The 253003-nt window shown below is 42.4% G+C and overlaps 16 protein-coding genes, 1 long non-coding RNA gene and 4 other non-coding genes across 31 annotated transcripts; 12 read left to right on the top strand and 9 right to left on the bottom strand.

The window, feature by feature from the left end:
* Positions 1-24889: 24889 nt before the first annotated feature.
* LOC113498405 (TAR DNA-binding protein 43-like) lies at positions 24890-26149 on the top strand. The gene has a single exon (XM_026878394.1). It carries the CDS (start codon positions 25077-25079, stop codon positions 25962-25964), a length of 888 nt encoding a protein of 295 aa, XP_026734195.1. The 5' UTR covers positions 24890-25076; the 3' UTR covers positions 25965-26149.
* Positions 26150-26347: 198 nt separating this feature from the next.
* LOC113498373 (serine/threonine-protein kinase MAK) lies at positions 26348-31630 on the bottom strand. The gene is made up of 5 exons (XM_026878392.1): positions 30275-31630; positions 30129-30191; positions 29251-29373; positions 28866-29155; positions 26348-28664 (listed from the first exon to the last, which is right to left on the bottom strand). The coding sequence occupies exons 1-5, from the start codon at positions 31111-31113 to the stop codon at positions 28603-28605; spliced, it is 1377 nt and encodes a 458-aa protein (XP_026734193.1). The 5' UTR covers positions 31114-31630; the 3' UTR covers positions 26348-28602.
* Positions 31631-33131: 1501 nt separating this feature from the next.
* LOC113498421 lies at positions 33132-38203 on the top strand. Of its 2 annotated transcripts, none has more exons than XM_026878396.1 (4): positions 33132-33262; positions 33348-33598; positions 34266-34383; positions 37880-38203. In XM_026878396.1, the coding sequence occupies exons 2-4, from the start codon at positions 33386-33388 to the stop codon at positions 38188-38190; spliced, it is 642 nt and encodes a 213-aa protein (XP_026734197.1). In that variant the 5' UTR covers positions 33132-33262; positions 33348-33385; the 3' UTR covers positions 38191-38203. The 2 variants fall into 2 exon arrangements, with proteins under 2 accessions (XP_026734197.1, XP_026734206.1); XM_026878405.1 differs by having other exon boundaries at positions 33133-33231.
* On the bottom strand, positions 38187-42806 carry LOC113498389 (tryptophan--tRNA ligase, mitochondrial). Its single transcript, XM_026878393.1, has 5 exons — positions 42621-42806; positions 42352-42537; positions 40915-41299; positions 40217-40368; positions 38187-38489 (listed from the first exon to the last, which is right to left on the bottom strand). Exons 1-5 carry the CDS (start codon positions 42714-42716, stop codon positions 38187-38189), a joined length of 1122 nt encoding a protein of 373 aa, XP_026734194.1. The 5' UTR covers positions 42717-42806.
* Positions 42807-51810: 9004 nt separating this feature from the next.
* Positions 51811-53833, top strand: LOC113498437 (reticulon-4-interacting protein 1, mitochondrial). Its single transcript, XM_026878417.1, has 4 exons — positions 51811-51957; positions 52023-52234; positions 52820-53422; positions 53492-53833. The coding sequence occupies exons 1-4, from the start codon at positions 51813-51815 to the stop codon at positions 53612-53614; spliced, it is 1083 nt and encodes a 360-aa protein (XP_026734218.1). The 5' UTR covers positions 51811-51812; the 3' UTR covers positions 53615-53833.
* A 5109-nt stretch (positions 53834-58942) lies between these two features.
* Positions 58943-79253, top strand: LOC113498344 (fatty acid synthase). 4 transcript variants are annotated; one of them, XM_026878364.1, is made up of 20 exons: positions 58943-59253; positions 65271-65462; positions 69309-70075; positions 70316-70546; positions 70652-70975; positions 71054-71363; positions 71443-71636; positions 71719-71947; positions 72019-72156; positions 72256-72497; positions 72852-74633; positions 74966-75520; positions 75592-75779; positions 76176-76639; positions 76716-76913; positions 76988-77197; positions 77279-77619; positions 78251-78481; positions 78560-78724; positions 78871-79253. In XM_026878364.1, the coding sequence occupies exons 2-20, from the start codon at positions 65300-65302 to the stop codon at positions 79225-79227; spliced, it is 7089 nt and encodes a 2362-aa protein (XP_026734165.1). In that variant the 5' UTR covers positions 58943-59253; positions 65271-65299; the 3' UTR covers positions 79228-79253. The 4 variants fall into 4 exon arrangements, with proteins under 4 accessions (XP_026734165.1, XP_026734139.1, XP_026734147.1 ...); XM_026878338.1 differs by having other exon boundaries at positions 72019-72497; positions 78871-79227; XM_026878346.1 differs by lacking the exon at positions 58943-59253 and adding an exon at positions 64143-65190 and having other exon boundaries at positions 72019-72497; positions 78871-79227.
* Positions 79254-88721: 9468 nt separating this feature from the next.
* LOC113498327 (myosin IA heavy chain) lies at positions 88722-105425 on the top strand. Its single transcript, XM_026878315.1, has 12 exons — positions 88722-88916; positions 98097-98363; positions 98953-99101; positions 99194-99359; positions 100379-100551; positions 100633-100832; positions 100924-101808; positions 101890-102091; positions 102171-102398; positions 103219-103473; positions 103782-104000; positions 104076-105425. The coding sequence occupies exons 1-12, from the start codon at positions 88826-88828 to the stop codon at positions 104355-104357; spliced, it is 3117 nt and encodes a 1038-aa protein (XP_026734116.1). The 5' UTR covers positions 88722-88825; the 3' UTR covers positions 104358-105425.
* LOC113498336 lies at positions 105418-124490 on the bottom strand. Its single transcript, XM_026878326.1, has 4 exons — positions 124058-124490; positions 122817-123079; positions 108808-108904; positions 105418-107988 (listed from the first exon to the last, which is right to left on the bottom strand). Exons 1-4 carry the CDS (start codon positions 124212-124214, stop codon positions 107816-107818), a joined length of 690 nt encoding a protein of 229 aa, XP_026734127.1. The 5' UTR covers positions 124215-124490; the 3' UTR covers positions 105418-107815.
* Positions 124491-125774: 1284 nt separating this feature from the next.
* On the top strand, positions 125775-128624 carry LOC113498313 (proteasome subunit alpha type-6-like). The gene is made up of 5 exons (XM_026878292.1): positions 125775-125956; positions 126267-126443; positions 127607-127762; positions 127887-128160; positions 128503-128624. Exons 1-5 carry the CDS (start codon positions 125881-125883, stop codon positions 128558-128560), a joined length of 741 nt encoding a protein of 246 aa, XP_026734093.1. The 5' UTR covers positions 125775-125880; the 3' UTR covers positions 128561-128624.
* On the bottom strand, positions 128613-131299 carry LOC113498309. Its single transcript, XM_026878281.1, has 3 exons — positions 131000-131299; positions 130097-130371; positions 128613-129586 (listed from the first exon to the last, which is right to left on the bottom strand). The coding sequence occupies exons 1-3, from the start codon at positions 131058-131060 to the stop codon at positions 128699-128701; spliced, it is 1224 nt and encodes a 407-aa protein (XP_026734082.1). The 5' UTR covers positions 131061-131299; the 3' UTR covers positions 128613-128698.
* An 84-nt stretch (positions 131300-131383) lies between these two features.
* On the bottom strand, positions 131384-135005 carry LOC113498318 (ras-related protein Rab-10). Its single transcript, XM_026878303.1, has 4 exons — positions 134792-135005; positions 134439-134638; positions 133556-133645; positions 131384-132947 (listed from the first exon to the last, which is right to left on the bottom strand). The coding sequence occupies exons 1-4, from the start codon at positions 134916-134918 to the stop codon at positions 132753-132755; spliced, it is 612 nt and encodes a 203-aa protein (XP_026734104.1). The 5' UTR covers positions 134919-135005; the 3' UTR covers positions 131384-132752.
* A 1077-nt stretch (positions 135006-136082) lies between these two features.
* On the top strand, positions 136083-152579 carry LOC113498292 (cohesin subunit SA-1). 2 transcript variants are annotated; one of them, XM_026878261.1, is made up of 18 exons: positions 136083-136784; positions 136871-137041; positions 137265-137469; positions 141118-141343; positions 141545-141668; positions 141943-142121; positions 142443-142668; positions 142764-142895; positions 143214-143333; positions 143399-143557; positions 143795-144172; positions 144237-144579; positions 147280-147410; positions 147768-147944; positions 148049-148252; positions 148890-149028; positions 149227-149287; positions 152307-152579. In XM_026878261.1, exons 1-18 carry the CDS (start codon positions 136299-136301, stop codon positions 152383-152385), a joined length of 3540 nt encoding a protein of 1179 aa, XP_026734062.1. In that variant the 5' UTR covers positions 136083-136298; the 3' UTR covers positions 152386-152579. The 2 variants fall into 2 exon arrangements, with proteins under 2 accessions (XP_026734062.1, XP_026734070.1); XM_026878269.1 differs by lacking the exon at positions 152307-152579 and having other exon boundaries at positions 149227-150621.
* A 766-nt stretch (positions 152580-153345) lies between these two features.
* LOC113498279 lies at positions 153346-178130 on the bottom strand. Of its 4 annotated transcripts, XR_003400978.1 has the most exons (3): positions 177796-178130; positions 157243-157452; positions 153346-156527 (listed from the first exon to the last, which is right to left on the bottom strand). XR_003400978.1 is itself a non-coding variant. In XM_026878236.1 (2 exons), the coding sequence occupies exons 1-2, from the start codon at positions 177854-177856 to the stop codon at positions 158522-158524; spliced, it is 732 nt and encodes a 243-aa protein (XP_026734037.1). In that variant the 5' UTR covers positions 177857-178120; the 3' UTR covers positions 158184-158521. The 4 variants fall into 4 exon arrangements, 1 of the variants encoding a protein (XP_026734037.1); XM_026878236.1 differs by lacking the exons at positions 153346-156527; positions 157243-157452 and adding an exon at positions 158184-159192 and having other exon boundaries at positions 177796-178120; XR_003400979.1 differs by lacking the exons at positions 153346-156527; positions 157243-157452 and adding an exon at positions 167570-167994 and having other exon boundaries at positions 177796-178127.
* A 1798-nt stretch (positions 178131-179928) lies between these two features.
* Positions 179929-180485, top strand: LOC113498273. The gene is made up of 2 exons (XR_003400974.1): positions 179929-180009; positions 180312-180485. It is a non-coding gene; the product is annotated as an uncharacterized LOC113498273 (long non-coding RNA).
* A 27125-nt stretch (positions 180486-207610) lies between these two features.
* On the bottom strand, positions 207611-227677 carry LOC113498252 (BTB/POZ domain-containing protein 19). Of its 2 annotated transcripts, none has more exons than XM_026878201.1 (10): positions 226774-227677; positions 213942-214098; positions 213603-213765; positions 210707-210840; positions 210142-210301; positions 209737-209872; positions 209237-209314; positions 208982-209099; positions 208344-208507; positions 207611-208216 (listed from the first exon to the last, which is right to left on the bottom strand). In XM_026878201.1, the coding sequence occupies exons 1-10, from the start codon at positions 226947-226949 to the stop codon at positions 208039-208041; spliced, it is 1464 nt and encodes a 487-aa protein (XP_026734002.1). In that variant the 5' UTR covers positions 226950-227677; the 3' UTR covers positions 207611-208038. The 2 variants fall into 2 exon arrangements, with proteins under 2 accessions (XP_026734002.1, XP_026734010.1); XM_026878209.1 differs by lacking the exon at positions 226774-227677 and adding an exon at positions 215726-215863.
* On the bottom strand, positions 211818-212362 carry LOC113498266 (probable small nuclear ribonucleoprotein E). Its single transcript, XM_026878222.1, has one exon. It carries the CDS (start codon positions 212246-212248, stop codon positions 211961-211963), a length of 288 nt encoding a protein of 95 aa, XP_026734023.1. The 5' UTR covers positions 212249-212362; the 3' UTR covers positions 211818-211960.
* On the bottom strand, positions 213461-213532 carry Trnag-ucc. Its single transcript has one exon. It is a non-coding gene; the product is annotated as a tRNA-Gly (tRNA).
* Positions 226681-226752, top strand: Trnae-uuc. Its single transcript has one exon. It is a non-coding gene; the product is annotated as a tRNA-Glu (tRNA).
* On the top strand, positions 227538-227611 carry Trnan-guu. The gene has a single exon. It is a non-coding gene; the product is annotated as a tRNA-Asn (tRNA).
* A 5196-nt stretch (positions 227678-232873) lies between the features above and the next one.
* Positions 232874-232945, top strand: Trnag-ucc. The gene has a single exon. It is a non-coding gene; the product is annotated as a tRNA-Gly (tRNA).
* Positions 232946-244573: 11628 nt separating this feature from the next.
* Positions 244574-249018, top strand: LOC113498202 (uncharacterized protein K02A2.6-like). 2 transcript variants are annotated; one of them, XM_026878144.1, is made up of 2 exons: positions 244574-245701; positions 246064-249018. In XM_026878144.1, the coding sequence occupies exon 2, from the start codon at positions 246212-246214 to the stop codon at positions 248942-248944; it is 2733 nt and encodes a 910-aa protein (XP_026733945.1). In that variant the 5' UTR covers positions 244574-245701; positions 246064-246211; the 3' UTR covers positions 248945-249018. The 2 variants fall into 2 exon arrangements, with proteins under 2 accessions (XP_026733945.1, XP_026733951.1); XM_026878150.1 differs by having other exon boundaries at positions 246064-248568.
* The last annotated feature ends 3985 nt before the right edge of the window (positions 249019-253003 follow it).

The following is a 253003-nucleotide window of genomic DNA, read 5'->3' as shown; positions in this document are numbered from 1 at the left end:
TTCTCGCCGAACAGGGGTCTAGCTGAGTTCGAGTCATTTATGGCCGAGCTCGAGGCCCTTGTTCGGACGCTTTCACCTCGCCGGTCATCGTGCTCGGTGACCTCAACGCCAAGAGCACAGCGTGGGGGGAACCGGCAACCGACCGGCGCGGGGAATTATTGGAGGAGTGGGCCCTGGGATTGGACCTTGCCCTGCTGAATAGGGGTAGGGTCCACACCTGCGTACGGCAGAACGGAGGGTCCATCGTCGACGTGTCGTTTTGCGCTCCGTCTATTGCGGAGCGCGTTCGTGATTGGCGCGTCGAGGAGGTGGAGACGCTATCGGACCACCGATATATACGGTTCAGCGTTTCCACTCCTGGGGGACCCGGGATCCGGCGCTTTACACCGGACCGGGAAGCCCACGATGGGCCCTACAAAGATGGATAGAGAGCTGCTGATCGAGGCGGCCATTGTGGCCGATTGGTGCGCGCCGGCGGTGGCCGGCCGCTCAATTGACGACGAGGCAGAGCGCTTCTGTCGCACTTTAACTTTAGTGTGCGACACCGCGATGCCTCGCGTCCGAAGGCGGCCGAACCGCCGGTCAGTTTACTGGTGGTCGCCCGAGATCGCAGCTCTCAGGGAGGCGTGCTTCGGGGCAAAGCGGAGTCTAACCCGCTACCGCTCCAGGCACGCCGGAAGACCAGGTTGGGACGAGACGAGGGAGGCCTCGCTGTATGAGGCTTACCGCACGGCGAGGAGCAATCTCCGCCTGGCCATCATACAGGCCAAGGCAGCAGGGAGAGAGGAGATGCTGGAGGAGCTCAACAGGGATCCGTGGGGGCGCCCGTACCTTGCGGCGCGGAACAAGCTCCGCGCCAACGGGCCCCCGATCACGGAGACCATGGAGCCCCAGCTGCTCCACGCCGTAGTCTCGTCCCTCTTCCCGAGAAGGACAGACATTCTCCCTCCAGTGGTGGTCGCGCCTCAGGCGACCGAAACACTTGAGAGGATCACGGAGGGGGAACTAGAGGCGTCTATTGACCGCCTTCGCCCGAAGAAGACCGCCCCAGGCCCCGACGGAGTGCCGGCGCGCGCACTTGCGCTGGCACTGGGGCCGTTAGAAAGTCGATTCCGGGATCTGCTCAACTCTTGTTTGGAGGAGGGCAGATTCCCGGAAGTATGGAAGACGGGGCGGTTAGTACTCCTACGTAAGGAGGGGCGTCCGGCAGACTCGCCTTCGGGCTATCGGCCGATCGTCCTGCTGGACGAGGCGGGCAAGCTCTTTGAGCGTGTCATCGCTGCCCGCATCGTCCGGCATTTGGAAGGACGGGTCCGAGTCTGTCGGACTGCCAATATGGGTTTAGGGCGAGGCGGTCCACGTTGGACGCCTTGAAAGTTGTCCAGGAGTTCGCCGCGGATGCGGTGGCACGAGGGGGCGTGGCGGTAGCGGTCTCGCTAGATATCGCCAACGCCTTCAATTCGCTGCCGCATCAGTGTATAGAGTCGGCACTTCGATACCACGGGGTGCCACTCTATCTGCAAAACGTCGTGGCGGACTACCTCTCGGGAAGGAGTGTGTCGTTCGCGGGGCCAAGCGGCCCGCAGAGGTGGGAGACGGAGCGCGGTGTTCCACAGGGGTCTGTGTTGGGGCCCCTCTTGTGGAACATCGGCTATGATTGGACGCTTCGGGGCGCTCTCCTGCCCTGCACGCGGGTCGTCTGCTACGCGGACGACACCCTGGTCTTGGCGCGGGGTTCTGACCCCGCGGAATGCATCCGGCGTGCGACCTGCGGCACGCAACTTGTCGTGGGTCGCATCCGGATGCTTGGATTGGACGTGGCTCTGGGGAAGACCGAAGCGCTTTTGCTGCACGGCCCCCGGAGCCCACACACCGGAATGACGCGTGCCTGACAGTGGAAGGTGTCCGTATCCCACTGTCAGGCATATGAAGTACTTTAGGCTTGGTCCTCGACGGGAGGCTCAACTTCCGGGAGCACTTCAGAAGGCTGGCGCCCAGACTCCGGGCTGCCGCAGCTGCTCTCGGGAGGCTGCTGCCGAACGTCGGGGGCCCCGACTTGGGTGTCGCCGTTTATACGGGGGGGTCATCAGGTCGATGGCCCTCTACGGCGCACCCATATGGGCCAAGAAGTTGTTGCCCGACAGTCGGGCGGTCCTGCTTGGCGCGCAGCGTGCTGTCGCCAACAGGATCGTCCGTGCATACCGACTGTCGGGCACGAAGCCGCGACTGCCTTGGCGGGGACTCCGCCTTGGGATTTGGAAGCGAAGGTGCTTGCGGACATTTACACCCGCATCACCGAGCTCCGGTCCCGGGGCATCGAACCCTCGCCGAGGCAGCGAGAAACTTGGAAAGGGCAGGCCCGCCTCGTCACGTATCGAAATTGGGAGCTCCGTCTCTCGAGACCGACGGCGGGGCGGGCCATTTGTGAAGCGATCCGCCCACACTTACAACCGTGGGCGGAGAGGCGGTACGGTGTCTTGACCTACCGCCTCACGCAGGTGCTAACTGGCCATGGGGCTTTGGGCCATTACTGTGTCGCGTCGTCAGGAGGGAGGAGTCGACTGCGTGCCATGAGTGCGGTGACGAAGACGACACCGCATTGCACACTCTGGCCGTATGTCCGGCTTTTGCCGAGCCACGCTCCGACCTTCTGGCGGCGCTAAATTTGATTGATCTTTCCGCGCTGCCGGCTGTTGTCGCTGCGCTATCAGCAGTCGCGCAGCGTGGAATGCATTGGCCTCCTTCTGCGAGACGGTCATGTCCCAGAAGGAGGCGGCGGAGCGCGCACGGGAAGAAGATCCCAGCGCGCCCGCCATACGCCGACGTCGTATGGGGCGGCGACGTGCTGCGCACGAGCGCAACTTGCCGCCCTAGCTAGGGTCTGGGCGATAGGCACGGGGGTGCATATCGCCCGTCAAATCAGACCCGCGACGGGGGGTCGCATTTCGGTGTGACGGGTGCGACCCCATTACGAGGCGAGGAGGCCGACGCTCTTTACACGTCGGCCTCCAAAACAACGCGAAAGCGAGCCGCCGGCCCTACTCAACGGCCGGCGGATCCCCGCGGCCGGCACAGTGTAGTGATATCCATGTAACTCCACGTGCCGGCATCAAACGCGGCTGACGTCACCCGGCGGTTAGGTTTAGTCAGTAAGAGTCTGACACTACCCGTCCTCCCCCCCGGGAGGGCGGGTGTCCATGAGGATTCCCCCGCCTAAAAAAAAAAAAAAAAAAAAAAAAAAAGGTTAGGTTAGGTTAGGTTAGGTTAGGTTAGGTTCCCGGCTACAGGGGGCACTGGCCGGGGACGACGACCCAATCCCCATTCTCGTGGGAATTCAAATGGGAAAGTACTTTTAAAAACCCAAAAGACGTGGAGAAGGAGGTCGAAGGAAGGAGAGCGACTCGGTCTAGCAGTAGATCGAGTCTAGCTGACGATTTGGTGGCGAGGTCGCCTCGAGTGGTGCTCGAGCGCATCTCCTCGCCCCAGGAGGAAGTAACGGAGCCGACGTGTCAATCACGTGACAGCTCCTTGGGGAGGTCGGAAAGGAAGCGTCCCAGACGGGATGCTTCAACGGAGAAGATGTCTGTGGGGGCGTACGCCGCTTCGGACTGTGAGAGCGAGGTGTCCATAGCCTCGTCGACACAGTCCCGTGGCTGCGTCACCCACGGGCGATACGTCGGCCTTCATAGGCAGAGGGAGGCGTATCGGAGGCTCGCCGCGGAATCGGCGCAGTCATCCGATGCCCTCGAAGACAAGGCGGAGGAGGAACGGCAGAGGAGGGATGCCAGGGCGGCGGTCCGGGACCTGATGAGTTCCGGACTGCAGCCGCTCGACCCCTCATCTGCCAAGGAAAAGATAGAAGGCAGCCTGATGGCGATCTTGGAGGTGGCGCGCACCTCCAAGAATATAAAGGGCTGCCTGATAAAGCGGCTGAAGGATGCGGTGGAGGAGATTCAGGGCGGCGTTCGTGCCCTGACAGGTCCCACCGCACAGAAACTGATGGCGGAGAACGCTCGCCTCAGTAAGGAAGTCGAAGAGCTGCGGGACCAAATGAAGTCGGTCCAGAGGCAGACAGCCCCGGCAGCCCTCGACTTTGAGGCGATGCAGCGCGCCATCATGGTGTCCGTAGGGACCATGATGGACGCCAAACTGGCGGGAATCAACAACAGACTCCCGCCAGAGCCGATCCTACGTCCGCCTCTAGCAGCGGATAGGAGACGCGCGGAGGCGGAGGTGTCCAAACCCGCCTACAACCAGGTGCTGAAGGCAGCCCCGGCCCCTAAGCCGGCGCCAAAAACAGCACCTAGGTCGGCGCCGACACCGGTGCCGAAGCCGACGCCAAGACTGGCGCCGAAGCCGACCCCTACGCCGGATCGAAAACTGGCGAAGGGGAAGGCTAAGACGGTCGCGCAACCGGCGCCGGCTCTGGTACCGGCGCCAGAAGAGGCGCCGGTTGCGAGCACATCAGAGGCTGTGGTCGACGGATGGACCACGGTCTCAAAAAAGAAGAAAGGGCCGAAGCCGAAGGCGCCGGAGCGCCCCAAGGCTCAGACAGAGAGGAAGAAGGAAGCCCCTCCTCAAAAGAAGAAGGGGGGGCCGAAGGCAGTATCGGGCAAGCAGCGTCGCAAAAGAGCGCAGCGACAGAGACGTCTTGCCCGCACCGCCGCCGTGGTGTTAACCATTACACCAGAGGCGGAGAAGGGAGGCCTCACCTACGCCACGGTGCTCACCAAGGCGAGGGCTGGGGTCGACCTTAATGCGATGGGGATCGACATGGCGGCGGACCCCATCCGCATAAGGAAGGCGCAGACCGGGGCTCGGGTGCTTGAGCTCCCGAAAAATGTCGGTCAGGAGGCGGCTGATGAGATGGCCAAAAAGCTTGAGGCCATCCTTTAGGGATGATTTTAGGGTTTCAGTACAGTAGAAATGGAACAATATTACTAAGGCAGTCTGTCTGTCTGTTCACCTGTCTTTCAGTAGGCTTTATCTCATAAACCGTGAAGGTAAATGTATTTTTGTGGTGGCAGTACAGTGTATGTAGGTATGTAAAATTAGCTCTAAAAATTGGGAACATTTACAATACTGCTTTTTCAAACATACTTTTCTTAAAAAAATGGGATATGCACATAAAACAAATATTACACATACACGTAAAAATACAAATAATGTCGCAATAAGATAATACAATTCTTTTAATTCCAAGCATTTTGCCTGAAAATATTAACACACTTAAAATGTTTTAAGGATTATATTTTTTCTAGTTAAATTAACAAATCTAAAACATATTGTGTTAAAATGGACTATAGCATTTAACAGCCTGACATCGTCTTTACAAAACTCTACTATCTTATTGCGACAGACACAAAAAAAAAAACAAAAAATCTTCAGAGCTTCTTATCATCAGACTTGAAACGTTGCAGTGCATGCACCACACAAACCTCTCTAGAACCGAATTTGTCGCCTCACTTCAAACAAATTCGGATCTACAGGGTAGATGTAGGGCACTAAAATTGATGCCGATGGGCACCAAATTGTAGAGTCTTCTTGACTTCGAGTGTTCTAGAAGGAATTGGTTATTGGGTTGGGCCCTGATTTGACTGAGCCTGAGCTTGAGCATTAACTTGCGTTTTGTTGGAAGTTTAATTTATATCTGTTATGTTAACCTGGTCTTAGTATTTCTAAATTCCTTAGATACAGTTTTACAATATTGTATTTTTTTGGTTTACTGGGAAATTGTGAATCCTTAGTTGGCCACGATTATATTGTGTGTAACCGTAGTTGAGCTACACATATTATTATTTTTGCAAAAGAACACATATTTCTACGTGCGGTTCAATAGATGTTCAGAAAACATTTTGTAAACTACTGGTTGTAATGATTACAAAACAAGTTATTGAACAAATAAATGTGATAAGTTAATTTACTATTTACATTTTTAAATTCGATTCTATGGTAAAATGCAGTTGGCCGAAAAATAAAGTAGGGTTAACAATGCAAGAGGGGAAAGACAAGAAACTTCTCTAAATCCGTTGGTGTTGTTTCGCCAATTCTTCGGGCACCCACTGAGCACCTGAAAAACAAACATAAAAAATGAATAAAAATCTATAAAAAATTAAAATATCATTATAAATAATTTCAAATAAACATCACACCACACATCCGTCAAAATTAATAGTGTTGTCAACGCACGATAAATCATTTTATCGATTAAAAAATCATCCTTACTGAGGCGAGCGTTCTCCGCCATCAGTTTCTGTGCGGTGGGACCTGTCAGGGCACGAACGCCGCCCTGAATCTCCTCCACCGCATCCTTCAGCCGCTTTATCAGGCAGCCCTTTATATTCTTGGAGGTGCGCGCCACCTCCAAGATCGCCATCAGGCTGCCTTCTATCTTTTCCTTGGCAGATGAGGGGTCGAGCGGCTGCAGTCCGGAACTCATCAGGTCCCGGACCGCCGCCCTGGCATCCCTCCTCTGCCGTTCCTCCTCCGCCTTGTCTTCGAGGGCATCGGATGACTGCGCCGATTCCGCGGCGAGCCTCCGATACGCCTCCCTCTGCCTATGAAGGCCGACGTATCGCCCGTGGGTGACGCAGCCACGGGACTGTGTCGACGAGGCTATGGACACCTCGCTCTCACAGTCCGAAGCGGCGTACGCCCCCACAGACATCTTCTCCGTTGAAGCATCCCGTCTGGGACGCTTCCTTTCCGACCTCCCCAAGGAGCTGTCACGTGATTGACACGTCGGCTCCGTTACTTCCTCCTGGGGCGAGGAGATGCGCTCGAGCACCACTCGAGGCGACCTCGCCACCAAATCGTCAGCTAGACTCGATCTACTGCTAGACCGAGTCGCTCTCCTTCCTTCGACCTCCTTCTCCACGTCTTTTGGGTTTTTAAAAGTACTTTCCATTTGAATTCCCACGAGAATGGGGGATTGGGTCGTCGTCCCCGGCCAGTGCCCCCTGTAGCCGGGAACCTAACCTAACCTAACCTAACCTAACCTAACCTTTTTTTTTTTTTTTTTTTTTTTTTTAGGCGGGGGAATCCTCATGGACACCCGCCCTCCCGGGGGGGAGGACGGGTAGTGTCAGACTCTTACTGACTAAACCTAACCGCCGGGTGACGTCAGCCGCGTTTGATGCCGGCACGTGGAGTTACATGGATATCACTACACTGTGCCGGCCGCGGGGATCCGCCGGCCGTTGAGCAGGGCCGGCGGCTCGCTTTCGCGTTGTTTTTGGAGGCCGACGTGTAAAGAGCGTCGGCCTCCTCGCCTCGTAATGGGGTCGCACCCGTCACACCGAAATGCGACCCCCCGTCGCGGGTCTGATTTGACGGGCGATATGCACCCCCGTGCCTATCGCCCAGACCCTAGCTAGGGCGGCAAGTTGCGCTCGTGCGCAGCACGTCGCCGCCCCATACGACGTCGGCGTATGGCGGGCGCGCTGGGATCTTCTTCCCGTGCGCGCTCCGCCGCCTCCTTCTGGGACATGACCGTCTCGCAGAAGGAGGCCAATGCATTCCACGCTGCGCGACTGCTGATAGCTGAAGCGACAACAGCCGGCAGCGCGGAAAGATCAATCAAATTTAGCGCCGCCAGAAGGTCGGAGCGTGGCTCGGCAAAAGCCGGACATACGGCCAGAGTGTGCAATGCGGTGTCATCTTCGTCACCGCACTCATGGCACGCAGTCGACTCCTCCCTCCTGACGACGCGACACAAATAATGGCCAAAAGCCCCATGGCCAGTTAGCACCTGCGTGAGGCGGTAGGTCAAGACACCGTACCGCCTCTCCGCCCACGGTTGTAAGTGTGGGCGGATCGCTTCACAAATGGCCCGCCCCGCCGTCGGTCTCGAGAGACGGAGCTCCCAATTTCGATACGTGACGAGGCGGGCCTGCCCTTTCCAAGTTTCTCGCTGCCTCGGCGAGGGTTCGATGCCCCGGGACCGGAGCTCGGTGATGCGGGTGTAAATGTCCGCAAGCACCTTCGCTTCCAAATCCCAAGGCGGAGTCCCCGCCAAGGCAGTCGCGGCTTCGTGCCCGACAGTGCGGTATGCACGGACGATCCTGTTGGCGACAGCACGCTGCGCGCCAAGCAGGACCGCCCGACTGTCGGGCAACAACTTCTTGGCCCATATGGGTGCGCCGTAGAGGGCCATCGACCTGATGACCCCCCCGTATAAACGGCGACACCCTAAGTCGGGGCCCCCGACGTTCGGCAGCAGCCTCCCGAGAGCAGCTGCGGCAGCCCGGAGTCTGGGCGCCAGCCTTCTGAAGTGCTCCCGGAAGTTGAGCCTCCCGTCGAGGACCAGGCCTAAATACTTCATAGTGCCTGACAGTGGGATACGGACACCTTCCACTGTCAGGCACGCGTCATGTCCGGTGTGTGGGCTCCGGGGGCCGTGCAGCAAAAGCGCCTCGGTCTTCCCCAGAGCCACGTCCAATCCAAGCATCCGGATGCGACCCACGACAAGTTGCGTGCCGCAGGTCGCACGCCGGATGCATTCCGCGGGGTCAGAACCCCGCGCCAAGACCAGGGTGTCGTCCGCGTAGCAGACGACCCGCGTGCAGGGCAGGAGAGCGCCCCGAAGCGTCCAATCATAGCCGATGTTCCACAAGAGGGGCCCTAACACAGACCCCTGTGGAACACCGCGCTCCGTCTCCCACCTCTGCGGGCCGCTTGGCCCCGCGAACGACACACATCTTCCCGATAGGTAGTCCGCCACGACGTGTTGTAGATAGAGTGGCACCCCGTGGTATCGGAGCGCCGACTCTATACACTGATGCGGCAGCGAATTGAAGGCGTTGGCGATGTCTAATGAGACTGCCACCGCCACGCCCCCCCGTGCCACCGCATCCGCGGCGAACTCCTGGACAACTTTCAAGGCGTCCAACGTGGACCGCCTCGCCCTAAACCCATATTGGCAGTCCGACAGACTCGGACCCGTCCTCTCCAAATGCCGGACGATGCGGGCAGCGATGACACGCTCAAAGAGCTTGCCCGCCTCGTCCAGCAGGACGATCGGCCGATAGCCCGAAGGCGAGTCTGCCGGACGCCCCTCCTTACGTAGGAGTACTAACCGCCCCGTCTTCCATACTTCCGGGAATCTGCCCTCCTCCAAACAAGAGTTGAGCAGATCCCGGAATCGACTTTCTAACGGCCCCAGTGCCAGCGCAAGAGCGCGCGCCGGCACTCCGTCGGGGCCTGGGGCGGTCTTCTTCGGGCGAAGGCGGTCAATAGACGCCTCTAGTTCCCCCTCCGTGATCCTCTCAAGCGTTTCGGTCGCCTGAGGCGCGACCACCACTGGAGGGAGAACGTCTGTCCTTCTCGGGAAGAGGGACGAGACTACGGCGTGGAGCAGCTGGGGCTCCATGGTCTCCGTGATCGGGGGCCCGTTGGCGCGGAGCTTGTTCCGCGCCGCAAGGTACGGGCGCCCCCACGGATCCCTGTTGAGCTCCTCCAGCATCTCCTGTCTCCCTGCTGCCTTGGCCTGTATGATGGCCAGGCGGAGATTGCTCCTCGCCGTGCGGTAAGCCTCATACAGCGAGGCCTCCCTCGTCTCGTCCCAACCTGGTCTTCCGGCGTGCCTGGAGCGGTAGCGGGTTAGACTCCGCTTTGCCCCGAAGCACGCCTCCCTGAGAGCTGCGATCTCGGGCGACCACCAGTAAACTGACCGGCGGTTCGGCCGCCTTCGGACGCGAGGCATCGCGGTGTCGCACACTAGAGTTAAAGTGCGACAGAAGCGCTCTGCCTCGTCGTCAATTGAGCGGCCGGCCACCGCCGGCGCGCACCAATCGGCCACAATGGCCGCCTCGATCAGCAGCTCTCGATCCATCTTCTGTAGGGCCCATCGTGGGCTTCCCGAGTCCGGTGTAAAGCGCCGGATCCCGGGTCCCCCAGGAGTGGAAACGCTGAACCGTATGTATCGGTGGTCCGATAGCGTCTCCACCTCCTCGACGCGCCAATCACGAACGCGCTCCGCAATAGACGGAGCGCAAAACGACACGTCGACGATGGACCCTCCGTTCTGCCGTACGCAGGTGTGGACCCTACCCCTATTCAGCAGGGCAAGGTCCAATCCCAGGGCCCACTCCTCCAATAATTCCCCGCGCCGGTCGGTTGCCGGTTCCCCCCACGCTGTGCTCTTGGCGTTGAGGTCACCGAGCACGATGACCGGGCGAGGTGAAAGCGTCCGAACAAGGGCCTCGAGCTCGGCCATAAATGACTCGAACTCAGCTAGACCCCTGTTCGGCGAGAAGTAGACCCCTACCACTGCGTACGGCCCCCAAACAACTGCGACATATCCCGAACCCCTGCGGATGGTATGCAGGGGCCGGGAGTCCGCGCCCGTCGCGCTGATAACGGCGACGGAGCCGTCCAAGTCCCCCGCCCAATTGGGACGAGGGGCGACAAAATATGGCTCCGCCGCCACTCCAATGTCGATGCTCCACTGCGCCAGCGACTGGAGAAAAGATCCTGTGCGCCGGCGCAGTGGTTCAAATTCCCCTGGAGGAGGAAGTGTGGACGGACGTTATCCATTATTCGTCCATCCGTTCCTCCTCACAGGGGCGCGCCTGCGATGTGGCCGCATTGGGCACCTTCCCCAACGCGGCCATTCTCTTCCTGATTAATGCCGGGGGAGCACATCCCCGGCTGCCCATCTGGTGGGCGGCATTGCGGCCGAGCTCGGCGCATATGGCGCACCTTGCTGGCTCCTTACACTCCGCTGCCTTGTGCCCTGGCATCGCGCAGCGGTAACATAAACCACTGCGGTCTGCGGGGCACATGCACACTGGTCTGGTGTGACCTAGTGCCAGGCAGCGGTAGCACTTCATTGGTCGTGCCTCCAGCTGCACGACCCGCGCCGAGCTCCATCCCACCAAGAACTTTTGCATCTTGGTGGTTATTAACTTTGATGCCGCCTCCAGTGGGCACTTCAGCACCGCGCTAAATTTGCCGCCGTAGCTGGGCCTCAGGTCTCCCACCTTGAGCTGGTCGGGAGCGCACTGCGACTGACGCGCGGCGACGTCGATGATCTCCTGTTGGGTGACGGAGTCGTCCAGGTTCGACACCCGGAGCTCCGCGCACCTGACAGGCCTAGTGACTCTGACGTCACCGCCGTACCTGGCACGCAGTTCCTCTGCCATGCCGTCAGCCGCCTCCCGACCGACGTTCTGCGGGAGCTCGAGAACCCGAGCCCCAGTCTGCGTCCTTCTTATGCGAATTGGGTCGACCTCCATGTCGACCCCCATCTTTTTCAGGTCGATGGTCTCGCGCGCCTCCCGTAGGACCGTCTCATAAGTGAGGGCCTTCTGTGCCCCCTCGTCGCTTATGGTGAGGACGACAGCAGAGGTGCGGGCAAGACGCCTCTGGCGCTGACCCCTTCTCCGCCGCGTCCTCCCCGACTCCTTCTTCGGCCCCTTTGTCGCCGGTTTTCGCCCCTCCTGTTTCTTTGTGGGAGGGGTTCTCTTGGCCGGCTTCGCCGCCGGCTGCTCCGGCGCCTTAGGCTTCGGCCCCTTCTTCTTTTTGTTGGAGACTGTGGTCCACCCTTCCTCCACAGTCTCCGACGTGCTTGGTACCGGCTCTTGTGGCGCTGGTGCCAGGGCCGGCGCCTCTTCCGTCGCCGGTGTAAGAGCCGGTGCAGGTTGCCCCGTCGATTTCTTTGCCTTCCCCTTGGCCGGTTTTGGGTCCGGCTTCGGGGTCGGCTTCGGTGCCTGTCGTGGCGCCGGTTTCGGCGCCTGCTTCGGAGCCGGGGCCGCCTTGAGGACCTGGTTGTACCCAGGCTTGGGCCCACGGCTTGCAGCCTCCGCCTCCGCGCGTCTTCTGTCCGCCGCCAATGGCGGACGCATTATAGGTTCTGGCGGGAGTCGGCTAATGACCCCAGCCAGTCTTGCGTCCATCATGGTCCCGACGGACAGCATGATGCGCTTCATACGTTCGTCTTCTTCGTCTTGAGCCGCTGGGGCAGTCCGCCTTTCGACGGACTGGACTTTAGCCCGCAGCTCCTCAAGCTCTCGGCTGAGCCTGGCGTTCTCCGCCAGAAGGCTCTCGGTCCCGGCGGACTTTGTCAGGGCGCGAACGCCGCCCTGAATATCTTCCACCGCGTCCTTCATTTTCTTTATAAGGCAGCCCTTTATATTCTTGGAGGTACGAGCTACCTCCAAGACCGCCATCAGGCCGCCTTCGATCATTTCTTTGGCAGAAGAAGGATCGATCGGTTTCAATCCGGAACTCAACATGTCCCGGACCGCCGCCCTGGCATCCCTCTTCTGCCTCTCTTCTTCATCCTTCTTAGCCTGGTCGGTGTCGAAGGGCTGCGCCGACTCGGCTGCGAGCCTCCGGTACTCCTCCCTTTGCCGATGAAGGCCCACGTAGCGTCCGTGGGTGACGCAAGCCCGAGACCGTGATGACGAGGCTAATGAGACCTCGCTCTCACAGTCCGAAGCGGCGTACGCCCCCACAGACTCCCTGTCTTCCGACACATCCCTTCTGGGACGCTTTCGGTCACTACGACCGGAAGAGCTTTCGCGGGAGCGACACGACGTGAACGTCTGCTCCGCTAGCTCCATGGCTTCTTCTTGGCGTACCGAGGCGACACGCTCGAGTACAACCCGAGGTGACCTCACCGCCATTTCTCTTTCGACACTCTGTCGAACAGTCGACCGAGTCGTCCTCCTTTCCACATCCTTATCGCCCACTAAAACATCGTTTTGGTTTTTATTTAATTGATCCATAAAGATTCCCACGAGAATGGGGGAAGTGTGCGTCACCCCCGGCCAGTGCCCCCTGTAGCCGGGGGGAGGTCTAGAATAACCCTCCGAGGTTCGACAGGTTCCTCTTCGGAGGTTAACGCTAAGAACTGGTCACCCACCAGCCATTCATCCCCTCGCCGCGTTATCCAATAGCTTGGGATTGGGGGTTTTTTATAGAGGTTTTCCGTCCTCGCGGTCCAACCGATAAAGGTCAGACCCCCGTTCCCGCGTAAGTCCACCCCTGACCTCGCTGCGGGTTTACGGTCTGGCCGACGGTGGCCTTTACAAGACCGCGTCCGGAGGCAGTGCAAGTGCACACCGGACCCGTCGCCCATCTCCGACTCCCCGCCCGCCGCCGCTACCCGGAATAAGCCCAGGACGCCGACGGGCTGCGACATCCAGCAAGCTGTGAACACTCACTGGACTCGCCCTACACCACGCCCGCTGCCGCTACTCGGAGTACGTCCGAGACGCCAGCGAACGCCCACCACGCGAAGGCCGAAACAACAACGACCCCCGCCAGTCTAACCCACAGGCTGTGGGAAGACACCCCCGCCCGCCGCCGCTACCCGGAATGAGTCCAGGACGCCGGCGGGCTGCGACGTCCAGCAAGCAGTTGACACTCACTGGACTCGCCTCTCCTCCCGACCTTCGGCCAACAAACAAACAATGGCCGAAGTCCCCCTTCGCTCGAGCTCCACCGAACCACCCCTCGCTTGAGGAGGGCGGGAGCGAGCGAGCGTGTCCGGCCAGCAGTTGACACTGGCCGGACCCCGCGGCAGAAATTCGCCACGCACAACAATTGCCCCAAGTCGCGAGACGATTGTTATGCGTGCCCAGGGTGCACCGGCCCAACGACTGCTCTTCCCCCCGGACGTATCCGTAAGGGACCAGCAGCCGCCAGGCACACGAGGAGGTTTTCTGCCTGGCACCCCAACCTAACCTAACCTAACCTAACCTAACCTAACCTAACCTAACCTAACCTAACCTAACCTAACCTAACCTAACCTAACCTAACCTAACCACGTGTAAGGTATGCTGGGGCGGAGAGTTCCAGGGCAACAAATAAAGGGTGCGTCCAGGGCTCAGTAGGGGGCCCTACTTTCTGGAACCTGCTGTTGGATCCCCTCCTTAAACAGATCGAAGAAAAAGGGGAGCATGTACAGGCCTTTGCAGATGACGTGGTGCTTATCATCTCCGGGGACAGCGGCTCCGAGGTGCAGAGGCGTGCCAATGCGATCCTCGAGCATGTCCGGGGCTGGGGGGTTGAGAACAAGCTGAAATTCGCACCTCATAAAACCAAAGCTATGGTTGTGACTAGGAAGCTGAAGTTTGACACCCCGGCCCTGAGCATGGGCGGGGAGCCCATCGGCATGTCGAAGGAAATTAAGATCCTCGGTCTGACAGTTGACGATGGACTGACGTTCAACACGCATGTGTCGAACGCGTGCCGTAAGGCACTTAACATCTATCGCCAACTGTCCAGAGCGGCAAAAGTCAACTGGGGTCTGAACCCGGAGGTGATAAGGACAATATACACGGCGGTGATCGAGCCTGTGATTATGTATGCAGCGAGTGCATGGGCGCCCGCGGCCGAGAAAAAGGGCACGAGACGACAGTTGGAGGCGGTGCAAAGAGGTTTCGTTCGGAAAATTACAAAGGCGTACAGAACTGTCTCCCTCAGTTCGGCGCTCATACTTTCCGGACTACTGCCATTAGACCTTAGGATACAAGAAGCAGCGGCTCTGTACGAGGAAAAGAAGGGTCACACCGGGAGAATTCTGGGCGACAGGGAGGTCGAGAAACCAATTAAGTACGCCAGCATACAACACCCTGCAACTTGGGAGACTGTGACCTTCGAAGACCTTGAGAACGGTGTAGAGCGACTCCAGGGTGTGGAGGACATATACACCGATGGCTCTAAAATTGAGGGAAAAGTGGGAGCGGCCCTTTCCTTATGGAAAGATGGCCAAGAAACTAGATCCTACAAAGCCAAACTGGAGCCGTTCTGCACAGTTTATCAGGCGGAGCTTTGGGCACTGCATAAGGCGGTAGAGTTGGTAGTCAAGCATGCTGCGCCACGAGCACGAATCTTAAGTGACTCCAGGTCGGCGCTCCAGACGATCAGCAACGTTGACTCCCTCCACCCTATAGTGGCGAAAATTAGAGAAAACCTCCAGCTAGCTAAGTCTCGCTCCCAAAACCTGGAGTTGTTTTGGGTGAAAGCCCATGTAGGGGTGGAGGGAAATGAGAGAGCTGACACTCTGGCCAAGGACGCAGCATTGAAGAAAAAGACAAAAGCCGCATATGATAAATGTCCGATTTCATATGTCAAGCGCCGGATCCGAATGGAGACGCTCGACAGATGGAACCGGAGATACAGAGAGGAGTCCACAGCAAGCGTCACGAAGGTCTTCTTTCCGGACGCCATTGAAGCCTACAAAATCTCTAGGAAGATTGAGCTAGAGCCCGAACTCACGCAACTGTTCACTGGGCACGGTGGATTCTCCGAGTACCTTTACCGCTTCCGGTGCAAGGAGAGCCCATCGTGCATTTGTGAACCGGAAAAAGTAGAGTCGGTCATCCATCTTGTGGTGGAGTGCCCGGTATACGGGAAGGAAAGAGCGGACGCCGAGGCAAGCATGGAGACTGAGATCCGTAGCGATACAATTTCGGATATCATTAAAAGTAACAAGTCCCGCCGAATATTTTTGAAATATTGTATGAATATAGTAAATAAAACAAAAACGCGTAACAAACAGCCACTACGTATATAATAAGTAACCGTGTTATGGATATACTCCTAGTGGCACAGCAACTGAATTAAATAAATAAAAAATGTCTTAACTTATTTCCCCTGCAAATAAATAAATAAGAATAGATAAAATAGCAGTAGATGGTCTATCCCGACCTCAAGGGTGAATGGTGATGGATGTGAGAAAGATAAAGTATGAGGCATGAAAGTACGAGAGGCATACTTGCGAGAACTGGAATGAAAGAGAAATAAAAACTAGTTAGAAAACAATGACTCTGATTATGTCAGAGAAAAACTGTATAAAAAAAAAAATAAAAAAAAAAAAAACCTAACCTAACCTAACCTAACCTAACCTTTGTTTTATGAAGTTTGACCTAATCTGGCATGACCTTAAGTTGCCTGACCTTACTTAGACCGACCGCACGCATCGCAACCTCGCTTTGGATGACCTCACTTAGACCTCACCTACCTTTATTGGAGTGAGTGATCACACATATATCGTGACCTTAGAACCACTCAAATTTGAGTGACCTTAAGTTGAATGACCTCACTTTGATTGACCTTGACCTTACCATGGATGATGACCTTACTTTGAGTGACCTCATTTCGAGTGAGTGACCTTACTGTAGATAGATAATCCTACTTTGGATGACCTTACTGACAGTGACCTCGCTTAGAGTGACCTTTATTGGAGAGACCACACATATCGTGACCTTAAAGCGACTGAACTTTGAGTGACTTTAAGTTGAATGACCTCACTTTGATTGATTGACCTTACCATGGATGATGACGCTACTTTTAGTTACGTCATTTGATTGACCTTACTTTGAGTGACCTCATTTTTAGTGACCTTACTTTGAATGACCTTACTTTGAGTGACCTCATTTTGATTGACCTTACTTTGGATGTCCTTACATAGAGTGACATTTCTCGGGAAAAAAAAAAAAAAAAAAAAAAAAAAAAAAAAAAAACTCACAGATCACCACGATATCGACTATTCCGAGCTAAGCTATGTGTGAAACTACGGAAAACGTTAAAACAACGCGATTTCTGCGATATCGAATACGGAGCTACGCCACGCTGTCGTGCTACGCACCTCGAGAAACGAAAAATAACAAAACTCACAAATACTAAGCAACTTTTTTCTAAATCCTTTCAGTGGCTTGCGTAAAAGAGGAACATACATACATACATATACAAACTTTCGCGTTTATAATATTAGTAGGTTATCCTGGGTCCCACACTGGGTTCGTTCCCACACTAAATCAACAGCAAAAACGAAAAACGTTAACGACACTTCTAGGAAAGGGTTCAACTAGCATTTTTTTTTTTTTTTTTATTAAATAAAACGACTTCCGCGGTAATCCTTGCGGTAATCTTATTGCCCTCTGGCAGGCGTTCGACAGAGTGTAAACAAGTTATGAGCTAAAACTTGACAGGTACTTGCTCGGAGACAGCTCACCACGTGGGACGTCCGCTGTCCGCTTCAGCTTCTGACGTCATCGCACTCACATCGTGTCTCTACACACGTCTTGGTCACTCGAATCACTTCACGATTTCCTACGACTCCGTTCAATTGGCTTTGTATCAAAGTTTTGGGCTTGATTCTGAGATAGTCGATAAACAACGAGATTTGATACGGTTTTTACGGAAATTGTGATTGTGTTGGTACTGTCCAACATCTCAGCTGTGAGACTTCGCTTCCAACTAAAAAAAAAAAAAAAAATGAAACTAACTAAGATTAGTGTGATATCGACTGATGTTGTAAACAACTATCTACTCACATTATTGTAAATGTTTTGACAAGAATTTATGGTTTTTTAAGATTTTGCTCACTTAAGGTTTTTTACTCATTCTGATAAGAACTTGTAGCGAACACATAATGTATTGAATATAAGAGCCGTGTAGCGACGGCTTAAGAATACATATGTCGCTACCCCTTCTTCCAGTGGGTGTCGTAGAAGTCGACTAATGGAGTCAAAATGCACCGAACACCAGTGCGAGAGAAGGAAAACTCGGAAGAAAACCCTCTATCAACCCGTCTGGCCAGCGTGATAGCAGTAGGCTAAATACCTCTATGGGCAGCACACAAAAGCCACGGCCCCTAGTTCCCGGCAGTCCCGCTATTCCCGGTCACGGTGGCGACCGTGGTTACGGCGAGACAGGGGATGCGAAGAATCTCCGGGTTACGAGAGGCCACCAAATAAATCTGACTCTTGCGACGTACAACGGCCGCACGCTACGGCTTGACTCGCATCTGGCGCAACTCGAGGTGGAACTTGGGAAGATTAGGTGGCACATATTAGGGTTATGTGAAGTTCGAAGAGAGGGGGAGGACACCATAACCCTCGAATCAGGTCACCTAATGTACTTCCGAGAGGGAGACCAACAATCCCATGGTGGCGTTGGGTTTCTGGTTAATAAGTCCCTAGCTGATAACGTTGTCTAGTGTCTCGAACAGGGTAGCGTACCTTATCATAAAGCTCACCGACATGTATAGCCTCAAGGTAGTGCAAGTGTACGCACCGACCTCGACACATTCAGACGATGAAGTGGAGGATATATTTGATGATATATCAAGGGCCCTCCACTTCACTACAAAGACCCATTACACCGTTGTCATGGGGGACCTTAACGCTAAAGTGGGAGTACAGATTTGCGGCGAATCGGCAGTAGGATCCCATGGATTTGGAAGCAGGAATCATAGGGGGCAAATGCTCGTCAACTTCCTCGAACGCGAGGGGCTCTTTTTGATGAACTCCTTTTTCAAAAAGCAGCCTCAAAGGAAGTGGACGTGGCGAAGCCCTGACACTATGACTAAAAATGAGATTGACTTCATCATGACGAACAAGAAGCACATATTCAGAGACGTCTCTGTGATCAATAGATTTAATACCGGGAGCGATCACCGACTTGTCCGAGGCTCTCTGAATATCAACTTCAAGGCCGAACGTTTCCGTCTGATGAAGGCCAGGCTCCGACCACCACTGCTCCAAACCATGACAGGATCTGAAACGTTCCAGTCAAATTTGGAGAACCGATTTGCCGCCGTGGAAACCACAACAGACGTTAACCAGAACCACGAATATGTGGTTCGGATCCTCAGGGAGGAAGGTTCAAGATTCTGTAACATGCAGCGTAAGGGCAGGAAATCAAAGCTTTCGGAAGAGACATTAGGGCTTATGAAGAAACGACGTGAAAACCCGCCTGTCACTTCGTCAGCTAAGCGGGCTCTAAACCAAGAGATCAACAAGCACGTACGACGCGACCTCCGGTGCTCCAATACTCTTGACATTGAAAGAGCAATCAAAGGTGTTCGTACAATCTCTTGGAAGAAGCCATTTGACGAAGCTGACCACAACAAGTGGAGAAGTCGTTTCTTCGGTGCCGGCAGTCCTTTCGGAAGTGGAAAATTTCTATGGCCGGTTATATGGATGGCGTGCATCTCGACCTGATCCCGGATATGAGGATTCCAGAGCCACATTAACACGCCATTTCACCGAAGACCTGCCAGAAGTCAGCAGTGGCGAAATCGAGATCGCTCTGAGACAGCTCAAAAATGGAAAATCCCCTGGCGAGGATGGCTTTACAACAGAGCTATTAAAAGCAGGTGGAAACCCCTTACTAGGGGAGCTCCAAAAGCTTTTTAACTTATGAACTCCAGGGGCGTGGAGTAGGAGTGTTGTCGTCCTGTTCTTCAAAAAGGGAGACAAAACCCAGCTGAAGAACTATCTACCCATTTCCCTCCTAAACCACGTCTATAGCTGTTCTCCAGAGTGGTCACGAACCGACTTGCGCGAAGACTCGACGAATTCCAACCACCGGAGCAGGCTGGGTTTCGGAGCGGATACGGCACCATAGACCACATCCACACAGTGCGGCAGATTATACAGAAGACCGAAGAGTATAATCAGCCCCTGTGTCTAGCATTTGTGGACTATGAAAAGGCCTTTGACTCGGTTGAAATCTGGTCTGTTCTGGAGTCCCTGCAGCGTTGTCAAGTAGAGTGGCGATACATCCAAGTGATGAGATGTCTTTACGAAGCCGCTACAATGTCCGTCCAAGTACAGAATCAGCAAACAAGGCCCATACCGTTGCATCGAGGAGTGAGACAAGGGGATGTTATTTACCCGAAATTGTTCACTAATGCAATGGAGGATATGTTCAAGACGCTGAACTGGAAAGGACGTGGCATCAACATCAATGGCGAACACATCTCTCACTTGCGATTCGCTAACGATGTCGTCATCATGGCGGAAACGCTGCAGGACCTACAACAGATGCTGAACGTCCTGGCTGAATCTTCTCTACGCATCGGCCTACGGATGAACTTGGACAAAACCAAGGTCATGTTCAATGAACATGTGCTACCGGAACCGATTGCGATACACGGCGCCGTTCTCGAAGTTGTTCAGAAATATGTATACCTCGGGCAGACATTGCAGTTAGGTAGAAACAACTTTGAGGACGAGGTGAATAGGAGAATTCAGTTGGGTTGGGCTGCATTTGGGAAGTTACGTCGAGTCCTAACATCGTCGATCTCACAGTGCCTAAAGACAAAAGTCTTCAATCAGTGCGTCCTACCTGTCATGACTTACGGAGCCGAAACGTGGACACTGTCGGTACGGCTGGTTCACAAGTTTAAAGTCGCTCAGCGGGCTATGGAAAGGGCTATGCTCGGCATTTCTCTGAGAGATCGCATCAGAAATGAGGTAATCCGTCAGAGAACCAAGGTCATCGACATAGCCCACCGAATCAGCAAGCGAAAGAGGCAGTGGGCTGGCCATATTAGCCGAAGAACCGATAACCGTTGGGGTAAACGAGTTCTAGAGTGGAGACCACGCCTCGGCAAACGAAGTGTAGGACGTCCTCAGGCACGGTGGAGTGATGACTTGCGCAAGACGGCTGGCAGGAGCTGGATGCGAGAAGCCGAAAATTCAGCCGAAGTCATTTAACTGTTTACATTTGTATAGTGCCCATTGTTCCGATACAAAATGAGTGATTTACCAGCAACTTCTGCAGCCAGGGCTGTAACCATGATCGAAGAAGGGCACACCTATCGCTCAGTCAGTCGCGCATTGGGTGTATCGACGTCGGTGATTTATCGCGTCGTCCGACGTTTTAGGGAGACTGGATCGTACGTGCGCAGACGAGGGCAGGGCAGAAATCGGGCAACTAGCGCCTTAGATGACCGTTTCTTGGTCATGCAGACTTTACGAAATCGTCGTCAAACAGCTGTTCAGACCCGAAATCGTTTAGCAGAAGTCCGTAATGCGAATGTCAGTGAAAGGACTGTTAGAAGACGGTGTAATGAAGTTGGTTTAAACTCTTACGTGCCAGCAAAGGCTCCAAAACTCGAGGTAGCTCATCGTGTAGCAAGATTGGCATTCGCTCGAGAGCATCGAGATTGGACAAGTGAGTGGGGCCGTGTTTTGTTCAGTTACGAGAGCCGATTTTGTGTAAATTTCGTGGATGGGAGGGAAAGAATGTGGAGACATCGAGGGGAACGTTATCGCCAAGCAAATTTCACTGGAACTGTGTCGTATGGTGGATGGTCGGTGATGGTATGGGGTGGCATATGTTTGGGAGCCCGCACGGAGCTAGTGATCATCAGTAATGGATCGCTAACTGCACAGCGGTACATTACAGAAGTGTTAGAACCCCATGTCATGCCTTTTGCCCCATCTATTGGTGAAAATTTCATTTTCATGCAAGATAACGCACGGCCTCACACTGCACGCATAGTGGGTGACTACCTTAATGAAGTCGGTATCACTCAGATGGGCTGGCCAGCGCGATCACCGGATATGAACCCGATAGAACATGTGTGGGACTACCTGGGAAGAAAGGTTCGACAAAGAAATCCAGCCCCTAACAATGTGGAAGAACTTAAATCGGCGATAGTGGGAGAGTGGAATAACTTGCCCCAAGAACTGATCGACAACGTTATCCAAAGCATGGGAAATCGTATACAGGCTTTAATTCGAGCCCGTGGCGGCAATACCCGGTATTAAAACTTTATTTTATGGGTGAACTTTAAAGTTTTTGGCAGATTTCAATCATAACGAAAAATCGTTCAATGTTATTTATTTCTAATTTTGTTAAATTCTTCAAGAATAAATATTGTGTGAGTTACTAAAACATTTAGTTTTGTTAAGTTGAGTGCAACTAATAATTGTGTAACTAAAAAAATAAGTACTACTTTACTTTGTAAAAAAAATCGACCTTTTTTTAGTGTTCCCCTAATTGTGCCGGCGTGTGTATGGCTGCGTGATTTTCAAGATGGGAAAAACAATGAAGTTTAATAATGATGATCATTGCAAAAATGTAAAGCAATATTGATAAACATACATCATGAAATAAAGAAATATATTATTATACATATTTTTATTTTATTTTAAGTGCTTTTTTATTTCAAAATTTTTATGATTCTAGAGCGCCCCAAACATGTTTGAATCACGTTTACGATACTATCCAGGGCTATATATATTCAGTAGTTCATTGTACCGCATGAACTACTGTATACGTATGTACAATATCTATAAAAAAACAATATCAAATTATCTCATGAACTACTAAATATATTTCGTTCAAATTTTGCATAAACATTGTCGAACGCTTGATACAACATACATAAAAAAATCATAACGCTACTATGCGGGGGGCATGAGCAGTAAAGTTTTGAATTTTTGTATTCACGCGTAACATCGTCTAATACAATTATGAGATGTATTTTCACCCCATTTAGTAGTGGGCAGTACGGTCAGCAATTTACACAAAAAACATCACGCTATTTATCTTAAGACTTGGTAGAGCAATAATATACATTTAATAATATATTTTTCGAAAAAAAATCATTTTCACAAAAATAGACAATTTCTTCCCTTTCAAGTCTAATAAAGCGCGACTTTTTCATAAGTAAAATAAAAGAAACATAAACTATTAAAACTTTGGATCAATGTCACTTGTAATCGGTACATTATTGAAAGAATTGAACTTAAATTATTTTTATTGATGTACTAAAAGTACTCAAACGTGAAATGCCGCTGATTTTGTATTTATTTACGATAGGTATACACCACAATTTTTAAGTCAGTAATGTTGGCGATGTTACTTCAAGATCAAAACATTCGTATTTACTCTCAACCCAAAGTTGCATGTTCACATCTAGATACCTATGCTTAACAATAGATTAGTAAACGACATAGTTATTACCTTGGTTCATCGTCAGAAAACGTCGTGTGTGAAAATTACAACTGTCGGGCGTGACAGACATAATATTTTTTTCTTTTTTAAGTGCGGACAACATCACATATATTGTTCTGAACCCAAAGTAAGTTGCTAATGCACTTGTGTTATGGAATCCAGATACAACGAAGGTACTACAAACACCCAGACCCGAGACAATGTAGGAATGTGAATTTTTACATTGACCCGACCGGGGATCGAACCCGGGACCTCAGAGCTAGCGACACCTTGAAACCGGTGCGTACGCCACTCGACCACGGAGGTCGTCAATATTTCTTTATTTCATGATGTTTTTAATGTATATTTTTAGACTAGCTTTTGCCCGCGACTTCGTTCGCGTGGAACAGTGACTTCCGGCAGATTTTTGGTTTTACTCACATAGTTCCCGATCTCGCGGGATTTTTGAGAAGTTCCCGCTCCCGCAGGATTTTTGGGATAAAAACTATCCTATGTCCAACCAAATGCGTGTAACGAAACCATAGCGCGATCTATTTCGATCCCAACGCCATCTATCGACCATAGTGACAACTCGGATTATTTATCTATACTCCGTTCGGGCATTTTCTTTGTACTAAAAGTAGTATTATATTTTTTATATGTTATTTTATTATTTTTTTCATACCTTTTTACTATTTATTTAGTTTTTTCCGATGAAATAAAACAACATGAACCGAACTCGTGTAACGATCGACACCATTGCGCGTAGTACTAATAGAATTATCTATACTCCGTTAGAGCATTTTCTTTGTAGTAAAACTTTTATTATATTAATATTATTTTTTTACACCTTTTTACTGTTTATTTACATTTTTCTGATGGATTTTCCGATGAATTAAAACAATAACATGAACCGAACACGTGTAATGACACCATTGCGCGATTAACGCCATCTATCTACGGAGCATAGGAACAGCTCGACATTTGACCAATAGATGGCACTATTATATAGTATGTCCGTAATAAATTTTATTTTTTATTTTTATTTTTTGTAATAAAAACTATCCTATGTCCTTTCTCAAGTTTCAAACTATGTCTGTACCAAATTTCACACAAATCGGTTCAGTAGTTTAGGCGTGAAGAAAAGACAGACAGACAGACAGAAAGACAGACAGACAGAGTTACTTTCGCATTTATAATATTAGTTTGGATTAGATTAGATTAGATTAGAATATTCTTTATTGTACACCATGGAATTACAGCAGTGATTCTTAATACATACAATGTTAGGGTACAATGGCGGTCTTATCGCTAAAAGCGATATCTTCAGGAAAATTATCAGTATGTACAGAGGTAGGTGGTGCATTATTGTTAAAAACCTGTAAAGGTATACATAAACATACATAACATAGAAATAAGAAATACAATTAATACATACAATAATCAGATAATCAGTGATTTTCAATATTGCGTTACATTTTTGCGATGATCGTTATTATTAAAACTTCATTGTTTTTCACATCTGGAAAATCACGCAAACAAAGTCGCGGGCAACAGCTAGTTTGATTATATATTACATATATTTTAAATATAAGTAAACCAATAAATATAGATAAAATTACTATTCGCATATATTATGTATGTATTTTGACAGTTCATTCGACCGCACACTATAGTGCCGCCATCTCGCGTTGACAGTTCTAGAAAACCCTCATTCTTTGGACATCGGCCTGAAACGGGCAAACCCTTTTTTCCTCTCATGTCAATCTGCTGATAGTTACGAAAAATTTTGCCAGTGTCGTAAAAATATGTCACTGGTCGCTTATTTCGTAATTTTCTCAAGATCATGACTTCTCTATGGCATGCTTTTGGGTCTTTAGCGAAGCTTTAAAAATACAGAGGGTTTGTGTTTTTAACAGAATTTCCTTTTATCTATTTCGGAAACAAACATCCGTTCACAAAGATCAATGTAGAGCTCAGTGCTGACAATGCGTTAATGCCAGGTCTTATATAATCTGTTTTATGAACCGCGTTTTTTTTCAAGCAACCGATAACACTAATTGATATTCATAAAAAGAAAGTGTATTGTACACACGTATGTAAACATAATATTAAACCATGCTGAAATAAATGCCTTAACGAGACTTGACTGGTGTGTGTATCCGATTTATTAGTAAAAATAGCATAGCAACATTTTTGACATGAAACGTCACATCATACGTCACGTTTACGGTAAGAGAAAACGACGGTGATTTTCACGGGTGAAATAAATTTTGTTGTTCCATCGATCAAGTATCCGATGCTGACGCTACAATATCGCCGAAGCAGATAAAGGATAATGTAAACGACATGCGGAGTGCAAGAGACGGCATAGGACGGTGAGCGCTATGTCGATAGAGTACGTGCCGGTGAGTGAGGGGGAGCAGGACGAGCCGATCGAGCTGCCGACCGAGGAAGACGGCTCGCTTTTGCTAAGCACTGTTGCGGCGCAGTTCGCTGGTGCCAGCGGTCTCAAGTACCGCGCTGGCGGACGACTACGAGGTTTACGCCTCGTTGACGAGCGCCTGTCGCCGCCGTCCGATGGCTGGGCAGCGCACCGCTACTGGTGTGCCTTTCCGCGCGCTTCGCCTGAACCCACACCCCGCCCGCGGTGCTCAGACCTCATCGTACTCGGCTTGCCGTGGAAGACTGGCGAAGACGCCGTGCGTGACTATTTCACCGGGTTTGGCGAGCTTCTTATGGTGCAGGTGAAACGTGATGCTAAAACGGGTCTATCGAAAGGATTCGGATTTATAAAGTTTGCTGAATATGAATCACAATTACGCGCTCTAGGGCGGCGCCACATGATTGATGGACGTTGGTGCGACGTACGTATCCCCAACGGGAAGGACGGCGGTGCTAGCGCCCACCGAAAGGTGTTCGTAGGTAGGTGCACCGAGAACCTCACTGCAGAAGATCTGCGCGAGTACTTTGGCGCATTTGGGCAAGTGACGGACGTATTCGTGCCACGGCCTTTCCGCGCTTTTAGTTTCGTGACCTTCTTGGACCCCGAAGTGGCCCAGTCGCTCTGCGGGCAGGACCACATAATCAAGGGCGTATCAGTGAACATCTCGACAGCGTCGCCCAAGCGGGAGCGCGGCGCGCGTGGCTCGCAGCTGCTGGGCTGGGGGCTGGTGGAGGGCGGCGGGCGCGTCTTCAATTGGGCCGGAGACGCCTGGCCGCAGCAGGCCGCGCCCGCGCCCCCCCTGGATAAGCCCTACCTCAAGTATGAGTGACAACTCTGTGTACAGTACCGGGACCGTGGGTATACCCACTATGCTCTTTGTTGATCACTGTCAAATTTTATATGAAATGTGTAAATAATATTATAATATAGTATGATGTTGTCCTGATGTTTTAATAATCAGTTGTATTAATGAAAGTGACATTAAACATAACCTTGTTGTTTACAAGCGCAGAGGCTTGTTGTTCATATCTACAATCATCATATCTCTCGATCTGAATTTAATACTCATATATTTATTTGACATTAGCTGCTCCCAGTAAAAAGGACTTTTCTTTGTTACTGTTCATTTGAATCCAGGGTTTCAGATTTGTACCTCCGTACCAGATTCTCACTACATAGTTCTAGGTAATTAAGAAGTAAAAAAGACAGAAACACACTCACAACACTTTTACTTTATTATATTTGTACACCCCTCAATAACCAGTTAACCTAGTGCAATAAGATGATGATCATGCTTTCCTTGGTTTGTAATACCAATGGCTATTAAGATTTGCTGGGAAATTAGGCTAACTGAGTAGGATTTATAAAATATGACAGACAACCTATTATTTCAGTGATAGCAATAATTAATACCTTGAAAAAAACAATCACTTGACTATTTTAATTGATGCGGGTTGTAATAGCATAGGGTGCATTGTATAGTTCTCATGAACTGGTACACAAATCTGGTACTATAGAAGATCAAATTGTCATGTGATGGAATAATGTGTTATTTTAAAAGAAAATGAGATAGTGGATATGATTGTGCTCTTAAAAAAAAATTAGAGCTTTTTATTAAACTTATGAGGATTAAATTCCTTAATATGGGACTTGTTTAAAAAATATTTTAATTGTATATTGTCTGCCTAGTTATGTCTCAGCTGATTAATCTAGTCCACATAATTAGCACACTAAATTTATTTTTAAATCAACTAATTAACGTCTTTGGTTCAAACGCTAATAACCCAAACCAATTACCTAAACTACGGTTTCACTAATTTTTATATTGGCATTTTAGTGAACAGCCCTTAAGATCTCTTTTGTTGCAGATACAAACTATAGGGAGGAAATATTTATATCATGTAGCAATACTTTTTTTTTTGTTAAGTTTGCATTGCTGAATTTAATCGTCATCTGCGGGATTCACAAATATTCAAGTTGCATTGAGCATGTGACTTGAGCTTTGGTCTAGTGGCCCTGACTGTCATACCGGAGGTCGTGGGTTCGATTCCTTCCTAGTACAAAGTGTTTGTGTGATGAGCACGATCATTTATTCTTTGTATGTATTGAGAAATATATGAGTATGTTTTTTAGTTGTCTAGTACTCATAATACAAACTTTGCTTAGTTTGAGACTTGATGGCGTAGTGTGAAAGTTGTGGAATATTAAAAAAAATGTATGAGGATCACACAAACGATTGTCCTCACGGGTATTTAACCCGCGACACGATGCTGGGACCGACGCTCTGTGGGTACCAGCATGACCATAAGAACCATTAAATCACTGAGATATTCTGTAGTTGTATCGAGCTAGGCCACTTGTGTCTACTTGAGTCTGGATGTTATTTATTTAGAAAACAAGAGGTTAAGCACCAGATGTATTTGATACACTCAAATTAATTGTAAATAACAAAATAAACGACTTTCTAAATGTTCAAATTTAAATAAAATTGCCAGCCTATAAACGTCCCAATTCTCACCGCAAAGCCACTACTGACTACGAGAGATTATTTACATAACAAAGAAACAACACAAAAACCTAAAAGTAGTTTTTGTTAGGCGCGCTACGTTGAAAACGCAGAGTTAATTAATTCGACTGGCATTTTATTATTTATATAAACGAATATGTAAGATATTTGGTTAGAAGAAAGAAAACTAACTTAAGCCCAATACCTTATTGTAATTTTTTAAGTAGTTTAAAGAAACTATTGATAAAATAAGTCGAGCAGTGGTTTTGCTAAGTGAGATTGTCAAAGATTTCCTTAATGCCTTTTGATGAACACTTGTCTTGTTTTAATTACCTACATATACTTAAATATATTTATATTGCTATACCTGAAAAAAATATTACTCGGCATGCAAACCGAGCTATTCAGCCGAGTACAAGTATCAAAAAACCCGCCGAGTACAAAGTATCAACCGAGTACTCGGCTCATTTCCTGTTCCTTCGTTTTATGATTGATGATGATTTGATGAAAACCGATTTTCAAATGAGACTATCAATTAGGTATTTGCATCTCAGTGTGTGCATTTTTGCTGAAAATGTCGTGTTTCTTTTTATTTTTCTAATTCATAGGTTAGCTATCCGGCAAACTTCGTCCTGCCAGGCTGTATGTAAATTTAAACCATTCAGGGCCCCACCAAAAACCGTAAAAATTGGTCCAGCCCTTGAACAGGAGTTTAGTGGCACACACATGCACATGTAGGTACAGTGCAGTGGAATTAAATATAAAGATGATTGAATCTTGAATTAATTATTCATGAAAACATAGATATTACTACCATTCTAAATTTGAATCAAACAATATATGCAAGTAAGTTAAACACATCAAAATAATATTTTCACGATGAGATTAGAACAACCAATAAAATGCTGGAACGTCCAGAAAATGTATAAAATTTGTCCCTATTCTATTAGTAAAAACGCGTTCATCGCAAATATTTGGCAGCCCAATCGACACGTGTTGCACCGCTGCCCACAGTGGTTGTCTCTGAAAGACGTTTCAAGTATTTAATCAGTTCCCTGATAACAAATTAGATTGCTTTATCGTAATACCTGAAGCCAAGGATCCGAGTCATCGTGGAGGAGCGCTCATCTTTCCTTTTTCTGAGTTTTCAGACGGTACCGACTAACTCAGACCAGTACATATCTCGGATCGTTGGTAGCAGGCATAGGATTTTATCGTAGGTACCTCGGTGTGCCCTCAAAGGCAAGGGACGAAATAGTGAAGTGTCTATCCGGGATCCAGTGACATAGCGCGCCGTGCTGAGGTAGGCGGCCGCAGCGCCTCCGGGCGGAGCGACAGCGGGGCGCGGCGGCGGCGCGAGCGGTGCGGCGCCGGCCGCCAGCGCGGGCGCCTGCAGCGCGCCCAGCACGCTGCGTCCGCGCGCCAGCGACTCCGCGCCGCCGCCGCGCAGCTCGCGGGCGCCGGACACGCGCCGCAGCGGCTGCTCGCCGCCTGCGTCATGAACCACTTCGCCCCTACACCATTATGACATGTCGTTTAGTGTAATTACACTACAGGTTAAGTAATCTACCAGCGCCTTAACAAAGAACCACCAAAAGGTACATCTAACCCAAGAATATCGGCAAATCTGTCTCGTAACGGCGGTGGCTGGATCGCTGGATGTAATTGAAGCGTGGAGACTGGCGATCTTGGCTTTTCCGGTACATTTTCAGTTTCACAACGAACAGCGCTCCTAAAATCAAGAAAGATCCTGTCATCCATGTTTGGAATGCAATGTCCTTGGTTTTATTTTCCAATATGTAAAAAAATGTTAGGGATAAGCGTTGAGTTACTTCAATTTTTATAAAAACAAAAGGCTCCCGTGGTAGTATTTAAAAAAAATCAGTGACTTATGTATTGATCTAGAGAAAACTCTGAACAATACTAATACACTAATATATATTACTAGCTGTTAGAAGATATAAGTTATCAATTTTTGAACGGAGGCCCACGAAGATTATTTTTCCCCGTTTTGCCACATTTTCCACTGTAGGTATCTTCGACCCTATTAATTGCAGCGTGATGTTATATAGCCTAAAATCTTCCTCGATGAATGGTCTATAGAACACAAAAATTAGAAATTAGAATCCAGAGCCTAAGAAAGGAAATAAACTACCTTTTCACAGAAAAAAAAATGTTCTAAGTGGGTGGTAAAGGGGGGTCGAAGTTTATATTATGAAACTTTTTTGGAGAGCGCTACAGTTTTGCAATTTTGCCTTACATATCGTTTACATAAAATATGTGATACGGGCCCAGCGCTTCTTGGGCATTTTGGTTGATGAGGGGTTACAAAAACTCTCGCGTTGTTAACTGAAGTCCACACGGAGTCGTGACCAACATGTATTATTTATACATAGGTGATTAACGAACAGTGCAGTGCAACAAATCGGTCTAAGTGCATTGCGACAAGCGCATCATTTGGTCTGCTGTGACAAACATCAAACGAACCTTCTTGCACGCGAAGCTGGTGGAGGTAATACTAAGGCAGCACCTACCGCAAAATACGGAAACCTAAAACAAAAGATTCGTCGTTACTGACCTAGTACTTATTAATAACAATCATTTTATTTTTTATGGAAAGGTATCAGTCTCACCGTAGCGCTTGGGGGGCTGTAGGGCGCTCACGTGGTGGATACCGCATAAAAGCAGTAAGCAAAGCTAATGCCGGAGGCGACGCGGAGGGAACTACACGTGCAAGAGGCACTCCAGCACTTGATGGAAACCGGAACCGCAAGGCTTCAGCAAGTGCATAGCCTTCCGGCCAATCGTCCCGGTCAGGTGTACCCAATACGGCACATATCTTATGCAACTGGTCGATTTCGGAGTTCCCCGGAAACAAGGGGCGACAGGTATATAGCTCTGCCATGATGCAGCCTAGAGCCCATAGGTCTATAGGAGCACCGTAGCGGGTGTCGTGCAACAAGACCTCAGGTGCGCGGTACCATCGCGTCGACACATAATCAGTGTACGGTGGACGCGAACGTACTTCGCGTGCCAGCCCCAGGTCCGCGATCTTGACGAGCTCCGGTCCAGCGCACAGCAAGTTCTCTGGTTTAAGATCTCGGTGGAAAAATCCGTGACGGTGCATATGTGCTAGCCCTTGTAACACTTGATACACAATGTTTCTTAAAACTGGTTCAGGAAAGGGTCGCTCTGTGTCTCTTATCAATTGGTACAAGTTTCCCCTCATATATTCAAAAACAAAATATAACGTGTCATTTTCTCGTATAACTTCTCGCAACTTGACAATATTAGCATGGTTGAGCTTTTTGAGCGACTTGACCTCCCGTAAGTTCATGGCTTCATCCCACGAGTAGTACTTCCGCTTCATACGCTTGATGGCTACCTTCTCACCAGTGTCTCGTCTCTGAGCCAGTACAACGGACCCATACGTGCCGTCGCCCAGCTGCTGGAGCACCACGTATCGGTTCATGACGCCAGCGACACGTATGACGTGATTAGCTCTACATTACACGAGAAGATTTAATGACACTACACACTTTCTAATGTTTAGGTTAATCTTAAACTGAGTATATTATTTTTAATTCGGGTCCCAAACACTTATCCATAGAGAGGACTTTATAAAGTGACTGTTTTATCATTTAAATTAAACCAAAGAAGTTTAAAACCTTTGGATACTGATAAAATTTGACATTGTTATTGAATGGAAACGGAAGCTGTTAGGTATTCTAATTAGGAAGCTAGACAACTTTTGTTATTTTCCAATAGTTACTGGAATATTAAATTGGTGGCACCAAATTATTGATGAACGAAGCTAAACAATAGTAAGAAAAATTAATTTATCTGTCAATAGCTAGTTCACTAGTACGATGTGTGTTATGATAAAATTAGTTACCATGGTTACCAGAGATACGTCATAAGGTTTATATTCATTTGGGCCTCGCCGCGTAAACATTATTCCATACAGTTGGATTATCGACTATCCCGTTAAATAATACTTGTTAAATAATATGTAAATACATACCTATGTGTATAACTTTTATATGTATAATATATGTGTAAAATTAACTAAATTGCGACTCGTCCACAGGCAAACCGATAAACCGGTTTTGTGGAGCACTACATATTGTAATTGTATATTTAACGAATAAAAAAAAATAAATAAAAAAAAATAAAAAAAAGTAAACAAACAAAATATATTATGTCAGTTGCGCGTAAAAGTGCTGGTAGATTGCGAAGTCTTTTGGAACGGTTGTTAGTGCTTAAGTTTTTTTATACCGACACTCCATTTAATGTGAGTCCACTGTGACGAAGCCTTTCTTCGTACCGAAGGGGCTGGAATTGTATGGTTAAACGTTAAAAAAATAACTACACAGATATAAAAATAACTATACATGTAGTATCAAGCGTTTTACGCCTTTTTCATCATGACTGTGGATTTCCCAAGTCTGGATTCTGGAAGCCCCATGTTTTTTCTGGCAACACAATGAGTGTCAATGTCACCTTCAACCTCGCCGTGTTTTTGTTCCGTTGATGTCTAAAATTCACTACTCGATACTGGCAATAATTCCAAAGGAGAGCAGATTATCCAGCAATGACTTAAAAAAGACGACTTTAAAAATACTTAATTTTTGTGATGCTGTATAGTGGAGACACCAACAAAAGATATCATTAAGAAATAACTGAAAATTTTGACAACAAAATACAGAGTTGATGACGAGTATTTTAACCAGTCGATTTCATTGTACACGTGTTTTAAAACCCTCACGATGTCCGCCGCCTTTTTGAAGCGATGCTCCTTCATCGGCGTTGTAAAAAAACTTTAAATCATCACGCGTCCCTTTTTTTATGGTCTCCTTTTTTAATAGCGCCAGAGCGCCACGCCGCGCCGCTACCTTAAATAAAGAAATCTATGGCCGATACGATACGATAATAAATAAATAGATACTGCCTTTTGCCCATTCTTAGTTGCCAGTGTCGGTAATGGTGCTTTGTTAAATTATACGTACCTACTGACATGAATTATGAACAAAATAGTCGTTAACCCACGTTTGTACTCATAAATTAATGCAACCAATGCAACCACGGTAATAAACCACGGTATTCATGAGAATAGGTAATCAATTCTGTATTTTATTTTTTCCTAGTAATTTGTTTTTCTTGTTTGAATTTGTTTTGTTCGTGACTTTATAGAGAATCTCAGAGGTTTACACTCACAATTAACATTTTCAGATAGAAATTACAACTTCGCTGGCTAGACTCTATGTGTCTTAGATAAAGAATCATCATGTAATATGTAATTCTTAATCTATGATGTGTGCAGTGCGCACAGAGTGCTTTATTATAGAGTACCATTTTCATAGACATCTTTCTAGTCTAAAAGACTACATGTCTGGGTATTATGATATAGACTTACAAGACCAGAGACTGTGACTGAGACGTGATTGGCTGGCTAAGTACTGTTGTTTGAGTGTGTTTAAGTCAGTTAGAGAGGTAGCGTACCTCCATTGAAAACTGTCAAAAATATTCACAATTGATTAAAAAAAGCATTTACTAAGTGCATCCGTAATAAGGAGTCCTCGTTGAAAGGGTACTTGCATATGCTATCCGAATCTTTGAATGTAATTGATGACAATAAAATCATAGTAAATAAATAAAAACTATAAACTGATCAGTATTGTGAACAATATAATGTGTATATTGTAGGTGCATCTTTTGTTACCTTACGGATATGTATCACAGACATGAGTGCAGTGATAACAAGATGTAGAGTGAGTTCTGAGCAACTGGATTTACTACTTTCGTTTATGGAAGAGCATCCCGACTTTGCTGCCGGCAAGCAATCAATTTACTCTCGCTTTAGTTCAAGCAAACTTTGGCGACTGTTGGCAGAGCGGCTGAACGCGGCGGCGGCTGACAGTAACGGTGCACGAAAATCACCGGATAAGTGGTGCCGGGTAAGTGGCAAAGGACATTTTGTTTTACTGTCAGCTCAATAAATAGTTAAGCTATGCCGCTTTCACGTCCTGAAAACCGGCCCAGATTAAAAGTTACTGATAACCTAGTAAGAGGGCAAAAACTAATTATTTCATGTAGCTGAAGATCTATAAATATTTTAATAAACTTTTATTGTATTAAATAATAGTTATGTAGGAAAAATACAAAAACAGGATACTACCATTTCTTGCTGTACACTTTATCAAAATTTACCACTTGCTGAACCCAAGGTCTAATTAAAACCTAGACCCGTGACCTTGACTGTTGTGAGTTGTGGGATGCAAATAAAATATTGTGTTTAATAAAGAATTACAATATACTATAATATGCTTCCTGTATTTTTATTTAAAATGAACCTACTACTCTCACATCCCTCTGGCTCCCGAAGGTTTGTTAATGCAATGATTTTGGGTGAAATTTTAAGTCCAAAAAAACTAATCACACATTTTGCTATACTCTGACCCCTAGTTTCTATTTAATTATATATATCATTATAATAATAAAATTTGTGGGTTTGGATCTCATATAATTTATCTGAAGCACATAAATGCTAGTATTTCTTTGGCACAAATTCTACTCATCAAATGTGTGTAATTAATGAAAAATTATATATAATTATTGTTACAGTACTGGGCTGATATTAAATACAAAACTCGTAGGAAGTCTGCAGCTGGTGGCACTCTAGGAGATCTCTCCAGTGCTGAGGAGCGTGTGCAGAACATATTCAATTGCAGCGGACAAGAATGTAACTATATCTAATATTTGTATTTAATTTTCAATGTCATTTTACACCCAAAGGCCACACAACATAAGCATTAGTATTAACTAAGGCTATCTGTCCATCCATCTGTCACCAAGAATGTCTTGAATGTAATAGCTACCTTTAAAACCAACTATTATCTGAATTTCACAGAAAACTTAAGTGGCTTTCAAATCTTCTTCACCGAAGTGCTCAAATACTGTCCACACTGTATAATATACTACTTATCCCTACATCCCCCACTTACCTCTTAAGAAACGTTTTAAGTTCCTTCAAGAAACACATAATATTATGTCTTTAGTAATCAGAAAATATGATATTGTAGTTGCTAATGCAATATCATACCACTATTATGTGCAATGACAAATCTTTCAAAATGCAGGTAGTAAGTCTAAAATGATCAGACTGTAGTGGCAAGACAGTTGCATTATTTAAAATCATTATTCTTCATTATAGACCAGTTTTTTTTGTCTGTGTCTTGTGTACTTGGTCCATAACATATTGGTCCAAAACGAGTGACTGTAAATTACAATTCCAAGTGTCAAAATTTATAAATTAGTGTTATATAAATACTAAGTGAGCAACTGACTGTAAATGACGAGAAATCAACAGAACAGTATCGAAATGCGAGTCGTTTCTAGCACTCGCCGCCCGCTGCCGCGGCACCGCTCGCTTCGCTCGCTCGTCTCGTGCCTCATTATTTGGAATAACTTCTACTTTAAAATTCCACTAGTTCTGGAAAGTCATATTAAAAAAAATATAGCATAAATATAATTAAATTTAAAATAAAACTTTCACGACATATCTTTGTTTTATAGAAATTACTAATTATTATAAAATATTATTAATAACTAGCTGTTGCCCGCGACTCCGTCTGCGTGGACTTCAGTTTACAGCGGTCGGTGGTCCCCGTTTCCATGGAAAAAATCCCCTTAGTGATCTTATAGCTTTTACACACCTTTTAAATTTTCCCTCGGGAACTATTCCAAACATCGGGATAAAAGGGAGCCTATGTGTTATTCTGATGTATAAGCTATATTGTGGTAAAGTTTCATTCAAACCCATTCAGTAGTTTTTACGTGAAAGAGTAACAAACATCCATACATCCATACTTACAAACTTTCGCCTTTATAATGGTAGTAGGATTAATAATTATAAAACATTATTAATAATTATAAAACATAAAATAAACTACAGTTTAAGCAATTAGACTCATTATTACCTACGTAAGACCAACATCTTCTCTTAAAGTTTCTAATCATCGTTTAAAGTAAAAAAATAATATAAGTAAGACATTAGTATCAAATTGACCGTGCAATTTGATAAATAATGAAGTTAAAATAGTAATTCATAACTGAGCCCGGTAAAGCTAGACATTATTCATAATGCTTTGGCAATATAAATAATGCCCGAATTAATCACCTGGTCCATAACAAATAGAAAAAAAAATATAGTACAAAAGGTTTTTCATATATTTTGTAATCATAATCAATTATTTCATCATTCAAAGATCTGCCACTCTACATGCCTGCATCTCTACACTGTCAGAAATTTGTTTGGACCCTTCTTTTCAGGGTAGCCAGTTCTATCGGCTAGACCCAGCTAGCTTAACGAATGACATGTAAAAGCTATAAAAAATTAATTATTTCATCAGAAAGTTACTTCAAATAAATTAATGAACACAGCATGACCAATGGTTTGAAAATTTGCCCCAATAGTTATTACCCGATTTATTTAAGACATATTAATAGCTTGTATGATGTCATTATGTTATTTAATTTCTTCATTCGTAAAAAGTTATAGAATTTAATTTAAATACCCTGCTTATAAAAAAACAGTGCATATTACATAAGCGTAAAAATAGACATGTTCTACATCACATATAAGACTAAAATGATTATTTTTTTTTATATTTTATTGTCAGACTAATATTAGAAATGCGCAAGTATGCATGTTTGTTACCTCGTTACGCTCTGGAGGTAGCTGACAACTTCTGACGGGCTTTTTTGCGAATGAATACCATGCAGGGCGCCACTCAAACGCATACGAGAAAGCCGGTCATGTGCGAGTAGGACTCGTGGCAATGAGGATTCCAAATAAATAGGCTAAAGAAAATCAAGGTTACTACGCACAAATATATCACTGGCAAAAAAATAAGTGTGAAAACTTCAACTGTACATAGTACAGACAGATGGACAGACAGTGACTCAGTTATAAAATCATTACTAGAAATAAATTAAACCATTAAAAAAGTTACGATACCATAGATATATTATGCCAAACAGGTATGATTTATTTTTCAGTGACCATCTTGCATGCAATGCATAATCATGGATAAGTAGTTTTGCTTTTGTCCCACAATATAAAACGATCAAATTACAACGTATGAAACTTACATGTGATGTCACGGTTGTGTATAAATTTTACAGAATCATTACATCACACACAGTTTTGTATTTTTTGTTGCTTAAATAGCTAAAGGGAAAATACCTGTTTTATTTTTAATTTTTATATGAAAACATCACTACTATAGTGGCAACCATTTATCATTAATGTAGTAATAATAAAATAGGTGAATGTTCCCGTTGCCGGTTGGACACTATTTTTTATATTTATAAATATATGTTGTTTTTTTTTTATATGCCTATATTTAAAAATGTAATTTATATGTTATTTAATTTAAATAAAGAAAAAAATAGGTGAACATTCATGATTGTGTTTTCAGCATATTATACATTTACCATTGAAATGAAACTACTTTTACGGATTTTATCGCGGTTTAATTTTAGATTTTAGTTCCCGACGTTTCGGCACCTTTGCAGGTATCATGGTCACGGGCAGACTGAGATGGCGTTCGTCTTGACAGAAGATGTTGTCGTTCTACCTTCATATTTTAACTAATTATTTGTGGTCGGACCTACTGATGAGCTTACTGATTCTTGATGTCTTGCAGCTCTGCTCTTGGGTTTGGCCTTGAGTTTATGTATTATTGGATCCTGGAGGATCTGTGCTTGGTCAAATCTAATATAATGGCTAAAGCCTTCAACATGTTCGGCAACTACAGACTTCGTTGAGTGGCGGTGTTTTACGTCAGCTATTTGTTCTTTATCTCGGGTCCCTATGCTCCGGTTCGTTTGACAGATGGAAGAGAGGCCGCAGTCACAATTTAGATTATTAACTCCTGCATCTTGAAGAGGTATGTGACACTTGACGAATGGTAAGGACTGGCTAATCTTCTTGGGCGGCTTGAAGTGTCGTTTAATTGGAACCGCGATAAAATCCGTAGAGGTACTTTCATTTCAATGTCTTATATTCGCGTGAACCTAAGTAACCAATTTATTTATTATCACTATATGTAACTAAAATACAACATGATATAATTATTCAATATTTTTATTATGATCTAGTTATATTAATCTCTAGTCAATTAAACAATAAAACTACACAAATGGAGTGTCATTATCGTGACGCACATTGACAGCGAGCGCGGGCGGGCGGCGCGCGAGCCACTCGGACGAGGAACGCAAGCCGGCGCTGCTGGACGACGACATGTGCTCGGAGGGGTCGGGCGGGCCCGAGCCGCGCCCCGCCACTGAGGAGCTGCTGGCCGAGGCCGCCATGCGCAGCGCGCTGGCCGCCGAGAAGCAGGCCGAGGCCGTGGCGCAGGCCGTGGACCTGCTGCGCGACCTGCTGGCGCTGCTGCGCGAGCGCCGCGAGCCGCCGCCGCACGCGCACCCGCACGCGCTGCCCGAGCACCTGGCGCCGCTGCAGCACCACCACCACCGCCTCTAGCGCGCCAGCCCCACCAGCCGCGCCGCGCGCCCGTAGGCCTCGTCGGCGCGCGGCCGGGCGCGCGCGGCGCCGTGGCGCAGCACGTCGCGCAGCAGGTCGGGCTGGGCGCGCAACTCGCGCGCTCTGTCGCGCACGGGCCCGACTGCGCGTTGCAACGCCGCCGCCACCACGCGCTTGTACTGCGCCGTGCTGAGCCCGTCCGCTTCCTCCACCACTTCCTCGGGCAACTTGTCTTCTGCTAGACAGTGGATCGCTACGAGATTCGACACCCCCGGCCGCGTGTCGGGCTCGTATGTAACCTGCATTGTATAAGTCTATAAGTCGAGGCATTCGAGCTACGCAAGTGAACAGCGTATATTATAGTATATCGTTCGTAAACCATATTATATACATAAAAAATACTTGAATTGTTTCTGTGCAAAAACCTATCCCAGAATTATTATTACCTATATTAAGGTAGTTAATTCCACCCCTGAGCGTTTACTTCCAGTAATCCCTCAAGTAACCATTTGAGGCTTGGGCTCAGACAGTCCACCCCATAGAAATCTAAATAACAAGGTAATAGAAGTGCCAACGCCGCGTGACCTTGTCGCCACACTGGTGTCTTGGACGACACCAGCGCGCGAACTTACGCTCAGTCGCTCGCGGAACGTCGTCACAGCAAGAACCACTAAAAATGGTGTTTTGCGGGGTTTCTCAGGCTGGAAATTCATCTGCATCGTGTGATAACGTAAATAAATAGATAACATTTTATCGGTAAGTGAATTATTGCAGTAATATTGATGTTATTGCAAAATTAAATTTCAAAACATAACCTTCATTATAAACCATATTTATATCGCACCATCCTGCAACAATTGCATTCTTTACTAATCATTGCCTCTGCAGTAAGAAACTTACAGAAATGCACCGTTGTAAAAAGAGAAATGTATAACGAAAAATAATATTTATCAATGCGATCGTATTTGTAGTGGTACGGCCGCACAAAACTGTCGGAAATAGTGATGTGGTTAAGTGCGGACAAATTATCCAAAATGAACATTGTATACGAAAAGTAACAATTTTAATAGTCGTTTGTTTTTGTGAACATATTATTGAATATCCTTTTATTTCAGATTCCCACAGGATTGAAATAAATACAAAAGACAAGTGGATGTCTACCACGGGTAAACGAAATTGGTACCCTACAACTTAGGCCGAATATACACTATGAAATTAGTTGCATGCTTGATAACTTGCCGCCCGCCGCCGCCCGCGCCCCTCTCCATTATTACGGCTCGGACCGCGCTTGCAACTGAATGTTTCAAAAAGTACGCCTTGCGTTATAGCATTGAATAAAAATTGCAATTTAAATTTATCCAAATCTCATAAATACCTATTTTTCTATTATGAACGTTTGCTAGTCATTGGATACATGAACTGGGCTGCTTTTGTAAGACGACTAAAAAACCACCGTAGGTATATACCAAACCTACCTACCAAGTATTTCCTAATTATATTTTTTTTTGTCAACCGACAATTAGCGAATTTTTTTTTTTTGTAAGTGCATAATATAGAAGAATACAACAAAAAACATTGTCACTCATAATTTCGTCTTTCATTATATCCGTAGTCAATCCCTAGTGTAGTTTACGTAATCACTACGACTAACGCAAAAAAATGCAATGACTGTGTGAGTTAGTGAATCCATACAACGACAAAGTCAACCTTATTGCAATAGATGTACAGCCTAGTGTTGTTTGCTTGGTCTTCTCGATGTTAATGTTTGCGTGATTGCGTAGTTATTTGCTGTGAATGTGTTGAAGCCCCGCCCACCGGCGACATGCGTTTCAATAGATCGCCGCGGTGTATGCCATTTCTATTACCTTGTTATTTAGATTTCTATGGTCCACCCCAATCCGCGCAGAGCATGCGCGAGTGACTACCTTAAGCGGTGGAAAGCCGTCAAATCCCGACGCCGCGCCGTGTCCTTAAAGTGGGTGTATTCATTCGCGTTTCATCCCGAAAAAAAAGTCTAATTACAAACCTGTGGCGTAAAGTCAGTGACAGCTTTCCTGATTTTCAACTCGATGGTTTCATCGGAGTCAGTCATGAGAATGCGTGATTTAGGATCTGTGTCAGATTTAGACATCTTCTTACTTGGGTCACGCAAACTTCGTAGTCGTTCACTGCAGTCATCTGTATGTACAGAAAAATCATGGTATAGCTGGATTAAGAGCAGCGTTGCCAGACGTCCCGATTTTAAAATCAAATTTTAATGTCCCGCGCGGGACAGGCTCGGTCCCGCTTTTCGGAGAGAACTTGACCGTACGCCTTTCGTATGATTCACACAGACTATTATTTGAAACCAGTGGCTCAGCATGGTTTACCGTCGCCCGGGGCGGATTCACTCAAAATATGGATCTAAAAAAAAGCTCCGTAATTTTTTCGCGGAGTTAAGTTACACTTGTTTCCTTATGTTGTTCTCGCGCGGAACATCAAACATCAACTTTACCATGTCCCGCTTCTGACGGAAGAATCCCGCTATTTTCACGCAAAAAGTACCCGAGTCCCGACTTGTCAAAAAAAAAATCTGGCAACGCTGATTAAGAGTGACTTACAACTCAAGTTGTTTTAGTTAAACTAACATCTATTTACGTGGTGCAAATTACGAAATACGAAGAGACAATTCGATTAAAAAAAATATGTAAACACATTTGTCAGGCTAAAAGTAGGTTAGGTTACCAGATAACATGGGCTTGGGTGTAGGGAAGGCAGGTCCGTAGCGGTGCGTGAAGGTCCGCACCAGCTGCGAAGCGACCTGCAAATGCTGCAGCTGGTCGGCGCCCACAGGCACGTGCGTGGCGCCGTACAGTAGCACGTCCGCGGCCTGCAGCACCGGGTACAGCAGCAGGCCCAGCGGCACCTCCTTCATGCGCGCCGCCTTCTCCTTGTACTGCGGCAGGTGCGCCAGGCGCGCGTGGGTGGCCAGGCAAGTCAACAGCCAGCACAGTTCCGAGTGCCGTGCCACCGCCGACTGCAGGAACAGTATGCTGCGAGACGGATCTATGCCACTAGCTAATAGGCATGCTGTAAGCTCCAACACGTTGTCCTGCAACTCCGAGGGATCCTTCCAACAAGATACGTACCATAAGAATCCAACTATACACCATTGTTAAGGTATAAGAAATAGGGCAACCAATCTTGGTACCTCCTGCTTTTGTCCAAAAACGCAATCTACAAATTAAACAATAAAAAAAGTAAAGCGAAGATTGAACCCCGTGGCGCAGTGGGTTTGGTGTACATACAAACTTTCGCTTTTATAAAATTAGTAGGATGAGTTTGTATAAAAGACACCAAGATTACTTATCTTTTGGTCAAGCTTGTATACCAATGAAGCCCAATAAAAACTGTATAATGCATAAGATTACTCCATCTACAAGCAATAAATTATACATTTGTAGGCTTAACCCACCCATTTACATGCATGGGCATCCATGGTGTCAAGTAAATAAGCTTAAGTCAGTTGTCAATCCCTTTTCTTTGCTACAACTAGCTATATATTTCGTCTTTAGTGTCTATGCTTGCTATGGAGGTAGCGTTGCCAGGTCGCGAAACCTAATAGCCGGACATTTGGTTAAAAAAGCCGGACACCCTATATTATTGAGAATTTAGGTATGACAATTTTTTATGTAAAATCTGGTCTTTTTGATTATTAAAATAAAAACTTTTTCTCTTTGAGTTGCACAATAAAATAAAATTAAACATTTATGAACAAATAAGACATAACTAAAATAAAAATGACTTCATCATCTTACTTATTGTAAAAAGCCTAACAAAAGCCGTACAAGACGGACACCGTTTATTTTAGGGACATGCAATCAAAAAGCCTAACTATGTCCGGCTTTATCCGGACGCCTGGCAACGCTATATGGAGGGAAGTGGAACATTTAATTTGTTACTCTTCACATTTGTGATTAAATTTGTTGTTGGTTCCAAGGCTGGTCATTGACTTCCCTGGGACACACCAAGCTTAAGTTTTTCGGTGAGAGATCCTGGCTAACAGTTAGGACAGAAAGCAAAGAAAATCACCTACTATCGAAACCTGTACTCTGTAAAGAATGTCTCTTTACATATTGCTTGCTAGACAAACTCTGAAATCTGACATGTATAGCGTCCTACCTGGTGAGTAGTTAGCGCATGTAGGTCTGCTATGAATATCATGAGGTCCTCGCCTTGCTCCTGAAGGCGTACGCAGCGACGCACTGCGCCAAAATAGTTTCCAATGTGAAGTGAGCCCGTCGGTTGCAAGCCCGTCACTACACGACGAGGCCACTCCTCTTTTCGACTAGTAGAATCGCTTCCTGTCTGATTTCAAAGTACCAAATAATTACATTAATTTTTAAACAGTGTAGTCACAAAATCTGGCATGACATCCCATTATAACGTACCTTATTCGTACAATATCTACTTATTCGACTAAAAAACATATTTCTCGTACACCGATAGCATTGAATATTACTTAATTTAGTAAAAAGTAATGACATACTGTTATAAGAAATTAATCTTGATTAATTATCTTCTGCCTTCATTCAAAATACCGGATTCTTATTTCGATAGAAATATTTGTAACCTAAAATCTTTGTTGATAACTCGAAATGTCACTGTGACACCTCCCGCCAAACGTCACACGCTGACAAGTATAGATTTGACATGCGCGTATACCCGTCAAAGACATTAACATTTTATTAGGACTTCCGGTTTGTGTTTGGTGGCTAACACATGTGGAGTTTGTTTCTATTTTGCTTTTAAGCTATAGAAAGGTTTTTTCGGTGTGCTCTGTGTGTATTTGTGCTGTTTGTGAGCGTCTTGTTCGTATTGTGTTTGTCTAAGTGTCACATAGAAGGTAAGAACTTCATTTTTTACACCTTTTATGCGTGTGACGCCGATCCACGATGGAAGTGGATGACCGGCCTCCGGGCCGCCCCCCAGATCCCGATAAACCACTGCAACCCGTCCCTAATAATCCTCCCCAAACCACTCCCAACACTCAATCCCAAGATTTATTTCCCCATACTCCGATATTATCAGCGCCGTTATCCTCCTTTGAGGCGATAGAGTCCCAGATTTTACAAAAGCGTAAACGCGCCATTAATGATGTTTCCGAAGACAAACACGACGACGATACAACATCTGGCAAGCGTGACAGGACTACTGCCCCGTCTCTAATTGCCAGATCGAAGTACTCAAATACTGATGTCGCTCCATACATAGTGTTTGCATCCTTGGTTGAGTCTGATCCTAAGTCGGGTACATCTATCCATCCTGTGAAATTTGGACAGATGTTGATGAGACTTAAAGTTAAGAATATTACACAGGATGGGATCAAAAGGATAGGCAGAAACCGTATATCAGTTGAGTTCAAAGGCCCAGAGGATGCCAACGCATTCCTTAACAATGCTGACATTAAGTCTAAAGGATACAGTACAGTAATCCCTACTTTTAACATAACTAGAATGGGTGTGGTTAAAGGGGTACCTGCGGACTGGACTGACTTAGAGTGCCTCGACGATCTATCAACTCCTGTAGGTTTTGGCAAAATATTGAAGATTAGGCGCATGAATAGAAAGGTACAGAGCGAGGGGAAAACGGAGTGGGTTCCAACCTCCACAGTGGTCTTAACATTTGATGGTCGGACACTTCCTGAGCGAGTTTTTTGCTGCCACAACGCCCTCCCTGTAGAATTATATCACTTCCCTACTGTCCAATGTTACGGGTGTTGCAAGTATGGCCATACCAAAACACAGTGTAGGTCCAAACCGAGGTGCTACCGCTGTGGGGCGGAGCACTTTGGAGACAGTTGCACAGTAGACGAACCAAAGTGTTTGTATTGTGACGGTCGTCATAATGCAAATAGTCAGCAGTGCCCTGAATATTCCAGACAGAGGAACATCAAGATTTGTATGTCGGAGAAAAATATCTCCTATTCTGAGGCAGCAAAACTATTCCCTGCAGCTAAGAAATCTTTCGCTGATGTACTAGCATCAGCCCCCTCAACATCCCACCCTCTTCAGCCTTCTCCAACTCGTCATCCAATGCACTCCCACCAGGCGTCCACAACATCATACAGGAAGACTGTCTTCCTTCAACCAAAAACCCATGCTCCTCTGGCCCCTGGTTATGACCAACGGGCACACCAGGACCTCATAAATAGTTATTCCTTCCCTCCCTCTCCCAATGGTAGTGCTCTACTTGAAAACCCTACACCTCCAAGCGAGAAGGCATCCACAATCGAACAGATTGTGATGCTCCTTGCCACTCTCCTGTCCAATTACTCCCTACCGGACCACGTTGCCACAAACTTGCTGAAAGCAATCCAAACCCATCACATTCCATCTCCTGCAGTGGAACGCCAGGAGTGCTCTCCCAAAAAGACATGAGATATCACATCTCATTAACTTGTACACACCAGCAATATTTGCTATATCTGAGACGTGGTTAACCCCACGACTCAATTTTAGAATTCCCGGGTATAGCACGCTCCGGGATGACCGTGCTGACGGTTATGGCGGAGCTGCAATGCTCGTGAATAACTCCCTGTCATACTCCCTCCTTTCCCTTCCTCCCCATGGGGATGAGATTAATGCTGTAGGTATAAACCTTCAGGGCATTAATTTTATCTCTATTTACATTCCATCTCCTAATCCACATTGTTTAGAATTAGTTAAAAGAATGTGTGTTGTCCATAACCCCATAATAATTCTGGGCGATTTTAATTGCCATCATGCTCTTTGGGGATCCGACCATTGTGACAGTCCGGGTTTAGATTTGGTGGATATAATGGATGACGTGGGACTATGTGTCCTAAATAATGGGTCAGAAACGCGATTACCCAGACCAGGACAAAGTAAAAGCTGTGTAGATCTTACCCTTTGCTCGGCAAGTTTGATGGGACAATTGGAGTGGAAACGATTGGGGCTAACATATGGTAGCGACCATTACCCAATATGTTCCACTCTGAGGAACAGAATACTTCCACAAAGGGACAAAACCCCGCTTTTAAAATACAGGATCTCAGATGCTAAATGGGACTTGTATTCTCAAAATCTGGATAACATGGTCACCACTTTACCCAGTGTATCTTCCGGCAATCTAGGCGCCTGTATGGAGCAGTACTTGGGTTCTATTCTTTTGGCAGCTGACGGCTCTATCCCGATTAAAAATTCTGCCTCTGGTAGACTCTCATCCCCGCCTTGGTGGGACCGTGAGTGCTCTGCCATGGTTAAGTCCCGGAGGGAGGCGGAATTCAGGTATATTCGGGCTATGTCGGTAGCGAACCTGATTGAGTATAACCGAATTGTTGCTAAATCCAGGCGTCTATTTAGGAAAAAGAAGCGTGAAGGTTGGAAGAGTTTCTGTGCATCCCTTACCCCTACAACCCCATCCTCCATAGTTTGGAATAAATTTAAAGGGTATAGTCGTGGCTGCTCAGACCAAAATTCCTCCTCAATTCCCCATGACCTGGCCTCACCATTTCTCACAAAACTAGCCCCTCCCTTTGTTCCCCTTAGTGAGGAATGCCTTATAATCCAACCCTCCCCTCTTTCCAGTGATCCTCTAGACACGCCATTTACGACCCGTGAATTAGAGACGGTTCTCAATCACGTTCGGGACTCAGCTCCAGGTGTGGATGGCGTGCCTTACTCCTTCTTTAAAAAATCCGGAGAGCAAAGCAGATTATACCTTTTATCCCTCCTCAACACCTGTTTCTCCCTCTCATATATCCCTGACAGCTGGAAGACCCAGCTCATCATCCCAATCCTTAAACCCGGTAAATCCCCTGACTGCGCAGACCACTACCGGCCCATCGCCTTGTCGCCTGTGATTGGGAAATTGTTCGAGCACCTGATAAAAAACCGGTTAGTGTGGTTCATCGAAAGTCGCGGCCTTCTTGCGGAAACGCAATTCGGATTTCGCAGGGGTTTAAGTACAATGGACAGCATAGGCATCTTAGTGACAGACATCCGTATCGCCTTTTCCAGGAATGAGTCTGTCCTTGCGGTGTTTCTTGACATCTCAGCTGCTTACGACAACGTCCTTCTTTCCGTACTCAGAAGTAAGTTACGTGAGCTGAGTATTCCGTGTAAGATGCGCCAATGTATAAGTAGTTTACTGTCAGGACGTATTGTTAAGCTCCATACCCCAGGCGAAAACATTGAACCAAGAACCGTTTGGCGCGGACTTCCCCAGGGTTCGGTACTCAGTCCCATCCTGTACAACATATACACTTCGGACCTACACACGTCTCTCAACGTCGACTGTCGGATCTTACAGTATGCGGATGACCTGTGCTTATATGTGTCGGGTTCATCCATGGAACGAGCAGCGGAATCCATGCAAATATCCCTCGACTCATTAAATCACTGGCTTATGTCCCATGGACTCAGTCTATCAGCCCCTAAGAGCTCCAGTGTAATTTTCACTCGGAAACGAGTTTGCCCAGATGTTCGCCTGGAAATCGAAGGATCTCCCATTACGGTTGTAGACCGGGTGAGATTTCTAGGAGTCATCTTGGACTCGAAATTATCTGGAGTCTCCCATCTTAACTATGTCTTCAATAAATGTGAGAAGAAGATAAACTTGTTGCGGGCTCTGGCAGGCGTTTGGTGGGGTGCTCACCCATTTACTCTTAAACTCATTTACAATGCCATAATAAGGAGTTCATTAGATTATGGAACCTTCTGGCTGGAACCATGCAGCAAAGCTGCTATGGCTAGGCTAGATTCCATTCAATCAAAGTCTCTCCGCATTGTTTTGGGGTGTATGAGGTCTACCCCGATAAACGCTCTGCAAGTCGAGAGTGGCGACCCCCCTCTTTCTCTCCGTAGGCAGTATCTTGCGGATAAGTTCATTTATAAGTCCTACTTTCTTTCTACCCACAAGATTCTGTCTAAACTGACTACTTTGGAGCAGCTTTGCAATCAAAGTTCTTATTGGAGACATAAGGACTCCCCTCTCCCTATAAAGTCTTTTAGAAAAATAAAGTTGGTGGAGGAAACAGCCCCTATTCGCCAGTGTACCAAATTACCCGTCTATTCCTCCCCATATAGTGTTCTAGATTATGTTCCCCGAGTCTCTATTAACATAGGTTTAAATAAGGATTCGGTTCAGGCGAATGATAGGTTCTGTCAAATTATTAGTGACAAATGGCCGGATTATGCTAGGTTCTATACCGATGCATCTAAATTATCCCCAGACGGCTGTACCGGTATCTCAGTTTATATCCCAAACTCCCAAACCTTTTTGCAGTTCCAGTGCCCTCCGGAAACATCTGTTTTCACTGGAGAGTGCATTGGCATTCTCGAGGCATGTTTATACATTGCGGCACACAGCAATATTTCTAAAGCTGTTATTTTTTCCGACTCCAGTAGTGCCCTGGAGGCTATTGTCAAAAATCCCTTTAAGGATTTCCTTCGCAGTCCCATTATTTTTAATATTAAAAACCTTTTGTTTTCCTGCTCCAGTAAGGGCATAGAGGTTATATTGGCATGGATTCCCGGACATAGGGGTATTACAGGCAACGAGTGTGCGGATGTCGCAGCGAAAGCTGCTATTTCTAGCAGCACCGCAGACCGGAAATATTTCTCAACTGAAGTCTACGACCTGATCCATAGCGCGAAATCTGACCTCTTCGTGGCCTGGCAGTCTTATTGGTCTGAGACCAGTAAGGCCAAAGGCGGAGCATATGCAGCAATTCAGCCTACTATTCCTTCTAAACCGTGGTTTTATAAATTCAAAAAGGTTCCAAAGACGGTTACGTCAGTAATATGCCGTATCCGTATTGGTCATTGCTGCACTCCAGTTTTCCTCCACAAAATTAGAGTCCGCGACAGCCCACTTTGTATCTGTGGTCAGGACGAAGGTTCCATCGACCACATCTTTCTAAATTGCCCCCTGCACAAAAATTGCGCTTTGGATCGGGTCGTGACTCAGTTGGGAATTCAAAGACCAGTGAACACCCGTCACCTCCTGTCTTTTTTCCCTAATCCCCGAATTATATGTGCGTTTTGTAGATTTATTAAAGCTAACAATATTAAATTATAACTATGTAGTATATACGTGTAAATAATATCTATAGTATGTATAAGCAAATACTAACATCTATTTTGTGTTGTTTTAGGCACCGGAATCCTGCCGAAAAACCACTAGTATTCCAGACAATTATATTTCACAGTGCCCATGTGTGGTCATTACACGACACTGGCAGAAATTGCTAAAACAGTTAGCAGATTGCCATAAGCAAAAAAAAAAAAAAAAAAAAAAACATTTTATTACTATTATATTGTTTAGCATATCCGTAGAATCTTGGATTATTAGTCTCGTTCGTTACGACTATGGTAAGATGAGTGTCACATCCATAGATTTAGAATTACATAGATGTGACACTCATCGTTCTATTTCCTTCATTTGTATCACTGCGACGGGGTACGAATCTCTCTTTACATATGCAACTCTTTCTTAGTTAAAAAGAGACAAAACGCTTTTTGTCATGTGCGTGTTGGATATGTTAGATATTTGTATAACTATTATGTGTCCTCCACACGTAAGCGGATGCATCCGCAGATGGCATCGGCGGACGCGTCCGCCGACGTGTAGAGTAGATCAAAGGGATCTGGCGCGAGCGCCCGGCGCGAGTGTGTGGTCTGTCCACACGTCTGGCGACGCATCAGTGCCATCAGTGTTCATCGGGAAGCGAATGAGAGTGCACGCGTGATATTAACCATTTTTTCTTTGCGTTGGCTTTCTTTCTCGTCGAAATGGCGAGCATAAAAACTTAGGATACATTCAAATTCCTGGAGATGTATCAAGCTGAAAATTTCCTGTGGAATCTTATAATAAATACCACAAAAATAAACATTTTGTAAGAACAAGAATCATTCATTTTATTTAACTGTAGGTAGTTAACAAATTGAGTTGAGTTTACTGTAGGTCCTAAATAAATAAATAGCTGCAGCAGGTACGGTCTCCATATCCATTTTGCGTGCATACGTGTTGCATCTGACGACGACCACCGTGGTCGAGTGGCGTACACACCGGTTTCAAGGTGTCGCTAGCTCTGAGGTCCCGGGTTCGATCCCCGGTCGGGTCAATGTAAAAATTCACATTTCTACATTGTCTCGGGTCTGGGTGTTTGTGGTACCTTCGTTGTATCTGAATTCCATAACACAAGTGCTTTAGCAACTTACTTTGGGTTCAGAACAATGTATGTGATGTTGTCCGCATTTATTATTATTATTAATTATCTGACGAGAACCAACACAGACTGATCGACCTACATACGTGTGGACGGCTCGCAGAGATTCATCTGCGGATGCGTCCGCCGACGTCTGCAGACGCATCCGCCTACGTGTGGAGGTGGCATAATATATCTCTATGCTTACTCCATATTTGCGGGGTTCTCCCTTCGAGGGTTATATAGATGTTTATTATTATCTTGTTAAACTACATAGTGTACCTAGTATATTTATTTAAATTATACTAGTTCTGTACCCTATGTCGTAGACCGATAACCTAGTGAAAATTGTATAAAAAGGCACTTAGTCACAACCACCATCATAACTCAAAATTACTATGTACTTTAGTGTTCACTGACACTTAAAAACATTGTTATTTTGTGATTTATTTGAGGTTAGGTGATTAGGTTAAGGTTTACTCCGTTGGATGTTAACAGTCTTGTCGAGTGTCAATATTGTGTTAATTACCAATTAAATATAAGGTACGGGGACAGTAGAACAATGTTAGTCAATTAGTTTTTATATAATACTATCTATGCACACACTTATACACAAATATTTATAATTCAATGTTTATTTTTTAATGTGAATAAATTGTGGCCCTTACTATAAAAAAAACTATGTATACCACTGCTATCCACTCACCAGTTCATATTTCATGAAAATCCTGTAGCTTAGATAGGCATAATGATTATCAATAGACCTCTTACACAAGTATCCAAAACAATGTTTAGTAGGTAGTCCTGTTTTCGGTAAGTTTAGTACTACTACAAATCTGGAATTTTGTGGAGACTCGCACTCGAAAGCATCAAGAATTTTACTCACCGCCCCTAAGAAGACCCATTGACCACTCATAATGTGAAGACATTCAGTCTCGCTATTTACTCAGACACGGCTTAACACTAAACTTACCAAGTTCTTCATTAAAAATGCACTCAATATGTAATGTATAATCAAGCAAGAAGAAAAATATACTTACATAATAAAAAAAAAATTGGAACAAAAAAGCTATTAGCTATTTTTATTATTAATTATTAGCTATTCTGCTATCAGCAGAGAAGCTTGTGGCTAAGCTATAACCGCATAAGTGATTGGATCACGGGTTAAGCTATGCTTGACGCGGTTGGTCCGTAGATGGGTGAGCATCTTTGTCATAATGAGTACTCCGTGTTTCTGATGGCCAGTCTTACCAAGCGGTATTGTGTTGCCCAGGTAACTGGGTTGAGGAGGTCAGATAGGCAGTCGCTCCTTGTAAAATACTGGTACTTAGCTGAAACCGGTTTGACTGGTAGCCGACCCTAACATAGTTGGGAAAAGGCTAGGCCAATGAGCTATTACTCAGTAAATAAATATCTGAATGATAAATAGTCTTATAATTAAATGAATTTAATTCACTAGAATAATTTTATTAAAATTTAATATTAACATTAAAAATAAATTTATAATAATTACAATTTTCCAAACAACTATAAAAATATTAATAATTTTTTTTTTATTTAAAATTTCTCATGGCTTTAGTCACTTGAGCCGACTATGCTAGCCTGATAGGGAAAATCACTTTTATAATTTCATTATAATATTATACTACACTATCAACAAACCCTGCAATGTAAAATAATTATTGAAATATAATATACAATAGACATGCACCTAGATATGAAAATTAATAGAATTAACGAACAAAATACCCACATTTTTAAAAGTCACCATTAAAATTGGTCCAGCCAGTATTTCTTATTTGATACTATAACTTAGCAATAGAACTAAAGCTAACTAAGTTATATTGCCACACCACTTAAATATCTGACCACAATATAATTGATTAAATATTTTGTTTGAAAAGTAATATTTTGTGAAATAAAGATAATAATATCAATCAACATATCGAGTAAAACTTTTAGATGTGCATGTATGTTGGGGTCGGCTTCCAGTCTCACTGGATGAAACTTTAAGGACCAGTGTTTTACATGAAGCAACTGCCTATCTCACGTCTGCAACCCACCTGGGCAACACAATACCCCTTACAAAGACTTTTCAGACTTTCTACCTTCTGATGTTCTTCGTCATATTCAATTGTCCAGCCTTTAGTATTGAAATGAAATTATTTTATTTTTGGTCTCTCTAACCGACTTGTTACTTGACTATGCATTTTAAGCCCACCTTAACTCTTCACAATCAGTTGTTTATGTGCGGCCAATGACAATACACCAGTAAGGCGCGCACACTTTGTCATGTGTGATGCACTAACAACAGGAAGGATAGCGGATGAGCATGCGTGAGCAGCAGGCGCTAGCGGCGGGCGCGCGGCTGGCGGGCGCGGCGCTGGGCGCGGCGGGCGGCGCGGGGCGCATGCGCGCGTGGCGCCTGCACGCGTACGGCGCGCTGCGCGAGCTGCGCCTGGAGGAGGCGCGCGCGCCCGCGCTGCGCGAGCCGCGCGACGTGCTCGTGCGCGTGCGCTGCGCCTCGCTCAACCCCATCGACGTGGCTATGATCGGTGAGGATGAGCTCCAAACCGGCTCGTCCGACACCGCAGATCGCTGACGGAGCGCTAGCTTGCAGGTGGCTACGGCGCGCGCGCTCTCAACACGCTGCGGGCGCTAGAGGGCGCGGAGGGCGTGGAGTTCCCGCTGGTGCCGGGCCGCGACTTCGTGGGAGAGGTGGTGCGCGCAGGGCCGGCCGCGCGCCTGCGCCGCGGACAGCGCGTGTGGGGCGTGGTGCCGCCGCACCGGCAGGGCTCACATGCCGAGTTCGTGGTCGTCCGGGATGAATGGGTAACATCAATTATTATCGATCAATGGTGCAGTTCTCTGTCCGTTCGAAGAAGAATCTTTTGAAAATCGTTATAGAAGCTGATAAGTACTTACATATACTCCGTCCGTTCCTAGGAGATCTTATTGAAAGATGGTCCATGAAGTGACAGAAAATAAGTTACTGATTTGATTTTTATAATAGAATTTTAATTTTATGCTCTGACAGTTTTTCATCAATTTATTGTATCAAAGTTTAAACGTACTGACTTTAATGTGCTTCGAACGATTATGCATTCAAATTGTATTAAGGCTTTTTGATAATATACCTAGATAATATATATTATATACGATACGAGACTTGCCAAATAGCAGTTTTTGAACTTTATGAAAGATTCATAAGTGCTCTAGCTGTGGAGAGAAGATTTGGGTAATCAAGGGACCGCAAGTTTTTTATGAGTTTTCTCAATCTGATACTTTCGACCCGGTACTGTAGACACTAGTCACATCAGCACGCAGTTACATATTATGCTGTGAAAACCCCCTTCCCCCCACCCTGAGCAACCTAACGCTACAGACACGCAGAGCTAGTACTAGCCGCATGCGCAGGCGGGGCCGGCGCCGCGCGAGCTGGACGACGCCAGCGCGGGCGGTGCGCTGTACGCGGCGCTGACGGCCAGCGCGGCGCTGCGGGCGGCCGGGCTGGCGGGCCGCGAGCGCCCGCGCGTGCTTCTACTGGGGCTGGGCGGCGTGGGGCAGGCCGCGCTGCAGCTGCTGGCGCGGCAGGGCGCGCACGTCACCGTGGGCTGCTCCGCCGCGCTGGCCGAGCGCGCCGAGCGCCTGGGCGCCGCCGCCGCGCTCGACCGCCGCGCGCCCGACTACCACGAGCGTCTGGAGGCGGCCGGCCCCTACGACGTAGTGCTGGACTGCGCGGGGCTGGGCGGCGACGCGGCCGCCGCCATGCGCAGCCAGTTCGCGCGCTACGTGACGCTGTCGTCGCCGCTGCTGCGCCAGATGGAGGCGCGCGGCGTGGCGGTGGGCGCGCTGTGCGCGGGCGCGCAGCTGCTGGCGCAGAGCGCGCGCGCGGCGTCGGCGGTTCGGGCGCGCGGTGGGGCGCCGGCGTCGCCGCTGCCGCCGCACGTGCGCTGGGCGTTCTTCTCGCCCAGCGCCGCCGACATCGAGCACCTGCGGCGGCTGGCGGAGCGCGGCCAGGTGAGCTAGGCGCGCGTGAGCGTGAGCTAGGGCGAGGCCCGGCCGGGGCTGACGCGTGTCCTGTTGCAGTTCAGCGTGTTCGTGGAACGCGTGTTCCCGTGGTGGGAGGCGCGCGAGGCGTACGAGCGCGCGGCGGAGGGCAGCGCGCGCGGCAAGCTGCTGCTGGACTTCACGGCGCAGCGCCACGACTAGTGGCAGCGAGCGACGCGCGACCAGGCCACAAGGACTACGATAATCTTGGAAGGATGATTTCCAATTGTTGGATAATATTTAATGGATACTGTCTGACATTACAGAGTCTCCTTTCAAGATAAAAAGATGACTGCATTGTATTTAATAAATAGATTCGGTGTAATAGTAGGCAATTAAGAACTCTGTTTGACTTGTTAATAAAGTTTGATTTATACTTGCTGTCCATCGTAAATCAATCAGTGCACATCAAAAGAGCTTATAAACGCCACATTGAGTCCAGAGAGCCGGGTGGTTGAGGGGGTTCGATGTGCGCATGCGTGCATGCGTAATTAAATACTTCTCATATTCTGTATTTTAAATAAGTTGTCTAACTGTCTTGGACGGGCAGACACCGGAGTTTTAGTTATAGGGGTTCAAATTTGTTCCAAAGATCATGTTATTTAAGTAATTATATCTGTGATTTAAGTATTATGGTCACCTTAAAACTGCATGATATTTAACACACCGATTTCAAAATACGTGGCGACTAGGAAACTAGGCCTAAAAATAAAATTATGATTTAAAAAAAGCTCGTGGCTAAACGGCTGTAAGGTGAGTGAATCGATCACAGGTTAAGCGACGCTTGACGTGGTTGGTCCGTAGATGGGGGATCCTCTTTTCTCCTCCGTGTTTCGGAAACACGTTAAATTGTTGATGGCTGTTATTCATACATCTTTGACAGTCGTACAGGTAGTCAGAAGCAAGAAAGTCTGACAACCAGTCTAAGGGGTACCGTGTTGCCGTATCGAGGTAACTGGGTTGAGGTCAGATAGGCAGTCGCTCTTTTTAAAGCACTGGTAGGTACTTAGCTGAATCCGGTTAGACTGGAAGCCGACCCCAACATAGTTGGAATGAAGCTAGGATGATTATGATGAAAATAAATGTTTTTTGCTAGACGTCGCTTTGCTACGTAGTAATATATTAAGTTCTCCACACCGTTAAAACTGAACTAGCGACACTACGTTCATCAGTCCTCGCGACGGGGATCCGTCACATACCCACGGAGCTCACCCGGTGTCCACGCACGTAGACACGCGAAGGTTGCCCGTCGCGGGCGCCCGCTTAACGCAGTTTCAGCCCGTAGGGTCTACACAGACGGACCGAAATATGCAGATGGATTGCAGTCGAAATATGGTCCCGCGTCTTTCTGAACCTTACAGACTACGTTTGTAAAATAATTAAGCCGCTATGACACGGACTGCACCTCAACAACCGCAAGCAGTTATTATATTCTACTGTTGTCTGCAGTCGAAACTTAATTCACGTAGTCGACTAATCCTTGTTATTATATTGCCATACGGAAGATGACTTATTATACTAAGTATATCCAAAATTATGACACGATGAAAGAACGTAAATTTTACTTTTACTTTAGAACGCCAATTGCTTGATTTGATATGAAATGATTTAACTATAAGAATCACTGTGTCGTCAGCTCAAGAGAGAATTATAATCAGCGTAAGGTATTGATTCCCATACAAAAGCCCAAGCGTCGCGTGGCGCTCTATTTTGTCTTTAAATTCTTGAGACTTGCATTTTTTTATTAAAAAAGTTGGGTTCGAGATTCATTCGAGAACTATTCGACGCAAGCGACCTGAGTTCGGCTGCAGGACTAAATGCAATGTGGACAGCATACGGTGACACTACACAACTGTAGTCGACCTCTTGAAATTGAAGTCAAGACTGCATACAGTTTGATATTAAGTTCTCTCGACTGCAGTCTTCCATGTGCAGTTGGTATCATGACTGTACGAAGTCGAGCGCACAACTGCATGTAGTAAAATATACACCGTGATTTTTTAGTCGTCTTACAAAAGCAGCCCAGTTCATGTATCCAATGAGTAGAACACATTCATTATAAAAAAATAGGTTTTTATGAGATTTGAACAACTTTTTAAAATGCAATTCTATTCAATATTATGATGCAATTCGTAGTTTTAGAAACACAGCTCTGTTGCGAGCGCGGTCCAAGCCTTGTAACAATGGTGAGGGGCGCGGGCGGCGGCGTTTTTATCATTTTTGACAGGATGTTTCAGATTTCTCGTGTTTCATTTTTCTTCGTACCTATTATCTTAGTTGATGATAATAAAAAAATAATCGCGCCTATTGGTATTTTATGTCGGATACATGAGCTGGGCTACTTTTGTAAGACGACTAAAAATCACCGTGTAGAAAGTGCGTGCGGTTGTTGTGGTGCAGACCGTGTTATAGCAGCCTAGAGTATTATACCACATTAAAGGAACTGTAAAATGCTATGTAGCCAGCTTCCAAAATTTACCGAAAATCTACGGCTGGAACTATCAGTGCTTACAAATGCGTTTAACGGCAGATGCGTGTTAACCTTTGCCTTTAAACGAAAGATCAAAAATTGGAAAAGGGCAATGCTTCCTCGCGTACTAATTTGCAAAAGGAGCAGCAAAGTGGCGCTTCGAAGAGCTTCACTGCCGGGTATTGCAGTGGATTTCATTGCATTATTTTATTGTTCAAGGATTGAGTCCGAGATCCCCGAGAGTTTCAGCCGGTAAGACTTCGGTTAAAACTACCAGAATGGTTATCGGGCGGAAAAAATCCGTGAGGTTTTGTAAGGATTAAAAAAAGAAGTTCAAATCTAGACTCATTACTAACTATTGTTGACGTGAGCTGTTTTCTATAAAAATTAGCTTCTGTGCATTTACACACAGGTATCAGTGGGTATTTAAATACCCTACCCATTGGAGTACTAGAGACTCGAACTTCCTTTGATTTCAGTTTGTGTTTTTCACTTACCTAAATACTTATTGAGATTTTGTTGACTCAAAGCTTTGGTATAAGAATGTGCAAATTGGGCCGAAGGTTAATAAATCCAATTGGCAAGTAAACATGAGTTTTCGACTTTATGTATGTAGTCGCAGTATGACGACGTGAGAGGCCGGCCCGTGCGGACCACGCTCACCTAGTGGAGCTCGCTGCATCCCATGACATTGATGACATGCCGCGCCTCTAACTCCCCTCGCCCTCGTATTTAAGCAAACTAAAACTTATTATTACGAAAACAGGCTATTATTTATAAGATTTATTTTCAGTAAATACTTAAATATTTTTTAAATCTGACATTAACATTTGTAAATGAACAAAATTAGCATTTTTTGTTCTTACAAAAGTTATCATGAAATAATACAATAAGTACGTAACAACCTTTTTCAAATTATCTTCTGCGTCAAACTTATGCAAGGCCATGTATAAATAACAATTACCTACGTTGGTACTATGTGTGAAGTTTGGTACGTCACTAAGTATTTGTTGTACACCTACTAAGTTTAGGTTGAACCTCACAAGCATCTCTCGATATAACGAAGTATTTTCTCCTATGGCCCTTGTACACAAGCGTTTTCGCTACGCATATTATTATGTCCATCGGACGCCTACGCTGGGCACATGCTAGTGTAGCCATCTGTTAGCCAGGCTAGCCCAGTACTGCTCACCAACACCTATTTCAAAAATGTTTGACTTACAATAAGCCGCTACAGCTATAGCAACTGTCTCTACTTACGATCGATCTCCAAATGCATTAATGCATCTTTCAAACATTTTTACACCTAAATAGACAGTTTCTATTTACGAGTTTCTTTCAGTCACGGGTTCCTACCCGGATAATTAAGTAACATCACACTATGAGTACTTTGACTAGCGTTGCCAGTTTTTTTTTGGACAAGTAGGGACTTTGGTACTTTTTGAGTAAAAATAGCGGGATTCTTCCGTCAGAAGCGGGACATGATAGTAAAAAACAAAGTCAGCACGCGAACAAAACATAAGCGAAGAAGGTTAACTTGTAAAAATTTATCGAGCTTTTTTAAATTCGTACTTGGTGTGAAATGTGTGAATCCGCCCCGGGCGACGGTAAACTACGCTACGCCACTGGTTTAAAACAAAAGTCTGTGTGAATCCTACGAAAGGCCCTACGGTCAAGTTCTCTCCGAAAAGCGGGACCGAGCCTGACATTTAAATTTGATTTAAAAATGGGGACGTCTGGCAATGCTGACTATGACCCACACCAAGGGGGTGAGAGCGCGACGCGCGAACTAACTATTAAAATATATTTTTTTACATTCAGCTCTCGATATAGTTTCATCAAACTTTTTTAATAAACTGCTAAGAGAAAAGTAGATAATTGTTCACCCTAATCACCTTAAATTGGTCAGAACAACCACCATAGAGTTGCCATCACGTAAATTCCCGACTTTAAGCATCTGAACGCCTCAATACAAGACTCTAATATTAAATCTGCTGTCCTACTGTACTGTCATATTTCTATCCTCGGAGGCAAATTACTAATAAATTACGATTGTATACAAACTACAGCCAGATGACCTGTAACACAGCCTGCCTCGTTGGTTTAGTAGTTAAGTCATTGCCGCCACTGTGAAGGCTCTGAATGAAAAATAAACAATGAGGGTACCGTCGCAGAGCTTACTTACGTAGGACGAATTAGGTGTCTGGATTAACAGGACATTTTCAAGAAAAAATCTTAGTACCTAGTTTTTAACAGACAATAAAAAAATGACAGAAAGCACGAAAGGACAAAATGATAGATAACTAGCTGTTGCCCGCGACTTCGTCCGCGTGGTTAGAAGATATAAGTTATAATTTATACCTGCCTTCTATCTATATTGTAGGATTCAGTCAGCGTTTGCAATTTAAGCGCAAAAAATGTTTTTTTTTACGACCTCACATTAGAAACCTCAAAAATTGTAGCCTATGTGTAATTCTGATGTATAAGCTATATTGTGGTAAAGTTTCATTCAAATCCATTCAGTAGTTTTTACGAGAAAGGGTAACAAACATCCATACATCCATACTTACAAACTTTCGCCTTTATAATAGTTGTAGGATGTATTTATTTAGTTACATAATATAAGTAGGGAACCATAATTCTAAGGTTTTTACAGCAACAAAAAAAGCCGAAAAGTAAGTTGATAATTAGCTTGGTCGCTTAGAGCATTTATAGGTTTAATGGTTAATGTATTATTGGGTACCTACCATGCATGGTACGCATCGAGGTTGAGACATGAAATCTGACAAGTAGTTGTCAGCCAGAGTGGTGGTGAGTTGGTGGGCATCGCGCGTCGAATCCGTGGCGAGTGTGGGGTGGGAGCGCGCGGGTGGCGCCGAGGGTGACGGCGCGCGGCGGCACGACGGCGCAGCGTGCTCGGGGGTCGCCGCGTCCTGCCATTGGCCGCATGCACGTGGCCTGATCTCGCACCATGGCAACGCGCCCCGTCCCGCGCGCCCCGCTCGCTCCGCAATTAGATATCGCGCGCAAGCAGTCGCCTCTTCGCATTTCGCATTCACAGTCGCGCTGAAACGAAGCCGCGTCGCGACGTGCCGGACGTCTGCAGATCGCGCGCCGGTCGATACTCGCGAACCCATATTATTACGACGAACGTTCTCGTTATAATTACGGACAGTGCTCTGACCTAAGTGATTTTGATCTTTGTCGGTTTTTATAGGGTGACCTCAACTGTTGAAACGGCTCTTTTAAAATAATTAAGCTTCAATAATATAGCTCGCGCAACACAACGAGACTCGTCTCAGCAGACACTATTTGGGATTTAAATTTTAGTGTAAGTAATACATTTTTATTACCTCATTTAAGTAACTATTTTGAGTACCTAATAACAATAATATTTTTTGAATTAAAGGGTTCTGGCTAAGAATCAAAGCTTTTATCTTACCTAGTAGGACCGCGTTGTCTAACAAGAGGTAAATTTTCGACAGGCTGTTGTTAAAATCAAAATGACTACTAAAACCGAACACACGTACAACAAAAGTAAGAAACCATGTCGTAGCATGTAACTTGGCCATCCGTTTTAGTATTTGTTTTCCTTGAATTGAGTACTTATTTCCTTGACGTCATAATGTTATTGCGTTATTTACGAAAGCTTTTAAATACCTACGAGGAACGTCGGAATTGTGTTTGAATGTACGTACAAATTATACAGAATATGTTTAAAAATGAAGATATTAATTTACCAACTTGACATTAAGTGGACAGTCGCATGAGGTGCTACCTAACAATGTATGCGTCATACAAACAAACTGTAGGAAATGAAGAAACGCAGCAAGCGACTTCGCACAGACAAAGCTAATGTGTACAATGACGCCTCTGCGCTGCTATTTCACTGTAACCTTCGAAATGTTGCATGTCCTAACTGGCTTTTCATAGGTTCCGTATGTATATTAATATAGCGCGGAGCGCAGCCGACAGCGGCGCCCGGTGTTGCGCCGGCCGCTGTGCACAGCTGACTATGCGAGTGTCAGCGCTCAGCTGAATCTGACATTGCGCGCCGTATGGGCTGCGCCCGTAGTCACTGTCAACTGATTGTCACAGCTTTGTACACAGATATAGAAAATTTCACTATATAAATATTGTTGGTTACCTATACTAAGCATTGCCATCCTCGTTTTGTGTATTCTTCTAATATATAAAATTCCCGTGTCACGATGTTAGTTACCGTACTCCTCCGAAACGGCTTCACCTATTTTTACCAAATTTTATATGCATATTCAGTAGGTCTGAGAATCGACTAACATCTATTTTTCATACCCCTAAATGTTAAGGTTTGTTCACACTAAAAATATATATATTTTTTTTTTACGAAATTTTTTGTTTTTGGTTTTTTTTATAATGTGGCATTAAAAATACATACAGCTAGAAATAATTTATTAGGCAAAACAACATTTGCTGGGTCAGCTAGTTTTTGTACAAAAATAAAACCGGTCAAGTGCAAGTCGGACTCACGAAACTGAGGGTACAAATATCAAATAAATATCAATCCGGGCACCCCAATAGGGTGTATAAAAACGTGGGAAAAAATTGACCCTCTCAAATTTATGATCCTCGTCCATTTTTATTATTTATATTTGCTGTCGCGGTAACAGAAATGTTTGATCTGAGAATCAACACTGCTTAACTACCACGCTTCTTCAAATACAGCCTGCTAACAAACAGCGGTGTCTCGGTAAAGGGCATTTTTATCTTTAGCGTACGGAACTCTAAAATTGAATTCCTATTACATCTTGATCAAACTTCTCGTGGCTGGTGTTGTTTACTATCATTATTTTGATGCTACGAACATCTACAGGACGATAACGTAACGATAACGTCCTGCAGATGTAAGTGCAGATGGGTCGTCCATTTATCGGCAGAGTATAAACTCTGCCCAATATATGGCTCGAAAATCAAATGATTAGGGTGAGCTTTTTTATTTTAGATAGTGGGTACCTACTTTAGAACGTCACCAAAAGAATATTTAGAGCATTGCCATGATTCATTAATAAAATCAAGCAGTCATACAACTTCTTTGTCCTACAATACAGTATTCATCGGCCTAGCCTTTTCCCAGTGTTTTACAAGGAGCGACTGCTTATCTGACCTCCTCCAGCCAGTTGCCTGGGCAAAACGATATACCCCTTGTTTAGACTGGTTGTCTGACTCTTTCAAGCTTCTGACTACGTGTAACGACTGTCAGATGTAGGAATAACATCCGGGACCCACAATTTTACGTGCCTTCCGAAACTCGGAGGAATTCGTTATAATAAGGATGGTCAGATGGTCACCCATCTACGGACCAATCGCGTCAAGCGTAGCTTAAGCCGTGATCGATTCAATTATGCGGTTATAGCTTAGCCATGAGCCCCTCCTTCAATACAATATTGCTGTGTGTAATACACAATTGCTGAGGCAAAAAAATACTGGATGTATTTTGAGGATACTTGCAGTAATGTAGCCTCCATTTTATCCCGGCATTCCCATGGAAACTGGAACTATTGCGCGCTGTAAACTGACTGAACGACGAACTGAACAACAGCTAATGTTATATACATATAAGTCGATTTTTAGAGCAGGACTTCCGCTTTTAATTATTTAATCCTTGTCTTGTGAGGGTTTTAAAAACATTCAAATACCAAGCAGAAAGACACCCAATAAAAATCAAAAGGAATTTATTGAAATGACACTTTTTGAAGGATTACATTGGACAGCACCCAGTTTCGCCCAACCTTCACCGCATCTTAAGTGCTTTTGCTTTGAGAGAAGGAACGGCGCAGCAAACTCCCCAGAAGCACGCTGTCGTTCCGTTTACAAAATTATTATTATTATACATATAGAACAGTAACAAAATAAGGTTGGAGGTGCCGTGCCAAATAAAGAAATGTGTGAGGTCGCTGTATCTTCTTTTATAAATTGCGGCTTTGGTAATAGGAAGAGCGGCGGGGGGGGGGGAGGTTATAATTGGAATTATAAAAAATATGTAACCCGGAACGGAAGAACACTAAACTGTATTTTCGATTACTGAAGGATACAACAGCTTACTCATGTGTAGTTATCGGGACCCCGCCGCCAGGCCATCTCATGAGCTTGGACTCCGTTTCGGTCCGAAACTTCATAGTCTGGCAATAACGATAAATAGCGAGAGTAAACCTTTGCATCATTTTATCATGAACTGTTGCCTGCGCCTCCGCCCGCGTGTACTACAGTTTATACCACGCGGCGGTTCTGTTTCCGTGACAATGTCGGGATAAAATGAAGCCTACACTACTAACCTACTACTACCTTTTTGACGACCTCCGTGGTCGAGTGGCGTACGCACCGGTTTCAAGGTGTCGCTAGCTCTGAGGTCCCGGGTTCGATCCCCGGCCGGGACAATGTCAAATCACATTTCTACATTGTCTCGGGTCTGGGTGTTTGTGGTACCTTCGTTGTATCTGAATTCCATAGCACAAGTGCTTTGGCAACTTACCTTGGTTTCAGAACAATGTATGTGATGTTGTCCGCATTTATTTATTTACCTACACCCGGCCTTGTGTCGCGGTGGTTTCAAATCATATGCAAAATGACACCCAGACTCTGGACCCGTATTACCCGGTTAGAACCCTTTTTTCCAGTTAAAAAGTAGCTCATTATATGTCGTGTCTTAGGATCTAGACTACGTATGTGCCAAATTTAATTACAATCTGTTCGGACGGAGAATATTACGAGTATTATGAATTATCCTCACCCAAGTTACCATAAAAATTAATTTCGCGAAACTGCTCAGGATTATTTATTAATATTACGACCTGCGACCACCGTGCACCGTAAGGTCGGGCCTGCGGGTGGCAGGGTGCCCTCTACCCTGCCATCCGACCAGCTAACAGGCCAAGAAGGAGACGGACGTGTCGTCCTGCATGTCCGTTCTTACGAGGAATGAGGGGTTGGCTTTTAAACCAATCTTTCGAGAAGAAGTCCAACAGGACATAGGCCGGCCAGAGTCGCGCTGAGCATGCGCGAGCGATCTCGTGGCTCTGGCTCAGGCAGTCGATGGGGCCCGGGGTGTTTTTAGTCAGTGGGAGTCCGACATATCCCCTCGCCGTGCCCACGGCGGGAGTTGAAGTCATTAGAGGTTAACCCCGGACAAAAAAGGGTTTTTTAATATTATTAGATAGTCATTTTCAATTTTGACTTGTAAAATAAAAGTAAATAAATAAGTTACTAGCCAGACCAGCGTGGTTGATTACCAAGCATTTAGTCGTATGCTTTGATAAAATTATTGAAAACCCATTTAATTTTAATTTGGGGCATCTCTAACTATCATTTAGAACCAAAATATGCCGCGAATGACTAAGTCTACTAGACTAAAGCCAAGCCGATTGGACAGTAAGTAAAGCATGCCAAAGAAGAGCGCATTATCGCGGGAAATGCCCTATGCATACATATAATCATATGTAGATGTTTTTGTTTTGTTTATTTTAAATATTAAAATTTATTTTCAGTTCTTAGTATTAGCTTTGTCGAAAAATACAAAAACTTTTCGATGATGATGATGATGGTCCTATAGTGTTCTATTTTCATAGGCCCATGGAATGGAACAGCAGTTATTAAATTTTTACAATGCTTTTTAAGCATTAAGTTCCCATTAAACCCATTTTAAGTTCTAATCTCCACGCGCTCATCAGAAGGCTTATTGATAGACAGGAAGGCAGTAAAATTATCTTACAAGAAATTCTTATATCCTTATAAGTACGACAGAACCCAATAAAATATAATCTCTTTTAACGTCTTTTAAAATTACAATTTCTTTAAAATGTCCTTCTTCTTAAATATGTCAACCGGACTAAATACTGAGGAGGTTATATGGGACTCACTTCATGTCAAATAGCTATTGATGCTTGTCCTTGTTTATGTCACGGGGTAATAATTAGGTAGGTAATCTACTTTTATCAGCATTGTTCCAGCCTTCTGAAAATGGCTAAACGGTTATATTATTACACATTTATTATAATCGCAACAAAATCATATTCATGTTTTCAGAGCAACGATGATGTATTCGAGCTATTCGAATTCCAAACAGCGGTTTCATTTGATCAATTTATAGCTGATCTTATAATTATTCTTCTTATTATGTAATTTTAAAGGTAATACATATAACAACTAGCCTTCACGTGTCATATAATCTGAATTAATGTCATGAGAATAAATTTATGAAATTAACGACGAGGAGCTGCTTCGAAAGCATGTTTTTTGTGAGAGACCGTGCCTTGACCAGCTTTGTTGTTACATATTCCTAGGAAGTTTCGCCATTTCTCAACAGTCTGGCTAATAATATCGCTACGTTTTTGACGTACTCGGAACACCAACAGTCAAGAGAATTCACAGAATGTTTAAGGTTCACTCACTCTGACACATAGAGGAGCATTGTACGGTGTGGTCCGATGTGCCTCTTGAAGCCGTCAATTGGTGTACAAAGGAGTGCTATTGTGGTCGTGAGGCCCGCCGCCGCCGCCGGCCGAACACTCGGGCGCTCTTCCGTCGCGCGCTCCAGCACCGCTGGGCTGAGATACGCTAGCCGATTCACGACTTATCTGACTACACCTGGCAGCTGGGTAGTAGGGACTTCCAAATAACTACCTGTTGTGGTTATCGTTAAATTTGCAGAACGATGAAATGCGCTGCTGCTGTGGAGGTGCCTGCAACAGATACGGCTGGCGGCCGCGATTCGGCGCGTGATTCGCACTCATAGATTATGATTAATTGCGTATGCAATCAAGGGGTCACTAGATCGACGTTTGTTGATAAAGGGAACACTCGGAGGTTAAAGCGGACTCTACTCCACCTGGCGTGGCGTCCTTGCAGATGTTCTGCCCATTGAGCGCGGGCGGTCCCCGGACCTCGGAGACGCTCCGCAACAGCGGGCCCGCCGCGGGCCGGAGGCTGACAGGCGCATCGTTAACTTTCGCAAGGAGGAAGAACGCGTCGACCTTGTCCGTCCTTGCGGTGCGATAACGCGGGTTCGGGGTCTCGTGGAAACGTGACGCTTTAGGCCGCGACCCCGCTATCGCGCCCTTTTAACCGTGTGTCGCATCGCCGCCGCATCACTCGGCTCGCAAGCTCCTCGCGCGTATCACGCACCGGCCGTACCGTACCGTGCGTTCAAATAAATAACAAAAAAATATTTTGTAACGAGACGACGCGCGACGTTCATATCGGTCCCGCGACGGAACCACCACAAGAATCGTGCGAGGTGAGCGGAGGATCGAGATACTCGTCTCCGGCTCGCGCTGAGCTCGTCCAGGTTAATACAGAAGCCGTGTCTGGTTGCAGATCGCGACGCGACACACTGAGCTGCAGCCATGCCGAGTGCCGTGACCAACGGAGCCCGCGGCGCAGAGGACGACATCGTGCTGACGGGTCTCTCCGGCCGCCTGCCCGAGTCCAACACTATCGAGGAGTTTGCGCAGCAGCTGTTCGATGGCGTGGACCTGGTCACCGCGGACGACAGGCGGTGGACGCCAGGTGAGCTTTAACATTCAATTGGCTTTAAGTTGTGAGTACACTTCATATTCCATCAATAAAAATAACCCAAATCGAAAATAAATCGTTTTGAACTACAAGCGAATAATAGAATATAATAGTTACTCGTTTTTATATAATTATATTCATTATATTTTACCTCAACAGTAATATTAGTATCTACAGAATAAACGTGTCTCTGTGTTCAATAACACGTAAACACTATTTGTGTGTATAATGTTAAACGGGTGAATATATTTCAAAGCGGTTTCTTTTATTCGAAACAGGGTTTTCTGGCAATGGTTGGTGGTGGCAGAACATGTATAAATCACCATTTATACATGTTCTGCCAAAATCAATCCAGTCATGTCAAGATCATCAAGCATTTTTCTAAGAATCAGCCAATCAAACCAAAACAGATATCGTTTCAAAACACAAATTAGTTTGGCCGCTATGTGTGTGATTGAAATATTTGATTTAGTAGGTATGAAGTTCCTTTAATACCACACTTGATCGAGACGAATCTGTTAATGTATTATTTATAATTGTAAAACATACCTGATACCTGGTTTAGCTGTTATATCCAAACTAATATTATAAATGCGAAAGTAACTCTGTCTATCTGTCTGTCTGTCTGTTACGCTTTCACGTCTAAGCCACTGAACTGATTTTAATGAAATTTGGTACAGAGAGAGACCGAGTTGACCTTGAGAAAGAACATAGGAAAGTTTTTATCCCGGACTTTTGAAGAGTTCTCTTAGAAACGCGATATAACCGACATCGACGCGGGTGAAGCCGCGGGCGAAAAGCTAGTGTGACATAAAACCGTGTAGTTTTTGGGCTTCGCCGTCATTAGAAAAAATAGAAATAGAAAATAAGTTAAAAGCAGGTAGAGAAATATTGAGGTGGGAGAAGTTACATTCGACATGCCCGTGCCACGCCTGCTCCACAGAGCACCACAGAGAGGTCACGTTACAATCACTCGAAGACAATATAGATGCCAAATGTTCATGTTTGAGAAACTATCTAAATATGTTTTTTATTCAAACTCATTAGTACAGAGTTGCCACTGATAATCAATTCCACGCAATGTCATGGGCTGGCGCATGCGCCGCGGATTCCGCGGGCATGCATTCGTCAGCCACCCCAGACTAAATCAGCGCACACACATGCCACCTATGACCTACCTGACCTTTTCATCACGCACTGATCAAACTTTATCTGGTTCATGTTGACTTTTATTAAATTAATGTTTATATTATTTTATTATTGGAAGACTTTAGACACCTACAAAACATAATTTGAAAAAAAAATGCTCATAATATTTTATATCGAATAATTATATTGATTTTATTCATAGATATTATGATGTCGGTGGCTATTTGTGTTCCTTACCTGGAATACCTGGTACTCTGTTATAGGTAACTACTTGATTCGTTGAGCAGTATTCAGGAAAGTAGAATTTTCACTGTTCCCTTAACATTAAGTAGTTAGTACTCATTAATGAGTACCTAATGTAATGTAATGTACTGTGTTAAATATTGTAATTTTTCCGTAACATCATATTGATCATTAATTATCATTGTTTTCATTTCATCTGGCACCTTTTATACCCGGTGAAATCCTCCTGGAATTTCTCCGCCCTGGGGGAGGCGGAGAGGTGTGCCGGAATCTTACCAGCTTAAACTTCCGGAGTGCTTGACCCTTCCCTTGTACCTGAGCTCACGGGAACGCGATGCAAACTACCGCGATCTCAGGCTTCATCTGGAAGCCACCCCAACATAGTTTGGAAAAAGGCTAGGCCGATGATGATTATATGACTTGTTGCCGACATGTGAGTTTCGTTAGAATGTAAATTATGTTCATTAAAGTTTTTCTTAAATGAACCCAGATACTTCTCATCATTCATAGTGATGTGATCAAATGCTTCTACAAAAATATTTTGCTTCTCTAGGAAATTAGCGAAAAGGATTATGAATTTGCTTTCAAATGTTTTAATTTGCGAGTAATTACCTAGAATTATTAGGATACTACCTAGATAAAACCAAATTTAAGTCAAACTTCAATAAAGGCATAAAAACTCAAGAATGAGGTCTCAAAACATCGAGAGAACCAGTGATAGCAATAGATAGGTATATCGGACGGTTACTGCGCTCCCCTTCGACGGCATCGGCCTGCAACTGTGTGTCTCTGGCGCATGCTCTGCGCGGCTCCGGCAGTCGGACTACTCGACGCTCCGTCGTGGCTTCACCTGAGTTCAGTCTAGGCAGATCCAAACAACTCGTCCGACAATGAGAGACATGCGAAGCAGTTCTACTACAACAAGTACGCAACGCGACACCGAGAGTAGTCGAGATCAGATCCCTTTGTTTGTAGCAGTGAGCCGCGAAGTCCGCTGAGCCACAAATGCGCGAGTTGCGTGTGCGCCGCTCCACCAATCAGTGAGGTTATCTCAATGATCGCCTGACTCACTCGCTTTGCCGTCTTTTGCAACAAACGATAACGGTCTCGTATCTCTCATCGGCTCATCAGCGATGGGAGATAGATCTCTACTCAAATCTTTAACGACTTATATTGCTGATGTATTTCTTAACAACCGTCATGATGGCTTGCCTTGTTACAAGAGCAGTGCTTATTGGAAGCCAGTACGTTTGAATGTCATAATAACTAACTACCAAGAAAATAATATGCAGCGCTACATAAAGTAAAACCGTCGGTGCCTAAATAGATCTTTGTCATATTAGATAATAAAAACAAGTTACGGTGAACGAAATTAAACCTTCACCTTCAGATCAGAATAACATTGGATATGTCGCACTTCGCAGTGGTTTGTTGGTCCTGTACACAATACAAAGTGGACGATCGCCCACGTATTGGCACGGTTAACCAATTGGTTAGTGAATGAATAGCTAGTGTCAACGGCACTCGGCCGCCATTGTGCGGCGCGAGGCTTTCACCGTTAGCCGAGCGGCGCGGCGGCGGAGCGCGCGCGGCCGGGGCGGCGTGCGCGCCGAGTCTGGCAGCCGCAGAGTGCGCGGCGTCGCGCCCGCCGGCTGCAGGCGCCCCGCGCCGCCCGCGCCCGGTGGCGTGATGCCACTACGTCACAGCTCTCCGCGCCACTACATTGTACTCTTTCACCACGTGACCACGCCACCTATCTATCTCCCACAATAACGACGCCACTCGTCAAACTTGTCATACATTATGTCATCGTAGTTAGCAGGAAAATAGTCAATATTGATATATTGGAAACATTTCCGTTTGCCAAATGACGTTACAGCAAAGTGTTTAGATAGCGTATTGATAAACAAACCCGTTCTCCAAAATTGATGACTTCATATTTACTCGCTTACGCACACGTACAGGTTCTTTATGCAAGTTAAATGCAAATGATATGATAAATGGCAGTCACAGTAGGATAACTTCATGCACTGCATGATGTGGTAACTACGAGGAGGTCTTTTAGCTGAATGTTTTTTTTTTTTACACAGATACGGCTACTTAAATATCGTTTTTTTACGCAGTTCGGAATATACATAGTTTGAAGTGTCGTCGCCGCGAGGAGTAGTAAAGGTTTAAAACTATTCGCGATGATAAGCTCTCGTGGGGCCGAACAAACTCTGTAGTGCTGCGCCGGGTCAGAAACCGTATTGGCATAACAAACATTAGGAAACAAAGAACTAAACTTTATTTTGCCAAAATGTCAATAGCTTTGTGAGAAATTAAATTAAGTCATTGTTATTCGTCCTAACCAGTATGAAAAATAAAAAAAAGTCTAATTAGGTATCGTATCACAAAATTAATAAACTCATGTTATTTTGTTTATGACAATATAACGCTTTTGTTCAGGACTGCACGGATTGCCGGAACGCAATGGAAAGCTTAAAGATCTGGCCCATTTTGACGCGACATTCTTCGGCGTGCACGCGAAGCAGGCGCACCTCATGGACCCGCAATTGCGGCTGCTGCTGGAGCTAACGCACGAAACCATCGTGGATGCCGGCATCAACCCCAGCGAGCTGCGCGGCACGCGCACCGGCGTCTACGTGGGCGTCTCCAACTCCGAGACCGAGGAGATGTGGACCACGGACCCCGACAAGATCAACGGCTACGCCCTCACTGGCTGCTGCCGTGCCATGTTCCCGAACCGCATCTCTTACACGTTCGACTTCAAGGGGCCTTCGTTCGCCGTAGACACTGCTTGCTCCAGCTCCATGTTCGCGCTGGCCCAGGCGGCCGCCGCCATTCGCTCCGGGCACTGCGACGCCGCCGTGGTCGCCGGCTGCAATCTGTGCCTGAAACCCGCCAACTCGCTGAACTTCCACCGGCTGAGCATGCTGTCGCCTGAGGGCCGGTGCGCGGCGTTCGACGCCAGCGGGCGCGGCTACGTGCGCTCGGAAGCGGCCGTGGCGGTGCTGCTGCAGCGGCGCGGCGCCGCGCGGCGCGTGTACGCCACCCTGCGCGGCGCGCGCATCAACACCGACGGCGCCAAGGATCAGGGCATCACCTTCCCCTCCGGCGATATGCAGCGTCGCCTTGCCGAGGAAACTTTCGCTGAAGCCAAGTTGCGCCCCAGTGATGTGGTCTACGTTGAAGCTCACGGGACGGGAACTAAGGTAATTAGACCTTTGATGTAATAAATAATTATTATTAATAATTATTATAAACATTGTTACTATCCAATACGGAAGTAAGAATTACTATTTTTAATTTTTTATCATTTCTTACAGTTATCTGGTCGTTTCATGAACTTAAACTGTAATCAGTGTTAGGGTTTGTCTCCAAACATAGACAATACGGTACCTACAGTGTTACAAACAGGTCATTAAAGTGAAGGGTTGGGCTCTGTCCGACAGGTGGGAGACCCGCAAGAGGTGAATGCTATCGCCGAGTTCTTCTGCAAGGGCCGCAAGACGCCGCTGCTGCTGGGCTCCGTCAAGTCTAACATGGGTCACTCCGAGCCCGCGTCCGGGCTCTGTTCGATCGCTAAAATGGTAGTGGCAATGGAGCACGGCGTCATCCCCGGCAACCTACACTACAAGAGTCCCAACCCAGATATCCCTGCACTCAGTGATGGAAGAATCAAGGTATGATCTATTAATTTATTGTAAAAGCGACCATAATTCGTAATTATTAGTATAATGTGCAAATTAAAGTTGAGGAATATTAGTCAAAGTGTGGTCGACGCGCAGGTCGTGGACCGCAACACTCCATGGGAGGGTGGCCTGGTGGCGGTGAACTCGTTTGGGTTCGGTGGCGCCAACGCGCACGTGATCTTCGAGTCGGAGGCTGGCGGCGGGGCGAAGCGCGCGCGCGCGGCGTACGCGGCGCCGCGCGTGGTGCTGGGCTCGGGCCGCACGGAGGAGGCGGCGCGCGCGCTCACGACGCTGGCGGCGCAGCACCGCGACGACGCGGGCCTGCACGCGCTGCTGGACGCCGTGCACCGCTACAACATCCCCGGCCACTCGCACCGCGCCTTCGCCGTGCTCACCGACACGCCCATGGAAGAGTGCGCCGTAAGTCCCGATGAAATTCACTACCAGTTCTTTTTGGCATGCGTGTCAGTGTGAGCGTAACGATATTGTCGCTGGCAGGAGGTGGAGAGCGGCGAGCCGCGGCCCGTGTGGTTCGTGTTCTCAGGCATGGGCTCGCAGTGGCCGGGCATGGCTAAGACTCTGATGCAACTGCCAGCGTTCGCGGCGAGCGTGAACCGCTCGGCGGCGGCGTTGCGCCCGCACAACATCGACCTCATCAACATCATCACGGATGCGCCGGCCGCAGCCTTCGATGACGTCATCAACTCCTTTGTCTCTATTGCGGCAGTGCAAGTGGCACTCGTTGACGTGTTGCGCACGCTTGACATCCGTCCCGACGGCATCGTTGGACACTCAGTTGGTGAAATTGGTAAGTAACGATCTTTAGCGCTGTGTGCGGTTAAATATTATATCCTTTCGAGATAAATTATAACATAAGCTAAACGCAGGTTGCGCGTACGCGGATGAGACGCTAACGGCCGAGCAAGCCGTGCTGGCGGCGTACTGGCGAGGCCGCAGCATCGTGGACGCCAAGCTGGCGCCCGGAGCTATGGCCGCCGTGGGGCTGTCGTGGGAGCAGTGCGAGGCGCGCTGTCCCCCCGATGTCGTGCCCGCCTGCCACAACGCGCAGGACAGCGTCACGGTGAGCCAACTCGCGTGTGTGACACAACTGGTATGCATTTATGTAAATAAGTACCATCTAAAAATCTTGCTCTCGCTTATAGATCTCAGGTCCTGTTGATTCTTTGGAGAAGTTCGTCGCTACTCTGACGGCAGAGGGGACATTCGCGCGACGCGTGAACAGCTCAGGTGTAGCCTTCCATAGCAAGTACATTGCAGCAGCCGCGCCGCTGCTGCGCCGGAGCCTGGAGCGCGTCATCCCCGATCCCAAGCCGCGCACGAAGCGCTGGGTGTCGTCCTCGCTGCCCCGCGACAAGTGGGACTCGGACCTAGGTGAGTACTCGGCCGTGTGCCTGCGCCGCAGTGCCGACAGTGTCCGGAGTAGTAACGGTCTCGCCCCGCAGCCAAGCTGAGCGACGCGAACTACCACGTGAACAACCTGCTGTCGCCCGTGCGGTTCGCGGACGCCGTGCGCGAGGTGCCGGCGCGCGCGCTGGTGGTGGAGGTGGCGCCGCACGCGCTGCTGCAGGCCGTGCTGAAGCGCGCGCTGCCCGCGCCCGCCGCGCACGTGGCGCTGGTGCGGCGCGACGGCGACGCGCTGGCGCACCTGCTGGCGGCGGCCGGCCGCCTGTTCGTGGCGGGCGCGCAGCCGCAGGTGGGGCGCCTGTACCCGCCCGTGCCCATGCCGGTCCCGCGCGGCACGCCGGGGCTGGCCTCGCACGTGCGCTGGGACCACTCGCTCGAGTGGAGCGTGGCGCACTTCGGCTCGGCCTCGCGCTCCGGTGAGAACGTCATCGAGTACGACGTGTCGCGCAACGACGACTCCTTCATCACCGGCCACAACATAGACGGCCGCGTACTCTTCCCCGCCACCGGATACCTGGTAAGTTTCTGCTCTCCCTACTTCAACATAACTATAAACCAATTTTACTACTTCGCACATGGAAATAACATACATTCAGGAAGCAGTTGTTTGTAAGGAAAAAAAAACCAAAGAACTTTCGAACTTAATAGGCCGATTAAACTTGTATCTTGTACCTATACTATTATCTCAGTATGACAGCTATTTTCTGAGGCAAATGTTTTTGAGTGTGCTCTAAGCAATTGTGTCATAAAGATGTAAAACGGCTCTAATGGACCAAAATTTTGGTGTTGCATCAACAATTGGTAATAAAATACCAGATGGCATAATAAAATGCCGTTAATAAAGTTTAAATATTCTTGATTCTCTTTACAGACACTTGTTTGGAGAACTATGGCTAAACTGCACAACCGAAAGCCCGAGGAGACCCCGATAGTGATGGAGAACATTCAGTTCAGACGAGCGACCATCGTGTCGCGCGACACACCGGTGCGCTTCCTCATCAACGTGCTGGACGGGACGGGTGAGTTCGATGTGTGCGAGGGTGGTGCCGTGGTCGTCACAGGACACGTGCGGCTGGCCGAGGACCCCGCGGCCGAGCGCCTGCGCGACCTGGACGACTCGCGCCCCAAGCAGGAGGAGGGCCTGTTGCCACTCAACACCGACGACATCTACAAGGAGCTGCGCCTGCGCGGCTACAACTACAGCGGCATCTTCCGGGGCATCCGCGCGTCCGACCCGCGCGGCACCGTCGGGGAACTCGCTTGGGACGACAACTGGATATCTTTCATGGACACCATGCTGCAGTTCGGCATCATCGGCGTGGACACGCGGGAGCTGTACCTGCCCACGCGGCTGCAGCGCGCGCTCATCGACCCGGCGGCGCAGCTGGCGGCCGTGGCGGCGCTGCAGGAGGGCGGCTGCGTGCCCGTACGCATGCATCGCGACATCGACGTCATCGCCGCCGGCGGCATCGAGTTCCGCGGCGTCAAGACCAGTTTGGCGCCGCGACGCGCCAACCCGCAAGCGGCCCCCAAGCTAGAGAAGTACGTGTTTCTGCCCTACGACAATGCCAGCGTTGCCACCGAGGACACTTCGCGGTCCAAGCGCGATGCACTCACCGTCAGCTTGCAACTAGTGCTCGAGAACGCGGGCGCCTTAAAGCTCAAGATGGCAGAAGCGGCCCTCGACCGCCCGGCCGAAGCGTTGCTCACCCCGATGGCTATGCAGATCTTAGAAGCCGAGCCTCAGGTGCGAGTGGACGCGACGCTCGCCGCCGGGCCCTCACACGCCGCGTACTCCGCAACCGTTAAGGACCTCGGTGTGAAGGTAACGCCGAAGGACGGACAGGCGGCGGCCATCGAATCCGACTGCCACCTCGTGCTGGCCGCCGATGTGCTGTCCCGCCACGGGGCGGCCGCTCTGGGCAACCTGGCCGCCTCGCTGGGCGACAGCGGTATGATGCTGCTAGAGGAGCCGCAGAAAGCCCTGGACGAGCGAGCCGCGCGCGACTGCATCGAGCGCGCCGGGCTGGCGCTGGTGTCGCGCCAGGTGGCCGCCAGCTGCGAGTACGTGCTGCTGCGCCGCAAGGCCGCGCTGCCCGCGCGACACACCGTCGTGGAGGTGGCGGACGACGGCGCCTACCGCTGGGTGGACACGCTGCGCGAGGCGCTGGCGCAGGCCGAGGCCGAGGACATGCGCGTGTACTGCGTGGCGCGCGCGCCCTCCAGCGGCGTGCTGGGCCTGGTCACGTGCCTTCGCGGCGAGGCAGGCGGCCGCGCGCTGCGCTGCTACTACCTGCCCAACGCGCGCGAGCCCTTCGCGCCCGACGCGAAGCCGTATGCGGAGCAGGTGCAGCGCGACCTGGCCATGAACGTGCTGCGCGCCGGCGTGTGGGGCTGCTACCGGCACCTGCCGCTGGCCGACGCGGCCGAGGCGCAGCTGCAAGTAGAGCACGCCTACGTGAACACCATGACGCGAGGCGACCTGTCTTCGTTGCGCTGGATCGAGAGCCCGCTGCGGTTCGCGCACGAGCAGCCGCTGCCGCCGCGCACTGACTTGTGTCGCGTGTACTGCGCTCCGCTGAACTTCCGTGACATCATGCTGGCCACCGGCAAGCTGCCACCGGACGCGTTGCCAGGCAACCTCGCCGGACAGGTACTTCACCAAAACTACTTATTTGTGCATAATAATTTGAATTTCATATTATGCGTGTCTGGTTTAATGTTTCTGTTACTCCTTAAAATCCGAAATATTTATTTTTTCTCTTATCTAACATTTTGAATTATTTTCTTAAAATAATTTCACTCATACATTTAGATTTCACATGGGTTCGTTTTATAATTTTGGCTAAAATCAAAATCGTTTTAGTTTTATTAACTTGTCGTTATGGTAATTCAGTTACTTGCCAGTTAAACAAGACACTAATTTAAAGCTTCCTTATATTTGTCTATCTATAGTCAGTATATGATATGATGATTGTGGTTCAGGAGTGCATTCTGGGATTGGAGTTCAGCGGGCGGTCTTCTAACGGCAAGCGCGTGATGGGCATGGTGGCGGCCTGCGGGCTCGCCAGCTCCGTGCTGGCCGACAAGGGCTTCCTGTGGGAGGTGCCGGCCAAGTGGTCGCTGGAGGAGGCGGCCACGGTGCCGGTGGCCTACGCGACGGCGTACTACGCGCTGAGCGTGCGCGGCCGCATGCGGCGCGGCGAGGCCGTGCTCGTGCACGCGGGCACGGGCGGCGTGGGGCAGGCCGCCATCAGCATCGCGCTGCACGCCGGCTGCACCGTGTACACTACCGTGGGCACGCCCGACAAGCGCGCCTTCCTGCGCGAGCGCTTCCCCGCGCTGCCGCCCGAGAACATCGGCAACTCGCGCGACACCTCCTTTGAGCAGATGATCAAGCGGCGCACGCGCGGCCGCGGCGTCGACCTCGTGCTCAACTCGCTGGCCGCCGACAAGCTGCACGCGTCCGTGCGCTGCTTGGCCGAGGGCGGCCGTTTCTTGGAGATCGGCAAACTGGACCTGTCCAACGACACCGCACTGGTAAGCCCTCGACCCTAGACCCGTCCACGCTCTTGCGAATCCACGTCGCTGACCGTCTGCTGCGTCCGCAGGGCATGGCATTCTTCCTCAAGAACACCACGTTCCACGGCATCCTGCTCGACGCCCTGTTCGACGCGGGCGAGGAGGACAGCGAGAAGGCGGCCGTAGTCCGCTGCGTGACCGAGGGCATGGCGGCCGGCGCCGTGCGCCCGCTGCCCGCCACCGTGTTTTCCGACCACCAGCTAGAACAGGCCTTCAGGTACTCATTACTTCATCACTCAACTAACTATTCTGTTGCTAATACATCCAATTATCATGCATTCCTCTAAAAACATGCATATTAATTATGCAGGAAGCACTGCTAGGCGAACATTTGCAACACTGATTTTGATGATTGTATCGTAACACGACAGCCATAAGACATGTTACCAACACTTTTGTCACTTCATCATATTGTTTTAGTAACTTCTTCAATTCAGAAAGAAGGCATTTCTTACAAGTTTTCAATGCGTCCACAAGAAGTGACTACCGTATATAATATTAATTCAATTTTTTCGAACTTGTCAATTGGCTTTATAGCCGCATATTAATAAGCATACATTTTCGATGAGAGTTTTTATTTGAAAAGCTTTGAGTGAGTTTTGGTTGGTTCCAGGTACATGGCGACCGGAAAGCACATCGGTAAGGTGGTACTGCGAGTGCGCGAGGAGGAGGCGAGCGGCGCGAGACCCGCGGCCAAGCTGGTGTCGGCCATCCCGCGGACCTACATGCACCCCGCCAAGAGCTACGTGCTGGTGGGCGGCATGGGCGGCTTCGGCCTGGAGCTGGCGCAGTGGATGGTGAAGCGCGGGGCCACGCGCCTCGTCATCAACTCGCGCAGCGGCGTGCGCACGGGCTACCAGGCGTGGTGCGTGCGGCGCTGGCGCGAGCTGGGCGTGCGCGTGGCCGTGTCCACGCAGGACGCCACCAGCGCCGCGGGCGCGCGCGCGCTGCTGCGCGAGGCCGCCGCGCTGGGGCCCGTGGGCGGCGTCTTCAACCTGGCCGCCGTGCTGCGGGACGCCTTCCTCGACAAGCAGACGCCCGCCGACTTCCAGGCCGTGGCTAAGCCGAAGATAGACGGTGGGCACGACACGAGCGCTCGTACACTATAAATCACAGTTACAGATAAACTAACAGTATTTTTCGACATTCGCAGCCACTAAGATGTTGGATACGGCTACGCGTGAGCTGGCGCCAGAACTGGACTACTTCGTTGTGTTCTCGTCCGTGTCTTGCGGGCGCGGCAACCCCGGCCAGAGCAACTACGGACTCGCAAACTCCGCCATGGAGCGCATAGTGGAGCAGCGCCAGGCGGACGGACTGCCGGGCCTGGCCGTGCAGTGGGGCGCCATCGGTGAGTGACCGGCCTCGTGCGCCGCGCCGCCCGCTCGTCCTGCTCCGCCATTCACGAGTGTTGTGTGTTCACAGGCGAGGTGGGCCTCATCGTGGAGACGATGGGCGGCGACGAGACCGTAGTGGGCGGCACCATGCCGCAGCGCATCGCGTCCTGCATGGAGGCGCTGGGAACGCTGCTGGCGCTGCCGCACGCCGTGGGCGCGTCCATGGTGCTGGCCGACAAGCGCCGCACCGCCGCCGCCCCGCAGCAAGACCTGCTGCACGCTGTGGCCAACATCCTCGGTGAGCCCGTCGCCCGCACGCTGCGCCTGATCGATATTCCTCACTAGTCAAGGCCTCTGACCGCTCGGGTCTCGCTTGCAGGTATCAAGGACCCCAGCAAGGTTTCGGACTCGGCCAATCTCGCCGAGCTGGGCATGGACTCCTTGATGGGCGCTGAGATCAAGCAGACGCTGGAGCGAGGCTACGACGTGGTGCTAGGCGTGCAGGAGATCCGCGCGCTGACGTTCGCGCGGCTGCGAGCCATGGCGGGCGGCGACGAGGCGGCGGGCGGCGAGGCGGGCGCGGACTCCGCCGAGCCCGCCGCGCAGCCCGCCACCGACCAGGTGCAGTTCGCGGCTCTGGGCGAGCTCATGCCCAAGCAGGTGCTCGTCAAGTTGCCCAGCGCTGCTCCTGCCACTTCCGACTTAAAGCCCGTGTTCATGGTGAGTCGCGCGGACACTTACATGTTCGTCTCCTGTCCCTTTTAGTTTGAAAAATAGAGAAATTCAAAGATTATAATGATAAATTGTAAACATAGATCGGCCCTGTGACAGCTGTCAACGAAATCTTCTTTCTTTTTTAATGTATAAAATTCCCGTGCCACGATATTAGTTACCGTACTTCTCCGAAACGGCTTAACCGATTTTTACCAAATTTATATGAGTATTCAGTAGGTCTGAGAAACGACTAACATCTATTTTTCATACCCTTAGTGATAAGGGTTGTTCACTCTTAAAAAAAATATCATATTTTTTGGACGAATTTGTTTCTTATTTTTTTTTTTATAATATAGCATTAAAAATACATACAACTAGAAAAAAATATATTCGGCAAAACGACGTTTGGTGGGTCAGCTAGTTACTTATAAGTTGAAATATGCCATGCATTATAGGTTATTAGGTGAAAGCAAAGGAATAATATTTTGATTGCCTACGGGGACTTGGCTCTTATTTTACATTTATGTTTTTGATGGGGCTTAATCATTAAAAACATCGCTATGATAATATAATTAGAAGTCAGCCGCAGTCGGGTGGACTTAGCAACCCTATTGAAAAGTGTGACGTGTGGTGGCAGGTGCACCCCATCGAGGGCGTGGTGGACCTGCTGCGCGGCGTGGCGCGGGCCGTGCGCGCGCCCGTGTTCGGGCTGCAGTGCACGGCGGGCGCGCCGCTGCAGGACATGGCGGCGCTGGCCGCGCACTACGTGGCGCACGTGCGCGCGCTGCAGCCGCAGCCGCCCTACACGCTGCTGGGCTACTCCTTCGGCGCCGGCGTCGCCTTCGAGATGGCGCTGCAGCTCGAGAAGGTACCTCGTCCTGTCTGCTCTGCTGTGTTCACATCGTCCACGAGATCAGTGACTGACCTTGGCTCCGATCGTTCGCAGGCGGGCTGCGAGACCCGGCTGGTGCTGGTAGACGGGTCCCCGGCGTACGTCGCGACGCACACGACGCGTGGCAAGCAGAAACGCGCCACTCGCTCTGCGCAAACTGATGAAGCTGACGCGCTCGCTTACTTCATACAACTGTTCAAGGACGTCGATGCTGTCAAGGTAAATCGGTAGCCCCTTTATTTCGTTTACTGGATGGGAAGCTAAAGACCTATACCGACCCACGGCTCGGTTAGCGGGCGAATATGTAGGACTAGCCCCGTAACATAAGTGGGCGAGTGGTGGGTAACGCTGTGTGTGCGGCACAGGTGTCGGCGGAGCTGGAGCGGCTGCCGAGCTGGGAGGCGCGCGTGGCCCGCACCACTGCGCTGGTGGGGACGGCGGCGGGCCCGCACGGCGCCGACGCGCTGGCCGCCGCCGCCGCCTCCTTCTACCGCAAGCTGGTGGTGGCCGACACGTACAAGCCGGCCGGCCGCCTGCGCGCGCCCGTCACGCTGTTCACGGCGCGCGACAACTACGTGACGCTGGGCGAGGACTACGGGCTGCGCGAGGTGTGCGACGGGCCACTGGCCACGCAGCAGCTGGCCGGCACGCACCGCACCATCCTGGCGGGCGACGCGGCCACCTCCATCGCGGCGCACCTGAGCTCGCTGCTGGCGCACTAGCCCGCGGCCGCCGGCGCGCCCGGCCCGGCGCCGGCCGCCGGCCCGGCCGCCGGTCCGGCCTCCGCGCCGGCCGCGCCCGCCGCTGGCGCCCGTCGTCGGCGCCGTCGCCGCCGGCCCCGGCGTTAGACAGTAGTTCTACTGGACGGTCGTGAGCTCGCTCGCGGTGGCGGGCCCTCTCTATTTATTTCTGCGGGGTAGAGTACGATTAGTGCGACGAGTATAATTGTGTATATAGCTATAACATGATACTCTATTTATTGTACGTATGTTAGTATTGTCGAGCCCGGCTCGCAGTTTGTGATACATTACATTCCGTCGTGCGGCTGAGCACGCGCCGTACATACACGTATGTACGTGAGGTTAGTTGGTAGTATACTGTTACATGAAGCATGTAATCCTGACTATAAGTTAGTTGTAGTATGGGGCGCTCACGCTTCTCCAGGACAACTATGGACGCTTTGGAAATGAACCATTTGACATTTTTATATAATCTGGTTATTATAATAAGTTATTTAGTAGTAATTATATAGACGGGCACACAGCGTGATTGCCACTTTTTATAATCAAAGACAAAGGTGTGGAGTTCGTGAGCCGTACACTGTAGTACGGGCGCGGAGCACAAGTAGTAAGTGTGCGGGCGGAGCGCCGCCTGTAGCGGTAGGGAGATAGCTAGTACCAGTGTATGGTTGTCGCGGTATTTATTTTGTTATTGTAAGGAGCCTGCGCCCTGTGATTAAAAGTGCATTATTTTTTACGATCTGTGTTTTATTGCCTACAAACCCTGACCGCTCCCTCTAAAACGATTACGAAGGGGCCACTGGAATTATGTTTTTAGCAACTTTTATTACTTCTACAAGATAATAGAGGATTGAAATTTCGTGAAAATAAAAACAGTAACCATAATAAATATAATTACCTATTTCCTTATTATTAACCTATTTCATACCATTGCATACTTAATTACATTTAGTAATGCCAGATGGAATTTGACTTCCTGACTAGCACATTGAAGCGCCCTCCTACGGAAAAGCTTTCCTTGTAGAGAGCTATCACTATCAGTGCCTAAGCTAGTAAAAGCGTAAAAATAGCTAATTAACTTAGGGAAGGGAACAAACAATGCAAGGTGCTTAGTTCGAGTATTAGATGTACTCGTAATATAGATTCGGAATTTGATAACTGCATCTCTTATCAACTCCGATATACCAGATAATGATGACATTTTATCATTGAAGAAATATGTGTATAAAGTTGTACTTAATGGAGATAATTGTTTAAGTTTCAGATATTATGACTCACTGAATCTGAGGTGCGTTAGAACTTGTTCATGTTTTGGAAGTATCCTACCTTACAATTTCCCTGGGGCCAGTGGGCGCAGCTTTGTTTTTCAGTTGGTATTGATCCGAGAAAAAAACTGAGTGTAATTTTTTTCTAAGCAAATAGTATGAAGGGTATGCAACACATGGGGACTTCAAATTTTGTCGTCACATCGTCATAATCTGAAGCTATCGCTTTTACTAACACGCTAACTATTATTGTAGGTATCCAATAAATAAACAACACCAACACAATTATAAAATAGCCTAATTATAATGCGAAACAATCTTAAAATATTTATAGTCTAGGTAAGTGATTAAGCTATGTTTTAAGATTTGATGGATATCCGTATGACATGAGTGTCAAAGCGCGTACAGTTGTGTGTCAGTGCGGCGCGGCGAGGCCGGCGCGGCGCGCGTGTCGCAGTGAGCGCCGCGCTGCGCCCGCCGCACGCCGCCGCATCGCGCGCCGCTGTATACGCGGGACGGCGCGCTACAGATTGCACTCTTCAACAATCCTAGAAACATCTTAGAACAACAAAAAATAAGCATTGAATATTCGCACGTAAATGTAGATCTTAGGGTAGTGCACAAACGCAGGCTAGCTGTAAGGACCGGACACTGCGGAATAGGGAATAGCTGGGTCCAGCAGGCGCGTGCACAGCATGCCGCACAGGGAGCTGCGCCGGCGCAGCTCTGGATGACTGTCAGGTTAGTTCGCAACTCCTGACCTAATCAAATAATCAATTGCACCGAGTATTATTTTTTGTGTAATAATCTCCTTCATAAACTCTTCATCAAAATAAGGAGCTTCTGCTGAGTTAATTCAATTAAAATTTATGTTTCGATACTGAATAAAATTATTAGAACTACAAAAACCTAATGTCACACGAGATTTCAACGTCTTGTATCATCTTACTTTTTTGTTAACGTAATAAGAAATAACGTAATAACTGATATTCTCTGATGGGCTTATTACCAACACATTAACCAAGGGCACACTGTTTCATCTTCCTTGACTAATAGAGCGTCATCGGGACGCGACGGAGTTTCAGCTGTTGGGGTGATTCAGAATCGATATTTTGATATAAATTTTGTGCTATAACAACGCTGATTTTTATGAAATCGTGTTAAACCTAATCAAAATACAGTAGGATTAGAATTACATAATATACTTATCTAGTTTTGAACACTGCCCTTGCATTATTTAATTATTTCATTTCCGTGAATATTTTACGAGATATCCCTGTTTAAGCATGGGTCCGCAGCTAGATCATTATTAACCACGCGGAAGAAGTTGCAGGCAACAGTAATAACTATTTATCTTTAAAGAATACATAGAAAAGTTAAAGAGTTAAGCAGTGAGAGTTCGGTGCCAGCATTGCACCGGCCAGAGCGCTCGGCGTGGGAGCGGTGCGGGCCGAGCGCGAATAAATCATCCTCTCACGATTCATTACACAATTAGCAAGAGCGTGTGTGCGCGTGCGCCGCACCGCCCCCGTAATTGTATGAGCGCCGCGCCGCGCCGCTGGGACACGCTCAGCGCGGAGCGAGCGGGCTTGTGCTCGCACCAAGCTGCGGTTAAGTTTATACGTTAGGATTTAAAAAAATGCATTTATATCTTAGGGCGCACACGACTTCTCCTTTTTGTAACAAATTTCATGACTGCTCTGCTCTTATTAATCATAGTGTGATTGATTTTATCTATTGTAGGTATCTATATCTATAGCTGAATGTTTTTTTCTATTCGGACCAGTAGTTTGGTTTTTGCATTAAAAAGGACTGTTTACAAAGGTACAAATAAATTCATAAACCTATATTTTCGGCAAGTCCTAGTCGGTGCGGTCCCTGTACTTTTTTACAAGCAAAAAATAAACACAAATGAAATAATTAAATATACTTAAGCTTACCTCTTAAAAACTTATTTCATACAATATTAGTTGTTATAAGTAAGAAGCATAATATTTTTTTTTTATAACTGAGCGGTTGAATCGTACTTTTCCTGCAAAATGTTTAAATGTCGCAGACAAAAGTAATTTTTAAAACGCATACATTTTAAAAATTGAAACGTAACCTTAAACAAAATTGGGGTGAAGCTCCTTGATATACCTCGTTGGGCGCAGACGGCGCAGACGGTGCAGACGGTGCAGTGCGCAGAGGATGGATGTTTCTGAAACCGCTGCATCACGCCAATATATTAATTCGCTAATTAAATGTTCATTATCTTTAATTTTCCATGAAGTTTGTTACTTCTCACGTCGTCGGTATTCTCACATCTTTATATGTCTTTATCGCCACCGATGTGATAATTTACACCGTTTTTTCTTCTTGTTCGTAGTGAGGTAATTCTGTACATTGAATTTATAAGTATTCAAAAATAGTATAAATGCAAACAGATTTTTTTTTCCGTCTGTCTGTCTGCATGTGCACGCATTGGTCAAATTACTGAAGGGATTTCATAATGATCAAGTGGAAGGACCAAAGTTCATGTTTCTGTTGGGTGTATTTATAAATACGGTTGAAATATTTTTCAGCAGGGTTATCAAATTAAGTGAAGTTCTTTCGTTAGTATATCGCTGATATTTGTCACTGTGCCTCGGCGCTACACGTGAAGGATGCTGTTGCCGAATCTCCGAATCTTCGCAAAAACTACCGCGCAGCAGGATTCCGATGGCGTCGTGTCACCCCCCCACCCCCTCTCTGCTCCGCTGGCGAGTAAGCGGCCAGCCGACGCGGCGACGCGACCAACTCGAGTAACGAGAGTTTGCCTAATGTTTACTTCAATAATAAAGCTGACATGATCCATCAGCAGAGAAAAACTAGGTCAGTATTGCTACTACTACAGCGTTTCTATGATTTCTCGCTGTATCAAAGAATCAGATTTATAGATATAGGGCGGTACCTAGTCACGGTGCGCCAGCAGGACTGGTGACTTTACGTATGTTACTGTTTTAAAGCGTTTCTCTATTAAGTATATTGTTTATCAAATACGTAGGTGAACATTCTGACGTAAGTCATAAAGTCCAAAAAGTCAAGACCAAATTCAAGACTTGCCTCGGAGATATGACCTAAAGGGCCAGCTAGCTTAAGAGAGTTATTTTTTTTAAAGAGGCATCGGCTTAAATATTAACTTTTAAAAACCATTTCGGTACATTAAAGCTAGTGCGAATGATTATATTACATATTTGTAGTCGCGCAAACGCAGAGAGGGGATGGCAAAGCCTCTGCTAAGCTTGAAGTTTAGAAACAACGAGGCCTCTTTTTTAGGTACCTGCACTCGGAATACGAAGTCGCGTGGCTTTAGGCACGCGCTTTACGCGTAGCTTCTAAATTATTATACTAGGAAACTTTTTTAAAACAAGTTCATAACTTACCTTATATTATGACCGTAAAAAGATCAGATTATTTAAACCAAGGCACTGATGGTGGAATAGCAGGTTAGATGGGAAACGTCTATTAAGGACCGTCACCTCTACCAGTTTTGTCCCGTCCGTTCATGAGCGGCTGAGGAGGACTTGAATGGAACATCTCTTTTCTCCCCCGTTTACTATTTTGGATTAAATTCGTTGCGGGTTCCAAGGCACATAAGTTTTTCCCTAGGACACACCGAGCTCAAGGATTTCGGTGGTTTTCGTTAGTTTTATTGTAGATGATGGATGATGGCTTACTGGAGTTATTTAAAAAGCTTTCTACGTAATGTCACATAGCATAATATTGATAAAGGTTGCATCGCACGAACGACATGTTGCTGCCGGACCAGACGTACGAGGCGGCGCGCAGCGGGAGCGCGGCGCTGCTGGCGCTGCTGCCGCCGGACTTCTTCTGCAGCAAGCGCGCGGGCGCGGGCGGGGCGCCGGCCGCGGGGCCCAGCTCGCGGAGGCGCCGTCGGCGCCCCATGCGCTCTCACCACCAACAAGGTTTGATATCCTGTCTTGAATGGTTTTCACAATAACCCAGGGCCCCAATTCTGCTATTTACACATTAATTACATTACACATATACATACACATACACACAAAATACATTTCTTCGTATTCTTCTTTTAAGCATTTTTCTAAACAATATTTGGACATTTAGTTTGGGACGGTAACTACGAATGAATTTTCAATAATTGTGTTGGCAAAATGCTCAAGAGAATAGGAATAATTTCAAATTTGATCCAATTGCCATTCATTCATCGATATTGTAAATAGCAAAATCGGGGACCAAGTGCAAGTGAACTGAACAAGTCCACTTGGACACACCCACTTCGATTAGTTGTATATGTACAATACCTAGATACGTGTTAGCCATCTCGGGACCTACAGGCATTGTTAGAAATATCGAAAGTGTGAGAAACCCTATTAATTAAGGATGGCTAATACGTTAATCGTACTTAACAGCAAATTTTGAACTTAGCAGATATCACTGTTTTAATTTACTTAAATCTGCAAAAATAATTATTGATGTAGCGCAGAAACGAGAACGAAAAGCTAAACCAATAAAAGAAACTCCTACTGACATTGTATCATCATAACGCGGGAAACCGCTAGTCTATGGTGATGGTGAGTCAACCTTAAAAGATAGACATATGCTGTCTGAGATTTTTTTGTACATCTTTTTATGGTGTTCAATATTGTAGAACATTATTTTAATGTAGCTCTTGCGGTTAAGCCAGCGTTTGCAATGAAAGCGTAAAAAAATAGTAAATACATTTAAAATCTCTAAATTTGACTATGTTCCTGTACGAAATTATTTATACCTATACTTAAAAAACATCCTCATGAATCAATTTAACTATTAAAAAAACCGCATCAAAATCCGTCGAGTAGTTTCAAAGATTTAAGTAGTGAACGGGAAATAGGGACAGGAGAAGCGGTTCTGTTTTATAATATGTAGTGAGTCTGGTCACATTGTTAGTTAGCAAATAGCAATGTTACGATACTATTCCGAAACGGCGGTATCAGCTAATCACTCTAACAAATATAAGTGTGTGTTCGACTCCGTGAAAGGTAGTGTTAGATAGTTAGTGGTTGGTAGGTAAAGGTAGAACTGTAAAAAGGTTTTTTTTTGCTGTATCAACAAAATAAACTGTGCGGTAAAAATAATGTCCCGTCAACATATTTTCATACATAAGTGCGAGTTTCGTTGTGTCATCCGCGGTGCCATAAGAGCGCGGCGGCGTGCTGGCGGTGCAGCCTGCGCCAGCACGCCGTCACACGCCGGACCCCGCCACGTGTGGCGGCCGGATGTGTGTACACATCCCACAAGTCCAACCGATCACTGCGGCTACGTTAAACTCTCGAAAGCATCGAATATTTCATGTAATAAATAAACGATAGGACCTTTATAAGCCAAATGCAAGCTAAAAATGATCTGTGCAGATGACGCAAGAACAGAAGACATCAACGCGTTGCTACCAAGCTGGCCAATATTATTGTAGGCCCACAGTTTGAGCTGGCTTGTTTGATATTCAAATTATTCTCATATCATTGATATGTGTATGGGTAAATATTTCATTTCGTGCATATCACATGGCAGACGATAAAGAATATATAAAAAGCTGAAAGAATTGGTACTTTAAGTTGTTTTTGTATAATTAACTTGGGGTTTTATAAGGCACAATTTAAATAAAAAGTGTACTAAATATATAACAAAGGATCTAAAATCTAATTACCGTCTATGTCCCTTTTCACAGATTTTAGTAAATTACCAAATCCATTTAGGAACTGCATTTGAAGAATGTCTTTTTCATTACTAACTAGCTGTTGCCCGCGAGTTCGTCCCCGTGGGTAGAAGATATATGTAAGTTATGATTTATACCTGCCCTGTTTTCTTCAGATTTTCCATAGTATCTTCGCTCCTATTAGTCTCAGCGTGATGGTTTATAGCCTAAAGCCTTCTTCAATGAATGGTCTATTCAACACAAAAATATTTTTTTAATTTGGACCACTCAACGCTCAGCCACTGAGCAGAACACACGCACGAAAGACTTATTATAGCTACGAAAATTTAAGTTCTTAATCCGTCCGAAAAGTGACGTGTTAGGAATATTTCTGCATACCGTTCGTGTTATAAAAGGTATTTATACTAATTCTTATCCAATAATAATTTGACGAACGTATTCGGTAGAAGTTTCTTTATCCGCTGATATTTATGAATCTAATTGCCAATCTTCTAATTAGCATCGATTACCGTTCTTTTTTATTCGAATGCTAATAAGCTGCAACAAACGGTAATGATAATATTCTGTCATTCAATTCTGTATACACAGTATTTTAAGTTAACTTATATGTGACATAGCGAATATTTACTATATATTTTTAAATTTATCAGTTGCATTTGGTTACTAGCACACAATTTTATTTTTCAAGTAAGTTAAAATGCACTTACCAATATTGCATACGTTGTTAGATGTAGAGATACGGATATAGGGTACCTTTCATCCTTTTACATACCTTCCCTGTACATCTGGCAACGTATGAAACATTTCAGAATGATAGGTTCAGTGGTTTAGGCGTACAAGGGTAACAAACGAACAAACTCACTTTCGCATGTATAAAAAAATTATTCAGATAAGATTATGATTATTTTGTACCTATTTTTAAGTTAATTTTCAGGTTTGTTTTATTGCAATTAAAGTCTGATTCATCAAACTATTGTTATTTTGCTAATTACCATTTTTCAACCTCATTACCATAAATAGATATCTAATTTCCGTTTGTGCTAAATATCATTACCGTTTCTTTAAAAAAAGAAAACGCCAATACCTTAAAAACGAAAGGTCTGATGACTGTCCCTTTGTTATGTTTGAATTACGATCATTAAACACTTTCAAAAGAACATATAAAGAACATGATCAGGCAGATTTATTTGACAACTCTGAAAAAGATCATAATATGCACGAAATGAAATATTTACCCGTATAATAAATGTTTTTATTTGGATTTTACAAGAATATGAAGTCGGTAACAAGAGGCAGCGCTCGACTTTTCATCGTGTGGATGTGAAGTATAGAGTGTGTCACTGGCGCGTTCCGCAAACTTCCCGATTCGGTGCATCCGCCGCACGCCTCCCGAATGGGTTATAGGAATCCCGCAACGTTTAACAAAAACTGCTTTCTACCGAGCTGGGTATCAGGTAGTTAGCGCGGTGACTTCCGCCACGGTGGCGGCGCCCGGCGGCGCGCGGCGCAAGCCGCAGCGAGCCGGGCCGCGCGGGCCGCTCGCCTCGCACGCCGCGCCCGCCAGGTGGCGCGCTATGCCACAACGATGACGACACTGGATCGCCCTACATTAGATATCAACGCGCGACATAGCGCGGTAACCAACAGCGAAACTTCGTTTTACCAAGACTTCTAAAAATGTAAGGGTAGGAAAGTAATTGTCATAAGATTGTCGTTTTCATAAAGGCAGTTGCTGTATTCTTTCCTGAAACTTGTCGTTTGTAATTAGGTAAATAAAAGGACTTATGCCATTAATGGTACAATCAACGTAGCATACGAAATAATATAAGCTCATGCATCACACGTCCTTGTGCGGGATGGATGCCCTGGTACCTATGTCTTCAAACTTCCAGCCTTATCGTTCCATAATATTTTCTTCTATATTGTGAAGGTAATGGGGAATGCTTCTGCCTCATCGGCTTTATCTTTCGTCGTTTCTCAAGCTTTACAAAGATGTCGAGTTCACCACCTAACAACATATATAATCAGTATCCAAATACACAGTTAGAATGAGAGTTGGGCGGAAGGCTTGTGCGACGCAGGCGCATAGCTTTCGGCACACAAATAAACAAACCAGTTCCTGCGTCCCCCGCCCTCCCCCGCTCTATCTATATTCCCTCGCCCCGCGCCCACCAGCCTTTGCGCTCCGTGCCCGTTTAATGTACGAAATGAACTTTTGGTATGGGCCCTTCTCGATGCAACTTGAACTCATTCCTTTTTTAATTCATCGCTGATTTATGCCTATTAAGGGTTTCTGAATATTTAGATTTTGATATAAGGCTTGAGCATGATAGTTAATACCTTGATTTGGATCATGTGTGATGTTCATCAGGTAACATGTTCTGTGTGATCCAGGTTTTAAGATATGATAGAGGTCTTTCACGAGAGCACTAAATATTTCTAACTCAAAAGAAGGTGTCGCTCGTGCCGGGCGCGGCGGGGCGCGGGACGCGGTCGCGGGGCGCGGGGCGCGGTAGTGACGCGGGCGCGGCAGTACGCGGGTGTACGCGAGCGCGACTGGTCGCCGCTTGACGCTAGGAGCGGCGCGGCCGCGGACTGTGATGCGAGCGCGCCGCCCGCCATGGCCACGCTCGGCCTCTCCAAGGTGTTCATTCTCGACAAGTACTTCACCGAGCTGCAGCGGTTCTGGGAGACGGAGAAGAAGCTGCAAGGTGAGAGCTCGCCCGTCCCCCCCTCCTCTCACCCGCGGCCTGCGCCCGCGCGCTGCCGGCCACGGGACTCTGATGATTATTACTTTTTGTGTCGTGTTCGGCGCTCGAAAGCTCCACGTAATACTTTGAGATTGTGCGTGTGTATACGTGAGCGTGCGTGTGTGTCTGTGATTGTGAATCAAATTGCTCGAAAGCTCTAAAAGTGTGGGTCCTGCGGCCAGCAGACTGCAGCTGCAACCTCAGTCCGGTGCCGCACTATACTGTATTTGTGCTTACCTCAATTCTATTTGAGTAATTCACATATGTAAGATTAGATGCAGGTACTTTACTCCTGTTACATACCTACTTGTAGCACTCTCCCCAAAACTGTCCGTGGAATAGCGTACGTCCGTCGTAGAGAGGTGGGTGGCGCGGGCGCAACGGAGGTCGCGCTACCTGGATATTGTTGTGCTCCGAGCTGCGCCCGAGCGATGACAAACATCACGGATCGCTTTGTTTATGCCCGACAGGAGACTGTCTTGTACACCGAGCTGCTTGAGTCAGCCACAGGTTACGGTTGAATGCGTATATCCAAAACAATAACAGTATTATCTATGTACTTATCTAGAACTCGACAGAGTTTTAATTAAGTTGCTCCACGAAAAGTAAAAGCCCCAAGGCTTTGCATTTGTGGTGGAAGTTTACTAGGCACCACGAAATTTTGTAATGCTTAATCACGGCTTCATATAGTAGTAGTATAAGTCTTTATAGTTGTTGGACTTGTTGGTACATTAAACTATACTGCACTCGGTGAAATCATGGAGAAAGGCAACAAAGTAAAGCGAGTGAGTGATACGAGCCTTCGAGACTCGCCGTATTGTTATACAAATGAGATGAGTAGAGGAGTGAGCGGGAGCGTCAGGTGCTCGTATCCGACCTGTTCGGCTCTGCTCGGCACTGTTCGCCACTGTTCGGCTCTACTCGAGCAGCAGAGGTCGTGACTGCGAGCGCTGCTCTCGTGCATATTCAACGAGGGAAGGCTTTGTGCGGCACGATGATGAGCGCTGTGCGTGCGTTTGCGACGTTTCCTCCTACACCTACAAGGAAAGATATTCGACGCGTGGACTAACTTAATGTGAATATTTAGTGAGCAACCAGTGTTATGCTAAACTGCATCTGCATCGGCTTGTGCCCCCCCCCCCTCGTTCTCCCGCCCTCTAACGGCACGTAATAGATAGTGCTGGGCCAGTAAACTGATGACTGCTCTACGTAGCGACTGAATAAGAACACATTCCTGAAGTCATCGTATTATATCTGCTACACACAGTCCAATCGCTTCAATCTTTATACTTATTTTATATTGCTGCGTTGCATTGCCACCGGAGGTGGACCGGTGTCCAAGAGGATTCCTCGGCCTAACCAAAACAAAAGGTATTTAATTATGGATACCAAGATATCTACAACAAAGAAGTAAATCCACTTGCAAGCAGCACGTGGATTTACGTTCTCGCACCACTACGAAAAAAATATTCCTTTATATTTAGTTTACTCAAAAATATTATTTTTGTTTGAAAACATTTTAGATGTACATATTTCATTCTCTAAATTGAGGGCATACCATTGCCATTCGTTTAAGTATAGCTTCATCTTTACAACTAGTTTTAACCAAGTTGTTAAAGTACAGACTAGGGTTTAACAGGATTGAAAATGGTCCTTTGACCAAACTAGATCTATCATAGCTTAAACCTACTATTATTGATAGTCCATCTTTTGTCATATGGCAATAACCCTTTTTTATTAGTTTATTTTATAACAGGGTATTATTATTCATTACCACGCGCACGGTAGCGCACTTGGCGTTCGCGATTCCGGATTCTAATATATGAGATGCAGGTCTCATTCGGAAAAAAGCTCACGAAGTACATATTTAACAGTTATTCCTTTATAAAACTACCCAAGATTGAAAAGCTAGCAGCGCTTACGAACTCAAATTGCTTAAAAGTCAAGTGTCGGACTTGCGCAAGGTTTTTCTGATATCTTACAACTTATATTAACCATCATAAAATATGTTCGTTGTTTAGTAAAGGGGTTTTAATTCCGCAGTCTGAATACAATATCGATATTTGTTTATTCCACATATGTAAAGAAATTATTCATATGCAAATTTTTCCAATTATTTAAATATTTAAAAAAGTAAACAAGCTTGGTGTCTTTCTTTTTTAAACATAGTTTAAAAGGAAAACGCTACAATTTGGGTACGGAATACTAAAAGAAATGCAATAGTAGCACTAGCATCATACTAAGTAATTTATAAAGATTGTTTGTTTTTGTGAATGTTTGTCACCTCTTCACGCTTTTCATGGAGCGTCCCTGGATTGCCAGTTACCTTGTACAATATTTCTTTAGTTATATCTTACTATGTTTGGTTTTTAAACTGGTGTTAAGCACATAGATTTTAACAAAGATATTGAATCGAATATTCCGAGGTGGTTGTCAGTGTCGGTCCCCTCATGTCTCTCTACCTTAAGATGTTACATGGTTTGGGGTTCACAGTGTTACGTTGCCTCAATGCCCGATGGCTCAAATCCAGGAATCTGGTCTTTGCTGATATAGATTTAAGATCTCGAGCTTTGTTCATAACTCAAGCAGTCATTAGGAGGCGCGACCTTCACACAGCAGCCCTCGCCGCCCGCGCGCCGCCCGCCGCGTCCCGTTACACCTGATCACTGGTCTACGCGTGTCCCTGTGTGCGTGTAGAGCGCCGCGCATGTGTGATCGGCATCCGGTGCAATTATCAGCGGCGGGCGGCGCACGCGCGCAACACTTTTTTAAGCCAAGTGCGCTGCGCTCCCACTCGGTACAGTCTGCTGCGCGGTGCCATGTTAGCTGCGCATGACTCGTCTCATAGGGAGCTTTCATTTGTACCGAAGATTAATCATTGCCTTACTATGCGGTACTGTAACCTGCCCTTTGACCACTCTTGGTCGAGACTGGTAGTTCCTTACTCGCAACTTATCTATTTAGGTAGTTGAGCTTTAAGTTTTTGGTGACTTCTAAGAATACAATGTGCGGGAATCGGTCGTCTATATCAATACCTATCTGTCATTACTATCTCAGTCACTTGTGAACTCAGAATCTTTAGTACAATGCTACGTCTTACAGCACAGATTAAGAAAAAAGGTGAAACCAATTTTTTGTTACGTTACATTATAGTTATTATTTTTTTGTAATCAAAAAGTAGGCTGTCATCCAGCCTTTCTAATTAATATTCTTTTTGAATAATGAGAAAAATCCTTTGAAAAGGACATAGCCTTTCTCATAGTCCATAGTCTGTCTATAATATAGTGATAGATACCTACTAGGGATAGTAGGTACGCTATCATCAAGAGGAGCAGAGCAGCAATAAGAAATAGTCAGTTTTTGGTAACAATCTTGTTACTGGTTGCGTTTACGGTTGAATATAAGTAAAAGTCGTGTGTGACTGAAACGTTTCTCAATGATCTTTTAAGGTTGATTCAGTTTAATATTTTTTACGGAAATATGTTTTTTCTAAAACAACTCTTATTTCAGTAAGTTTTATTGTAAAATGGTGTTAATACTTTTTAATCTAAATTAATTTAGCGTTACAAGTATTTAATTCAGCCCTTCCCTAATTTAATTTATTGGCTCTGCAGCGAAGTCGCGGGCGACTTCGTATGCGTGGTAATATGCGTTGAGAATACTGAAAACAAATACTCAATGACGACAAGGATAGCCGAGTGGAGTGGTAAAGGTCACCATACAGACCTGGAACCCCTGCGATGCATGGTTTAAATTCCTCAAAGTAAAGGTAAATTCGCAAAAAAAAGCAGTTGTTAAATACATATAATTGAAGTTTAGTCTATCAGCCTTTTTCAGGCGTTTCAAAAATGTGCGGGCTTATACTCTACTTACTATATATTAAACTAGCTGTTGCCCGCGACTTCGTCCACGTGGTTAGAATTTTCCCCATTTTCCATTGTATCTTCGCTCCTATTAGTCGCAGCGTGATGTTATAATTAGCCTATAGCCTTCCTCGATAAAAGGTCTATTCAACACAAAAAGATTTTTTCAAATCGAACCAGTGGTTCCCGAGATTAGCGCGTTCAAACAAACAAACAAACAAACTCTTCAGCTTTATATATTAGTATAGATTACTGTTTACTACTTATATTCTTGATATAAACTTATGATCGAAACCAGAATAAAATAGCTAACAGCAGATCTGTGTTGTTAAAGATTATATTATAGCTGTTGCCCGCCACTTCGTCCGAGTGGTTAGAAGATATAAGTTATGAATACTTGAACGGAAGACCTCGAAGATGAATAATTTTTCCTGTTTTTTCCATATTTTCCATTGTATCTTCGCCCCTATTAGTCGCAGCGTGATGGTATATAACCTAAAACCTACTCAATGAGTAGTCTATTCAACACAAAAATAATTTTTCAATTTGAACCCGTAGTTCCAGAGATTAGCGCGTTCAAACAAACAAACTTTTCAGCTTTATATATTAGTATAAGAGTATAGATTATAATTTTAACTATTGATAGTATAGTCGTATACCTTTGAATTGTCAGTACGTAATGTACGCTAACGTAAATAAAGTTATGACTACGGCTTTTGATTTTTAAATTTTGATTCTTAAATCCTTCGAGGAGAATATGAGAAGCGAAGCATCTTACAGCTCTCTGATTGTTACAGCATAGTCGACTGAACCGAAAGAGTCCTCAAAGCAGTTTAACATCAACAGTTATATCGAAAAATAGTTGACTCAGCAGGGTCAGATTTTATTAAAAGGGAAACGTCACCTTTTTATTTTTGTGAATGTGATGTTGATATCATTTTGGAATATCTGAAATTCAGTGTGTAACTGTACCATCTGGAAACCGTTTTAAATTCTTTTGATGAGACTCTATCAGTAAAAACCCTCAATTAAACACAGCACCAACCATTAAGTTCTGGGTTAAATAGCTTATTTTACTGCTACCCATAAGTTGAAATAGATATTAGCTGATGGTGCGGCAGTACTGTTATCGTACTTCTTGTAAAGAGTGTGGTTGGCAGAGCCGCGAGGGCGCGTGCGGGCCCTGCCGCATGCCGGTCGGCGCGCGCAACATGCGCGGACAGGTTTGTGAGTCAGTGCCGGGCTAGCGTCGGTTTAGGATTCCTTTGTCAAATCTACTTTCTATAGCTTACAAAAGTGTGTCGGGAGCGTGGAGCACTCGCGCTGCTTTCATATTCTGAGCGCTACTTGCACCTCACGGTGTTGCGGGAGCCGCTCTCAATCGGCAGTATCCATCGGACGTCGCGAAGGCGGCAATCTAGCTCCTTATAGTAGTTTACTCACGTCAAAGAAGCACTAGAATTATTAGACAACTACCTAAAACAAGCAGAGTAATGTTGTTTTTCTTTGGGTATCCCCATCGAACTTGAATGCCAATACCTTTACTGATGAATTGTGTACAATTGAATCGTGTTATGACTATGAGTACTGGCTACAGTGGCTACTAATACTATGTTCCATTGTTTTACGTAGGAACTTCAGAAAGGTAAACCATCTTGGATAGTCTTGAAAACAAAATGTTATTCAACAAATGGAGTATGAATATTATTTTCACCTGTCGGGACGGGCAGTTAAAATGGGTTACCTACCTACTCGATGTTAATAAGAGGTAAAGCTGGTAAAGGTATATTTCTGCGAGTATGATAATTGCATCGACCGAATCCAGTTCGGCACACGAGTCACGGCCGACGGTCGCGGCTCCACTGTTTTTTGTTCGCTGATTCAGCAGCACTCGTGGTTCTCACGGTCGAGCAGGTATCAGGATTCCATATGATTCGACTCACTACTTATTTGCGAGCCCATTTACCTATTGATATTGCTTTGATCTTGGTGTTTGGTATTGACTCTGTGTGATTTAGTGCTTACGTGGTATTCATTATATTCAATTCATGTCGTTTTTTTGCTTCCGCCGCTTTTAGCAGAATTACTAGAATGCGTTGAGTGGGGAAGGTGTTTAGCGTTTGTATTTCCAAGCAACTCGCCCCACAGTCCGGGCGCTCTGCTAACTGTAGAAACACTAACACATTTGGGTGGTCACCGCCGCGCGCCACCACTCTGGGATTAAATATAAACGCGTTTTAAGTTCTGAATAAAAAGCCCTTTACACGCCTGTAATAAATACACTACTATATAATATACCTACACTAATAAAGGCTAAATGCTTCATAAGAGATTTTACATCGCGAGTGCCGTAGAGCAGGGAGGAGACTGCGTCGGCGCGATGTTGACATTCCACCGGAGCGCGGCGCTGAAAGTAAAAGCCATAGGTGCGCACGCGCATGCAGCGCACGCGCTTCGCGCCGCTGCTGTTTTTGCGCAGTGCTATGAAATTGAATGAAATGTCATTAACAATGTTAACTGGTACTTGAGACACACGCCTATCCACTGAGCCACTTGAGAAGAAATAACGATAATGCTACAGTGTGTTTGCATGTCCTATTCAGACGAAAGAAAATTGTGCAGGCTAGATACGGTAAAGCGTACTCTGCACATTACTCGTAATGACTTTATCAAACCTTTTGACTAGATACATCCCGAATCTCTATAAGTCTTTATTTCAGCAAGGTTTGAAAAAAACACAAGTGTTATAAATATATATTATAGGTAAATATATATATATTATAATATATATAAAGGCACTGCAATAATACATTTAGGAACAAATGGTGAAATTCAAAGTATGTATCTTCAGAATTCTCTCCTGCATTCTTAGATAATCTGAAACTCAAACAAGATCTTAAAGAATCTTAAAATGATCACAGCATATACGAATTCTAGGAGGGATTTGATATTATGATAAAACTTAATATACAAAATATGGATACAATTCGAAATGAAAAAGGCTTACCTACATTAAAATATTACTAAGTACTTAAGCCTTATTACGTGGGGAGGCGTATGACTGCTTTGTAGCTATAGTTTGAAGATAGAGAGCAATTCATTAAATTGAAGACATTATTATAATAATTTAATAGAAAACATAAGAAACTCAGCTCATACGTGCTGGTTAAACCTCCAGAGAAGGAGGACTTCTCTCCCAAACAGAAAACGGGCAAAGCGTAGTTTTCGCGGATGGTATTTCGAGCGCGACTCTTCTATGTTTAAAAGACTGAAAAGCACAGATTCAGAGGGGAAAATCAAAAATTAAACGTTTTCATATGCTTTACACTTTACATCTCATGGCGCCAGAAGACATAAAACAACAAAATAAACCCAGAATATTATTCTTAAATAAAAGCAATACTGAATCAGAAAGCTATTTTACATTACAGTACGTAATATCCCTACTTCCGTTCTAATACAGTAATACTAATAAGTAACTCTGTCTGTCAGACAGTTACTTTCGCATTCAATAGTAATTTTGATTAAAATTTAGTCCTTTTTCGGTAAAAACTTACGGACTTAGGGATTTAACGGACTTGGGGATTTTTGGAACTGAAAGTATCGTCAAGTTTAATTTTTATAGTTTTCAAAAACACACTTAGGGATATCATAACAAATAAATTGTTTGACGTATCGATAGAGAAAAAACCACCGATCAACCAGTGTTATTAGTGCAGAAAATCCCTAACTAGGACTTAGGGATTTTTTGAATTGGGGCACCTATTTATAATATTGGATAAGTATATTTAGTAGAGATCTATGTAGTATGCAACTAGAGTCATTATTTTAACTTTAAAAGTGCCTGGAAAGCGGCCAATCTTCTTCTTTCTTATATTAAAAATTAATTGTTGTTCGTTAGTCTCGCTAAAACTCGAGAACGACTGAAGCGATTTGGCTTAATTTTAGTCTAGAATGGGATGGTGTAAATTACATTTGGAAAAGTTGCAAAATAAATGATTTTTGTCTGCATTTTTAGTATCGACTGTTAGGAGGTACGTAGTTCGCCGGAACAGCTAGTCAAATATAAACTGTTCATTTTGATCTAAATGTATATTCTAAAGTTTTAGTGGTTTTTATTAAATCATTAATATTCTTATATTTACAGTAAAATAATAATAAGCGATGTTAATTGTGAAATTAAAATTAATAATATAAAGAAACTAATAACAAGGAAAATAAATAAAGCGCTCTCCCTCTCTCTGTTATTTAGCTGCGCCAAACCGGGTCCGTAATTGTCTCTGTATGCTGTCACCTGTAAACAATATATATTATTATCGTGGATTGCAATAAACGATTCGATTTGATACGTTAAAAAACCGTCGTATTTACGTTTGTTTAAAGTGAACAAAATGTGCAGAGGTAAAGTTTTTCAAAATAGATGGTTGCTTGCATTGCACTGCCTAATAAAAGGAGGCTTCGCTTGCATCACTCCACGGAGCCGGTTACGACCCCCCCCACACACACAACACGTCCCGTCCCGCCGTGTGTGCGACACACCGCCTCTCCCACCACTCCCACCAGACACTGCTCAACCGCTTTTACATGATGTAAGGCAAGTGGTTTATGAATTGTTTTTCAACAATTTCCATCTCATTGTAATGGTGGGGGTTGTTCACGACTAGTGTACATTTTAATGATCGTGGGAATTGCTGCTCTGTGCCTCAGTGACATTAAGAGACACACAAAAGTGATTGAAACTTTCTTTATGTTAAAGTAGAAATGTATCAGTCATATTATAAGTAGTTACCCAAAGCCAGTGTGACGAAGTTTAGCTGGCTTGGCTTTACGAGCGGCATTTAACTAGACCCTCCCAGATAGCTTAGTTATATTTATGTACTTAGTACATAACTAAGTTCATTTTTATTAAGACTAGGTACGAGTAATTATCTTCGCATTTACAATTGCGTACAATACATGATTAGTAGAATCGGTCGAGCATTTTAAATTCTTAAATAAAAGGAAAAGAAAAAAAAGTTGATGGGTCTGAAATTTTGTCAAAATAACCGAATGTCCGCAAACATACTCGAGTGGGGACATAATTTAAAGAGAAAACTACTGAAAGAGAATATTGATGAAATTATGACTAATCAAGATATTCCTAAGTTTCTTTTAATGAGTGAATTGGTGATTCTTAACCGTATTATTCACGGTGATTTTTTAGTCGTCTTACAAAAGCAGCCCAGTTAAAAGTTACTGTGTAAAGTATCATAAAATTTGGCATGTATGTACGTTTCAGACGCGTCTTCATCAAACGAAGCGGTCCATCTGCAGCGGCGGTTGCTGTGCTTGAGCTCGGACCTGGTGTCGCTGCGCAACCACCTGCTGGTTGGCGCGGGCGCGGGTGCAGGCGGGGGCGCGAGCGGGGGCGCGGGCGCGAGCGGCGCGGGGCAGCCGGCCGTGCCGCCGCGCGCCCCCCACCTGCTGCCGCCGGCGCCGCCGCCCGCGCAGCCCTCGCCACCCGCACCGCCTCCCGCGCCTCACCATACGCTGCCGCCGCCGCCAGGTACACTCACAATAATATTTTCAACAAGCGATACGAATAATGTTTTTTTTATTTCGATCATTTTTGATTAAGTATTTAATATAAAATGCAATTCTTAGGTTGACAATATTTTCATAAAATTGGGAAGATACAACAAATTTTGGATAATTCTCCTGATACACTTCGCAGCATTGAGTGGGTGTCTATTAGTCACATCAATTTTGAATATAACATTTATTTATTTATTTGATGCACGCAAGACTTCAGCTGCATAAAACTAAGATAACTTAAACGTAGTCAACAGAAAGGCAATAAGAAGTCTTCGCTTATAGAAATGGAGTAGGTAAACATTTTGAATGTGAGCGTACAGGATGGGAGCGGCTATACTAATAATATTTTTGAGTTGTTGCTAATTACACAAATAAATATATAAATATTTTTTTATTTGAAAAAGTTAAGGCTTAAGCATGCTTTCCGATGACACACTAGTAACAAAGGGATCAATATCATGTCGCCTACACAAACTGTTGAAGCCTACATTACTTCATATCTGTATCAGACATTTCGTACGAGCATGTATGGTATAAATGATGTACATGTGCATGTGCAGAGAGCCGCTGGCCGCTGGCCAAGCCGGCGGGGGGTGGCGGCTGGCCCGCTGGCGCTGATGTCGAGGACCTCATCCACCTGCGCGGTCCGCTCACCGAGGACGCCGTGGTTCGCGCGCTACAGGCTCGCTTCTACCACAACAAGTTCTACGTGAGTTCTCCCAACGACCAAAACGAATCCAAGATATTTGGAGCCAATACAATAGAATATGATTATTACCTAAGCGTCAATTAATTTTTCAGACGATGATTGGGCCTATTCTGGTGGCCGTGAATCCGTACACGGATGCGTGTAACGCACTGACGCTGACGGCGGCGCGCGCGCACCGGCCCGAGCTGGCGCGGCTCGTGCACGACGCGGTGCGCCACCAGGCCGACAGCGGCTACCCGCAGGCTATCATACTCTCAGGTACGCACGTGCCCACCCCACTCAGGTATCGCTTTTGAATGTATGTATGTAGCTTTTTCTATTGAATGTATCAAATTAAACTTCCTACTGGGCCCCGATTCTGCTATTTATAATGGGCCGATGAATGAATGGCAATTGGATTAAATTTGAAATTATTTCTATTCTATTAACCTTTGTACCAACACAATAATTGAAAATTCATTATATTGACCTTGAGTGTACCATCCCATACTAAATACACAAATGGAAAAAATGCTTAAGAGAATACGAAAAGTGTGTCATTTTAAGGCAATTTTCATGCATTCATCGGCCATTGTAAATAGCAGAATCGGGGCCCTGATGACTTGTACTTAAATATAAGGCTATTACTGCTTCCTCTCTCGTAAGATATTGCTGTGCCCGACAGGGTCCGTAATAGTTCTGTTTCATTATATTTTTAAGACCTTCATGTACTTAGTGGTTTCTTAGGTTGACGCAAATGTTAGACATTGATAGATTTTATCGCGGTTTTATTTTAGATTCTGCCCGTGACCATGATACCTGCAAAGGTGTCGAAACGTCGGGAACTAAAATCTAAAATTAAACCGCGATAAAATCCGTAAAAGTAGTTTCATTTCACCTTCATGTTCATTATGGACCGGAATAAATTATTGAGTATTGAGTACTTATTTTTCTGGATGCCCTAGGTGATGATTTAGGATGCTTTATTTTGGGATCGGGAAATATCTGAAGAGCCAAAAAAAAAAAACTGGCCAAACAAAAATCTTGAATGCGCAGCTTGGTCCTGAAATTGTTGTGTAAGTAAGATATTATGTAATTTAGGTACGTGAAATCCTACTAATTCACCTAAAATTAAATATTAAGATATTTTGTTTCTAAAAACTCTTAAATATTAAGAGTTTTTTATTATTCTAGTGTATTCGTAATTTGGTATTAAAACATCCGCAAGAAATGTGACAGTTACGGATTTCTCTCTTCTCCCTGGCGTATCTGAGAAAAATAATCTTTGTTGTGGACAGGTGTGTCCGGTTCAGGCAAGACGTACGCCTCCATGGTGCTCCTACGGCGGCTGTTCGACGTAGCGGGAGGCGGGCCGGAGACCGACGCCTTCAAGCACCTGGCCGCCGCCTTCACCGTGCTGCGCGCACTCGGCACGGCCGCCACGCCCGCCAACACGCACTCCAGCAGGATCGTCAGTTCGCCAACCAGCACTTTAATTTTTTATAATCGGTCCTATTGAAACGTATCACTCATCTGATGTTTTTCTTGACAGGGTCACTTCATCGAGGTGCAAGTGACTGATGGCGCGCTCTACCGAACGAAGATCCACTGCTATTTCTTGGACCAGACCAGAGTGGTGCGCCCTCCTGCCGGCGAGCGCAATTATCATATATTCTACCAGATGCTCGCAGGGCTGACGCCGGACGAGCGAGCTCAGCTTCATTTGGAAGGGTACTCATCTCAAGATCTCAGGTCAGTTTAATAATGTAACATGAGCACCACATTAGAAAAAAAAAATGCGTGATGTAATACGCCTTATTTGTCTGTAATTCTCGCTTGGCAGGTACCTGGCGTCCGCACACCACCGGAGACCTGAGCCTGAAGACGCAGCACGATTCCATGCGTGGAAGACTTGCCTCGTCATACTCGGAATACCGTTTTTAGATGTTGTGCGCGTTCTCGCCGCAGTACTATTGCTCGGCAACGTGCAATTCGCGGAAGGCGGTGACGGCTCTGCCGAGCCAACCAGCGAAGCGGAGCTGGCCGCGGCGGCGGCGCTGCTGGGCGTGGCGGCGCCCGCTCTGCTGCGCGGCCTCGTGTCCCGCGCCGCGCCCCGCGCCCGCGCCGCGCCCGCGCGCGCCCCCGCCACCGCGCCCGCCGCCGCCGCCGCGCGCGACGCGCTGGCCAAGGCGCTGTACTGCCGCACGGTGGCCACCATAGTGCGCCGCGCCAACTCCCTCAAGCGGCTCGGCTCCACTCTAGGCACGCTGTCGTCGGACTCCAACGAGTCTGTGCACAACCAAGACGCCGCGTCCAGACGCGCGTCGTCAGCGGGCGGCAGTGGCGGCGGAGGCGCTCGGGGCCGCGCCGGCGCTCGCTCCATGGCGGCGCTCAACGACGCCGTTCGCCACGCCACCGACGGATTCGTGGGCATCCTGGACATGTTCGGCTTCGAGGACGCGGCGCCCAGTCGGCTCGAGCATCTGTGCGCCAACTTGTGCGCCGAGACGATGCAGCACTTCTACAACACGCACGTGTTCAAGTCGTCGGCGGAGTCGTGTCGCGAGGAAGGCGTGTCATGCGCCCTGGAGGTGGACTACGTGGACAACGTGCCGTGTATCGACCTGGTGTCGTCGCTGCGCGGTGGGCTGTTGGCCGCTCTCGACGCCGAGTGCGCCGCTCGGGGCTCCCCCGAACACTACGTTACCAGGATCAAGGCCGCGCATAGGTGACATATCACATACCTACTCTTTTTATCAGGTTAAATCAAATTAATTTCAGTTTATAACCTAGGTATCAATTGCTTTAGAGGTCATCCAAGGTTAGCGGAGGCCCGACCACCCCACCCGCGGCGGTTCGCCGTGCGTCACTACGCAGGCGAGGTATCATATGACGCAGCCGACTTTCTGGAGGCCAATCGCGATGCTGTTCCAGACGATTTGCTTGCTGCGTTCGACAATAGAACATGCGAGTTCGGATTTGCTACTCACCTTTTCGGCGCAGAATTGAAGGTCTATAATTTTTTTTGAGTAAACATTTTTCTAATTCATGAACTTAAGATGACTAAAATAATTGTTTCGATGTTAACAGGCTTTAGCAGCGCAAGGAGGACCGACGGGAGGTCAGTTCCGAGCGTCGCCCACGGTGGCGGCGGCGCTGGACGCGGCGGCGGCGTCCACGCTGACACAAGACTTCCACACGCGGCTGGACAACCTGCTGCGCACGCTGGTGCACGCGCGCCCGCACTTCGTGCGCTGCCTGCGCGCCAACGCCACTGAGACGCCCATGCTGTTCGAGCGCGCTACCGTCGCGAGACAAGTAACTAACATTTCCATTTCATAAGAATGCATGCATTGTTCTAGTTACACCTTTTTTACACCTACTTTACTTCTTACTACCTTAATACCTTAGCTACTAGGTGGCGTTAAATTTTACATAGGTAGGCACATGGTTTGCAAAGAATATTGTAACTCCATTTCAAGCCAATAAGCGAACAGCGTAATAGCATAGCGAATTGTGATTATCAACGACTGGGCTATCCGTTAAGTTTCAAGTAGGTATTGTGATTTTAGTACAATTATAATCAGCATAAAATTTTTGTGCCGCGATGTTAAGAGACTGGGCAAAATCATTTTGGACTGCAATTAGGGTATTTGACAAATCTCTTTTAGTCTTAGAAAAATATTAGGAACGTATACTTTCATTTAAAAATTAAGGGGATTCAATCAATCCAAGCGACTTCTTTAAGCCCATACTACCAATCTTCCTTACCTCTTAATGATGCGATAAAATGAAAATTACGTATCCAATTTTTTTTTGAAATCTCTCCGACGTTCTAAACATATTTTTTAAATTAAATGAACGGTTTGTTCCACTAACGCCACATAATCATAATAATAGGTATGTTCCCGTTAAATTACTTGACAGGTTTTTTGATGCAAAGAATGAAAAATTTTTCAATTCAATTGAATTTTATTCAATTTTTCATTTTATCTGCCAGACAGCCAGTATTCGGGGATTGTGAAACAGGCGCTAAGTTAAATACCCTATTATGCCTGTCCCATGAGAGGATCGAACTCGCTCCATGTCGAGCATGTGGTCGTGTCGAATCGGTATAACCACTGTTGTTTGATTTCAGGTGCGCGCGTTGCAAATTTTAGAAACGACCCAACTGATGGCCAGCGGATACCCGCACCGCATGCGGTTCCGCGCGTTCAGCGGGCGCTACCGCGCGCTTTGGCGGCGCGGCGCCGAGCGCGAGTCGGGCGCGGCCTGCGCCGGCGTGCTGCGGGCAGTGCAGGCCGCCGCCGCGCCGCCCGCGCCCGCTTCGCCCGCCGCCGTGCGCTGGGCGCTCGGCAAGCGACACGTCTTCCTCAGCGAGGGCATGCGCCAGGTGCGACACATACACATTACGATGCAACAGCAATACAAAAACAAAGCGATCTGTTATCGTTTTGTTTTAGTATTGGTTTCTTTCAATAGATACAGCATGCTCAAAAGGGTTCTGGGCAAGAGTGTTTACACGGACATAGGTGCACTCTGTGCTTGACTCTCGAAGACGTAGAGCGGAGGGAGATCAGACACAAGACTATTGTATTAGGTATTTAAGTCCAGAAGACTTTTACAGTGTACTCGACAACCAGCACGTCCGGCTGGGCTTAATGTTGAGCCACATAGGATCAAAGTTAATATCGCTTGCAGGTGTTAGAGCGCATGAGGCGCGCACGGCGCCAGGCGGCCGCCGAGTGTATCCAGGCAGCGTGGCGGCGGCACCGCGGGCGGCTGGCTCGCGCCGCGCCCGCGCTGGGCCCCGCGCGGCCTCGGCCCGCGCCCATCGCCGGCACGCCGCCGCCCGACCCCGCCGACAAGTGCGACCCGGCGCTAGTGAAGCGCACCTGCTCTCTGTTCGGCCTCGATCTGGTAGGCGAGCCGTTTCGCTTTTCGCTCCCTCCGGTTCCCCTGCCCGTCCCTGACCGAGCGCTCCCCCCCTCGCAGGAGCGGCCGCCGCCGCTGCCGCCGTCGCGCGCGTACACCGTGGCCGGCGGCGTGAAGCTCGGCTACCCGCAGCAGCGCACCGTGGGCGCGGAGTGGAGCGACGAGTCGGGCGCGCTGCGGCTGCGCGCGGGCGACACGGTGCTGGTGGTGGGCGCGGCGCGGCGCGGCCACGTGGCCGTGCAGGCGGCGGGCCGCACCGTCAGCGTGCCGCACGGCGTGCTGGCGCCCGCGCGCGCGCGCCCTCCCGCGCCGCCGCCGCCCGCGCCGCCCGCCAAGGCCTGACTGTACATACTAGACTAGGCGTGTGGCCGCTGCCGGAGCTAGCCACCGCACACGGCGGCCATACTGTTATTTATACATCAACCCGATACCTATATTAGTTTGCCCGACGGTATTTAATATGCCAATGTAAACAGAGTTGTGGGAGACGACGTTTCTGAGACTTCAAGGGTGCTATCTGCTTTCCGTTCCTGTGCCATAAATACAGAAAATGTTATACAGGTTGTCCCGCGTCACCGAATTCATGATTAGATCCGGATCGTTACATAAAAATATTGAAAAAGCCTAGGTACATAGGTATTTCGAATATTGTATTAAATGTTAGAATATACCTATTAACATGTTCATCCTACCTATAGTAGTACCACTTCTATTATTCGCCTCGGGAATATTAGTTTACAGAATGCGCAACCTAACACCGAATAAAAGTGAATATCAGTATCTTTCTACTTCTATACTTCGATACAGTTCGAAAGTCATAGACTTTATTGTTTTGTGTCGCTATTTTTTTAATTGTTCGGCTTGCGCTATCTAATTTCCACGTCATTACAAAAGCAATCCAACGCATTATTTCGCGGCATAAAATACAAATGCACAGGTACACCCTGTAATATGAAATAATCTCATATGTGTGGTGCTACTAGAAGAATAGATTAATAAGTAGTTTTCCGGTAGTTAGTAAATGTAATACAGACCATGTGAATAACTTGATACAAAATACAGCGATGAAAAAGGGTAGATGCGAAGCCTCCCCGTATAAGCTAGGCACGAGCAGGTTGTCTCGGTGCTAGCCTACACTCTACAGTGTGCCTCTCTGTTACCATGTGTCGTACTCGCCGGTCTGTACCGCTCTAGAGGCAGCTATAACGTGTCATATGAGGAGTGTTGCCGGCCTCGGCCGCCAGCGGCAGCACTGTGTCGACCCGCGGGCAACGACCACCCGCGGGCTTGCCAACCAGAGTCTGATTAATAAATTTAATATACTTATTTGTAATGTAATGTATTCATTGTGACAATTTCTATCAAATGTATTATGTTAGTAAAAGGTACAAATAAAATTATATTTTAAAACGATCACTTTTTATTTTGACATAGTACACAAAATACGTAAACTCTGGAATGTAGTGAGTGCGCGCGTCGTGTTGTCCGGGCCGCGTCCGCGCGGGCCGGACTGCCGACGCGGGCGACTCTGTACTGGGTCCAGTGCCGCAGTTACAACACAACACGAGCACACATTAAGCAAAACTCTTTAAGGATACAAAGACAGAGACAAAATTTGTAAAATACAGATAATTGTGTAAACATCAATATATATTTAACTAGCTAGAGGTTACAAACTATTTGTCAACACGAATACTAATTCTCTCTTTGATCTATGAACAGTTTAATATAAACGACAGCATGCAGTAATCGCGCCGCGCTCGGCATCAGAGGCAGCAACAGTTAACTAGTAACACGTCGACGAGTGCGCTAGGTTCGGCTAGGCCCACTTCAACACCTAAGTGGATTACTAAAAACATTATATGTTTCGTTGAGATATCACATTGCGAGGCGGCTGTGAGCCTAATCATTAATTATAATATATCCAAATTCTATATTAATCTGTCTTAAACAACACTTTTAGCATTTTTATTAACAGGCTTTATATTAAAACATATATTTACACATTTCGCACGGAGTAGCTAACATGTCCAAAAGGTTTTCACACAGTCCTCTGATCAGAGCCTTCAGCTTCGTATCTCTGTACTAAATACAAGCACTAAATAAAATTTGGCCACTCTCTTCTTGATTTATTGTAACATACCTTATAACATTACTTCAAATGTTGAAAGTTAATAAAATGTTTACTAATACTGTTTTATTGAGAATTTGCTACATACAGTACAAGACAAGACGTAAATAGTAAATATACCGGAATGAAAGCACACAAGCCGTCGACGGGCCGGCGCTCGCCAAACGGCGCCAGTATTATAATTCAGTGTCCATTCGCGTAATATCCCACGTGCACATTCACAAAATGACCTATCTGTGAGAATGAGGTATCCCCTGACCTACAAGAACAAGAAGTGTCAAGGACGAGCGCCGGTGCGTGTGCTTCCGCTAATATAACAGGGATGTCAGCTGTCAGCTGTTTGTTTAATGTCCGGCAGTGTGGTGTATTTTTTTTATGTAGCCTGTTTTAGATCCCACTGCTGGGCAAAGGCCTCCCCCTTTGTTGTGGTGTATGCTACAATTTTATTAAAAAATTTCACTTTATTTAATGTTGTTAGACGAATTCAATTAAAATTAAAAAGCGGTGATTGAAATCGTCGGTCGATTAGCCGCTATCAGATCAGGAAGTTTTGAACCGCCACTTCTTAAGTATTAGGCTTAAGAAGCGTACCAAAAAGTTGTACCTAGTCAAACCAGTTAACCCATCACCCAGACAACATCCCCATTAATGTAAAAGTTTTCAAAACCTTAGAGTAGCTATTAATAGACAATGCCGAGTGAGCTTTCGGAGTGTGCGGTCCGCTAACGTACACCGAGGAGCGGCGCTCGGCGGCAGAGCAGCACGAGGACACTCACATACAGCACCATCGAAACAATAACACTAATAGCATATACAAGTATTAGTGGAATAGTGAACTACTACGGAAGACAACTCGTGTCGCTCACATCCTCACAAACTATTTGCTCAGGAACGAGCACACTAGTTATGTAACCACACTAATATATAACAAATTTAAAAAAAACTATTTTACATTAACACTTAGTTAAGATTATAAATTTTGATTTTAAAAGGCTGAGCTTCCATACATCAACAGTAACAACAGCGAGCAAGTAGTTTTTAAAGCTAATAAATACAATCTTAATATTAATATAATATGTAATAATAATGTGTACATAAAACAAAATCAGGCATAATATATTAGACAATAGCTTTGAACACACAGAGTAATATAAGGCAGCGCCGGGTAACACGTGTATATTTGTACTCTCACATTACATTACATGATCGACTCGAGACTCGGGCTTATCGCAGAATGACTTCATATAAATCGTTTATTTCGGGCGGCCGTGCAGACACGGAACGAGTAAAGCTCACCGCGCACTGGACCTCCACAGGGAAACAACTCGTCTTTACTCGTGGAGTCAAGAAATGATGTGGACATTGTAATCAACAGATTTCAGATACACCACCGGAACGGCACAGTGTGCGGTGAGCCTTAGCAAGCAGACGAAACGCTATCGAGCCTTATGATCGTAACATTAAATATTCAGGGGAATATCAAGTGTCGAGTGTTTCGAGGTATTACATATATTGATTACAAGATCACAAAAATATAGTTTCGAATAGGTACGTGAAGGTCAGCGCGTTACATCAGCTGGCAGCTATTTATTTTGGGTCGGGTGTTCCTCCTTCCCGCAGCACTCACATTGAGATCACGACGCATGGCAAGGCGCGGGCGCGGCGGGGGCTAGTCGCGCGCGATGGGCGTGCTGCAGGCCACGGAGGGCGCGCGCCGGTCCAGCGGCGAGCGGTCCGCGCCCCCCGCGCCGTCCGCGCCCTCCGCCTCGCCCGCGCTGTCGCCGCACAGCGACGTGAACACGCTGCTGGACGACACCTCGCGCACGTAGCGACGCTGTTCCGCTGCAACAAAAACTTTACCTTAAATAGGACTTCCCACATTATATTGACCGAGCCTCCCTAAACTTGTAACATATTACACATGCTGGAAAAAGCGGGCTTCGCCGTTCATAAGTGACCGTGCCGCCGTGCAACCACCTTTCGATAGATCGTCGTCGGGTAATTCAATTGTGCTTGCATCCCTTCCTTAAACGGAAGCGGCATACGTTTAGCGCAACAAACATACCAATCGACCATTTAACTGCTCATGTCCAACCAACCAACCACGTAGCAAACCTACCATCAGAGATAGTTTGGCTAAGCTTGGCTCAGTAGTTTTTATTTGAAGATGAGTTTTACGTTTTTGTTCTTCAAAAAAATTCATACGAGAAGAAGGTAAGAAGTCCAAAAGGACGAAGGCCAGCCAGAATCGTGCAGACGAGCGCGATATTTTTGTCATATTACCTGGCTATAATAAAAACCATTATGTCACAGGAAGCGTAGGGACCTTAGCCGGGCAATAAACCCCCACGCACGGACGTGGCCGCATCACACACATCTACAGGTTCCAGCATGTTTTATATCTCAAATAAATGTTTTATGAGCAATCGTGTTGCTGGCGCTGTCTCGTCAATGTCACGTCAACGTCAAATTTGTACGAGAAAGCGAAAACCTAAATACCGTGTTACTTGATAAGTAGGTGCAGTGTAGTTTTCAACCGACTTGAAAACTTCGTATGTATCTTTTTCTTTCGTATCTATTTCAGTTTAACTCAGAAGTTTTGTATTTGAAGACGGTTGTATGTTTTGTTGTTAGTAAATATAATGAAGGGTGCGAGAATACCGATCATGTTGTGCAGGTTGTCGATGACGACCTCGGTGTTGTAGGTGGCGTCCACGGCGCGCTGCAGGAACGCCGTCCACGTGCTCAGCTCCGCCTCCTGTCGACAACATACGACGACATTATAGCTCGCGCAATGCCCACGAACATAATTAATCTGGTCATAGTGACCATGATTTAATTGGTATTATAACAACTAGTGCAATTTTGGTTCTATGTGATTTTGATTACTAAATACTAGCTGTTGCGCGTAATTGTAATGATATGACACAGGATATTTTAAATAATTAATAACGGAACAAATATTATTTATGTTATTAACTGTAATATATTTTAATGAATTTTCATTTTAATAAAGATGAAATTATGTCATAAAAATGTCAGATGCATGGAACGGAACTTTTGTCAATGGAGATTGAGTGTTGCATCGACATCAAATCGATGAATCGGAGCGTCCATCTTATGATCGTATTGCATTTCGCAATCGTCAAACGTTAGAACGAGTGCATCTGCCTTGTATGAGGTTTGTGTTTGTTTTAGTTTTTCAGTTTTTGTTGATTGTGAATTTTGTTATTGCTTTGTTAAGTTTTTGTTTTTGCAAAGCCCGTTGTTTGTTGTTATTGTTTTTTTTCGCATCTTACAATGTCCAAAAACCACAAAAAAAGACTTTATCATTATGTATTTACAAATTAATCTTTTCTTGGCAATTGAATTAAACATAAAATCTAAAATCGATAAATTCGATTTCATTTCCTTTACGAACTTATTCGATATTTTAGAAGAATCGATTCATTTTCGTTAGGCAACTTCACTACGATTGTCAACTATTACCTGTCACCCGTATCATCTTAGAACGCACGAACTATAAATCGATTCAAGTTCAATTAGCAGGCTTTCATAAATAAAATAACAAATACTTAGATTTTCTACAAACTATAAATATTTTTTTAACCCCCGACGCAAAAACGACGGGGTATTATGAGTTTGACGTGTGTGCCAAACGGGTGAACCGATTTTAATGCGATTTTTTTGGTTTAAAAGGTATATTAGTCGAGAGTGTTCTTGGCTATGTTTGGCGGAAATCGGATCAGGTCGTCAAGGTCATCAGGTCGTTTGTTAGGTGTGATAGGAATGTTACACGCTCAGTTTACTTGCAAGCATATGTGGGATCTGAAATACTAATGTCTTCTGGAACCCTAACCCTGTATAATATCAAATACCTTTTAGTAAACCCATCGAGTTTGGGCTCATTGAATTTGTCTTGACTAGTTCTCTTAATGTTTCTAATTGGGTCGGGGGTTTTCAATTTTTTAATGTATACTGTCACTGTCGATCCCTATATCGTTTAATGTTTTAGACATAGATAATAGCATACCGCCTGCAATATATTAACATAATCTAAATATGTACGCATAGAGACCTGTTTCAATCGGTACCTATTTGTTATGTAGAATATGTAAATACACGTTTTGTAGTAGTAGCCTCTAGGTATGAGTACCTAGAGAAGAATGTTACGAAACTCTCTCGCAACTGACACTCTGTATAGGTTTTGCCTCGATAATCCACAAAAATACATTAAATATTTAAAACTTATAACAGATGTAACTGTCTTGCAATCTTTTTTCTTTTCTTTCTTTTCTTTAAAAAAAACGACTCCCGCACTAAAGAATTTAATCCTTGTATCGCGGGGGGTTTCAGAAACATACAATTCATATGCACAAAGACACCCAGACTCAGAACAAGCACGTGGATCACACAAAAGCACGCGGGGATCGAACCCGCGACACGTCGCGCACAGTGGGTTTGGCGTGATGACCTCAACCACTCGGCTATCCGTGCAGTCGGAAGTAATTATGTACCTTTAAAAAAATTGCAGGCCCCGTGAAGTTGTCTGCACACTTGGTGCAACCGGGCTGCACAATTGGCCTGTGACTCTACCATCTATGTTTATTGTAACTGCAAATTTGCGGTTAATTTTCCATACATTTCGCCTTTTCAGAATTTGAGAGCTAAACATTAGTCGTCATTAAAAGCACGCTCATTAAATGAAACCCATCCAGACAGCACGATGAGTAGGTGCATCGAATATACACACGTATCTGAATGCCATAATAATATATAGTCGGGAAAGATACGGTATATATTGCGCTAACAGTATTATAATTTAACCGACCACGAAAAGAAGGTGGGTGGCATAAATTAAATTAAATAGAATACCTTAGTGTATATATCTATCTAGGTTGTAAATGTATTAGTAGGTAATAGATGCAAATATTTGCGAATACATGATGCCAGCGGTCATTAAAATGATGGCCGCTGGCCTTAATAGAGATCTGCGATCCCTTGGAACTGTCGAAGTTAATCATAGCCGGGTCAAAGGAGAATGTTTTTTATGCGGTGTCAAAAAATTCCACCCTCTGTAATAGCTTATGAGAACATATTTATTACACAATAATTTCAATCAAAATGACCAGAAGTCTCGTTCTCTCGTAATGTGAATAGTTCAACTTCAGTCATTAAACTGTTGGTGTAAGGTCGGGCTCGCAGTGGTTCGCAGATACCGACGGCTATGATATGATGTAGTGACGTAAGTGGGGCGCCTAGCGACCGATGTGCACCGCGTACAAATATAGAGCTGACGCTGACGGTCAGGGTCGCCGCGGCCGCGCGGTCGCTGCACTGCGGGACACTGTCGCCGAGTAACAGAAGCTCCACTGCAACCACAGCTGAGCACTAACGAAACTCCGGATTCTACTTATTGTCATGTATATAATATATAATAATAATATAATATATCCAGGGACAACTCACACACGGTTATCTGATCCCTAGCTAAGCAGAGCTTGTGTTATGGTAATCAGACAACTGATAAACTTACTTATATATTCCTAAATATGTACATACATATTATAGATAAATTACATCCAGACAGCAGAACAAATGATCATACTCATCACACAACATTTATCCTGGGCGGGAATCAAACCCACGACCTCCGGTACAGCAGTCAGGATCACTAACCACTAGACCAACAGGCCCGATTTTTGTGTATTTTGTGTATTCCGTATTCCGATATTTGTGTAATAAAGACATATTTAAATGTTTGCGAACCCTCGCTAGGGACTCTAAAATCAGAGAAGCTTAAACAAATTTGGGCTTAATTCAAAGTGGTTGGGCCTTCCTACCTACTATCGAGTAGCCCACAGTGTTATACTCACAAATATAGCGGTGACGGAATGTTGGTACAGCGGCATTAAGACAGACTCCAGGACCCTGACCCGTACTCCTGTAGCTTTAACAAATTATAGGCTGAATCACCTTTCCAGTGATTAATAATCGTCCTTAGTTTACGCTTTGACCTCTTGTGATTTAATTAAGTGTTTGTTAAATGAGTGTCTATTAACACAGCAGGTTAGCTTTAATTAATAGAAGCAATTACAGTCGTGCTCCCAGACAACAACTCGGACATCACCCAGCTTACCTTATGACATGTAAATCACAAGCTCTTTTGTCTTTTCAGTCAGAGCTTTGTCAGTGTCAGAACATTAGCTGACACCGACCGCGATAATCATCGTATCGTCTAATCTAAATAAAATCTATAATATAGAAAAAAATGTCACAATCAGGAATCCCCAAATTATTTAAACAAAAATAATTAATTAAGCCAAGCTTTGATTCCTATTGGCAGCTGCTACCATGTTTGAAGATTGTGAATGAACCGGACGCATGTGGGTCGCCGCAGGCCGGGCTGGCCGAGCCTGAGAAGCTGAGGATACCTAGTGAAACCGTCGTGTTTATATTGCGCTTCCGAACTCAATAGGATAATAATCTATTCTTACATGTCAATTCAACTTCATGATCGATCAATCATTCTTTATAAGCAGAATTGCAAAGACTGAGATGTAATTGTGATTAATTAATGTTAATGTAATTGATATTCTCACTTGGCAATTGAATTTCCATATCCCATTTTCCAACTACTAATCTTATCATCTCGTATCACGAAGCTTAGCTTAGCATAATCTTGTTCAGGTCATCAATATTCTATTTCTCGACCCTACTCGAGTATATTTGAAGACATTCTGTTATTCCCTACTCTCGCTTTTCACATGTCTAAGAATACTCGCACGTAATCCAACTTTAACACAAAACAAACTAAATTAAAGTCCCTCAATGCTTTCAGGAGCTATGATGTCACAGACTGACGCAAAATGATAATATATCTGGTACACACGCACGGACGGAAGAAAAACAGAACCCTACTTTAGACAGTTGAAATTTTCACAGATGATGTATCTCGGTTGCCGGTGTAATAAAACTGAAAAAGTAAGCAAACTTAACAGCTATTTTAATTTTCTCACTCACTAAAATCGGAGATTTAATGGGTGGCCATTTTTTTATAAAGTAAAGAAGGTCTTCTAAAGAAAACAATACTTTAGTGTACATTTTCATACGGAAATATGTAGGTAACTTGTTTCAGGCTCTTGAATCTTAGATAGGTCACGTCTCAGTCGTCCAAGATAGCGTACACGATCTAGTTAGTTATTTTGTTGATCAATTGCAAAATGTTCTTAGAGACGATTTTACCCACCCGTGTAAATGATGCCCATGGGACGTTAGTTTTATGAAAATTAGGGTTATTTTCATGGACTAATCGCCGACTTTATGACATAATTTTATCAGATCATCTGTTATAGGAACACCGCGGTGGCAAATTACTCTTAACATAGCATATTAATAACTTGAGATTTCTGATAGTCTGGAGCACACGCCTAAAACTATAATAGCGCACCGTAACCACATAACTTTCTACAGCGATTGATCGACTTTAATGGTGTAAGCACGAAGTATCCTTCACTTGGATCTATCGTATATTAAGCTCTAGTAAACTAACCAGATGCGAATGACCTTCGTATCAGTACAGGTAGACAATTAACAAATACATTATAGTAAGTTAATCGTAATCCTGATAAAGTCTCAATACCTACGTGTGTTATCTACGTAATCCACAACAAACACAAACAGGCAAGATTGAGTGTCATGTAAACAGGTTAATCGATAACATGTCTGAATGACAGAAACCACGAGTAGTGCCGCCGAGTGCCCGCCGCTATCGACCATTGTCATGTACCCGTGTTCTAGAGTCAGAGTCCGCTACCACCCAAGAATCTATTTATTTATAAAGCTTTGATGTTATTTACTGAAGTCTCACTCTACGTAGACGAAAAAAATAAAACCGCAGAGTTCACGTGACGTTTCCTTCAGTCTCATATTAGCTTTGTAAAAGCAGGGCGCACGGACGCGGGACGGCGCGGCGCGCCGCGTCCTGCGCCCGCGCACTTTCACTATCATTACCGCAATCCGCGCACAAAGCCGCAGTCATTAGAAAGTGAATTTTCATTTATATGTAAATCCCTACATAAGTACTAGATAATGTTATGATTGTGTAGATCGACGCGAGCGATTGTTTTATTGTTACACTTTTTCCGTTAGGTTAGTCAACAGACAACGACTGCCGTGAGGACTTGTCTACTGCGTCTTTATTGTTTGCAGAACACGCACAAAAACGCGAGTGAGATGAGAACTCGGCGCTCGAGAAACTTGTTTATTAAATCTGGTTTTTAATTCCGTCAGAGGCACAATATAATATATTTTGCTCCTAGTTTACAAAGTTTTCAGTGATATAGAAGATTAAAGAGGATCGACACATGCCTTCACGTGTCATAGATCGTAATAACTTCTCAGCAACACTATAGCTTCACGAAACCTGTTTTATTTTAAAGAAATATATTTTCCTACATATTGGATAGTAGCAAGTAGCGCAAAACCTTACTTTCACTTGTACAATGAAACATGAACCTTATTGACGTCGACACATGTATTGAACAAACACAAAGCTGACCCAAAATTGAAGAGATGAGTTAAATTAAAGTGTTTGTACAAGGGTTGCCACGGATAGTGATTTGGCCAAACAGCAAATATTCCGCAGCACTGTCCGCCGAAGCAACAAATATTCAACGCAAAATATATGCTTGTCGAGCGCATAGGCAACAAGGAAAACAAACCGCAACCTGTCTGCTACAGCGCCAGCGCGCGGGCGCGTATTTGACCGTGTGTTTTATTACGAGTAAATAACGTCACAGCACATTTTTTTTAGATTATTATCAAACAAAACATTAAAAAATATTGGAGAAGTTCGTTCATTAATTCGCATTAAATTTTTTGTAATAGAGTTATTTCTGAAGCTGTTTTTACTTATGACGAAAATCATACCTGGCACCTATCTACATTTACTAGATAGACATTGTCAAACGTTGTACAGTCCTCCAAATGTCAGGTTAGGTTCATATCAATCGTGACCCAGTGTCACGCTTGTTGCTCAAAGTGTTTTATCTGTTCAAATTTGTTAAGTTTACACCTTCCCTGCAGTGCTTTATTTGGTTTTATTATAAATTGTGACGTTACTTTATTTTACTCACATTCTTTGAGCCAATAGCTAATGTGTCCATAAAACGGAACTTTCACCACTCAATCACTTATAAGCGGTATTTGTGTGGCACGTGGGTATAAGGTTACCAGTTGGCTGGGAGTGCGCCATGTCCGTACTCGTCACTGACAGCAATAGAGGAAAATCAATTTTAATAAAAACTAACACGCCTAAAATACTGCAATAATTTAACACTGGCGTCATTTATTCATATCTCTGTCTGTCTTGCCTAGCTATCTAGTTAAATTATTTTGCTAATGGAATTCACTTTTATTAAGTAGTTGTAAAATAATGTTTGTTAAATTTGGTCGACTCGTCAAAATGTTACTCATCGACCGGACAGAGTTCGGGCATTAAATGTAACAAACTAATAAATTATTATAGACCACTTCGCATAAGTAGAAGAAATTGTTATTGTAGTGAGATGGAATGAGTAGTTGTGGCTTGCCAAAGGATCAAACCTGTCATTGTGTAGCAGCTTAAGATGTGCGTATTTCTGGGAAGCTATACCATCATATACACTAAGGTGTTTATGACGGTATACCGTGACCGCGATGTCGGCATTAGCGCATTAAGGTCATAATTGTGAAGCGCGCGCTCAATTGGATAACGTGTGGTAATTGGCGGGCCGTGTGATTTCATCGCGGGTGAAATGATCGCCACTCAGCGCCCGCACGTATCCGTAGCTACTCGCACATAGCCAGCAAGCGGCTTGCTGCGGGACTGGGGAGGGCCGCGTGGAGCACGCATCTCCACATGCAGAAAGCAGAAACATTCCAATAAGAATCATCAAAACATTGCTTTATCTTTAGCAGAGCCGAAGTCGTGCATAACGGATAAGTATTTGCAATAGTAGTAGATTACTTTAGCTTAAATATTCTCCATTAAACGGATTAAATTGTAAAAATAAGAAACGAATCGATCACCCCTGAACAGACGAGGCGGATTGAGGAATTTGAGCTCATGAAAGTAAAAAACAAGCTTTCTTTGAAATTTCAAAAAATACGTAGACCTAGACCTATTGATAAATCCAAAGTTATATGAACACAAAGTAGGCTTAGATTTTATGGATTGAATGACGCTGACGAATGAACAAGCTAAAAGCTTTGTCCTCGGTGGTGTGGAGTGTGGATCCGGCACGCGGTGGTGTCGCGGGCAAACGCGTTCACGTTCCGGTTGACTGGAGAAAGGTTCATTAGACGCAGAAGCACGCATTAAGGTGTCAAACGAACTTTATTCAATGTCACAGGACCTGGCCGCGGGTCAAGGTAGCCTGCATCTCTTAGCTGCTTATAATTATAATTTATCATCATTCACAAAACGCAACGCACCTAGAGTATTACGCATCTCCAGATATAAAAACTGAGGCATTGGTACTTGAAGCAATTTCTCAGAGTAATTTATTCCAACTAGCTAATCAAGTGTAAGAGTACAATTTGCGGGGCCCGAGTCATCGTTGCGGGAAAGCAGCGCGGAATTGACCCTGATCGTGGACGCTCTGGAACAAAGGTAATCGGCCAGATAGCGTAATGAGGGTCGACGGCCGGAACCAGGTCGACAAACTCAACGACGACCTAATAATAACCAACGCTCGACACTGACACAAATCTAATTACCGACAGACACAGACGCACCTCCTTGTTGTTTTATTACCCGAACGTGAACGACTCGCACTTTACTATATAATGCTCTTTATATATAACTTTGGGCAACTGACATTGTAACAGAATTTACAAATACATAAATGGGACATGTAATATCGCAAGTTATCAATTTGTTTTGTAGAGCTACAGAGGCAACGAAACAGTTTAGTGTACTATAGAAGCATTAGCATGATGTCTCGACTATCTCGTAATTTTAAACCGAGTCTACGGAAATATTCATACGCAAAAATAAAACGTTTTCACACAATAGCCCAATCAGACGCAACCGTAATAAGTAGAATCATTTAGCGTCGCGGAGATGTCCGACACGACTTGTCTCTTAGGGCATGGAAAGCTCATTGTTGCAGGTTAGTAATATGAACATCTCTCTTGCGTTTAAGTAATAACTTGTATGTAAGTAAACAGACGCACTTTCTGTTATATATGACAAAGCTATAAATCTCAGGTAAAGGATACGTTATACGTATATATATTTGGTAGCAGGAAGCCTCGCTCGGATACAGGGCGAGCAGTTGAGCTCATTAGCGACGTCACGTGACCAATAACATAAAACACCGCACTGCACGACCGCTACCCGCTACACTCAGGTCAACCATTATTTTCCTCAATTATACACCTCGACAATCTAAAGAAATATTAACCGGTTTTAAAAATCAACTGAACCACGCAAGGCCTTGCCCTTGCCCGGCGAAATCAATACTACAAAGTATAATAACACAAGCAGCTTTCTGCCTGTGGAGCTGAGCAAGCCATAGAGCGACTCAGGAAGATCAAGTGCGGAAACAATAAACATCAGATCGTGTAAGACAACCGCTGTGAACACGAACTGTAAGAACAGCTGCAGGAGCAGGAGAACATTAGCGCGACGAAGCGGTAGCGTCGTGAGGTCGGCGAGGTTGCTGACTCGCTAATGTTGCGACCTGAGCGCAACTAATAATTATCAAAATCATTAATAAAATGCATTAATTCCATTAAAAAATATTTAAAGTCATAAAGTTGGCCTTTGATTGTGGAGAACGAAACCTCAATGCAATGCCAGTTGGGTTGTCCATGCGGTAACAATGTTCAAGTTAAAACGTGGTAAAATGACCAAATAAGCGGTACTTTAGAACGATTGTATGCCTCTATCGAGGTTTAAGAGACAATTAATTCACAAACTAAGACCGGTCCGAGTGAACAAATATTTTGGAATCATGAACGTAAACCTGTTTAAATCAAATTTCTTTAACGGATTTTATGACGTTTTCATCACTAAGAATCAAGGTCAAATACATAATTTAATTAATTGTAGAAATGCGGAATAAAAGCGCGCAATAATAGACATCAAAGGCTTCCATCGGTTCCTAGAGGTCTGTAGTACCTACTAATTTTATTAGAAGCTGTGCTATGAACATGGTTTTATCATTCCGCTAAAATGTCGGGGACTAAAAAAGCACTCACACACAGACCGGAAACGCCTAAAAGTTGTAAGATATAAATATATGAGAGATATCAAAAATGTTTGAATTACGTTAAAACTTTTTGATGTTCACAACTTCTTTTTTAATATAATTTAATGACACTGAATTCAATTTTATTTAACGACTGCTACTTCCTGCACTGCTTTCGAGGCATACGGGAAATTATACATGTTAGCATACCAGTAGGTATGTATGTTATCGTTGTATCGGAAGCATACGATCAAAATAGTACGTAATATTAAAGGCCGACGACGGGCGTCGTTAGAATTAGTCTCACGAAAATCATTAACTTGTGAAACTGTGAGGAGTACTAATATACAAAAGTGCGACATCATGTTCCCAATGATCATTAGTAATTTGTTGTACAGAGTGTGGCTCGCGTCCGGTTCACTCCAAATTTACGAAAAAGATAATAACAACATACCGTCAATCATAATCTCGACGGCCCTTGAGTCGTGGACGCGGAAATAATTTGATGTATTCCTTTACAAATGGCAAGGCGAATTCAATTAACAAAAAACTTGTATAATAAACGTTCATTCGTCACGGTCATTATTTGCAGGTACGGTTTCTTGTTTCGGAAACTGGCTGCATCCACAACTGGGTTGTGTTGACTTTTGTTGTGTGCCTGTTACAGTCGTTACAGAACACTTGTGAACACAAGCTCGGAGCTCCCGTGTAACCACTGAATGTTTGAACACATCAATATTTCATGGGTCGCGCATCGGGCAGACACTGTCATTTTGTTAAGGTTTTACGCGAGTAGGTATCAACTCTAGTTTGATTTGAAGAGGCCCTAACCATACTTTTACGAATAATAAATACCACATGATCAACATATTATGTGCAGCTCAATTAGTTAAAGCTCTGGCACGGGTACCCGTGATTGTGAGTTCAAACTCCACATGCGTTTGCGTAGTTTGTGTAGCACGGAACCTTGCGTGAAGTTCCCGAGATGCAACCGTCTCGCCTCACAATGTACTTCATTCTCCTGTATTAGTGCTAACCTCATCAACCTGTTGCACTGGGAGAGGTTGTTCTTTTTTTTCAAGGCATTCTTATTTACAGATAATTGCAGTGGTTTTTAACTTACGCGTTTTAACCTAAGGAAAATAATAGCAATAGATCTTGATTTTTAAAACAAACCTAAACATAAAAAGAACTACTTAAGAAGAAAATATAAGTCTAACTTACATTTACTCAATCAGCTCATACAAAGCCGAGCCCCACTAGAATACGAGCGTTTAGACGCTAAGCAAGTTCAACGGAATACTTTAAATTACCATAACTTTCAAATGTATTAACCGATCAACATAAAACAAACACTAAATATAAAGTCAAGCTAGCAACAATACCAAAGAATATTTTTTATTATATATACATATAGAACAGATGGATAGTTAATTATAAGGAACGCACGTGTTTGACTCACCTAGTTCATAACGCAAGGATTAGCTGAACAATAGATTACGAGAGAGCCGAGTGTGGGAACTAAGCCCAGGGAAACTATTCACCTCTGCTGCACAACGCTTACGACACTGCGTGCATACGCGACCTGCGTAGCTACAACGTCCTGATATCAAACAATATGGTCGTGTACTATCTGTTTGTGTGATAAGTGACCAAAATTGCAGACTTGGCCTACTTTTGGGGTGTTTATCATACAAAACACAAACACGGAGTTCTTAGCTATCAAGAGCCGGTTGATAACTTACATTATCCGTTCCACTTGACTGGCTTCATGGAGATATATTATAAGATGAAAAGAGATCGCGACAGCCAATTGATAAAAAAAAAATGTATTTTTCTATAGAAATCACTGTCGTGTTTGTTTTGCAACATGTACTTACTTAACATCCTGCCAGCCGTTCGGTAACAGGGTCCCGACGACCTTTTGTCCTCGGCCTTGGCCTATATAACATCAATTCCTACCTTACGCAAGAAGAAAAACAAAAAAAATGAAGTAAGTATTACAGTCGTCATACAAAAGCAGCCCAGTTCATGTATCCAATGACTAGAACACGTTCATGATAAAAAATAGGTATTTATCAGATTTGAATAAATTTAAAATTGAATTTTTATTAAATATTATGATGCAATTCGTAGTTTTTTAGAAACACAGCTCTGTTGCGAGAGCGGTCCGAGCCTTGTAACAATGGTGAGGGGCTTGGGCGGCGGCGTTATGATCATTTTAAGAGTATTTTCAGATTTCTCTTGTAAAACTTTTCTTGGTACTTATTATCTTGTTGATGATAAAAACATAATAATCGCGCCTAGGGCTATTTTACGTCGGATACATGAACTGGGCTCCTTTTAAGAGGACTAAAAAATCACCGTGTATATAGTATGTCAAACATTTATTTAAAAAAATATAGGGTGATTTTTTAAACTCATAAACAACGTTTTAATGTCATTTACTTTATGGAGCATTATAGTCATTCATAAGGAATCGCTGCCGCGGGGCGCCGCTTTTCTAATGTCAAATAACGTAACTAGTTCCAGGGTTTGAGGGGGACATTATTAAAAAAACGGTTCTTACAACGGTCCTCCGACTGAGGTTCATCCTCTGGACTATCCACCGACAGGATGATTCGCATTTTTTAGTTTTGATGACAGTACTTTTTAACTATGGAATATTCGCCGATGTCTGTCTGTCCGTCGTTGGCATCCTAGCTTCAACTTCGATGGTTTGGCATTAAAGGTGAATTGTATGCGAGTTTTCTTAGACATGTTTAATGAAAATTGTTAGAGCCTTTTAAAAGTTGTGGGGGAGAATAGCCGTATGTCCGCAAAGGTATTCGATTGGAGACTCAAATGTTAAAGATTTTAATCCCCGGTTTCATAACAGTTCCCATTTCTAGCTTCCGACTACCCATAACCACTGTGAAAGATATGTAAACAGTCAGGACTCATAATTTAACGTGTGTTTCCAAACACGGAAGAACTCATATACGGACCGAACGTATAATGTGTAGACTTCGTATTTTCTTTTAAATTAACTAATATAGACTATTAATTATTTAGCTTAATGTCTATAAAACGAGTGGTTATTACGATTTTACAGGTTAAGAAAAAGCGTATCAAGAGAATAGTGAAGCAGCTAAGAATACAAGCAATTGTCTAGGGTCGCCTAAACTATGTTTAGCATACAGTGGATTTAGATTCTCATACGTGTCCACCGCAATGCCACATAGACAACTGATAATATACGTACTTAATTAAGTGTTTTAAGATTTCGGTTCAAGTAATAATTGGATAAAATTATTTACTTTTTTTAAGTGCAAAAAAATGCAGTCTGCATTGTTGCTGCAATTAAGATGCTGATTTATAATGTTCTTATGCGCCCTTTATAATGTTCTCTTGCTACTTTAGCAAGTTCAGTAAGTAGGTAGATATAACAAAACAACTTGAGTAATCAGCTGAATAACGAAACATAACGATGTTCTACAACTATTCGATACGTTCTATTTGGAACTAACACAAACTAGGTGATGCAAAGTAGAACGATTGCCATTCGAACACATGTGATTTATAGTTTGTAGTTACTGTTAAATGTTACCTGCTATAGAACCCTGAAAACTGGCTGATCTAAGGTTTTACCGGTAAATCTTGGTATGAGCCATCACGACCCCGAAAAGTAATATAAAAGGACATGATTTTTAACTTTCACTTTAAATCCTAATTAGAATTTATTCCACGCTAGATTTTGTAAATGACAATTGGTTTAAGTAAGCACGTCGACTGCCTAAAATTATAATCAGGGCCTATTGTTGGTAACCAATTAGGTTAGGTTAGAACTGCGATAATAAAAGTTTGAAGACAAGCGCGCGTACCGCGCCAACTACGGTCGAACTACAGTTCTACTATATTTTTTTGAATTAAGATTTAAGAATTAAGATTGAACTTAATTAAATTTTGTTCATTTAGGTAAACTGCAATAGACGATAATAAAATTTGGGAAAAAGACGATGAAATGCGATGAATATGAACGACTTTGTTAGTTAGCAAATAAAAGATTTTTTTTTTTAATCTTGGATTTTGCCGCTCTTCGGTATTTTACAGTAACATCATAGATACACACTAATGAACCAAATTGAACTTGTAAAGATACGTGGCTTAGTGTGAATATATGGTAAGTGTTAATCACGCATTTACCTGACGTATACAATAATTATTTTCGAACCTTTCTGAAGTTAGTGACCGCGTACGTCATGATGCACGTAGATAAAATTAAAATTGACAAATATAGTTTTTTAGACTTCGGCTGCCGAAAGCGTGTGTGTTTGTTACACGCATTTGTATGCTATCATTATTTACCCAAAAACGTGTAAGTGCACCTACATACTTACTCTACAACAAACAAAAACTTAAGGATAGTTTCCCGTCGTGTTAATAACTTACCATTTTAGCGAGCATAGTGTCCATCTGCGGCTGGTGCGTAGCAGTGAGTAGATGGCGGATCCTGCTGGCGTTGGCGACACACTGCGCCATGCAGCGCTGCAGAGCAGCGGCCTGGCGCACCAGCGAGGCGCTGAGCGGCGCGTCGGCGCCGGGCGCGCCGCCCGCGCTGCCCGCGCCGCGCAGCACCGACTCCAGCACGTGCGCGTGCTGAGACACGTAGTCCAGGCAGCGCCGCAGCTCCACCGCCTCACGCCGCTGACGCTCTGCAAACACTACACTTGTAGCCGGCTCCTCTATACCCACAACTCAAATGAAACGACATTACACCATTCTCCTTCCAGTAGCTGGTAGGGTAGCCTAAACAAATGGTAACATCAGGAGATAAGTAAACCTAAGTGCTGATATGTTATACTTTCAATATAAATGCCCTCATATTATTTAACTTTTAGTAAACAATAAAATTTACAAGTAAAATGTAATTAAATAAACCATGTTAAGGAGAATCTCGCCTGGTGGTAATTGAACATTGAAGAAAAACAATTCTAGATCAGAGCAATCTACATTTAAATTCAATTTAAAATACTTTTCAAAGAAAGGTAAATTTTACAATTTAGAATAGCAACATTCACAGGTAGAATCCTGCTGATTCCCAGAAAAGGATATATTATTTTGTATTACGAAGTGCATTGTTTTTATTTAATTAATTATTTCTTATGTATATGAAAACAACATAAAATAAATAATGACTGAGGTATTCTGTTCCAGTCAACCATAAGGGGATGTTTTAGCATACGCAACAACTTGGTAGTGTATAATGCAAGAATTATAGTTTAATGTGATCACACATATTCAATTATTCAACAAAAGAATAGATAGTGCATTGAGCTGTAATCCTGCTTAATGTTCTGGGGCATTAATATAGGACTAGAACCTAAACCATCCAGGGCACAGGGAAATGCAATAAAAAATATGAAAATGGTCCAGCAGCTTAGGATAAGTTCAGTGACCTTTCCTATGTAGTAGAATTATGTAAACAAAGATTAGGCTTTCTATACAAGTATTTTATTTAACCAACTACCTGTTAGTTACACATGAACAGGTCTTAAGATTCATAGAATACTCAATATAGGTGTATTTTTCTATCTAACATTAAAAAACATTACAATTCTAGTGGGTTATTAAATAATACGTTAAATAAGTTTTTTTTATATTAAATAATATAACTGCAGCAATTATATTACCGTGATAATCATATATCCTCTGAGTTCTTCTCAAATATTTCTCTTCCTGCAGCTGCCTGTCTACTTGGGCCTGTTTCTCCCGAGCTTCCAACACCTCCAATAACGATGAAAACAACGATTTCCTATCGTTGGTGTTTGTAACGGTTTCTTGCATCATGATAGTAAAAAACAGTATTTGATAAATGAAAAGTTAAAAGATATTTAAATTTTAATACAATTAGAACAAGTGCTAATGGTTTAATTCATAAATTAACCCAGAAAACAAATGAGATTCAAAATAAATAGAAACCAAATTTAAAACCGCACAACCACCCCAGGCGTCCCACTGACAACAACTGTTCATAGACTAGAAGACGAGCTGGAGCTTTATTAACCTCTAAAATAATGCCATAGACTAATAAACATTTTTTCAATGCATTTTTCTGACATACATAAAAATGCAGCTTGAGCGAGAAACATATTTTTTACAGACCAATTAAACGGACTTACAAATAAATATAATATATATATATATATATATATATATATATATACATAACCCTACATCTTTGGCAGTTGTTACAGGTAGTCAGAAGCTTGAAAAAGTCTGACAGCCAGTCTAACCAAGGGGTATCGTGTTGTCCAGGTAACTGGGTTAAGGAGGTCAGATAGGCAGTCGCTCCTTGTAAAACACTGGTACTTAGCTGAAACCGGTTGGACTGGTAGCCGACCCCAACTTAGTTGGGAAAAGGCTAGGCCAATGAAATGATGACAAAGAAGAATTTTTATTTTTGATACTGAAATATTGTATTTTTTATTTTTTTTGTTACTGAAATATTGTTTTTCTCCTCTTTTTCATACCTGTTTAACATTCTTGGCGCGAATGTATTGTTTAGGTGTGGAAACTGTTTTGGATTATGTGTAGTTTATTATGGTTGTAATTGTTTATTAAATATATAATATCTGTTTGTTTCCCTAATAAAATAAAAATTAAATTAAATTAAAAATATTGCTAGGGGACAACTTTGTGGGAAGGGAACAGGGTCCTTGTTTAAAGGCTCCTCTTCACATTGGAACATGAAGGCCTGTACGCGTCAAATGCAGAGGACGCGTTCAATGTTTACGGGCAGGTCCAATGGCAGAGGGAGCAGAGGACTTGTTGAGAATTTCTTGATAATACAAATAAAAAATTGTGTATTTCCGTATAAATGGCAAAAATTGGTCGCTTTAGTGAACCGTCGTTACTTCGTATTATACTAAAAGAAAACATTTATTCCCACAAGACGTGGTGATTACCACTAATAAAACAATTGCTCATTAAATTATGTTGTAAATTGAATTTTGCAGGCTTTTTAGCGAAAATAGAAACAGCAATATTCTTCTAGAGGTATAGGACTGCCAAAGTATCAAATTCGCCCCTGCTACTTCTTTTTTCTCTATTTGTCCTCTGAAAAGGTAAAGAAATCTAGTTTTTTTTAACTTAATAAATTAAACAAAACTAGTCATACGTATTTTTGAGGGATAAACACAATGGGCGCAAGTCTTAATACCGAATTTATGCATTTTATTATTTTAAACAATCAGGAATAGCTCTTTTAGTCATAGAAAACTAGTAGTTGCAATAACATCGTTGATGAGATAGTGCGTATCATAAACAAAAAACTAAATTTAATCTGTGAAGTTCATTTGCAAGGCAAAACTTTTCGATGAGAATTCAAAATTGAAGTGAATTTTGTTGTCTGTGATAAACAGATCGGCTGTCAAAGTGGGGAGAGTTATCATACATTGGGATTTGATCTTTGCTTGGCTTGTATCAGAAAATATCCTAGTACAATTAATACACAATGGCACGAGAAAGTAGCGCAGGATTTGACAGGCATATTACTATCTTTTCTCCCGAAGGAAGGCTTTATCAAGTTGGTAAGTTCCTAAATACTGAAAATGATTCTTGAAGAGCGGTAACCAACAAGTTATTAAACTTGTAAGATTTCTTTGAGATAGTTTTATTTTCAAGTCATCGTCATCACAATGGATGAAAAATATTAAAATTATACTTTGGCACGGGTGGTTACATAGTTAACAATAATTCCCAAAACGAAAAGTGTATAGTCATGGTTTTGAAATTGATTGGTTTTACGGTATCTATTTTGGTTGTCTTCCTTCTATTTTGTATATTTTCAAGCACCTTTGGCTAATCTGATGTTTATTAGCAATGAAAATCTGTTTTCAGAGTATGCATTGAAGGCTATAAACCAAGGTGGTCTGACGTCAGTGGCCCTGCGCGGCACGGATGCAGCTGTGGTAGCTGCACAGCGGAAGGTGCCCGACCGTTTGCTCGACCCCTCTTCAGTCACACATCTGTTCCCGCTTACCAAGCGCATAGGCTGTGTTATGACTGGAATGATTGGTGGGTACATATAGAAACATAACTCATACACTAATTTTGCTATTTAGTGAAATCTTGAAATTTTACAAAATTATAAAATACCAAGGTAGTAAAACTTACTATTTTTAAAAGTAGGTGTAAGTTTAAACATATTTGAATATCCGCATTTAGCATTCCATACATAAATGTAAAATGGGTGCCATGATGAGACTGCTGTATCTCGTTCAGTCTGAATCCCACTAAGCAGGGGATTTTATTTTTAATAATTTTGGCTGACTCTTTTGTCTCTGCTGAGGTCTTAGGAAAGAATTTCTAGTAAATCATAGTTTTGTTACCATTATCTAGAAACTGTGTCTACTCCTTGTTAGAAGAATGATTGTTTGCTTCTAGGATGAGAGCTTACTACAGTGTACAGTACATGTTAGATAAATATAGGGACTATTTTATGTTAGTAGAAAGTGGCAGAATCAGACCCAGTATTTTGTAATTTTCAAAAATAATATATACTATTCTAAAAATTTGGCTTTAACACATGTTTAGTTGTCCTATACAACAGCTTTTATCAAGTTATGCTGGGTGGCCCCAGTCCAAGCCATTTGGTGTTGAGCTAAATAACATTCATCATCTCCAAAGTCATTTTACACAACAACTTACTTTACCATGGTACTTTGCTGATTTTATTCCTTTCTATGGAAAATCAATTCCCACTCTTAGAAATCCAATCCTTGTGTTGTTCATGGACAAAGACACCCAGACTCAGGACAAGCATTTGTAAATCACAAATGTCTTTTTTTAAGCAGAGTGATTGAAGAGGAAGGTTTAAATGTATATTGTATAATAATATCCATTAAATAGTGGAGAAACACTGATATTTTTGAAATTTCCAATGTGATGTCTTAAATAATTACATTATTTCCGCTTACTTCGTAAAATCCACGATCTTATAAAGTTGACTTATTGTAAAATGCTTATCAAATTAAAGAAATTCTGAATAGTTTGCTAGTTAACTATATAAAAATACTTTACATTTTTCTATTTCAACTATAATATGACATCTGTTGGTATTGATTTCATTTGGGATGAGATCAGTGTTGTTGGTATTTTCTGTTTTGTTTACACAAAGTATTAAACCTTACAATCCATGTATAAATTTATAATAATTATAATTTGTGCTTGTGTGGCAGCGGACAGCAGGTCGCAGGTGCAGCGTGCGCGTTACGAGGCGGCCAACTGGCAGTACAAGTATGGCACTGAGATCCCCATACACATCTTGTGTCGTCGCATCGCAGACATCTCGCAGGTCTACACGCAGAACGCCGAAATGCGTCCACTTGGGTGCAGTTAGTATTTCATTAAAGCATTACCTTGTTATTTATTTATAGATGTAATTTTTATAATTGATTACATAAAGATGAAATACTTAAGAGGGCCATAATATGCACATACTCTTGAATTGTAATGCAGGTATGATGCTAGTGGCTTACGACGATGAGAGTGGTCCATGTGTGCATAAGACCGATCCATCGGGCTACTACTGCTCGTACAAGGCGGTGTCGGCGGGCGCCAAGGCCACGGACGCCAACGCCTACCTGGAGAAGAAGCTCAAGAAGCGCTCGGACCTGTCCGCGGACGACGTCGTACAGCTCGCTATATCCTGCCTGTCGCAAGTTCTCTCAGTAGACTTCAAGTCATCTGAGATTGAAGTGGGCCTTGTTACAAAGGATGACCCCACATTCCGGTGAGTTGATCATTTCTTCTTTTTATTGCATGGTTAAAATGTTTAATCAACAAATTAAAATTATGACGGGCAAACTTGACGAAAAATCGTTATAAACCGTCAAAACAAGAAAGATTACATACGCTCTTTAACAATTTGGCAGTCTAGTGGGCATTCCCGTAAGCTATAGTTAGTTGATTTATAATTTCTGAATCTTCAAAATGAAACTTTTTGTATTATTTATTTAATATTCAGGAGTTAAACTCGCTATCGTCATAGTAAATCTTTTGTTACGAACTGACTGGTTTTTGTATAACACACATTAGTTTTAGCTGGTTAACATGAAAATATTTTATTTTTCAGAGTTTTGGCTGAAAATGAGATTGACAGACACCTTACTGCCATAGCTGAGAAAGATTAAAGGACTGGGGGCAGCCGACATAATCTCTATTATCTTTTTAATAAAAAACCTATTACAAAATGAATTTTGCTTATTATTTCGTAAACTGGGTTAAACACATAATACCTTTTAATATTCACTAGGGCAACATTACACAGTTCATAGATCTGTGAGCATGCCCTCCCTGCCGGCTGGCACGTCGATGGCATCTCTGGGTAGTTCAGTGACGACGTCGGTGAAGTTGGCCAAGCTGCAGCAGAACGTGAGGCCGTACACGGGGCTCTCGTAGTGGCGGTCGCGGCGCAGCTCCCGCAGCCACGACACGGAGCCGCACGCGCTCTCGCAGAACACGGCGTCGCGGATCTCGCTCACCGCCACGAACGGGTCGTTGAGCACCACCAGCGCCAGCGCGCGGCGCCGCTGCGGCGCGTGCAGCACGGTCCACACGTAGCGCGGCGCGGGGGCGCGCCCGGCGCCGCGCAGCGCCAGCGGGACGCGCGCCCCGCCCGCCCGCAGCGCCGCCTGCCCGCGCGCGCCCGCCCACACGCGCAGCGAGCCGCGCGCCGCCCTCGCCAGTAGCGCGCTCACGTCGCGCTGCACGTGCCGCAGGTTGCCCTCCACCACGCTCTTCCACGCGATCACTTTATTCGACGCGAAGTCTGTCACTTGCATGTTCTGCTCGTCGAAGTAGTGGCTGCTCAATAACTTGGCGGACGTGAGGCTCTGACCCGCGAACGAATAATGGTCATGCTTGAACATTTCGTGTAGACGCTTATTCATGTGTGCGTCGTCGGAAAACAAACGCTCGGAGTCGCGCCTAGTCTTGGCGTCGAACATATGATTGAAATTGCCGAGCAGGCTGAGCGGCGCCGAGTGCTCGTCGTGCGGCGCCAGCTCCAGCTGGTTGTGCTCGGCGTTGCTCATGTGAAGCCAGACCGCGATGGCCCGGTCTTCGTCAAAACAAACTGTTGCCAAGTGGAGTGCTCGGGAGTTAGACTCGCGCACTTGATACGCTCGCCCTTGTAGCGGTGATCCACAATTTTCAACCTAAAATTTTTACATAATAACGTAATATAGCTTGAACTAAAAATCTTCCGTAATACTAGATCCAGCAAATACGAAACAAAGGAGAATAATGGACTGGGTAAATTAGCGTAGTAACGTTTATTTACCCATTATAAATAGAAAAAGGCCTCGTGGAGCTCGAGGCTAAGTTATAACCGCATAATCGAATCGATCACAGGTTAAGCTATGCTTGACGCTGTTGGTCCGTAGATGAGTGACCATCTTTGTTATAACGAGTTATTCCGTGTTTCCGAAATTGTGGATGCCGGCTGTTATTCCTACATCTTTGACAGTCGTTACAGCTAGTCTAACCAAGGGGTATCGTGTTGCCCATGCATCTGGGTTGAGGTCAGATAGGCAGTCGCTCCTTGTAAAACATTGGTACTTAGCTGAATCCGGTTAGACTGGAAGCCGACCCCAACATAGTTAGGAAAAGGCTGATGATGGAATTAAAAAAAAGGCTTAATTTAGTAAGAGCAAGTAAGACAAGACCTGGTGCAAGACATCCTCGAAGACGCTCTCCTGGCAGCCGAGGTCGAGCAGGTGTCGCAGCTGCTGGTCGTGCAGCACGCGGTAGCGGCCCGCCTCGCAGCGCACGCGCAGGGCCGCGCGCGCCGGGTAGGCCAGGAAGGCGCCGCCGCCGCACGCCAGGCCCAGCTCGGCGCCCGGCGCGGCCCGCAGTGCGCCGCCCGCCGCCGCCGCGCCCGACACGCGCGGCATGGCCTCCGGGACGCACGCCGCGCATGACAGCTCGATCTCACACCACGCTGCACACACATCGGCCCCGTCACCTACCACTACTACCAAGTAGTTGCCAGAAACGAACATTTTTACCCCACGGTTCTTTTCGATACTTATCTACACCCTTAGACAAATTATGAACCTGCACCTCGTCCATGCAAATCGAAACAATTTCCAGAATGCTATCCAAATTAATTTTATTATTGTATTTGTAGACGTCATGGCGGACAACAGTCCCGTTCCAAAAGGATATTTACCCATACCTAATGTCTTTTATTATTTAAAACTTGACATCATATTATAACCATATTAGTAGATACCTGGAATGTGTCAATAATCTCAAACTTGCCTGAACTCTTCGATCCACCTTAGGTCCGACGATATGTTTCACAAGCTATGCGATTGACAGACAAAATTAATCGTGTTTGTCTTCAAACATACACAAAAATTTAAAATGATAGTTATTGTCAACGACAGTAGTAAGTATTTAGATAAACATTTTAATGTTCAAATGTTGTGACAATCTTTTTTTTTTATTCTTCAAACAGGCGCTTAAGAAATGAAGATTACAGAACTAGTGATTTAGGTTTCACCTCACTAAATCAAAATATTATAAAAGCATAAAAGAAAAGAAAAAAGACAGAAGGTACTTACGTTCAGTGAAATGAGCGACGTGAAAAGAAATCACAAAAAGTACAAGATTGAGCAACCTCATGTTGGCAGTAACGTTTGGGGACTGGAGATGCGCTGCTATCGCGGAGCTCGACCCCGGCCACCCGCGATAGCGCGCCGCTGGGCCAGGGCTGGCCACAATAAACAACTCCTATTATTATTTACAACTTATAATGGTTCATTGACATACTTTTGACTGCTCTTGTACCCAAGCCATTTACGACACGAGGCCCAAGCGAAGAGTACTGTGTCCTCTAAGAGAGAGTTGTTTCTTATTTGTATTGTTTTACAAGTAGAATGAGGTTTGTCATAGCTACAACATCGCTACTTATCTCTAAAAATAGGAAGCAAATAAAAAAGCGACCATTACGATAAGTAATTTAATATGAACATAATATACAATTGCTGATGTTTATTTATAAAAGCAGGTAAAAACCGACGAGACATACACCGTACGATAAAATAGTATTTTATTCATCAACATACATAACTATAGAGTATAATTACTTAAATAATTAACTATAATCGTAGTACAATTTTGCTAGAAACGCGTAATGTTTTAGCAAAACTGACTGACGGGCCCCACGGCCTCCGACGATCTAAGTAGTACGAGAATGATCTATGTAAATATATCCCAGTGTTACGACCAGCTTAAGATAAATGCGTTACATGTCAGCTGCGCACGCGCTCCTTTCATATTCTAGACGATATGCAAGTGCTGCTCGCGCGACAACGACACCAGGTATAATATAATTAAGCTTAAACTCGCGATATGACGTAGGTAGGTTAGTTCTACACCATAAGTTAAGTAAACATGCAGACTGGACAAATAACTAAACATACTAATGTCAGTATAAAACGATTGCTATGAATAATTTAATGAGATATGCATAAACAAATGTGAGATGCACTTTGGCCGTGCGCCAGCGCAAACGAGGTAGCGCGACTAACGATCAAACGCTTAAGCACCCCAACTAACACTGAACAATTTGAGGAGTTCATAATCAATATAGTAACGTTAACGATAACCTGGTAATCTCAAAAGAAATTTTTAAAAGTATTGCACAAATGATATAAGCGAGCCGCGAGCCCTGCACGAGCTGCGCGTGCCCGTGGGTCTGCTGCGCGGCAGAAGCTCGTGACCGTGTGCGTTGTGACTCTCAGAATACACTTTTAACACTCAATCAAATAAAAAAGGACACAAGTTTACATCAGCCAGTGAGACTTATACGGCACCAATATAAAGGACTGTATTTTATTGTATTTTTTTTTATACATCCCAAAGATACATGCAATTAAATTATTATGCGACTAGACGTTACCACAAAATTAATATTTGTATGGAAAAATAAGCATTGGAATTTTATCCTTAAAGGTTCTATAATTTAGACATTAAATATAGAAGATGCTACACTTAAGTTCATTTTTATGTAATAAATGACCTTATAATAGTCTCATTAGCGGAACAAGAAAAATGGCCGCATCGTTGAATTTACAAGGTAATTAGTTTATCGCTTTGTCTCAGTAGCAGCTCACTGCCGTGGTGAGATGTAGCGATAGGTAGGTGAGCTGCTACTGCACTACGACCAACGAGGAGGCCGCGACACAGTGCGCATCCGCCGGATGTCGATGCCCTGTTCCAAATGCTGAAGTTTCATTAATTAAGTGATGTGGAAAACTATCTAGCGTCCTGACTACACGGTTTCCCCAGATGATCGTTACGCGGCAGGAGCGCCTACGTGCAGCAGGCGCGCGTGGGCGGCGCGCGCGAGGGCCGGCGCTCCACGGCGATGCGCGCGTGGTCGGCGTCCGCCTCGCGGCCCGACGTCTTGTCCAGGATGGCCTCGGCCAGCTCGGAGAAGGCGCGGTCGATGTTGATGTTCGCCTTCGCCGACGTCTCCATGAACCGGATGCCGTGCTCGCGTGCTATCTGTACCGTTACATTCGTACGATGCAATCATTACATACTGTTTTATTACGCCCAACTAAAGCGACAAATGTGATTCAAATATACATATTATTGTAAACATACTAATCCTATGTTACTTAGGTACATAGTAGATTCTATTCTCTATTCAATTTGGCCTATTTTAGTCTTGAAATATTCATTGGAGTCCAGGGAAAGTTTAAATGGTGATAAAATATGGATTTTTTTAAGTAAGAAAGTTATTAATCAAATTTTTGTGTTTTTGTCTGCATTGTTATCATGGACTGTTAGGCAGTACGAAGTTTGCTGAGGCAGGCATGTATGAATTTATTTATAAATACGCTAGTTTTCGCCTGTGCTTTTGCTACATGTATATTTCCTTTTGCAAAAATTATGCAGTGTTGTGTGTCAATATCCATACCTATCTATTTTATTGAACCAATTTCAATTGCCAGGAGGTTAGGCATTAAAGTTACAAACATACACCCAGACAAACTTATGCTTTACCAATATAAAAATGTTATATAGGTGGGCCTTATATATGTTCATTTCATTTTAGATAAGATTGTAACTAACAGTTCCATGACCACAACACAGGAAAGTGTACTCACTGCTTCTCCTCGCTCCTTGCTGACAACCCGCTTTTCTTCCATATCACACTTGTTTCCTAGAATCATTTTCTCTACATCCTCATTAGCATGCTGCAAAGAAATGATAAGTAATTTGTTATCAAAATCCACAAACTAATGGCAGATCAGGGTTAAATGACCCTGATCTCCTATTGTGTTGTATTTACATAAACTTATTTATTTATATACACACAACCTATAAGCAGTAGTACTCTTAGTATTATACCTAAAGTATAATACCTACAAAGGCATTGCTTATTTGTTATGCTTAAGAAATTTCTGCCGACCACCATCTCTTATGAGATATCAAAAAGAAGCACACATTTTTAAAATATTAGGGATAGTAATACAAACAGGCATTTATCTATGGTAATGTGCCAGACACTGAGTTACTTTATTTATAAGAGTAAAAGGCTAATATATATAACAAAACATCTCAATTTTTTACATTTATACATACAAGCAAAAATATGTTTTCAGTGAGCTAGATATGCAATGAAGCAGAAATCCTTGATTGTAGCAAGTTGAGTGCTGGGTTGTAAATAATGTTGTCAAGAGGCTACCTAATGAGGATTATACTTTCAACTGTGTTCATAACATGAGTAATGATAGTAGGAACAAATCTTTCAATACTTGCATAGAACTAAACAAAAATCACCAATGTTTCAAATTGGAGGTATTTCAGGAAAAGAGCCGTACAAAGTTGTAATGCAATGTATAAATTATTGATATTTCCTTATAATTTATCTTTGTTTATCCTTACCAATGTTTCACAATTGACAAAGCTGTTTGCCAAGCACCTGTAAAGTACACAAAATGCGATACCACAGCAAGGACAAGGATCAGAAGCTAGTCGTGAACTTACCTCGTCTATATTTCGTAACCATTTGACGATATCATCAAATGTTTTCTCATTAGTGATGTCGTAGACGAGCATTATCCCCATGGCGCCGCGGTAGTACGACGTGGTGATAGTATGGAACCTCTCTTGCCCAGCTGTATCCCAGATCTGCAGCTTGATTTTTTTACCCCTGAGCTCCACCGTTTTAATTTTAAAGTCGATACCTGCAAGTTAAGCATACCTAATTCTTAAGACAACAAAGAAGCCACAGTTCTTTTCTTATTTATATACATGTACGGAATGAGACACGAGAAAAAAATAATATTTTCAAGGCGAGGTACGCATCAATGATACAAAAATACAAAGGTGGCTCTTACCGATCGTAGATATAAATGTCGTTGTGAAGTGGTTGTCTGAGAATCTAAATAATATACAAGTCTTCCCAACACCGGAGTCACCGATTAGTAGGAGTTTGAACAATAAGTCGTAGGTTTTCTTAGCCATTATGTTAAATTTTACGCTTAAGCAAAGTAAAAATTATAAAACCCAAAATCATCCGACTCAGAGAGGTGACAGATTTCACAAGTTGCCTCTATTAAAAAACAATGATGTCATTTTAAATTAATAATATTGTAGATAGCAACATTAATCTCGTATTCTTCCGTTTTGCCATCATCATCAAAGTGTTCTTGAGTGATTTTTCTATCCTATGCTATATGTTTTATTTTGTTATATTCGATTCGGTGACTTGTACCTTTTCTCTCAGTTGGCCTATACACCATGATTTTTTAGTCGTCTTACAAAAGCAGCCCAGTTCATGTATCCAATGACTAGAACAAGTTCATGATAAAAAAATAGGTATTTATGAGATTTGAATAAATTTAAAATGCAATTTTTATTAAATATTATGATGCAATTCGTAGTTTTATAGAAACACAGCTCTGTTGCGAGCGCGGTCCGAGCCTTGTAACAATGGTGAGGGGCGCAGGCGGCGGCGTTTTTATCATTTTTAAGAGTATTTTCAGATTCCTCTTGTTTAATTTTCTGTCGTACTTATTGTCTTAGTTTATGATAAAAAAATAATAATCGCGCCTAGGGGTATTTTACGTCGGATACATGAACTGGGCTCCTTTTGTTAGAGTTCCTTCGTTTCAAGTCGTTTTATATGTTTTAATAAGGATTTTCTTAATCCTTGAGGTGCGGCCTGATGCAGCCGCTCGACCCTCGTTTACAGTGACAATCTGGTCACGTGACCCCATTTCAAATTTCCCACGACACGAAAATTTGCTGATTCATGCAGTAGCTCGTCGCTCATTTGCAGCATAAATCTGGTCAGGACGCGACACTGTGTTGCTAATCTCCTAAATTCAGTCGTAAACCCGTGGCAGTGTTACAAGGGAAAAAATAAGAAGCCTTAATATTTTGTTTGTTTCCATTATTTATTGAAACGAGCGTCGAACGGCTGCATGAGGCTGCACCTTTAAGGTCTTTATTAAATTGTGTTGATAAATTCGATCTTCTTCTTATAATACGCCATTTATTTTTCAATTGAAAACAGTTTCGAATTTTCGTTGTTGTTTTTTTAACGCTAATGTTTTGAGACAGTAAACTTACAACGTACGTACGTTCTAAAGAACCCGTTACTCAAAGCACGCAAGGATTCCATTTTGGTTGACTGACGTTTTCTTTCAACACTCACAATGGCTCTTGGTGCGCGTCAATCAATAAAATTTTAGATATCTCTCTCTTTCTTTTATCTCAAATGGTCGAAAAATCGATAACTATTAACTAACTCTGCGCTATAAAGTACTGATTATAAGTGTAAATGTTCAGTTATTTAAATGGGGAGTTAGTACGTACTAAATTGTAATATTTATCAACAAAATGCATCGCCGTGGCGGGAAACGTATCCGAATGGATGATCCTCCACCGGAGTACGTGAATCCTATGACTCCAGCTACACCTATGACTGATTATGGTGGACAATCCATACATGAACCTGAAACTCCTAACGTGAATTACTCTGGGTTCAACGTAGGCGCAGTAGCCAATTCAACGGCTACTGAACATCCGAGGGAAGAAGCTGAAGAATCTCATCATGAAGAAGAAGAGCCTCGGTCACCCTCCCCAACACCCACTAAACGTGTAACTCGTAGTCGAGGCCGGCGAGGAGATGGAGGTTTTGTGGGGCGCTTGGCGGAGTCCCCGCCGCCGCCTCCACTGCGCCGGCGGGGTCGCGGTGGCCGAGGACGCGGCAGGGGCCGAGGCGCAGCTCCTCCCCCAGCATACTCACCACCACCTGTTTTGTTGCCTGGTGATGATGAGAATAGCCTTTACAATATTTTAAGGTTCAATAAGACAGCTATCAACGTAAGTTACACTCATTGTAATAAGACTTTATTTACTTATTACACAGCCTCAGTATTGTTGTTAATTTATCTTATAATGTTGTGTAGCAAGTTGTGGATATGTGGATAGAAGAGTACAAGACCAACCGTGAAGCAGCACTCGTACAACTGATGCAGTTTTTTATCAATTCTTCAGGATGCCGTGGAAAGGTTACACCTGATATGGCACAGATGGACCATACACTAATTATCAAAAAAATGACACAGGAATTTGATGAGGTTATTACTGTTACTAATATACACTATGTTATTACTAATATACATTATGTTTAATTGCTTTAAAAAGTCTAAAATTGCTAATGCTTCAAATACAAAGCTAAAGAGATTCAGACTTACAAAATTTGCAAGCAACTAAAAACATCCAACTTTGATTGAGTTTGCAATCAAAGTTTTGCATCAATTTTAAACAAGTAACAAGGCCTGCTCTATCATTTTTTTACAGGAAAGTGGTGAGTATCCACTGATAATGACAGGACAGACCTGGAAAAAGTTCCGTTCTAACTTCTGTGAGTTTATTCAAACGCTAGTGAAGATGTGCCAGTACTCCATTATCTATGACCAGTATCTGATGGATAATATAATATCTCTTCTGACTGGTTTGTCAGACTCTCAAGTCAGAGCCTTTAGGCATACTGCTACACTAGCTGGTAAGTCACACTCATTAACACTTATAATATAATATAACACTTCTCCTGTGCACATTTAATGTTTATATTCATATCTTTATTTGCATGCCGTAAGGCAAAATATATCGGGAATCTCCATAAATGAACACCATGACCATTCTAGTTTTATTTCTATTGCTTTCTAGACTCAAAGCTAGGTACAATTTTAGACCCTGTAGGGTACAGCAAAATGAACCAATAAATAATGTTGACAAAATTGTTCATAATAATAATTTTCTTTAATGTTAAAATATTTAAAAATAAATTTATTTAATTAAGGGTTCTAAAACATATTCAAATTTTATGTAAACAATAATTTAATTCAATAATAACACCTTGTACTTTAAGAGGCCGGTGTAAGCAGCGCGCAACTGCAATTCGACGCGAGCCAAAAATCGGACGAAACATTGCTATCCCTATCGGACTTCTCGCGGCGCAGCGCGTAGCTGTGTGCGTGCGTGTAGTACTTTTGTAGCGAGTCATTCATAATGACTGATAACCACTGCATTGTACTAATTTTGTTTAGTAAATGCTTTATTTTTGTTATTTAATTTTCGGAACCGTTGGTGAACACAAAAACCAGTTATGCTTTTTTTGGAAATTATTGTACGATGTCTATATCAGAAGATTTAATGATATTAGGTATCTTAAATCTAAAAATCTAATAAAATAAAACGTGAACGAAAACTTTTCAATACAAACGTAATACCAAAAGACGGTATTTAATTTATCTAGGTTCCTAATAAACTTTTAGTTTAAAACGTTCACTATTACGAAATGCCAGCGAATTGCATTTATTTCGCATATTTTAACACCGCTAACAGCATGTTTTCAACTTATTTTTTCTGTAATTTAATTCTTAATATTTAATAATAATTAGTCGCAGTGTGATGATAAAATAAATATTTTTCAATTTGGACCAGTAGTTCCTGAGATTAGCGCGTTCAAACAAACTCTTCAGCTTTATATATTAGGACCTATAGAAGTATAGATAACATTTATGAGCTTAAATATGATAGAAAATACAAAAATTTTGCTAATATAAAGCGCCTTCTCGTTTATAACCACAAAAATATCATAACGGGCCGTGCGGACGTGCAGCAGAAATCGTAATATTTTAATTTCGCTATAACTTCAGAACCTAACGTCCAATTTTAATTATTCAAAGACCAAATATTATCTACATTAACTGTACTTAGTGATGAAATAATTAATTTTGATAAGGATTAATAGCATGAGTAAAATAAACGCGTTTAAATGTAGTGCAAAAAAAATGAAGATTTTTCAATAAAAAAAATGGTTATTGTACCTCACTCGACATAGATAGGTATAGTGTGTCGCGAACTTTTTTGTAGATATTTATAACATCTACAATTACTTAGAACATTTTATGGTTCTATCTTTAATAGTTTAGGCAGGGTACGCAAAATAAGTAACTTTTTTGGTTGATTTTTTACACCTTGTGTTCGAAAAACCCTAATATCTTACGGAAGCCTATTTTTGTGCAAAATTAAATATGGCCTATATTACTCGTGGATAATGTAGCTTTCGAAAGGTGAAATAATTTTTAAAATCGGTCCAGAAGTTTATGAGCCTATTCAATACAATGAAACAAACAAAGTTTTCCTCTTTATACTATTAGTGTAGATTAAAATTCGGTAAATTTAAAATGATCAAGAGTATGTTTTCGTTATGAAACTTATTTTTTGGTACCTAATAGGTAACAAATATTACGTAAGTAATCCAACCCAAGTTTAATTTTTTTTTGCAATAAGAAAGAGTACCTATTGTTTTACACTATCCCATTTTTCCATTAAATCTTTTTCCAAATATTTCACTCCCACCACATCCATGTATTGGCTAGAGGCCTCCGTCGACTCCGTCCTAACTCGCCTATACCTACGCGATAATCACCTACAGCGAGCGACAACTGTTACCTACTAAGTTCCGTTTAAAATTTTAAAGTAGGTATGCTAGAGGCGGTTTATTTAAATATTATATTAAACAGTACATACATTAATGTTAGGTAAGTAAATAGTTTGTTAATAAAAAATATATTTATTACTAGCTTTTCGCCCGCAGCTTCGTCCGCGTCGATGTCGGTTATATCGCGTTTCCAAGAAAGAGAACTCTTCAAAAGTCCGGGATAAAAACTATCCTATGTTCTTTCTCAAGGTCAACTCTATCTCTGTACCAAATTTCATTAAAATCAGTTCGGTGGTTTAGACGTGAAGGCGTAACAGCCAGACAGACAGAGTTACTTTCGCATTTATAATATTAGGTATAGTAGGGAATATTAGTAGGGATTAAAACGTTTTTTTTTTTCATACCTACTTTGTTAAAATTTTACTTTGCTTGTAGGTACGTACTACGTAGTAGGTACTGTGCCAAATTTCATTAAAATCAGTTCTTCGTCTTCTTAAAGTGCTTACAGATATAACTGATTTTTTTTCTTTCTTTTTTGTTAAAAAGCTACTCCCGCACTAAGGAATTTAATCCATGTGTTGCGGGGCTTTCACAAACATACAATTCACATGCACAAAGACACCTAGCCTCAGAACAAGCATTCGTGAATCACACAAACGCTTGTCCTACACGGGGATCAAACCCGCGACACGTCGCGCCCAGTGGTTTAGGCGGGATGACCTCAACCGCTCGGCTATCCGTGTAGTCAAATTGAATGAAAGTGTCAAAAAACCTTGACAAATATATATTTTTGCTATTTAGTCTTGAAACCACAATTTCAAATTCAAATGCTACAACAAATACATTTTAACACTCAAATTTAAAGTAAAGGAGAAATCAAATTAACATTGACTTGACAGAGTAGGCATAATCTAGGCGCGCTATACCAGAGTAAAGCAGATAAAAAGTAAACAAAACCTATGTGCTCGCCCTCGCTCTACCCCATCCAAATTATTAAATTTATTTAACTATTAATTTTAATAATCACTTATTACGTCGTCGTAAAAATGAATACTTTATTTAACTATAAACAACAAAACAATCTTTTACATCGGTAAACTACCTAATAGTTATAATGTCGAACCCAACGCCAGCGCATGCCACGAGCAGTGCGTACACGCACACAAACAGCGTGTTGGACGTTGGTGAGACATGCGACAGCGATAATATGGTTCCAGATTTGTGATAAATTTGGTTGTGTTCCGTAATACCAAAAATTATGAATGAAAACTTATTATATGTCCACTTTTTTTTTGATAAATTGCAACTAGACTATATAATCTGTGTTCCTATTAAAAGGATATCAAGAATATTAATGTTTTAAGTACAGAAATATTAAGTTGAAAACATGCTGTTAGCGGTGTTAAAATATACGAAATGCAATTCGCTCGCATTTCGTAAATAGTGAATGTTTTAAACTAAAAGTTTAATAGGAACCTAGATAAATACCGTCTGTATCCGAATAACATAACTTTAAGTCGGTGATATGTTCGTAGCGACAATGATTTTGGTATTACGTTTGTATGAAAAAGTATTCGTTCACCGCACCCTTAAGGCTTTAGCCTGTGCAAGCACTTAGGAATACTGAAACAGTTAAAAGTCGAATTTCAAAGAGCATTTTAGATAAATGTAAAGTTATAAACGTATTTGTTTATACTTTTGTAGTTATGAAATTGATGACGGCGCTGGTAGATGTTGCATTACTGACCAGTGTCAACTGCGATAATTGCTTACGTCAGTATGAGGCAGAGCGACTGAAGGCGCGCGACAAGCGAGCTAATGAGCGGCTTGAAGTCCTTGTAGCCAAAAGGCAGGAGCTTGAAGAGAACATGGAAGAGATTAAAAACATGCTATCTTATATGTTCAAATCAGTTTTTGTACACAGATATAGGTGAGTTCCTACCTGACTATGTCCTATTTATGATATATAGATTAGATATCATGTAAAATAGCTAATCTGTATCCACTCCACTGGTGAAGGGTGGGCGAAACTGGGTGCTGTCCAGTGTAATTTGACCTTCAAAAAGTGCTACTTAGTAGCCTAATTTGAGTAAATGACTTGATTTTGACTCATAATTACATATCTTTGCAGGGACACATTGCCTGACATCAGAGCCATCACCATGGCCGAAATTGGCATTTGGATGGAAAAGTTCCCTGCACACTTCCTTGATGATCTATATCTCAAATACATTGGCTGGACATTGCATGACAAGGTACATGCTGTAACATTTGCTTATTTATAGAGATTGGCTCATACATGTGTGTTTGCTGCAGCACAGTCTTTGAACCAATGCAAAATCATGTTTGTTTTATAGGACTCAACTGTCTGACCTTTGGTCATCAGACATTATTTATTGAACAATGACGGTAGAAAAAATAACCGACACGATTTTATTACGTCTGTGGAGTTCATTTTACATGGTTTCATTTGCATATTAAGAATACTCAACAATATAATTTTTTCATTTTTGTTTACATTCCATTTAGGTAGGGGAAGTTCGGTTGCGATGTTTGCAAGCCTTGCAGCCTCTATACGAGTGTGAGGAGCTGAAAGGGAAACTGGAATTGTTCACGTCCAAGTTCAAAGATCGTATCGTGTCCATGACATTGGACAAGGAGACCGAAGTCGCAGTACACGCGGTCAAGCTCGTTATCGCAATCTTGAAGTAAGTATTTTTTCGCGGCAGGTATAGTTACCGGCAAGGATCTTGAGCGCTGACCTTCACCTGCTCAGAAGTGATTTTTTGTGTCCCTATTGCGGTATGAAGTGAGGCGGGGGCGGACTAAAGTGCAGTAATTGGTCCGCAGCGCATCGCGTCATAGCCGTCACTCGTGATTCGTTGAAATTCGTTATTTGCTGCAGTTGCATATACCTCAAGACTCAATTGATTGGCGTTTTATTTTGTCACGAGTGAAGGATGCGCAAAGCGATCCCCACTCTTCCGCCGAGCGCTCAAGATCCGTGTGAGTAAAGCGTGTTTCCGCAGATGCCGCATGCACCCGGACGTGCTGACGGACAAGGACTGCGAGAACGTGTACGAGCTGGTGTACTCGTCGTCGCGCGCCGTGGCGGGCGCGGCGGGCGAGTTCCTCAACGTGCGCCTGTTCCGCAGCGACGAGCCGCCCGCGCCCGCGCGCTCGCGCCGCGGCAAGGCGCGCCTGCCCAACACGCCGCTCATCCGGGACCTCGTGCAGTTCTTCATCGAGTCCGAGGTACCGCCCTCTGCCGCCCTCTGCCCGCCCTCTGCCAGCCCTCTGCCCGCTCTGGGGAGCTGCTGCGCTCTTACTAATCGCGATTGTATTTGTAGCTACACGAACATGGCGCGTACTTGGTCGACTCGCTCATCGAGTCCAATCCCATGATGAAAGATTGGGAGTGCATGACCGATCTGCTGCTCGAAGAGGCAGGCCCCAACGAGGAAGCACTCGATAATAGACAAGTACGTACTAAAAGTGTCATATCGTAAGTTATAACCTGTAGTCCATTGAAATGTTCCATTTTTGAGGCCCAACCTTGCGTTTTTTAGAAGGCGCAATTTTATTTTTAGGGGTCATTGTAAAGCTGAAACCTAGTTTTGCAAGGTTACAAACAAATAAATAAACAAACAGTAAAAAAAAATCTTACTTTGGTTGAATTCGCTGTTTGAAAAAAATACATGACATGTCAAAAAAGATCAGCCATTTGTCAATTACGGAGTAGTTGTGATGAAGTACAAATCGGCTAAAGAATAATTATCGGTATACGTGTGATATGACAGGAGTCGTCGCTGATCGAGCTGATGGTGTGCTGCGTGCGGCAGGCCAGCACTGGCGAGCCGCCGGTGGGCCGCGGGGCCTCGCGCAAGCACCATCACATGCTGTCCAAGGAGCAGGCCAAGGTAACTGCGGCCACTGCAACACGAGCGCGGCCGAGCCAGTGGCTGACGACTCCCGCGTGTTGCAGGTGGTGAGCGACGACCGCACCAAGATGACGGCGCACTTCATCGCCACGCTGCCCGCGCTGCTCGACAAGTTCGGGGCCGACCCCGAGAAGCTCACCAACCTCGTGTCCATTCCGCAGTACTTCGACCTCGAGCTCTATACCACGCAACGCCAGGAAGGTGTAAGTATACTGTGGCGCCATTTTATGGTCTGCTGTAGACGTACTCTTTACAAGTACAGAATTGGAATGTGTCGTTAAAGTCTTAGGCATTTAATAATAATTTTACTTTTTACTAGATTAGAAAGCGAATGTATATAAGAAAGTCGTGTAGATAATTCGAACTAATTTTAATTAAATTGTTAGTGGTGCTCCTTCGGCCACCTTGTTTACAATGCGTATGTTATTGTCGTTGTGCAGAACCTGACGCTACTGTTGAACAAGATCCGCGACATGGTGAGCGTGCAGACGGAGTCGGAGGTCCTGGAGACCTGCGGCCGCACGCTGGAGTACCTCTGCTCAGAGCAGTGCGGCGTGTATACGCGTTGCAACGTGGCGCGGGCCACCATCACCGACATGTGCGTCAACCGGTACAAGGAGGCCATCGACGAGTACCGCAGCCTGCTGGAGGGCGGCGAGACGCCTGACGCCGACGAGGTCTTCAACGTCATCAACTCGCTGCGCAAGGTGTCCATCATGTACATGTGCCACAACCTCAACGACACCAACATCTGGGACTCGCTGTTCGAGGACCTGCCTAAGTGCGTGAAGGAGAACGAGAGCCAGATGCCGCCACAGGTAAGGTACCGGGCCGGGCGGGGGGGCGCTCCCGGCCGCCTGCTGACGTGCGTGTGTCGGGCAGGCGCTGGTGTACGTGGTGCGCGCGCTGTTCTACTCCATCCTGTGGTCGCTGCACGGCGTGGAGCAGCGCGGCGGCGCGGGCGGGGCGGGCGCGCTGCGCGAGCGCCTGCAGGCCTACGCGGCGCTGTGCAAGGACATCGTGGCGCGCGGCGTGGCGCCCGAGCTGCGCGAGGAGGCCTACACGAGCCTGTGCGACCTGCTCATCTTCTTCGCCGAGCACCTGTACACGCTGCACCACAGCGCCGAGCCCGACATGAAGCAGCTGGTGTACGAGCCCGACGCGCAGCTCTGCGACATGCTCAACGACTTCATCCAGGAGTTCGTCTTCGTGCACCACAACTACGGTAATGTCTCACCCTGACCCACACACCCAGACGAGATTACTTTTTACGAGTTTCATAAAACATTGGAAACTTTTGTTATTAACCTAAAAGCGAATAGCTTTGTGGCCAAATTTCGAACAGATCACTACTTTATACCCATTATTACGAACTGCTTTGTCCTTGTAATAGTATAAAAAAATAAGTGAAGTTCATTGCAGGAACATCTAAAAATAAATCAAAATATATAATAAGTAAAACTACTGGATTCATTATAGGTTTTGTATTATAAGTATCAGTTGCTGCTGTCATATCAGCTACAAGGACAACATTTGATATTAGAGCTCATCGAATTTAACTACAACGTGCTGTTAATTAATATGCCACTGTTCCGATTACAACAATTCCAGTAACTGTTAACAATAATTTCGTGACAATAGGGTAGTAATTCATATATGGTTCCTCTAATTATGGTGCACTTTTTTATTTAGGTGTCCAACCGGATTTATTTACCATGGTTACAATCGCTAACAGACTTATGGGTGTATTATATAAATGTTTTCTAAATGTTAAGATCAGTTTCTGAAAAAAAGGAGTTGTTGACACAAAGTGCACTGGTTTGGCCGTAGTTATCAATAAGGTCTTGCCTCTTGGCGTAGGCTGTGACGGTGTAGTGCACTTTCCGGTTTTCAGTGTCCAAATGATGACTTTTTTATGTCGTGAGCGTTAATATTTATTACCATTAACATTTTATTTAACATTCCGTGATGAGAGATGGTTCCGTAGAGACTATTGTTGACTAGTGATCCGAAATTATTTATCTTACGGTGTGAACGGTTTAGTTCGCTGACACGGTTGAACATGTTTTTGTTTAATGAAGTAATAACTTGGTTGGGTACTACACGATTCGCGAGCCACGAGACGTCGTTGCTGTCGAGGTAGACGCCGCCTTCTGCTAGATTTATTGCTTTCAAGGGCAAGTTCGAACGAGAATTTAATGCTTACTTCCTGACAGTGGTTAGTGTGTGATTACAGAGTGCTGTCACAGGCAGCAAGCTAATATCATACGGCCTATGTTTTAAGGCCGAGGTCACTGACCAAGAGAATAAATTTGTTCTTTGCATCATGAAACGTCTTATGGCGGGACGTGAGCGGAAGTGATAGTAGCTTGGTTATTACCCGATTCGCGGTGCTTCCTGCGTATAACAAAAATAATATTGCTGATTGATTAGTTCAAAGTAAATCTTCTTGAGTTGCAAAAAATTACCTATTATTTAGAATGGAAACTGTGACGTAATAAATATTGACGCTCTTAAATATATTTTCGGAAGGATATACCGTACAATAGTACATTAAAGATGTGACTCTGCAGAATTAATAATCGAACTAAGTTTTAAATATGAATATAAATGGAGAGAAAAAATATGCATTATTAAAGTAAATTTAACGAGTCGGTCGTAAGAGAAGCGATAGCGCCGCGTACGGCGTACGGCGGCGTGCGCGGCGTACGCGGCGTGCAGCGGGCGCGGATGCGATAACGCTGTGTATTGGTTGCATGTGTCGCGGAGCGCGCGCCCCTCCCCTCCGGTAAGCCCCGGCGGCCGGCCCGCCCGCCCCGCCGCCCCCGCCCCGCCCCGCCCCGACATTTTCCTTAGTAATGCTGCGCCCGCGCCGGCGCCGCGGGCCGCGCCTGCGCGGGCGCCGCCGCGCTACAATAATGCATATTTTTGTCTCGACGCGTCTAGCGGACGACGCACACGTATCCTGCACTCGCTGTGTTAAGTCACGTAACATTACTAAGGGAAAATTTGTCGCGCCCGCTTTATAGACGCAATCCGAAACCGACGGCGAACACGAATTCATCACTTACGAGCCAAAGTATCTTACGTGAATAGAAATAAAATTTTGTATTCTAATATATTCTCCTTTTCAATAGTTTAGTTAATTTAGGACAATTAAAAATAAAGATATGAAGTCGGGCGTAAATATAAACTTTAATTAGCAAGGTTGACAAGATCAGAACAAAAATGAATGAACAACGAGCGTTTGCAGCCGGTATCGGATTGATATAATTTTATTATAACACACTTGATAAGTTTTGTGTTTTGAGCATGTTTTGTTCAGTGTATTTTTTTGCATTTAATTTAATTTTGTAGTGTTAAGTTACATCCATCAAAGAATTAACACGCCGAGTTGAGAGGCTTTTACTAAACCAGCGGGTCTGTGGTAATTCTGAAAATAATAATAGAAGGAGGAAAGGTTCATATCACTTATCTGAGCTTTATGTTTCCTGTAATATGTAGCTCGTAGAGCAGTGCATGGTTTAAAAATACGTCATCTCAAGCTGTGCCATAACCTGTCTTTTATATTCTTTAAAAAAATAATAACTCTAATGACAGTAACATAAAAGATAATGAAATTGGTATCAACTTGAGGTCAGAAAAGGGATGTTTTAGTGTCTATAATAAAATAGCCATTACACCAATTAGTAGCAAGAGTGGGTGCATGGTATAATTAAACCGAGCTTGTCCAACCGTCAAAGTGTGCACAAAAGTGGTTCAATGAGATTTTGCATCCTGGATATATTAGTGACTTTAAAGTCATGATGGTAAAAAGTATCAAGTGTAGGAGCGGGTGACTCTAGGGCAGTAAAGCCAAACCCGCCGCTGTTGAGGTTGGACAGGCTCGCAGTATGAGCCCCCGCCTGACGGCCGCGCCTTGCAGACGGACAAGACGAGAGACGTATCGAGGAGCTGCACAAGCGGCGCAACTTCCTGGCCGCCTACTGCAAGCTCATCGTGTACAACGTGGCGCCCATCCGCCGCGCCGCCGACGTCTTCAAGCACTACATCAAGGTAACCGCCGCCATGGACATCCTTTATCACCTCTGTCTGTACATTTTAGGGCTTAATTAAATAAGCCTTTAAGACCCTAAAAAAAGAAAATCGCGTCTCGTTTTTTACCTCTAAAGGTTTTTTACCTCTCTCTCTCCTCTCTCTCTCTTTGAGATTATTAGTTTCATGTACTCATACAAAATTAACTTTGTAAATAAATAAAAAAAACACTAAGCTATCTGAAAGTCTGTTATAGAAATAGTTTCTTAAAGTCTGACGATAAATAAATAAAACTCATTTTATTTTTTACTTGTTGAACCATGATCAGCCCGTTTCGTTCGATCGTTATCCGCCTGACTTGGGTCCTTGTGTTGTTAGTGCTACAACGACTATGGCGACATCATCAAGGCGACGCTGAGCAAGGCGCGCGAGATCAACAAGCTGAACTGCGCGCTCACCATGGAGCTGGCCATGCAGGCGCTGTTCTCCGACATGCTGCACAAGCACCGCGCGCCCGCGCCGCACCGCCAGCTGCCCGAGCTGCTGGAGCTCAAGGTAGGCCCGGCCGCCGGCCCCGGGGCGGAGCCCGGCGGAGCCCGGCGGAGCCCGGCGGAGCCCGGCGGAGCCCGGCGGAGCCTCATGTCCGTGTCTGTCGGCAGGAGCTGGCCAAGCGGTTCTCGGTGATGTTCGGGCTGGACGCCGTGAAGAACCGCGAGGCCCTGACCGCGCTGCACCGCGCCGGCATCTCCTTCGCGGCGCTGGACCAGAACGGACACTCGCCGCCGCCCAACCTGCTGTTCCTGGAGCCGCTGGCCGAGTTCTCCAACAAGCTGCTGCGACAGGATAAGCGCCAGGTGCTCAAGGTAACTCCAGATAAACATTATTATATATCATTAGGACAGCTCAAAGGCATGTTTCATTAATGAAAATATTCTTTTTATTTTAAAACTGTTCATTATTATTCATTTAGACTACTATAGAGACACATTTCTTAGTAATTTTTTACTAAAATATAATTATCAAATACAACAATACAATTTTTATAAATAGAAATTTCTGTTACCCCAGGCCCCGAACTTGAAAATAGCTTAAACTACTTAAATTAATATTAACTTCTTTTTTGTTTTTAAAAAACGACTCCCGCACTAAGGAACTTAATCCTTGTGTTGCGGGGGGTTTCACAAACATACAATTCACATGCACAATGACACCCAGACTCAGAACAAGCATTCGAGAATCGCGCAAATGCTTGTCGCAAACCCGCGACACGTTGCGCAAAGTGGGTTTGGCGTGATGACCTCAACCACTCGGCTATCCGTGCAGTCAGTACAACTTAATCGACAAATTTATTGCCATAGGCAAACTGATATATTTTACATTGTACGGATCACATTTCCTTGTCACTATTATGCGAAATGTTTTATTTCTGTGTTAAAAAATATAACCCCCGGGAGCAATAGTTGTAACCCCTTCACTGAGCTGGCGGCGCGTGGTCCGCAGTTCCTGGACGCGCGCATCCCGCAGGGCGTGCAGTGGGGCGAGGAGTGGGCGGCGCTGGCGGCGTACCGCGGCTCGCTGCTGACGGACGCGCCCGACGAGCGCCCGCCGCCCGCGCGCAAGCACTACGCGCGCCGGAACAGTCAGTACCACTCCTGCCACTATAACTAACATTTTTTCTTTTTAACACCACTCCCGCATTAACGGACTTAATCCTTATATCGCGGGGGTATCACAAACATTCAAGTCGCACGCACAAAGACAGCCACACTCAGGACAGAGATTCGTAAATCATAAGACTTGCGATAGCACACTTCTCACACGATTGTTATATTTGTAGGAGGTCAGAACGACGATGAGGAAGGCGAAGACAATGCTGATTCGGACCAGGAGCAGCCGGGGTGAGCGACACTCGAACACTCATAGTTGTAGTTAGTCTAGATTTAAATGTAAGTAACGCACAACATTGTATTAGCTCTGAATAACTACCGTTGCTACCGAGCCAACCGTTGACTCGTAACAGTATCATTGTCTAACATCACTCTCGCCCTATTCTCGTGCCAAACAGACCTCATCTATTAATGTAGTTCAAAAACATCAACCTGTTAAATTTGTACTTATTTATTCTGAAAAACACGTATTTTTTGTTCATCATTTTATTGTTTACGTAATGATTGATTGTACGAGTATATAATGTAGCGCACATTTACTACCACACGCATTAAGGCTCTATATAAAGTTATTTTTGACGTCTGGGCGTGTAAGAACTAGGAAAAATTTGAAAGTAATAAAATGTTGGTTTCTTTAAGCCTATACGGCATGTCGAACCACTGAACTGATAAATTTTAAATAAAGTACTTGCTACTACTTGATGAAACCGTTTTTCAAACAATTTTGCATTGTATACTAATATTTTAAAAGACTCATTTTGGGTGTCATCAATATAACCATTGTTCTGCGCTTCGCCATATGGACGCTGAACCTACTCGTAGACACCAGCAATTACTTTCGGATTCTGTTATTGGTAGAGCGTAAATAAGTTAAAAACAACGAATCTTTAATGATAATGTCAAAAAATGTTCGAGAATAAAATATGCCTATGACCCCTTATCTAATGACCTACACGTAACCAACAAAGACTGTATTACTAAACCACTTGTTTTACCACACTTTATAACATAAATATTGACAACCTTACGTTGCACTTGCAAGTTTATTTGTGTGATTAGTTGTTACGTTCTTGTGTTATTATTATTAATGTGTATGGTTTCATTATAGCATTATACTGTATTTAATACTGCTATAATATAATTAAATTGGGCCTTATAGACATAAGTTCTAGCATAAGTACCGTAAAGACTGGAGGTGTTTGAAGAGAAACATGTTGCGTTATGATACTTTTAACTTTGTATTTAGTTTTAGTTAGTATATAACCTAGCTACATGTCGTGCTCAGCCTGCAACTACTTAAATAAGCTACATCTGCGATACAATGCCAGCGGCGATCGCACAGATAGTCTATGACATTCGTTAAAACGATTGAAGAACTATAGCCATGTCAAATTGATGTTATCTGATGATTCCAACTCCTTTTGGACTCTTGCGGTAATTTGTTCCAAAATAACCATACTTAAACATTTCTTGCTATTGGGTGGGCTGAGCAAATAAAGTATGTTGTTTTTAATGTTGGAAAAATTGTAGTTAAGTATATTTTTATAATAAATTATAATTACGTATTAATATGTTTTATTATATCTCTACTATGATTCAACCACTCCACCAATCCACCTCGTTTTAGTATTATTGAGACTAGACTCACGGAGATCTGACACAAACATGCAAGTTTCCTGCATAGGACACCTGCAATTTTCACAAAAATTGACACAATTTTCGGCGAAATCTACATGTCCTATAGAAAAATCTAGATAAACGTACAACTTTTGTAACTTCTTTCTCATAACTACAGAATTAATGTAAAAAAATATATCATGTTTTTGTTCTTTATTTTTCTGTTCCTTCTCCGACGACATAAAGAAGAATAACAATCGAACCGTCTGAATTTTGATTTGAATCAATTCGATTTGAAAAATTGATTATCTACATTCTTGTATAGTTACCGGCACGGATCTTGAGCGCTGACCTTCACCTGCGCAGAAGTAATTTTTTGGTTCCCTTTAGCGGTATGAAGTGAGGCGCCGGGCGGACTAAAGTGCAGTGATTGTCCCGCAGCGCATCGCGTCATAGCCGACATGAGGGATTCGTTCTTTGATGCAGTTGCATGCACCTCAAGACGTCTCAAGAATGGCGTTGTATTCGGTGATAAGTGTTAGATGCGCAAAGCGATCCCCAATCTTCCGCCGAGCGCTCAAGATCCGTGCCGGTACCAATACTGTCGCGAGTTCGACTTGCACTTGACCGGTTTTTGATATATTCTCTTAATTCTCTTGATTTTCGTTTCGCTTTCATTTATCTCACTATGTTTTTTTCACTTTTTACAGTTTTCAAAGGCTTTTGGCCCTGGGCCACAATTCCGCTGTTTACAATGGCCAATGAAAGAATTGCAATTGGATTTAATTCGTCATTTCGTAGTCTCCCAATCATTCTGCTAACACAATAATTGAAAATTCCAATTGTAATCGGCGGGTCATGCTATAGTTCTATGTGTATTGTGTAGGCCGACGTACGTTAAACGACGTACTGGTGGAAAAATAACCCTGTATGGGGGAGGTTTGTTCATTGATCACCACGTTACGTTAGCTCACAGCGGACCTTTCTCATGGTTGTTGTTGTTTTACCGATTATCAGTGGCGTCCTAGAATAATTAAGTATTCGCCTGCATAAGAGTCAAACCAGCAGCTTCATAACAATCCATATCTTCAACTTATCCGTAACTTAGCATCGCAATTTTTAGAGTAGGTACCATCGATTTATCATACTTATCTTTCATATTTTAAAGACAGATCATCTAATTAGAAGAATTGGAGATATGCAATAACCATGTTGTGTTTTGCTTTATTCTTATATAGGTACCTAATACTGGAATATAATCAGGGCTGACTTGACTAAAGTCCAATCACGGTGTTCATTTTTAAACAGTTCTATTAATAATTAACTAGTTACTGAATTGTCTATGGTAAACGTAAGCCAGAGATAATCTATGTTTATTACAGTAGCGTATAATTTTCATTGAAAAGCTCATTCAAAATAGTTTTTAGTATAAAACAAGCTAGTAATTTCTAGCCATGACTAGTGTCGACAGTTAAGTAACGTTTAACACTAGTGGTACGTTTAAATGTTAACCGAAAGTGTGAGAAGAGAGTATTAAATTCTTTTATCGTGAGCTATTTTGAGTGCGGTGTTGTATGAGTTTTAGTTGTTACACTTATGTCATCACATCGTAAATAGTGGAGAGTATGTGTAGGGCGGCAACACTAGCCTGCAGCAGAGCGCGTGTGGTCCCGGCAGGCGGGCGGCGGCGGCTGCAGCCCCCACAGCCCTGACTGAGGACAGCCGCGAGCATGCGCTGCTCTACTTGCCATGTAAGTATGTGGAATACGGAGAACAATTATATATATAATTGTGCGAACAGTAGTCAAAACAACGATGTCATTAAATTCATTTAGTACTTACAATCACTTATGTCATCACCATCATCATCATCAGCCTATCGCAGTCCACTGCTGGACATAGGCCTCTCCAATCACTTATGTATTTAAACTTTAATTTACTAAAGCCCGATTTTTCAATAATCAGTTAACTTTTATCTGAGGAATAAATATGGCCGTTAGACGTATTTTCTATACAAAAGCTGCCAACAACTAATATCTGACTCTATTTGACTTTTTTTTTTGTGTATGACTGTTTAAACAAAAGATTTAGTAAATATTTTTATACAAGCCTCTGTCTTCGTTCTGATAGTAAGGCGCTATTCGTAGGAGCGCACCACAGTTTAGTACTAATGGGTCCGGTTACATCCAGTGCGCGTTATGGTTTAAATTGTTCGCAATATTTTTGTTGTATATACTCTGCTTTGTATGTTTAGTTATATTTGTATGTATGTTTGGATGCCTATGTTGTGGGTATGTGTTACTACCTATCTACCACACAAGCAATGCGACAGTGATATCGCTCAGATAATCGGTATTTTTTCTTACACCAATAACCTACTTAAGTATCATTATTGTGGGAGGTATCGCTGTCACGTTAGTTTGCAAGATGTCTTACGTCGTAGGCTCATTCTTGGAATTTGTTTAATATTTAGGTTACTATCTGATGTTTTATAACAGTGTTTATGGTTTAATATAGATTTTTGTCGTTTATAAAGATGAGTTTTCTTTTTTGATAGTAACTATCGTGAGAATGATTCATTAATGAATGATGTAGCGATCCCGCCGCGTCTGCTCATGATTAAGAACTGCGGTTGGGTCCGAAACTAGTCGGGCTACCCCGATAAATACGCGTGAGCAAAACCGTTACATCATTGAATAATGAGTTTTCTTTTCTTTATTCCGTCTCTTATTAAACTCATTGTTTCCTTTTATGAATACCTGCTCGTGTTTGATCTGTGTGGTAACGGGTCTGATGTTTGGAGTGCTCACTGCTCATGGAAAAAAGCTAAAAACACGCAAATTAGCTGTATTTACGTATGTGTTCAATTTAAATTTTATTGGGGTTTACAAAACTTCTTCAAACCAGCAGTTTTTAGAGCAAACAAGCAATTTTAGTTCACTAAATAATATTCTAGTTAAGTCGGCATTTTAGACCACTATAGCTCCCGCAGTCAAGAAGCTGACTAAGATGCTAATCTTTGTCAAATCTTTTCATTTAAAACCGCTTATAGTATGTAATAAGTCCACTGAAAAGTTACAGAAAAACGGCTAATCTTGCATAATATATCATAGTCAGCGATTTTGTAGGTATCCTCCTAGAAGCACTGAATGTTAGTTACATTAAAATCAAAATATTTTATGGTAACAAAGAAGTGAAGCAAAATGATCTAGCTGTGAAGTACGTAGCGTTCTGAAACAGTATCAGAAGCAGCGTGAAGCGCGGCGTAGGCGGCGCGGGCGCAGGCCCCGCCCCCGCCCGCCCCCGGACACGCCCTCGCACGCTACTCTGTTTTTACAGCTGCAAGTCGCTGCAGAGATTATTTAAACTAGAAAATATATTGTAAGTAATGTTTTAAGTTCGCATTATTTATTATGTTATCCAAAATAGTTGTAAATATAGCTACGTAGTACAAAACATACGTAGGTACATCAAATTGTATTTAATCAGATATTTATTAAATATACATTGTTATTTGTTCTACACACATTGGTGAAAATAAATTATTCATAACATTATCAGTCTGCAATTTATTCTTTGGTATTATGTATATGGTGCTAATTAACAGATATTATTACGAGTATCATTCACCTCTAAAAATCTTCTTAATTACTGCAATAGCTATCTTAGGCACCTACCTACCAAGTTAATTCGCTCAAGCTAAATCATTTCGATATTCTTTTTTTTCTCTTTTTGCAACTACCGGGGTTCCAAAATCCTTTTCGAACAATCCCGCTGGTCCGACAGGAAATTATATACCTACGAGAGAGGAAGACAGACAAACTGAGATCAGACTACCAACAATTTAAAATCAAGCACCTGTTAGCCATAGTCAGTTTACAAATAAGTAAATATTAATATGGTGTGAGGAACATCGGACGGTCAGTTGAGCTCGAGCGCGCTGTTGGAGGTGTGTCGCACGCAGGCGCAGCCCACGGGCACGTGCAGCGTGTAGGTGCGGTTGTTGCGGTCGCTGACCAGCACCTGGTCCGTGAGCTGCGCGCAGGCCAGGCGCAGCGGGGCCCCGGCGCCCCCGCAGCAGGGCCCCGCGCCGGGCCCCGCGCCGCAGCGCAGCAGCTTGATGACGCGCGGGATGCGCTGCGGGTCCTCGTCGTAGTCCACCTCCGTGCGGCACACGGTGCGCTCCTGCGCCACGGACAGCGCCAGCCCGCTGGGCTTGCCCCGCGCGTTGCGACCCGCCAACAGGGCCAATATCGCGAGACACCTTACTATCGACATACCGAATGCGGAAAACTGTAGCTCGTACAGGCGTCTGCGCTAACCGAGATACCTTGTCAAGTGCTACCGAGCGGGGGCTTGTGCTCGTTTTATACTTCGTTACGACTGTCATACTCGCAATGTATTTTCGTCGTGTGCGTCAAACAAACTTTCCCATTCGCTCATATGTTACACTTGTTAACTACCTATTATACCTATACTGTAATGTAAACAAATTTCAATTCATTTTCGGGACTTATACAACGAAGCAATTTTATTTATAAATTCATGGAAAATTATACTTGCTCTATCGGGCGAAACAGTTTAATAAAAAGAATATCTTGTCGTCTGAAAATATTAACCTTTAATCAAAGACTTCTACCTACATCTAAATACGCAGATTATAGGTAGAAGAAAATTAAATGAGAAAGCAAGACAGAAAAAAAAAATCTAGTTCTACAGGGTTTGTGTAGGCTTCGTTGGCTTGCAACTAACTTGCTTGTCAGTTTCCCTACGTTTAATATACCGGTAAGTATTAAGGTAACGGTAAGTTTATAAATATCCTTACAATTAAAAGAAACAAGACCTATATTTATGACATTCTTCTAGATATCGTAATCATCAATTAATGAATAGTACCACGAGCACGTCGTGACTTTAGCAACCTTATCCATCAATAGGTCCCTCTCTTCTATCCACCTAAATTTATATTGGACAGCTCATTAAATAATCGACCATATGACGATGCTGCACTATCATGATCTGAACAGACTAATCATAATCGGCCTACGAGTAGGTCACCGGAGTCCACGGTATCAACGGGTTAAACTGTAGTCCGTATGTCTCGATTGAACAAGCTTGATTGGTCTTGATTAGACAGTGTACACACCAGACAAGCAAATAATGATTATGACAAGAGAGATGAGTTTATTATGATTTGTATAACATGTTTATCTATGTTAATTAGAGTACGACATGTAAATTTCTTAGAAAATGTTAGCCGGGTAGTATGGCGAGGTCGCCGCCGCGGGGGCCGCCTGGCAACGCGGCTGTAATTGGGCAATCATTGGCAGAATATCAGAAAATCATCGCAAGTCACTTCAAACAGTAGACGACGCCGCGGCTCGATAATGGGACCTAACGAAGAAGTCGTTAAGGCAACACAATATCCCCTCCACAACTACCGAACCTTGTTACTCACAGCCTGATTACTTGGTGGTTGTTTACTATGAGAGAAACAGACTTATTACATATTATTTATCTCCAATGGTTTTTTACTGGTATTTGTTAAGTTATACTAAATACATTTAGAACGCGATGTAGCGACCCGGCCGTGTTATGTACCTATATTACTTCCAGGTGCATGTCTGGGTCGGCATTGTAGCCGCTTTGTCGATGGATGGAATCCATTGGATGATATTTTGTTCCATAAGTTATTAGGCAAGCGTACATGTCCAGCCCAACCCACTATTTTAGTTTAAAGAGCTCATTGTAGAGTAAGTAGTTGTTCGATACCCTGTCAAACAATTTAACTTAAACGCACTGCGCTTCGTGGCTCGTTCGCAAACTCTATGAGCGGACCTCTGATGTTCTGAACCTGGAAGAGAATGTCATATAATAGGAGTATGGTGGATGGTTGCATTTAATTGATAGATATAAGATTAATTTGCTGTGCCATACAGGGTCCCCAAATGCTCTAACCCATTTTGTAACATCTATGTAAACATTGTGGAATGCAAATAAATAATATGAATATGAATAATTGTTCTTTGAAGTTCTTTAAACTTAAATGTTTTACGCGCTCCATTAAAATGTGATCGAATTCTCTAAGCAGGATTATTTATGAGACGCTCGCGATATTTCTTAACGTATTAAAGGATCATGACATTGAAGACAAGACCATGTGGTCAATTAATGAGATATAGGTGTTACAAAAAAACTCCCTGTAACGATATTTTTATTCACTACACAAGCTATCTGGTATTTAGATTGGCAGAGGATTCAGACTCAATGTTCATAAAAAATCGAGATAAGAACTCGTGAAACGTAATTCCAAGGTGCTTACAGCCGCGTTCCAAAGTAGGTGATAGGTCCACAGAACAGTTCAAAATATTTGGAGGAGTTTGGTATCTGTCTCAACATCTCTACTTGGCTACCTTTTTAACAGGGAAATGTGTTGGACGAGGATGTCTAACTGTGGTGTGAAAATGTAGGTATATAGGGATTTTCAACAAAGATACGAGGTATAAGAATATATCGTACGAGGATGAGTTACAGACCTGCGTAAATACTTATAAATGAGAAGTACTTACAATTCATATTTTGTTGGATGTAGGTCATTTGTAGATTTATATTTCTCCAGGTGTCCAGCAGCGTAACTCTCGCAGCAGCAGGAACAGTTGGCGAGCTGGTTGTGGAGCGTCGTCTGACACGCAGCAAGCGCGGCGCGGCCCGAGGTCGGAGAGTGTCGTCAACCGCGCATGATTCACCGGCTTGACTCACCGCACCACGCGACTGGACCCCTTCGCACAACATCTACTTTCTAACTTACACTTACTATTTGCCTGCAGGTATGTCCTCTTAAAAACTTAGTCCTACATGAAACTGATTTCTTACAGATCAACTTAAAACTTTAAGGTCTAGGCAACGAAGAACTTAAAAAATCCTGCATTGTACTTATGTGTTTGTATTTTCATACAACTCTATCTAACGAAAATTGATAAGTAATGAACATTGTATATAATTAAGTGTCATCGTTCAATTGTAGTTTGATTAGTCTTATTAACAAAAAATATTTAGATTTACGTAAACATTTAGAAAATTTATTGAGCTACACATTTGAGGAACTTTTGTACATTATCGTTAGCATTAAACTTTAAATGTAAAATGTAGAAGTATGTGATATAACTTGAATTGTTTTTATCGTGAACGACTTCATAATTTGGCGTCCAATAGTATGCAGTTTCGTGGAAGCTCTCTACGACCTTGGTCGTACAAGAGTTCTGAATCATTTCTCCAGTCGCAGGTAGTTAATGAGGGTTTCGATAACATAATATTATTCAAGTATATCAAGTATGTGTGTTTTATAAGTTCGATGACTTTCGGTTTACTACAACAAAACCATCGTAACTTCTGTTTTTATAATCCTTGGTCATTTAGTATTGTTTGGCATTTCATACGATATCGCTGTGTGTTACCTTAAGCAAGGACTTGGCGAGGGTGTTGTGTTGCAGCGGGAGACAAGTAAACCACATTTTAGAATATTTAACACATTTTTTATTCATTCAACTTCTGCCGATACCAGCTCGGGCATATGAGGTACAAAAGATGCGCCTGCGCAATATCTTCGTTTTAAATTAAAGAAAACAATTATCACTAAAGGAAAGTCACAGACTTAACAACATTTTAAATACTTATGAACTAAGTTAAACTAGCGGCACTCGTCGAGCCGATTCACAACCATAAATAAATAATAAATTAAGTGCGAGTATTACTGGTCCGTGGGTTAAGTACACTCACAAAATAAATTATAGTCACTGGTGGAATGCATAGGAACTTGTGTGAGCCCGTGCTCTGTCTGTCTCCGGCCGCTCAGGAGACTTCAGCCGCCTGCGTGGTCTCCTCGATGAGGCAGGTGCAGCCCACCGGCACCTTGATGGCCTGAGGCTCGTCCGAGCCCTTGAACGTGACTTGCACCCAGTCGAAGATCTCGACACACTCCGTGACGAAGGCGTGGTGGTGCTGCTTGCAGCAGCCGTGCGAGATGTGGTGCTCGCTGCACAGCTTGTTGGGCCTGGCCGCGCATTTCAGGAACTTGATGCGGCGCGGTATCCGGTCGGGGTTGTCGTCGATTTCCACTTTTATGGGGCACATGGTCTTGTTGGCCACGTCCGAAAGCACGAACTCCTTCTGCGGGCGCGCCAGCACATACGCGGCCGCCGCGATCACCACCGCCGCTATCAGCAGATATCTATCGTGCGACATGTCTGGGATGTGAGGTGCTTCTGTGTCGTATGAAACGTGCGCTCTCGTAAAGGCTGAGTTGCGAATAGTAGGTTTGGTATAAGTCGTCGACTTATATCCGCCGCACCCTTCTCCGGGCGGGCGGCGCTCGGCTCCCGCGCCGGCCGCGGCGGCCGCGCGCCCGTCAGACGCACTCCGACCGCCGCGCCGCGCGAGCCGCGTGCCCGGCTCTCTCACGCGCGCTCGCGAGGACCGTGATCGATGTTTGTTTTGGACTTGACTGTGCCGTGTGAAGTGAACTGTTATGAACATTTATATAAATCAAGCCGCGTTAAACTTTTATTGCCGGCCTGGGTGCATTTAGAACACCGGTAACATGATATTTTGTGAAACTTTTTAGAGTGTAACATTATCAAACTTTTGTTGGGTATGCGTGACTGTGTTAGCGTAGTGTTATGGAATTTGAAATGTATTGTTATTGTTTTATGTTTTAAATGCCGTTGACCAATCAAGTAATAACTGTTTGCGAGCGCTGTAGCACTGCTAATGTAAACACAGGGCGCTGCGAGTGAGGCGGGCTGGTGCCGCGGTTGTCTGCGGTGTACATGCGATTCGCCCATTGGTGCGCTATTTTCATCCATTTTATTCCTTGATTGGTCGATCATTAACCAATAGTTAGCCCTAATTTACTTGTGTAAATAATAATAGTAATACAATATGTCGCCTGCTGAAATGTAAATCTGAATAAAACCGGTTTTATCATGAATTGGCTTGAATTTTGACACATAAAATTTTAAAAGTTTATATTGCTCTTAGCGAAACTAGTTATTTGCTATGTGTTGTATACATTTTGCGGTTATATAATATTATGTATCTTTTGTGAAGAGAGTGCCCCAGTTAGCAAGATAGAAGTAACAAAGCTATTCAAATAAATCGCTTTGGATAACTGCATAGTCACGCCGATAGAGTATCAGAGACTCTGTTTGTATAGTCTAATGATCATCGGTGATCAGGCGCCACATTATTTTTTTCTTCAATAACTGTAGTCTGCAAATGGCAGAGGCGATAGAACTATGCTGTGATTTATTAAAATTCAGTTAGTCACTTAACTTGTTTGCGTGACACGCGTTCTGATGGACTCTACCGCGCAGACATATTATCCTCAACACGCTCTCTATTAACTAAAAGTGACTCTGATGATGATCTATTTGGTTACGAAATAAGTTGATTATACTTTATTAGCTTTAGGTGATTAGTATGTAAAGTAAAATCATTACGTATGGCGGCAATGAGCGAAGAGATTCGGGCTATTGAGAGAGTTTGTTTGAGTCGCGGAAAGCGCGGGCGGCGCGTGCGCGGTGACCGCGCGGTGTCTCACGCGACACCTCATGCCGCTTGTAAACAACGATGACGCTCAAGCACGTCCACAAGTTTACCGCAGCCACAGATCTGAGGAAACTTTACTGCAATACATATGAATGGAATACCTGCTTGCTCATTGTTTTCCTGTAAGCTATCTCAAATAATTATTATGTTATTTAATTGGACTATTACATTTATGGAAATACTATTTTGTAATATTCTGTAATTCTACGCATGTACACATTTAACAAGGAAGAGGATACAAATTAAATGCATATTATTTATTGATATTTATTAATGTTTACACAATATTGTATTGGTTCTGAAGTTCTGAAATACGAGGGTAAATGTTAAGATTCAGAGATGCAAGTAATAAGTAGTTGGTTAATAAAACTACTTATTACTTGCATCATGTTTCAGAATAAATGTTTCAGAACTCACTTCAAAATTAAATGATCTTTCTGAATATTATTAGAAATAGCAGTAGATAGGTACTAAGAACACGTATGGGAATATAACGTTACAGTTTGTGCGCTCGCGCGAGTTTTCATTGATAAATAATCGCTGGCTTGTAAATATAACATAGTGCCTACATCTTGGACGAACAAATAGGCCACAGGAGACCCGTTAAGAATATGCATACTTTATATCTAAAATACTTCTTACCTCTTATCAAAGGTCAAGTGTGTACAAGTCAGAGATGGCCTACTATCGAACTAGCCTGCTAACTAACAAATTACTTAAGTATGTAATTATTATCGTAATAAATATAACCACAATGCAGGGAAACAATTAAATTTCACTGGTCGGCAAACACGTGACAATAATAGACCAGGTAAAACCCCCGAGTCGGAGTAATTAATAGCGCGTTCTCTGCACTTAAGGTGTAACAACATCATGTAGTTATAAGTAATATGTGGTCAGCCACATAAGAGAATGCCTTAGTGTGGGAGAGTATGGCAGAGTGACAGGTCCTATAATAGAAGTACTAGCTTTATATATTTTTTATACTCTACTGCAAGTTAACTGAATCCATATAATTATGTATGCTGTAAGCTGTAGCCCTGACTGCAATACCGATTATTGACGATTGTTTATACAAAATACTTGTAAATTGTGACTAGGTAATAATTATGAATGTAACAATCAAATATCTTATTATTTTTTATAGAACATAATAATATTCAATGTAAATAAAACAACATAAATGTTAATGAATACTTAAAATCACATTTTGTACTGTATAAGAAGAGTTTTGCTCGTAATTACTCGTCGACTTACATTGTACTATGATGAAACAGTTATTTGCTATTGTATGAATAATATATAACGATGTACCTAGTAAGTAGCTACTGCAGTGCACGCCACGCTGCTGGTGGTCCACTCAAGCTCAGAGCTTCACCGAGGTACCTTGGGATTCCCTGATCATTGCTATACTAAACCATTTACATGGACAATGTAAAACAATGGAGCTTCCGAACTGAAGCCAATTAAAAGAAATCATGTGAATACATCACGTGATAGTTCGTTAAGAACTGCTTAATTGTATAAACCGCTTTTTGTTGTCAAACAATTGCCGACGTCTCGAATACGTAATAATTGTTGTTATAAGTAATGTTTGTTATGAATGGAATGTGATATAATAAACCGCAAGTCAATATTTTCCTCTTATTGTTAAGCTGCAGTTTCCCCGCGTCCGCGGTGTCGCTGTGGTTCCCACGATGCTTGCTATCTCTCTAGTGAAGCTGTATCATTGTAAATAGCTCTTTATAATTAGCCCTAGCACCTGTTAACAAAAATATCAATGTAATAATAGTATAAGTTAATATTAGGAGAAATATTATTAAATAAATATATTTTTACATGAATCAATATTGTTTAATTTTGTCTGACCATATTTATTCACGTTAAACATGCAGCAGACAGCGGGCAGACTTACTATAACGACCACTCAGTGCCAGCCGATTGAGTTTGATTATTAAGTACATTTTATTTTGATATCGATAGGAGAAGAAAGATTTGAGAAGCGTCAGCCTATGAAAATGGCGCTCAACGAACATTGACTACTTTCTATGTGTGCGTCAAAATTAAGTGGTGTGGCTCTCACATAAGTTAGAGGCATGGAGGCAGTCATATTCAGGAGATCTTCTATCTACTATTACACAATAAATAGATTATAAAAACCCTGCATGTAAAACAATACGGGTTCATGAAACTTAGTTTAATCGATGCGGGCAGTACGCATACTTCAGTGATCGCTCTTAATGCTGTAGCTGTGGACCATTTTGAAGTATGGTAGGTAGGCAATCCCGACAAATCCGGGGGAGTGGCATCACTTGATAACAAATTGATTAGGTCAAAGCAACAAGGTAAAGTTGCGTCACCTTGAGATATAAATTATCAAACTTTATAATTTATGCCCTAGTAACAGATGAACGCATGTGGGTAAGAAACAACAAAAAAAATGGGTATTTTTAATCCTAAGGAAAATCAAATTCAATTTTTGCATAATTTTTACATGTCGTCATGACGTTGTCAGTTTACGTCACAGTTAGAACGATACGTCAGCAATGATGGTTGATGATAAGATGATATATGGCATAACGTTATTTGATACGAATTTGTGGCACACAGTATGCAGACCGTGACCGCGTCGCGTGCGGCGCGAGCCGGCAGGTCACCGCGCCCGGCGCCCGCCGCGCAGGTGATTACGCAACCCGCACAGCTGACTCACACCCGTCACTCTATCTACCTATCTACCCGATAACTTCTATCAAACTAAAACATTGCAACACATTATATTAGTATTGATTTCGGTGATTATGTTTTTATTAAGCAATTACTGTATTTTCCAAAGAGTTTCAAATCCAATCTAGGGTTAAAGCATATGGCATTAAATGTAAGGTGCTTCGTCTAATAAGTTACTACCTTTAATAAACACTACACTATGTGTGTTATGCACGCCTCAACCCTCCCCGCGCAGGCGAGTGCTACGCGCTTGGCGCTACGCGGGATGCCCCTGCGCTTTGCTACACGCGGGCGACTATGCAAGCATTCATGTCGACTATAATTATATTATAAAGTGACAAAGATAACATTACTCGTATACCTGTTATAATGGGGCATTTAACTATTTAATGTGTTTCTGCTCACGTGGCTTGTGTGATATCATTACTATTTACACCGATGTTGTTTATGTTTACCTACACACATTTCTTGGTGTTCAATTTTCTACACATTGGTGTTCATGCGCAAGCGGTTACTGCGGTTCAATATGAGCGGAAGGCACGCGTCTGGGAAGTACGCATTTTTTAACCATCGCGGCACACGCGGGCTACATATAGTGGCTGGTGGGGTTTACCTGCAATTATTACAACAGATGAAGTAAACGCGCATTGTTTGTATTCGTAGCAAAAAATGAGGTACATATCAATGGTATGTGTTAAACTGCTGGTAGTGAGGTGTGCTTGTTGCGACTCAAGGACAAACTCCCATTACTACGTGGAACAGTCAGCGTTGTCTTGCGAGACGTGGAACTTCACTTGTTTTCCTATTAGCTCGGCACAGACTTGTCCGGATTTTCCGAAATTTTAATACCTGGTTACTCATTAACTGCCTAACAATATCTGAGATACAAGTATTGCCATGTTATGAAATACTTCAGCTGTGATATGAATCACCGATATCTACTGATGTTTCAAGTTCATACACCCACTACTGCCACTTAGTTTACTTAGCAAGTTGATATAATTCGAGTACGAGTAGCTGACAGAATCTAAACTATAATATTATAATATTACAAAGCTAAAGAGTTTATTTGTTTGAACGCGCTTTTCACAGGAACTAACTCGATTTGAAATGTATCCTGCAATTTGACCTGTAATTGCTGTTTGATACATTAATGTTATCAAATAGGCAATTACAGGTCTTCACTTGAAAAAGCTGAGCTTTAATGCGTAAAGCTCGAATTGTAAAAAAAAAGCGTACTAACGTAAATCTTCTCTACCACGTGGACTATTCACATAGCGGCTAGTATAATTTATAAATATTGTTTATAACTTACACCCTATATAAATAATCTTTAGACTATCAGGGTAGACTAGAGTACCTAGACTAGATGAACAAGCGAGAGTCAAGCTCTACAACGTTACAAAGACCAATGAAATTACTGATTGACAGAGATAACGAAGAGAAACCTTCAGAGATCTTAGCGCTTATAATACACCTAACATAGTTAAAGTACAATCAACTTAAAAAATATAATGTTAACTATTACTGTATACATCTTGCGGGAAAAGAAGAAAGTAAAGCAAGGTGAATATATGCTGAAGTGCTGTGTGAAAGATCTGCGGTTAGTGTGACCGCAGCGCGGCGGCCGGGCGGCGGCCCAGCGCGAGCGGCGCAGCGGCGACCGCCTGGAGAAAGGCTACTCGCCAATCAATCACCCGCGAGACCACCTCAACCTGATCGTACTCACGTTCAACTATAATACATAATGATGTCTGCGGTGAGCTTGTGGTCTCATCAATTAAGATTTATTTAGAAGTGGCTGCTTAACCTGAGGGTACTTATGTAACGCGGTCATGCACCCTCTGATGTCATGGTGGTGAGGAGGTATCCTCACTTTCTATCTCTCTTTACAGGTGACTTAGAGATCGAGACGGCTAGTCCCGAGCTATCCGTCTTACAGCAGTTATCATTATCATGTTCATCATCATGCCTGCAAAAATAAATACGTTGCGAAGAGTTGTGGATAATCAGTTTTGACTTGGAGTGACTGATAATCAGTTTTACTAAAATAAACATAATTTTGGTACCTTCACCATTGAGATCATTAAAAACATTTCATTCATATTCAGTTTTAAAGTAGACAGACGTCTTAACGAACAGTTTAAGGAAAATTATCGGATGCCAAATGATAGGTGAAAAATTATATCTTAGAAATCCTGAGCGTAATATTGACGTCACTCCCATTAAATAACGCGCGTGGTCAGCGCGATGTTGGAGCTCCAACACCTGACCGTGTGTCATGTTGAGGAAATGCTGCTCAACACAAGCATCATGTCGTGATGCTGTGACATCATATAACGGGACAGAGCTCAGTGATTAACGCTTAATCATAAGAATATCAATAATTTCCTGCTGCTTAACGTACCTACTTGTAAAGCTGTTTAGATTCTGGGATTTTTTGGCTTGTTTAATGTAAGAAATTTTTAAAGATAAATAGGAAGGATAATATACTCAGACTAGTTTTCAGCAGGATGTGTTGAGATGCGACATGATGCAAATCCTTCAATGTATAGGTTTCCTCTAACGTAACTGGAAGGTTTACAAACAACATGTGTTCCGTTAGTTTGAAACGGATAAGCTCACGGATGCCGCGACCGAACTCCGAGGAACCACAGTGTTGTGTAAAGCGCGTGTGATATAATGCAGGCTGGCGGCTGCGCTGGCGGCGCGCGCCGTATCCGCGAGATGCGCGTGCGTCACCCGCGATACTTTCACTGCGCACGCGGCCTCTTTCACCGCGGCCTTGACCCGCACACTGACGCATCCGCGCGCGCCGACCTCGAGACACATCTTACTTAATTCAATGTTAGAAAAAAAAAACCGATTAAAAAATATTTATATTTTTGAAATTACTCAAACTTTGGTAAAATTATTTTAATAAAATGTGGCCATAATTTACTTTTCTATTAAATTTGAAGAGGCCGCTGATTACTGCTTTCGTTTAATGTTGTAATAACTTATTGTTTCTCGTTCGTTGTATTGGTATTGTTGGAGTAAACTGAATGTTGACATAATAATATGATGGTGCAACATGCAGGCAATACGCTCTAGACCACGTAACAGTTAGGTTTAATGTTTTGTGCTCGTCAAAATGTTCTGAAATTATAGGTTAACTACGGAAAGTTGATTCTAAATTGTAAAGCTTTGTGGGGCCTACGTAAAGCAAGTCTGTTGTCGTTGTGGTGGCTACACTGCGCGTAGCGGCCCTCTAAAGCCCTTCTTTCACTGCAGTCTTGCTTCTTGTGGTTTGGTTTCGTTCCCGAAGGTATTCTTAACGAAGCATTGATCGCATACCAGTGTTATTGCGAGTCCTTTACGAGACTGTCGAATGCTTGAAACCTTTTCGTCCTATTTCACAATGTATAGAAACTAAAGGAAAGTGATTATAGTAGGATGTTGTGGTGTCATCATTGCATGCAGGAGATAGCAACAGTTGAGGCGTGTGACGCGCTGGCGTTGTGCAACCTCCGTGCGGGGTGCGGGCGGGTGACGGCGGGGTAACGGTACCGCGCGACCTTCAGGTGACCGGCGAGCACGCGTGACGTACATACAGATGAGCTTTTGAGAAATCAATGTGTAACACCCACGCACGGAAATACCGCACTTCATGTTTAAGAAGAAACCTTTCCTTAAGATCATGAGATTCATCTGTATTTAAATTTTAAAGCTTTTTCGAACGCTAACAAGCTTTTATTTACTAACACTTGTCCCGTTGTCGTAATAAAATGTTGCAAGTTAAATTTGGTCCACTTCCCGGTTGCCGTTTGTCATAGGACCTCGGTTTCAAAATACCATCAAATTTAGATTCGTTTGAATTGGTATAAGTACTTTGATTATAAAGCAAAAAATCTAAATGCTTGTTTTGACTTAGTCGTTTTGAACTGATCGTTTTTTTTTGGGAATGATTTGAATTTCCAAGGTATGATGACATTCCAGGTAAATTTCGGGGAAGTTTTAAAATTGTTACGGTGTCCTGTGCGTTTGGTAAGTATTCCATAAAACATGGAAGCTCTAAAGTTACATTACGGGCTGCAGTTGGCATTCTTAAAAATCATCAATCTCTTCAACGATTATTTTATTAAAACGGCGGTCTCCTTGTGTTTGGCCTTCACTCGAACTTGAAGGATTGTTCATCCTGGCCAGTCCTGCAGCAGGACCTCTGGGCGCATACTGCATTATGCACTTATTATCAATTACCTTTTCTGCTATTATACTGTAAACCCATTGCCAAATTGCTGTAAGGTGCAAGTAAAGTTGTTTTTTATTATTTATTAAATATCAATTCTTCCTGCTCTGATTAGGTACTCTTGGTATAAATGCTGTTTGAGAACCCAAAAGTTTAGTAAGTAGCGATCGTAACAGACCGACACTGTCGCCAGGTAATCATATACAATGATATGGACATTTTGTCTATTTGAGATACCTACTAGCTATTAAAGATTTTGTAGTATTGATCACGGTCCCAGATGTGACATATTTTACTGCTTTACATTTGCCTCTACCTCATTAAGATTTTACGAGCTGTCAAGTGTGTGAGCGCGTTTTATTAGTTTTACTTTATGTGTTCTATAAACTACTAACTGCTACTACTTAAAATAAAATGTTCTAGCCTTCACATTGTGATTCAACTCAGGTAGAATTAGATCATTCGTCTTTATAGTGAACAATAGATAAAAATCACAGATTGTTATGGCAGCAGTAACTACGCAAATGCTCGTGTAAGTACGAGCGCTGGAACAATATTCTCACGTCGGTCACCGGGCGGCTGCGGCCCCTAGTAGGGCGTACATCGCGTAAACCACAACATCCGCAGCCGCGGCGCGTCCCGACACACGCAGATGACGTCCGAGGGACGCTAAACAAGCGAGCGCGGCGTGCGTGGCGCGCTGCGCGTGCGCCGTGACGTCGCCGTGACGTGCGCGGCTACACACACGCCCACCACATGCGATCTAAACAAACAATTATATGGTGCAAACACACTATTCCTTAAGAAAATCCGCATCCTTCTCACATGTGTGATGCATTGAACAAACTGAAACAGAACTTGGTTTATGTTATTTATTAAGCACTGTCGTCATGTAGTTCTGAGGAATTGACCTGAAAACCCCCAAGTTGACGGTATTCAGCATGACCCACTACGTACGCAAATGTTATTAAACATCCGGACATGTAACGTTGAAATAGCTTTGTTACATTTATCGACTTACAAATAACAACACAACAATACGAGTACTTTTGATATGGTATCACTTATTCCGGTTGTTTACTTTACCGTGCATGTGTTTTGGTAACACAATGATTGGGGGTAATGCCCAATTGCATACCTGCATTTAAAAAGAGTTCTATATGCGTAAAATCCCTACAATTTCAGTGTGATAAATAGATATAATATTATGTTACATGTTACACCAGTAAAATTAAAATAATGTATAGAGTGATTCGTAAGTAATGACTTTTTAGTCCCGGCCCTGCAGTAGACATTAAATAGTGGGTCCCGGCTGTTATTCATACATCTTCGACAGTCGTTACAGGTGGTCAGAAGCTAGAAAGTCTGACTTCCAAACTAACTAAGGGGTATCGTGTTGCCCAGGTAACTGGCTTGAGGAGGTCAGATAGGCAACCGCTCTTTGTAAGACACTCGTACTTAGCTGAATCCGGTTAGACTGGGAGCCGATCCCAACATAGTTAGGAATAGGCTAGGATGATGATGAATAATCATTTTATAGCAACACTCTTCATTATAAATGTAACAATCATGACGGGGAGTGTAAGTAAGCATATGAGAACTCGTTGCACAGACATCAATATAAAGTGCAGGAACATTTTCTGAAGACAGAATTCCAACGAGAGGATAAACAAACATTGTGAAACACATCCAGGAGCGCGCACAGTTAGTGATGAGCTAATGCACATCGCTCAATAGAAATTGCTGCCATTGTTAGAGCATCGTAGTTCAAACGTATTGTTCCCATTATGGTTTATTTTCAACTGTTTAATCCTTTCCTACTCATTGTAAAACAATTGGATTACATTTTTAAAGCTGAGGAAATAGCTTTTGATTTGTGTAGGTATTGTTTTATATAATATAAAATCTATATTATACAAGCTGACCCAGCAAACGTAGTTTTGCCGAATATTTTTTTTTTCTAGTTGTATGTATTTTTAATGCCACATTATAAAAAAATAAAAATAAAAAAATTCGTCCAAAAAACATTTTTTTTGTGTGAGCTACCCTTATCACTTAGGGGTATGAAAAATAGATGTTGTTCTATTCTCAGACCTACCCAATATGTATACAAAATTTCATAAAAATCGGTCGAACCGTTTCGGAGGAGTACGGTAACTAACATCGTGACACGGGAATTTTATATATTAGATTTCTAAATCAGGCTGCTCTACAAATATGATATGAATAGTAATCTAAATACAATAAATGTTAATATAATGTGGGGTAATATAGAAGCTGTTTCCAATGCAGTCAAGCACTGGACATCTTGTTGCAGACCTGCGTTGTTGGATAAATGAAATGATTTATGAAGTCAAGTGTAATAAGACATTATATGAAGTAGTTTGGATAATATTTAAAATTGTTTAGTTAGTAACACGTGTAGTATGTGTATAAACACAGCTATCAGGGCGCGGATCTGTCGGCAAGTCGGACGTCGCTCCCTCGACTATTTGTTGATGGTATCGACAAAAACTGATCGGCCGCGCGTCACCGCTGTCATCGCGTTACATGTCTTACGTGATAACTCATCTGCCACACTTATTAAGTCCTATTAATACATACATATACTTATATATGTTTTAATAAAAATCGACTGAATATTTTAATGCTAAAAGATGTTGAGAGCTTATTAATGTTCTCCACAAATGTGCGTCAAGGTGGTAGCCAAGGAATTAGGAATAAATACCAGTTCTGTAGCGCTGCGCACGCGCTGTGGGTCACACCGCGGCACCGCGGCGGTCACGGACCTAAGACGTAATGTAGGATATTTTGACAACAAACATGAGCCGATGGCAACTACAGTCGGACTTACCGCGCAACCAGACTTGAAACGGATACCTCTGGGTCAGACAAATATTGCTTGTTATTCAAGCTACAGGTACTACAGTCGTGCCTAGTTGTAAGCTGTAGTCTTGCAACTAAAACTGTTTCTCAACAGAAAGTTTATTTGACAACCGCATGTGACCCGGACAGAGCGGCGGCGCCTGCGCAGCGCGCTGTTAGACCATCAAGTGTAAACTTCTGTGGTTTTTAATTACACTTCAAAATTATTAGAAAGTTTTCATGGATAAATAATGATTAGATCTAACCGCAGTTTTCTTGGCTGTTACATACCACCTTCAAGCTGATAATATAACTATATGAAATATTAAAGAACAGTTATACACAGATTAGTGAGCGTTCACTTCCTTCATTCATAAGATACTGTTCGTTGGCGGCCTCTTTGAGTGACAAAACTTTGACTTAACTACGAATATCCAGGAATTCATGAATGGACAATATTTGTCAACGCTCTGGTGAAATAACAAAAAGATCTATTTGTAGCGCCATTTGACGTACTCGTGTCGGTTTTTCTGACCAATAAAGGTAACAAAAACTTTACAAAGAAGGAGGGTCTTAAAGGAGTCGCAAGCGCCGGCGCTAAGTGCGTCACTGTCGAGCCGCGCCCGCGCCCGCGCCCTCGCCCGCGCCGCACTACTAAGAAACTGCGGTAGAGCCAGAGGATACGACAAAAAACTGGCAACCGACAGCATCCGCCTAAATATTTATTATTGCCAGATTAAAATAAATCACTTCTACCGCTCAGCAATTAGTGAAATTTTGAGAATCCAAAACGTCTGTTAGGATTTTAGAGAACTAAATGATTTTACAATCTGAACATTCTAAACGCACCAGAAATGTAATAAATTCTTAAACTTATGGTGCACAAGTCTAAGTAAATCTTTTGTTGTAAGGAAGAGCGAACTGATAATTATAATCCTTGTTTGTATATAATGTTAAGCCTGATGCAAAAACACCTCTAAACAATTACTACGATAAGATTACAAGAAAAGTAGGCAACTAATACCCGCTAACGAGTTATTGTGAACAAGCCCCCGTCCGCTGCGTCCAGTCCGAGCCTGCGGAACAATCGCCGCAGTGTTAAGGTAAACTCATAAATCTTTAGAGTTTGTCTCCATTGACGCGGTTCCCGGGAGCGCGTGACTCAGCGCCTCCGTAACCTTCCTTGCTTTACTATTCCATTCAGTTCGGCAATCTGCATTACTGACGCACTTGTCGTGGAGGCTGGGGTTTCACGCGCAACCTTGAGACCACTTATATACTGTTATAGAGCGACCGGTTTGGGATTAACGTGTGTCAGCTCGGTACTATGTAGGTACTCTAGAATTCTAGATAGACTAATTTAGGTCTAAAGCAATCTTGGAGGAGATCGGCACGAGTCATAAACAAAAATGTAATTTTACCCACTCACTGCTTATATCTGCACAACTGTTGTTATAACTGCTCCAAATGCGTTTTTGATCATATTTAATAGCGTTCTCGTCCGAAGGGCATTGACCGTAGGGCCGAGGGACCAGTGCGGACCTGTCTGCACAGTCTGCTCATTGACTAACGGCTCAAGAATGCTTCCGAGGAACAAAAGGTGCAAAAAACAAACACCGGTGTCAATGAATGGCGTGAATGGGCGGGAGAGCTTTGGTGTACCGCTTCATTAAGTTTTTGTGGCGATTAGGGGTGGTTGGAAACATTCCGGAATGTTGTGAAATATTCTCGCAATGGTTAATGTGTCGCTTGACTTACAGGAACTACTTTCGGGTGGGTTTTTGGAGTCGGTGAGTAATCGGTCGGTGTCACGTCGTCCACGTGGGCCGTTAGTATGCGGCGCGGCACCGGAACCTCAGCGGTGTGGACAGCCGCACGAATGTGTACGAAGTAGGTATACCTAGCGTTATTCAGACCTGTCGGAAAAAAAGGCTTTTCAAATAAACCATGCCATTGGAATCGGCTAACGCAATAAAAAGTCATTACATGCATGTAGTGAATGCGTATTTGTATATTCGTACAGGGGCACTCATTACTCAAGTCTCAGAACACGAGTTACTTCAAGCAAAAGCTTTAAAAATAATTACATATCCAATAAAGTTATGATATAGCTCACATATCTGGGAAGCATTGTAGAAATGTTGCGAGTTTAGATTACAGTTTCGCGGGACTATACGAATTTTAAAATATTAATTCAAGGCTTTTGGGGTGACTAATATTTGTTTATTTTACTTCCTAAGTGATTAGTTTCCAAAACATAGGATGACGCAATACTCGAGTTTACTTTCACTGTATGGGGCACGTTCGAGAATGTTCTGTGTGTCGCGAGGTCGTTGTCACTATTAATGTGTTCTCGGTCAAGTGCTCATCAGACCCCCCCCCCCACCTCCCGCAGTGGGCGGCGGTCGAGGTTACGTCACAACTTACTACATTCTCACGTACGAGCATCATATGGTCATAGAGCACGGAGAAAATTAGGTCACCTCGTTACAGTAGTCTTAATAGTCGATGCAGCGAGTGAGACTCAGTCAATAGCAGTAGAACCGGTTATAAATACTTTATTTCATTCATGTCTACGCAGGTTTCTTAGCGACGAAACTTCATTCATAATTATTGTCGGACGTAATAAATATAACTAGGTAAACCGCATAACACATTATCATATAATTATCATAATGTTAATAGACACAGTAACGCAAACGTGTGAGGCATTTGCGTGCGCACCGCGTCCGGCGTTAATTATAAACGTGTTTATCTATTTAAGACGCGCAACAAACAAGATGCTCTTAATTTATTCTCGTCTTAACATAAATAAATAGAACTGGTTGTGTTGTATTGGTGACGTGCGGTGTGGTCGTGTGACGTCACGCGTGTCGTCACGAGCGCGCGTTCTGCTCGCGCGACGTGCTCCGCGCGTCGCAATGAATGGCAGTGCGGAGGTCTGGGTGTGCTCGGGTTCTCCCCGACTCAGGGACAAGACCTTGAATCTATAATAAATATTGTAATTTTAAATTTTTAGTTACAATTTTAAATCAGATACTCTGGCGAGGTACTTGCAATTTTATAAGATCCGAAGAATAAATATAAAATACTTTTGTCAAAATATAAGATAACCAGTATCTAATTAATTTTAAATATGAAACATAATAAGCAATCTTTGATAACTGCATAACACGCATAATGTAACCAAAACCAAACCAAGATTTCAGCTCATTTGAACTGAACCAGCTGCAGTTTAAAGCAAACAAGATTTCTAAAAGTTAATAAGTAATTAATTTGAATGATATCACAATAGGCTGTCACCAGTTGACCGCGCCTGGCCGCCCGCCTGCCCGCTGACATTCCGGGCTCTCCAATCAGTGCAGGTTAATGCTCCGCAACCAAAATTTGGGCGATGCGCTTGCGCCGCCGGACGCACGTACGCACCATACGTTATGTAATAAACAAATACAGAAGATTTATATAGAACAAGTTGGTACCAAGAAGATAGCTGAAAAGTCTCTTGCATTTATATTCAGTAGAGATGAAAAGCTGGTTCGCGAGCGGTAGTAACAAAGTTTGTTTAAAACGCCCTTTTGTTCAGTTTTGGTATACTTAGCTACTGCTCGCTTTATGTCGGTTGCTCGTTGACTTCGCGCCACACTAGGACGCGTCCCGCATTGTAATGCGCCTGCGCGCAGCACTTGCTTTGAGGAATAGGTGACCGCATCTATTCTTGTTAAGATGTCGTCGATGACTTACACTCAATCTGGCGTATAATGATTATTCAAGCTTCACAAGATATATTTTAATTATGTATGATTTGCGTATGAACTGACCTCTACAAGTGCTACGCGACGTGGGTGCGTGCTACGCTATGCACACGCTGAACTATTAATACACACTACGTTTTGTAACACTAAGTTTATGTCCAAAGATTAAGAAGAAAACGAAGTCACTCAACATTTTCACGTCTAAATCACGCAGCGTTTTGCTGAAGCTTGCGATGTAGCGTATTATAATACAATCAAGTTGTTTGTAAACTTTGTTTGTTCATTAATTTGCGGCCTGAGGAAATAGATAAATACTTTGTCAAATCAAATAATTTGACGACACTATTATAATCCTGTAGTAGATAACATATTCCTGTCCTAATACCTAGGTCCGCAGGAAATAGCGACGTGCCGGATCTCGGTCGCGTGAATCATTGTGTAACTGTAGCGATAGTGAGTGTCGTATGTTAGAGGGGCGCTACACGTCAGTGTGGAGGGACCACCGGGTACCGGGCAGTAGGCGCACCAGCTGTCACACATAACGTAACGTCAGGTACTTCAAGTTATGTATGAAGGATTGCAACGCATTGCCATACACCGACACAAAAACGCGGATGACGTAGCACGGCGGCGGCTCAGGTTTAGTCAGTAAGAGTCTGACACTAGACATTTCCTCCCCCGAGGGAGTGGCTGTCTATGAGGATTCCACGGCCTTACCAAAAAAAAGGTATGTACGTTGCCTGGTAATAATAGCAAATAACAAGTACGGATGGAGAGAGAGAGAGAAATGTTGGTTATTGTGTCGCTAAAACAGAGGCGTTTAATTTGGTTTGTGTTATATGTATATCAATAATACTGATGCTGCAATTTTTTTTCAAAACTCTAAGATTTTTTTAGTAATGTTCATTAATTTTCTGCAGAATTCAGGTATCAAGCTTTTTTATATCCCAATAATAAGTGCAAGTAATTAATTACATTTACATTTTTGCTGGCAGTCGTTATTTTTAGTTTTCCTGTAATCATGATGATACTCGGAACGTGTGTTTAGTGTTGCCCATCGCGACCGCATTAGCATAACTCGCTCGTGGCGGTGCACCACAGCTCTGTATAGTGCTCACCTTCACTCGCTATTTAAACCGGATTTAGATAACCAATGTTTTGTCAACCACTAGGTTAACGACCTATAAAAGTAAAAACCTTTATAAATTAGGCTGATGTTAGACTACTGTTACTAATGTTAGACATTTAGAACATGAGAAGAGGGTTAAGATAGCCTCCTAAATTGATCACAAAAAGCAGTCTTTTTGAATATCTTATCGAAAATGACAAATTTAAATTATCTCAAATCGAAATAAAGGTCATTTTTGAGTTTCCAAGCCTAAGTTCCTGGTCTACGAGGCTCACAGTTCGACGTAATCAGGTTTGTGCATCATCCGTACGCAAGCAGTTTTCTCCGAAATGTGAATAGTTGGGGATTACGTGTGATGAGTGAGCGCGTGCCACACCAATACATCATGACTAGCACACGCCGAGCGCTCCGCTGTACGTGGCGTGCGTGGCGTGCGTGGCGTGGTGCTGTGCCGCCCGGCGCGTGGTACAGCGCCGCAGACTCCACCACTTCCAGTAGGATGACTCAACTTCTAGCTACGAAGGATGAACAAGTATTTAAAACTTTTTTGTTAACATTGTTTAGTAAGCGAGATTGCCATATAGAGTCAAAATCTTTAGGTATGCTATTTCAATGAACAGATACATGGTTGGGCTTCAAAACATATTATGCTAAGGAAGATAGACTTACGTATTATATTATTTTCTGAAGAGTCAAAGAAAAGTAGAGAAAGTTGTTTATTTTCTTGTCTTGCTTCGCAGTAACACCGTGTTCTTTACACACTAAATACATAAGAATAAGCCTACCAAGGTAAACGCTATTCTTTATTTACTGAAAGTTAAGTTACGATTAAGTGATCACAATTTTACGCAGAGTTAAGATCGATAAAAGCCAAGCCATAAAGATTAGTCAGTATTGTTCACATCAAGCACATCTCTAACTTCATTTTCCACGAATAATTGAAGCTTATTTTAAGTGTCTAAGTTTATAATTGATTAAGTATCTTCAACTGCTCCGCGATAAATTTGATGATGTGATAATTATAATTAGCAACATCATAAAATTCTTGTTTACTTCTCTCCTCTGTGTTCAAAGAATTGCCAATAAACGCCACTTCTCTGAATATTTATAAACATTTGATAGAAAAGCCATACAAAATTATATGATAGGTACGACGCTTACATTTTATTAGTAAGATAAGGAAAAGTGCACATTTAAACAGCATATTTTTATATTGAGAGCATATCCAAAAATAAACTATGAATATTTCTCAGAATGACAGTAATGTCAATGCTGTCGTTGTAAACAATGTCACCACTGTAGCGCTGACATTTCACTCTCTCATCTCAATATGGACTATTTGTGTTCAACTTTCGGATTTCAATATGATATGGAAGCAAGTATTAAGTGATGCCTAGTAGTACGCCATTTGGACTGCTACGTCTTACGGTGTTAGGTTCCAAACGTCATTTCGTATTCATGCGAGTATTACTAAGTAATTATCACTTGCTAAAAACGGTGAAGGAAATCACCTCAGAAACGTTCGTCTAGAGAACCTCGTCAAAGGCCTAATGATGTTTTAAACCTGAGGCACTAAATTCTTACATCAGCCACACCAGAAGAAAGAAAAATAAGTAATAATCCTTGGACTGTACTGTCATATAGTATCATAGCTCATTGACGGATAAGCAACATTTTTTACTAAGGATATTTGGTAACCAAACAAAAAACTGCCTTCTCATCGTTATTATAAATGTTTCTTGTCTTCATAGTTCAATGATAATCGTAGATGTATGAGACACGTCATCACTATGTCCAACGAGAACGACCCTCGGTCGCGGAGAGTGTGTGAAGACGCGTTTTAAACCATCATGGATTTAATTATTGTTTATTATTCTACACAAACTTTGTAGAGGTCGAGTTTATTTCACTGTAATTAAAAAAATATGATCCTGTTAAAATAACAGTAAGCTTTAAAAAATATAAAGTTCATCTGTTTAACATATGATTAACATACTCATTAGTAATTCCTGCGAATAGTAAAATAAAAGTCACTGCGGTATCCTGTTTAAGATTCGACCTCATAACAAGTGGTGATATAAGACCTGTTTGGTGCTAATGTACACGACTTTGTTGATATTAAGCTGTCGCTGAGTTAAAGAAAAAGTGTAAGTGAATCTTTTCGTCTCCCGATCGTTAGTTTCCGAGCCAAACGTATGCTTCCATCAGATATGTTTCTGATGTAATGGCGCATACATTTCCTAAGTACGAATATTTGCAATACTAGAGTTTGGACGGTAATGCCAGTCCATACGCATTAGTCATGAAACAGCACCAATTAAACGCAGCACAAAAAACTTGAGCAGTATTGCGAAGAATTGTCTAATGTAATGTTGCAATCGATGGTAATCCTCATTTACTGTTTGACATCATACATTTACACAGACAATTAGAATTATTAAAAGTAAATGAAAATAAAATCAGCTGTGACGCACGGTTTCATCTGCCTAATTATCACTACAGGTCTAGATTATTTTTACTTTTCTTTTACGATCACAATCTTATTAGCCTCCACACATTGAGAGACTTGGAAAAATAATCAGTTGAATCCTTCTCCAGTCAGGGTAAACGATTTCATTTTATATTATAAAAAGAAAGACAGCTTAAAATTTATGTATTTTTTTTAGTGAAACACCGCAGAGGGTAACATATTTTGCGATAAAATACTAATAAGAGAAACAGACAGAAGGCTTGTTAAGGTATCTAAGGTTAGTTTTAAAATTAATGTATAAATTTACCTCGCAAATGCATTGAACAATTAGCATTTATAATATTTTACCTGTTTCCTTAACGCAGTTCCATTCGTCACTCATGTAAAATGCACTGTTTCTTTTTATCATATCTTACAAAAATGTTGTGTTCTTTTATTATTTATATTTTATTTAATGTTTTGATAACCGTATCAATCTCGTCCGCCGCTCACACACTCTCCTTTAAGATAACAGAAACGTTATCAACACAAATATTTTGAAACTTAAAACACTCGAATTAAAGTCTCGGCTTGCGACGAAGTCCCTCCCCGAACTGAGCCAAGCGAGTGTAGCGCTAATTTATAAAGTATCTGAAAGAAACAAACACCGCATTAACTATATTATTTCCGGAGTGTGTTGCGTTTGTCGCAGTGTCGCGTGTGCGTGGGCGCCTGTAGCGGCCGCGCGGCGCATGCGCAGGTGGCGCGTGACGCGGCGCGCGCGCAGACAGCGTGGCGCCCGCCGCCCGCCGCCGCCGCTGCGCGTGCGCGACGACTCGACGAGCGATTTATGTTCACACAACCGAGAAATTGATACAGTACTTAATGAGTAATTAACAAAATGTGCTAGGCAGGTGATACAATTTTTACACGTAGATTTGTAGACCATTAGTGGAGTAGAGCTAGGAGCGTAGTCGGGTGTAGAGCTGCTACGAGGCAGATCGCATAAACTAGTACCGAAATAAAATAACATGCTGAATTTACAAGAAGTAAGGTATATTGTTTTATGGAGGCCGGAAGTTTTATCATTTTTCTCATTTTTTGTTTTAAAGACCTACTGTCAAATACTAATCATTTCCATAGAACTAATAAATGCTAGTTGGTTTGTTTCAAATTGTCCTTACACAAAGTCGAACTGGTGATTATCTTTACAATAAATTTACCTTTTAAAAGGAAATGTAGATATTGAGTCACTCCCGTGAGTCAATAACCACACGACCGTTAGACTTTATTGATTTATTTATAAGGCTTTACCTGCGCTTATGTTACGACCACCTATTATGGGCATAGAATATCAACAGAACAATAACAATGAGTTTAGTACATTTAAGACATTTATTATTAACTGACTTTAAGCATCTCATGTACTTGTTCGGGTCGAGATTATAATAAAGTTCAGTATAACACACCAAGTGTTTCAGTGGCAGCTTTTAATTTACATTTGATCCTGGTTTACAGGGGTTGCAATGATAGGCATGTGTGGCGGATGTTTTATTTTTCTGGATTAATAAGATTCAATATCCGATTACCGTCACGATATACATTCTCAGTGAGGAGTTATTCTCAACAGATAATACGCGCTTCATATAGTTAATCTTGGCAGACAGGCGGTCCGATAAGATATTACGGATCCATTTGTATGATTGTAGAGTTGGTTTTCTACGAGTTTTCAGATTTCTTTACATTGTATATTCCAATGACTATGACATTAGATGTTTGGAAACCGTTCCTAGGGATATTTTGTGACCTATTAAATTAGATACTATTCTTGCGGATTACCTCATAGTTATGTAGGCCGTCTACAACTCTACAATTACAACAATAGTGCGATGACGACCGCGTGGCGCGCGCCCTCCCTCACTACCGCTCAGTAATTATTAACGAATGACGTTACGATATCGTATCGTATGATATCATAGCGTGTATTAACCTCACCAGCCTTCGCTTGTTAGTAAACAATGACTAATCAATGTAAAGAAATCTGAAAACTTGCAGAAAACCAACTCTACAACAATCATACGAATTGATCCGTAATATCTAATCGGGCCGCTTATCTGCCAAGATTAACGATAAATTGCGGTCACTATCTGTTGAGAATCCTCGTCAGACTGATAAACTGTAGCCGACCTTGTTATTGCAGTCTATACATATGTTAAATGTTGGGTAACTAAGGACCTGTTGCCACTGGCTTCAAGAGTGTGTTACGTATCCCGGACGTCCGCGCGCCGCATAACGAGATCACATCACTCTTGCAGCGCACTCGGCACGCGCCGTGTCGAGTGGGGCTTCTGTTTGGTAACGTCATGTTATCGTGTACGAGTTGTGTGGTATGACTAATGTAATCGTTACATATTTTGCGTCAGACGGGCAGCCCAGGCTCGCGACCGGAGGTGGTCGCGTGATGTTCGGCCAGTGGCGGCCGGGGGCGCAGGGGGCGCGGGGGCGCGGGGTCGCGGGTAGGGGTGTGGGCTGATGGTGGTGCCACCGATATTCATGCGCTTCGTGTGTTGTGTAAACTTGACGGTAATCACTTACATCAGCAATCCTCTGTATTGCAATATTGCACTGTTTGCTGATTACTGCTACCATTTTGCTTTCTACGCATGAAAGTAGGCTACCAGCAGTGATGCAGTTAAATTTGATTTATTTATTTGCTATTTCCATGTAATGTTTGTCATGATGCAAAGCTGCTATTCATATTTTCCCGAAACAAGGTCGCACGGAGATACCGCTGCCGGGTGCTAATGAGTTTCAGCGGAATTCGCACATAGGTAACTCTTAGTGCGAAGGATCGATATTGAATGCCTACTTACTTTCATTCGCAGACTGTGACTGTGCGGTGTAAGGACCTCACCCGAGGGAACTACCCGCGCCGGTCACTGCAGACTGAAAACTGAACAAGTGACACATTACATACTCACAATTACTGACGAAAATTTACGGCCTATTTATTCTGGATTGAACAAAACCACCAAAAAATATATCTTTTTGTATCTTCACTATAGTTTTTTTTTGAGTGTCCCGACTATCGAGACTTATTGATTACACTTTGACCTTAATACTTCGCGCTTTTGTTGTGTTTTTTTTTTAATTTCACTGAAACACTTATTGTCCTAACACTTTACGTAAACAGATTGACTGTTACATGCAATTGACGCCGCATTGTGGTTTTAATAATTCCGTTATCAATATTTAGGTGACAATGAAAGTATATTCAAGGAAACCTCAACGATTAATAGTTTGCCAGTATTTATTGCGGTTTCTTTTAAATTCTAATTAGTAAGATAAGTAATAAGGTACAGCTGTGGTTTCTGTTTCCGTGTGGGAACAAATAATGGAATGGAGGAACTTGGTGATAACTGGTCTTACAAATATTCAGTACCGTACAGTACTGCGGTTTGTGTGGCTTACTTGGAGCTTACAAAAGTTTATTAGGTCACTGGTAAAAGCAACTGGTGTTAGGAGGGCAAGCCAATATCCTGAGGCCACAATTTTTCATCACGAACATCACTATAAAACACGGCGCTTATATTTTGTAGGTTTCCTTACCTAATGGGTATTACCCTACCATATTACTGAGGCCCCATTATAGGTCCGTCTTTCCGTCCGCCTTTCCGTCTGTCCGACGGTCTGGCCGTCCTACCGGTACCAGGCCCAAGGCTGTACCTCATGAAGCGTGATAACTAGACAGTTGACAATTCTACAAATATTTTTTTTGTGGCTTTAACAGCAAATATTAAAAAGAAATATCTAAATTAAGCAACGTTGTTTCGGTCCACAATTTGAGGGTGGGGGAGCTCCACAAATTTGTTTTTTAATGACCGATCGGTTTTTTTTTGAGTTCACTGTTCAGTGTTAAGAATTACTGTGTACCTAATACAACGTACGGTTACATACTCGTAACGCCATTCCTGTACACATTGATTATTGGTAACTTGCCATTGGTATCACCTATCGTAAACGTCACATTATGCGCGTGAGTGTGCCGAGACATAACTCAACAGCTGGTGCCGTCCAACTGCCCACTATACGTAGAACAGTCATAAGGTTCACAACATTTTATATTTGTTCTTGATTTAGGTTAAAACTAATTGACATGACATCGGACATTTGAATCTAGGGCCGTAAACAAAACGAGTTAGACATTTGCTAGAAAAAGCTACGAGAGTGCAGAGCTGAATAAGGGCGCCTATTACCGGTGGAAATACCAGAATTTCTAATATACGGTCTTGAAAGTCGATGATGTACCCATTTAGATATGTACACAAGTGCGTACCTACGTGTAATGATGTACTGAAAAAAAAAAACGTAATTGTAAATGATTCGAGAGGCTGTGCACTGAGAGGTTGTGCTAAGTTGTATTGTGCTAATATGAATCCATGACGCTCAAAAACATTTGAATATAACAAAAATACTATCCACCATATTTGACTCTTCTTTGTGTCTCTACACAATACGATACGAGTGCGACATAAAACAACAGGCGTTTACGATGAAACAGATTTATAGCACCTTCTGATGTGAATGAAATGACGACTGCGTGTAAACATTAAGGTTAAAGGTCAATGGTCGGACGATAATCAAATAGCAAATGAGTACTTAGTATATTCGGGTCTATCTCTTCTGCAGTTCGAGAAAAGGTTCAATAACAAGTTTTCAATACATTTCTTGTTGTGTTACTTTTTGTGATGATTATCAATATCAAGTTAGTCAAGATTATTAAAAATATCTTATAAGATTAGAATACCAGCCTATAAATTTCCCACTGCTGGGCACAAGCCTCTCCTGTTTACGTTTTACTACGTTACTGCTATTCCAATATTAAGAGTCCAGGTTTCCTCACAAGGCTTTTCTTCACCGTTCGTCAGCGCCTCAGCAGTAGAATAATCAAGAAAATACATACATAGGTATAACTTCAAAAAACGTTACACTGTTACAAGCTTCAGTTGAGGATCAAACCTTTACCTCTGTGTATACATATCCGTACATAGAACCACGACATGCTTATTAGATTAACGCCTTATGTGTATAAGTTCAAATAATGTGTCTTCTATGAGTGATCTCGCACCGAGTTCGGCGCCAACGGTTCGCAAGGTTTCTTGCAACACACCTGGCATCTACATCACGATGTTACCTCACTGTTATAACATTAGGAAAGTGTGGACTTTGATCACAAACATGCTGACCTCACCGTTTGGACTTTGGACACGCATTTACAAAATCACTGACCGACATACGTTATAATATATAAGACAGAGCGATAGAGCGACGGACACTCTGACAATATGTTATTCATTTGTTTACCAACACGAGACCGGTCAGAACAGTTTATAAATATGCGAAATGAGTAGGAAGTTGGATTAAGGGACGAGACAAATGTTCTTCAATTTCTCACACCAACCCACAGTATGTGACGTGTTACGAGTTCGATCCCCATGGGGAACAAGCTTTGTGTAATCCACGAATGCTTGTCCTGATTCTAGGTGTATATATGATACAAGGATTAAATGCCTTAGAGTCGGGAGTTGTTTTAAAAAAAATAGCTTTAAATTATTGATCCGCAAAATGAATAATTAATTAATATTGTAAGCTTATTATGAAGACAATTACACGGTAATTGGCAGTTTAGTGTTCAGGTCTGTACATGTTTAGATAATGACTTTACAAAAGTTTGCGGTTGCCATGGACCCTGAACTATGAGCACAATGATTCATCTCAGCATCATCTCAGTGTCATGGCTGTTCACAACTTACTCCGGACATGATACTGTGGGCATTGCGTGGCATTGCATAATGATGACAAAGGTTAAGGCTGTGAGTCGCTCCGAACCTGAAGGTAACAGTATGATCACAAAAAATGTATAATGCTAATAATATTAACTGTGTATATTGAAAACGTGATTGGAATCTATTGATACCGCCTTATATTGTTGAAAATTCAAATGATCTGGCAAGGTCCATTTTCTATTTTCCAGAAAATGTTTGCCGACCGGATGGCCGAGTGGTTTCGTCGCCACGCCTGGGTGTCCTTGTGCACGTAATTTGTTTGTTTGTGAAGCCCTTCGAAACACAGAATTAAACTACTTACTGCGGGTGTCGTTTGTTAAAACAAAGAAATGTAAACTTCTTAGCTTCTTGCTCTACCTTTCTGCACGGTGAGCGGTTGAGGCAAGCGTTAGTTATCGTTGTGTAATACTTTAGAATTTACACATGTAAGCAATAAATTATCAAAATTTTTACAGAGTCACTGTTTTTGGAAATTCCAGTGTTTTTGTGAATCTACGATATCAACGAAGTATGAGAATACAAAGCATGATGTTGTAAAACCGATAGTTAATTAATCACAACTCGTAGCGAAACCGGCCAGTTACTGACTGCTTGGCGTCACATTTTTTATCGTAGTATCTCATACGTTATAGTTGCTGCGTGGGTATCGCGCTCGTCACAAACCGCTTACACAAATTCCCCACTACTTGCTTGTTAGCAAAGACTTGTGCCCATTACGCTCTCGCGGCAAAAACTTTAAGATTCTGCGACGTCATGGATACTACATGTTGTGACGTCAGAGACCGGTTGCTCGCGCCTTAAACCTCATTACATAATTAACATGTTTTTGTTAAAAGTTTTTATGGGAACATAATAACAGTGATTTGAAATAACATTGAGTTTATTTTAGGTTCTTGTTGAGTGACGACGCTGAGAACTGGTAATTTATGCGTAGTTAGAAAAAAAACTCTGGAGCCATTAATTTTTTCAGGAATGATATGTATCCGCGTTCCTCCTGAGCTTTGGATAAGTTTCCTTTATAAACATGTACTTCTCAATAAACACAAGTTTCTAGGACCTGAGTTCGTAAATTATAAAGGCAGTCATAGGCCAGGCTGTATAACCACTTAATTTATCTTTAAATAAGTTTAAAAAGTCCTTGAAATGTATATTGAAAAAAAAAAAATACTGTAAAAAAAAAATTACATCATAAATTATCTATTAGCTGTCTACTTCTTAGTGCTAAAACTTAGACTAAGATGTCGTAGGTAAAAAAAATATTAATCGCTCGCGGAATATCTATTTTTGCACAAATATGTTTTGCATTATTAATTGTATCTCTTTTTAGTCACGGGATCACTTCATGTGAAGAGACCCGGTCCTTTTTAAAGGCTTGCACGGGGACACAGGTCCAACATGTAGAGGCCTTGTTGAGAACTTTAATCTAAAATGTGATGGGGTATCTACCAGGGGCCATCCACCCCTGCTCTATTAGAGAACAAACATGGACGACCCTAGGTAGCTACAAAACTATTGCAAATTGTAATGTGTATAAATAATAAGGGCTATTGATATTAATAATGTTAAATGGAATGGTTTCCTTTAAAGCTATGGAAAACTATAGCACCTGCCTTTCAACGCATAAAAATGGAATTAAATTGGCAGGCGGTGACTCGCCGGCTCAAAAATGGGCCCCCCATCATACCGCCACGATAGGCAGCGAGAGGCAACATCAGTGAGGTAGGCTAAGGGTGTAGAGAGGTGCGACACCGATTTCACCATCGCGGGTCACGGACCCGGAGCGGGTTTCTTCGTTATTACGCCATTAGACACTTCCACCCCCGAGCATATAGCTCTAGCGACCCCTCTCTAGCCAGCCAGTTAAGGCAAGAAAGAGCTGGGAGTCCCCGTAAAGAGTGACCCCCTGGGGCATTCAGGTTCCGTTGTGTCGCTACTCACAAACAGCTCGCCACAAGCTGCCCTGCGGATGTATGCTCCTACATATACCTTCAGACACATTTTTTATTTACATCTCAAGGTTTGAAAAAGCATACTAATGTACCCTCTGGTCATGCGTTATTCCCATGGAGAGAGAGAACGACTAGCCCCCATCATTAATTATTATTATCAACTTAGTAAGTAAATCTTACTTTAATAAGAATTTCTTTACTACTTGAATTGGATTTTTTTTTGTTTATTGGGCCCTACTAATTTTGCTACCTTACTTTGCTGTTCGATAGATGGTTAAATCCATTACAATAGTTATTATAAAGTTTCTTCCGGGTACGTACTGTAAATTTAATACGCATAGTTTGGAATGCATTACATAAGAGTATTTTTTTATCTCTGATTTGTAGATTATCTCTAAAACACAATCTCAGTGTAAATAAGTAGCGATAGCTTAGCGGTACGGACGTAGAAGTCAAAGCTCTTAGGTTCAAATGTCAACACGCACTAATGTCTTTGCTTGCTAAAAACTGCGACGAAAAGCTTCGTGAAGAAACCAGCATACCAAAACATATTTAAAGGTGTGTCTATACACACTACGTCACGTTAGCACGTCCGAGGTTAGTTAACTTAAAAAAAACATTTTGTGTAGATTTTGGCGAAGTGGAAATAAGTTTTAGTAATTTGTCGCGTAGCTAAACATGGTAAATAAAAAATTCGAGCTAGAATCCGCTAATAATATTCGGGATTCCGTTCTCATCCTGGTGCAAGATCGGACATGTTGTCCCACAAATCCGTGATCTTTCATCAGTTACGTCATGACGTCACTAACAAGCGTATGACGCAGTAATTAAAATGGGTGAGAACAGCCGGCTTCTGTCGTCGCTCCATTGTGTGGCTTCAGAAAAACTCGCGTCCATACTGTACACAAGGATGCTGGATCATTGTATCAATTACACGTTACAAGAGCGACGTCATCAACTTTATTGTGTAATTTAAATATAATGAACGTTTGCGGTTAGAGGATATTTAGGTGTTGCTAAATATAGCGAAACTTTTTGCAGTGGCTGAGGTAGGACTCAATGATTGTGCGTTTCGCCAACTAATATGTGGAAAAGTTCCAACAATGTTTTTTTTTCTATTTTAAGAAAAAATGTCCTGCGTTTTTTTTTACAAACTAAAGTAAGGTAACTATAGCAAGTGATATAATAGTGTTCTCTTAGGTTTACGCGAATGTTAGACATTGAAATGAAACTACTTTTACGGATTTTATCGCGGTTTAATTTTTGATTTATTTAATTTTTTATCATGGTCACGGGCAGACTGAGATGGTGTTCGTCTTGACAGAAGATGTTGCTCGGGAACTAAAATCAAAAATTAAACCGCGATAAAATCCGTAAAAGTAGTTTCATTTCAAAGTGATATACTTAATGTTTGGTTTTAACCTTGCCTCTGGATTGCAGCTATTTTTTTTAATTATATTTTTAAAACGACTCCCGCATTAACGAATTTAATTCTTTTGTCGCAGGGGGTTTCACAAACACACAAATCAAGTGCACAAAATCACCTAGACTCAGAACACGCATTCGTGGATCACACAAATGCTTGTCGACGCGCACAGTGGGTTCGGTGTGGCGACCTCAATCACTGAGCTATCCGTGCAAGCAAATATATTGGATAAATGGACCTTTGATCGCGAAAAATGCCTGCCAGAAGTTCTACAGTCTAGTCAGGCACAGCACAGACTGGTATGAGTCAAGGTTCAGTTCCCACCGCGTTCCCGTGGCGGAGTCACCGGGTCTGCCGGAGCGGAACGCACCCGCGCCGCCGGTGAGTCAGGCGCGAGGCGGATCTCCCACGACGCACCTGATCTGTTTCCCATTCCCGTGGCGTAACACTATTCCATCAATGCGCGACTCTAGGGCTGACACACTGATACGTAGCTTAAGGCAATGGTCGTGATGACCGGTGCGTTCGTTCGTAAAAAACGGTAACATACTAACTGCAATTCGTTTTTTAGTGTTTTCATTCTTTAATTCTTTGTAAATACTTTTTTTTATAATAAAATAGAGAAGCTGAGAAACAAAAAGGAATATGGAAATACTTGCATCCTCCCCATATTTTTTTGTGTGAAATTCCATTATGATGCCTATACATACGTTTCGAAATTAAAAAGTTTGTGATCAACCCTGTCTGCGCACGCGCCGCCCACCGCGCTTGACGCATCGGCGTTTTCGCGAAATCTGCATCCTTGATCTAGGCAAAGCCGCCGCCGCGTGACACACCCATTGTTCCTTCACTTATCATGCCGATATTACAATTAACTTACATCTACATAATGGACCTCTTTTTGGTATGTACCGCGAGTTGATCTAATTTGTCATGTTAACTTATATTTAATTCAATGATGAACAATCGTCCAGTCATCCTTGCTATTCGATGACCACGTCGTGGAAATATAAGATTTCAATTTCATGTCGACGAAGTTACCATTTTAAAATATAGTTTTACTAAACATATAACTATGTGAACGTGAATTTCATGATCATTTTAAACAACATTAAGAAATCCAAGCTTCTAATATTTAGACAATCATTAATCGCAAAGCTCATTTCAACTCGAGTGACGAAACTTACACGTGCTGTTTGTAATAAAAGTTCTTTGTCCTGAACGTAATTGAATTTGAATATGTAAACATGGCGTAATGATAACGGCGCGAGCTAGGAGTTAACAAACATCAGCTGACACGCGTCAGCCGGTAACAGTAAAGCGGACGGTAGCTGTTCAGTGTTAGCTCTAGCGGTCTGCGGCGCTATGTACACACTCCCATAACTAGTAGGAAGCTGCCTGACCTTGATCAGTAGCTAAGTCCTGCTTTAACGGCCAGCAGAATTCGAAGCCTAATTTCAGAGAAAATATATGAATATCTCTAGCGAATGAAAAGCTCTAGTGAGTGAGAGTTCAGTACAAATATATATATTATAGGCTATGGATAAATATGGGTGACGAATAAATTTATAGGTACGACGGACAGACGGACGAACAACGGGCAACCTCAGAAATATGGTTATCCGTTATTACCATTTGGGTATGGAATAATAAAAAAAAAGTATTGCTGGCACAAACTACTAAACAATATTTACACAGATAAATCTTATAATCTGCTCATGGAAAATATGCCTTATTTCATGAAGTCTGGCTACATAACGTCATGCAGAATCATTAGAACTTTAGCGAGCTTCTTGCTTATCTTGAATCCGGGGCAGTCATTGCAAGCAGGTTGCTTCATTTATTCCACCACAAATGACTCGTTACCGCCTACAGAATGCATTCACTACATATTTGAGATAGTTGGAGCGATATAAATTTTGGACAATTTCTCGTTAGCCCTCATTGGTATTCCGCAGACGACAAAGCCAAGAGTTTCCACAAAGCGAGCAGGTTCCCCGAGCTCGTGAGGTTATCGCGGCGCGCCCACCTCTCTGCGGTCACATTTACATGACGGTCTTGCACAGATTTGGGTCGCTCATATACCATGTACGCTCTGACTTGCGACTGTCAACTTAATTTACAATTCCATTGCATGCCCTCTATTATTGTCACGATATCTACGTTTCCCAAGCCGGCAATGGATCCCTATACCGGGTTGTTTACGTGAATTGTTGGGTTCTGCATCAGTATCGTGGTCTCGTCCAAAGCTTAACTCGAGTACCGCTTTGGAGTCCGGAAATTCCATAAATACATGTCTCGATTGTTAAGGCTGCATTGCTGGTTCTGTGGGTGCAGTGTAGTGTTCGGTAGGGGATAGTGCATCGATGGATGGAAGTGAAGTAAAAGGGAGTTTTCGTAAGCGAGTGCAGGTCGTGGGAGCGCGGCCGTGACGCACCGGAAGCTCTACGCATGCCGCTACGCCGCCGCCGCCGCCGCGCCGGCGCACGCGCACCTTTACCTGCGCTCAGAGGATTGCTCTCATGTGGAGTAGGATCTGGATTCTGATGTTATATTTATGTAGGTCCATTGAGGACTCATCCTACATATTGTTTTACTTTATTGTAAGTGTTAAGTTCAATAAAGAATGTGGGTCTTAACCAGATACAATTAATTTAGCCAGTGTTACCTTTACTACAATATTTTTAAAAATAGCCATTATTTTTTTGGAATTCCTATTACCACGTAAGGTATTTAAAATCGATTCAGTTGCTGAATATATTACGACGAATAATATCTTTCAGTTGGTAAAATTATATGTACAGCTAGGTGCTAAAAAAACTGCCGAATATAAGGAGAGTGATCCGTACGCGACACAGAGAATTCTGTACAAAAGTAACGTTATTTCTAACCAAAGGTGTATAAATCGGTTGGGGAGACAACATTTTTGGGAACCCTCCCTTAGATTTATCTATGACGGGCCTGTTGGTCTAGTAGCTAGTGACCCTGACTGCTATACCGGAGGTCGTGTGTTCGATTCCCACCGCGGACAAATGGTTGTGTGATGAGCACGAGCATTTGTTCTGAGTCTGGGTGTAGTTTATCTATATTTTGTGTGTATTTAGTAATATATAAGTATGTTCATCAGTTGTCTAATACTCATAACACAAGCTCTGCTTAGTTTGAGACTAGATGGCGTTGTGTGAAAGTTGTGGAATATTATATTATATCTGTGACCCACCACTTTTAATGTAGGGACAGACAGACCCGTCCGCATACACGACTACTTCTTGGGTATCTGTCTGTATGAAACAACATTTTTTTTTAATTCCAAGTCGTGAATATTGCAATTTAGTTTCCTCTTAAAGGTGAAGTCAATGATATCCTAGATAACCTACTTGCTAAGAATAGAAAGTCAATTAAAGTATGAAGTTTTAAATCGGTCACAGTAGAGAACCTACGTAAAGCAATTTAACAAATAATGATTTAAATGATAAAAGCCATCCAATATCAACAAATAAGAACTTAACGGGAACTGAGTAAGTTATGAATACATTAACACACTTATTATATGACGATATGATGTAACGAAAAACTTGAAAGCTCTCTAATGCTGACATGAGATATGAGTACAAGTTGCGCCTGCGCATCTACCGGCGGGCCCTACGTGACGCAGCGCACGCGCGCCCTGCACCAGACCAGTCTCATTTCTTTTTTTTCTCTAAACCACATTGATATGGGTTCACTGTACCATAGAGATCAGTTGTCGAATAAAAAGCTCAAGAATTTGCTTTTTAAATGTCAACGCGATGCCGTATACGGCTACAGGTATACCTTGTGATTCATTGTACTGTGAGAGGCTAAAAATAGAGCGATGAAACAGTGAATTAACTTTTATAGTTAATCAGTCTGTATTCAAAATATACATATGTGATGTACTAAAGTATTATATTTCCGTTGCGTTGCAAATTTTTCAGACAAGCTTTATGAATTGTGGTTGTGTGACGGATTATGCCACTAATGGCGCCCAACAAATCTTATCTTTTTTGCATCTCGCATTTCCATGATGGTGGGAAATTCATTAACTTTTCCTCTCCTTTTGGGAGAATCCATTTATTGGTTGGGCACTTATTAAAATGGTTCGGTCAGTCTGTCTGGTTGATCAGTGCTAATTAATTACACGTAGACCTTTACGGTTCTGTTAAACCCGTTAGTAAGCATCGAATTGAGTGTTAGTTACGCCCCTCTCGGAAATACCCGCGCTTACAGCTTATAATAGATACCTAATTTAAACTACTGAAATGTCAACAGCGATAATTAACAAATTCGTCGTCAATAACAAACAATCAATTTCTTATATGTTGAGTATGTTGCACAAGCACTGCCGCTGTGTCTCTTTACAAATTACAGTATTTCTTTTTCAAAAAAGCGTCAAAAATTCAGAAACAGTGATTGTTATATGATCGCAAGAAAATATTTTTGTTGGAACTTAATAGCGCTACGTAATTAAGTTACTTACTTAGTATGCGCCACATTTACGCAGACGTTCACTTTGGCCACGCCGTTTCATTGTCAAAGCCCTGTCCGCTACGCCACTTACCGTGATACCGTCGCTGCTTTTTTTATAAAAAACCCACTATCTCTGTTCCTAGAAGTGAAGTTCAGTCCATAAGGCTTTTTAGTCTGTGACGATTGCAAAAAAGGTTTAATTTTACGGATTTACTAATTAGTTAGGTTAGTTAATTGCTAATAATTTAAATTAAATAAGGAAATTTTGATTTATTTTTGTTATTAAATTTAAAAGTTTTATTATCACCCTGAGAACGGCAGATCAGTGTGCAGACAAATCTTGACAATTCTAAGTATTTGACGCACACTTATTAATCTGTGACTAAAGTGATTGTTGCGCTGAGTGTTTCAATTAACATGTTAGCTGGAGTGACCCCCGGGGGTCGCGATCCCTGACTCACCGGGAGCGGTACTCCGTCAGGATCGCGTCCTATTACTTACGCTGGGGTGTCCATGAGTATGCCTTGTTTCTAGTCTAATGTTTGTTTTTTATCTATAGAGTAGATAGGTCTTCGAAATCAAATCACTTTTTCAGGGATTTGTCTTATATGTATGTAGGTACCCCTAAAGACGAGTGAATGTGTGTGAAAGTGAGTAAATTCTGTAGTAATTCGTGAGGACTCAAATATTAAACTTACGAAAAGTTTTAATTCAAACCCAAGTTTTAAGGAAATTACCTTGTAGGTTCGATGACAAGGCATTGTTATAATATAGATATTGGTTTTGGTATTCCATATTTGAGTATCCGTAGCATCTCCTACATTCGCTATCAAAGTCTAGAATGCCGGAATTACGGAAAAGTTACGTGTGTAAAATTATTGCAACGTAAATCTTTTTAAACTGAAATGTGCCAAGATCCCAGAAACTCTAGATAGTCTAGATGACAGCTCGTGATATCGAACACTGTCCCGAGGATATTCATTCCAATGCTACCTCCTTGCTCCTGTTCCAATGTAGCCCGGCGCGTGACGTAGCTGTGACGTCACAGGACGTGATTCAGGCGCTCCAGACTTGAGACTAGCTCAATTATCTCGACCGGCTGGAGACAAGAACTCGTCAGGCGTATGACGCGGTTATGTCATTGAACTAATCTACCATTACACTATGAGAAACTATGCAGGTTTGATCCTAAATATGTATCAAGATTTTATGTGCGCACTGATTACCGGCACTTTGACGGCGAACACATTATTGAAGCTCTACAAATTGTAATGTTCGCTCCTTAGGAGGTGGTAGAGGTGATATTATACTTATTTAAATTAGAATTCATTGTGGCATGTAGCAGTGATGGTGGTCACTCAGGCAACTAGGTATGCAAGCTAACCCTGCGACATGTGATCATATCCTCATAGGGGAAAGCGATCTAAGTAATGTCTCACATGTGAATCACGCCCGCACAGTTATGTGTCCTCTGAGCAATAACATTGTGCAATTGTTAAATACGCTTGATCATAGCTCAAATATAACATGCCACCTCAAAAATTTTAAGGTAGTTCCATTCAAATATTGATTCACGCAGGCATACGAAAACAGACATACCTTATTTGACTTTATTGGTAGTTGCGGGAAGGTAATTATTTTACAGTCTACGTCATTATCTAAGCATTATTCAATTATGAACGAAAAAAAGAACAAAATAATGAAATTAAATTGCGAATCTTTACTGAGAAGGGTATATTGCAGTGACCTTATACAAAATTGTTGGTGCGTTTATCTAAAGCTTATAGGTTCTTGTCCATATTTAATTATTTAGTAAATGGTGTCGTGTATGAGGGCGGAATATTTAGTTAGTTACATCACGCTGTCGTCATCGGCCTGGGATCCCCACTGAATCATCTGAAACCGTTGGAGGGGAAGCATGTATGGAGAGAAAAACATTGAGTGCAGTGCGTCACAAGTTTCCATAAGTAAGGAGGAAACTGGAACTTGTTACTGGACGGAATAGTCCACTGAAAACTTACTGATTATTCATAATTTCTTAATTAAGTAAATAATGATAAGCGGGTTTGTAAATTAAAATTAAAACCCAATAAAAATTTAAATGTAATTAATGGTAATACACTTAAAATGTGTGTTTTAGTCATGCTCATAACTTATAAATTCCTCGCTCCAAGGAAGGAAATTGAAAAATTCTGGGACGAAGTACTTACGTTGTCAGTTTCGACATTCATAATTACAGTCTTTCTGACGAATTGTTTGCCGCTCACACGAAAGAAAGTCATCGTCCCTGGAGGCCACAGGACAACATCCCTAAACCCATCAATCACTGCCGCAGCCAACATTCGAACAACTCGCACTCTTGTAAATGTGCCCTTAAGACTTACATTTTTGAGGATATCCCATTAAAATCGAAACCTTTCTTCGTATCGGAAATGAGCCCCAAAAGTGATGCGTGCAATAGAGATGCGTCAAGCTTCTGGGAAATGCGGCGCACGCGGCGGATATTACAGATTTCAGCACATGGTAAGCATAACAGTGATGCGCTTTTACTTAAATACAATTTATATATTTTAACAGAACGACTTTTATTAACTCAGTTAATCAAGACCCATTTAATTAAAGTATCCTAGACATTTTTGCCGAACGTAATAAAACGTTTAAAATTTACAGTTCATCTATTTGTTTACATATGAAATCATTTAAGTCGATCCATGTTATGCCATTGTCTATAAGGGCGGTTCCCTCAAAGTTATCTGACAGACGGCAATTAAGTGTCCCTGAAAATCTTCCCCGAAGGTTCGCAGACCGCCGTGAGGGTCGGCGGCAGAAGTCGGCGGGATACCAGGAATCACCCGCGGCGAGGCGGAACGTTTTACGAAATAATGTTAGGAATATTAGGGGCGGATCAATTATAAGCTTAGGATGATGAAATCTTTCGTATCAGTTAACTAAGCTGATCATTGCATACTCTAGCAGACCAGAATAATGAGAGTTCTCTCCGCATTCACATGATGTCTTTAAGACCCAGAGTTTCAGCGTTCGAGGCCTTTTATTATCCCGAGAATTTGATATTGTAACCTTTCCCAAAAAATAAGGAGCTTTCACGTTTAAAGCTAATAACACTGCATTCTAACTACATTATTTTTGTTGTTGAAGTATAGTCGTGCTTGTAACCATTAACTTGTAGCCATTTAAATGAAGAAGCGATTGTATTCCTTATTAAACATAAAATTGCCCAGTGGGGCGAATCTGGGGCAGACCAGACAATAAAAATATAAACAGAAAATAAACAAGTCATTGTTAGGCACTTAGTTACCGAGTGGTAAGCATCGCGTGGACACGGCCTATTAGTCGTGGGCAGGTCGCGGATTCCCCAGAACAATGTGGCATTCAATCAATTACCTCCAGGCTTGGACAGAATACGATTTCTGACAATAACCCGCTCGTTTACCGGAAAATTGTCGGAAAGTACGCGACTTGTTATAGAGCTGGCTGGGAGGGCTCACTGCACCGCGAACTCTGAAACCACTCAACTGGAATACCGTTTAATGGTACCTACATTTCAATTTACTCGTACTAAAGACATACAAACCACCAGCCAGGTAAACAAAGACACTCATTTTCTTACGTGCAACAAATCAATAATAGCGCTCTGCATATAATCCAATTACTCTCAGAAAACGATGTAGGTATTTTATTGTTATAAACTGTCCGACGTTATTTAATATTACAAATGTAGAGAGACTAGGGCTTATAAAAAACTCTTATTAACGCGAATTATTGGTATTACTAACTTATGACTACACCTAATACTGGTATTGAAAGTTGCCTACATGTGGGTAATATTCAGTACAAATTATTCGTCATCCATTGAACAGATAACTTACTTACTTCGTCGATTCGATCAAGTTCAAAGAGCGTAGTGTAAAAAAAGCGGCACGGCCTTACTTTGTATGATAAATAATTTTATTTTGCTGTCTCCAACTGCAATGGAGAGGAGTGGGATACATAGTTGTACAATTTTCAAAATACCAACGTGGGAAATTTTAAGAGAACCCATGCCTTTGCTTACATAAAATGACAATAAGGGAAATCCTAATATTTTCGTTTAACGAGCGTCAGTGATATTTTACCGCCAGCATAATATGTTACATCAGGAAGGACTGTACGAGCAGATTCCACACGTTTTCCTTGTTAATAGTCTTGATATACTTAAGTTATCCTTTAACGTGTAAATAATAGTAACTGTGTGACTGCCGTTACGTTAAAGTAGTTGTCAACATTACGGTAATGTTGCGTAACGTGGGCAAGGTGCGCGGGCGCAGGCCTTCGAGCGACACGTCACGCGGCCTTGCCCTTGCGACGGCAGCGCGGCGCCCGTGGAGGCGCGCCCGCGGCTCGTGCCGCACTCGCTGGTAATACCGGCGCGCGCCGGGAAAACTAATAACGGTGTTAACGCACTTCACCTACATCACGCTGCAAAATATTAAAGTTGAAACTTTAAACTTCTCCTGACAAATGTGTAGAAAACCTTATTAGCACAGTCATAAATTAAGCTGTTTTGTTTCTTTTCAAATCATCGAGTATTAATTGATGTTTCATGTTTAAAATACCGTTATTTTGTCATTTGCATTTTGCATTATCACCTAAAGACTTGATAAGGTTTACGCAATTCCTTTTATATTGGTATTGCCGACACATTGACAACAATCTTATTTAAATAGTTTTTGTGGCGCACGAACCACTTACAATTTTTATATTATATGTATGTATTTTGACTACAAAATAGCGATAATAAGCATCTCCATACCAACTGATGCAGGAAGAAGCATATGTAGCAGAGGGAGGCTGTAGTACGCATCACTCGCATCAGAGTCATCATCTACGAATAGACAAATTCATAAATCCTGCGAAAATCGACGTCAATTAGTTCTGTGAACATGAGGACAACTGATTCATCAGACACCTGGTACATGACACTGGTTGGGAAGCCCGCGGGCCGCGATCTGAAACACTTGTACGTCACACTTGAGATGTGACACCGACGTTGACCAAACTAGGAAGCGTGACTTGAGTTACAAGTACTCGGACTGTCGGAGCTTGATAACAATGGATGTGTTTGTGGTCCAGATCGACATGTGATGACATCACAGTCGAGGGCCAGGTGATGAACCGTTTACCTCGGCTCGCGGTGCGGGCGCGGCTGGCGTCACTGCACTTGCAGCGGTGTTACGCAACTAATTATGCATATTGTATTGCTTATTGTGCAGGTCGCGCATACGCTTAGCGCACACTGTTAGACATGCTATGCTATATAATATGTGATGGTACTTTTCTGTACCGTTATGTTTTGAGTAGTTTTATCGTTTTATGCTGATTTCTTTAAAACACACTTAAAACAAGTTACCTAAGCTTTATAAAAGATAAATAATTTAATCCAACTAATAACATTATAAACATGTATTTGTAGCTGATACGTGCGTAATATCTTCGTGTATGTAACAAAAAACCATGATACAAGTAGTGAATACATTTACCGCTTCGCTTTCCTCGAGGCACAGGAATCTGTGTGGGAGCGAGCCCGCTCACGTAACGCGGTAATTGAGGACTACGTCATAATGTAATCCCCATTAGGTAGAGTCAAGTGTGAAGTACACACGTGGGTCGATCACGACCACACATTACTCATTACTCTGTTGAATGGAATAATTCATTCATATTTTGCGTGAGATTGTCCGGTCAATGAATGTTTTGTCACTACATACGTCAGACCTGTAGTCTTCTTACTCAGATTGTGATGACTTGTTTGCATCTTTTTGTTAGAGTACAAACATTTGAATATACCCGAAAGATAAAACTAAATAAAATACTTAATTTATTAAATTTCGATCTGCTGAAGATGTTTGCATCACATCCCAATTTTTTTTCAGGTTAGATTTCGTAAGGAAGGCTATTTGCTTACTTCTTTGTACATTCATTATCCAACTCCATTTAAATATTTTCTTTAGAAACTGCACTTTTTTAATTATTTGATAACTATAAGCACATAATGACGTATTTTGTCGCTATCTCCAGTGAATATCAACACCATCAACAGTTGTAAATGTGTAGAAAAACCCTTGAATATATTATAATACGTACAATATTTAGAATTACCTAATGATATTCATGTTTTTATAAAATGAAAGGCATTGTAATAAACCTTATTAGGATAGTCAGGTAGTATTGTCCAACAAATTATTTTGTTCCCCATTCATCATATTACGCAAATGCTGTCAGTATGACTATTTCATTGTTTACGCACATTCCTGTTTGTAAACCGCAAAACTTATGCTTTCCTTGTTATTGTTTTGCCGTGGGAAGAAACGTGTGCCGTCACCCAAATAAAGTAACCAAAATGATATGAAACATTAAAGAGTACATTATTTAACATTTTCTTTTCTCGTTTTAACAAGCAAGAAATGGATTCAAAGGAAAATATACGAAAACCACAAACCAAGGACAAAAATAAGGAAGCTCAGGAATTATAGTTTCGAATGTTAATTGCTATTTATTGATACTTTTAAGTTTATAAATAAATAGTAACTAATCAAGTAATATCAGAAACTTAAAATAAATATTAGTTTTAGCATATCTTGTTGTCAGCGTCGTACTCAACAGCAGGCTGATTGCGGCGCGTGCGCAGGTTGCGTGTGGAAATCCGAAGGAAAGCGCGTTCATGACAGGGGAATCCGGCGCGTGCGCACCGCGCAGGGAAACCCTCGCCCAACGGATTTACCGACCTGTTGACCCTTCAGGCAGATCGCGACAGAGCTGCTGGTAAACATGACTCGCGGAAGTGGCTTCCGCTACAGCTGTGTAGCTTTGCAGACAAGTAATATTTTAATTATGAATAAACTGTCTTTTATAATAAATCCAATATTGTTTATGAGCAGTTACAAGTGTTGACAACTGGATGAGGCGGATGTCGTTGTATTCACGTACGTATGTAGTGGAGTATGTAAGGTCTAGATGCATTAACTAGTGGAGGTACTATTAGATTCCTATCATCACTGCTAGGGAAATGAAGACTGGCTACTTTCTCAATTTCTGGAGTTCGGTTTCCTAAAAATGTTTCCTTTATCATACTATTTGGTGGCTAACACTTTCAACTATTTAAGTCTGGCCTTGTTTAGTCAACACACCCATGACCTACATCAAACATGGAACTGTGAATCCGTAGTCGCGTGTCAATCAGTCTAGCTTCTGCGAACCTGACTCGGGCAGTCCCCGGCGAGCTGAGTAACAAGCGAGCATGCGACTGCAGCGGTGAGTAACTAATTAAAACATCTAATTGACGAGATAACGAGAATGCGATGCGATCTGCACGCGTGACTCAGGAACTGCACTCATCAGCCGGTGTTGTGGTACCTACCACTGGCGCCATCTGTATTGCGGCTGGCGTAAAGAGAAAGCAAATGTTTTCTTTATTTTGATGACTTTTATTTACCAATTTGAAAGTATTGTATTAATAAATAACACGTAAATAAAAAATCGCATATTCTTTCAAAGAGATATGAATATATTATACAATTAATGCGATGAAATTTAAGCAAATGTGTGAAATAAAAGTAAACATTAAGAATGAACTGCGATAGAATCGGCTTAAAAAGTTTTATTGCAATAATATTTAAAGTCATCGGGACAAAGTCGTAAATCGTGATGCGGGCTTAAATTATAATAAGGTAAGAAACCGTAACAGCTTTTAATGTGATCTGTTAATCCTCGGAATGGTTGAAGTGGTTCTGGCGCTCTGGCTAGCACGTGACTGGCCTGCAGTTACGTGCTAGAAAAAGTGGCTGCTTAATGAGTGATTCCGTATGCAGTGGCTGTAGTCAAAGAAAACTCAGGCTTGTAGAACCAATGTTTTAATGGTATATTATTTCATACTTTGGAGACTTTCACACATAAACAACACAGAGAAACATCACAAATGCAAATATTAAAACCCGAAACAATCCGCAAGTGAGCAGTGGAGCATTTCAATAGGTAATGATGATATATTTAAATTACAATAGGACATCTGTTCAATTACCTAACAATATGTATATCATACCTATACATATATGTTCCTACACTTATATCCGAAGGTTACGAGCAGAGTTATAATCTCTGCTAGCGGTATCGGACGCCGAGTTTGTTTACGAGAATGTTAATTAAAGTAATTAGGATGTGTCAAAACACGCGAGGTGAAACCGATCGCGATGGACCGAAATATAATCGAAACTTCAAATCATCCGTCGATATTATAATTTCATATTTGGAAACCGCAAATTAATCGCGAGCTAGTCGTGGTGGCCCCGATAGTGTCCGGCGGCACGTGTAGAGAGGTGCACGTGGCGCGCCCTCCGCACGCCGCCAGCACGCAGCACGGCGCGACGCAGCACCGCGCGGCAGGCCAGGGAGCTTAGGCTCGTTGACCCCTGGGAGAACCCCATAATTTGACATTGCAAATCAATTACATACTTCGGTTCCTAAGATCACCAATACAGAAGCGTGATTATGGTTGTGGCATCGCTCAGAAGGATTTGTTATAGCCGCGCTTAGCAACAGTGATTAACTTATTTATGGTAACGAGTTTAGTAGCAATATTCTCCTCGGTGTTAGTAAGCATTAATATATCTTTGTGTGCGTTCATCTAGTATTCAAACACCTGATTGACCCTTGAACGTGCCTGGCAGTACCTGCTTAAAAAGTTCATCCGTAACGAGATTTATTTGAGAAACATATTAGTCACTTTGTACAACTAGAGAAAAACTTTTTATAAATAGATTAAGTTTCAGGATGATCATCTGTTAAACAAGAAATGGATACCGAGCTATTGATACGACATACAGTCAAATCAGAATGAGAACACAAAAACTTTATTGTTGTGCACTTTCTTAGAAGCTGAGTGGAGGTGACGGTACGTCCGACATGTAGGAGAGCAGCTCTCGTGCACACTATAACAACATACCAGTAGTGTTAGCTGTCTAACACATTTGTGACAAAGTCAATATTATGTGACTACTATTTAAAGATCAAAATGCGTATAATGACTTAAATTATCGCGTACATCCCTATGTTAATAGTAGTCCACTGTACCGTTCAGTAATGAGCTTATAATAGGCTATTCAAATTAAATTAAAGCGTCTCATACAATACGTTAACTGATCTCTTTGCTCTATTCCTAGAAGAGTGGATATTCAATCGTAAGAGGTTCGAGGCGAGGTACGTATGATGGCGGGTGTCTGGGGCTGTACCGTAGCTGATGGTATCGGGCGCCTCCCGGGGAGCGCCGCCCGGCCCTGCCAGCGGCACGTGTAACACCGTGACCCCAGCGCAGACCTCAAATGAGATTCTATGCATACTCACAACTAGGGCGAACAATTAATACAGTTACAGCTCATGGATATTAAATATGCGTTCTTTACTCAAACAATACACAATAAGTGTGTGCAGAGTGCTTCCCAGAATAAATACTGTTTCATTAATCCTGAGCTAAACTTTAAGTTAGCTAATTAGATGGGTAGCTTTTAGCTAGATAGTTTTTGTAAAGTCAAGATCAAATAATAGTGCGTTCGAAATCTAAATAAATTCAGGTATTAGCTGGAAGAATCAAACCAAAGAAGTATTTTATGAACGGCAAAAAATGTATCTATACAGAAGCCTGTAAGTGCTCTAGCTGTGAAGAAGAATTGGCTTCTCATCATTATTAGTCGGATAAGTAAGATTGTTAGAAAGTACTTCCCCGATACCATCGTGTACAACGCACCACAGCTCCAGGTCGAGTTAACTTTGGAAACCAATTTAAAGCGTTAAAACAAGTTGGGAAGTCTTCTTAATAATCAAATAAGTTTAATTGTCCAATTAGTAAAAGGCGTCTCAAACGTGAACTGAACAATTTATAAAGTATGTTACAAGTTAGGTACATATTTTACAAATTGTTTTTAAAGATTCCATGTTAAGCAAATTTCATTGGCCTAGCCTTTTCCCAACTATGTTGGGGTCGTTTACCAGTCCAACCGGTTTCAGCTAAGTACCAGTGTTTTACAAGGAGCGACTGCCTATCTGATCTCCTCAACCCAGTTACCTGGGCAACACGATACCCCTTGGTTAGACTGGCTGTCAGACTTTTTTCAGCTTCTGACTATCTGTAACGACTGTCAAAGATGTAGGAATAACAGCCGGGACCCACAATTTAACGTGCCTTCCGAAACACGGAGGAACTCATTATGACAAAGATGGTCACCCATCCACGGACCAACCGCGTCAAGCATAGCTTAACCTGTGATCGAATCACTTATGCGGTTATAGCTTAGCCAAAAAAGTTTAATTGTCCAATAAGTAAAATGCGTATCAAACGTGAACTGAACAATTTGTAAAGTATGTTACAAGTTAGGTACATATTTTACAAATTGTTTTTGAAGATTCCATGTTGAGCATAATTATGTTCTAGCATAATATGACGCCACTAATAAGAAATCTACACGCATTAAATCTAGTCGCCGAAACATAGATCTTTTTACATGTAACCGAAGAGAATTTAATATAATAACTTTAAAGATAATATGTAAAGACTGTTAAGTTTGTTCTAAGTTGGTCTATGAATAGAGGTGTATCTACACTATCGTATTAGGATATAATTTCTGTAATGATCGTTGTAAGTATTTAAATAAATAAAAAATCATGCCATTAGTCTACTGCTCGTTTCAGGTTGTTCAATCATAATAATATATCAAGACTGTTATACACATATTTCCCTTAAAATAACGAATGAAAAACCAGTATCATTTACTTGGTTTCCTAAAAAAAAACCAATATGACTTGGGTGAATTTGCGGGGATGAAGGTTCCATTTTTTATTCCGAAAACGCAGTTGTAGCGGGCTTACCTTCGTAGATCACCGGAGCGGTGCCGCACCCAAAAAGGACCTAATACAAATAAATCATTTACTTTTTAGACGTGTCTAGAAAACAAATATTTCCTAGCATTTGTTTTGGTTCAATCCTTGATAAACACGTAGCTGACAGACAAGCACCTATCACCCTGGAGCCTCCCTTGCCGACAGCAGGCTCACCTGCGGCCGCCGTCAGCCCGAGCTGGGTTACACGTGTCGCGCGAGCTAATCTGTGTCAAAACATTTCTTACTCATCGATAATCCGGTCACTCTGAGGTCGGATCTGAATAGATTGTATCATAGTCGATAATGTCCGTCAATCGATGGCTCGCAGTTTTTTATAAACCTGAAACTAATAAATAGGTAATTTTAAACACCGTTACATACAGACAACGCGGTGCCTTTTTTTCAACCTTTACATAATCGTAAAAAACTTAGTGATCGATACCGCCGGGCGAGACGCAATTTTTTATTCATAGGTTGACGAACACCGTAACATTTAGGATAATCAGTCACAGTTATTTTTTTCTGTACTTTACATTCAATTTTAAGATAGGATGCTTATAATTTGGATTATTCTAGGCCCGATATATTTTTTTCAACACAAAGCCAACCTGAGTCCACGCACCGTGACATGTTCTGATAACTGGGAGCCGCTTCCTGGTTGACGTCGGCGCGGCGCGGTCTTGGCGCCCGCATGGGAACACTATAATATTTGTGTAATCTCCTCGGGAGTCGGGAGCTTGGATCTTCGACATGTGATCTACATCCGGATCAGCAAGGACGACCGCGCTGCAGGCTATGATGTAAAGCCTTAACTTGTTTATTTATTTATTATTTATGTCACAGCTACGTTTGCAAAGCAGTTCGTTTGTAGCTTACCCGAGTTGTGCGCTTGAGCAAAGGTCGCTGTCTTTTGTTTCGTTGGCGCCTAGCAACAAGACTCGTTTAACAGCCAGTTTAATTAGCAGCGTTTTTTAGAGCGTACGTAGAGTTAAATGAATGTAACCAAGTATGTAGTTCAAGTAAAACTTTTCATAAATATATCATTTCATCTTTGGAATCGTTCACGAGTTTGCTTTTTAGAATTTTTCACGTATCTAATTGATAATGTTTTGTATATTTTTTCATCCATAAAACAAAAAAATAATATGTGATGAAACTTTTGTTTTGATCTAATAAAATTATGCCCACCTTCAGACGCTTTTGTCCTTATTATAAGCAGTGGACTTCCGCTGTTCTGGTTCTTTTTAGGTGTTGCCCAGGGTATTGTCCATTTTGGCGGATTGTCGGAGACTATCGGTAACATAATGTGGATCATATGTTCGGTCATAAACCATCTGACATCAGTGGCAACGGATAGGAACCACGTGGCGACGTGGCGGTGTCAAGTAAGTCTGACGGGGACATGGACAACCATAACTTGTGCTGAACATTATTTACTTGTTTATTGTTGCTTACGTCTCAAACTGTTTCCTAACTGCTCAAGGGAACGCGTCAATCTTGTCATATAATTAGTAACAGAAGTTCATAACATGCCATTAATTACTGACGGGCCTAACGCGCGTTCATTGTTCCAACGGATAAGTTGCAAGACTTTAAAGAAGTCTTGATGCCATAGGGGTTTGTGATATTTGGATATCCCAAAATATTTAGCGACAAAAATTAAGAATTCCAATCAACAGTAATATCTGAACAATGTAAACAACATGCATACCTCCACAGCATCAGCGAGCCGGCCTCGTCCGTCAGGTGATGTTCACAATTATAAAACATCTCAGAGATGACAAAAAACAACAGTTTCGTGTCGTTAAAATGTAAATTTAATTGTTACATCCAGTTTGCGGTTTAAGCCATAATTTTGCTAACCATACGGTTTAGAATTACCGTTCTAATTATTGGTTTTAGAGTTAAAACGGCTCGGCGCGGCTCACGACCAATGTTGTGGTCATTATGGCAGACAAACGAATTATGGAGGTTGTGGAGAATCGAGACCGATGCCCCTGATGTGTGTGAGCTCACCATCATTGAACATTTTGCCAGCAGACACACGTGGAAATAAACGTTCTCACTGTGGGCGTCATATTTGTACAACAGAAATGGGTGTGACCTTATAGGATGAAATATTCAAACTTCTGGCAAACAAGAAATGGGTCGATCATCCGTGAGTCAACTTAGTGTTTGTACCTAAACATTATCTTTATTGACATTGCAAGTAATACGTCAGTCCAGTATAACCTGCCACTCTGGTACCTACTTAATGACTCAAAGTCAGCTCAAAGTGCCGTTATAGGGCTTTGGGGTTTTCCGATCGGACTTTCCAGATTGCTTTGACTTTCGCTGAAGGCCAGTGGCCCGCGAATGCAGAACTAGAATTGTGTACCTAGGAGTGCAATGTCGCGGCGGGTACCATGTTAAGGGGAAAAATCCTATCCTACTAATAAGTAATAAGTATGCATATAGGTATGTATGTTGTTGCATGATAGTTACTAAATCTAAATCAATGTTTAAAAATCGTATCGTATTTAGTATTTACTATAGGTACTACACAATTAAGAAGATGTAAGTTAAGTCTATAAAAACTCGACGTGTGGAATTAGTTAGCGATGTGTTAATGCTACTGGGTGCCAAGTTCTACTGTCAATATAAACGTAGCCTTGCAACAATTCTTCAAGTTGCAAGTTCTATGAATTTATATAAACAATGAAATTTAATTTCAATCATAATATTTTTATTTTTATTATGTACGTATTTAATGCCTACTTTACCTCATAAGCCACTGTGAAAAACTTAACTTGCAATTTCGGAATCGATATTAAATATGATTAAGGAAAGTACGAAAAAGAAGAATTAAAGAAATAAAAGCAAACCTCGAAAAATAACCTTCACACGAGGTAAGATTAAGAATTTTGATGTTTTAGTGTCAACTTGAGAGCTTGTTCCGCATGCACTAGATAATACCTAGGTTGGGAGCTGACCAGCTGCTCATTGACAGAGCGAATGCCATGGACCACAGAACAGGCTGAAACCGTCGTAAACACCAAAAAATACTAAAAATTTATTGGGCAGGTAGCTTGTGAAAAAATATAGAATACGTAATATTTTTTTAATTATTATTTAAAGAATTACGAATTTGCAGTTTGATGCGTTTTGCATCAAAGATGGTGAGAGGTAAAAACGTCACTTGTTAAAAAGTATACTGGTATGTGACGTCAAACGAGATTCCAACTTTCTGTACCATTTTCATTTTTGTTTACGCAATAAAACAAAATAAAAAAATCTAGGAATGTTTTTAGAATTCTATCTGAAAGACTTATTAGATTGTTTTTCAAATACTTCCTTATTATAAAATGCCTGGCAACAAAGCGCCTCCTTGTTTTGAGGCGATAAAACAGTTACATTTAGATCCAGATACCATCTTCTTTCAGCTAATTTCATCGAACGTAGCAAGGAAACCGGCCATCAAGATGTCGGAACCGACAACTGTCTTTGGCAAAGACTTCAGAAGACCAATATAAGATATTCTTGACATCGTAAATAAACCTTATCAGTACTCAGATGAGGATCAAGTGCTTAACCGCTGATGATAAGTTACCTCTGTGTGTAGAATAGTGTAAATAACAGGAAGCGATAGTAAAAACAACAAACATCTAAGCATGTTCCAAAACCCCAAATTGTATTTCAGATTTGAATGCCAGTGTAAGTGTGGCCATGTGAATAAAGTAAATTTGATATATATTTTTTTGGAATTTGTTGGAATTTTTATGTTAATAGTTGGAATCCCAAAATTTTTGGAACAGCCAGCTCAGGAAATTGTCTATTGAGATGTTCAGAAGAGTATTCTTATGTAAACAAAGTTCTCATTTTATTTATTTACAATTTTATAGAGTTAAATATTTACAAGTTAAAAAACAAAAAAAATATTAAATTAAAGCATCAAAAAATTCATCGGCATCTCTGACGGCTGGGAGTGTGCCCAAAAGGCTGGCAGCATTGCCACGTTGAATGGCAATGCTCTGAGCGAGGTAAAAGCCAGCCTTTGGGTCACGAGAAGTGTCAACGAGACGCTTTGCTAGGTCTTTAAAAAGCGTTTTGGCACTCGGCCCCCACGGCCCAAAAGTTTCAACCCCAAACGGCTCAAAGAAGTAACTACCAACTAGATTACCATATTTGCGCCGTTTGAGGTTTTCAGCAGCCGCGGCAGCAGAGCCAGCGCAACTCGATAAACCGGGAAGGTGAGATGGCGCAAGAGTATCGACACAAGTGGCGTCCCACACTAAAGGCCTATCCATCTTCCAAGGGAACAAAGACATACCGTCCGGTCTCTTGCCATCATCGCGTACCAAACCATTAGATTCTAATACAGCAGGTACGCCGACGGCAACAAGAGCTCGACGGATAATGTCATTAATACTCGCGTGACGAGGCATGTGACCTGCACTACGGCTGCATGATAGACCGTGGTGTCCGAGACTGTTGACTACTTCACCACAGTGGCAGCGATGCGGAGAACAAGATGAAGCACCTAGTCTTAAGGCAGCAACGAGACGGAAAGTTGTGTCGTCGAACAAGGTGCCTATATTCGACGACGGTAGTGCGTAATCCAAAGACCTGACTCCCACTCACTCACAGCCAGGAGGCGCGCCCGCTCCGCAGGAGTGGCAGAAGTAGAAATCAGATGGTCCTGAACTACTCTGCAAAGCGGCTCGTCCCACAGCTTTTGAGATGATGGGCAACCAGGTAAATTTGCACATGGGCAGGCGAGTCTCCAGGCATCCACAGCCTCGGAGAAGCACGGCACTTCAAAATCAATCAGTATTGGAGCTAGAATTTTCCTGGTTAATTTATCAGTGCCGTGGACCGAGGATAGGTACGCTGGTAAACTAGTACTTGAAATTTTGCGGATACCGAGCCCTCCCATCCGAATGAGGAGTGTGGCTTGGGACCAAGCCCGGTCATGGATATGTTTAAAATCACACAAAGAGTGTGTTTAATAATTTCGTCCATTTGGTCTAACAGATTAGGGTACTTCCATAGGGGAGACGCACGGAGTTCTCATTTGATTTTGTCTAAAAGTCAGTAAAAAATCTGAAATGTAGATATTATGATGGTATGCGCTACCCGGAGTGTTAACATGTATTTTTTTTTATATCTCAAGCACAATATGATCTAATAAAATATATACCAAAGTACTACATTTAAATCGATTTTAATTACAAAAAAAACATTAAATGCAAATATAAAACTATAGTTTCCATAAAATATATAATGATTTCATTACAAAAAGTACTTCTATGATCCGATAGTAGCGCCATCTGTGTGAATTACTTTTATTGCGTACAAAAACTGATGAGTTTCGTCCCGACATCTAGATGCGCCAAAGGGAAACTATTTACCAACACCTTTAAGTACAGAGTAAGTAAGCCTAACAGATGGCATCGATAAGCTTAAATTATTATAATGATATGAAAAGGAGAATGATGAATATAATCGAATTAAAATGTGTATAGGAACAAATATTATAAATTTCACACCAAAAGCAAAGTAAAACGCCGAAAAATAATTTCATTTTTATTGCTCCAATAAAAAGACATGAAAATATAAAAATAAAATCTCATTCAGTAAGTATAAATTGTGTTACTGCCATTTTTACAAATATTGGTGATACGATACAATGTGTAACAGGCAGCGCCATCTAGGGGCAAGTAGCTACAACCTAGCTGCTAAGCTCCTCATCTAAATTCTTAACTTTATTTGTGCGTGGTTCATTAGACATAATACTAGGAGGTATATTTCTTAATAATTTAAAAATGAAAGTAATAAACCATTAAAGGAATCGATAAATAATCTCATTGATAGTTTTTCTACTATCAAGCTTGAGGCAAACAGTCTTAGAAAACGTTAATGTTGTGGGAAACATGATCCATGATTCGTATGGATTAAATAGTATGTTTGTAATGTTGGTATTTAAGTTTTTACCAACAATTTAATTGTGTTTATAAGTGAAGACCTCATAATCTCTGACGGTAAAGTTGTAGTCAGTGGCGAGCGAGGCGGGCGCCATCTGGTCGCCGTACGAGTGAAGGTTGCTGTAGCTCTCGCTGTTGCTGTTGCAGTTGCTCGAGATGAACAGGTCTGCGCCTGCGCCGAATATTGGCCCACAACTGTAGGGAATATAAAGTTTAGTTCGTGAAAAGTTGTAGTAGCAATTGTTTTATTTACATCTTTACAAGTTTTTGCCAAAGGGCCTATTTGTCAATTTTAGGTGCAAGTTGTTCCTAGTGTACTGACTCGGGATGGTAGCAGAGCGCGAAGGCCTTCTTGAGCAGCGTGTACCGCGCGGGCGGCTCGGCCAGCGCGAACAGGAAGGCGCGCTCGGCGGCCGCGTAGCCGCCCGCGCCGCCCGCCACCCACGCCGCCTCGCTGAACCCGCCCACCACCTCGCCGCGGGACAACTGACACCAACAACGTTATACATTATACATATTTTTACTACTTATTAACCATCATCCGTTCTTGCCGTAATAGTGCTAGGTATAGGCCTCATGTGTGTCAATCTCTGAGCATTTTCTCAATTTTACCCAGATTCGACTCGTAATTTTAGCCATACCTATGGTCAAATTCTCTTTACTAATACTAATTTAATTTTACAGATAGGTTTAGCGCAGCGTGGGATGGCCACCTGCCAAATGGACAGACGACTTGGTGAAAGCCGCTGGGTTCGTTGGATGCAGGTGGCAATGAACCGGTCGCGCTGGAGAACATATGGAGAGGCCTATGTCCAGCAGTGGACAGCTATAGGCTGAGATGATGATGGTGATGATGATGACAGATAGGTTTTACGCAGATACGGCAAAATGATGAACTGTAAATATGTACGATTGCCGCTTGGAGCAGTAACGCGATGATGTTCCTAGCATAATATGTACCTGCACCAGCAGCAGTACGGGCGCCACACCGTCGCAGTGCGAGTGGAAGGCCTGCGCAGAGAAGCCGTGAGTGGACGCGCGGAAGATCAGCCGCCACGACTGCTTGGGAGTTCCGCACCTGAGGAGAAGTGAACTTGTATTTATCTACAGAATAGGGTGTGAATGTAGTTGCACCAAAAATAATAATACTAAAATCATATTTATGTATTTTTACGGATTTCGGGTACTATGTTTGACAAACTGTCAAATGATTACCAGTTGTTGATTACAGCCTGGAACGCGCTCTTATCTTGCTGCAGTATTAACGAACCGGTAAACATGTTGACTGCCAACCTGTAACAAAATTAGTCATAATTATATTTATACAATATCTAACACTACCACTGACACTCAGGTGGATTGAGTAATTATTCATGACTATAGTTTAGAAGTGAATATCGTAGTGGCCTTGCAGTTCTTTGCATGAGTTTGTATGGACGTGGTGCAGGTCCGATCCCGACGCAGTGAAGCTACCTTTGCGAATTTTTCAGTTATACTTACGTACACTTTCTTAATTATTCTAACTAACTACAGTAATTACTGAACTACTGACTGACTTACAGTGAAGGAAAACATTGTGCGGAAACCTGGATCCCAAACATTAAAATACCAGTAGTGAGCTGGCGTAGTAATCAGGGCTCAATCCCTCCCTATCCGGGAAGAGGCCTGTGACCCGCTTCGGGACTCACACAGGCTGACGTGAGTAGGCCTGGTACCTGGGCTGCGTGCGCTTGTCGCTGGCGGGGCGCGGCGCGGGCGCGGCGTGCAGCGCGGCGCGGCGGTAGCGCTCCAGCGACAGCTCCATGGGCACCGCGCCCGTCGGCTCCACCTCCTCCGCGAACACCGCGCTGTCTGCAGACACAGTACATATGTATATCGATTACTCCCAGACTTAGACAAGCAAGTGTAGGTCACAAATACTTGTCGCATGCGGAGATCGAACTCGCAACTTTTCAGTACACTTTTTTAAATCATATGGTGACCATAACACTCTTTTTTTCGTGTAACTTATTAAAATCTGCCTAAATCAATTTACAGCTGCAGTAAGTTGGCAAAATAATATCTTTCAGTGTGCGGAGGGCCCGATATGACGTGCTCGTGTAAGTGGGCCTGTGCAGTACCGATGAGCAGCAGGCGCACATGCTGCATGAGCGGCGCGAGGTGCGTGACGACGCGCGCGCGCTCCTCCTCGGTCCAGTGCGCGGTGGGCTGCGTCACGCCGGCGCGCTGCTTGGCCCACGCCAGCGCGCAGCGCCACACCTCCTCCTCCTCCAGGCACAGCTGCAAACAAACATTTATATATTTCTAAATAAATTAATGAGTATGTAAAAGATAATGATTTAAAAACGCAGGACAGAAGATAGGATTTAATACAATCAGACCAGGTCACAAGGTCAGCCTTGGGCTCAAGTATTCCAATTCAAATAACTAATCGAAGAATGTAATCATGACTACCATCGAATCAAATATAAGAATCCAATTTCTACATAGACGTCTAGAAATTAAAAACTTCCTGATTACGTCTAGTTGTTTTAATTAAGTACAACTAATTAGGAATTCCATTCCATTGCAATTCGAATTCATTTCACTCTGTTCCTTTAGACATTGACAGATTGTGTAAATTTAGTTTATTTCAATTTTATAGTCTCTGTACCTAATATTTGTAATAAAGGAACGGTTACTAACGAAATCCGAGGAGATAAGTTTGATGAGCGCTTCCTTGGGCAGGTTGAGGAAGGCGTTAGTCTTGACGCAGTCCGCCGCGTTGTCGCCGATGAACGTGATGCAGCGCTCCATGAACGACGACGCACTCTTACCGCCTGGACATGGTCATCACTTTTTTACAGCTGAATACTTAAGAAAGTTATATAATTAATGAGGGTAACATTTCTCTACATTCTAGATACCACAGATACATCCTGTAAATATGTATATATTATGCTTCATTTCCATAAAAGAATATGTTTCTACTATGAAAAAGGTGCTTGTTCCACATTGTTACACTCAACACTTAACTTATTTACAGAAATTAGCACATATACTTACTGAGTCCTAACTGAGAAGCTTTAAGTCCTGCCATGGTATTTCAGCTCAAAAACATTCCATACAAACTTTTACACACTGAAATAATTGTATAAAGTGTGATTTTCTTATAATATGTACCTAGCCTATAGAAATAGTATAAGCTTAATCACTTTAGTTTGTTTAAAACATTCTTAATTCAGCATTTCAACATGCATCTATTCCATATGCATATATATAGTATAAGTTTGCCATCTGTCAGCTTCCTTGGTAATGGATGTGTTGTGGCAAACCAGGACAACGCGGTTGTGATTGGGTATGATTCTGCTATTTACAATGGCCGATGAATGAATGAAAATTGCCTTAAAATGTAATTTTTCGTATTCTCTTAAGAATTTTTTCAACACCATAATCGGCAATACAGTACAGGATTGCACATGCAAGGTCGATATAATGTATTTCTAATTATTTTGTTGACAAAATGATTAACTGATTAGGAATATTTTCAAATGTAATACAATTGCCATGGGGCCCAGGTTGTTGTCAAACCATATTATTATGAAACAGACCAAGGACATTTTCTTTTACTTAGAAAATACCGCTGTAATATACTATTACTACTACTATACTGAACATATTTTAGTGAGTAATTTAACATAACTATGTAAGCTAGTTTCACAACTTTCATATTAGAAATCACTTCACTGAGGATTTGCACTTGTGTTACTTAAGTTTACAGTTAAACTTAACCATTATGAGGTATTAAATAAAAGTCTTTTGGCAATTAATCTTAACTTTAATAAGGTAAACTCAGATGTTTGTGTTGGACAAGGATGAAACATCACATTCTTGAAAAATAAATTTAAGTTCTTTTCTTATACCTCGAGGAATGGACTTATAACTAAACTTTATAACCTATCACACTGACGCGTTAGGATTTACGTTTTGTATCAATGTTATATTGTCCCCTTTCATCATTATTCTTCCAATCTGTTTTCTATTCTTGGTCTTCATGTGTACCTCTTCGGCTTCGTCCAATACTATGTTCATGTATTCATCAAATCCCACGATGTGTCCCTCGATTCGAAGATTTACATTCTCGTACAACCAAATTTGAACTCTGCTTCTATTTTGTAGATACCTGAAGATAAGGTTGATGGGTTGCACCATCACCTTTTGGACTTTCGGTGGACCTTTGTAAGCCATTTTCGAATACTATTTGATGACACAAACTGTAGAAACAAACGCTAACAAACAGCGTTACAATCCCGGCTTCGCTTTAGTTCGCGGCTTGCCGTCTGTCAAATGTCTATGTTGTCTGTGGTTCACAACACTCGATGACGCAAACTAATTCAATAGAATTGAAGCCAACCATAAAGATGTTAGTCGATTGGGTGACTAAAAATATTCTTAAGGTATTTATAATTTAAACAGTCATAAAATTTATATTTTGTTTTTGGCTTACCTCTTCAAGGAAACGTCTCATATTTGGAACAAATACACATGTCGGCTTTTATACATATAGTAGCAATGCTAACAATCCTTTATTTCGACTACTCAAATATTTATCGATTTAAGATATTATACTATAACTAGCTGACCCAGCAAACGTTGTTTTGCCGAATTTTTTTTCTAGTTGTATGTATTTTTAATGGCAGATTATAAAAAAAATTTTTTTTTTTAGTGTGAGCAACACTAAAAAAAAATCACTTAGGGGTATGAAAAATAGATGTTGTTCTATTCTCAGACCTACCCAATATGTACACAAAATTTCATAAAAATCGGTAAAGCCGTTTCGGAGGAGTACGGTAACTAGATTAGATTAGATTAGAATATTCTTTATTGTACACCATGGAATTACAGCAGTGATTCTTAATACATACAATGTTAGGGTAACTAACATAGTGACACGGGAATTTTATATATTAGAAGATGATAAGTCTAAAACAAACTAAAGTTTGTTTGCGAAACAATTATAGACAGACACAAGAAACATTGGCTAGGAAGAAGAACAGTCTTATACACCGATACACGTCTTATAACACATTGATGCTTTTTTTTTGTATCAGCGTGTTTTCAGAATTTCAGTGCATTTACTCTTATTTTTTGTTATATTCTATTCATGTATGTAATTAAGTAAGTAATTTATACAAGAATTTCATATTGCATCATCTGATGATCTGATGAGAATAAATAAAGAAACGATACGTTATAGATAAGGTACCTTACGAGTTTATTACAATAAAGAGCAGGCAATTCATCAATAAGTTATGTATTTAGTTTTCAGGCATAAAATAATTTTGGATGCATATTATGATATGAATTAGTCAAAAACTAGCTAAGCTTTTACAAGTAATAAATGATTCTGTTTCTGCAATTGCAAAAAAAGAACAAAACAAATAACAATTACAAAAAGTGTGCGATGGCCGGGAATCGAACCCGGATCAACTGCTTGGAAGGCAACTATGCTGACCATTACACCACCATCGCACTTATAACACTTTTTCAAATTTAGGTATTTGACATAAAGTTTGTTAGTACACACAGAAATATTAAATACCTGGTCGATCTTGTATTTCCATTGCAGCAGCTAATAACGTGCACGCACTTTCCACACTCAATGTAGAAGTAACATGGTCTTCACAAGCTGATCTGAGATCCTCTACTCCGAGATCTGCTGCTAAAGTCATCATCTCGAATACCCCAGAATCTTGCAGTAATAACTGTGAATGAATTTGTTATTTATTTTAAGCCTCTTGTATATTGTTTTCGTAGCCACGTTCAGATAGTTGTTGAACAAAGTCGCTAGATGGCGCTACGGGAAGCTAGTTAAAGTTATCACCAATAATTAATAACATACCATAATATCGACTAGTAAAATGGCATATATTTTACTTACCTTTCCTGTGTAAACGTATTGTACAAAAAGCCGGAATGTTTCGACTTGCACGTGCGGCATTCTTATCGGTGTCGGCTGCCCACCGATAGATGGCGTTACCGTACATCCCGGAATCCTGCAAACCTCGCCACGCTTTGTGTTTTGGAAGCTTTTGCATCTAAAACGAAATTATTAATGGATTAAAAAGAGCGAAGAAAGTAGTTCTGTTAAACTAATACATATATCACACTATAGTAATTTATGTATAGTTTGAATTTAAAACAAATTTCACTTATAAAATATGTTGTAGCTCTTACATAAAACTTGGGTAAAAACTAGTTTAATATTTCTCAAAGATGGGCAGCATCGTGCACCCGGCAATTAAAAACCGATAATCTTCGCTGAAGAAATTCTCATAGCGCTGAGCGCAGCCCCTGAGGAAAAACTTAAAGTTGTCAAGTTGAGCGCTAACTTGTAAGTTATGCGGAAGTTTTAGAGCCAAGAGGCTCCCTCTGTCGGCATCGAGTGCACTTAGTTTATGGTACGATTATAAAATATTAGTACCTTCAAGAAAGCTCCGTGCCATTTTACAATAAAGTAAAATATGCAGCTACGGACTCAGAATAGTTTTTAAGAGTTCCGTGTCGACAATGGATGTAGATTGTGACCTACCAATGTAATAATATTAAAAGGTACTAAAGTATATTCATAAAATCGTGTTACAAATTATTTTTAAATGATTATTGCATATAAGCGATATCTACCTATTACCATGGTATTTATGAGGTATTGTGATACTTATAGGTTTTCAATATTAATATTATAGCACAAGTTATGATGGATTACGTTAGATTAGTAACGTGTATCGCGACACGTTCATTATTTAGATTTGATTAGCCTCGGCCGCCCGTCGCCGCTCGCCGCGCCGCACAACTGCCGACACCGATCGAATTTGCTATTGACTAAATTCAATTTAGTTTAGAAGTTAGTCCGCCATCGCCAGTGTCACTGATTTATCACTGTATTTTACGTAATGCGTTAATTGAAAATGGAGATTTATCTTGTTATTGGAAATAATTTAAGTAAGTATGAGACAGCAATATATTATGGAACGGTTTAAAACATATTTCTAAATCACCCTAGTTACGTTAGATTAGGCAGGAAATCGAAATTTGTGGGAGACTTGTTAGTATCGTAAATTGACAGACCTCATTTCTTAGATGATAAATGTCTCGTCTAAATTCGGCTTAGTATGGTACATAATCAATAAAGTAAGTAGATAAATCGTAAGTTTTGTTACATATGATTTTTTGGTATTATACGTGCTACGATGTGTCAATGTCTCCAATCAGGAAACATGGGAAAAATATAGATTAAATATTTTAATCTGTGGTGAGTATACCGTACCAACCCGCCACATAATGTCAAAAAACCAAAATCAAATCAAACGTCAAAGATTGTGTTTACGTCTTTACCCTATTACACGCTGTCGAAACTTTTGTTTCGAATATATTATGATCGAAATTATTAATTTTTTTGTATTAAAATATAATTTATATTCATTTAAAGTAATAGAGGATTCTAAGTGATTGTTTAATTTTCATCCTCAGTTAAAAGTGTAAGTAGCTGAACCTACAAACATAAGTGAATAAATCTAATGTAGAACCAATTTTTCTCCAGTTTTATAAAAGGTAAGTTGACTGTTAGTTTTGAAACTAATGCATTATTTCTTACAACGACCTAAGATATCAGAAATACGTATTTCGTGTTATAATTGTGTTTGAGTTATACATATAACTGCTTACCCTGCCCTTGTCTACGAAATAGGTAATATTAGGCATTGAAAGGAAAACATTAATCAAAATAAGAATAAATAAAGTTAAGCTTTTCGGGAAAATCGAAACTGAAAATGACGAATGACGCCATTTTTTGTTCTGTAACGGTTGGTTTTTATTTATATTATTAAAAATTGTTTTGCTTTAGTTTTATTGAACGCATCGATTACGTTTTGTTAGCGCTTTTCAATAAACTTGGCTAAAATTTTCGAATGAATTGTATGTAAGCGGCGATTTTTTTTTATGTATCCTGTTTTCCATTAAATATAAACGATTTGAAAAGTAGTGAAAGCTCTTTTTTTCCATTGTTTTGATCACCTGACTCAAATTTCGATTTTTGATATTCTCTTACAATAAATCGCTTACTTCTCTTATAGCAGTTATAGCGTTTACGATTGTAGATTATCAAGTTGGCTAACCGGTAGGTCCATTACAGCGCGGCGGCGGCTGAGGACTCGCCGGTCCCGCACCGCGTGAATATTTAACCGCTTCTGTCCTAGTTACAAGATAACCACGGCTACAGAATCACGAGCGCTTTATAGAATTTTTAGCTTATGTGACACTTAGCAGAGCACAGCAAAGATTATAAATGTTTGAGCAGTTTAGCGGTTTGAGGCTTACTGAATCTCAGGTTGCACAAAAGGCTACGACTTCGACTCCTGCTCTCTCTCCCTCCTATTTTGCACTATGCAACTTTCCACTATTTTTATTTTATAACTGCGTGCCTATTTTTATAAGTGTTGCCTTAATAGCGCTTTCTTGAATTAATTTCACTTATGTTGTAATTTTATGCACACGAGAATTCAATTTGCAATACTCATATTAATCACCTTTAAAACTACCAGGAATGTACTATTATTGGCATTTTCTCAAGTGGTTGGAACTACTATAGGTAATGCATCATGTAACCACGCGCCCTCAGTTCGAGCTCGAAGCAAACCGATCTCAATTAATTGTAAAGTCAGTGTAGCGTTCATTAACTGATTTATTTGCGGACGCTACCTCTCTGACTCCAGCTAACTTGGGAGGTTCGGGACAATCTGCTTGTGTCGCACTTCGACTCCCCTGGAACTCGTAATATTGGAATTGCCTGTAATGGAATCATGCTGCTTCATGTTGCCTAGCTTTCTATACTTAAAAATTATAGTGTTTTTGGACCGCTTTGCTGTATATTAGAAAGACACTTAAATAAAAATGTACACGATACTACATTACCTACCGCAATTGTTGCTTCAAATGCTATCGTTTTCTATAACGTAAATTATTGAAGAAGAAATGGTTTATCATTTTGATAGTTTGGGTACATTCAACAGCAGTATACATAATTATAATTATCTAGCCGCAAGTCGCAGCACCGCGACGGACGCGCGACGTGGCGCTGCCTCGCGTCGCGTCGCTCGGTGACAGCGGCGCGCGGTGCGCTGGCGATTTGTTCTCAATTAATCACAGTTTGAGCCTCTGTCCTTATAATTAATTCAGTGGGTGTGCATTCTGTGTGATGCTCCGGGAATCTCGGTGGATATCATTAATCTTGGTCGGCGCGCCAAGTGTTTGTCACAGAGTAAAGAACAGATCGGATGTTGCTGAGACTTTTAAAGTTGTCTGAGGGTTTTTACTATTCTGAGCACTGAAATATTAAATATCATTGGTGTGTAACCTACTGATTAGTAATGTTTAAGCCACAGTCTACTCATTCATTCTAAGTGTTATAAATTCTGGTCAATACCTATGTGGGTAGCTATTTATGCTGCCGCTTCAGAGCTCATAGATTCTCACTAAATTTAATTCTTATCTAAACGAACTACTTTAATAATTGAAAGTAATGGAAACTCTTGTGTCGCATCTGCGGTGTTCCGCAGCGCCCAGTGTCTCCGTCAGCTGTGACTAATGGAGCGAATAGCTTTCACTTGCACCTTTTTACTGATTCCCATTTACCACGTGGACGTAAGTAAGCCAGGTTCAGAACGAAACCACGGATTTACTTGACGGAAAATATTTGTTCTTTTATATCTTTTTAATGAGATGAAACTAATATCTTTATTTTGAAGATCTCTTCGATTCTAGAGAGCGTTTGAAATAACCTGCGCAGTCAGTACTTAACTGCACTGGCCGAAAGTAAAAAAAACGATGTTTTAGCTCATTGACCAGAGACAATGAGATTAAAAGATGGAGATTAACTTCAAGATAACTAAAAACATTGATTTCTGTATCTACTAACTTAATAAGAAAACCTTGCTTATTGGTCGAAACCTAGCTCAAGTGTCGCACATATCAGTGTCTCCCAGCAAACTCAATCACGAGAACATCGCTGGCTGGTGATTAACTGGCTCGCGTGACCTGTCCGTGACGCCGACACATCTGACGCTGTAATTGGCGCGTCAGACCCTACTCTGCTCACACGATTACTTACATGACGTCATAAGATGCTACGAAGAGGTATTGTCAAATGATGTGATGATGCTGTCCCTTTATTCCGAGTACCTACGTAGTCTTGTCGGCCTCTTCGACGATATTTCATGTTATGCGAACAGTTGCTGAAATTATTAACAGATAGCTACGGTTTTTTTTGTAAGTAGCTATATGTATTTAGTGTTCTACTAAATTCCACAATATACCTACCTCATTAGATACCGTACGGAGTGGTTAAAACTAAACAGCTTATAACAAAGTGGTATCAACAGAGTGACAGTGACAAGGCTTTATGGAGTTCCGTCAAAACTTTTAACTCGCTCTGTTGGCGACACACCTCGCTACTATTTAAACGTCATTATAACTTCGCTGCGAATACCCGGCGTGACATGTGACGTCATTACTGTTCGTACAACTTGTTTACTAAGTTAAGACATGTGACTTGTGTTTAACTAGATTCCAAGGGGTTTTGATGAATGATATACTTATCACAACATTTATTTATAATAACATTTTGTAATAGTAAGAATACATATTTGTTTTTTTCTTGAAGACCTTGTTTTCTGCCAGGAATACAAAAAACATTCACTTGCAAAGCGAACAAGAGTTCCTGAATAACTAAAGAAATATCAACAATTCGTAGAAAGCTACAGCTCGCCGGTACAAAGATTTAATTTGACTTAAAGTCAGCATATACGTATTGATTTAGTGTCTAATTAAAATTAATCAAACTAATGCGACTTCAATAAACCCCATTACGATATTTGACTCAATAACTAACGAGCTTATAAAAACTAAACGCCGGGATTTATTACCGCCATCGCACTCAAGTAAATTACGCAACCGGCGAGGGAATTGTTCGCACTTAATAAAATTAAGTTTGCAATTTGTTTTGCTAAAAAACAAGGGTTCTAAACACAATCTGTATCAGGCATGATTGATGACGTCACGACCGCGCGCGCGACGCGGCGACGGCGACGCGGCCGCCGACTCGCGACAATGTTGACGCGCCATTTGCGTTGTCGATAGTGACCACGTTTGAGTAACAGACATGGATAATACTAGAATAGGAGTACCGTTTTAAATTATACAAAATTAGCAATGGTTACTACTATCTTGAATGATGCCGAAACAATTTTCTGTTACAAGTTCATTACTCAAAGGAGAATAATTACTATTAAGTACGTTTCCTGGCCGCACGTGTCCAAGACGTTTTCCTGATGTCATAAGTAACAATAGCACGACACTGGTATTTGAAGATGCAGGACTCTCCTGCTTTCGGGCAGTGGTTGTGTCACCAGCGATCACGATTAATAGTAGGCTCGCCGCAGCCGTCACTTGTCTCTGCTGCCGCCGCGCGCTGCTGATGCGACGCACATTAATCAACCTCCGCGTTTTTGCACTGTTTATACAACGCAGCTATTTACGAGATATTATATCGTTTAAGTGACGAGAGATATTGATGCCTTTTTAGGTAATTAAAGTGTATTCAAGTTCTTTTTTCCAGTTTAGTTTTGAAAGGAAGGGTTAATTCATTGTACGACCATCAGTGATCAAAGATTAGCCTTTTATGGCCTCATGCAGATGAAGTGGGTGAAGTGAAGTACGCTATCGTGTGTTAGGTGCATAAATAAAAATATTCTAGACAGGCATTTATACAGAAAAAAAGTAAAAAAAACACAAAAATTACACAACATTCAGGCTTATCTCGTTAGTTAATTCAGTTGGTAGAGTTCAGTGTTGCCAACTGCATGCTAAAGCACTATAATCTGCACGCGATTCTAGCAACATTCTAATTCCCGGCATTCACAGCACGCGACTTGGCCGCGTTCAAATTACAGTTCAAAGCTAATGAACGCCATATTTGTGCCTTTTTCATGTTATTTCCCAAGTATTGCCCGGCGCGTATAAATCGACTCGTTAATCCTGATTGCTGTAATTCAATCTTGTAAATTACACTGCACGATCGCTGAACGAGATTTTTCCTCAGTATAAATGAAAAGCGAATGAATGTAAGAGTTGAATGGCTGATTTTATATGGAAGTAAATAAGCGATACCGATAAAGTATTTTCATTAAATATCTTTAAAGTTTTCGCTGTAATAGATAAACAAATTGTACTTGCCGAGTGAAAACAAACATTACGGAGGTTTTTATAAGTGATAAATTCGTTCTAAATAAATTGGGAACAGTTGTGTATCTTGCCATGACAGATAAAAACGTGAGATCAATGATAAATGCTTCGTCAGTGTATAGCCGGGAATTATCGCAAAAAAGGTTGAGGCGGCACGATGTGAAGTGGCGCGAGCTTTGCAAACAGTTTCCGCACAAAAGCTCACGAGGTAACAAGATCCTCGCTTAAGGGCGTAGATTATTGCGACATTTTTCTGCAAATAATGAAGCGGTAATGAGCGGTGTAGGACGTGACGTCACCGGCAGACGGCCGCGCCGCCGCTGCTGCCGCTCGCCTCCAATTTGCGGTCGCGCTCACAATAGCTCCGCGCGCTCAGCTCGCTCAGCTGTCATCGCAACGCGTGCCGCCGCGCCGATGCTGTTGTGTTCTAATAAACTTTGCTCGGTTTTGTTATTAAACGTAACAAATTATGCGGGGTCTTGAATTCCTCTAAATAACATACTCGTTGTTGCGGTTTCTTTGCTTGTTTGGCAGTTGTAAACCTTAATTGCAATTCTATTTTAAAAGTTATTCGCGGACCCCAAATTTTGTTATTATGTTTTAAACATGTATTCGTATTTATTTGCGTCTGTCAAAGTAAGAAGCGCATTACTGTTTTAAGTAATTGAAATCTAGTGAAAGTGTTCCAGAGCGCTCGTACTACCTACAGCAATGTGGTTACATCCATTCGATATTTGAACAAATGCGCGAAGTTCTGATAAGAATAAAAATTAGATAAATCAAACTTAGCCCCAATCCAATAAATAGAAGGTATATCAACATCTCACATATATTTGTGAGATTTCAATACGGTTGATACTTCACTCGATTATGTTATTGGCAAAAAAATACAACTGATGACATATTGCAATGTTGCCATAAATCTGTGTTCTATAATACCCTCAAGATCAGGACTTGGTGACATTGTTGAGTGGTTTACATGTAATAGGTGTCACGTTTACGAGCCGCGATAATCGTGCGGCGATGACCGGCAACTATGTAGTGTTTACAGAAGGATAATCCTCGCCCATTGACTACCACTACCTACATATTTTATGAACTAACTTTAGGAAGTAAAATTGTTATGCAGTTGTTTGCCTTGCTTTTAACTAAATAGATAAAGAATATGTTTTCGTTGCAGTAATTGTCATAGTGCAGAAAATGTTACCTATGTTATCTTACTAAATAGGCTACGAAAACTTTACGGTAGCTTAAGTTACATTATTTTTACGAGGTCATGCCTTTTTTTAATTCAAAATTCCTGCTTTGATGCCAGAAACGTTTTCGTTGTTGTGTCCTGATTTTTTCCCACCTACAAGTAACGTGTTAAATAATTGATGTCGTATTGTGCGTTTTGTCGCTACGCGGCGTATTGTTCCCTGTAGCATTGTTGAACTGATTTGAATCTCGCGTTTTGTTTACCGCTGAGGTGACCACAAATACAAAGAACGAGGAGAGAGGGGGATGTCCCACTGTGTAACTTGTAAATCTACATTTATGAGTAACGAGGTCTGGTTGATGGAAATCTACGCGAAATTATTCATGGTTCTTTTTTATTTAGACACTTGCAGGAGGTTATATTTATTATTAGTTAAATGAAACTTAAATCTCTTCCTTTTTTATTTATTACCAGCAAATCGCCAAGCTTTTCACCGAATTTTACGATTAAAAGAAAAAAATAATGAACAAAAAATATCCTACAGTCAGATGGTCACCTCCAAACGAGTGGTTCGCGTGGAAGCGCGAGTTGTAATTACGATTCGTGTCGGTTTGTTTACCTCGCCGATAGATGGCGTTTGTTTAAACAACACGCATTGTTTTTTCCCGCGCTTCACCGGCTAACTTTTCTCATTTATTCCAACAAATATGTCTAGTGTTTCAGCGGTTTAACTTTACCGAGGGTTCCCATAGAATTTCAGCACACGTTGTTGTGGAAATTCCATAATTTGTTTATACAGGTGTGTCAAGTACGTACAAAGTGCTACGACAGGTGTGAAATTGTGAAAGAGGCGTTCATTTAAAGTAGATAAGTACCTACTTGAATTAAAAGCCTCCTAGTATGTTAAGATTATTTAGAATTTACACTAAATCAATCACAGCACGTTTAATTATTTAATTTTATTGAAAAACGAAAAATAATGGACGGCACCCTAAAGCATAGGTACTTTAGTTCTTTCGAGCTAAACGTAACAAGTAACGGAAGTTATTTTAACTTATAACGGCAGTATCATTGTGCTGGTAATCCACTTGTCTAATGCTCTTGGATCAACATTACCAATTGTTAACCCAAGTGGCTCAGAGTTGGGAATGCTCCGTTGTGGACTTTTCCATACTAATCTAGTGTGTTTAAAACAATACAGAGTGTCGGTAGAGCGCTCGCGCGACTTGTCGCGATATTCTCTTGTTGGGCGAGTGAGCAATGTTTAATCAAGTGTAGTTAACGCGCGGCGATCCGTTTCAAATCATATCAGACATTATTTTATAATAACAAACCTGAACATAATTTAAAATACGTTTGCCTGAAGTTGTTTAAATTTACTTACATGTTTAAAATCTCGATTCCGTACTACTTAATTAATAATTAATTTCCGGACACTGTATGGACATAAAACATAAACGCGCAAGGTTAACATATCGCCAGTTGAGTATCGATACATTACGGGCTTCATCAAAATTCCTGAGTCGCGCGCACACGCCTTCAGCAAACTGTTACTTGTACATAATTGTGAACAAGCGGATGCTTACGCGATAAATTGTGTGCGGGCGCGGGCGCCGGCGTCCTCATTGAATCATCAATCAACTTGCTCTCGCCCCCCCCCCACCCCCCGCCTCCTGTATCAACCCTCCCTCGCCCGCTACCGGTGTAATTAAGTCCCAAATTATCCCCGGTTGGGGTGGCTAAGTGACTACCGTTTGTAGGACATCCTAGGGCTTTAATAAACATATCGGCTGCACTAAATAATAAGGTTTACATATCTCAAAATTTAATTAATTATTGAAAGCGTTATAATTTGTTCTAGTCTAATGGAGATTAAGAAGATCGGGGATTATTGTATTCTTCAGTAACATTAACCACCCGGTCATCATCCGCACGAAGTGAGGGTTTCTGTAAACTTTTTAGAAGAACAAACCAAATAATCCCTTAGTATTTGCAGTTTTAGTCACACAATTAATTCGTTTTTAAACTGAAGTAAAAAATAGTCATTTAAATACACGACATTCAAAGGAGTATTTTTTCTGTACTTTTGCCGATCATTAATTTGTTTCGGTTACCAAAATATTATGACCTATAGCCGCATTATCGGTTTCTAGCAAAATAAAAGCCGCCGCCTTTGCTTACGTTCCCCGTAACCGGGTTATCATTTATATACAAATTAAACAATATTCGCCGAATTCCGATAAGTATGGTCACAACATGAGACCAAGTAGGTAAGAGTAAAAACATTATCAATTTGTCCTTTTTATATAACACGTATCTGGTGACACTAGCTTACCCTGTTTAGTGACGTTAGAACCGGTAACACGAATTTCTGAATTTCTTAAACATTCAACTTTCATCTCTTTCTTATGATCTCAAAAGTTTAAAGAGGGTAGAAGTTTTGTGGGAACTGCACATGTACACCGATGTGGGACGATGGAGTAAGACAAATTGCGCATGTTCAGGAGCTTTAAAACAGAATGCTTTTGTTCAGTTTTGATCACTTGATGCTGTTTTGTGAAATCTCATTAAGAATTTTAAAATTCCTTGAGATTCATTTCTAACAAGCAAGTGATTATAAAAATGATTAATTTTGCCTCGATGTGCGTTTCTCTCCTTTATGAATATTTAAAATCACCGCCTTATATCTCTATGTATCCTTAAGCTTAAAAAGTCAAGGGTAAATCGAAAAATTTCGTGCTTTTCTTTGCTTATATAAAAGTATCGAATTTGAGAAGAAAAAATCTATGCAGTCCAAAACATAACTATGATCAAATATCAAATATTTTTAGGCATAAAAGTTTTGATTGAGAATTATGAGTCATCCGAAATTCTGATTAAAAACAGAAATGGGGGTTAAACAACAAGTACAATGTTACAAACAAAATGAAGTCGCTGCGCCTTTAAGTTGTTGAACGAGGACCAACTTTAGAGTTATAAGGGATTGAAGGAAGCGAGTGTTGATGCGTCCAGCACCTGCCCCCCCTCACTCCTGGGCTGTACCCGATACTACTTAAGGAACTTGAACTATTTTTCATATAGATGGATCCTCAGATTTGTTCAGGTCTATCATAATCCAGTTTTCCTGCTTATTGTAGTGTCACTTAACGTGATGCTATGATATAGCATCACGTTAAGCATCGGGGTGCCAGTAGGGTTCGTTGGATCTAAAGGCTCGAAACACTGGTTGGCTAGTTAAGAACCGTTTAAAATTTTCGGGGTTCAGAAGTGGCACTGGAATTGATAATCGAACTGTAGCTCGAAAACAGCGTCGTTAAAGTACTTTACTTGGTTTAATTAGTGTATAATACATATATTGGGTGCATATTATGAATTCCCTACATTCCGTTAGTATTAATAAAATTAATAAGAAACAAGCTTAGCGATGATGGATAGCTTCGCTTGCAGCGAGACCGGCGCGGGGGCGAGGTTGCGGAGTGCTGGAGGGGGGGGGGTGCTGCAAACTTTTAGAATCAATCATACGGACACAGCTGCTTGGCTGCCGTACTAACACCGGCGTGGTGTATAATCACAGCTTGTTTGCGATTTCAGTAACTTTAGCTAATTGTTACAGTTTGCTTTATCGAGTTTCTATTGAGTTTGTACCTGCGGGCTGCGGCGCTGGCACTTCATCTCTGTGTTTATGGTAGTTACATTTTCTCTTCGTTTATGTTTAACTTATGAGTCAAGTCACTGCAGTCTACATTCAGTTTTATTAGGTTGTCTTAAGTTGGTAATGCGCAAAATACGAGTAAAATCTAGGAGTATATTATTTGAGGATTGCCCAAGAATATGTGTGTGATTTAAACAAAGCCGAAACCACACAGAAAAATAATTAAACTGAGACCGGGGTACTACGTAAATGCTCAGTACTTTACCAGATACAACACATAATAATAAACCAGTGAAGCTAGACTCGTATATCAGTTTGTATAGAAAACTTGTGGTGAGGGCGCGGCTCTTGAATGGTGAGTTATTTTTCCAATTTGCTCTTAACAAACACATTGAGCGCGTCTCGCCAACTTTACGCATAACTTGATGGAGTTGTTCCAGAGCTCGCCGCTGCTCGGCCCCTCTCACTGGACCACATGTCGGGAACAGGACCTTGCCTATTTACATGCAAATTGCTCGCCCGTCCACAGATTTCTTTTCGATATCCCATTTTTGGTCTGAATAACTTTCGACACTATACATAATTCATTCCGCACGGACATCGATCTTTTTTATTACTTTCTTATTCAGATTTTACTTTGCATTACACTGAATCGTAGAAAGGGATGATGCATGTAAATTTGAGTTAAGCGCCATCTGACTGCTGAATTAAAAATAAGTTTCGCGCGGCGAACAAGAGATGGCGCTGTATGTCTCACTTGCTAACTGCGCAGAAATGTAAATAGTTTGTGATGAATATTAATGTTTGCACTTCTGTAGTCTTTATTTCCTTTAAAAGCATTATGGAGCTCTGCGCGCCTCATCAAGCAAATTACGTCTTCACATCGCGGGGCTCAAAATTCATTTGCATTTGAAACAGTTACTGTGAATGGTGCAACCGTGAAAGGTCCGTAATTTGCGCCGCGTAAAGTAGACAAAATAAGTAACAATTTGGAACAACTTCGACGATTTCGTAAATCAAATGGTTTGTTTGTTAAGTTGTTAAATTGTAATTACATTTGATTGTTTATGAGGTCCAGAGGAGCGAGGCGAGTTTTTATTACTTAGTTACAGTTCTTTAATCAGAATACCAGCGTAAAATATTTTACCATAAAATATAACAAAACCGTGAAACTTATTTAGAAACCTAAAAACATGACCTATTTCAAAGACAGGTTATATTTATACCGCTCTTAACTTTTGGTTTGACTATATTCTACACATCTATCTAAATTTAATATTTATATTTTTAAAACTATGTAGTACTTAATATGAATACAAAATAAACAATGTATATAATTTTCATCAAAGTAAATAAGAATCATAAGAAATAGACGATTGAATAATAATAAAAGAAGGCTAAAGGCTAATATAAATATATTGCGCAAATGTGGATTATAATTTTTGTTTTACTTGATTAAATACTATGTTGTAATTAAATTATTTCATCTTCTTAGCTGAGTTTACAATCGTAAATTTCACACTTGTAAGTATCTCCCGTATGGTCTAGTGGCTAGGATACCTGGCTTTCACCCAGGAGGCTCGGGTTCGATTCCCGGTACGGGAATATCTTTTTGCATTTTCTTACCTTGCAATTAAGATTATTTTATGAGCGTAGACTTTTTCTTCGCTTGGTCCGAGGATGAAGACAATGTCAGCAGAGTCTTGGTCCTCGGAGAGTCTCTGCAGGTCGCGCAGCAGGCCCGGCAAGCCGGCGCGCTCCACGGACGCGGTGCAGCATGTGCCCGTCACCCTATTTGCCATTGGCACAGGCTGCTTCTTTTTGATTGGATAAATCTTGACTAACTTTTGTGACGTTTTTCCCTAACTAATTGCCGGTAAACAGCTTACCACAGTATTGAGTATTATTTCGCAATCACTATACACGATTCACGAGAGTTGTTTTGATAAAACAAACACAAATAAACATCAAATACCTCGTTTGTTTTGTAAAAAAACTGTCAGACGAATGCAAACACTGCGGTCGGTAACACGCTCAACACGATTCAACACTTCACACACATTTATTTATAGAATCATTTGATTTGCTAATCGTTAACTTAAACCTTAGCTTGTCAACATAACCTCAATCACATAACTTTGCTTTTGCTCAAACTTCGAATAACTTGAACTTGACACACTAAACGTTTTCCAAAAGCGCATTGTTCGAAAGGCTTTTGCATTGAGGACAGAACACAGTGTTTTGTGTGTGTTACATTGAAGTCGGCTCCGCAGGTACAAAACAGGTTTTCATTTAACTCAGGTAAGACGCTTCCATTAATATTTCTATCTTTGTCATTCATTCTTATTGTGTTTAGAATTTAGTCTCCTATTTCACAAAGTTTCGTAAGAGCCTCCGTGGCGCAATTGGCTAGCGCGTTCGGCTGTTAACCGAAAGGTTGGTGGTTCGAGCCCACCCGGGGGCGGCCTATTTTGTTTTTATTCTTCGTTCTTAAAGCTATATACTTACTACTATACTTAAGCAACATACAATAACGAAGAAGACGATTAATTTAGTTCTCAAACATTTTAATTTTAGTTTAATCTTTGTAGTTTACTTTTACTGTTACAATGGATTCCGTCCTAGTCATCATTGAATAAACTGTTCTTTACATAATTGATGTTTCCGCAGAAAGCTAACGTAGAGACGGCTGCCAAATTCGCAATGCTCGTATGAATCGGAGCCAAAACGCAACAGCGCAGTATTTAACACTGGGAAGTTCCTAGCAGACGTGACAGTTCGGAAATTGCGAGTCGTCCGATGTCGCGGTGGCATGACCCTCCTACGGCGCGCCTCGGCGCTTGTCGGCTGCGTCCGTCAAGCTTCGGGCCGACCGTTATAGCGGCCTTCGTAATTGGAATTGTGTTTTCAATTGGATTGGAGACGTTAAATATTTGAGTTTTTGAATTTTGACACTGACATAATTTCTAGACGTTAGTTTGATTCTCATTTCATAATACTTACTTCAACTGATTATTTTTAACATTTCTACCGACCTTTCATTTGAATTGAGTTGATCCATTAGACCGTCAAATCCGTGTTGAAATTGTTAAAGCATATTATACAGTTTATAAATTCAGTCTACAATATTAAAATCAAAGTAGTGCAATATATCTTCAAAAGCGGTAAAACAGTTTATTGAAACTAATCATGGTCTGGCTCACCCAAAACATAGGTATTCCGACATTTACACCGACGAATAATCCGAATCGCGAATAAAAATATTAGTTCAGTTTGATGAGCAAACAAGGAATATATTAAACCAGTAACATTCACAACGCAGACCCATCGTTCGCAATTTTCCACAAACATTCCTCATAATATTTAGTTTAGCATTACTATTGAACGCATCGCAGCATCCAGTACACGGTTTGTTAGGAGTGTGTGCACAGCCGGCCGCCCGGCCGCCCGGCAGGCCGTCCGGGCCGTCCCGACCCGTCATCCGGCTGCATTATTCAACTGTCATATGGTGACTTCATCGCAATTCCATGCCATGGATTGCGAGCTTTGTTAGTTTACATTACATTTAGTTCAGCAATGAACAAATATGGAACCTAATAAAGCAAAAATCGTATTTGCGCTCTATGTCGAAACGGTTAAAAATTCTATTGAATTATGCGAAGGCCGGTGCTCGACATTTAAAATTTGATGTGGTAGAACTTTTTGCTGTATCATGTTCGTTTAACCGTTCTGGGTAATAATATTTGATATGTATTTTACCATATTCCTGACAGAATTATATTAGAATTCCATTCATCTATCTATACGGAAACAAACTGTATCAATGAGCACATATACAATAGCTTACAAATCAGAAAATGACAGTGTGATACTATCTATTATATTAAAAAGTAAACTATGATAACTTGTAAAGTCACCATAAAATGTTGCTTCCCAGAGGCAAAATATGAATGTCAACTTTAAGTTCTTTGCGTCTTATTTAAAGTGGACCTTGTATGTTCGCATGAGGAATAAATAAATACTTTAAAACTATCAACTTGGGGTATTCAAAGTTTTGTCACAATCTGGATACTAGGTAAGGTTTGATGTGCTACTTAGATTTTCCTCAAAATAGAAATTAGGTTACATGTTTTTGGATCGTTGTGGATTAGAAATAAAAACTATTGAAACTCGCAGGAATAAAATTGATACTGATTTTTACTATTCCAATAAAACTTCTCATAAATTGTTCAAACGCAAATTACACGGTAAATAAAAGTTCACGAATAGTAGGAGGATCATGAATGTAATTGAACGAACTGAAACAAAATGGTGTAGTAGAAGCTTGGGTGGGATGGATTAACAATATATGTATCTATCGATATCAGACGAAGTAGGTAGAGCACATAAGTAAAGTCCGGGACACGATTTATTGCTAAAAATGAGAACAACACATTAAAATAGAATTGCGCAATAACCAGGCACGGCCGTAAACGGACCATAATAATTTTACCAAAGCGTTTATTTTAACAGATGTACCGATACATCATGGCCTCTTAACTGCCTCGCCGACTAATATATAGCGCTGAACAGTCTGGTTACTGTGAACGTCACCATACATTAGTGGGATTTACTAAATAATTGTAAAATAAGAGCCCGAATGTCGATAATAATTCTATCAGTTTGTTTTCATTGCGCCGGAGTGGCGCGCCGAACTGCGTTTCAACTGCGTCGATGACGCGTTTATGTGTTCCTATCGATATTGGTATATGGGTGTCAAGGTTAATGTTTGCTGGAACACTGTGTTCCTCTCGAGCGGGCTTAGGTAAACACTCCGCGAGACAATGAACACCAGAGCGTGGTGTATCTCTCTCACGCCGCGATGATATCTGTACGCGTGGCAGTGTTGGTGATGCCGACCACAAGAGTTAAATATGTTTGTAAGCTTCTTTCCACTATTTACTGAGACCCAATGAGATAATATGACACAAAACACATTTTGTTTATGTCCATGGCTAATCAGTTCACTGAATACTGGATTGGCTAGAATAACTAATATAGTAGAGATTAGAATTAGATAGAGCTGGCATAATGTCAGCGCATAAACCAGTCAAGTTTGATGAGATTTATTCAAAATGGGGTCAATTCAAATGATTAGAATTCAAATAAACTCTAATACTGAAATTCAAATACTGTCAAATATTTCAATCCTAAATCGTAACGGAAATTCACCCTCGTTCAAATTGATCATATCAAGGAGTGAAATAAAAGTCAAACACCGTTATCGCACATGTACCAACGTTTGTACAAATATATGCGATTGTATCAATCACTGTCGAGGGCCACTGCCCAAAAAACATGATGTTATTTATACGAGATAATGTCATCAATAAGTGGATTATGGTCATTCTGACCGGCACATCCCGTATTTGTTAACACGTGTAAACGCAGATAGCGGCGGGTTAAATGTTTGTCCTATAATATCTACGGATTAAAGTGATCGTTCATGATTCAATATCGTAGACTCACCGTTGATACCTCCACTGATATTATTATTTTGTATTTGCTTTGATTTTTGTCCCCTAGGTGCGGTCCTGGTGAATATAAAACCTAGTTAAGTGAAGTTGAAGTTCCGTTTACATAAAGTAGTTCGGTCATGTTCTGGTGTACTTGACGATTGACAGGTAACTCGACAATGCAAAACTGGCGTTCGTTATTTGTGCTAATTGATTGCAGCTTAGAATATATATTAATGTGTTTTGAGACTTGTTTTATGACCACTATTACAGAATCGGGGGTCTATAACAAAGAAAACAAAATTTAATTTGAATGGAAGTCGAACAAATTCCACAATTAGTAGAGTGGGGCCGAGCCGCGGAACAATCAGAGGCAGCTCGCACCGAAGACAACGAGTATGACGAGGGGTGCTCATTGTACACAAATAAGAAAACCAATTAAAGCTCAGTACTAAAGTCACGTAACCGTTGAATATGAATGGCGGAGGGACGGAGCCACGCACTCGGCCCGATGCGATCTGCCCGCAATTATACCACAAAAGAATCAATTACACGCCAGCGCCGGCAAAGCGGAAAGAAAACAATATTGCACTCGCAACGCTTAAACTCTTCACCGTTTCTGTGCCTTGCCTTGCGATACGACAGCCTTACGACCGCATAGAACTGCCTTGCTAAATGTTTCAGGACAAAGTTATGTTTTAAACTAAAGACTGTTGTATACAAAGTCTCTGAATATTTTCGAAGTATTAAGTTCTTTAAGTAAGGGTGTGTGGTAGATATGATAGATGCTTTGGCAAGTCATATCGTTTTGCTTTACAAGTTTTGCAGAGTGATAAAGCGTATAAATGTTCTGTTTAAGGGAGCTTCATTTAACTTATAATATATCAGTTGTAAGTTGGTACGAGAAATTAAAAATGAAATGCTGACTTGTAGCATTTTCTACCCATCCTTTGGGCACGCATGCAGACTGCATACGTCACCTGCATCTCCCACGCGAACATAATCGTTTGCCAATAGCAGTTCCGAGTCAGCGCGGCGGGTCTAAATTTTTATCACCTCGGCGGCTCGTCTCGCGAGTTTGGCCCTCGTCTCTTTGAGGTGCAGATCAAAGCATACGCGCTTCTATTAGCCCTGATTACAGCGGCGCACTCGAGCCGCCCCCGCCCCGCCGGCCCGCGCCCCGCGCCCCTGACTCGCATTGTCTGCCCGCGACCGCCGTCGGGTTAAGTTAAGATGCGTTGTAGTGTCATTGCAAGTTTAATTAGCTTTGATAGTGATGCGCCGCCGTTTGACGCGTGTAGTGCGCGGTGAGAGCCGCAGCTGCCGGAGCCGGCGCGCCACTCACCGCGGTCACATGCTCGGCTCAGCTATTCTATTGGCTAATGACAAACGTAGACATACTACAAAAACATATTGAGTACTACTTGTCTTCTTGCTAGCTAATTAAAACAAAGCCTAAGTTAATATGTAAGTACTATTATCCTTCTGGTTCTTCATCATCCTAATTGCATTTTGTTTTTTCCAATTCTCGCCATCTTTTTAAAAATAATATTATCTTTAGAAAAATATGTCTCTAGACTCTACATTATTTTTATTCTATTTTTTTGACGAAGCGTAGTAGCGGCAATTACATCAAAAAATCCCTTAATGATAAGTGGCGAGCTGGTTGTAACCCTAACCAGTACGATTTGGTAAGTTATCTGAAATTAATAATTGTTATCAACGCCTTATCGCTGCGTGTCGATACTCTGCTTTATGCTTTGAAACTGTTTATACATCATAAAAATCAATGTGACTGTTACTCACCTACATACTACTATATTTTAATAATAAATCTCAAATACATGGGCAAATTTTATGAAAACCGCATTAATTCATTAAACCGACTGTTTCACAAAGATGTAAAGTACTTGAAAAAACTTTAGAGACGATTTACTAGAAATGAAAAGATAATCCTATGAATATCTTTGAAATAACTGGTTTTACGTATTTGACTCGCCGTTTAAACCATCTTATGATGTCACAGAAACACGTGTTTAAACAACATTAAAACCTTAAATGTTGTTATTTAATATTCATGGTTGATTTTTTAATCATCATCGTCATTGCGCAATGAGAACGGAAAGTGATAACAGTTACGCGGATGATAGTAAATTAATAGAGAAAATTATTTGAAAGGCGATTAGTTTCTGTTAGTGAAATTGTTCTGTTATTTCGTTCCACTTGCAAGTGCGATGGTGGTGTAATGGTCAGCATAGTTGCCTTCCAAGCAGTTGATCCGGGTTCGATTCCCGGCCATCGCACACTTTTTGTGTTTTACATAGAGAAAGGCAAATTATTATTAATTTGATTACCTTTTCTGTTGCGTCTTGAACTCATTAGAATACTGTGAAGCGTTCCGTTCCGATCAATATTTTTATACTTAAATTTATCAACAGATGGCGCTGTCAGTCACCAAGTAGTACTTTTCTCTAAATAACATGTAGAGCTATTGTTAGTACAACCAATGCCATGTACCTTCTTTTAAGTTGAAATACTTTTTTAATATTTTCCAATCTACTCATTCTTGTTACACTACAGAACTATACTCATTAAATTTATGTGTCTATTGATAAAATACATCCCGTTAAGCGAGTTTTAATCTATGTAGACTGATGTATTATTCTTAATTTGTTTTACACTAGATTTTCGCAGTATATCAATCAAGGTGTATAACCGAATTGATGACGTAGCCCTTAGTGTAATCATAAACGTTGAGATAGTGTGTACGTATAGCACCTCCTTGATCCGTTCTCTCTGCTGACTCAGCTAACTGAATTAGCTTCATAAGACTTCGTCACAGTATTTCGTGCAGTACAGTCGAACACGTCGCCAATTACGAGCAAATTGTGTGGAATACCGTGTTTGCTTCCAGCGCCGGAAATTGTGTCTTCTGTCAATACTTGGGGCGACTGTACACGGCTCCGAAACCATCAATATAGACTCTATTCTCAAAGCTTTAGGGGTTGATTTAGAATATTAGTGTAGTAAATAATAATTTTGTGTTAGTTTTCGTCAGTAATTGTGTATGATTGTCTTGAAGGCGAGTTATTGAGTATGTTAGTGTGGGGTGAGGGAGTCAAACTAAATATTGGTATCTGCGTTTAATATGTGGAAACTAATAATGGATGTATGCTGGGGTCCGGGGCCGGGGCCGGGGGCTGGGGCTCGGAAGCTGGCCATGTTGGGGTAGGCCTTGTGTCTACTGTTTAGACAATGAGGGAAGTGACGAAGTGTTTCTGGTAGTATTAGACGATCATAGCGAAACAAATTGCTTTCTTATGGAGTGAGAAGTGACAAAAGACAGAAGGGCCTTGATTTTGAAGTCAGAGCTATTTTTGTTTTAAAATTAAAATCTTTGTACACTTTAAACTAATACTCGTAATTATACCGTAATCATAATAATCTACATTCCAAAATATTATCGGTGCTTCAAGCCATGCATGAACAATTCCAGCGGATCCAAAAGCAGGTACCATAACACACGTCACTAGCTTGTATTAGGACTTCAACTACAGAGCCCACACGACTACCGTCAGCAAAAAAACTTTCACTCACCGCACTTTTATTATCAAAGCATTTTCTATTTTTTCGTGCAATCAATCGAAGGTCATAGGTTATGGGTGCGTTGCCGTTGGTCTGAGGGCACTAATTGGCACTCCACTTCACTGCGACCGGTGTTTGCCGATCCGATCGAATTTTTTTGTGGACGGTACCCCGTACGGTGTGTACCTTTGGAAAATAGAAGGTTTTTCGTGTAGTAATGGAGTTCAGGTAGAATGATGTGGTTAGGTCGAATGTTAGGGTTTTGTGCTATGGAACTTGCTGTGGTATTTGGTTAAGCGGTCTGTGCTAACATAAAGTCACTGAGGGCAAGGTAAGCCTGAGCTAAATCCTTCTTTTAGAGATATTTCACTGACTTATTTGGTAGTTTCATTGTACGTAGGTACTTGAGTATACTTACAATATTTTTGGTATTTTTTATCTATCTTGAAGGTCTTTGATAACATTAACAATTGTTGTTTCCAGGCAGACTTCGCGTGTGATCTTAAGGACGAGTAGTAATCTCATGTGAAAAGCTCACATAATCTTGAGAGATATGATCGCAGAACTTTAGCGGACGTTCATTTGCGTGTCTCGAGACGATTGCGATGTCAAACAGAGATAGCACAAATGCGGTGAAAGGATGTGGGTCGCGCCCGCGGCTCCGCGGCCGTATTCTGATACCACAGGACCGCTCACATTTCTCTTTGAAATTTGTTCAGAGTAATTAAAATTTAGACGTTAAACACATTGGGTCTTGAAGTGAAATAAGCTAATTTTAATACTGTTATTTGTAGTGAGCATGAATACGCTTTCGTTATAATTTTTCTTTTGAGTATTGTATGCAGTCATGGGACAATTCTTAGAAACGTTTATTTTAACGTGTTTATGCTATTCTATTCGCACTTCAAATTGCGTTATTGCACCTTTAATGTCACCTTAGATCTATTAGTAACTGCTATGAAAAAGCAAACGGACTATAATTTATTTATTTAGTACATATTATAATTTTTGCATAACTTGCAAATAAATGTCCTGTACCTACACATGCAACTACGTTTGTGGCGTCTCATTCACCTTTTAGTATTTATTTTATAGTGTTTCCAGAATAGGTCTGTTGTGTGGTGCTATAAGACGCGCGGCGCTAATCCCTAGACGTAAACACGCCGTCTGTGACCAGTGAGCGCTGTGTATTCACGGCGCCGACTGTGCGGCTACCTACCACACGATACACGATAACGTATAGTTGTGTGGAGAACAGACAAGCTTTATAAAAGACGACTGAATTGATTACTTGAGATTTTTTGACTAGCGATGAATTAACGATGCTTATAACATGCAACAACAGTTATGTTGTGTATTTTTGGGTATGGAAGTTTGTACTGTAATTTTGGAAAATATATTTTTATATCACTAAAATACCAATATAATCGCTTCAGTTACATGCGTGTAGATGTAAGTTAACCCAGACCTACCTAGTACTATCTCTCATCTGCAGCGCGCGGGCGGAGGAGCGGCACCCTCTAGTTCGTGTCGCAGCGTCCAACCTTCGCCGGGAGTCCTCTCGAGCCCTCTCCGGTGCACCCCACTAAAAAGCCATTACCGCGCCTTTGATCCGCGCCGCGCCGCCTTTGATTGCGCCGCTTCGACTGCCCACTTATAACTATTGCCTGTCTTCAGGAAAAAGTTACGAGCTGTTTGAGATCCTTGTTTTGTTTTCTGAAGAATCGTTAGTGATGAGTGTGATTACTGTACTGTTCATTAAAATACTTTCAATTATGTAACAGTTTAATAGTTCTTTATTGTTGCTGGGTTTTGCTGGTATAACTATAGGTTGCTGCTGGTATAAATATTTATCTTTAATTAGATAAAGCTTACGAATAAATTAACCATCACTTACAATTTATCGGTCTTTTAATTACTTCTCATATTGTGATGCCACCACATTATATCTTATGGACGCCTAAGTAAAACATTTAAAGAATAAAGTCAGAATATTCACGATATCAACGTATTACGCCAGTAGTAAAATCATTTATTTCATACACAACCACAAACCATACAACATACACTAGACCTACACCTTAACAGCATAGACAAACACAATTTGCGAGTACCATAGATAAAAGACTCCATTCTTCAGCACTTGATATTCACGTGGAGTGCTTCGCGGCGATAATTAGCCGAGCTTTGATGACGTCACAGCGTCGCTGGCATTACCTCCCGCAGACCTACTTATAATAGAAAGTGCTTTGATACTGGCGACAACTACGCAAATGTTGGAAGTCAACGCATGTTATACCTATGTGCGGCGATAATTACGGAAATGTTGGATGCTTGTTTTCTGACGATGGGCTTTAGAATATTAAACGTTGAAGTTGCTAATTACAACTAGGTGTTCGAGAGGAAATTTTTGCTTCAGGGCAATTACGGTCGTAGCAATTCGCTTGTACACAGATCAACAGTCGTAGGCTGGGAATTAAGTCCTATATTCAACGATGATAATGTTGTCTCCCACTCATGCTTCTACCAAATATCGGATACAAATTAGTGAGTGTCGTTTGCGAGTCAAAACAAACACAAACAAATGATAATCGAAAACAAATAGCCCGCATTAGAGTTGCAACCATCGTAGCGTGCAAAGTGTCGACATTCGTTTGTTTTGACCCAAACATCGAATATTAGTGACGGACCTTTTTACGAGTATTGGAGTATCCATCCCGGGGTAATGAACCGAGACCTGCCAGGAGCTCAGTCATCACTATAAGGGACTGTTTGCCTTCACGACGTTATCAAAAGAGGTTTAAAACATCAAATGCCTTTGTGCCCTCGCCGTGTGATCTCAAATCTGCGACTTGCTCATTGATTTGGAAATTTCTCTTCCTGTATCCAGTGTGCAGTGACAATGTTTATTTGTATTATAAATATACTGACTGATTTGGGTGTACAAAAACAAGTATAATACAAAGCGACCTTGAACAAGGTTCACTTAATTTAGAGTCTCTAACTTAGCGTCTTTTACTCGTGCCTCAACAGTAGCTTCAACCTTAGCCTGTCAAAAACTTAGTAATAATGATTAAGCTTCACATTTGATAGTCTTCTTAATTTATTAATTAATCGACATTAAAATGGGTCCATTGCCTTAAATTTAATTTAATTTAAGTAAGGGCTCTAAATAATTACCAAGACGGTAAAGAAATGAGTAATAGTTTGAGTCCAGTTTATTAGTTATATCACATAAAAAAACTGATCGTATTCAACCTGAACCAGAAATACCAAAGCCTATTTGACAACACCGGTAAGAATAAATAGTCGAATTATAAAATCACTTAAACGTAAATCTTACTACTTAATACTTCGGATGGTAATTGTTACAATGGTGAACGAGGCCTGATGTTGTCTTTTAATTGTATGATAGGTAACCTAGTGAACTTTGGTACATATAAATATCGTCACTAATTAAATTCAAATAAAAATCTCGAGCTTTCTTCACTTTTCACACACGCGATATAGAAAAGATAAGCTAATCTAAGATGTACCGCAGAACTCCTTCAGTGGTACCAGGGGTTCATAAAAACTAGGTAGTAGAGAGTTCGCGAGCGGGTGCCGCTGCCCGATCCAAGGCGCGCTCATCACGGATTCCCTTTGCCGGTGGTAGTGCGCCCCCCTCCCTCGCCCTCTTCGCCCCGCACTCTACCCCCTCACACACCCGCAACCCTCTCAAAGAAATCTTTGCGATTCGTAACTAAAAGTACGGAGTCTGTGCTGTTTGGATGTTCTTATAGCAAGGATAAGTTTACGATTAATTACGTGGCCATGTTGCGTCCTCGTTAACTTACTTTTTGGTTAGTTAAAGTTTCCTGTGAAGTTTTGGACTAGTAAGTATGTATGTAGGCCCGTAACTGTTTTTAACATTGTATTCATTGTATTCCATTTTCAGTTCCATTGTATTTTTTAACATTATTTAAGTTTGTAATATCTAAGTATGACAACAAAAAACAAACGTTAAAGATTTGTTGTTCTAATTTACTGGTTTTCTCAAAATATTTATTTGTGATTGTTGTTGGGATATTAGCTTATTATTATTAATGAAATGAAACGTGATTGCACTTTAGAAACTATTTAAGACGGTAATTTCGTAGGCAAAAGGATATGGATGATTGGTCCTTTATTAGTACCTACTAAAAGATTCACACCAGACAATTTAAACATCTTCAAGATCGATTCTGTATGGTAAGCCTGACGTTCCTTTTGAGCTCACATGCACCCCAATGTTGCCTACCCTCGATGTCTACTCTCTCTTTCACACTCCCTAAAACTAATATCCTCTTCGCGTTTGCTGCAAACGTCATTGCGTGGCGCATTGTCTGCAAACCAAATGTAAATTCAATTGTGACTCAAACACAGGCGCACTAAGGTTGGAATTGGATTGAATTTCGGTCGTGAAAAGGAAATTGGCATTTACAGCGACAGTGGAAAAGCCAGTTTTCCGCGGCAAATTTCGAAAATGGAATCCGAAAGTATACGCCGGCCAAGTTAAGTTTACCGCCGTGGGTGTTGTTTTCGTTCGAACTTCGTTCTGTGTTTGAATTTGACAAGTGCAAAATAATTTAGCCGCGCTTTGTGCGTTCGGAACGCGCCGCATTCGGTGACATGTACCGGCACAAGAACGTTTTTGTTCCATTTTCTGTGTTTTAAAATTTGTTTTTATTCGAAATGTGACGTTTGTCTTTCGAATCTGTGAAGAATCAGTGTCGTAGTAATGTAACGTAATTTTGTAGATAAACAAAGAGGTTGTGTTAACTTGGTGGCCTGAGATTTGTATACGAAGTAAAAAGAGCTCATAGTTATAAAGAAGTACATATAAGAATAAAATAAGTGATACATTATATTTAATAATAATTTATATTGAGATTTTAACTTAAGTTTTGCTGGTTGTCATTTGTGCAAAATAATAAACAAGGTAAGTTTCTTTTAAAGTTAATTCTATTCCACAACAGAAATATAAATTTCTTCTTTTAAACTACCCTCCAATATAAAGCAGAATGAAAAACTTGTGTGAACCTTGAGAAAGACTGCAGGTTATGCAGTGGTTGCGTGGGTCGTTGACCTCGGTTGCCATGACGACGGCGGCCACCATGTGCGCGAAGGCTACGAAGCTACGCGACTACGGCTGATTGCTACGATTGCCTTCGCGATGCTTAATTATTTCGTTTCCCGGTAGACTGTTTTAGATACTGTTTTTCGATTTTTAAGTATTTGTTTCATGAGGTCCTGTTGGCGGATTCCTAGTACATATTTTTTTATTTACCTTCGCGTCTACTTTGACGCCTTACTGTAAATAATCGTGCTGGTGGGTATCTTAAAAAAAAAAAAACAATACAATAACATGATAATAAAACATTAAAAGCAAGTTGCAGCTTTAGACATAGAAGTGATATATTATAAATAATAGGTATAGCTTTAACATAGAGTTTATATAGCAAAATTCAACAACTTCCCAAATATGCCACAATCACAAAGCTCTACACTATTAATTGTTATCAAACAATTGATCGTATGCGTACACATACAAGAGTCAATAGAAGTTGTTTACTGAAGCAAAGTTGTAGTGGGTCGCCACTCGCTGTAAACATGTAACTGTTATACGTGGTAGAGTTATGGCTGCCGAGTAGGGAGCCGGGAGGTGGCTCATCTCTGATAACTTAAAGTTAGTATTCCGATAATATGCGATGCCATATAAACCTCCATAAGGAGGTTAGGAATAATCCTAAATGCAAGAAGTATTTTTTTTCTTTCTTAAAATTACCCACCGCACTAAGAAATGTATTCCTTGTGTCGCGGGGTTTTTACATACACAAAGACACCCAGACTCAGGACAAGCACACGTTGATTACATAAATACTTGTCCTACCGATGGAATGGGAATCGAAGCTGCGACTCATCGCGCTCAGTGGTTTTGCCATCTTTGTCTGTTTATGGAATGTTCATAGAGTCATTTAAAAAAGAACTTCACTACGCAGGGTATCAGTTAACGGACGGCTATAACAGTGTTCACTTATTTTACGTTCTGTTGTATGTTTATACAGATAAATATTAGTTAATCAATAGTCTCGTTTACACGAGAGTTAATAGAAAAAGAAATACCATTTTCGGAGCGTAATTTCGATTAGGAACTGATTTAAACATGCTTTTATTATATTGTTTTTCATTTTACCTTAGACTAGTCTTCCCTAAGCTACTAAACTATATGGATTTAACTTGGAATGTGTATTTTGTATTCATTCGGTTAATATTGCGAGCTGGAGTGATGTTTTTCCAGATGACTTTCTATTAATCAATGACGAAAAGTTTTACATTATCTAAGCAAAAACAGTTGTAATAAGTTGCATAAGAGATATCATAATGTTTTATATAAAACTGTGTCAACTGTCTTTATTGAGTCTAAGTATTTGCCAATTCATGTCACACGTCTCGTAAGATGCATAAACATTGCTCGTAAAGAAATACATCGTATAATACTGGATCGATGTGGGTCCGTTAGCCTGATCTCGGTAACTCTCAGAGGAGCGCGTCATTTGGTATGCGCGTAACTATCGGAACTCGAAACATGCAAGTTTTCACTGAGGACCCGCACTCCAGCGATAACTTGTGAGAAGTTAGACAACTGTTTGGCGGCAGTATTACGATGTACATTTTTCTTCATTGAATATTTATAAAAGAATTGTTGCCAGGTGGTAGCGTGATGTCCCCCTCTTTCTCTAAAAAGCTTTTCGGACATAAAACTTAAATAGGTGTAAGGTACGCACCATTTTACAGCTATTAATATAGTATGTATTAGCAATCCACTTGTTATGTTTTGAGCAAAAACGGTATTTACGTTTTTAATATACTGGAACCCATCATGATTACTAAAACATAATTGTCTTTCTTTTCTTCGAAATACAATCACAAGTAGACAGTAGGTGACAGGTAATTTATCATTTATTTGAAATCGGTTCGATGATTATTTCTAAAAGTACGTATAGTAGGTATATATACACATATTTTTTTGAACGCCAGTAATGTATTAATGGCTGTATTTTAATCTAATAGTGTTACAATATACGCATAACTATACATAGTTAGCGTATAACGCGTAGTACGCGGGTAGTCTCACAGAGTGTGTAGGGGTGCCCTAACCCCTTTATTGTTTTATTGTTCGGCTCCGGGACCGTTTATGTGTGATTTACAATTGTTTTCCGATCTTCATGAACGACGAAGGGACCGTAAATATTCAAGCACTAAATTATTATTTTTCGCACCATTTAAAAGATCGTAAAGTCTACTTTTTGTTCGACCGTCGTCGACCGCGGCGAAGCAGCAGTGTTTTTGACTGGTTTATTTTAACGTTTTCATTTATGATTTGTCTGTTTTTTTACGACCATGCAGCTCTTCATAAGGCACCTTAGAAGGGATTTCATTAGAATAGTTGTTCTTTTGTAAAATGGGATTAAGTAATAAGCGGTATATAAAACCACTAATTTAATATTGGTCCTACTGCAGGCTCATAGGTTAGTAGCTTTCTTTGTAATTCGCAAAATGATTCCAACTTTTTTTTTTATTTAACTGATTCTGTATTTTATAATGTAAACTTAAAATTGGTTATTTGTTACTGGAACACGTAAACTGTGAGTATTAAAAGTGGGTTCCCCTCCACACAAGCCGTTTGCGGCGAGGAGGAGGTGCAAACGGTTTGAACACTCGGACACCTCGCCACCTGTGTAGGGATTCCCGCGGGGATCGATCCGCCATACCCCCGCTGTACGCTGTCACGCTAGTGATGCTACCAGTACGCGGGATTTATCTCGGATTAAAAACTTTCGAATGTAAATCCGGTGAAGAATTCGAGAACTTAAATTGAGGTTTTTGTAATATATATCTACGTTATAAGCAAGGATTAAAATATTGTAATGTGAATACAAAATATTTTTTTTTACTTTGTTTATCACTATCAGTTTTTTTTAACGAATAAATCATGGTGTGATTTAGATATACACTGACTAGTGACTACAAAAATTAGTACACCTTAACCTTATCTCTAAATATAACAGAAACAATGCCAAATATAATTATTATCATAGTTTTCAAATTAATTCAAAATACCTTAACATAAATCCCGGACCATTTCCCACTCCCGGAAAATGCACTACACATCACTACATACACCGTACGCTAATGCTACCGAGCGCACCCTTTTACTTATTATAATTTTATATTAAACGCGACGGCTTTTTGGATGCGTTTTTTTTTGTCGCCGAATCAGGGCGTGTTATTTTATGTAGATGTTCTTGAAAGGGGCTGGCCAGCCCTAGGTGAGTAAGTCTGAAGCTGTGTCATCCTTGAATTTGCATTCTATTTGTAGTAGACTCTATTTTGTTTGTGGGGAGTTATTCTTAATGTAAATGAATGCAAAGTTTTGTAAGCTTATGGTAATCGAAAAAGTATTAGGAACTTGTCTTGAATGTTAAGTTTCAGACTATAAATCCGCCTTCAAATAGAGCTCAATTATTTATACCAACTCCCGTACTAAAAAAAATACTCCTTGCGTTTCAAGGGTTCACAAAAATTACATGCACAAACACACACAGCTCAGAACAAACATTCGTGACTCAACCAGTCGAATACAGTTGGTAATTACGTGGTTTACTGATTGTCTTTTAAACAGAGAAATTATTATTTTCTTGAATAATAGATGTCCCTTGAATTTGTAAATTATTAGCCAAAATACCTATCTGCATCGATAAATAAAATCATATTACGAATGTAAATGTCAAGCTACCTGGTGCAGCACGCACGAGTGTCCCTCGCGATAGCCGGCGGTGTTCTAAGAGCCGCTCGGACCCCACCGGGGTGCCCTTAACGAAGTTAAATTGTTCTGGTCTGCCTGCAGGCTGCCGCGCTCCGCCACTGCCCGGTGAACCAGCATAAGTTCTCCATCCGACTAATTGCGGTCACCGCTAACCGATGTTACTTCATGTACCAGATACTGAGCTCCCAGTATTATAACTCAGTAGAATGTTTAATTTGCTATTTATCTATGTTAAATCGATACCTATTGAAACAGAATACTCGCTTAAATATTTGTGTGAGTGGCCAAGTACCTCTTGGCAATATACCCCCACATCAAAATGTAATATCAGCTAAGCCTTACTTAACGATAAAGGAAAATGTCAGCAGCCATTGTATAAAAACACCACCCTTCAATATCAACATGATGTTTCCAATTTCTAACAAAATTGAATATCGTAGCAATTTGCATGACGCATCATATTCAATCCATCTTAGGCAAAAAAAACTGTTAGAAATACACGGAGAGGTAGCGCGGTGATGTTCCTTGTGTGAGGCGAGTGAGCAACTCGGTCACTCGGATAAGATGCGCATTATAAGTTTTATGAAGGAGGGACGACTGTCATGTGACTGTGTCTCACTGCTTTACTTGTTATTATAAGACTGCTTCAGTCTTTTGAGCTTACAACGTATTTTTGTAACTTTGTGGCAAGGAGTTCTGTACAATAAGTTTGCTTTCGCCCTAAGTTATCCAGATTGGATTCTCTTCGATTTGCAACCGTGAAACTTAATGCTGTTTAACATTCATTGTTGAATTCGAGCTTATGAAAGCTTATGAAAACCTACCCTAAAAACTTTATTTGTTCCAATGACTATAATCTACGACATTGAGTCGTAATAAATTACATAGGTATTCGATATATTCGCTTTAGGGGAGAGTTTGTCACAAGCCAAACAACAAGAAGTGTTTGTCTTGAAAGATTTCTAAACACTCGACATTATTCCTTTGGATGGTTGTCTCCAAACCCTTGCATATAAGACCGTCACGCAGCTATTGACGTTTAGGTGACGTTAAGTGTATTGTCGCGCGTCACCCGATCCGCGGCGGAGGCGTCGAAGCGTGGCGCTATAGCTTCACACCTCGGCTGTCCCCTGACGGACATATGGTGACAGGGGACCGCTCAGGTTACACTCTACTAAGAAATTGGCAACTTTCTGTGTTCTCCTTAATGAGTTCGGATCATTAGGGGTGTTTTGTATTTTTGTGGCTGCGACCCATGGTATAGATAGTTCGTAGCTCTACATTTATACCAACAAATGTTTGTTACGAGTATATAATCGTAGCTTAACGAGATTCATCATATTTTTTATGACTTATACTAATAGATATTGGCAACCATCTTGCTATGTTTTTTCTAAAATCCCCCAAAATTCAACTTTTAGTTTAGAGATGTGTTACATATGATTATAAATATTTGTGTTGTCTGTGGTTAAGTGAGGAGCGACGCGCCAGATTTGGAATGGCGGGAATTGAAAATATAAGCTTGAACTATGCAAACGTCTATTATTTATCAGTGGCGACGAGGATAACGGAACGATATTCGGTGCAGAATAAAGTCTTAAATTATTGTGGTATAGTGCTTTGGGGGTGATTAAAAATGTCTGTTGGGAAAGTTCGAGATTTTGACATAAAAAATGGGAATTGGTCGGCGTACGTCGATCGTCTCGAAATGTATTTTGTTGCTAACAAAATAGCGGAAGATTTGAAGTTACCAACATTAATAGCTCTTATCGGCGAACCGGCTTATGAGTTACTGTCTACTTTGGCGAGCCCGAGAAAACCATCAACCCTGAAATATAAAGAAGCGGTGGAATTACTGCAAGCACATCTACAGCCGAAACCATCAATTCTCGCGGAGAGGTATAGGTTCCGACAAAGACGCCAATCAGCGGGAGAAACGATAGCTGATTACGTGGCAGATTTGAAAAAGATGTCACGTTATTGTGAATTCAAGATCAATTTAGAAGAAAATTTGAGGGATCAGTTTGTGTGCGGGTTACGTAGCGAATATATACGTCAGAGGTTATTCGCGGAAGATAACATAGATTATCAAAAAGCGCTAGTATTAGCCAATACTCTGGAGGCAGCTGAGCGGGACGCCGGGGCCGTAGAGGGAACGCAGGAACAAACTACCAGCCGGGAACTAAGCGAGAGAATACACAAGTTGGAACTCAATAAATGCTCAGCCTGCGGGGTCAACGGTCATGGGGCACATAACTGTAGGTACAAGGAGTTCGAATGTAGTTATTGTGGACAACCTGGCCATTTACGAAGAGTTTGTAGAAAAAAAGAATTTGATCGTCGCATAAAATCTACGATTTCAAACCGCGGGAATAATGGCGCGCGAGGAAGGTCACGTAGAGGACGCGTGATCGGGTCGAGCGCCTACGGAGCGGGTGTATGGCGGAGCGGCAACATGGCGCGCGGGGGGCGCAGCAACGCTCGCACCGCACGCAGCAACGACGTTACCGACGCGGCGTACTGGCTGAGCGAGCCAGCGATGGATGACAACTCCGGCTCGGAGCAAGACGTTGAGGGTACAAACGAGGAACCGATGTATCAAATGTCACTAACCAACTATAAACCGGTGTGTATAAAGCTTCTAATTAATAATAAAACCTTATCGATGGAGATTGATACAGGCTCTGCGTTATCCTGTATAAGCAAGTCTACGTATAAGGAGCATTTTAAAGAATTACCTTTGAAACCATGTAAAATGAAAGTAAAATTTTATGATGGCTCTGTCATTCAACCAATAGGGTATTTAGAGACTGATGTGCAATATATGAAAAATATGAAGAAACTAGATCTCTATGTGATCGATAAGGGTACTACTAATTTACTAGGTAGACAATGGTTATCGGAATTGAATATTGAGATACCAAAATTTACTAGATGTAACCACATTAAATTAGGTAAAAATAAAATGTTTAACGATATCATTTCCAGACATGACAACCTATTCGATGGCACGTTGGGCAAATATACCGGTGAAGAAGTCAAGTTATGCGTGCGGGATGGGACCGAGCCAGTATTTTGTCGAGCGCGCCCCGTGCCTTATGCATTGCTGGCGCGGGTCAATGCTGAGTTAGACGCGATGCTGCGCGCCGGCGTCATCGAGCCCGTTGAACGGTCCGACTGGGCCACACCGCTAGTTATAGCGAGGAAGGGAGACGGTGGAATACGCTTATGCGCGGATTATAAGGTGACACTTAACAAGGCTTTACTGGTTGACAGGTACCCGGTCCCGAAGGTAGAGGACTTATTTAGTAATTTGAGTGGCAATCATTATTTTACTAAGCTAGATTTGTCACAGGCTTACAATCAATTAATTTTGGATGAAACTTCTCGGAACTACACAGTAATTAATACACACAGAGGACTTTTTAAATACAATCGCCTCGTTTATGGTCTCTCTTCCAGTCCGGGCATTTTTCAAAAGTTCATGATGAATCTCTTTAAAAACGTGCAGGACGTAGTCATATTCTATGATGATATTTTAATAAAGAATAAGTCATTAGAATCTCATTTAGAAAGAGTTGAACAGGTTTTTAGTATTTTAGAGAGGAATGGGTTGAAAATAAAAAAAGAAAAGTGTGAGTTTATGGTAGGCCAAGTAAAATATTTAGGATTCATAATTGATAAACATGGCGTACGGGTAGATGCAAATAAAATAAAACCGATCCTATCTATGCCCGACCCAACTAACGTCTCAGAGTTGAAGTCTTTTCTCGGTATGGTTAATTTCTATGGAAAATTCATTAAGAATTTGAGTACTCATATTACACCACTTTACGAATTACTTAAGAAAGGTAAACATTGGCAATGGACTAAAACACATAGATATGTGTTCAATAAAATTAAACAACTTCTATGTAGTACTGAAGTATTGACACACTTTGACATATCGCTGGAGAGCATAGTAACATGCGACGCGAGCGCACGCGGGCTGGGGGCCGTACTGGCACAGCGCGCGTCTGACGGCAGCGAGCGGGTTGTGGCGTACGCATCGCGGGCGCTCACTGCCGCGGAGTTACACTACAGCCAGATACATAAAGAAGCCTTGGCTATAATTTTCGCGGTAGACAAGTTTCATCAGTATCTTTATGGCAGAAAGTTTACACTACGTACAGATCATAAACCGCTGGTCACAATTTTTGGGCCCCATGCAGGAATACCGAACACGGCGGCGAGTCGTTTACAGCGGTGGGCCATTAAACTATCAGCTTACGATTTTAATATAGAGTACATTCGATCAGATAAAAACACGGCAGATATTTTGTCTAGGTTAATTAGCACTCATAAAGAAGGGGTTATTAGTGAAGAATTAGACACACCTGAACAAACGTATTTACACTTTGCCGCGGAAGCATTGTTATTAGATTATCAAACGTTAAAAAAAGAAACCGTTTCGGATAGTGTATTGAGCAGAGTAGCCAGATATATAAACGATGGCTGGCCGGTCGAGGTCGAAATGAAAGAATTAAAACCATATTTTAACCGTAGAAAGGAATTATATATTGAGCTAGGGTGTGTAATGTGGGGACATAGGCTAGTAATTCCTAGTACGTGTAGGAATAAAGTGATCGCTGAGCTTCATGAGAGTCACATGGGCATAGTCAAAACTAAATCGTTAGCGCGAAGTTACGTATGGTGGCCGGGAATAGACGAGGCACTAGAGGCAGCATGTTGCAGCTGCACCGTGTGCGCTGAAGTGGCGGACGCACCACCTGCGCATGCGCCCCGCGCCTGGCCGTGGCCAGATCGACCGTGGACCAGGATACACGTAGACTTCTTAGGACCGGTAGCCGGTCTTACTTATCTAGTGGTAGTCGATGCACATTCAAAGTGGATTGAAGCTATTAGAATGCTGAGCACCACATCGCAAGCGGTAATAAAAGAATTACGAGAGATGTGGGCGAGATTTGGGTTACCTAAACAATTGGTTAGTGATAATGGCCCTCCGTTTTTCAGTGGAGAATTTCAGCAATTCTTAAATAATAATGGTATAGAACATATATTTTCGGCACCTTATCACCCAGCTTCTAATGGGGCAGCGGAAAACGCTGTTAAAATTTGTAAAAAGAGCATTAAAAAGGCGATTAAATCGAAATCCGACGTACACTCCACATTGTGTCGTTTTCTGCTGGCGTACAGAAACACACCACACTATACAACCGGGGAAAGCCCCGCCAAGATGTTATTAGGGCGCAACTTGCGCATGCGGTTAGATTGTTTGAAACCAGACCAGAAGGCACTTATTAGAGCTCGCCAAGAGACAGTAGAAGCTACATCGAGTGGCGTCACAAGACAGTTTAATCCGGGGGACCTTGTATGGTTCAGAGAATACCGTAGCTCAAACAAGTGGTCTGCAGGGACTGTTATAGAGAAAACAGGTAGTACAGATTATAATGTTAAATCTATCCACGGCACTGAGGTGCATAGACACATTGACCAACTAAAACCAAGAGTGATAAATAGGACAGCTAGGCTAGTAGATGCAAACTTTAGGAACTTTCAACCAGTTCAGCCTGTTAAGAGCTCTCGCTCTTCTCTCGTGTTTCCTTCGGACAATAATCGAGCGCCGAACACAGAACCGGACCGGACAAACGGAACCAGCTTGACGAAAGCATTGGTCGAGGAAACATCCCGCACGCAAACAGACGGAAGTGATTTGGTTACAAGTGAACCCTTGTCAACGTCAAGTGTACCTTTAAATATGCCCAAGGTGCAGGAGACGGGTAGTCCTAGGGTTCCTATTACTCGGGATATACGAACTAGTAATCGTACACGCAAACCGGTTAAGAGATATGGGTTTGATGATGATTGAAGTAAGAAAATATATTATAAGATTGTTAAGATTATTATTGATATGTTGTTTAATATAATTTAGTAAGTAAGTTTATCTGTAATAATTAAGGGTGGAGGTGTTACATATGATTATAAATATTTGTGTTGTCTGTGGTTAAGTGAGGAGCGACGCGCCAGATTTGGAATGGCGGGAATTGAAAATATAAGCTTGAACTATGCAAACGTCTATTATTTATCAAGATGAAGCCGTTGGAGAATGCATTGACCTGTATTTACTATACTTATGATTATAAGAGGTACTCTTTTTTATATTTATGACATATTACTTACAAATTGAGTATGAAGTTATTTAAAATCTTGCGTGTAAATAGTTCCGTATCACGCTCACATAATACTCGCAGTACTTCATTTGCCTTTTCGTTTTATTACTGTGTGGGAGAATAAAGCAAATTCTTTACTCGCTACATGCTAGGGGTTGTAATATAATTCAGTAGATAGTTTCACCGGCTCCGTTATCTGCAGTTTTGTTACAGCCAATAAAACACTACAACGGAGGAAATAAAACAGTACGTGCCTGTGTTAGGGCAGCGGCCGACTGCCGCGAGCGGGCGGCGAGCGACTGGAGCTAGATAGCTAGATAAGGAGGTCAGATAATTACATATAATGTGACTTCATTTATGTCGTCAAAAAATAAATAAATAATAAATGCGTATAACATCACATACATTGTTCTGAACGCAAAGTAAGTTGTCATAACACAAGTGCTTTACTTGTGTTATGAAATTCAGATACAACGCAGGTACCACAAACACCCACACCCGAGACAATGTAGAAATGTAATTTTTTACATTGACCCGACCGAGGATCGAACCCGGGACCTCAGAGCTGGCGACCTACGCCACTTGACCACGAAGGTCGTCGCTCTAGGCAAAAAGCGTTGCATTTTTAGTCAGTTTCTTGGTCAAAGATAGACTTATACAGCAAGTAATAACTACGAGTATGTGCAAGAAAGGCGAGATGTTTGATATCCGGCAGATCGATGTTTCCGCGCTAGTTACATCAAACCTTATTAAGAGATCCTCAAGCTTACAGATACATAAATAGCGATCGTACATTAAGCGCGGGTTCAGTACATGGTGCGGCACGCGAGTTGCTCGTAAATAAAAACAGAACTGGCGTCATAAACAAAACCTTGGTTTAATCTCAACAATAAACTGCTGATGTTAGTCGGTGCCCGAGCTCGCTGCAAACGAAGGGTTTTGGAAAAATACTGGATTTGTGGGTTTAAAATTTATTTAATTTATTTAATAGCTTTTGCACTGGTTTTAATGTAGAGCATCGTTTATTTGATTCAATTATAATGTTGCTCACACATTAACATAGACATTGTATTGTACTCGTAATTAGCTAGAGTCTGTTGGAGTATTATTATGATAACGAGTTCTAAAATGTATTTATCTTGATGGTTTCCCAAAACTTTAGTCTAAAAGTATAACTAACCTAACTACTACCTAATATTCGGATAACATCAATTATTTAATGAATTGACGAGGTCCATCGTAATCGAATGACTGCACATAAACAGGGTTCGGTTACCGGCGGCTAATTAAGCAGAACCCGCAACATTTATTACGCGCACCAAATCATAGGTTGATAACAGATTCCCTTTGTAAATTCACTATGTAAATAATCTTGTTAAACGGTTCACCGGGATTCGATAAACCGATTGCTATAATTCGATACCTGACTAATTGGAATCGATTTAGATAGTAATCGCAACGTTTACGTAGCGATGAAATGTTTACTCCATTATTTTGGTTGTAGGAAATGTAGGAATGTAATATATTGTTGGAATGCATTCAGTCTAAAAAAGTGTGGGTAGCCAGACTAGGTAATCAATCCATTAGAGATAAGAATCAGCTTCTCATGTACTCCTGGAGTGCACGGGAGTTGCTGACTACCGGGCAAAGATCCTCGCTTCACCGAGTTCTATCCTAGGAGATTTCTGGAAGGCTGGACTGAACACCTTCCGAAACTAAGGCTAACCTAATCCTACGCACATTCGGACATTAACTTCTATGAATTATATTATGAAGTTGTGACATATTATATTAAGGACAACTTCCTAAACGAGTAGCGAGTGACTATGAGATTATATTGTGTGTGCTGTTAAACGATACGATTAACTCGACGATATAGTGTGAGACGGTAACAGTCAGCGACGGGATGTGGTCGCCGTGATTAACGGAGCGATGTGACACATGTGTACACTATACTTGAATGAATATGCAGCAGCTTGACTGTAGTGTGTGTACAGGTGCCAGTGAAGGGTTTGTGGGTTTTCCAAGTGGATAAATAAACTGTTCGTTCTAAGTGTAAATACGGTATTCGGCTGAGGCCTGTAAGACAGCAAGCCGACCGCAACATAGCTTGGCTAAAGCTGACTGAAAGCAATTATTTTTCTTAAACTCTATCTAGAAAATACGTATTAAAACTAATTGCTTACTTAGTCGAGTTTAATTAAAGTTTAGAAGACTCTCAGCAAGTTGACAAGTTTGCGGTGTCTGTCGGTGTCCACTGTAACCTGACACCGTAATGGGTTCCAAGTGCTCTAGGCCACGGCTCACTGGACATTTGATTGTTTCATAACTGTGTTTAGAGTATGCGTTTTATTGGAGAAACGTCGAAGTACTCCGTATTAGTGCGGTGACCGAATCAAAAGTACTGCATGATAAGCTTTGATATTTATTTATTTAGTCAAGAACGCCTATTTATTTTCGTAAGAAAATTAGTTATATATGAACAGTTGAGTGGCCACGCTGCTTCCATTATAATGTGTGGGCAGACATGATATACAACCCGCGTCAATAAATCTCGGTGTACCTAACATGGAATAACAACTCGCACAATCTTCTTACTTTTCCCCGAACAGCTGTTATTTATTCCGACAGCGTTTTAAATGATCTCAAGTCTAGAAAATTAATACCAACATCAACATTTCCAGTTAATAGCCACTTTACTCCCGCCAGCGCCATGACAGATTACGCGCGGTGCTCACAAAATATTTTGAATCTGTTTTGTTTTAATTAACAATGTAATTTTCATAGTCTGTGGCCACTTTGATAAATCGGTGTTGCAACCACAAATATTTATTTATTATCAGATCGAGAACCATTATGGGTTATTTTTAGTCCTGTATATTTTTAGCGTAATGATTTGTTAACCACTGTATTGGTTGTTTTGTTTGTTAATGGAGTAATTAATACAAAAGTTATAACCGTGGGCGATTGTGGAAACGCTTTCGGCTTTAATAAATCAAGCCTGCGACCAGAGATTATAAATTTAATATTCATGAAGAGCGATGGAACAAGTGGTGTACATTTGTATTCGAGACGGTTCCGCATGAGACCGGCGCGCCTCGCCGCCCCGCTCGCGTTTTGTTTTTAGTGGTGTTTCGTGAGATATATCTCATGTCGGCCGTGGAACGCATGGCGCTTCACTAAACAATTGACGTAACTATTTGCTGAGTATGGTAGTGCAACATCATTGCCAGTTCATATTAATTCCTTTCGGAATCAATCCAATTTACCCATCCGAGCTTACACAGTTCACGGATGCAGTCGTCGCACTTTTTTCTGTCCTAAATAAAATTAATTTACGTTTCCATGTAAGTTGGTTGCGAGTCGTCGCCATAATTTTCCTTAAAGCCTAATTTCCAGCGGCTTATTTGCGCCTTACATGCACGGCCGTCGAGGCGTGAATTAAAAGTCGCCACAAAAACACCCTCTACAACGATTTCAAGGGTAAAGTTTAAACATCGAGGCGAGGCAAGGAGTTCGTAGACTTTTACATGTTATTTTCACCTGTACTTGTTATTAAATCTCATCAATGTATTTTGAAATTCACGCTTAGCTAGCATGTAAATATCAATAAGGGGTCAAGTCAATCACGCTAAAACAGAAATACACATGTGATAACTGTCTCAGAATATAGAAACCTAGAGTCTGGCGACAGAAGGACGGACAGACGAACAAAAAGTGGTGCCTCAGTGCGTGAGGAGACATAAAAATGGTGATTG

This window comes from Trichoplusia ni, chromosome 1 (assembly GCF_003590095.1).
Source record: "Trichoplusia ni isolate ovarian cell line Hi5 chromosome 1, tn1, whole genome shotgun sequence".
Lineage (NCBI taxonomy): Eukaryota > Metazoa > Arthropoda > Insecta > Lepidoptera > Noctuidae > Trichoplusia > Trichoplusia ni.
Note: the sequence above shows the minus strand (reverse complement) of the source record. Positions and strands in the feature narration are given on the sequence as shown.

Coding starts and splice junctions, on each gene's coding strand:
- LOC113498421 (XM_026878396.1), top strand. CDS start 33,386: ATGAGTGCAGTGATAACAAGATGTAGAGTGAGTTCTGAGCAACTGGAT. Junction 33,599..34,265: donor CACCGGATAAGTGGTGCCGG/GTAAGTGGCAAA, acceptor TTATTGTTACAG/TACTGGGCTGATATTAAATA. Junction 34,384..37,879: donor CAATTGCAGCGGACAAGAAT/GTAACTATATCT, acceptor GCACATTGACAG/CGAGCGCGGGCGGGCGGCGC.
- LOC113498389 (XM_026878393.1), bottom strand. CDS start 42,716: ATGTCATTACTTTTTACTAAATTAAGTAATATTCAATGCTATCGGTGT. Junction 40,369..40,914: donor ACCCAAGCCCATGTTATCTG/GTAACCTAACCT, acceptor CTGTACATACAG/ATGACTGCAGTGAACGACTA. Junction 38,490..40,216: donor TCACTGACTTTACGCCACAG/GTTTGTAATTAG, acceptor TATACAATGCAG/GTTACATACGAGCCCGACAC.
- LOC113498405 (XM_026878394.1), top strand. CDS start 25,077: ATGTCGATAGAGTACGTGCCGGTGAGTGAGGGGGAGCAGGACGAGCCG.
- LOC113498292 (XM_026878261.1), top strand. CDS start 136,299: ATGCATCGCCGTGGCGGGAAACGTATCCGAATGGATGATCCTCCACCG. Junction 144,173..144,236: donor AGAGCCAGATGCCGCCACAG/GTAAGGTACCGG, acceptor TGTGTCGGGCAG/GCGCTGGTGTACGTGGTGCG. Junction 147,945..148,048: donor CCGAGCTGCTGGAGCTCAAG/GTAGGCCCGGCC, acceptor GTCTGTCGGCAG/GAGCTGGCCAAGCGGTTCTC.
- LOC113498437 (XM_026878417.1), top strand. CDS start 51,813: ATGCGCGCGTGGCGCCTGCACGCGTACGGCGCGCTGCGCGAGCTGCGC. Junction 51,958..52,022: donor CATCGACGTGGCTATGATCG/GTGAGGATGAGC, acceptor GCTAGCTTGCAG/GTGGCTACGGCGCGCGCGCT. Junction 53,423..53,491: donor GGCTGGCGGAGCGCGGCCAG/GTGAGCTAGGCG, acceptor GTCCTGTTGCAG/TTCAGCGTGTTCGTGGAACG.
- LOC113498336 (XM_026878326.1), bottom strand. CDS start 124,214: ATGATGCAAGAAACCGTTACAAACACCAACGATAGGAAATCGTTGTTT. Junction 123,080..124,057: donor GAGGATATATGATTATCACG/GTAATATAATTG, acceptor TAGTGTTTGCAG/AGCGTCAGCGGCGTGAGGCG. Junction 107,989..108,807: donor CAACCTGCACAACATGATCG/GTATTCTCGCAC, acceptor TTTTTGTTGCAG/CGGAACAGCGTCGCTACGTG.
- LOC113498373 (XM_026878392.1), bottom strand. CDS start 31,113: ATGAACCGATACGTGGTGCTCCAGCAGCTGGGCGACGGCACGTATGGG. Junction 30,192..30,274: donor ACAGCCCCCCAAGCGCTACG/GTGAGACTGATA, acceptor CTTTTGTTTTAG/GTTTCCGTATTTTGCGGTAG. Junction 29,374..30,128: donor CCAGCTTCGCGTGCAAGAAG/GTTCGTTTGATG, acceptor TCTTGATTTTAG/GAGCGCTGTTCGTTGTGAAA.
- LOC113498309 (XM_026878281.1), bottom strand. CDS start 131,060: ATGAGGTTGCTCAATCTTGTACTTTTTGTGATTTCTTTTCACGTCGCT. Junction 130,372..130,999: donor CGTCGCTCATTTCACTGAAC/GTAAGTACCTTC, acceptor ATGTGTGTGCAG/CGTGGTGTGAGATCGAGCTG. Junction 129,587..130,096: donor TCGAGGATGTCTTGCACCAG/GTCTTGTCTTAC, acceptor TAAAAATTTTAG/GTTGAAAATTGTGGATCACC.
- LOC113498313 (XM_026878292.1), top strand. CDS start 125,881: ATGGCACGAGAAAGTAGCGCAGGATTTGACAGGCATATTACTATCTTT. Junction 126,444..127,606: donor TGTTATGACTGGAATGATTG/GTGGGTACATAT, acceptor CTTGTGTGGCAG/CGGACAGCAGGTCGCAGGTG. Junction 128,161..128,502: donor AAGGATGACCCCACATTCCG/GTGAGTTGATCA, acceptor TTTATTTTTCAG/AGTTTTGGCTGAAAATGAGA.
- LOC113498252 (XM_026878201.1), bottom strand. CDS start 226,949: ATGGCAAATAGGGTGACGGGCACATGCTGCACCGCGTCCGTGGAGCGC. Junction 209,873..210,141: donor TGTGCGCCTGCTGCTCATCG/GTACTGCACAGG, acceptor CTGTGTCTGCAG/ACAGCGCGGTGTTCGCGGAG. Junction 209,100..209,236: donor CAGGCTGTAATCAACAACTG/GTAATCATTTGA, acceptor ACTTCTCCTCAG/GTGCGGAACTCCCAAGCAGT.
- LOC113498266 (XM_026878222.1), bottom strand. CDS start 212,248: ATGGCTTACAAAGGTCCACCGAAAGTCCAAAAGGTGATGGTGCAACCC.
- LOC113498318 (XM_026878303.1), bottom strand. CDS start 134,918: ATGGCTAAGAAAACCTACGACTTATTGTTCAAACTCCTACTAATCGGT. Junction 133,646..134,438: donor GGTTACGAAATATAGACGAG/GTAAGTTCACGA, acceptor ATTTCTTTGCAG/CATGCTAATGAGGATGTAGA. Junction 132,948..133,555: donor GCAAGGAGCGAGGAGAAGCA/GTGAGTACACTT, acceptor GTAACGGTACAG/ATAGCACGCGAGCACGGCAT.
- LOC113498344 (XM_026878354.1), top strand. CDS start 65,300: ATGCCGAGTGCCGTGACCAACGGAGCCCGCGGCGCAGAGGACGACATC. Junction 70,547..70,651: donor TCAGTGATGGAAGAATCAAG/GTATGATCTATT, acceptor GTCGACGCGCAG/GTCGTGGACCGCAACACTCC. Junction 77,620..78,250: donor ACTTAAAGCCCGTGTTCATG/GTGAGTCGCGCG, acceptor GTGTGGTGGCAG/GTGCACCCCATCGAGGGCGT.
- LOC113498327 (XM_026878315.1), top strand. CDS start 88,826: ATGGCCACGCTCGGCCTCTCCAAGGTGTTCATTCTCGACAAGTACTTC. Junction 100,833..100,923: donor TACTCATCTCAAGATCTCAG/GTCAGTTTAATA, acceptor CTCGCTTGGCAG/GTACCTGGCGTCCGCACACC. Junction 102,399..103,218: donor GCGCTACCGTCGCGAGACAA/GTAACTAACATT, acceptor GTTTGATTTCAG/GTGCGCGCGTTGCAAATTTT.
- LOC113498202 (XM_026878144.1), top strand. CDS start 246,212: ATGCTGCGCGCCGGCGTCATCGAGCCCGTTGAACGGTCCGACTGGGCC.
- LOC113498279 (XM_026878236.1), bottom strand. CDS start 177,856: ATGATAAAAAGAAACAGTGCATTTTACATGAGTGACGAATGGAACTGC. Junction 159,193..177,795: donor GAACTGCGTTAAGGAAACAG/GTAAAATATTAT, acceptor TGTTCATAACAG/TTCACTTCACACGGCACAGT.